This window comes from Lampris incognitus, chromosome 3 (assembly GCF_029633865.1).
Source record: "Lampris incognitus isolate fLamInc1 chromosome 3, fLamInc1.hap2, whole genome shotgun sequence".
Taxonomy (NCBI): Eukaryota; Metazoa; Chordata; class Actinopteri; order Lampriformes; family Lampridae; genus Lampris; species Lampris incognitus.
In genome coordinates this window covers 92,983,559-93,271,916 of record NC_079213.1, presented here as the reverse complement: position 1 = coordinate 93,271,916, position 288,358 = coordinate 92,983,559, and the positions used below count along the sequence as shown (strand labels likewise).

The window sequence follows — 288,358 nt, the reverse complement described above, 5'->3', positions numbered from 1 at the left end:
TTTCTGAAAGAGGTATTTCACACCGTTGGCCCACAAATTGTCTTCATTATCAACTGCTCAATGTCTACCAGTTTGTTCCCATCTATTTTTAAACATGCAATAGTCCGACCTCTCCTGAAGAAGTCTACTCTTGACCCTCTTCTTTTAAGCAATTTTAGACCAATTTCAAATCTACCTTTTTTATCTAAAATCTTAGAAAAGTCTGTTGCTTTTCAATTAATCACACACATGAATAGTTGTAGTGTTTTTGAGCAATTTCAATCTGGATTCCATACCCACCACAGCAGAGAAACAGCTCTCGTTAAAGTTACCAGTGACTTACTGCTCACCGCTTGCTCAAGTTTAATTCTGCAAGACCTGAGTTCTGCTTTTGATACAGTCAACCACAACAGCCTTTTAAATCACCTGGAAAACTATGTTGGCGTTAAGAATACTGCTCTTGCCTGGTTCCAATCATACCTATCTGACAGCTCTTTCTCTGCTATGATAGGAGAATTCTCCTCATCCCTAGCCTCTTTCGCATGTGGTGTCCCCCAGGGGTCAATTCTTGGTCCATTATTATTTTCCATTCACATGCTCCCCTGGGTCAGATCATCTGTCATAATATGAATTTTCACTGTTATGCGAACGACACCCAGCTTTATGCCCTGCTTGCTGGTAATGACACACACGATCTTTCTCATGTTATGGCTTGTCTCTCTGATATTAAGTGCTGGATGTCACAAAATTTCCTCCGGTTCGATGAGTCTGAATCTGAGGTCCTTTTATTCAGCCCCCCTATCCTAACTGGCGACCTGGAAAAGAGTCTAGAGAACCTGTCCTCCAATGTTAAGCACTCTGCCCACAATTTAGGTGTCCTTTTTGACTCCAAGCTCCGTTTTGACACACAAGTCACCAAGGTAGTACAGTCTTGTTTTCTCCAAATTAGGAACATTGCAAAAGTTAAAAATGTTCTATCTCAAACGGACCTTGAAAAAGTCATCCATGCATTCATCCCATCATGTCTGGATTATTGTAACTCCCTGTATTCAGGGCTCAGTCAAAAGTCCATCTCCCACCTCCAGCTCATCCAAAACTCAGCTGTCAGAATGTTAACAAATTCCAAGAGACATGACCACATCACTTCCATTCTTGCACTGCTTCACTGGCTACCTGTTAGGTATAGGATTGATTTTAAACTTTTAATAATTACTTTTAAAGCTCTACTTGGCCTCACTCCTACATATATCACTGATTTACTCACATCCCATGGGCCTGCTCGCTGCCTGCACTCCTCAGGAAGGTCCTTTTTAACTGTTCCCTTAGCCAGCCTCATACTAAAGGTGACCGGGTGTTTTCCGCACAGCTGTGGAACTCCCTACTACCTATTGTTGTTGTATTTTGTTGTTTTATGTTGACTATGTGAATTATTTTATGCTGTTGTGTAAGGCACCTTGTAACGCTGTTCAGAAAGGTGCGATTTAAATAAAGTTTATCATAATTATTATTATAAAAGTTCTTGAATGTATTACAGGGCAAGACCATGTCGGGCCTTATATATGATAAGCAGTCTCTTGAAGTCTATTCTATAATTTATGAGGAGCCAATGAAGGGATGTGAGGATTGGTGTGATGTGGGATGTAAGATTGATATTGGTTAGCAGCCTGGCTGCAGCATGCACGAGTTGCAGGCAGGAGAGGGCTTCTTGGCTGAGACAGGAGAAAAGTGCATTGTAGTTGTCAAGGTATGAAAAAATTAGGGTATGGATTAGTAATTCTAGATCTCTGGTTGATAGCATTGAATTGATTTTCACGATGTTCTGGAGTTGGAAGAAGCAGGTTACTCTTTCAACTTCTTGGCAGTGAGAGCCATTTTGCCACAATATTGATTGCTGAAATATACATGAAAATAATTTATGAAAGGGAAATAAATTCATCATATTTTGTGATGGAAAATAAAGATGATTATGTATGTATGTATTATGTAGATAATTACATATCATTTTCACTTTTCAGGAGCAATATTGTAACGTTACAATATTTTAGTCTGTAGAAATGTGGCCAAAGTATGGTTTTCTTCTTAACATTTATTTCTGATTTCTCCCAATTTAGTGGCCAATCGCTTCCTATTCTAATTCAAACACCCACCCTCGTACTGCACGCGTCCGCCAACTGCATCTCTCCGGTAGGCAGTCTCGAAGGAGCCGCCTCGCAGCTTTCGTGACAAGGCAAATCCAGGCCGAACCACTGCTTTGTCCGACACACATTCATTTGATGAACACAAGCCGACTCCCTCCCTCCCGAGGACAGCGTTGCCAATTATCACTGATTCATCGGATCCGGACATAGTCGGATCTGACAAGACCGAGACGCGAACCTCGTTCCCCAGTGGGCAACTGCATCGTCACAAAGCCGATGCTTAGACCACTACACCACCTCGGACCCCCAAAGTATGGTTTTGCAGTAAAGTTGCATGTCTCCTGATCTCAAGATTTGTCTCTAACCTTTCCTTAACCCTTTCTAGACTCCACCCTCTACTACTGTTTGAACAAAGGTAATGATTAGCAAAGATAAAAAATGAAGGCTGTTCAAATGATTTGGGCACTTGGGTTTTTAATATATTCAGACATAGTACATTCTATAACTTGGGTGTTTCTTATTTATATCAATGTTAATTCACTTATCTAAAGATTCTATAGAAAATATTCTATTCAATAAATATTTTTTGTTTCTACCTCATTCTGTTCTGCATAGGTCTACGTATCCTTTTTTTATTTTTATGTATTTCTAGTTTTTCCCCTTATCCCATCCGATTAACCCAATGGCATATGGCCGGAACTTTTGTCGAATAACCCCCCTGCCTTACGTTTCCACAGGAAGGAGATAGTCGTAACACCAGCTTCCTTCAAACTCGTGTCGGCTGCTCTCGCTGTTTTACACTCTGAAGCCTCGCATGGATTGTATTACCTTCAGGCCGCGAAGGAGACATAGGGAGAATGCTTGCGGTTGCATGGCTGCAGGCGCCCGGATGGGCCAGAGGGGTCGCTGGAGAACGACGAATCGCCGAACACTACACCAATCTACACCAACTATCTCTCAGGTAAGGGTGGCCTAATCGCAGCGTTTCTCAAACTGTATGCCGCGGCACCCTGGTATGCCGTCTGACAGCGTCAGGGGTGCCGTAAAAAAATTTGCAAATCTAACATTTTTCATATCAATAATCAAAAATTAAAATACTAATTTATTTTACAAAATGTTACTGAATAAATGAATGGATGAATAAATAAATGGATAAATAAATTCATTTCAGATAAATAAATAGCCTACATACTCATGAGAAACTGTCTCGCGTGCCCATTTCCCCTCCCACGTTACATACGGGTCAGTGCAGTGCGCGGTCACGTAAGGTCAGGGCATCGTTGTTATCATTTTACACGTCCTGACATTTTGATGCCGCTAAAACCCAAAACCAAGCCATGGATCGTTTCCTAAAAAGAAAAGTCCCACCAGAAGCTCCAACAGATGGGGATACTTCAACAGACACTGACAGTGAACCGGAGCCTTCTTCTAGCAACAACCGGCATTTATCCTCCAGTTCGGAGTCGTCTGCACCCGTCGTACCACCGGGAGATGCTAATGTTAGTAAGGGCAAGGCTACTAGCAAGGGCAAGGCTAAAAAGACAAAGACAAAGATTTTGCGATACCACGACCGCTACATTGCACTTGGCTTCATTAGTACCGATGATGCATGCCCTCTCCCGCTCTGCCTCGTATGTGGAAAGACACTAGCAAACTAAACTATTTGTAGCCCGTGGAATTAGATACCACACAGGACACAATTACTTCTGGGGTTCTTGTAGCTTTAATTTTATTGTTTGAACCTTCGAATGCAGATCGTTTTACTGAGTGCATACATTCCTGTGTCTTTCGAGCAAACAGCTCATAAATGTTCACAGATGTGGCAAGTTTAACAGAAAAGATTTTAAAAAGGGAAATAATAAATACAAAATACGGTGCAAAATACGGCAGTGGACTATGTACGTTAAACAGGGTTTAACAAAGACATGTGGAACTTCCTGAAGATCGCGCAACTTCTCACTCTGTCAGTTACCTTTAAACAGAATTAAAATGCATATAAAACCTTTACATCCCAAATACAATGGCATGGTGTGGCTTTATTCACGCCAACATTACCTTGTCATGCCTGCAATGGCGAACAGCGGTCGACGGCTCGCGCCCAAAATCACCGAACATCAACTCCAGTAGCGTCTAAATCAAACCATCTTGTCAAATTACCGACATACAATATTGTTTGGAATAATGTTACAGGTATATTTCACAAGATATTTACCCTTACTTACTACGGAGTCAGAGCCTCGTCACACCGCAATCTTCAGGCGCTCCACACAAGAAAAAAAGAAAGAATACCCAAGATGCACTTGGATAACTTGCACGGAGTTACAATAAAAGTCCGCCACTGCCACTTACTGGTCAAAACATGCAATGACAACCAAAACTATAAAAATACACTCACAATCTGCCTCACAATTTAAATACATCAAATGACATTTTACATGGCTTGACAGTGTAACAATTACATATATTAACAGTTAAACTATACTAAATTTAAGTGGAAAATCATTTCACATATTTAACAGATTTACCACCCGGCTACATACTCCCCTGCAAATATAGTCAACGTCCTCGGTGACTACGAAACATGAACTGACTCAAATACTCCCTGCAAGGCCTTTTCAAAGAGAGCAGCACCCAGGCTTGTCAAAACCGTAGAGACCATGTCTGTGCTGACTGAGACTGCATTACAGGCTGACTTTGGCAGATGAAATGGGTTTGAATGAGATCCAGCCATTTCCCGCTTGCTTTTCCTAATGGCAGGTTTAGGTGCATAGGTTCTACGTCCTGCTCCACCACCATCCTCTGTTAGTGCGGGCCTGTCCCTGTTTTCAATAATGGGCAAGTCACTGTCGCTAACGTTTGGATGCACATCATTAACACATTCTGTTTCTGTGCCACAATTTCTCATATCTGAATAACCTTCCTCAGGTCCTTCACCGTCACTCTCATCTGTGGGTGCTGTCACAGGTAAACTAACACTTTCTGCTGCAAGAGGCGGGTTAGGTACTTGCACAAGCCGGCGAGGGATGACTTCCTCAACAATAACAAAATCAGCCTCAGGTGACTCAGGCTCATCCTCAGCTACAGGCTGTGTAGTGGTCTGTAACCTAGTTCTAGTTCTTGGTTTGGGAACTGGTTTCGCACAAGGTCGCAACTCTGACCTATGAACTCTTTTAATGGGACCTCCCTCAAAAGGTTCAACAGTGTGTGTGGTACCCTGGATGTCAACTACCTTGTAGACTGTTGAGGTCCATGTGTCCTGAATCTTATGTCTACCTGGGGGTCTGTGACGTAGGAAAACCAACTGACCAATGTCCACAGGAGGACAATACACCTTCTCATTTTGCAGTGAGATCCTCTCAGCTGCCTTCTGCTCTGAGTACTCTCTGGCTCTCTCATGTGCCTGTCGGAGTCTCTCCTGATGAACAGACAACCAATCCTGTTTCCTGTCTGACACACACTCACGCCCTAATAAAGCATCTACTGGGAGATGTGGCTGTACCCTGAAAAGCAAATAATAAGGCGAGTACCCTGTGGTGGAATGAGGAGTGACATTATAGGCATATACTACTTCAGACAGATGCTCTGGCCAACGCTTTTTTTTCTCTGGTGGGAGTGTCCTTAACAAGTCATGGAGTGTGCGATTGTATCTTTCACACTGACCGTTTCCCTGTGGCCTGTAGGGAGTTGTCCGTGTCTTTTTAACCCCATAGAGTTTGCACAGCTCTGCTATAATTTCACTCTCGAAATTTCGACCTTGGTCTGAGTGCAGTCTCTCTGGGACCCCATATTTCATGAACCACTCCCTGAGCAAAACTTTAGCTGTAGTGTCAGCCTTCTGGTCTTTGGTAGCATACGCTTGTGTGAACTTTGTAAACACATCGGTCACAACAAGGACATTTTCACGGCCATCTGAAGCTGCCTCCAACACTGTAAAATCAACAGCCACCACTTCTAGAGGTCGGGAGGCCAGGAATGCCTGAACTGGAGCATGGATTTTTGGCTGAGGCATCTTGGTCAAAATGCACCGCTCGCAGTTTTTAACCCAGCTTTCAACATCCTCGCATAGCCCTACCCAAAAACACCTCCCTCTTAGCAAGTTTACAGTGCGCTCTATGCCCTGATGTCCCATGTTGTTATGTACATTTTCTAGAACTTGGTCCCTCAAACAACTAGGCACAAGTAACTGCCACACTTCTCCATGACGTGGGTCTGTGATAACCCTGTACAACAGCCCTTCTCGTTGTTGTATGCATCTCCATTGTTTCAACAATCTTTTCACTTGACTAGACAGGGCTGCTCTCTCTCTGGGACATGGCCTCCTCCCCCGATCCCAAAATGCCCTAAACTCTTTTAGGGTGGGGTCACCGGCCTGAAAACCTACCAGCTCCTCTCTGGTATAACCTGGCAGTGTGGGGGTGTTGCCCTGTTTAGTACCTGTCTCACCAGACCTCGACTCCCCAGCACGGATCTGTCTCACTTTGTAACACTCCAGACCTCTAGAGACAAGACCAGGATCCAGAACTGTTCCTCGCTCAATCAGGTTACACACAGTGATACAGTCGTCAAAATCCGAGTCAGGGTCTGTTTCAGGCTCCCCTGCAAACTCCTGCCTAGAGAGAGCATCTGCGGCGGCATTACTGCAACCAGGACGGTACTTAACCTCGAAATCAAAAACAGACAGTTGCGCTACCCACCTCTGCTCTATAGCACCTAACTTGGCTGTCTTGAGGTGGCAGAGGGGATTGTTATCAGTCAGGACAACAAACTTTGAACCAAGCAAGTAACCCCTGAATTTTTCAGCAACTGCCCATTTTAAGGCAAGCAACTCCAACTTCATGCTACTATAATTTCGGTCATTCTTCTCAGCCTGGCGTAGTCTGCGGCTAGCATATGCTAGGACACGTCTGGTGTCACCTTGCTGCTGACACAATACAGCGCCTAATCCATGCTGACTAGCATCTGTCTCAACTACAAATGGTTGTGTGAAATCGGCAAAACCCAAAATGGGAGCAGAGGTAAGTTTTTCCTTTAACTGCTCAAAGGAAGAGTCACACTCTGGTGTCCACATATTACAAAACTGGTGACCTACTTTCCCTGTTTTTTTCACACCTGAACATTTGTTGACTAGGTCATGCAGTGGCCCGGCAATCTGTGAGAAGCCTCGAATGAATCTCCTGTAGTAACTACAGAAACCCAAGAACGACTGCAGCTCTTTGGCAGTGGTTGGGACCTTCCAGTTCTTAACAGCAGAGACCTTGGAGGGGTCAGTTCCTATACCTTCTGCTGACACCTGATGACCCAAAAACTTTACTGACTGTTGTAGAAAAGCACACTTCTGCAACTTCACCTTAAGGCCCGTCTCTGCCAGTCTCTTAAACACAGTCTCAAGTCTCTCCAAATGCTGCTCAAATGTCTCTGAAAAAACCAAGATGTCATCTAGGTAGACCAGGAGTATCTGAAAAATGAGATCATTCATAGTAACTTGCATAAGTCTCTGAAATGTAGCTGGACCGTTACAAACACCAAAAGGCATTCTCACGTACTCATACAGACCAAACGGTGTAGTAAATGCAGTCTTAGTCCGATCTCTCTCATGCATAGCTACCTGGTGGTATCCGCTCGCCAGATCTATGGTCGAAAAGAACTTTGCCCCTCTCAGCGCATCAAAACTCTCATCAATTCTCGGGAGCGGGAATGCATCACGTCTTGTCTTTGAGTTGAGTTTCCTGTAATCAACACATAGCCTCAGACTACCATCTGCCTTTCTCACTAGTACTATGGGCGAAGCATAAGCACTAGAGCTTTCTTGAATGACCCCTTTTTTAAGCAGCTTGCCAATATGTTCCCTGACTTCACTGTACTGTGTGGGTGGGATTCGTCTGTATGGCTGTGTTACAGGTATGTCATCTGTCAGATGGATCTCATGTTGTACTTTGTCAGTGTGGCCTAGATCTTCATCTTCTGTTGCAAACACAAAAGAGTACTTCTCCAGTAACAAAGTCAGCTGTGCTTGCTGTTCTGGGCTACCACAAAAATTGAGCTTGCCGAGAATTTCCTGCACATCTGTCGGTGTTTCGGGGTGTTCACTGATACTCACTTGTTCAGTGTCCGCTGAGATTCTCTGGAACTGTACCTCACAAAGCTCATCACTTTTCACACAGTCTACCTGAGTCAAAACCCCTAGCCTAGTCCGTGGCCCTAGCCAGATATCTTCATCAGACATGTTCATGACTCGGACTGGAAAAATGTGATTGCCCGATGAAACCAAAGTAGGCACAACAACCAAACCTCCAGGAACGGGGACACCCACAGACTCCAGCAACAAAAAAGAACCATCCTCACTCACGGTCCTGAGTCCCCTGGCCATAACTGTAGCAGCAGATGAAGCAGGTACATGGACTACATCCTTACCAGCTACCCTAGCGAAAGAGAGTCTGTCTGTTGCATGTACTGCATGAAGATGATTAAAAGCCTCTCTCCAGTTTGAGTCAAACCTCTCCTGCAGTGTGGTGTCAAACTCAGTGTGTACTAGCTCTCTGCATTTTTGACAATGTTCATCCCTATTAGACCTGGAACAGAGGAAGAGTGTTCAGAATCTTTAACTATCAGAAAACCTCGCTCTGGGATAGTCAGACCCATGGCTTCTACATCAAGCTCCACATAGCCCATATAGGGTATGTCTAATCCATTAGCTGCAGTGATCTTTAACCACTCAAATGCCGGGTGAATGTCTTCACCTTTCACTGACAGGTGTTCCCTGAAAAAACTCTCAGAAATTGTACTGACCTGGCTACCAGTGTCAAGTAAGCAGGACACTGTAACACCTCGTAGTTTCACCTCAACAGTTTTACATTCTCCGACTGCACGCTCTAAGATCCTGCTTCTGTCTGGAGTCTCTTTTGGTGAGCCAGCTTCCTCCCCTCGAGTTGTGTGGCTCATGACAACTGAGGGTGCGAGTTTTCCTGCACTACATAAGAACTACACTACCGTTCAAAAGTTTGGGATCACCCAAACAATTTCGTGTTTTCCATGAAAAGTCACACTTATTCACCACCATATGTTGTGAAATGAATAGAAAATAGAGTCAAGACATTGACAAGGTTAGAAATAATGATTTGTATTTGAAATAAGATTTTTTTTACATCAAACTTTGCTTTCGTCAAAGAATCCTCCATTTGCAGCAATTACAGCATTGCAGACCTTTGGCATTCTAGCTGTTAATTTGTTGAGGTAATCTGGAGAAATTGCACCCCACGCTTCCAGAAGCAGCTCCCACAAGTTGGATTGGTTGGATGGGCACTTCTTTGAGCAGATTGAGTTTCTGGAGCATCACATTTGTGGGGTCAATTAAACGCTCAAAATGGCCAGAAAAAGAGAACTTTCATCTGAAACTCGACAGTCTATTCTTGTTCTTAGAAATGAAGGCTATTCCATGCGAGAAATTGCTAAGAAATTGAAGATTTCCTACACCGGTGTGTACTACTCCCTTCAGAGGACAGCACAAACAGGCTCTAACAGGTACTATTTAATGAAGATGCCAGTTGGGGACCTGTGAGGCGTCTGTTTCTCAAACTAGAGACTCTAATGTACTTATCTTCTTGCTCAGTTGTGCAACGCGGCCTCCCACTTCTTTTTCTACTCTGGTTAGAGCCTGTTTGTGCTGTCCTCTGAAGGGAGTAGTACACACCGGTGTAGGAAATCTTCAATTTCTTAGCAATTTCTCGCATGGAATAGCCTTCATTTCTAAGAACAAGAATAGACTGTCGAGTTTCAGATGAAAGTTCTCTTTTTCTGGCCATTTTGAGCGTTTAATTGACCCCACAAATGTGATGCTCCAGAAACTCAATCTGCTCAAAGAAGTGCCCATCCAACCAATCCAACTTGTGGGAGCTGCTTCTGGAAGCGTGGGGTGCAATTTCTCCAGATTACCTCAACAAATTAACAGCTAGAATGCCAAAGGTCTGCAATGCTGTAATTGCTGCAAATGGAGGATTCTTTGACGAAAGCAAAGTTTGATGTAAAAAAAATCTTATTTCAAATACAAATCATTATTTCTAACCTTGTCAATGTCTTGACTCTATTTTCTATTCATTTCACAACATATGGTGGTGAATAAGTGTGACTTTTCATGGAAAACACAAAATTGTTTGGGTGATCCCAAACTTTTGAACGGTAGTGTAGGTGTTGCGTCCCCTTGACCCTCTCTGGCCTGTGAGCATTTTCTTGCAATGTGACCTATGCCTCTACACTTGAAACAGATAGGCTGACCATCTGGTGTGAACTTTGGCTGGGGTCTAGGTCGTGGCTTGGGCTCTAGGAATGTCTGTTGAGTGCTGCGCTTACTCAGTTCACCTACAGCAAAGGCTAGATCAGCGAGTGTTTTGCCTAACTCTGCTAGCTGTTTTTCTTGATGGGCTACTGCTCTCCGAACATCATTTAATGCAATACCTTGGTCATTGTTTGTTTTAATAATAGAGCACTGGGTTTCCGGAACCTCTGATGTAACTTGGTTGCTCTTTATGACCCTGGGACGATGAGACCTGCTGTCCTCCATCTCCCACAGGAGGGCCTCGTTCCTCACATCTAGAAGACTGCTCTCTGGTTTGTTCCTAACCATTTTCCTGAGTTCACGCCTGAGTGCTGCTTCTCTTAAACCCTCAATAAACCGGTCTCTGAGCACAGTTTTCTCATTAGGTATTACATCTGTGGACTGTTTCACTACAGAGCTCAAAATCTGGGATAGTGCATGGGAGTAGTCACGGAGGTCTTCTCCATCAGTTTGGTTACGGTTGTAAAAGGTCTGCAAAAGCTGTGTGGAACTGCGCTTTTCCCCAAATGCATTGCTCAGGTAAGAGTATAAATCACTGGGCCCCACTGACTGACCCCTCATGCATAGTCGCACCTCTTCCAATGCAGGGCCATGCAATAGAGATAGTATATAGTCACATTGTTCCTCTGTTGTTTGCTCTCTGTATCTTAAAACCCTTTCAACCTCTTCAATAAACTCTTCGACAGATCTCCTGTCTGTACCACACTCCCCACTAAATGCTTGGATCTGGCGTTCTCTTGGAACGTAGATGTATGAACGTGTGGGTGCACTGTTATCACTTGCTCTCTTAGCCCTTGCTTCACCATTTAACCTGGTGAGCTCATCTCGCAGTCTGACAAGCTCTTGCATGGTGGTCTGCATTTCTTTTGTAGCACCTTCACCTATACCCATTATGCCACCTGAGGTGTGGCCATTATCATTACGTGAACTCCCTTCATCACCAGAATCACTAGACATAATGATATATTAATCTTTACTCAGTCCAGTATAAATGAGGATATTTAGTTCAAAACCTGGTTCAAGGATACTACAAGGACAGTCTTTAACTTGGAGCCTTGCTGGATCTTGGTCTTTGTAGCTGAAGTTAGCGCTGGAGTCCTCTGCGCTGGTACGGCTGAGTCGTGTGAAACAGGAAGCACCAGAACCTCTTAGATGCCCTCACGTCGTCTCTCGCTGGTCACCACCTCCACAGCAGGATGGCTTCAGACTCAACACCAACGGACGTCACCAGCAATCTTCACCACTGCCGTATTTTTTTTTAAGTAAAAATAAGCCACTCTGTTGCCAATTTAAAAAAAAATGTTTTAGCTACACCCCACTCCTGGTACCAAAATTATGTAGCCCGTGGAATTAGATACCACACTGGACACAATTACTCCCGGGGTTCTTGTAGCTTTAATTTTATTGTTTGAACCTTCGAATGCAGATCGTTTTACTGAGTGCATACATTCCTGTGTCTTTCGAGCAAACAGCTCATAAATGTTCACAGATGTGGCAAGTTTAACAGAAAAGATTTTAAAAAGGGAAATAATAAGTACAAAATACGGTGCAAAATACGGCAGTGGACTATGTACGTTAAACAGGGTTTAACAAAGACATGTGGAACTTCCTGAAGATCGCGCAACTTCTCACTCTGTCAGTTACCTTTAAACAGAATTAAAATGCATATAAAACCTTTACATCCCAAATACAATGGCATGGTGTGGCTTTATTCACGCCAACATTACCTTGTCATGCCTGCAATGGCGAACAGCGGTCGACGGCTCGCGCCCAAAATCACCGAACATCAACTCCAGTAGCGTCTAAATCAAACCATCTTGTCAAATTACCGACATACAATATTGTTTGGAATAATGTTACAGGTATATTTCACTAGATATTTACCCTTACTTACTACGGAGTCAGAGCCTCGTCACACCGCAATCTTCAGGCGCTCCACACAAGAAAAAAAAGAAAGAATACCCAAGATGCACTTGGATAACTTGCACGGAGTTACAATAAAAGTCCGCCACTGCCACTTACTGGTCAAAACATGCAATGACAACCAAAACTATAAAAATACACTCACAATCTGCCTCACAATTTAAATACATCAAATGACATTTTACATGGCTTGACAGTGTAACAATTACATATATTAACAGTTAAACTATACTAAATTTAAGTGGAAAATCATTTCACATATTTAACAGATTTACCACCCGGCTACATATGGTTCCCAACAAACTCAAACGACATCTGAAGCAAAAACACCCACACCTTAAAAACAAGGGGAAGGAGTACTTTGTTCGCCTTAAAACCCAGCAATCGCGGCAAGAGAAAGTCATGTGTAAAGCTGCCAAAGTATCCGAGAAGGCTCTGGAGGCCAGCTACCTCGTAGCAGAAATAGTAGCGAAAGCCAAGAAGCCCCACACAATCGCAGAGTCCGTCATAATACCTGCTTGCACGGCAATCGTTACCAAAATGCTTGGCCCACAAGCTGCCAAAGAAGTAGCCAAGGTCCCGCTGTCAGACTGCACAATAGCGAGGCGAACCAATAGCATGTCTGCCGATATTGAAGATGTAATGTCCGTAGACGCCTTGTCTTACTGACATAAGAATAATTCAAGAACGAGCCGACTTCGTAGGTTCTTAACTGTGTAGCTTTTACTAGCGTTCATCCGACATACAACCTTCATAACATGCGCTTCTAACTTCCTGTATACGTCACACGCACTGCACGTACACCCGTGAGTAGGTCAAGTTAAACACGTGACCTTTCATTCATTACATCTCCCCCTCTAAGATGATTTTCTAACCTGTATATCACCCCCCTTTTCACAAAAAAAATAACAAATCCCCCACAGTACACAAGTCCATACGCCTCACAAATCCAGCCGGATTGCTGGCTTGCTCACCCTGCCAGAGCGAGTAACATATGGTGTGGAAGTTGGCATTTCTGCTGCTCGGGACTCATCCGTGTTTCCACTCTCCCCTGGAGTGACATGGTCAGGATCCCTGCTGACAAAGGTGAGTGTTTTGGGTGTGGCCAACAGGTGGCGCCTGTTCCTTCTGTAATGTTCACCTTGAGCTGTCTCCACTATGTAGGATCTGGGAGTGGAGCTCTGACTGTGAACAACTGCTGGCCTTGTCCATGTTTTCTGTCCATCAAGTTTGGTGAGTACTGCGTCACCCGAGTTCAGTGGGCGCAGTGTCCGCACGCCGTTCCTGCGGTCGTAGTAGAAAGCCTGCCTCGATTTGGCTGCGGCGTCAGCGGTTTTGATCAGTTCCTCTTTAGGCCAGGCCGGTTTCAGGTTATGCTGCAATGTGGGTAAGGTGGTTCTGAGTCTCCTACCCATGAGCAATTCCGCTGGACTGGCTCCAGTGGAAGAAGAGGGTGTAGCTCTGTATGTCAACAGGGCGAGGAGAGGGTCTTCCTGCCTTAATATGCTTTTGGCTATCTGAACAGCCCTCTCTGCCTGTCCATTACTCTGGGGGTAGTGTGGGCTTGAAGTCACATGGATGAAATCATAATCCTCACTGAACCTCCTCATCTCCTCTGAAACTAGCTGTGGCCCATCATCACTAACTACAATTTCAGGGATACCAAAACGTGCAAATGTAGCCTTCAGCCTAGCTACAACCTGACTGCTAGTAGTTGTTGGTAGATTTAGAATCTCCAAAAACCTGGAATAATAGTCAGACACTATCACGTAGTTTTGCTTTTTGTACTCACACTGTTAGGGCTCGGTCTGTTGACCAACCTGGCAACCAGCAATGAGAGCGGGGGAAGGGCGCGTCTGAAACACCTGCAGCCTACCTACTCGTTAACCACTCTAGTATAAGTTTGTTTGCTTTCCAGAACTCGTCGCGAGTTCGTCCTGAACAGTCCCGTGAGTAAATTCTTCGTCTCGAGTTTTGTGACATTTCTGTGTCTCCCGGTGGAGTACAGATTGTAGTATTCTCCGTGTTTTTGCTTGTTTGATTATTCCCTTGTGTCAGTTCTCCTTGAGAGCTTGTTCGGAGAAGAACTCTCTTTGTGTTTTCCCCATTGGATTTTCCCATCGTGATTTTCTAGTTGAGATCAAGTTTTTGATATTCTAATTTCTCCTCTCTCACTGTGGATCTTATTACTCGGTTGGACTTCTACCTTAAAGGAGCAGTTTGTGTTTTTTTCCCTTTCGGACTTTAAAGGAGCAGTTTGTGTTTTTTTCCCTTTCGGACTTTAAAGGATCAGTTTACGTTTTTTCCCTTTCGGACTTTAAAGGAGCAGTTTACGTTTTTTCCCTTTCGGACTTTAAGGGAGCAGTTTACGTTTTTTCCTTTTCGGATTAAGGGGGCAGTTTACGTTTTCCCATTTTTAAGAAGCTATTCTCAAGTTCCGCCTGAAGCGCCTCCCCCTTCTGTCCAGGCCCGGCCGGCTCTCCTCTACGAGTCCTGCCAGGTTGGTGCTTTACTTTGTCTTGTGTTGTCGCTATTGGGTTCGTTCTACAAACCTTAACAGTACGAACTCGCCCTCACTATGAACCCAGACAACCTAGACGCCAATCCTGTCCAGGCTGCTCTCTATAAGCAGATTCAGCTTACAGCCTCCCACGGCCAGCAACTACAAGAGGCCGCTGTTGCCATGCAGGGCCTCCGGGCTCAGGTGCAACCCCTCCAGGCTTCGGTGGATTCTCTTTCGGCCCAGCAAGCGGCGCTCGCGAGCCAACAAGAGGAGGTTCTTAAGCAGTTGCAAACTCTCACAGCGGCTATCACCATCCAGCCAGCTGTCCCACCAGTTCCGGCCGCCCCTCCTCCAGCAGTGCCCGCAGCCGTTGCCTTAGACAATCCTACCGTTTATGTTTCGGATTTCCGGGAGCCCAGTATCTCCAATCCCAAGCCTTTTGATGGCAACTTTGAGACCTGTGCCACGTTCATCATGCAGTGTGAGCTTGTCTTCGCCCACCATTCCAGGGGGTTCACCACAGATGCTGCAAGAGTTGCTTACGTGACTAACCTGCTGACTGGCCGCGCTGCTCAGTGGGCCACTGCTTCCTGGTCCATGGGGGCCAGTTTCTGCTCTTCCTACGATGACTTTGTGGCTGAGCTTCGGAAGGTATTCCATTATCCAGTGTACGGTCAGGATCCGGGTGTCCGATTGAGCAGGATCCAGCAGGGCAGTGGCAGTGTCACTGACTACTCAGTCGAGTTCAGGCTGGCTGCGGCTGAGAGTGGCTGGAACGACCAGTCACTTCGGGTAACCTTCCGTAGGGGCCTCAGCGATGCCGTCAAGGATCAGCTAGCCACCCGGGAGGATCCTACCTCTCTCGACGACCTTATCAGCCTTGCCATCCGCATCGATGGACGTCTCCGCGAGAGAAGGCGCGAGCGAGGTCTACGGGGAACCGTTTCTACCTCTCAGCCATCCAGAGCTTCCGAAGGGGGCTCTTCTTCGTCGCACTCCACTTCCCCTGTGGCAAGCCTCTCCTCCTCCCAGACAGTGACAGAGGAGGAACCTATGCAGCTTGGGCGTACACGACTGACTCCCGCTGAACGTGAGGCCCGGTTCAAGGCAGGTCTCTGTCTTTACTGCGGTCTTAAGGGACACCGGATCAGCGAGTGTCCTACGCGGCCAAAAGATTAGGCTCACTGGGACCCCGGGAGATCCTAGTGAGCCGTCTTTCCTGTTCCCGCCATCCTGCTCCGGCTAACCATCTTGTGAGCGTTACCCTGGCTTGGGCAGACCAGCGGCTCACTGTAGGCGCACTCATCGATTCGGGAGCTGATGGGTGTTTCTTGGACTCTACGTTTGCTGCTCAAGCTAACATTCCATGTGAGGAATTGGAGAGGCCAATAGAGGCCTTTGCTCTGGATGAGCGCCGCCTGGCCAGTGTTACCCGACAGTCCTGTCCCGTGTCTCTCACTATTGCTGGAAACCATGTGGAGAGCCTTCAGTTCTTCGTCATCCAGTCTCCCTTAGTTCCTGTGATCTTGGGGCGTCCCTGGTTGGCTCAGCATGAGCCACACATTGCTTGGTCGTCTGGTAACATTTTGGAGTGGAGCTCCTCCTGTCACGCCCGGTGTCTTCAGGCCGCACCTGGTCCAGCAGTCCAGACTGTTCCGATTGCCCCTCCTCCCGATCTTTCCTCTGTTCCTCCCGAGTATCATGATCTCGGGGAGGTCTTCAGCAAGACGCGGGCTCAGTCTCTCCCTCCGCATCGGCCATATGATTGTGCTATCAACCTCCGTCCTGGGGCCTCTCTCCCTAGCAGTCGTCTTTACAGCCTTTCCATTCCCGAGAAGGCTGCTATGGACGATTACATTTCAGAATCGTTGGCGGCAGGGCTCATCCGACCCTCATCCTCCCAGGTGGCAGCTGGTTTCTTTTTCGTTAAGAAGAAGGATGGTGGTCTCCGACCCTGCATTGATTATCGCCAACTCAACGACATCACCATCAAGAATAAATACCCCCTGCCTCTGATGAGCTCCACCCTCGAACCCCTGACCCAGGCGACTGTCTTCACTAAGCTGGATCTCCGGAACGCCTACCATCTCGTTCGGATCCGGAAAGGGGACGAGTGGAAGACAGCCTTTAAGACTCCCCGTGGTCATTATGAGTACCTGGTAATGCCGTTCGGCCTCACCAACGCCCCGGCGGTGTTCCAGGCACTCATGAATGACATCCTTCGCGACATGCTCGACCAATTCGTTGTCGTCTACCTTGATGACATCCTCATCTTCTCCAGGTCCCTCGAGGAGCATGTCCAGCACGTGCGGCAGGTTCTCGAACGCCTCCTTCGTAACCGGCTGTTCGTCAAGGCTGAGAAATGCCTGTTCCATTCTGAGTCAGTGGACTACTTAGGTTTTATCGTGGAGGGAGGCAAGACTCGAGCTGATCCTCGCAAGATCAAAGCGGTGGTGGAATGGCCGGATCCTAAGTCACGTAAGGAACTGCAGAGCTTCCTCGGGTTCGCGAACTTTTACAGGAGGTTCGTCCGAAACTACAGCTCTGTAGCAGAACCCCTCACCCGTCTAACCTCCCCCTCTCAGCCGTTCGTCTGGTCCCCAGCTGCTCGCTCTGCATTTCTGTCGCTCAAGGAGAGGTTCACCAGTGCCCCCGTCCTACTCCATCCCGATCCCAAGAGGCAGTTCATAGTTGAGGTGGACGCTTCGGACACCGGATTGGGGGCTGTGCTCTCCCAACGATCAGAGACCGACCAGAAGGTTCATCCTTGCGCGTTCTTCTCCCGCCGGTTCCTTCCCGCCGAGGAGAACTACGATGTTGGTAATCGGGAGCTTCTCGCTGTAGTGGCTGCACTTGAGGAATGGCGCCATTGGCTGGAGGGGGCAGAGCATCCATTTACCATCTGGACTGATCATAAGAACCTGACGTTCATCCGGGCAACCAAACGTCTCAATGGTCGGCAGGCACGGTGGGCCAGTTTCCCCAGTCGGTTCGACTTCACACTGACTTATCGTCCTGGCTCCCGCAACACCAAGGCAGATGCTCTGTCTCGTCAACACCTTAAGGAACCTGTAACGGTGGAGCCAAGTCCCGTCCTCCCTGAGACCAAGGTCGTTGGCGTGGTGACCTGGGGCCTTGAAACGGTGGTCAAGCGCGCCTTGCGCTCCAGTCCAGCCCCGAGCAACGTGCCGCCTCGCCGACTGTTTGTTCCGGACTCAGTGAGGTCTCGGGTCCTCAAATGGGGCCACACCAGTCAGCTCGCTTGCCACCCTGGAGTCCACCGCACTTTCACTTTCATAGCTCGACGGTTCTGGTGGCCCACTATGAGGAGGGACGTCAAGGAGTTCGTCATGGCCTGCACCATCTGTGCCCGCAGCAAGGCCTCTCACCAGGCACCGGCTGGTCTGCTGCAGCCCCTTCCTATTCCCAGTCGGCCCTGGTCCCATGTGGCCTTGGATTTTGTCTCTGGACTTCCTCCGTCTCAGGGCAACACAGTGATCCTGACGGTGGTGGATCGCTTCAGCAAGGGTGTTCACCTGGTGGCTTTGCCTAAGCTTCCTTCTGCTTCAGAAACCGCTGACCTCCTGATGAGCCACGTCTTCCGTTTGCATGGACTTCCCAAGGACATTGTGTCAGACAGAGGGCCCCAGTTTGTTTCCCGTGTGTGGCGTGCTTTCTGCAAGGGGTTGGGCGCCTCGGTCAGCCTTTCGTCGGGATATCATCCGCAGACTAACGGACAGACTGAGAGGATGAACCAGAGTGTGGAATCTGCTCTCCGTTGCGTCGCTGCCAAGAAGCCAACCTCCTGGAGTCAGTTTCTCCCCTGGGTCGAGTATGCGGTCAACTCCCTGGTCAGCTCCGCCACCGGCCTCTCGCCCTTTGAGGCATCCCTGGGTTACCAGCCGCCCGTCTTCTCTGCACAGGAGTCCGAAGTGGAGGTTCCCTCCGTGCAGACTCATCTGGACCGCTGTCGTCGTGTCTGGGAGATCACCAGGGCTGCGCTGCTCCGTGCTACGGAACGTGCCAGACGAGGAGCTAACCGTCGCCGATCCACAGCACCAAATTACCAACCCGGACAGAGAGTCTGGCTGTCCACCAAGGATCTCCCCCTTCAGTCCTCTGCCAAGAAGCTGAATCCCCAGTTCGTTGGACCCTTCGAGATCCAGGAAGTACCCAGTCCTGCAGTTGTGCGTCTTAAGCTCCCGGCCTCCATGAAGATCCATCCGGTTTTTCATGTGTCCCGAGTAAAGCCTGTCTCCGAGAGCCCCCTTATGCCTCCGGCCCCAGCTCCGCCTCCCCCTGAGATTGTGGATGGGCATCCACAGTGGAAGGTCCGTCGGCTGATGGACGTCCGACGCAGGGGACGGGGGTTCCAGTATTTGGTTGACTGGGAGGGCTATGGGGTGGAGGAACGAAGCTGGGTATCCCGCCAGCTCATCATGGACCCTGGTCTGCTCGCTGAGTTCTATCGCCGTCACCCTGACAAGCCTGGCAGGTCGCCTGGTGGCTCCCGTAGAGGGGGGGGGTACTGTTAGGGCTCGGTCTGTTGACCAACCTGGCAACCAGCAATGAGAGCGGGGGAAGGGCGCGTCTGAAACACCTGCAGCCTACCTACTCGTTAACCACTCTAGTATAAGTTTGTTTGCTTTCCAGAACTCGTCGCGAGTTCGTCCTGAACAGTCCCGTGAGTAAATTCTTCGTCTCGAGTTTTGTGACATTTCTGTGTCTCCCGGTGGAGTACAGATTGTAGTATTCTCCGTGTTTTTGCTTGTTTGATTATTCCCTTGTGTCAGTTCTCCTTGAGAGCTTGTTCGGAGAAGAACTCTCTTTGTGTTTTCCCCATTGGATTTTCCCATCGTGATTTTCTAGTTGAGATCAAGTTTTTGATATTCTAATTTCTCCTCTCTCACTGTGGATCTTATTACTCGGTTGGACTTCTACCTTAAAGGAGCAGTTTGTGTTTTTTTCCCTTTCGGACTTTAAAGGAGCAGTTTGTGTTTTTTTCCCTTTCGGACTTTAAAGGATCAGTTTACGTTTTTTCCCTTTCGGACTTTAAAGGAGCAGTTTACGTTTTTTCCCTTTCGGACTTTAAGGGAGCAGTTTACGTTTTTTCCTTTTCGGATTAAGGGGGCAGTTTACGTTTTCCCATTTTTAAGAAGCTATTCTCAAGTTCCGCCTGAAGCGCCTCCCCCTTCTGTCCAGGCCCGGCCGGCTCTCCTCTACGAGTCCTGCCAGGTTGGTGCTTTACTTTGTCTTGTGTTGTCGCTATTGGGTTCGTTCTACAAACCTTAACACACACAGGTCTATGCCAACTTTCTGCCATGGTCTGGATGGGAGCTCACTTGACATTAAAGGCTCTTTTCTCTGTGTGTTCTTGTGTTCTCTGCAGAATTGACATTGCTGTATCTTTGTTGTAATGTGCTCTGTCATTTTGGGCCACCACACTGACTGGCTAGCTCTCTCTCTGCACTTAACTATCCCCTGGTGCCCGTCGTGTATTCTGTCTAAGATCACCTCCCTCATCTCTGTGGGAATGACGATACGACTGCCTCTGATGACTAAACCATCTACCTCAGATAACTCCCCTCTCACCTGATAAAAGTCTCTGACTGTCTCCGGCACTTTATCGACATACTCAGGCCAGCCGTGTCTGATGATGCCCAACACTGTCTGGAGCTGCAGATCCCCATCCGTGCTCTGTTTTATCTCCTGCATCCTTTGAGGTGTGGCAGGCACCTGGCACACGATGGCATCAATGTGCGCTGCAACATCATCATGAGAAGCACCATCTCCGTAGCGCTGCTCTGGGCCTCTGGAGAGTGCATCAGCCACAGCTAAAGTTTTGCCTGGTGCGTATTCAGCCACTGCATTGAAACGCATCAGCCTCATTAACAGTCTCTGGCACCTAATGGGCACATTATCCAAGTCTTTGCTGTTCATGAGAGGCACTAGTGGTTTATGATCGGTGACAAGTCTGAAATTGTCAAGCCCAAACAAGTACTTCTCGAACCTTTCACATGCCCAGACGCTGGCTAAGCACTCTTTCTCGATCTGTGCGTACCTTGTCTCTGCGTCACTCAGCCGTCGGGAGCAGTAGGCCACGGGCTTCCAGTGTTCCCCGTGCTGCTGGAGCAGAATGCCTCCCAGCCCGTAGCTGCTGGCATCTGCTGACACCACCGTAGCCTTAGTGACGTCGTAAAAGGTGAGTACCGGGGCGGTGGCGAGTGCTGCTTTAAGGTCTTGGAATGCTGTGTTCTGTGCAGGTCCCCACAGCCACTCTGTCGTTGCTTTAAGCAGTCCATAAAGCGGCTGACCTACAGTGGACAGCTCTGGGACGTATTTTGCCAAATAGTTCACCATCCCGAGGAACCTCTTGAGTTCCGTCACGTTCTGGGGCTGAGGAAAGTTCTCTATTCCGGCCACTTTGTCCGGGTCAGGTCTGATGCCTGCCTCGTTGATGATATGACCAAGGAAGCGGACTTGTTTCTGTTTGAACTTGCATTTCGCTTGGTTCAGTTTGAGACCTGCTGTTTCAATGACCCCCAGCGCCTCTGCTAGGCGCCGGTCATGGATTTCCTCAGTCTCTCCATGTATAAGGATGTCATCCATGTACACCTCTGTGCCCTCTAGCCCGGTCAGAGTTTCCGCCATCTTTCTCTGGAAAATCTCTGGAGCACTCGTTATACCAAATGGAAGGCGGCAGAAAGCATACCTCCCAAATGGGGTGATGAAAGTGGTGAGCCCCCTGCTGTCTTCATGCAAGGGGATCTGGTAAAACCCACTTGCTGCATCCAACGTTGTGAAGAACTTTGACCCTGCGAGCCTTGGCATTATTTCCTCCATAGTGGGCAGCACGTATTTCTCACGTTTCACCGCTCGATTCAGCCTCCTGAGGTCAGCGCAGCAGCGAACCTCTTTCTTGTTCGGTTTCAGCACCGGCACCATAGCGGCGCACCATTCTGTGGGCTGAGTCACTTTTTCAATAATGCCCTCATTTTCCATGCGCTGCAGTTCTTTCTTAACCAGTGGTACAAGTGGCAGCGGTATCCGTCTGGCTGTATGCACCGCGTATGGCTGGGCACCCTCCACCAGAGCTATTTTCACTGGGTCTGTTTTCAGCAGTCCACTTGAGCCGAAAACTCCACTGACCTCATTCATCCGCTTCACTAGACCCATCTCCACTGCCTCTGGACGACTCAGCAGACAGCTGCCTCTCCCCTTGATCACATACACTGGAAAGGAGTATTGTTTCTCCTTGTAGTTGGTTGTGGCTTGAAACTGTCCTATGCAGCTGATGTTTCCACCTGGGCTTATGAAGCATGTGTCAGGAGATCCGGGTTTTATGTTTGGCTTCAGCTTTTTAAATGTCCCTTGGTTGATAACAGTAGCGTCAGCCCCCGTGTCAATTTTAAAGGTTATTGGTACATCACTTATTGTTAAACTAACAGTCCAATCTTCCTGACTGCTCTCTTTGCCAACTTCTCCCAGAAAGTACAGCTGTTTAACCTCTTCAGTGACTTCTCTCACCGCTTTAGAGTGACATACACGCTCCCAATGTCCCTTTTTATGACACTTGTTGCACTTACTGTTCGTTGCACGACACTTCCGCTCATCGGTGTGCTGCGTCTTGCCGCACCTCCCGCATTCATCTACTTTGTTGGTTGCAGGTCTGCTGCCACCATGACGCTGTCCGCCCTTTTTGTTTTGGCGTTCGTCCCGCCGTCGGACAACATTGACGTTAGCCAGCTGGGCCTCTGGTTGGTTAGCTTGGAGGCTGAGCTGCTTTGTTATTGCCTCCGCCTGGCGCACTTGTTCAATGACTTTCACCAGAGTAAGGTCCGCTGTGAGCTGGAACTGACGGGAGAGCACCTTATCTTTTATGCCCACTACCAGACGGTCTCTGATATGTTCATCCCTCTTGTCCCCAAACTCACAGTGTTCAGACAGCTCATACAATGTCCGGATGTACATCTCCGCTGTCTCTCCTGGCTGCTGGCTACGTTGATAGAAGCACGCCCTCTCATGTATGATGTTACGGCGGGGAATAAAGTAGTCATCGAACTTTTTCAGTACGATATCATAGTCCACTTTATCACCCTCCGCCGCGAAGTCAAACGAGCTGAATATCTTTTCAGCCTCGCTGCCCATTGCATAAATCAGCGAACTCACTTGAATCTCCCCGTCGTCTTTATCCAGCTTTGTCGCGAGCCTGAAGCGCGAAAACCGCTGTTTCCACTCCGGCCATTCAACGGGGCAGTCAAACTTGAATTCACTCGGCGGATTAAACTTCGGCATGACCGCTCGTGTTCCGATACACAGACTATTCTGACACCATGTAATGTCCGTAGACGCCTTGTCTTACTGACATAAGAATAATTCAAGAACGAGCCGACTTCGTAGGTTCTTAACTGTGTAGCTTTTACTAGCGTTCATCCGACATACAACCTTCATAACATGCGCTTCTAACTTCCTGTATACGTCACACGCACTGCACGTACACCCGTGAGTAGGTCAAGTTAAACACGTGACCTTTCATTCATTACAGAAGATGTCGTTTTGGATAAAATCAAGGCCAGTGGACATTTCTCCTTACAACTCGACGAGTCAACTGATGTGAGCGGGCACGCTCAGCTTTTAGCAAATGTTCGCTTTGTTGATGGGGGCCGTATTAGAGAGAACTTTTTATTTTGCAAACTGCTCCCCAACAACACTACAGGAGAAGAAATCTTCCGTGTGACAACTGAGTATCTTGACAAGGGTGGTTTGAGCTGGAAGAACTATCAGTATTTGCACCGACGGCGCGGCTGCAATGACGGGCAGTGCCAAAGGTTTCATTACCAGGGCCAAAGCGCAAAACCCTGATATATAGTCCATGGGCCAGACGATATTTCGGTACACTCAAGGTGGCAAAACTTACTTATAATTTTTGAAAGGATCCATGTCTGTAGATGATATTTTGGTATGATAACCATTCCTGAGTGGCAGCTGTATCACAGTTATCAGCTCGTGAAGTTAACCACCCCCTAAAGTAAATTGCATTTTAGACGCTGGTGCATATCCTGGTTTAGCCTCATGGTCAAGACATTTTTCAATGTTCTATAATATTGTCTTTGGTATCATTTTAAAGGGGACCTTCTTAGCTTTCATTCAAGCCCTGTTGTGGATATTTCTCACAAATATAGAGGTCACTTGAGCTCTTCAACCCGTCAATAACACACATCTTTCTGCAATGTTCGCCTAAACTATATACTTTCTTTTAGCCCTGTGGCATCTAGGAATATCAGGGACACAAAACACAAAAACTGGAATACTCACAGGACTGTAAAGATTCAGAAAATGTATAATATACCCATACTATTTCATTGTGTGAGGTGATTGTGAGCCTTAAATGAGAACTAGACCAAAGCCAGTTAGGTCACAAACTGGTCTCTATACATTTGTTTAAATACACAATCAAAATACATGATAAAAAGGAATACCATAGTGAGGTAATGAACTATTTTAATATTTTAAACAACATTGACATTTACATATACTTAGTCAATGATACATGTAATCCCATATCATTAGTGGGTATATGTAATGGTAATGGGTAGGGTAATGGGTATATGTGAATATGGTTACATTATTGTTATCAAGCTCTGGGTAACCAAGTCCAGAATCAACATCCTGTGCATCAATAGACTACTACCACAGTAATACCATCAGAATCATCACACTGTCATTCATCAAACTGCTCGTTTCTCTCATCATCTGACTCCCCAAGTTCAAAGTCCAGTTCTGGACCATCCTGCTGTTTTTGGTTACTGCAGGTCTGTAACCTGCACATGTCTGTGCATGGAAGTCCATTTGACAGGCACATGCAGCTTGGCATTTTGCATGAATGCACACACTTGCATGCTAGCATTTCCAAGACCACATCTGGTGCAGGTGGGGAGCGCATCCAGTAAATGGCCAGCTTGCCTTCATCGTCTGTCCATCCATACTCAGTAGGGCTTGGCACCACAGGGTTAGCCTGCAGACAGCACTTCCATATTGCTGCCTGATAGTTGGCTCGTTGAACATGCATAAAGAGACAGTCTCTACATGGTGGCAGCTGGCTGGACTCAACCTCTCCCCTTTTGGTGCAGAAGAGCTGGTAACGCAGTTTGTTCACCTCAGCAGTGCTGCTATTAGCAACATACATCCGACAGGTGAACTGCTCAATTTTCTGGAACAGCTCATCACTCACATTCCATGTCTGTCCCAGTTGACTAAAAGTCTCTTGGCAGGAAGTGTGCTTTCTCACTATCTTCAGGGCATTCAGCTTCCCTCGACCAGCGAATGCACTGACAGTGTCGCAGCCTGTGAAGGCATATAAGCCAATTAGGCTGTCACAGATGCTGTCTCCAGGTGAACTTGCCAGTTTGGTGATGTCGACAAACCGTGTGCGGTTCTGAGTCCCACACTTCTGGTAGATGGGACAGGTGATGTCCTTCTGGAAGCCAAGACAAAGCACCATGACATCAGTGTCCTCAGCTGTGATGATAACTGACTTTGAGCCCGCATTTGCTGCATGCAATGCATGCAGGCGCAGACGGGTGTCAGCTTCTTCATGTGTGGAGTGCAGTTCTGCTGCTTCCTCACACCCATCTTCTGTCAACTTGTAGCAGGTTTCCTCACAGGTCATGTACAACACCTTGCCATGCAGCATAGCTCTGTATCGTGGGAGTTTCCACTCTTCCACCAGAAACTTGATGAGACTGGTCTTGTTGGAGGAACTGCACAGAAATTTTCTCCACTGCTGGACGTGGTGTCCCCCTGCAAGATTCTTGTACTGGAGAGTGATGTCTCCACCCCGGTTCAGTCGTTCAGCATCTTTGATCGAAGTCTGGTGATAGACATCAAAAACAACATCAATCCTCCCACTCTGTGCTCCCTCATGGAGGACCTGGGTCAAGGCTGACTCTGCCACCTGTGCAAAGGTTTTGTTGTTGCCATTCATTTTTTGGACCAGGCTCATCCCATCAATGATGGAAGTAGATGGGATTGGGATGTCTTCTGCAGGAGATACATTCTTTTCAAGCTCTCTGGCAAGTGCAGCCTTGTTTGTTTTTCGTAAGGACCCATCAGCATTTGCCAGTGCCCATGGTAGTGGGCCCCAATGGGTAGGCAAGGACATCCTTCAGATTCACCTTCCTGCTTTCAGCCACCAGGATCATGTGACTGAAAAGGTTTCTATCTGCCTTCAGAACCACATCCTGTGCTTTCTTTCCATGAGCTTGTTTTGTGCTGACATTGGAGAATGTTTTCAGACTTTGCTTGGTCATCTTGTCGTGGAATTTCACAGGTGGTGGGTCTGCATCTAACCTTGTTTGCTGGAATGCTTGGTAGGCCTCTTCTCCTTTCTCAAGAGCTCTCAAGAGATCTATGGTCACATCAGGTGGAGCCATGTTGCCAGTGGAGAGGCTAACCAAATCAATCTCATCAGGGGACATAGGATTGAGCCAGTTATTCTCCATAAGGTCCATGAGAGACTGGACATCTGCTTCATCTCTCTTGATCCTTGGACTCTGTAGATCTGGATGAGACCATTTGCACCTGCCTTGACCTGTCAGGTCTCTCAGCTGTCTGAGGTACATGCTTCTATACTCAGCTGTGAGATAATATTTGGTCACAGCTCCTGGCTTCAAGCTGAATCCCTTTGTCCCTCCAGCTGTTTGGGTGTCTTTGTTCACCGTTTCTTCTATAGCTTGGTCAACAGGGATTCGGCCAAAGGGATTGGTGGAGCCCAGTTGGACTGAGAAGCCTCCTTCCATGAATTCTGTGTACACATCTGGGTGTGTGATGGGCAGCTCAGACATCTGGGCGTAGTAGTAGGGGAGGTAGCGTGCATAATTCATCCTGTCATAAGCAAAGCACCATGGGATCATTGCTCGAATGCTAGCCAAGTGTAGCATCCAGTCTCCCTCTCTGGATGCTCGGATGAGCCCCAACAAGATTTCAACCATGTCCAAATAGGACATCCAGAAGTTCGAGAGGCTGCCGTTTCCACCTCTAAGGAACTCACGGTAGACTTCAAATAGATCCATGATGCGTGTACAAGAGCTGTTCTCGAGGACCTCCTTCAAAGCATGTTGTGAGACTTCTTTCCCAATGCTGTCAATGGTCTTCAGTGTCTCATTCAGGTGAACCATGTCATTCCTGTGAGTTTCTTCCAACCAGGACAGGAAACCATTCAAGGTCAGTCGCATGAGAGCCTCATACAGGAGCTTGTGTAGTCGCACTGCCCTGTTGTACTTGCGGCCATCCATAACACCAGCAATTGAGCCTTCTGCAATCATGCCAGACTCAATGCAGAGGTCTTTGAGTCCAGCATCTTGGAAACGCGTTCCTATTATTGCCAGCAGTGTGCAGATGGTGTGGAATACCCCAAGCCTAACGATGATATCATGGAACTTGTCATGGTGTTTCCATGTGATCTCGACAGCCTTCGCATACAGGGCTTGGTCAAAGACACAGACAATCTTCCTCAGGCCTAAGCATTGCATGATGCTCAGTGACTGGTTAAGCACCTCGTTGACAGTAGACATTTGTGTCGCTGGAGCATTGATGGTAGGCAGATAGCCTATATTGTCGAGGATGACCGTCATCTCTCCTCGAGTCAGGATGTTGAAGCCTGTCCAGCTGCTGACTGACTGTTCTTCTTGTTGTGACATGCGTGCTAGGACCCAAAGAAGGTTTTTCTCTCTGGCAAGCTTAGTATTGGCTGCAGTATCGGCATCTGACTTTTTGCTTTGTGGTGGCCCTACCCGTTGTCCAGCATTGTAAGTTGGTAACATTGGTGGGGGTCCATCAATGCTTCTCTTCTTTGTTTTGGGAACAGTGGGCATGGGTTGGACAGGAAGTGGGTTGACTGGCTTTGCTTGCACAGCAATCCCATTGACTCTGTGAGATGTTCCCTCACCACTGACAGTTTCTTCAAGACGGTCGATATTGTCCCAGGCTAAAGTTGTGAATATGCCAGGATGGATGTTAGCTGGAAGGGCAATGCCACTCCCTGATGATGAGAGTTTCTGGAGACACAGGGCAGTGTTGATCTCTTCCATCTGTGAATAGGACACACTGTGACCAAGTCGGTTGAGGATGTTTATCAACTCTACATTTCCTGTCAACGATTTGACACTGAATGGCAGAACAATGTGCTTGGAAGGCTTGGTATTTCCACATGTCACTGCATATACTATGTCATGGCCAAATGACTGCAGAAGGCACTGCACTCTCTGGGATGCATGATCAGGATCATTTGAGCCTGTGAGTAGAGAGTACAGGAAGATAGTGAGCGACTCTGGAATGGTAGGACATTCTACTTCTGGTTTGACTTCAGGCGGCCAGGTTTGAGGAACATCTTGACTTTTAATGTCTGCTCTCAATTTGATGGCTGCTTTGGCTATAACATCTTGTGCACTGACACTTTTCAGGGTCTGCAGCTCCCTTTTGAGAGACTGATTTTCTTTGGCAAGTTCCCTCATGGACAAGTTATCGGGATAGAGGAGGAATTTTCCTTTCTCATCAGGGAATATCTGCAAGGCTCCAGCAAACTCACTCTCCAGGTTTCGCCTTATGTGCTTCTTGGTTGATTCCTTGACTTGGGCAATGCCTTGGGAGTTCATTGAAGCTACCAGTCTAGAAGAGAGATCAGTCATTGTCATCACTTGAGGATTGCCAAAAAGCTCCATCCTGACGAAGAGGAACAGCTCATTGTATGCCTTATTCACAGCAGCTTCATACTGGGCTGCAGCATCATCATCTTCATTGCTGGCAACCTCTCCTTTGGAAACCTCTTCTTTGGTGTAAAGTCTATAGCATGACCTGTGGTAGTGCCCTTCAGCTGCTACAAGGTCTCTACTCACAATGGCAAGGATTCTGCTGTCCCTTTTCTTTGTGGCTGCACTCCTGATCTTTGCATCAGCTCGCAGTTCTCGACACTGCACCAGTACTTCTCTCGTATTCTGTCTCTTGGAATATTTGCTGTTTTTCTGACAAAATATGCACTCTGCATCATAAGTCCTAGATGTACTTGGAGCATGTCGAGCTACTCTCTTAGATTGTTTCTCTTCAGCAGAGACCCAACTTTTCCTTTCTTTTGCAAGGAGGCCATCAAGAATTTGCTTCATAGTGAAGATACTGCGACACTTTCTGTGGTAGTAGATTGCTGGAATCTGTCCCTCAGGAATGTCTTTTGCCAGTTTCAAAACTGGTGCATGATTTCGTATCTGAGCTGCCCTGAGCAGAGTTCTCCATGAGTCGACACTTTGTAGTGAACCCAGCTTATCTGTATCATCAGAACAGTGGATAATGCACTCCACCCGTGGGCACTTTGGTATTGGGTAAAAACTTGCTTGTTCACCAGTGGCCATATTCAGTCAGTTTTCACCTGCCACATACAAACAAATACATGTAACTTAGGTGTATGAAAACTACTAAAACAAAGTTTACTTTGCTTCACCAGCGTCATATTACCATTATTTATCTTACATAGCCACAAGTAGATACATTACCTAGTTGCTATGCAACAGCTGTATTTTGTCCACATGAGGCCGCTAAAATCAACACAAGATGAAAGTTCCTCGTAGCCACTTTAACTAATCATATTAACATATACATTAAAAGAACATGCTAACATTATGGGAAATTAGCTTACAATCTTCTCCAGAGTGAGACAAGAAGATAGATACCAGTTTCCTCTATGTGTTTAGTAGAAAGCTATCTGGCTGCACGTTAGCCTAGCTTAGCACAATGAATGGAAGTACACAGTACTGGTTATCCTTGGTTGTTGGCCAACTAAGAACTGTCCCAGAGTTTAAGCTAGGCTAATCAGTACCAGGGGTGTTGAAATGCTATATTTGTAAAAATCTGGGCAAATACACAATCGTGAGAGGCACAGAAACAGGTTTCCTGAAAGAAAAATGAAATAGCTGCTCATTTGGAAAGGTTATCATGTATTATTTTACTTCTGTTAGTGTACCAAATAAAACGGCACCAGTGAAGTTGTGTCACCTTGGGTGATATCGATATCTGGTCTGACCCATGGACTAACTGGCTTTGGTCTAGTTAGTTTCTTAGTAATAATGCCCTTCTAATTTAAGGTTCATGATCACCTCACACAATGAAATAGTATGGGTATATTATACATTTCCTGAATCTTTACAGTCCTGTGAGTATTCCAGTTTTTGTGTTTTGTGTCCCTGATATTCCTAGATGCCACAGGGCTAAAAGAAAGTATATAGTTTAGGCGAACATTGCAGAAAGATGTGTGTTATTGACGGGTTGAAGAGCTCAAGTGACCTCTATATTTGTGAGAAATATCCACAACAGGGCTTGAATGAAAGCTAAGAAGGTCCCCTTTAAAATGATACCAAAGACAATATTATAGAACATTGAAAAATGTCCTGACCATGAGGCTAAACCAGGATATGCACCAGCGTCTAAAATGCAATTTACTTTAGGGGGTGGTTAACTTCATGAGCTGATAAATGTGATACAGCTGCCACTCAGGAATGGTTATCATACCAAAATATCATCTACAGACATGGATCCTTTCAAAAATTATAAGTAAGTTTTGCCACCTTGAGTGTACCGAAATAGGAAATTTTGGGCTCTGGCCCATGGACTAATATGAACAACCCACTGCTTCCTTCACCGAGAGGCACTTGTTGCTAAGACGCTACCAAAAGAACTTTCCGACGTACTGAACAAAGCAGTGGACATGGTTAATTACATCAAGGCGCGCCCGTTAAAGAGCCGCATTTTTTCCATTCTTTGCGAGGAAATGGGAGCAGAGCATCAAAGCTTGTTGTTACACACGGCTGTCCGCTGGCTTTCACGGGGTAAAGTTTTGACCCGAGTGTACGAGTTAAGAGAAGAATTGAGGGCCTTCGTGATAGACGAGAAACCTGCATTTGCAGAGCTACTCGTAGACGAGCAGTGGTGCGCAAAACTCGCGTATATGGCTGACATATGTATTTAAGCACATAAACGAGCTGAATATCAAAATGCAAGGTAGACAAGAAACCCTCCTCTCCTCATCTGACAAACTACGCGGCTTCAGGTCCAAGCTCACACTCTGGCGTTCCTTTGTAGACCAGGGCAGGCTGGATATGTTTCCCCTGTGCAATATGCATTCAAACAACACCACATTGTCAGGCGTAATAGCCCAGCATCTGACCACTCTTGACGAGCGATTCAATCACTATTTTCCCTCTGAGTCATATGCTGAGTTTGACTGGGTCCGTGATCCTTGGAGTGCGCGTGCAATGGAAAGTGCAAAGGACTGCTCACTTCCAATACAGGAACAACTGATGGAGATCAGGGAAGATCGCACTTTGAAAATGAGATTTTGTGATGTGTAACTGGACAGCTTTTGGATATCAGTGGGAAACGAGTACCCGTTGGCTTCAAGATGCGCTGTTGCTATTCTGCTACCCTTCTCCACAACCTATCTATGTGAACAGAGTTTTTCAAGCCTGACGTACATCAAGAACAGGTACAGGGAGCGACTAAGGACTGTGGACCAGGATCTACGTGTCTGCCTCTCATCCATCCCTGCCAGGATAGGGCAGCTTTGTGCGTCTTCCCAGGCCCATGTCTCTCATTGATGGTGAGTCACGCCCCCTCTCGGCCTCTCTCTCTCCCCTATGCACTCCTGGCTCTCAGTTGTGGCATATTTGTGCGTGAGTGTGTGTTCATGTGCACATGTAGGCCTATCTCACTTTTCAAATGCGGGTTGTGTGTGTGTGTGTGTGTGTGTGTGTGTGTGTGTGTGTGTGTGTGTGTACAGAGGCTGGATGGAAGAGTACAGATGGGAGTGTTCCTGCCATTTCTTTGTGTGAAGTTCCTGTCACTTCATTATGCTGGGAAGGGGATGGCAGTTTGAAGGACTTATTTTGACACTTTATTTTTTATTCTGGAGGGATGTTATCTCTTTACCCACCTTATTATCTGTCTGCCTATCTGTTCATTGATACACGCCGTCCCCTAAAAATAAAAAAGGATATTTGCACTAATAGAGGGATGCAGTGTCGTTTTTAGCTATATTTTTACACTGGGGTGCCTTGAGATTTTAGGCACTTAAAAAGGGTGCCTTGGCTGAAAAAAGTCTGGGATACGAACCTCCCAGCCACATGACAAGCGGGTTGCATGAACGGCCATCAGAGCGGCCATAGGTCTACTTATTCTTATGCCCCTTTTCCACTACATGGTACCGACTCAACTCGACTCGACTTTTTCGTTTTCTATGACTGGAAGGTACTGGCCTTTTGGTAACTGTTACCACCTTTGTCGAAGTTCCAAAAAAACTGGAGTGGGTACCAAAATCAGTGCAGACCAGCTACACTGAGGGGGTACTATTACGGTAATGGAAAATGACAATCTGCGAGTCGAGTCGAGTTGAGCCAGTACCATGTAGTGGAAAAGGGGCATTAGACTGACAGCACTGGGAGCACTCGGGTGTCAGGTGTAACTGTGGCAAGGGGCTCACGGGTCAGATAGGAAGGCCCCTTGGCAGAATTTTGCTTAGGGCCTCAGGGAGGTCAGGACCGGCTCTGCTTCTCCTCAGCCAGCCATGCTCACTCCGTCGTCCACCTGTCCTGCTCAGCTCAACTTGCTAACCACCATCACCTCTCTACCTTCCGCCTTGCCTGCCATCCTCATTCCCCTTTATTCCTACAGTATACCCCTTTTAGATTACTTAATTCCATTGTCTGTGTCTGCATTTGGGTCCACCTCAACTGATCATAACAGAAATGTACCAAAAGCTTCACCTCTCCTTTATCAGCTTGAATGTGTAGGCTTATCTATTGTTGTGCAGAGAGACCTGACAGGATTTCTGGATTTCAGATTAAGTGTGTACCATAGCTTCACCTTGGTTTGTTTTTGCTATTACTAGGTGTTAAGTAAAGGTGGGCAGGAAGCCATCCTGTGATTTCCAGGTTATTTTCCCGCAGTTTTGTAAAAACCAGGTCCAGAAAGTAAATGTCCAAACCGTGTATTTGTTCCAACAATGTTACTAAACCAGCTGATTTTATTAGCTAGTTTTCCCTACCTAGTTGAGGAGTGGTGTTGACTAGAATCTGCTGGTGTAGTGCATGAATGGAGAAAATACATGGTTTGGACTTTTACTTTTTGGACCTGGTTTTTACACCTCTGTTTTCCTGTCCTCTACACAGGGCCTTGTTTGCATGTGAGCGAGCATGGCTCCATTACAAGGGTTTAAAGCACGAACACCTGTCCTTACCTGAACTGCATGGTACTGTGCTTGCTGTCACACAATAAGTAAGTTTACATCAAAACCAGTATCCCAATTTGAAGGAGCAGTCAATAAAGGCAATATTTCGTATTTTATAAAATGGTTTACAGCACATAGAACAAAATCAGATTTATCTAAAACCCAGGTATACGTGATTCTTTTAATAATAGTTCTTATGGTAGGCTATGTTGGCTGATGTGAGGTGAAGATGCATGGAGTAGAGGTGACGAAGGCGGATGAGTTTAAATACTTGGGGTCAGCTGTTCAAAGTAATAGGGAGTGCAGAAGAGAGGTGAAGAAGAGAGTGCAGGCAGGGTGAGGTGGGTGGAGAAGAGTGTTAGGAGTGATTTGCGACAGAAGGGTACCAGCAAGAGTTAAAGGGAAGGTTTACAAGATGGTTGTGAGACCAGCTATGTTGCATGGTTTGGAGACGATGGCACTGACAAAAAGACAGGAGGCGGGGCTGGAGGTGGCAGAGTTGAAGATGCTAAGATTTTTGTTGGGAATGATGAAGAAGGACAAGTTAGGAATGTACAGCTCAGGTTGGACAGTTTGGAGACAAAGCAAGAAAGGCAAGACTGAGATGGTTTAGACATGTGTGGAGGAGAGATGCTGGGTGTATTGGGAGAAGGATGCTGAATATGGAGCTGCCAGGCAAGAGGAAAAGTGGAAGGCCAAAGAGGAGGTTTCTGGATGTGGTGAGGGAGGATATGCAGATGGCTGGTGTGACAGAGGAAGATGCAGAGGACAGGGAGAGATGGAAACGAATGATCCACATGGCAACCCCTAATGGTAGAAGCCGAAAGTAGTGGTAGTAGTAATAGTAGTAGTAGTTGTAGATGGTAGGCTACATTGTCTCTTTCAGTTCTGCTCAGCTGATCGTATTAGTGTGTCATGTATGATGGGATTTATGTGCTGTTGAGATTTTAAAAGTTGTGCTACGTGTTACCATGAGCCCATGCGAGCCAAGGTTAAGGTTGAAACAGGCTTGTTTCTGCATAGCAAAGACTCACTGTGCTGCAGATGTGAACAATTCATACCAACGGTGATGAGTTCATTTTGTTCTTTTATTTTCCTTGTTTCCTTGTCTACGTAGTTAGTCCCGTGCGATTTGGTTTTGTACACTTGTTCGCACTCCAGCACTATGATCAGGTGTGAAGGCATACACCTATGTGCACCTCACTGTCTTTGTGTCGTACATGCTCACAAATGCATCAATGTTTAAGCATAAATCACGCTTTAGGCCTTTTCAGTAGAGCCACCCACACTTGGTTTCAGTGGGGCATCCATACCAGATTGTGTTTTGACAGCTATATGGTGTTAAAAGATTACATTGTCTTCAGGTTATCCCAAATAAGAGCTTTTAAGTAATTAGAAAAACAAGATAAATACTTCCTGGAACATTTAAAGTTAGAATGGTAGTCACTAACAACATCAAGTATATGTTCACATTAGACATCTTCATTTTGAGAGGTAAGATATTAATGAGCTTTTTGCCTCCCTTGATTGGCGAGAGAAGGTCTCTAACTCCTATCTCTGACATTCATATCCAAAGCGCCTCATTGGAAATGGATTAAAATAATACTTCTATAATACTCATAAGACTTGTTTCTTTCAGCCATGTTATTTACCATTGTGAAAATAATGGTGACATAATTGTGTCAAATACTTAAGTGTTTCGAGGAGTAGAATGAGCTAAACCAAGAGGCTTATCTAAGAATAAGTTTTGCCATTATCACCAAGGTGTGTGAGCAGAATTTGATCCCAAGTCAGTCCCAACTTCTGTTGATTCACTTCCTCCTGGGTCAAGCCATTTAATCTGAAAGCATAATGTGTTGTCAAGGACAATAGGAACAATAATATGAACAAAACTTATGCAGACATGGGCAACTGGCGGCCCACAGGCCACATTCGACCCCGGTCCTCACTCAGCACGGCCCGCGGATCAATTTCCAAATATCAATACATTTTTGGTTTCACGGGTGTTGGAAGCAAGCGGGCCATTTCACCACATTTGAACCGAATCCCAATTGTAATTATACTGTCCACTGATAGAGGGACACACAAGAGGCCTGTAGCCAAGCAACTGCTGGCACATGGTCTCGTCTTGGTCTCGGCGGGCCTCTTCCGCACAACGACACGTGATGAGGAGAGCCATGAGCGGCAAAAAAAAAAAGAAAAAAGAAAGAAAGAAAGAAAACCTGACCTAGAGAACTACACTCACCGGCCACTTTATTAGGCACACCTGTCCAACTGCTCGTTAACGCAAATTTCTAATCAGCCAATCACATGGCAGCAACTCAATGCATTTAGGCATATAGACATGGTCAAGACGATCTGCTGCAGTTCAAACCGAGCATCAGAATGGGGAAGAAAGGTGATTTAAGTGACTTTGAACGTGGCATGGTTGTTGGTGCCAGACGGGCTGGTCTGAGTATTTCAGAAACTGCTGATCTACTGGGATTTTCACGCACAACCATCTCTAGGGTTTACAGAGAATGGTCCGAAAAAGAGAAAATATCCAGTGAGCGGCAGTTCTGTGGGCGAAAATGCCTTGTTGATGCCAGAGGTCAGAGGAGAATGGCCAGACTGGTTCGAGCTGATGGAAAGGCAACAGTAACTCAAATAACCACTCATTACAACCGAGGTATGCAGAAGAGCATCTCTGAACGCACAACACGTCGAACCTTGATGCAGATGGGCTACAGCAGCAGAAGACCACACCGGGTGCCACTCCTGTCAGCTAAGAACAGGAAACTGAGGCTACAATTCGCACAGGCTCACCAAAATTGGACAATAGAAGATTGGAAAAACGTTGCCTGGTCTGATGAGTCTCGATTTCTGCTGCGACATTCGGATGGTAGGGTCAGAATTTGGCGTCAGCAACATGAAAGCATGGATCCATCCTGCCTTGTATCAACGGTTCAGGCTGGTGGTGGTGGTGTAATGGTGTGGGGGATATTTTCTTGGCACACTTTGGGCCCCTTAGTACCAATTGAGCATCATGTCAACGCCACAGCCTACCTGAGTATTGTTGCTGACCATGTCCATCCCTTTATGACCACAGTGTTCCATCTTCTGATGGCTACTTCCAGCAGGATAACGCGCCATGTCATAAAGCTCGAATCATCTCAGACTGGTTTCTTGAACATGACAATGAGTTCACTGTACTCAAATGGCCTCCACAGTCACCAGATCTCAATCCAATAGAGCACCTCTGGGATGTGGTGGACCAGGAGATTTGCATCATGGATGTGCAGCCGACAAATCTGCAGCAACTGCGTGATGCTATCTTGTCAATATGGACCAAACTCTCTGAGGAATGTTTCCAGTACCTTGTTGAATCTATGCCACGAAGGATTAAGGCAGTTCTGAAGGCAAAAGGGGGTCTAACCCGGTACTAGCAAGGTGTACCTAATAAAGTGGCCAGTGAGTGTATGTCTTCCAGGCAAGAAGGGAAACAGAATATCTTTTTGCAGAATTCAAAGGCAAACCTACGTATGTGTTTAGTGTGCATGGAAACAAAATCAGCCATGAAGGATTTCAATTTGAGTCAGCACTACAATACCACACACAAAGACAAAATGGCATGTACACCGGAGGTGCCACAACCGCTATCATCGCTGACCTCAAAGGAAAGATACAGAGCCTTTTTACCAAAGCCACGTCTTTCCAGGAGTCCCCTCTCAAGGCGTCTTATGCTGTTTCCCTTGAGCTTGCTAAAGCAAAGAAGCACTTGTCAGATGGCGAAACAGTGAAGCTATGTGCAGTTGAGATGGCTAAAGCTTTTGGAGATGATAATATGGCTAAGAACTTTGAAAAGGTCTCTCTGTCCTGTTGCACAGTGACGCGAAGTATTTTTGACATTCAAAATCATGTCGAGGGAAAGCTAAAGCAAGTCATGCATGACTGCAAGTACTTCTCCTTAGCATTGGATGAGAGTACAGATGTGATGGATGTTAGCCAGCTTCTCATTTATACGAGCCATTGACAATTCATTTGAAGAGCATGAGGAGTTATTGAAATTGGTGTCTTTGCATGACACTACCAAGGGCAAGGATGTTTTTAACGACATTAAACGTGTTGTGAGCATGGGGGCTTTGACAAGATTTCAACTGTTGTTACCAATGGCGCACCGTCAATGCAAGGAAGACGCACTGGATTCACCAGCTTCCTCCAACAGGGCTGCACTGACTGTCAAATATTGCACTGCATCATACATCAGGTGGGTAACGTTATTGCTAGCTAATTAATACGTGGTTATAAATGTGGGTTTTCTTTGTGAGAATTTTTATCATAGGTCTGTGGATGTTCTCATTCATCCAGGTCATGGTTATCCAAAGGAATTGAATCGAGTGCAACTCGATTCAATTCCTTTGAATTTTATCATAGGCTAAATCCTATTTCATTTTGATTTTACAGGAGGCCCTCTGCCAAGACAATCAACTTCAGCCATGTCATGGATTTAGTTACCAAGGTTACCAATCTCATTCAAGGGGGGAACAGGTCTCTCAATCATAGGAAGTTTGTAGCCTTTTTTGATGAAGTGAGTGCCACTTAAGGGGATTTACAGATGCACACTGAGCTCGGATGGATGAGCCGCGGGAAGTGCTTGGAGAGGGTTTTTTTGCGCTGCACACTGAAAACCCAGTGTTCCTGAAGGACAGCATTCGATGTGATACAAGTGCTTACTGGAGTAAACTCAGGGATACAGATTTTCTCTGCAACATAGCCTTCTTTGCAGATATTACCTCGCATCTTAATCACCTTAATATGCAGTTGCAGGGAAGAGGCCAACCTGTGTCGGATCTCTATGCACACATGAATGCATTTAAGCATAAATTAATCCTGTTCAAAGAAGGCTTTTCATCTGACCATCCAAATTTGGCACACTTTCCTACCTGTGAAAAGATGCGCAAAGATGAACCCCGCATATTAGAAAACATTTCTCGAGTACAGAACTGACAAAGAAACACTGCAGCCGCAGTTCAAGGAACGCTTTCAAGATTTCCACACCATGCAGCCACGAACTGCGTTATTCACTGACCCCCTCTCTGCTGCTGTCAGTGAGCAACCCCCAGAGTTGCAGCTTGAACTTTATGAACTACAGTCAGACTCCTTCTTTCAAGCAAAGTGCAATGAGAGAGAATTTTCATTTTGGAGACTACTACCCGAGTCCTGCTTTCCACTCCCCAGGGATTTTGCACTCTCAATGGCCAGCATGTTTGGGAGCACTTACATCTGCGAGAGCAGCTTCTCAACAATGAAGCACATCAAGTCAAAAGAGAGAAACAGGCTGACAGATGAAACTCTGTTCCAGCTCATGCAGATTGGATGCGCAAATATTGACATTGACATTCAGTCAATTGTACGCCACCAGGAGAGGCCACAAGTGTCTCATTAAGACAGAACATTATACTGATCCACCTGTGGGTGAGCTTCAGTGGCTTCACCAGTGTATGAATGTGTGTGTGAATGGGTGAATGTGAGACATACATTGTAAAAAAGTGCTTTGAGTGGTCAGTAGACTAGAAAAGCGCTATATAAAATGCAGTCCATTTACCATTTTACCATTTTGAGCTTAATGCATGTTTATTTGAAACATGTCATGGGAGGGCAGAGTAGAAATACACTACACACATGAATATTAGTTGTTGCACTTAATGTGAATGTTAGCTTGTGTACCATTATTGAATGACGATTTTTGAGACCCCATTGCACTGAAATAACGGTATATCACTCAGGAATGTGGACGTTTTGCTTCTGCGTCAAACTCATTAAGGAGAAATGTAGGTATAATAAACTTTGATTACCGGTATATATTTTATTCTTTTCATGAAATTAGTAGCTATAATTGGTTAATTGAGTGATGGGGTTACAGTATCGCACTGGTGGAAGTGCACGGTTACAATCTGGCCCTCTGGTAGTGAGGATAACATTTTTTGTGGCCTCTATCATCAAAGTTGCCCATTCCTGTTATAGAGCCATAACTAAGACGTAACATAGACCTATTTTCTTTAAATGAGGTCGGTCAAATATACCTCTGATATTACATAGGGATAACCTAGGGTTGATTCCTTGGCTGTCACACGCATTCTGAATAGGAAAAAGAAAAACACCTCACATTTTCTTTGAGCATTCAAAACAAGGAGAGACATCATCGGTTCTCTTATTTTGAAATGTGTCAGCTCGGACCCATTTACCCAAATAAAATGAGTCCCTTCAATCCAGTTTAGATGAAATTAGTCACTATGTTTGTGACTTTTGCTTCCTCACGATTCTCTGTTTTTCTGTTTGTCCCTTGCCTTTTTCCTCCCGCAGCAAACATCCAACAAAATTGAAGCGCCAATATTTTCAAACATCACTTATTACTTGACTCATCATTCATTTTGTATTGTCCTTTTCAACTGAAAATATGTACAGTGCTGCTTGAAAGTTTGTGAACCCTCCAGACATGGTCACTGTTTTTGTAAAAAACATTAAAATAAGCTTATTACACATACATCCAAATCCCAATTTGTAAAGCACACCTTCCAAGTAATGGACACACACACAAAAAGAGATATATTTTCATTATTTAATTCAACGAAGGTGGTTTATTTCACAAAAACTGAAAATGTAACATGTGCAAAAGTATGTGAACCCTTGTATTAGTAGCTTGTGACTCCTCCTTTTGCAGCCATTACTTCAACCAAATGTCTTCTGTAACCACTAACCAGTCTCTCGCATCTGCTTATGGGGATTTTTGCCCAATCCTCCTTGCAGAACTCAGCCAGTTGAGAGAGGTTGGAGGGACATCTGGTATGTACCAACTTCTTCAGGTCTCGCCACAACATTTCAATTGGATTAAGGTCCGGACTTTGACTAGGCCAATCCAGAATACGAATCCTCTTTCTCTGAAGCCATTCCTTTGTAGTTTTGCTGGAATGCTTTGGGTAATTGTCTTGTTGCATAATCCATTTTCGTCCCAGCTTCAACTCCCTGACTGATGGCAGGAGATTCTGGTCAAGAATTTGTTGATATGCCAGAGAATTCATGGTTCCTTGGATAATATGGAGTCGTCCAGGTCCAGAAGCAGAAAAGCAGCCCCAGACCTTCACATTTCCACCACCATGCTTCACTGTTGGGAGGAGTTTCTTTTCTTCATATGCAGTGTTGGCTTTTCTCCAAACATGTTGGTTTTGATTGTGACCAAATAATTCTATTTTGGACTCGTCTGTCCAGAGAATGGACTTCCAGAAGGCCTCTGGTTTGTCCAAGTGTTCTCTGGCAAAGTTGAAATGGGCAGCTTTGTTCTTTTTTGAGAGCAGAGGCTTCCTTCTAGCAACCCTCCCATGAATGACATGGCTATTCAATTTCCGTCTGATTGTAGATGCATGCACATTTGTCCCAGATGCTATCAGAGAGGTCTGCAACTCTCTAGAGGTGATGTGTGGGTTGGCCTTTACCTGATGTATTATTTTTCTGGTGCTTCTGGGTGATAGTTTTGATGGGCGTCCACTTCTAGGCAGAGTTGCTGTCATGTTGAAGGCCCTCCATTTGTAAATTATTTGTCTTACAGTGGATGGATGGATGGAGCTGGAATCTTTTGGAGATGGTCTTATATCCCTCCCCAGACTGATGGGCTATCACTACCCTCTTCTTTATGTCCTCGGATATCTCCTTTGCTCTCGGCATTGTTGATTTGTATGGGACCACAGTGGTTTGGTTGGTTTCCTCTGTCTTTTAATTAGTGCAGGCCAAACCCTTTCCCAAGGATGTCTCATTTCATTGGTCTACTTAAATGATTAATTAAGCACCCAAATGTGTTTCACCTCAGTCTGTTACCTGCTTGACTTAACCAATGCAGCTGGGGGTTCACTTACTTTTGCACATACACTAATTCCATGTTTCATGTAGTTTTTAAATTTAAATTAAGCTCCCCGTAATTCAGCGTCTCTCGGCCAATATTTCCAACACTCATGATGTCGTCAGACACACTCATTTACATACAGCCAATCAGATCAAATCATCAAACTGAAACCCCGCCCATCATTGCTTGTACGCTCAACATAAGCTCATGAATATTAAAAAGGAATAGACCGCTCTCTCAAAGTTCTTAGGACAACTGAGAATAGTTAGATAAAGGTACAGAAAATACACAATATTAGTCATTTACAAATAAAACATTGCTGAATGTTTTATTATACTGAGTTCCACATTTTTTAGACATGAAAAGTTAAACCTGATTACGGATTTCAATCTGGCCAAAGATAATCAGCTGGCCATTCTTAGTCTTTTTTAAGACTTTATTTTTAGATTTTATGGAGTCACAGAAAATCTCTTTAGTGTCATTAGAGACATGTCTGAGCTCTGTAACAGTTACCTTGCCAAGCCAGGGTAACCCTCCAACTTCAAAGCTGCTAACAGACAATTCTGTACCATAGCATTTACAGAAACGATGTTCACATACCAACTGGTCAAAAGCCGACCTCTGACTGATAATATGCCAGTACTGTTGTTTCTACCTTATATCGTATAAGATTTTTTGTTTTGCGTTTTTTTTTTATTTCCCCCCCTTTTTCTCCCAAGTTGTATCCGGCCAATTACCAACTCTTCCGAGCCGTCCTGGTCATTGCTCCACCCCCTCTGCCGATGCGGGGAGGGCTGCAGACTCCCACATACTTCCTCCGATACATGTGCCGTCTCCAACCCCTTCTTTTCACCTGACAGTGAGGAGTTTTGCCAGGGGGACGTAGCGCATGGGAAGATCATACTATCCCCCCCTGACCAGAGGAGGCGCTAGTGCAGCGACCAGGACACCTACCCACATCCGGCTTCCCACCCACAGACACGGCCAATTGTGTCCGCAGGGACGTCCAACCAAGCTGGAGGCAACACAGGGATTCGAACCAATGATGCCCGTGCTGGCAGGCAACGGAATAGACCGCCACACCACCTGGACACCCCTCTTATAAGATTCTTTTTTGCTCCCAAACACCATCGAGTGTTATGCCGTCTGTGTAGCAAAGACCTGTTTTTTTTTGTTGTATCACCATTACATCAATGTTCAATTAAAACAACCAAAGTCCATTGAGAATCATCAAACTAACGTGCCTTTGATCATGAAGGAATACGTGGTGTGAATCTGTGATTACCACATTTTATGTCAAAATCAGTGCTGGGCCGCTGGCAAGAGCTGATACCGAGCTCCACGTCCTGGCATGTCTAATGTGACTGTTCAGCCATTTTATGATTCAGTTTGTCATTACTGTTTATTTTCCACTAGTCACTATATATAAGAGTTTTGGTGTCATTGCCAATAATTGCAGGTGTGGTTTCTTTCTGTCACTCTGCCAGTTGACGTTCAGTGATTCTTTTTTTATTATTATATCATAAATCATTGTCTTTTTTACACTGATGTCTTATTATTTGTCCACTGCTGGCACTTATCATTTTATGGAATTGACAGAGGTGATAGTGTCATTTCTTTTCAGCATTTAGCATGCCACATTAGGTTTATCTTAGTGCAGCAGAACCAAGATAAAGCTCACACACAAGTTACACATCGTTTACACATTTATTACAGTCCCTTCATATTCACCAATGCCAAATAATTTGACAAGTGATTGTTAACACTGGGAACCCTCCGATTACACCCGATATCACCTATTTGGCACATGGGATAAACATAATGCAGAGATGCCTGTTTAATTTCAAAACGTTTAAGCCAGTTTCCAAATTCAGCCTTTTGTTTATATAGTATTTCTGCTCGTGTTGGATGTTAACTCTGTGCGGTCGTTAGGTTCCTTGCAGGAATAATGTGAGGGTAGTGGGAACTTTTGGTGGGTCTTTTGTCTTTAAAACAATGGATTTTATGAAAGAGTGTCTTGTCCGGGCTTCGTCAGACCAGGCCTCCCCCTGTGTGAGTGGATGGAGACAACTTCTAAAACAATTACTTAACCAGAAAACAACTGCCAGTCATTCTTAAAGGGGAAGGATTCCAATTAATAAACCTCTCCTAATCCCTTTTCTTTGCTTCCTTGTCCACCTCTTGCGCTGTGTCCCGGCCACTCTCCCTCTCTCCCCCTCTCTACTCTCCACGCTGGACCGGTGTATGAGCCCGGACGTAGAAACGTGATTGCTTCTTGGCAGGGGGTGGGGTGGGGTGGGGTTGTTGTTTGTCTGCACTTTATCAGAACATTTCTCTGAGGATTGATTACTCATTGAGAAATGATTCAGAGAGATGCGAGGTAAGCCAAGCCGGTTGAACGAGTGCAAACGGTGCGTGTAGTGGATTGGGGCAGGCGTGCGAGCCACCAGCTCAGCAGTCGGAGGGCGAGCTGCTGAGAGGAACAGGTGGAATATAGGTATCGGCAACTTTGACTTGGCCGCACATTCATTTCACATTTCAAAGAGGTAGGCACATCCGTTTTTGTCATCTCTTTACAATTTCATGTCTTTTTGCAATGCATGGCGTTGAATTTTCTTCAAAGTTGACCTACACATTGTTACTGCCATACTAAGTAATTGACATTCTATGGACACCTAAAGCAGGTCTTTTACTAGCTGCCATACAGGTTTGTATTTTTATATCAAAGCGAATATTTGCTGCATTTTGCATGCGATTAATCCACATGGGTGATATCTTAAAATTTTATACCTGGTTATTAAAGGTGTGGGTCAAAACCACAGCCCAGTATTTAAGTCTAAAGTGAGTCTTTTTTTTCTTGCTTGGTACCTATTCCAAGACAGAAAACAGCATTATCTGACCGCTAAAGTCCTTATTGTACTCAACATGAGAGTTTATGTATATATGGCGTCACGGACACATATAGTCAAACCTACCGTAGGGTACTTGTACTGCAATATTCCAGCAAAATGCTTGATTTTGTGCAAAAATTCATCAACCTTTAGTACAAGTAAGATTTAGAAGATAGGCCAACAGGTGTAAATCCGCATGTTATATGCTACAATTTGCCACTGCTCTCGTTTATATTGTAAAAAGTTTGTATAAGATGATGAGAAGTTGTGTGATTAACAGGGTTTTATATGATGGAGTGAAATGTATAACATAGGGTCAGTGAAAGCTGAAATCCATTTCGTCTGCAGAAATAGATTGTCAGTTCTCATTGTGGGAGAAATTCACTCATAATCAAAACTAAGTGCCATGGGAACATTAGTTGGCTATTACTTTTAATAACCTAATGTAGCAAATTTATAAGTTTCTAAAATGTAAAGTATCATTTATCAATGATAAGAATTCCCTGGGTGTTGAGATTTAATACACCCTTGTACCTTTAGACTATTGCCTCTATGATAACACAACATAGTACTTAATTTCCAGAGGAAAGAGACCATCATGTAAGACACAAAGGTGATCTCTCACCTCCTTCTCTACCCTTTGTTTCTCACTTCAACACCTTTTCTCTGCTGTGGGACAGGGTGAGTGGCGCCCAGACGTACGAATGCATTTATCACTGGATACCATGAGCATGGTGGACGACAGCTGCCTCTCACCAAGTAACTTCCACGAAATGGGGAAAGGTGGGGGGGCAACTGCAGGGGGCCGCGTCCACAGCATTGATGTCATACTAGGCTTCAGTAAAGACCAGGACCCCCTGCTCAGCCCGGCAGGTGCCATGGGGCCCCACAAGGTGGGTGTAGAGGGCCTGGTGGCATCTGGAAAACAGCAGGAACCCTCATCGAACCCCTTGTACGGCGGCCACCTCTCCTCTCTGAGAGACAGCAGCACAGAGCAGCAGCAGTCCTACCACGGTAAGTCATGGAGCACGCTACTGATAGTGGCAATGGTATTTGTTCACATGTCCCACAATGCTCTGTGGTCTCATGTAGTTCTCAATTTAAAGGCCAGTCGGTGTTTAGAGTTACTTTAGTTAAAAATTTTGTGAAGCCATTTCTTCAGCTGGCAGTCATGAGTCTCTCAACACGTGTTTTTGTGAGTTGGGACAGTTCACGAGGTGAATGTTTTGCTTTTCATAGGATAAACACAACAAAAGGGGATATAAGTTCTAGTTGTGTGCATGTCTCTGCTCTTGAAAAGCTTAAAAACAATGAGCTGTATGTGCAATGTTTTGCCATTTTAATTTCTTTAAGATCTATTTAGGTTTGTTACCCTTGAGGTTACATTGGATGCATGAACCACTTGGCTAGGAGGTCGGGTGGGCCCAAACTCTGATTTACACCGAGAAAAACAACAACAGCACCACATTATCAGTCAATTGCCAAGTAGATAGAGCGACATTAACTTGGATGCTCGGTTTGAATAAAATTGCCCAGAAGATATAAAGCAATACAATTGGTACATGCCTTCGTTGGAGCGTAGATTAAAAGATAGACATGCTTTTGAGGTAACACCAACAGCACAACCTAAAAAAAAACTCTGATCAATATTCATTCAGCAATCAAATCTGAAAATAATCTCGATATACATTTGAAGTATATGGCATTTACGATGTTTTTGATTTGCCATGCCCTTCGAGCGGTAAAAATCTTCATCTTGAAGAACTCTATCAAAGTTGTTGGAGGTCTTTGTGGAGGGTGGTGGAGTAAATTGGGCATCAGTATATTCTTAAACCTAAGATGCTGGCCTTATCAATAGTACTTGGTGGTTTTAATGAGCTGCAATGATCATGCAAAAACCGCAACGTGAGGCAAACGGTACATGTGTAATTTTAAAACTATAATACTAATTTCTGGTTTGTTCTCAAAGAATCCACACTGTAAATGTAACAGATGCACCACCAGTCCAGTAAGCACAATTATGTACTTCGAAAGAGTTGTGAAAGTTTGTTTTAATAAGGTGCATGAGATGAAACCACAAAGGGACTGTGGTATTTGATAATTACATATTTTACATTTTTAAAAGATGAGATCATCTCAGTAGCATTGGATCTTGTATGTATGGAGGTAAAGCTTTGCTGTGCAGTATGCAGTCAGAACCAATTATTGGCAGATTCCAAGATTGGAGATCACTGTATTGGTTATGTGTTGCCACGTAAAGCCTTATACATTAGTATACTAAAAAATAAATCACAGAACAAGATGCTGCAGAGGGTTTATGTCCCCAATCCCAATCCTATCCCCTTGTGGAATTCCCCCCTAATCTTCTCTTGTGTGCAGATTAAATTGTACAGTAGTTCATTCCGGTGTTGTTGTTATTATTATCATTCTGTCTCCGAATCAAATTTAACATCTTTAATCTGTGGCTATTTTCACATCCAGAGTCTGGCAGGTGGCTGTTGGCTTCATGGCTCAGACACTGTTTGAAACAGAGGAACAACACTTGTTATATTAGCACAAATTTGAGATGGGCGAATTGAGATGAACTTTTTTCAACAAAATGGTTGTGAATATCGAACGACTGGAGCTGGGAGCCAATCACTGCATGTCGGAGGACGTTAATTTCTGTTGGATCGGTGCACGTCAGCCCGGATGACATTTCCCTGTCGGACATTAACTCTCATGTTCAGTCAGTCCTGTTCCCCCTGAATGGGCATTTGGCTGTGCATGGCGTCACTCAGTCCCTGCTCTGTGTTGAGGTTTGCTGCTGGTCAGTAAACAGTGGGCAGCCTTCAGACCGGTGGCTGTGATGGGTTGACAAGCCAAGAGCTGGTCACTGAACCAAGCCTGACCTCTGTAATTGTCAGGGCCTAGGCTTTGTGATAGTAGCTTAATGAGAGACAGATAAATGGGTCCCGAAATCCTGCATTGCCCCCGCTTCTGCCTCTGTTCCTGTTCCTATCGGATAATTGAAAGATCATTACCCAGTCTTTATCCTTCACGCACACATTCATACACGGAAACATGGACGCTCACTTACACGTACAAACACTGTCACTGGTTTCACTTAGGTAATTAGTGGGAAAAGGAAGTTTTGTCAATTTTGCCAACAAGCATTGACTAGTCTTGTTACACATTTGCTCCGAAGGAGTCAACGAAGACTCTGCAAGAACTACAGATGGCATAAAGTTTGGGATAATGATGAGGACTTACAAATATTCAAACTATTGTTGAAACACATCTTGATTTTATTCACGGACTAGAGGGAATTCTCTTAAGGGGTAAATTTTTTCTTGTTTTATCTCATGCATTGGGTGAGACAAATGACCAAAGTCAATATTTTTATTCTCTAATAACCTGTGTTCATCACCTGAGCTAAGCAATATTTATTTTTAATTTATTCCATTGTGTCTTTTATGTCTAATGAGTGCAGCTTGCCACACAGGTCAATATAATTATCTGTAGAAAGTTCAAATACAGCACATTTTGCAAAGTTGATTGAATATACTTTAAGCCAGTGGTACCTTAATTTACACACTCTGAACTGGTTATTTCTACCCAGGTCTAGTCAAGATAGCAATACATGCTACTGTAACTGATAAATAAAGAGAGTTACTGATCTGATCATCATCTTTGTAATTCAAACTAATTCAATTACTCTCTGGGATAGGCTAAAGCTAATTCACCCAACACTCATTGGTCCAGTCTGGATAGAGACAGACATTAGATTGTTATACAAGGTAGATTGAGAATACAAGGAAGGCTTGAGGGAATTAACCGACTGCATCTGTTTCCCCTTCAGGGATTAGAAGGAGAGAAACCTAGAGTGAAAGCCTTGTAGTGCTACAGTATAACCCGTTTGGCCTTTCTGATAGCAAATGTTCACAAGGCAGGGGGCAGATTAGGATTTGATGCCATTTTGGGATAACATATGACTATGGCTACAAAATGAAAGGTATAGAGTAGCTTTCAAATCAGATTTTTTATAATCTACTTGCTTTCATACACTGAGCACAATGAAGAAAATGTAATTCACAATTTGATCTTTTGATAAGTAACTCAAGAGGCCACTGCAATGTTGGAAACGATAGACACTGAATATTTTTTCCAGATTGGATTAGGAGTATTTTCTGTGGGGACTGTTTACTTCACTTACAGTTGCCTATTGTTGTAGGTGTTGAAATAAAATGTGCTCTACTGGAAATTTGTCACTACTTTCTGTAGTGTAGGTCAATGCAAGGGGTTCATATCAGCCAACCATTGTATTTTCTGCTTTTATATTCTAAATAATTGTCAACGTGTCTTATGTTTTGCAAACTGGAACTTGATGTAGACTATATCTTGATAGCCCAACATCTGCAAAGATAGGAAAGACTAAGAGAAGTCAAAGGAAAAAAAGATGATTAATTTTCCTCTCCTCTTCTCCCTTTGCTTTACTTGTGTGTTCAACAGACACGGGCCTGTTCACAAACAAGTGTGATGGGGATTTGGGCGAGCTGAGGAAGAGTATAGACAGCGATGATGGAAAGTCTCCAGAGCCATGCAAAGATGACCAGCCTAAGAAGAAGCACCGGCGCAATCGTACCACCTTTACTACCTACCAACTCCATGAGCTGGAACGTGCCTTTGAGAAATCCCACTACCCAGACGTGTACAGCCGTGAAGAGCTGGCAATGAAGGTCAATCTCCCCGAGGTCCGAGTTCAGGTAGGCCTAACCACAGAAACATTCATTTCATAGATCCAAATCATTAAAACAAGCTAGTCAGATGATTAGAAATTAGATAAAAGAATAATGAGAATAATACTTTGAATGAGGCTTATCATTAACTGAACCAAGAATATTTTATGAATTCACACCAGCATGTCTTAATCGTCTTGACTCTCAATATATATTTGGGTTTTTTCTTCCCGCTATGCTTTTATTTGTTTTATACAGAGTTCATACAAACACAAAAACAAAAAAGTCACATTTCCTTTCCACTATGTTTGCTATTGTTCTACAGTGTTGGTATGAAGTATTGCCCTTCGCTAATGGTAGAGAATCAAACAATAATTCAATCTTAGTTGATGCTATCAATGCTGTTGAAGGTGGCCGGGGTATGGCAACAGATACTGATACATGGTGGTGAAAACATGAGCCCTCTGTTTTTGGGATGACCTTAGTAACCACAAGGCCATTCTGCCAAATGCAATAGCTGAAAATCTACAAGGGTGTATTTCAGATCATGGAATCAGTGTATTTCAGATCATGGAATAGTCTTAATGAGAACTGAAACCTTCCGAGCCTTTGGCCTTACTTAAGATATAGTTAAGCTCTATTAAATTGTTGGTGCATTAACAAATGAGCTGTATGATATTATATTCATGGTATCAGAGGGATGGCACTATCCTGGTTATTCAGTTACATACAGAATAGGTACCAATATGTCAAACTACAAAACTTCAAATCAAATTACTGAAAAATAGGTGCGAGGTGCCCCGGGGCTCAGTATTGGGACCATTGTTGTTTATATTGTACATTAATTATATATGTGAAGTGTCAAAAGCCATGAAAGCCATTTTTTTTTGCAAATGATACAAACTTACTCTGCTGTGGAGACAACTTGGAACAACTCTTGGATACAGTGGAAAAGAAATTGAGCAGGATGAAAAGTTGGTTTGATGCAAATAAACTAACACTGAATTTAAGCAAAACAGAATTTATAATCTTTGGGAATTGTTCTATCAACTCAGACAAGAAACTCATGATAAATGATGTAGAAATCAAAAAAAGTATCTGAAATTAAATTTCTCTGAGTATTAATAGACAACAAATTGAGTTGGAAGCCGCACATAAATTATATTAGAGCCAAAATATGCAAATCAATTACAATACTTAACAATTCAATTCAATTTATTGTCATTAAAAACAATGTGCAGGCACATGTTAAAAATGAAATGAGGGTTGTGGCTTCAACAAAGTCAAAGAGCTACTAAATCAAGTTTCCTTATATACGTACATTGTACTGTTCCTTCATTCTCCCATACATTACCTATTGTGTGGAAGTGTGGGAGAACAAACAAAACAAACACAGAACCAATCTTTAACCTCCAAAAAAGAGCTATAGGAATTGTAAATAAAACCACTTACAGAGAATCAACACATCCACTTTTTATCAAACTAAAAGCCCCAAAATTTAAAGATTTGGTTGATTTTAAAACTATTCAAATTATGTACAGAGTATGAAATCAACAATTACCTATTAGTATCCAAGGGTTGTTCCAACTGAGAGAAAGTAAACGCATTTTGAGAGGACCCTGTATATTAAAAAAAACAAAAAAAAAACACCAGTAAGGACATGCAAAACATCACTGTGCTACATCTGAAGGAGTTGGTTTGTGTAACTGCAATGATGAGCTGAAAACATGTGGTACTTTAAGAACTAAAAGGACTCTTCAGAAACAACATATTGAACGGTTATGAGATGGACCAGTGACCAGTTTTTGTTTTTTGTCCAAATGGGTTGATTTGTTTGCATCATCTGAGATAGGCATCATGGACACTGATGGCTGTGAATTGAACTTTCATTTTCTATCATCAATGCATGAATAATATGAGGGGGTAGGACTAGAAAAGTTCTCAACTTCTTCTTACCACTTTTGAACATGATCGGTATTATCTGAGTTGCTAATTTTGTCGCTGATATGTTGCTGACGATTTTGTTTGTTTGTTTATTTATTGTTATTGCTATATATGTCTTCTTTGACTTGCTCAATATAATTGCTTGATTGATTGCTTGATTGATTGATTGATTGATTGATTGATTGATTGATTGATATGCTATTATTATTATATTGCACATATATTTCTCTTGCATATGAGGTAAGACAATGGTAAGGGCGTAACCATATGATATAAGAGACTATCTGAGAATAACATGTCATAGTCCTGACAGAATTGGGGGGGGGGGTGTTAAAGAGTCTGTTGGCCATAGGAGCAGTGGACTTCTCCACATGCATTCTGCTACAGGATCATAAGAGTGACAAAGGAGTGAATGAAAGATCGCGTAGACAAGTTTAAAGTGAGCTTTTTCACAAAGTCTGTGAGTTGTGAGAAACACAAAGTGTGAAAAATTGGTGGTTCCATAGGTTAAGAAACTTTGTGCCATAATTGTCTGGTGTGTACACTGAGCATTGAACCAAATCATCTTCAATGATTTTTCACTGTGAGGACTTTATGCAAATATTTTGGAGAAGTGTAGTAGATAACTGCTGTAAAAACTGTTATTTTTTTTAAGTGCATACACAATATGTACGAATTCTTGAAGGCTTATTAATGCATACTGTGGGAATATGCGCTATTTACCACCTTTGAGATTTCACATATTCTCAGATAACAGGCATGTATTCTATAGTGTTCACAATTCACACAAATGGAAACAAAAAACTTAAACCTAAAATGCCTATAAAACTCGTTTTTAGCTTCCATGTACTGAGCATCATTTTACCGATACCTGCAAGGCTGTCTGTAATGAATGAAATAAAAAAAACATTGACAAAGCAAAGTCAGAGGAGTGACACTGGCTTTCTAAACCACCCAGGCTTCCCTCCATTGTTTCTGTATTTCTGCTCCTAATAGTTTGCCTGCATTTTGCTCCTCAGGTGTGGTTCCAGAACCGCAGAGCTAAATGGCGCCGGCAGGAGAAAATGGATGCAAGCACCATGAAGCTCCACGATTCGCCCATGCTCTCCTTCAACCGGCCGCCCCCGGTGCACACCAACGTGGGTCCAATGAGCAACTCTCTTCCTTTGGACCCCTGGTTGACTGCTCCGCTGTCCAGCGCTACGCCAGTCCACAGTATCCCCAGCTTCATGGGCCCTGCTCAAAGCCTCCAGCCCAGTTACCCCAGCCACAGCTTCCTCAACTCCTCTCCTCATCCCCCTCACCCTCATACTCATCCTCATCCTCATCCTCATCCTTCCATGGGCCAGGGGATGCAGAGTATGGCTCCTCCCCCCTATCAGTGTTCGGCTCCCTTTCCAGATAAATACCCCCTGGAGGACGTGGACCAACGCAGTTCCAGTATTGCAGCACTGAGGATGAAAGCCAAGGAACACATCCAATCTATGGACAAGACCTGGCAACCTATGTGACTAACAAACCTAGTAACCCACGTGTTTGACATTGGGAAAGGGAGCTGTTGAAATTGTGTCTTGGGTCCCCTCTGTCTGACAGGGCAATTGACATCGTGAATAGTATTAGACAAGCAAAGATGGCAAGCACACATCTGTGACCCGCAAAGCAAAAAGAAAGGATGTGGAGCTTAAACTGGAATCAGGATTTTCTGAGACACAGAACTTTTTTCTTTTTATATATACAAAGAATCCTTTTCATCTCAAAGACTGAGTTGATAAGTGGACACTACAGCCTTGTTAAAAAAAAAGAAGACTTCCTTTCCCCCTGTGTTTACCAGACGTGTAAGACATTAAAATGTTGCCTTGGATGCTGTCAAAGCAGATGTCTGCTGAGTGACTACTGCTTTGATTAACTTGCACTCCAGCAGCTGCTTGACACAAACCATCTCTTCTATTGAGGATCACCCAGTGATGTCCATCGATCAGAAAACAACTTCCCAAGAGTATGTCAAACTACGGAAATATCTTCAAACCAACACTGAACTGTTATTTGCAGGTACGGAGCCATCGTGGGTAATGGATAGAAAACCACCAACACCGGATACAACGGCCAGTTAGTGGCCACCGGCCAAACCAACACAACAACAAGCTTTTATTTTGAAAAACCCAGACGCACACATTATAATTATAACATACACTCACCGGCCACTTTATTAGGCACACCTGTCCAACTGCTCATTAACGCAAATGTCTAATCAGCCAATCACATGGCAGCAACTCAATGCATTTAGGCATGTAGACATGGTCAAGACGATCTGCTGCCGTTCAAACCGAGCATCAGAATGGGGAAGAAAGGTGATTGAAGTGACTTTGAACGTGGCATGGTTGTTGGTGCCAGACGGGCTGGTCTGAGTATTTCAGAAACTGCTGATCTACTGGGATTTTCACGCACAACCATCTCTAGGGTTTACAGAGAATGGTCCGAAAAAGAGAAAATATCCAGTGAGCGGCAGTTCTGTGGGCGAAAATGCCTTGTTGATGCCAGAGGTCAGAGGAGAATGGCCAGACTGGTTCGAGCTGATAGAAAGGCAACAGTAACTCAAATAACCACTCATTACAACCGAGGTATGCAGAAGAGCATCTCTGAACGCACAACACGTCGAACCTTGAGGCAGAGGGGCTACAGCAGCAGAAGACCATACCGGGTGCCATTCCTGTCAGCTAAGAACAGGAAACTGAGGCTACAATTCGCACAGGCTCACCAAAATTGGACAATAGAAGATTGGAAAAACGTTGCCTGGTCTGATGAGTCTCGATTTCTGCTGCGACATTCGGATGGTAGGGTCAGAATTTGGCGTCAACAACATGAAAGCTTGGATCCATCCTGCCTTGTATCAACGGTTCAGGCTGGTGGTGGTGGTGTAATGGTGTGGGGGATATTTTCTTGGCACACTTTGGGCCCCTTAGTACCAATTGAGCATCGTGTCAACGCCACAGCCTACCTGAGTATTGTTGCTGACCATGTCCATCCCTTTATGACCACAGTGTTCCCATCTTCTGATGGCTACTTCCAGCAGGATAACGCGCCATGTCATAAAGCTCGAATCATCTCAGACTGGTTTCTTGAACATGACAATGAGTTCACTGTACTCAAATGGCCTCCACAGTCACCAGATCTCAATCCAATAGAGCACCTTTGGGATGTGGTGGACCGGGAGATTCGCATCATGGATGTGCAGCCGACAAATCTGCAGCAACTGCGCGATGCTATCATGTCAATATGGACCAAACTCTCTGAGGAATGTTTCCAGTACCTTGTTGAATCTATGCCACGAAGGATTAAGGCAGTTCTGAAGGCAAAAGGGGGTCCAACCCGGTACTAGCAAGGTGTACCTAATAAAGTGGCCAGTGAGTGTATATCAACTATGCTTTCTTGACTCTGATATTTTCTATCAGCGCCAATTGATTTTACTTCTTTGCAATGAAAAAGCAAAACAAAAAATTTAACACTAGCAATAATGACCGGATAGCTTGTGTGAGAGGAAAACTGTTCATGAACTCATTACACGCTAATGCACTGAACTGTTTAACCGTTACCCGTCTATGTTACTCATCAAATTTATTTCTGTTACCCAACAACTTGATTTTGTCAAGCATCATGTGCTTCAGTGCGTACTCTTAATTTCTGGTTCTTTCCTCAAAACAATCAAAAACATGTTTTTTGGGGTTTTTTTTATGACTTCATCCGATTGTCCCATCCTCACAGGTCAGCTGTTGCTGAGTATCTCTAAGTATCGTGTGGGTGAAGGGCCGGTCCTACTTTTATATGAGTGCAGCTTTATCAAATGTTAAGGTATGACGAGATGTCACTGTGTCTCTGACTGTCTGTAAAGTGCATTTCTCTTTAGATTAATGGTAGAACTGAAACTGGTCTGCAGTCAAATCCCTGCTTGAAATACAGCAAAGGTATCCAACCTCTTCCCACATAGATGTCTGAGCCTTTAGGTGAAATACCCCATCGTGACTGGAGGCTGATTGTAGCTATAGCCCTTTAAAACTTGTTACTGACTATTATGGGTTTCAGTTTACAGGTATGACAGCATCTCAGCATCGGTTATCTGGTTTGCAATAAAACCCATTGCTCTAAAATCGTCCTGTTTAGTGGACATTCTCTGGTTTCAATGTCAACATTGCAATTTCTGAGCTACAAACGCAAACCAGGGCACTTTGGCACACGCACGCACACACACACACACACACGTATACACTTTGGTGTTCCTCACATATGTGAGCCTCAGTATGCTTTCAGTTCTGCTCATTAGAAGATCATTAGAAGATATGTATCTGGCACAAGCCAGTCCTGAACACACGAGATCTGAAATGGATTCTTCTCTCTTTCTGATCTGTCTTGAGCTACAGCATGAAAAATTAAAAGGCTTAATGTGATTTTGTGATTTTTTTTTCCATGCAAGTTCCTTCCTCACAGAGTGCGAGCAGCTCTCTTTTGGGTTGGTGTTACAACGGCACCATCTCTGTTGACCAGGGACAGATGTACCAAAAAAAAAAAGTTTTTTTACTTGTAAACATGTTCTTTTCTGATATCTGGATGATCAAGACAAGCAGTCCGTACTTGATCATATCAGAAACTGGTGAGAAGGACATCAAGAGAGAGAGGGGTACCCAGCTTTCTGCTTGAGTGGCTGCTGAAGGAGAAGACCTGTTGGCAGCTCAGTGTTGGGTGGCTGCGTGTACGTGCAGGGCAGCAGAAAGAGCCCTGTGTGATGTGTCACCCCGCATAGTTTAGCCTTTGTTCGGCACAATTGATCCAAACCCATCCTCTTTGTGTAAAATTTAAGGGGGGAGAAACGGTCACAGGCTCCACTAAATGGGCCCTTGTAACCATTTTGTCATGGAAGGTTTTGTTCTCTCCTGGTGTGTCAAAAGAGGAGTGACATGGGTTGTAGCTGCACAACGCTGGTCATTTATGGTCTGTGACGCAGCTCAGTTCTGACTAGGACGCTTCAACGAAGAAGAAAAAAAATCATGTTAGTTGAGACTGAAAACCACCTTCAGCGTTGTACATTCCATGTGAGCTGAAGCACAATCGAATGTGGGAGCCTTTCAGTGTTTACATTGGCACAGCAAACAGCGTAGGCTGATAATATGTCGCACAACTGAATCAGAATCATCAGAATCATGTTTATTGGCCATGTAGGTTCGCACATACATGGAATTTGACTCCGGTTTCGTGGCTCTCTCAGTGGACTTAACATAGAATAACAACACTACCACACAACGATCTTCAGCTATGTACAAAAGGATGGACTATATACAGGGGAAATAAGAGGTGATAAGGTGCAATGGTGCAGATAATATATCAGAGATGCTGAAATAGATGTTGAAGATGTTGAGACGCTGAATCTCACGAAACACCCAACAGATGTTATAGCCTTTCTGAATTACCAGTCGAACCACGAAAAACTCCATCAAAAGTGCAATTTTGACATCTTTTTTTTTTATTCTCATCATATTTTTCAGAAAGGAAACTCAATTTCTACCCTCAGCTGTCAGTGTCATTGTGCTATAGTGCCCAGACGTCACGTGAGAAAGCCGGTTGCTAGCTTCTCATCATTAGCTGTGTGCATAGGAAAGGCCCGCCACTTCAGAAATAATGACGATAGTCCATCCTTTGTGGTTTATTGTGAGGCTGAGTGTTGCACTCCCTGCAGAGTGGGGGGAAAAAAAAGAGGGATCTGTTTCAGTTCGGTCTGCGTATCAGTTTAACGTTTCTGCTTTATAATGTTTAGACACTCCTGTCAGACAGTGCTGGATCATATCCTGCAGGGGAGGATTACCTCGCACAAATACAGTGTGTTAAAGACAGTTTGTAAATGTGATTTTGGACCAAGAATAAGCCAAAGGTTAGATAATGGATGAAAATGCACTAGATGTATGAGAGACGTTTTAGTTTTGTTATGTAAAAAAAAAAAATTCTTTTCCTCGTATAGCGCTTTCTTGTTTGTATCTGTCCTAGCGCCGTCGTTGTTTTGTTTGAACTCTGATGTCCATATCCTGCAAATGAATGGATAATAAATATAGTTTGATAGAATATTTTGCCTCCTCTTCATAACTGTTCTCCACGCGCAACACTTAGTCACATGATGGCTTTTTTATTCTCTGTTTCTGAGTTTAACAGGAGCGACGTACAACAGAGACACAAGCGAGAAGTTTGACGAAGTTTACAGAGATACAACTGGGGAGATCATGTTTGTCCCCATGCAGTACCAAGGGCGACCGATCCGACATGCACACATGCACACAATAACCATCCTAAAAAAAAGCTGCACAAAATGACAAGACAGTGTACATAAAACCATCTAAGATTTACAACCTAACTGGCAATGTGTGCACGTTTGGTTTCTTTTCAGCCACTTTTTCAGCGTCACTCACTTGACCACTCATTCCCAACATATTATAATTATTTTGCCCAAAAGAATCCAAAGGGTCCTAATCCGAGATTTCTACAGTATAATCATTATCATCTGACATACATGTGTGGGGAGGGGGGGGGCTTTTTCTTTCTTCACCCTCCTCCCAAACAGCAGTGCCCCAGCTCCCTCTGGCCTTCATATAAGCTCTCTCTCTCTCTCTCTCTCTCTCTCTCTCTCTCTCTCTCTCTCTCTCTCTCTCTCTCTCTCTCTCTCTCTCTCTCTCTCTCTCTCTCTCTCTCTCTCTCTCTCTCTCTCTCTCTCTGTTTCCCTCTCTCTCTGTGTCTCTGACCCCCACCTTCTCTCTCCCCTTTTCCATGGCTGGTGGCAGGGTGCCAGCCTGTTAGGAAGATGAGACTCCAATCAATCAGGGCTTCCCAGGGGGGCCTCTGACCACAGGGCCCGGCTCCCTAATTGCCCCCAGGCAGGCAGGCAGGCAGGCAGGCAGGCACGGCTGCTGCAGCACATGTTCACAGAAGGCCCAGTGCCGCCGTGCGAGCTGGCCTCCTCAGCGTGTGAACCACTCTCTTGGACAGATGGAGACTCGGACGGATCCTCACTGCGGGAGTCATATGGGAAGGCCAGAGACTGTAACAGGGAAAAGTTGTACCTATCTGTGGCTCAGTTTGCTAAACATGGGGGCGAAGACTGGCTACCGCTCTATAAACCAGGCTTTGTTTCATGTGCTACTGTTTCACCGCGAATTAAAAAAGAAAAGAATTGCATATCTGCACTGAACCTATGCAAGGAAATGAATGGCAGAGAAAGCCACGACTTGAGTTTAAATCTCACTGACAACAAACAAGCTTATAAACCTTATAAAGCTTATAAAAGGATTTTACTCTGAATGTCTAGCAACCTGGTCAGACTGGTGGTTTTAGGTTTTTTTTTTCTTTCCAAAACCTTTGAAGGGTAGCTCATCACCTTGCATTCATGTGAGAGTTTTTTGTTTTGGGGATTCGTGGTTGCCAGCGTTCTCCCACAGCTACACAAGCTACGTTTTGAATAGGCCAGGATGAAAGCATTAAGAAAAAATATATTAAAAAAAAAAGCTGGGGAGGTTTTCTCTGGCTACAGGCTACGGTGGTAGAACCAAATAATGACTAGCTGGCGGGAGAAAATAAGAAAGGATGAGAGAGAGAGAGAGAGAGAGAGAGAGAGAGAGAGAGAGAGAGAGAGAGAGAGAGAGAGAGAGAGAGAGAGAGAGAGAAATAAGAAAGGATGAGGGAGAGAATGTGAGGAAGGCAGAGCGGAAGAGAAAAAAGAGACATGACAGAGATTAAGAAGGGGAAAAGTGTGGGAGAGAGAGGGAGATACAGAGAGAGAGAGAGAGAGAGAGAGAGAGAGAGAGAGAGAGAGAGAGAGAGAGAGAGAGAGAGAGGACAGAGAGGGAAATGAGGGAGGGGCAGAGGGTGGGATGGCTGCTCATCAGACTTAATGATGTGGAAAATCCCCCAATTAGAGCGTTTTCCTGCGTGGCAGGATGAGTTCAGAGCGGGGTCCTCTGACAGCCCAGGGATTAGCGCCGGGCTGGGCCGAGCCGGGCCGGGCCTGAACGGACACTCACTCCACGTCTGGACAGCTTGGCAGAGCTCAGCCGGGGCCGGGGCCGGGACGGGGCGAGAGCCACAGCCAGGGGCCAGGGTAGGCATGCGTTGAGCTGCAGTGAGTGGCACAAAGAAAAGCATGGGAAAAAGAGCAGCAGATCAACAGAAAAGAAAAAAAAATAAACCTTTTGTTGGGGAGCTCAGCTCAACTGTGCAAAATCTCCCTCTTGTTTTAGTTATACGTAAACCAGTCTAGATTTGGTCTACCCTATAATTTTAAGCTATTCTCAACAAATATTGAACTTTCGGGGAAGGTGTCACAAAAAAAAAATTGTAAAATACATGTTTTGTAAAGGTTGATGGATAATGGTGGTTAGCGGTTTATGTCCACCACCATCAGTTCAGCTGTCCATCAAGTGGCAGTCCTGCCCTGTCTTTGGACTCCTTTATGAAGAACCACGACTGGTATATGAGGTCAACGTTGTCTTTGCTCAGTGTTCGTGATTGAAACATCATTTCTGCCACAGCGTTACATATGTGCTGTTCCAAAACATACCCTAATCTAATTTGGACATCTGGATTGTTGAGAAAATCAATTTTGTCCACATGCTACTTGGCCCTGAACAATGAATGAAGAGACGGCCGGGATGCTGGGAGTCTTCCCCTTACAGCTGGTGGTGAGATACAGAAACATGGCAGTTAATCTGGTTGACCTGCCTCCAGGGAGATGGAAGCTGAATATCTCTGTCTCCTCATATAATAATGAGGAGATTACTATTGAAACAAGCCCAGTGCCCCCCCCCCCCATTTTCCTTCAGAATTCACTCACTCCAGGGAGGAATGGATAAAATATTACAAGCGACAAAATGGAAAGTAACCTAAGCATGATGATAGATAATAATAAGGAATGGTCAAAAAAGTTGCCCAAAATATTTTGCTTGCGGACTTTGAGCTAAAAATAATCCCTGTTTTATTTATATATATATATTTGTTTAAGATACATTTCACAATTTATTTGACGAAGGGGACAAACTGTTGAAGTCACAAACACACCTCACATAAGAAATGTAACTTCAGAGCTACAGATTGCTGACCAGCTGAGGTGCCCAGGGCGAAAAAAAGCAACAACAAAAAAAGCAACGAGAAATGATTCAGTTGAAACCCCAACTCCCCAGTACTCCACTGTTATTGTCTTTATTAAGAACAATTAAGTTCCTAACGACTAATTGGTTAATTGTGCAATCTATTATTTCTCTCCCACACCCCTGTAGATCAGAAAGGGCCGCGGCTGGAGTTAACAGTCTTAATGGAAAGACGCGTTCCTTGCAGAGGGTAATAAGGGAAAGGAGCGGAATTAATTGGGTTTGATTAAGAGAGCTTTTCAATGGGATACAGCTTTTTCGCATGACATAATTGGAGGTCAGTAAAGAGGGGGGTGGAGGAATGGGGGATTTGCTGGCTGGCGCCAGTGCTCTGTGTGTGTGTGTGTGTGTGTGTGTGTGTGTGTGTGTGTGTGTAAGAGATTGAGAGAACGAGTGACAGCATAAGGGAAAGAGACACAGAGAGCGAGATAGGAAGCTCTCTTCACACTTGTGGAGAAACATGTGTTTCTAGTGTTGTTACTCTAAGTAGGTTCATCCAACAGAAAACACAGGGTGAAGTTCAAAGGAGTCCTTTGTACACTGGGTATGGTGACTATTAGTATGCTCTGCTCCTGTTGGTTCCAAGTGTTGAAGACACAGTGGCCAAGCTATTATTATACAAGCTAATTGGAAATTTTTCTGTATGCATTAATGAATAGAATGGCATGTAACTGAGTATGACTACATTATCATTGTTATTATCGTTAGCGTTATTTGCATGGACAAACAGTCACTAACAAATGCAAGCATGCACAAGTATTTAATACAAATATACTTTTACACACACATCATGAATTCATAATCTCATTACAGTGTAATCTAAAATGGGGTCACACAGAAAACCACCGAGTCATTCCAAAGATCCAAAAATACTTCTGAAATTTCACAAGACGAGCACTGGTTTCACACCTGATTAGATTCAAACATTTCATCACAAGTCAGCAATTTCTCCAACAGGCATGGGCGCAAGCCCATGAATACTAGGATGGCATCCAGATACCTGTGACCCCATCCATAGGGTTAGTGGTTGTGTCAGGAAGGGTATCTGACATAGAATTTTGTCAAATCATCACGCGGCTTGACAAGACCATACCTGATTGGTTGAGGCTAGGGTTAACAATGACCGCCGTTGGTGCTGTACCCTCACAGGGTACCAAAGGAAACTATAAAATCCGGGGTGGTGACCCCTGAGAAACAGGGAACATGCCGAAAGAAGGAGATTTTGTACACATGTTTGATACATTTTCTTTGGCCTATAAATGTCAATGTTAACTCGACCTAATTATTCAGTAGGCCTAAAATATTTCAGCACAATGCACCTTGGGCCCTCCATACAGGGCTTGAGCAGCAGGGTGGAAATAGGTAGACTAGCCTTCAGGCAGAAGGTCAGCATGAGCAACATTGCTGTAGTTCCTTTGAGCAAAAGACTGAATCCTGGACAACTCAAGCGGCACTGTTCTCTGGTTACCCTTAAATTCTGACAGAGTGAAAAAGGAGGTTTTTCCCTTAAGGACAGCATATGATCCTACTGCATCTAAAAACAAAATTTTACAATGTAAGAATGATGCAAAAGAGTTCAATACAAATGCTTTAACCCTTATGTGTTTCCCTGTTCAGTGTTTCTTCAAGGAGGATTTTATAAAGGCAAGTAGAAATGGAGCTGTGACCCAGTTTTGGGCCCCAAAACAGTTGTTTCAAAATAACCACAATGGAGGCAACACTTATCAGTGCTTGTAATATAAAGTACTGTAGGGCCCAATTTCCAGAATGAAGGTGAGGTTGCTTGCAGCCAGCAGGTCTTCAGTCGTTTTTGGTGACAATTGTGTAAAGTAGTAATAAGACACGTTAGTCCCTAGCTAACGGTTCTGACCCTTTAGCCGAGCGGTTAGTGATGTTGCCTTGTGGTGCAGTACACCTGTATCAAATCCCGCACCGGGCAAGAAAATAACCAGTTACAATTGTCCGGCAGGAAAAAAAAAAGTTATTCGACAGATTGCAGCAAATTGAACACATTACAAGTTATGACAGAGAATAGAGGGTTAAATGATGAATCAACGCAGAAATTAGCAAACCTGCGGGTTTTTTTTTAAATCTAAGACAGAAATATCCAAAAAGGCGTAGAAACTTTCTGGAATGTCATTTAGTTTGTCGTGTCCTCCCCGTCTGGAGAGAAAGAGATATTACGCCATCTGTATTCAGTTTCTTGTAATTACAGGGTGAACTCCCCTGTATCCATGAATGGGACACAAGTTGGATTTCACTGCCACGTTAGCTCAAACCACATCTTTAATGAAATCTGAAAGCACCAACGCTAACATTTAGTCTAACACTATCGTAAACAATTAAACACTTATGTCTAAACGGGGGACGAAATAAATTCACAGCAACGTCGTCGTCGCAGCCCAGTCGCTCCCCTTAGCAACCGAGCGAAGCATTTCCGTGTTTTGATTTGAGCCGTAAACGTCAGCTGTGCTTCGACAAACTCCCACAATGCAATGGTGTTTTGTCAATAACTACCGAGCTAATAGCCAGCCTTGTTTGCGTTACATCAAAAACAGAGTGCAACTTTTACACATAGCGACGTGTCATTTGGTATCTCTGGCAAGTATTGGCTCGTTTTTTTTAAGAGCCCGGCCGTCCGTCACTCTGTGGTATGTACGTCGCCGCTCGCCGACACGATTAAACATTAGCTGCAAGCTAACTCCTTTTTCGTTAGGGTTACTTGTTAACGTTGGCCAGCTAGCGTCCGGAGGCCACATTCAGTCCCAGGATTAGCATGAACTGCGTGAGGCACTGACATTTCACCTTACGGCATTTACGAACTGTTCTTTAAATTGAAGATTCAAGTATGAATATCAAATTATTTGGGGTGTATCCAGTGTTTTCTTTATGTAAAATGTACGAGATTTCCTCACCCAACTTTAATATTGAGCATAGCGTTATTGCATGTCTCAACTAAGTTAGTAGGACTTTGCCTTAATTAACGTGTCATACACGATTGACGCAAACCATGCGTGTGTGACTTGTTAATTAATAGAGAAATAAAGTATGTTTAATATGAATTTTATTATACACAACAACACTCGAGGTGAATAATTCTAAACTGTGTCTTTCTCCGGCTGACCAACCAGCTATTAACCCAGGCTGTGGCTGTAACATACCAACATAGGATGGATACAGAGTATGAACGCCGCCTCCTCCGACAGATAAACATTCAGAATGACAACTCCAGTCCTGTTGTGAGTCCCCTTTTCTTTCTTTTTTTAAAAATTAATTTCATCAGTATTACCTACTTCTGTTTTGCTTTTGTCCAAAATGGTAGTGGGGTCCAGTTGTGCAACAGCACTTTTAATTAATGGTTATTCAAACTTAATCAAGTTGTGATGAAAACTAAAAATGACTGAGTCACATACAGACGCATACCTTTCATCTTAACATGATACTGTACATTTGTTTTTATCATACAGAGAACACCAGAGACAGTACGAGGCTTGACGCCCACCAGCTCCCCACTGTCCTCCCCCAGCAAGCATGGAGACCGGTTCATTCCAACGAGAGCAGGGGCCAATTGGAGCATCAGCTTTCACAGGATCAATGTATGAACACTTGAATTAATTTTTATGTGTGTGTTTGTGGATGAGCTGAGGTGACAAGAGACAGAATTTGTGTATAAAAATGTTTTGTGGAAGTGATAAAAACCTGCTAGTTTTCTAGATATTTTTGATTTATTACAATGCAATTGTTTTCCATGACAACTTGATTTACTCTTTAATCATGACTAAAGCTATAGAGATGTTGTGATTTTTGAATTAGGAAAATGAGAAGTCACCGAGTCAGACTAGAAAAACGAAGGACGCCTCTTCTGACAATGGCAAAGGTGAATAACAGCATTGTTACTTGATACAAACTTTGATATCCAGTAAATTTCACTTAATGTAGAACTTCATATATGACAACCCAAGTAACTTGTAGACATGATGAAGACATTCTTCAAAATTGATTCATATTCATTTTTAGTAGTCATTAATCCAATTAATTGAGCTCATACCACAACATACCATGAAAACAACTGCCCCAGACCAATAACACACATTTCTAAGTAGCATAGACCAAAGTATTGATTTCTACTAAGGGTATGGAGGGGTTTCAACCCCAGGACCCCAGACTTTGCTTAGTTACACTTGACTGAAAAATATGCATTGACCATAAACTACAGAGTAGACTTTTTGTATTTTCTTAGTAGATTATCACCAGAATTTGCAAAAGCAGCAGGTGAATACATTTTAAATACTTTCATGACTGCATAACATATTTGTTATATCTCGTTTTGCAAGGGAAGCTGTTTAATTGTCAGGTGAAGAATGAAATCATAATCGGGTCTTTTTTTTTTTTTAATGTGCAGTCATGCGCTGAGATAAAGTTCTACAAATTTGGGCTCAATGACATTGGGTTATTTTGGACAAATGTTTGTTAATGTTGTCTAGTTTGGATTGCATGTTTGTGTATTGTGAATATATTTCATGTCTAATCATAAATTGTGTGTAGCGGATGGGCTGGCCTATTCTGCCCTGCTAAAGAATGAGCTGCTGGGGGCAGGCATAGAAAAGGTCCTGGACCCACAGACAGAGGACCGGCGTCTACAGCCTTCCACTCCCGAGAGGAGGAGTCTCTTCACTGTATGAAAATTTTTTTTTCCACATACCCTTTCCTCATTATACTCACTTGTTCTCAAACTGTAGAAGATACACAGATGTTTTTGGATAGTACTCAGTATATCTGGGTATCTTTGTGTTGGGGGTGTGTGTGTGTGTGTTAAATTTCAGTGAGTTGACCTCTTTCCTTAGGTAGGGGTGGTTTTACTGTTGGATCAGTTTCAGTTTTTCCTAAATGAACTTAGTGTTATTTTGACAAAGCTCTTTGTTTTTGCAGTACTCTTTAAGTGCCAAGAGGTACTCACCAGATGATGGCAACAGCATTTCTCCTTACTCCTTATCACCTGTCAGTAGCAAAAGGTAAAAGCAAATATGTAAATATTATTTTATAAGCTGTTTATTGTAGTTGACAATATAAACTGGATCAGGTTAATCACTGTAGGATAGGGGTACATTTTGACTTCATGGTTCAGTGATATCTGATCTTGTTTGTTTTAGTCAGAAGCTGTTGCGCTCACCTAGAAAGCCAACCCGTAAAATTTCCAAGATCCCCTTCAAGGTCCTTGATGCTCCAGAGCTGCAAGATGACTTCTACCTCAATTTGGTTGACTGGTCCTCCCTCAATGTTCTCAGTGTTGGTCTGGGCACCTGTGTATATCTCTGGAGTGCCTGCACCAGTCAGGTGCTGTCTATGTGTCTTTGTTGAATTTAGTCTAATGGTTGGCTTTTACAGTTTTCAGACTATAAAACCAGAGAAAATACTGTAGTGCCATAGAGGCAGTAACACCATTTTGTCTTTTTAAAGGTGTATGAATTGAACCTGTACGCTTAAATGAAAGTGGCATCATTGTTGTATTTTCCAGACTGGGTCAGGGCAAAGGTTAACTAATGTCCAGAATCTTCCTGCACAGTTTTGAAAAACCACTGCCCTGCATAATATATTCTTCCTTGTCTTTACATAAAGTAATCAAACCCTTCTGTTCTTCTATTCATCTTTTCTTCCTGCCCTTGCCTGTCCTCTATCAGTGGCAGGATTTACCACTATGTAATGAGAGCAAATACTTCTCCTCTTCCATCAGGTTACAAGACTTTGTGATTTATCAGTAGAGGGAGACTCGGTCACATCAGTTGGCTGGTCAGAAAGGGTGAGTGTAGATTTTGTGTCTTTGGGTAATTTTTTCACACATTTTACTACCCCTCTCATAAAACGCTCATGATGTAATTTGTAATTCGATTTTGAGTCTGTGCCCAACGTGATAGGATTCTGCTCAAATTTAGGGTAACTTGGTGGCAGTGGGGACTCATAAAGGCTTTGTTCAGATCTGGGATGCGGGTGCTGGGAAGAAACTGTTTGCTCTGGAAGGGCACACAGCCAGAGTGGGTAAGGACACTTGTAGCACTAAAACAAGTGATGAAGCTCTTACAAAAAGGTGCTCATTTCTAGGAACAGGACATCAGCATCTCTCTGTATCCATTTGTAGGAGCCTTGGCATGGAATGCTGACCAGTTGTCCTCGGGTAGCCGTGACCGTATGATTCTTCAGAGAGATATGCGAACTCCTCCACTTCAGTCAGAGAGAAGACTGCAGGGACACAGGCAGGAAGTGTGTGGCTTGAAGTGGAGCACTGATCACCAGCTGCTGGCCTCAGGAGGCAATGACAATAAGGTAGAGTTGTTATTTGGATGAGTTCTATTACAAAAAACCCAATCCTGCCAAGATGAGAACACAGGTAGTAGAAATATATGGTTCATTTAGTTAACCTTAGCATTAAGAGAAAAACGGTATGTTATTTGTTACGGCTGAGAAAAAAAAAGGTTTTTTTGGTCAGTTCTGATCTTTCCCTGCATGTTGTTTCCTATCCCAGCTTCTTGTTTGGAACCACTCTGCACTGAGCCCAGTGCAAACGTATGTAGATCACTTGGCAGCAGTGAAGGCCATAGCCTGGTCACCCCACCAGCATGGCCTTCTGGCCTCGGGGGGTGGCACGGCTGACCGCTGCATTCGGTTTTGGAACACTCTGACATCACAGCCACTGCAATGTATGGACACAGGCTCACAGGTCTGCAACTTAGCCTGGTCCAAGCATGCCAACGAGCTGGTATGTGATTTGACATACATGATATACACAGTTGATATGTTGAATATGGACTATGATATTATAATGACCTTGGCTGTTAGGATATTGCTTATATTGAGGCTGTGGTGATGATTCTAATGTTTTTTATATTAAAGACACTGTCACTAAGACAATTTGCTACTCCAGGTGAGCACCCATGGGTATTCTCAGAACCAGATCCTGGTGTGGAAATATCCAGCCCTCACCCAGGTGGCCAAGCTCACAGGACACTCCTACAGAGTCCTCTATCTGGTCAGTGTGTGTGTGTGTGGGTGGGGGGTGGGTGTGTTGTACTTTTATTTGAAGGGAAGATCTATGCGCATGGGTTTTGATATGTTAGCCTCTTCAAACTGAGGGCAGAATGCAAATTTTGCCATGCGATTTGAAAATTTGCAGCCATTTTTTATTTTGTAACAGTTCTGTTACAGGTTTTAGCTCTATTAATCAGTAGTTTCTATATTGTTTATTAAGGCAATGTCTCCTGATGGTGAGGCGATCGTCACTGGGGCTGGAGATGAAACCCTCCGCTTCTGGAATGTATTTAGTAAAACACGATCAACAAAGGTTAGAATCGTACTGCTCCACAAACAATAGTTGCAAACACTGTTTTATTTGTTCAGAAAAATTAACCAGACACCTTTTCTCCTCTTTTTCTTTTCTTTTCTTTTCTTTTTTTTTTTAGGAATCTGTGTCAGTTTTGAATCTCTTTACCAGGATACGGTAATAGTTAGCATTCATAAGACTTTAAAAGGACAGATGATGTGAGTAGATCCCAACGTCAGCACCGGATGCTCCAATAATCAACATGGTGCTGAAGATGTACACTCAGATATTTCCACACATTTACCACCCGTAGCAAGTGGCATTGAGAAACACTCAGCAAGTTTACTTCTTCATGCTAACAGAAATTGTTTGAGGAACTCTGGTTTGTGTGCCCTCATAATGAATGTATTTTTTTATTTTCTACATTTGTTTTCAAATGTATATGGGTGTTTTTGAATTTTGTATTTGGTGTGCATATAAATCCTCAGCCTTACTTACAATGTTATTATCCTTATGCCAATTACATTATTGTGGATTCTGAGATGCGTAGGCCGGATTTTAGTTTTGTTATACTCAGGTGTAAGTTATTTACAACATTTTGTAAAATGATAAATAAGGGAGAGAATGATTACAATAAATAACAATTGTGGATGTAATGGCCATAAATTCTTTATAAAAAGAAAAAGGAATAAAATGCCATTACTCAACTGCCATGGTTTCCCAGACAGCAAGGCGTCGGCGGCATGTTTACCATACTGAAACCATTAGAAGACTACACTGAGTGTAGGATCATGAAAGAAACTTTGCAAGAGTCTAATGCTGTGCATATAGACATCTTCAACATGGATGACTCGGCATGGTGATCAAGTGAATAAAAAAATTTGCAAACTCGAATTAATTTTTTAAAAAAAATTGTTTTACGTTTCGTGTCATGCGCTTTAAACATCAGTATTGATGGAGGACGTCATGCCATCTGCTGGTGGTAGGGTTCAAAACTGAAAGAAAAGCAACTAAATTGGGTAAATATTACAGAGCAGCTCTTTCACGACATGTACCATCCATTAGTTTTGAAGACCGGCGTGGTGCTGAAGACAAGATGCAGTTGTCTTATTGCAGTAAGCATTGGTGTTGATAATTTGTAACCATAGCGATGTAGATTATTGCTTAATGATATGCAGCTGTTTTTCTTTGGAAACCCCCGTTTGCATTGTTTTTTTTTTTTTATTGGCGAACGAACGACCGCCAAAGGTAAGGACATTAGTGACAAGTTCCGTCTAGGCGGAAATACGTCATCGGCGACGGCAAAGAGCGGGAGCTAAAAAAAAAAACAGGAAGTTCAAGCGTTCGTTCTTGTTTTGCTCTTATCTGATATTCCTTAGCTACGTTTTGTTGAAACACGGAGTCTAAATTTAGCTTCAGTGACACAAGTTGGGTGTGCCGGTGACCTTGTGTAGTCTTTAATGTGTTGGTGCCGGCTTGCTCGTTGAATTTGTCGGTTATCATTTCTGCGTTTGGTTTGTCAGGAATGGGGGACCGTCATCTTGCACAAGAACTGAGGCGTTGGGCGACAGAGGAGTTCGGTCTACCTCAACAGAGTCTCCCTAATGACAGCTACTTCAAAACGTGGGTACCAGCTTGTGTAAACCCTCCGCATCGACGTCAATTAATTCATTCCCCACAAATAATCGTAATAACTTGTTCCTTAACCTTACAGGCTGTGTGTTGGTTCAGGCAAGTCAATATGGAAATATATCATCCAGCACGTTTTTCATCAAAAGTGAGTCTAGTCCTACTTTGTCGCATGCAGAAACACTGTTAAAATTGCATTCATAACTTTTGAAAGGTCCGACTGTCATGATCATATGTCATCTACACCGATCAGCCAAAACATTAAAACCATCTGCCTAATATTGCGTAGGTCCCTCTCCTGCCGCCAAAACAGCTATAACCCGTCGATGCATGGACTCCACAAGACTTCTGAAGGTGTCCTCTGGTATCTGGTACCAAGACGTTAGAAGTAGATCCTTTAATTCCTGTAAGTTGTGAGGTGGGGCCTTCACTTGTTTTTCCAGGACATCCCACAGATGCTCGATCGGATTGGGGTCTGGGGAATTTAGAGAGCAAGGCAACTCCTTGAACTCTGTCATGTTCCTCAAACCGTTCCTGTACAATTTTGCAGTGTCGGAATGGCACAATATAATACTAAAGGAGGCCACTGCCATCAGGGAATACTGTTGCCATGAAGGGGGTACCTGGTATGCAACAATGTTTAGGTAGGTGGTACATGTCAAAGTAACGTCCACATGAATGCCAGGACCCAAGGTTTCCCAGCAGAACATTGACCAGAGCATCACACTGCCTCTGCCTGCTTGCCTTCTTCCCATAGTACATCCTTGTGCCATCTTTTCCCAGGTAAACGCACACACACCCAGCCATCCACATGATGTAAAAGAAAATGTGATTCATCAGACCAGGCCACCTTCTTCCATTGCTACCTGGTCCAGTTCCGACGCTCACGTGCCCATTGTAGGAGCTTTCGGTGGTGGACGGGTCATCATGGGCACTCTGACCGGTCTACGGCTATGCAGCAAGCTGTGATGCACTGTGTTCTGACACCTTTCTATCATAGCCAGCGTTAAGCATTTCAGCAATTTGAGCTACAGTAGTTCTTCTGTTGGGATCAGACCAGACGGGCTAGCCTTCGCTCCCCATGTGCATCAATGAGCCTTGGGCACCTATGACCCTGTTGGTTCACCGGTTGTCCTTTGGACCACTTTTGGTAGGTACTGACCACTGGATACTGGGAACACCCCACAAGACCTGCCGTTTTGGAGATGCTCTGACCTTGTCCTCACAATTTGGCCCTTGTCAAAGTCGCTCAGATCCTTATGCTTCCCCATTTTTCCTGCTTGCAACAGGTCAACTTTAAGAACTGACTATTCACTTGCTGCTTAATATTTCTCACCCCTTGACAGGTGCCATTGTAACGAGATGATGTTATTCACTTCAGCTGTCAGTGGTTTTAATGTTTTGGCTAATGGATGTATGAGTCGTGCACACACTGATCGTGTATCCTTAATATTTGATGGGTGATTGGGTGTCTTTGAAAGACCTTACCCCCTCTTTACACAAGCTTACTTTAGTCAGACTGCCAAATTATACAGCTTGTAAATTCAGAATTGTATCTCTGTTCCTCCAGGAATGTCAGGATAATGCGTGGAAATCTTCAATGGTATCCTTCCTAATGCTATCATCAGATAACGAACCTAATACTGCCGGCGCCAGTTCTATGGCTAATGTATAGTCTTATGAGCTGCAGTGATAGTATATTGAAAGTTATTGATGTAAAAAGTTAAACAATAATAGTTAGAAACTTTCATTTATATTTTAGACATGTGCCTTCTCTTGTGCAGAGCAACCTTCAACAAGTTGAACAAGAAATGTCTTCTCAAAGAAGGTGGAATCAGTTCATCTGGATACAACGTTGATTGACAGATATGTTTCATCACTCATCTAAGTGACCTCTTCAGTCTAAACTGACTGCAACTCAGTTTACCTGCATTACTGCACCACCTTTGTAAACACGCCCATATGGGCGTGACCATTAATTACAGTTTCAATGGCCATGTGTACTATTCACAGAGGATTTTGGAATGTTTGCAATCACAGCATTATTAGATGGCGACAGATGTACTCTTAGCCCCCCCCCCCCCCCCCCAGTTCAGGGATGGTCGTTCCCTCTTATACTATGGCCTCTTTGACTCCCCATTCAAACCAGCGTTCCTTCCTATCAAGGATGTGCGCATCCTCATCCTTGAAAGAATGCATCTGTCGCCACCTAACAATGCTGTGATTGCAAACATTCCCGAAGTTTAGACTGAAGAGGTCACTAAGATGAGTGATGAAACGTATCTGTCAATAAACGTTGTATCCAGATGAACTGATTCAACCTTCTTTGATTTTCTTAGCTGGATTATTGAGCATACATAAAGACAAGAAATGTCATAACTGAGTTACATACATATACTTTTTTCATATCCTTAGAAATATGTACTTTATTTGCCCTCAAATTGGGATCATGTCTTATTTATTCAGAAGATCCTCATGTGCAATTAGTCTTTCAGCATCTCTTAGTTAATGTCCTTGACGTTGTGATCCTCAAGGTACAAAGTGCTTCAAGACAAGGAGGTACTACTTTTATTTTTCCTATCCAAATATTCATTTTATTAAGTATCCAAATATCCTTAAGGATTACAACTTGTGTATGTGTTTTACATTCTGTTGACTATTTTGCATGACACAATCTGTAGGGGTGAACAGTTCCTATAGAGATCACACTAATGCTATACAATTTTTACAATAAAGTTTCTATTTAAGGCGTTCAAGCCAATCACAGAATTTTGTGTTTCTATTTCTTTGTTTGTGTATGCTTAGTTGAAGCAGGCGGAGGGCCAGAGTAAGGCGGCTAAGAAAAATGAGATTCAAGAGCAGATAGAGCAGCTAAGACTTGAGATCAGTCAACTGGATTCTCAGATCAGTGGAACAGAGGACCAGCTAGCCACAGAAGGTTGGCCTGTCATGTCATTTATTCACTTAACAAGGATATAGGATAAAAAAAAATTGTTTTGTTTGTTTGTTTGTTTTTTTTAAAAAAATTTACAGGCTCTCACTTCCATCTACCTTCTACTCTTTCTGTTGAATAGAACATGCCATCAATTGTACCTGGGCGCAGGGGGAGGAGAGCCGGCGCAGGGAGCTGCTGCTGCAGGCCTTCAGACAGCGTTGCTTCATGGATCGTCAGGTTCTACGTGAAGACACATGCAAAATAAGTGGGCATTGCCAGGCTATGGAAGAGCTAGCCAGGTAAGGCAGATTGCTTGTGGCTCACATACAACCGTCAGTTAATTGAAGCCTGACAATAAACAAGAGTTTTCCTGTGTATCATGTATGAATTGCAGAAGGGCAGAGGTTGACATGTTGTTTGGGAGTACGCCTTTTAACTGCAGTGGTGAAGATCACCTTGCCTACTCCTCACCGGAGCCACAGATCCTGGTAAGGGTTATTTTTGACAAGTTAGCTGAAAAATATTTGGCAACTTAGCATTTATATGACAGATCAGTCAGGGATGGATCATCAGTGATTCACACAAACATGAGTAATGCATGTACAGATCCCTGTAACAGTTACTGAAAAAGGGGCAAGCTCAAACTGCTCATCCCATTCCTTGTGTCATTCCCCCATCAGCGTGAGTTGAGGGAACTGTGTGATGAGAGGGTCGTCTTCTTCCAGTCTTTACAAGAGAGTGAACTGAAGAGAGCATCCCCAGCTACTATACAGTAAGAATTTCGCTAAATACAATACAGTGCCACATCAGTGATCTGTGTTCCTTGGCATCTAGTTCGATAGTTCTGACTGTCATGAAAGTACACACTAAATATGAGGAATTTATTTTGGTGGGGTGCTCAACATAAAGACACAAGACACAAACATCATTTATAGATAAAGATAAACAAACTAAGAACATTTAACAGTAAAACACAACCTAGATTTCCAAGTATCTAATTTTCAACAAATAAATGGGGTGGTAGGTAACTTTCTATACAGACTTTGGTTTTCTATTTTGCGTTATTGGTCACAAATAGATAATTTCTGTATAAAAGTGTTCTTTTGCAGCATTCTCATGTTGCACCTGTAGGTGACATGTTGTCCTGAAGAAAACATTAACATGAATTAGAGAGGGAAAATGACCCGAGTGGTATGCTTTAAAGAAACAGTGGTTTAAAAAGCAATACAGTGGGTATATATAAATGGCATAATGAATACTCACCAATTATGAAGCCTTTTGTCTTCATTAATTCTTTAATAATTAATTTTAGTTGTACAGTTAGAAATGTTGACAAATAGTCAAGCTTAATAAGATTTTTTGTCTGTTTAAAAACTCTTCTTCTCATTCTCATAGTATGACATGCCAACAGAGGGATGCAGTGTTCAAATATTGGCTAAGTACTGTGGAGGTATGTACAATTTTGATTGCATTTGATTTTCTGAATATTTCTCTACAAAATGTGATGGTCTCTTCAAGTCCCACATATGTGATCATATTTTGTCTTATCACTAGGATGTGTTGCATAGTTATCCTCCAAACCAAGTCCTCTTAGCGCTGCAATATTTAGCTTCCAGGCAACAGAAGGAACTAGAGGAGAAAGTAGCTTCACTGGATGTCACACAAGATGTCACAGCTCTTCGGTAAGGCAGACTGTATAATTTATTATTATGGTAATTTTCTCACACAACCCGACTGAAGTGGGTTTTTAGTAGCTAAAGAAGAGCACTAACTACAATGCATATTATATCTCAATTGACAATTTGCCAAACAATTGGATGTAGAGCACAGCTGTGTCAATTTTATTTAATTTAGATATTTGTTAATTTAAAGTGGGAAGTCAAGACTTTTTGGACAAATGGACATCATTTTATGCTTTTTCTTTTTTGTTGTCCTGACCATATCAGATGTAATAAGAATTTGCTTGTTTAAGATGATCTGATATGTTCTTTGCAGATTCCGCTTTGATAGCAATCACCTACTGGATGTCTCCAGAGAAGAAGAGCAAGAGTTGCCACCTGTAAAGAACCTACTACAGGTATTATACATATGCATACACACACACACTCACTTCCCATATTTCACAATTACCCACAAAAGCAAATTTTGTTCAAGCATTCCCCCCAATTTGTGAGCGAAGCAGTGTATTTGTGGAATTGTGTGTTGTTCCAGTCAGCCTGGGAGGAGGTGGAGGAGAATTTGATCGAGTTGGCTCAGGCACGCTCCAGGATCCAGCAGCTCCAAAGCCAGCTGCAGGCCCAGAAGAGGGACGCTCAGCAGGAAATGTCAGGCCTGGAAGATGAGCTCCACTCTGATGCCCTTGCACTGTAAGTCTATACTGGTCCTTGAACATGGCTAACTTGGCATATCACGGAGGTCCAAGAGGTATAGTATAGTTCAGGGCAAAATTATTTGTGTCCACTTTTGGACTCATTAAAATTAACGCTATAAAAGCTCTGGTCATGGAAACGACTCTGTTGTCATGTTATGTGTACATGTTATGTATACAAAGCACAGAATTTTTAATCATGACGAAGCCTGTATTTTCTACTTTTTTGTCATAAACTCAAGGTCAGCGACAAAAGTGAGCACGCACGCGTGCACACACACACACACACACACTGTTTGAATTTGTTTTAAATTCGCTACTCAGCAATGACTGCTGGGATAGGCTCGAGCATCCCGCGACCCCAATTGGGATAAGCGGCTTGGATAATGGATGGATGGATACTCAACAATGAAAAGAAATAATAACCATAGGGTGTGTGCATCAGTTGTAAAGTGGTGTGTGAAAGGCATGGATGAGTTTATGATATGGTGGAGATGTTGTAGGGTGTAAAATAATACCTAAGAAACCAAATACAACCAGGTGGATGCCTGTGGAGAGGAGAAGAGACTGTGGCCATGGCCAGCCTTAAATATTCCTGGGAGTAGCCAAGGCAGGTGTAAAGCAAGGGGCCTGAAAACCCTCTCTACCCTGCCTGCAAAGCCTCTGCAAACAAAAAAGAATAAAGTAAACAGGAACTGGCAGACAGTGGGATGGGATCTTCACATCTTTATTAACTCAAGATTCAGTGGTTAATTTCTTTAATTTTATGCTCAATCATTCTTTAAAAAAAGTTAAATCTTCTGTCATTACAGTGTATTTCTCATTTGTTATTGCAAATACAAGTGTCTTCCCTCAGACCAGGAGGTCTGAAATGGAGGATCTGGTTTATGCAAATGTGAATATCTGGCTTTAAGTCTGTTGTGTTTCTTATTTTTGTTGCATTCTTCTCAGGTCTGTGTTAGAGGTGGAACTCCAATGTGTGATGCAGGCAGCAACCAGGGACTTTATCAGAGAACAGTGTCTCCATCTTGACCAGCAAGCCAAGAGCCAACAAAAGGCAGTTCAGAGCGTCCAGAGCCAATGGCAGGGAATCCTGGATTTTAGGCAGCTTGTGGTAATAGGGGTGGTACTATACGGTCGCACATCTCAGACTTTGCAAGTATCACACTGGGATAAAGTATTTTCTGAATCTTATTTTATAAACATTTAATCAGTTTGTTGGGCAAATTTCGCACCCAGAGAACTTGTTTACACACACTCATCAGCTTGACCATTTCCACAGAGTAGATGCAATTAACCAATCACACATGCTGTTACTTCCCAGGATGCCAGACAGGGGCAGATCAAGGGACTCATTAAAGGGAACTCCATGGCCAAAACTGAGCTGACACGTCTGCACAATGAGGTGGGGATGTCCTGAATCCATCTAATCCATTGTAGGGAAGATGATGTTCCTAGTTGATTTTTTTTTTCTGGGTAAAAGGGAAGGTCATCCTAGACTCTTTTTTTCAAGAATCAGTTAAAAGTGCTCATACTCGAATGAAGACTTGCTTCAGTCTTTGTGAAATAGTATGTTTTATACCTCTGAGAATCTCTACAGTCTTCCTCTTTCTTTCTGTATTCAGTTAGGAGAATTTGTACAGGGCAGGCTGGTGCCAAAGTTTGGAGAGGTCATCACTGCAGCCAGCAAGCTACGGAACTCTATTTTCCAGGAAGCCAAACAGTTTGCAGCAGTTTCTCTCCTTGCTCTGGACTACAGGACTGTAGAGGAGTAAGAAATTGTTCCCTCTCCAGTTGATTAGCTGCTGAATTTTTGTCAGGTTGGATTAATATTAGTAATCCAGACATATTTCTTTTTTGTTTGGAACCAAGTTAAGTTGCTTTTTATCGTTTCAGATTGCAAAAAATCCCAGCATCGTGGTTATCCATCCATCGTCTGCGGTCCTCTTCTTTCCACAGCTTGTGTCAGAGCATGTCATTCCCACTGTACAGGGTAAGTCTCAGGACATTATACATTTAGATGTTAAACTTAATTAAAAACGAGATGGCTTTGAACAGAGGTTTCTTCAGAATGTTCATGAAAAACAGTTTCACTACACTGAAGTACACCAATATTCTTGTTTGTTTTTTTTTATTTCCCCCTTCCTAAGTGTGCTCTGAATTTGCTGTTTACAGATATCTGTTGCATCTGTTTGACATGAACTTTAACAAACCACTATGTAACTGGAATTAAACTTTTCTTCTTTTTTTTTTTTGCACTTCGGAGTTGAATTTGAATGTCATAGAAATTCTTCCCTGCTTCTTCTCACACATGCTTAAATTTCCCCATTCTCCCTACCCCTCACACAGGCTCCAGAGGAGTTGTGCTCTCAGGCTTGTTCCCAACACCTTGAGTTAAGCCTTCTTCGCCAGTTGCTGCAGCTTCACTCCTCTGCCCTACAGAAACTACAGAAACAAATGGAGCAACTGCACGCACCTGATCAAAAAGGTAGAGAAAGGCAGACATTATGATGATGGTTTGTCATTCTCAAAAGGGACGACAACACATGCTATATTAAGTTTTGTTTGTATGCAGATGTATAATAAAGACTATACAATGCACAAAGTTATGTATGGGGTGGTAAAAAGTACAATATTCTAATAGTATTTAACACACAACTCCCATTTCTCTCCACTCCATTTTTTTGTAGCCTTGCTGTACAGAGTCAGAGAAGAGGACCAAAGGCTTCTAAACACTTTGGTCCCCAGGGTCCAAACGCTCGCCCAGCACTACTCTATGGGCCTTTCTTACAGCAGCCACGTCAAAACTGCCATCTCACACTGGTGAGTGAAACATTTTCTGAAACAATTCTGTTAATGGGAAATATCATGAATCACTGGCTAGAACTTGCTTTCTACAGCTTCCTTACAGTTTGAACACAAACAGTAGACTCAAAAATGAAGCTCTGACCAATTCACTCGAGTGTACTTAATTCGGTTTTGTTTTAAATATCTGCTAATTATTTGTATTATTGATTTATAACTTGTAAGTCACTAGTAAGGATCTTCTTGGCGTTTATTTTACTTCTCTGTGCTTGTTTGCATGCTTGTAGGTGGAATCAACCAGCACAGCATGTTGTACCAGAGATGATTAATGGAGGACTGACTCTACGACAGTGGCTCCAGAGGTGGAAGCTAGCTGCCAAGGCTGCCAAGGGAATTTCACATAAAGTAATCTAACAGAGTCTCTTTAAAGCTGCAAAACTACGAGGGACTAAATGTCAGAGGACTATAACCAGACTTAGACTAGAAATGTACAAATATGTTAGAGATTGGCCATGCATATAACTTATACTGCCTTTTAAAAATAGTCTTTTATAAGCAACTAATTCATGTTGGTTTTGATGTTTAACTTGTGTAATAAAGTATCAATAAAATGTTCTTGACTTGAAATGCACAAAACACTAACGGATGATTGTAACACTGCCCCTTTTTTTTCACCTTGAAGAACCAGTGCTGCATTTTTTCTTGTGGCATCTGTGTGAGAGAGAGAGAGAGGCTGGAAATTATTACTTACCCGATTTTCTCCGCTCAGTGACACTGACCACCCGATCATTGATCATGCAGTTGCAGAGCACAGCCAAGTTTTGTAGCCCTTGCCTTGCTTGGAGTAAGATGGTCTCTTTGTAGCATTGAAGGGGGTGTGGAACATTCTGCATCTCATGTAAAGCTGGCCCCGCCTCTCTCTACGCCTGCGTACTGGGGTGTTTCACTCCCACTTGGGCTTCCGGACGCCAAGACAGACCGCTGCCGCCGAATTTAAAGAGACAGGCAATACATATTTTAAATAATATAATCGGCAACCATTGTCCGCAAGACCGTTTTCCGGTGCTTTCTCCCCTTGTCGTAGCTTGCTATCAGCTTTTATTGAAAACGGTAATGACGTTTGACCAAAGTCGCATCGAGTAGCAGCTTGCTTGACATCATTCTCTACTCTGGTGGATTTTTCCGTCTTTTACGTTGTGCGGAGACTGTCCAGCCAGGCAAGTGGCGTTCAACGTCGCTTGCAGGCTGGCTTACCCGAGCAAGGAGAAGATTCGTCGGATAGCCAACAACTAGGAGATACGCCAAAAGCTTCGATATTGTCAAGTTGTAATAGTGGCTTCAAGCCTCCTACCGCCGGGATAATGGCGAAGATTCAGGCGCACAGCAACACGAAGCAAATAAACCAAATTCAAGACAAGCCGTATGTGGTTCCACAAAAGCAAGTGCAACAACAGCACTTCCAGAAACTGAAGGTAAGACGGTGAATATGAAGAGAAGGGGAAAAGTCCCTCTCAGAGTCAGAACCATTTTGTTGCTCAGATCATTGCACTGCGTTTGCGGCTCTCAACGCTGAGTGTAGTGAAAGGAATGGCTGGCTAACCTTAATTAGCTCACTGGCCTATTAAAAGTAATTCGGAAATGGTTGAACCCGATAACTTAAAAGCAGATCACAATAGCATTTTAATGTTGGGACTAGGATGCAAGATATCAATTATGAAATAACCACGGAGAGCCACTGTGAGTCTCTTATCGTCGATGTCAATAATAGATTCCCTGTGCTAACTCGGTTGTGGGAAGTTCCTCCTTGTTGGTTTTTGAGCCACCCTGAAACAAAGTCGGGGACGCAAGCTTGGTTTAGCTAAGACTGGCTAGTCCAGTTGGTTAGCAACTCCATTGAAATAGTCTTTGTTGTTGCAGTATTTTCCACAATGAATGATTTTCACGTCAGCCTACGCGTCACCGCTGAGTTACCAGTTACTAACCGTAGCTGGATGTTTACTATTTAGATTGTATAAAAACGTAAATAACGATAGCTGTCGCGGTAGAGTTGTTTTAACGTTCAAATCACTGTATGTTTGCTAACGTTAGCCAAGCTAACCCGTAGTCTGCAGCCGTGGATTAGTTAATTGTGACTGCTTTGTACGAACAAATTGCCATTGATTTGGTAATCGTAGCCACGGATGTTGTTATTGAAATTATGGTCTGATGAACAAAGGTGCCTACGTGTTTTTGTGTACACTCCTGTTTATTTAATTATTAATAGTACTTGTACCGTCTAAGTCTCACCCCACTTGTCAATAAAATCCGCAAACACTGGCTAACGTTAGCTGTCTGTACCGTTTTTTTGTTTGTTTTTGTTTTGTGGAACAACTGGGATGGAGAAAACCCTGTAATGTAAATTTAATGGCTTGCAAGCGTAAATGGGTCTTGGAAGCTGCCGTTTGTTACTCTTATCTCATCATTCAGCGATGTACCACAGAGGAACAACGGACACGAAGTCGAGCCATTGTGCTGTTCAAAGGCATGTTAAAGCTATTTGAGAATGGGTTTGGCGTTTCTGGATCATCTTCATAAATGGTGAAAAGGAAATTTTGTGACAAATTTTCCTTTGATGCCAGGTTTGACTTCAACTTTTTATATTAATTTTCCTCTCTCTCTCTCTCTCTCTCTCTCTCTGTTATAGGTTGAAGATGCTTTGTCATACCTTGATCAAGTTAAAATACGATTTGGGAATGATCCTGGAATATACAACAAGTTTCTCGACATCATGAAAGAGTTCAAATCACAGAGGTACCTATAATACTTTATGCAGCTTGAGAATGGTTATCTTGATTATAAAGATCCCTTAAAAGCTTTGTTACTCAGATATGGTAAACGTGCACTTCCTTAGATTAAAATATTCATACCTGATTAACCGAAGTTGCCTTCTGTCATTAAGATGGCACGAGTCGACCACTGTATGAATATTGGTAATCTTGTAAAACGCACTTTAAGGAATCCTTTATAGTTACCTGTTACTTTTTAAAATTAATTTCTTTTGAGTTTTAAAGATTAGTTAAATTGGTCCTTCAGACCTTTTACACTAAACTTTTTAGGACCCTGTTTTCACTGAGGATGCAGCACACGAGATGACAAGCTAATCTTATCTCAGAGTACTTCCTCCGTCAAATGTTCCAACACTAAAATTGTCTGCCTGTTCTCCTTGATAGCATCGACACACCAGGGGTTATAAACCGTGTGTCACAACTCTTTCATGGGCACCCAGACCTGGTCTTGGGCTTCAATGCTTTCCTGCCACCAGGTTATCGGATAGAAATCCCTAAGAATGGCATGGTTTTCCTACAGTCTCCTCTCTCTACCCAGGTGAGACATTCATTCAGTTGTATTGGCTAAGTTCATTGAACAAAAGATTTAAATATCGCTATAACAACGTTAGCCCTTTCAGTTCATTTTCCACCATGTCACCATTGTGGTGACAGTTACTTTGCGTATGAATTGGCAATTTAGGTTGTATTTATATTTTTCATACAGAACAGGCTTTATTGTTTTCAAGTTAATGATTGTCCCAGAAAAATCATACTGTACTATTTTCTTTGATTTAAGGAAATTCTGATGCACTCTGTCAAAACAACTATACCTATCTGCTACTCAGGTATCCCAGCAGGGTAAGAACCTCACCAGCCCTGCAGTAACGACGACTTCTAGTAGTTCTTCTGCCACTCACAGCGAGGCGGGACCTGCCCAGAGTAGTGAAGTCATGACAGCCCCATCAGAGAACCTGTCTTCCCCGACTACTGCAGGACCACCAGAGCCCCCCAGTAGACTTTCCCTTCCTCTGACTGGCAGAGAGAACCAAAATCAGGCCCCCTCCTCCTCTGTGTCCCCCCCTGCCTCAGAGCCCAGCCCTGTAGAGTTCGACAGTGCCATCAGCTACGTAAACAAGATCAAGAATCGTTTCCTGGACCACCCAGAGATCTATAGAGCCTTCCTTGAGATTCTGCATACATATCAGGTGCTGTGAAGATATTGCAACATAAAGCAGTGTTGAATATATACTTGGGATACAATTTGTAAATTCGGAGTTGCTAGTTGTTCTTTTATTTCTAACCACTTAATGTATTGATAAAGAGCATTTTGCTAAAATTGATTTGATTTTTCATATCATGATATTTAAATATATAAGTTATACTCCTTATTTGGTTATAGTTATTGCCTGATAGGTGTTTCTATTCTTTTGCACCATGCTAATTCATTGGACTTAATGTTTTCGCAGGGTTTTTGCATCATTAAGGAGTTCGAAAGCACCTAGTATCTCAGTCAGAATATGAATCCTTTCAAGTTGTCTTTATAGTAATTAAAAAGTACATCAGTATCTTTATAAGAGTAAACAAGCGTATTCACAGAGAAAAGGGGCAGAGAGTTGGAGGATTGTTGCCCGATATCAAAACCCCAGAGCAATCTGTTCCTCAGAGGACATGCGCAGTGTTTGTGTCTTTTTCTTTGGGCCCATTAGCTAGATGTTTCCTGACCAAAGTATTCCAGACTTAAACACTCCTGGATCTAGCTTAGATTAGATCATTGAGAACTTTTCTCATAATCCTTCCCACCTCTCAGAAGGAGCAACTAGAAGCGAAGGAGAGCCGAGGCAGCCGAGGCAGCAGTGGGATGACAGAGGATGAGGTGTTCTCCAAGGTGGCCAGTCTTTTTAAGGGACAGGAGGACCTGCTGGCTGAGTTTGGGCAGTTTTTGCCAGATGCCAAGAGATCACTGGTCAGTCAACCTGTTGTTTTGGCCTGTAACCCAACTGTTAAATAATTGCAAAATGTCAGAAATCGCAAATAAAGGTTATTACCTAAAAGAACACAGGTCAGTTTTGACAACAAACCCAGACTCATTTACTGTTTTGTCTGAGGATATCTTTTGTGCCAAAATTTCAGGATTTCTGCAACCATAGATGCTAATGGTGTTTTTTGTTTCCTTTCTTTTTTACTCAGACCATTTACTGTGTTTTGGGTATCATATCCCTCCCTACCTAATAGTCAATGCATTGCAAGATGCAGACCTGTCACAGCAAGCACAGATTTTGTTTTATTTGAAACATTAATTAAAATATATTTGCTGAGTAGTAAAGACCAATCTAAAGAGCCATTTTCCACTGACTGATTTGTGTGCCCCATCTCCTGTAGTTCACGGGGAGCTCTCTGACGGGGGGAAAGGAGCAGTTGAAGAGACCAGAGGAGGAAGACATGATGAGCAAACAAGGAAAGAAGAGGCCCAGGCCCATGCTGCTGCCACACATGACCCCGCTTCTCAAGGTAATGTACATACACAATACATTCAGGCAGGTTGACATGTTCGGGGGTAGTGGTGAGGTGCAGTAGGGGACCCACCCACTGCCTTGAACTGACCACACAGGTTCATGATCCTATGTTGGCAAGCAGCCACCTCGTTAAAGTGTCCCTGAGCCAGCCCCAGGGTGTTGCTCTGTAGCAGATCCTGCACTTTGACGTCTCTTTGAAAGGATGGCAGGATCCTAACCCAACAGACATAATTGGCCATGTCTGTGGGTGGGAAGCAGGATGTGGGTATGCGTCCTGGTCACTACACTAGCGCCTCCTCTGGTCGGTTGGGGCACCTGTTCAGGGGGTTGGGGGAACTGGGGGGAATAGCGTGATCCTCCCATGTGCTATGTTCCCCTGGCGAAACTCCTCACTGTCAGGAGAAAAGAAGCGGCTGGCGACTCCATGTATTGGAGGAGACATGGTAGTCTGCAGCCCTCCCCAGCTCGGCAGAGCGGATGGAGCAGCGACCGGGACAGCTCGGAAGAGTGGGATAATTGGCCGAATACAATTGGGGAGAAAAAGGGAGAAAAAAATCCCCCCCCCCCCTCCAAAAAAAGGCCATCTATGTGAAGAGGGAAAGACCATTCCTGAACCGAGGGTTGGGGGGGTGGGGGCTAAGAGTACATCTGTCGCCATCTTACACTGCTACGATTGCAGCTATTCCCCAATCCCCTGTGAATAATACACATTGCTACTGTAACTCTAGTTAATGGTCATGGCAGTTTGCATATGAAACGGATCGTTGGTTTCAGTCATTATGCAACTGTGCTGTTCATAAGGTCGGGGATACCTGCAGTCAGTTGAGACTGAAGAGGTCATTTAGATGAGTGATGAAACGTTTCTTCCACTAAACATTGTGTCCAGATGAACTGATTCAACTTTCTGGGATTTCATTACTGGGATTATTGAGCATGCATCAAGACAATGTAAATGTACAGTTACTACTCAGCAGCCAAACACTGTGCATTGTGACATTGACTTTCGACCAGGCAGTCTGGTTTTCAAATTATTTCGCTGGGTCTGGTCAGAGAAGTCAACCAGGTACCTAAAACATGCACACACTCACTTTCATAGTAAAAGTTCACACGCCCAGGAGCAGTTGTGTTCCATGACCAATTTGTCAAAAGCACAGCATATATCCAATTTTACAATAAAACCATTGCATGATGTAACTGTAGACCTAGGAAAACATGGGTTGTATTGTATTGGAGCAGTATTTGACCAAAGTGGGGCTTTAAGATGAAGGATTAATTTTTTTTCTTACATTTTCAATTCAGAAAAAAATGAAATATTCATGTACCAAAGATCAGTCCTTTGCTGCAGTTGGAAAACATGGAGTCTTACGAGAGTTTACCTTCTTCGATAAGGTGAGGAATTTTGTTTGTTTGGCTTGTTCATCTTGGTTCCGGTCAATCTTATGAGTCTCTCTACATTACCTCTCTACACACACACACACACCCACACCTTTTTCTCTCACTTTTCCCCCCAAACACTTCATATTTAAGTATGGTGTAACTGACCAGTTAACACAAAAACACCAATCTTCATGGTCTCCCCGAACTTTAGGTTCGTCGGTTGTTCAAGAGCCAGGAAGTGTATGAGAACTTCCTGCGCTGCATTGCCTTGTTTAACCAGGAGGTGGTTTCAGGAGCTGAGCTGCTGCAGCTTGTCACTCCTTTCCTGGGGTGAGTGAACAGACAGATGGAAAGATTATTGAGCTGGACAAACCGGTGAATCTGAGAGATGAGATGGGAAAATGAATGAATGGACAGAATTGTGAATTAGCTGACTGAAAGATTGAATGAATGGATGTGGCCCTTCCAGGGAATATTAAGAAGACAAGGATACCAATGTCTGGTCTTATAAAAGAGGCCCCCTTTTATTACTTTAAAGACAGGCAATGACTGTTGTGCATGCTTGTTTTTATCCAATACTTTAATTGTTGTATGATATAGCCACATTGCATAAAGGTGTCCATACTTAATACAAATGCATGAAAGCTAATTGCTAACGAGATGTGACATCCAAAACAAACCTCAATATTTGCCAGGCTGCCACTCGCACTGATAGGAAGTACTTTTTCCCTTGTATCCTGCTGTGCCCTTTATTCATATGTCATTCATCTTCATGATTTTTCTCCTTTCAGGAAGTTTCCAGAACTTTACACTCAGTTCAAATCATTTCTGGGAGACAAAGAGCTCTCTCATTCTGCATCAGGGCTGTCAGATCGCTACATGGAGGGGGGAGGAGGCCGGGAAGTGGATTATGCCTCCTGCAAACGCCTGGGGTCTAGCTACAGAGCACTGCCCAAGACCTACCAGCAGCCTAAATGCAGTGGACGGACTGCCATCTGCAAGGAGGTAGACCTGCTTCTTTTTCCCCATGGCATTAGTATTCTATCTGTGCATGCAGTCGATCAGTGTGCAAGTGGGAGCTGATGGAACCTAATTAACTGTAATTTAGTATTCTCCTGAGATTTTTTTTTTCCATTAATGAAAAGGATTTTAAAACTAAGGGGCACGTGTGTTTATGTGTATAGGTGTTGAACGACACCTGGGTGTCATTCCCCTCTTGGTCGGAGGATTCTACCTTCGTCAGCTCCAAGAAGACTCCTTATGAGGAGCAGCTGCACCGCTGTGAGGATGAAAGGTTTGAGGTAGGCGCATACTAATGCTTTTTGAGGTTGCACTGAGAAATTTACTTTTACACACTACTGTTCAACTCAGTTTATTAATTTTCCCTTGTGGCTATTTTCAAGCTCTGTCTGTACTAATGTGAAAGTGGAGATATCACACAGCTTCATATATGTGCTAGGCTTGCATTGTAAATAAACTTCTGCCCCTAGTTGGATGTGGTCCTGGAGACGAACCTGGCCACCATCCGGGTTCTAGAGAGTGTCCAGAAGAAGCTATCCCGCCTCTCCCCTGAGGACCAGGATAGATTCCGATTGGACGACTGCCTGGGCGGCACCTCCGAGGTGATCCAGCGTCGTGCTGTTTACCGCATCTATGGTGACAAGGCACCCGAGATAATCGAGGGGCTGAAGAGGAGTCCTGCCACCGCTGTGCCTGTGGTTCTGAAAAGGTCAGGAAACACATAATCTTCAGAGAGGAGATAAGATTTGAAGCTCGGTTCTTCATTGACTAAACCTCAGACCTTGCATTCAATCAAGCTTCTGAGGTAATATCGCCACTGTAGTATACCAGCGATGTCATAAAGATGGTAGAGACAAGGAAATTAAAGTGCATTACTGTTAGTGGGCTAATCCTGCATGTAGACATGCATTTTATATTTATTAAGTGGTTAAATTATGCACTCATGTTAGTTAGGATAAATAATAGAAAATTACCTGCTGGAACATTTTTCACAAATTTGCTTTTAAATTGTAAAGTATTGCCCTGCATGCATCCTGTCAGCAATAGTGATTCAGTCAAACAACAATTGCATCAAGACATTGTGCACACTATTTCCAGCTGAGGTGGGCCAGGCCCCTGCACAGAGGCTAGGCTCCAGCACATGCACACTCAGATCTTGCATGTTCACGCCCACAGATATAGCCTTGCAATAAAAGTATCATGTGTGGAAATAGTTTTTGTCGATGTACTCTTTCACACATGACTTGGATGTTTTTGCGTCATGTGAGAGCATCTACATCCCAGCTTTCTCTTAATGTGCAGGTTGAAAGCCAAGGAGGAGGAGTGGAGAGAGGCTCAGCAGGGTTTCAATAAGATTTGGAGGGAGCAGTATGAGAAGGCCTACCTCAAGTCCCTGGACCACCAAGGGGTCAACTTTAAACAGAATGACATGAAGGCCCTGCGTTCAAAGAGTCTCCTCAATGAGATCGAGAGCGTTTATGATGAGGTACATACATTCCACACCACTTTCCTTGTTGGGTGACTTTATTATAGTGCTTTGGGAACAAAAATACAGTGTAGTGTAACATTTGGAAAGTAAAATAACATGTATGTACAGCATGGTGGCCCAGTGGCCACCACACTGTTACCTCACAGCAAGAAGGTCCTAGGTTAGAACCCCAGGCCATCCTAGATCATTCGCCCCTCTTTCTCCCCAATTTTACATGGCCAACTACCCCGTTCTTCAGAGCCGTCCTGATCGCTGCTCCACCTCCTCTGCTGATCTGGGGAGAGCTGTAGACTACCACATGCTTCCTCTGATACATGTGGAGTTGCCAGCCGCTTCTTTTTGCCTGACAGTGGAGTTTTGCCAGGGGGATGTAGCGCGTGGGAGGATCACGCTACCCCCCCCCCCCAAACAGGCGCCCCGACCAATCAGAGGAGGTGCTAGTGCAACAACTAGGACACATAGCCACATCCGGCTTCCCACCCGCAGACACAGCCAATCGTGTCTGTTGGGACGCCCGACCATGCTGGAGGTAACACGGGGATTCAAACCAGCGATCCCCGTGTTGGTAGGCAATGGAACAGACCACCACGTCACCCGGACGCTCCCTCCTAGGTCATTTGTGTTTGGAGTTTGCATGTTCTTCCCTGTGTCTGTGTGGGTTTCCTCTGGGTGCTCCGGTGTCCCCCCACCATCAAAGACATTTTTGTTAGTCTAGGCCCCTGACTAAGGCAATGGAAAGAAGAACTGGAGTTGGTCCCCGGGCGCTACACTGCAGCTGCCCACTGCTCCTTACCATAGGATGGGTTAAATGCAGAGGATCAGTTTCGTTGTATGCTTACTTACAATGACAAAAGTGTCTTTCTTTACCATTTACGTACTTTTTATTTCCATTTTTCTTTGCTGTCTGACATCCATACTGTTTCAGTAAAAAGCAAAACAAAACAAAAAAAAATTAAAAAAGGTAACTCCACATCATTGAGTATAAGTCCCCAACAGCAATACTGGGCTTTATGTCCTGAGGATTCAGGAAATCCATTTAAGATGTGGGGATAGTTACTCAGGAAGTGCAGTGGATTAGCAAGGAGGAAGTGAGGGCAGCTATGAAGAGGATGAAGAGTGGAAAGGCAGTTGGTCCAGATGACATGTTTAGGAGTGATGGCAATAGAGTTTTTAACTAGATTGTTTAACACAATCTTGGAAAGTGAGAGGATGCCCGAGGAGTGGAGAAGAAGTATTACGTACCAATTTTCAAGAATAAGGGCGATGTGCAGAACTGTAGCTCTACAGTGGTATAAAGTTGATCAGCCACAGCATGAAGATATGAGAAAGAGTAATAGAAGCTAGGTTAAGAGAAGAGGTGACCATCAGCGAGCAGCAATATGGTTTCATGCCACAAAAGAGCACTACAGATGTCATGTTTGTGTTGAGAATGTTTATTGAGAAGTATAGAGAAGGCCAGAAGGAGTTACATTGTGTCTTTGTGGATTTAGAGAAAGCATATGACAGGGTGCCGAGAGAGGAGGTGTGGTATTGTATGAGGAAGTTGGTGAGTTGCAGCGAAGTATGTAGGAGTGGTGCAGGATATGTAAGGGAAGTGTGACAATGGTGAGGTGTGCGGTTGGAATGATAGATGGGTTCAAGGTGGAGGTGGGATTACATCAAGGATCAGCTCTGAGGCCTTTCTTGTTTGCAATGGTGATGGACAGGTTGATGGACGAGATCAGGCAGGAGTCTCCGTGGACTATGATGTTTGCAGATGACATTGTGATCTGTAGCAAGAGTAGGTTGCAGGTGGAGGAGAGCCTGGAGAGGTGGAGGTATGCACTGGAGAGAAGAGGAATGAAAGTCAGTCGGAGCAAGACGGAATGCATATACACGAGTGAGATGGAGGGCAGTGGAATGGTGAGGATGCAAGGAGTAGATGTGACGAAGGCTTATGAGTTTAAATACTTGGGGTCAACTGTAAAGTAATGGAGAGTGCAGAAGAGAGGCGAAAAAGAGAGTGCAGGCAGGGTGGAGTGGGTGGAGAAGAGTTTCAGGAGTGATTTTTGACAGAAGAGTATCCGCAAGAGTTAAAGGGAAGGTTTACAAGATGGTTGTGACCAGATATGTTATATGATTTGGAGACAGTGGCACTGATGAAAAGACAGGAGGTAGAGCTGGAGGTGGCGGGGTTGATGATACTTAAGATTTTCATTGGGAGTGATGAAGCAGGACAGGATTAGAAACGAGTCTATTAGAGGGACAGCTCAGGTTGGATGGTTTGGAAACAAAGCAAGAGAGGCCAGATTGAGATGGCTTGGACATGTGTGGTGGAGAGATGCTGGGTATACTGGGAGAAGGATGCTGAATATGGAGCTGCCAGGGAAGAGGAAAAGAGGAAGGCCAAAGAGGAGGTTTATGGATGTGGTGAGAGAGGACATACAGGTGGCTGGTGTGACAAAGGAAGATGCAGAGGAAGGTATGAGATGGAAACGGATGGTCCACTGTGGCGACCTCTAACGGGAGCCGAAAGTAGTAGTAGTAGATTCAGGAAATCCATTTAAGAACCAATTGTTTTTTATACTTCATAAGTGCTCGGTCATCATTTTGCACTTTTGTTCTTTCTAAATCCTGGAAAAGCCAGAACATAAGATATTATTATTTGTTAACACTTTGTTTTCTCCTGCTTGTCTCAGCGCCAGGAACAGAGCACTGAGGAGGGTGGTGTGGGCCAGCAGGGCCGTAACGGCTCTGGGTCAGCCTCATCCAGCGAACCCCACATGGTCTTCAGGTATGAGGACAAGCAGATCCTGGAGGACGCTGCTTCACTCATCATCTACCACGTCAAACGTCAGCCTGCCATCCACAAGGATGACAAGGACCACATCAAGCGCATCATCCAGCACTTTGTCCCTGACCTTTTCTTCTCACGCCGCGGTGAGCTGAGCGATACTGAAGAATGGACGGATGAGGAAGCTGAGCCTGAGGAGGGAGGAGCAGAGAGAGGAGGAGGAAGTGGTAATACTAGTAATACATCAGGAGCAGGAACAGCCACAGGTAATCAGTCCCAACCCCAACAACACCAGGCCCAAGCCCAGACCCAGTCTCAGCAGCAGGTGAATGGTGAGCCCAGGCGACGGCGCTGCAGCCCATCCCAGCCAGCAGACGCGGAAGCCCCGGCCACCTCCAGCAGCGCCAGCCAGCCTGGGGCCACAGCTGGATCAGCCCCTGACACCACCTCAGTGGACACTGGCTCAACAGCAGCCGGGGAGAAGGTGGACCTGCGGGACCCCGAAGCAGAACACCAGAAGGAGCTGGATGGTGTCTACAACCTGTTCTTCGTTAACAACAACTGGTATTTCTTCCTGCGGCTGCACCAGACTCTTTGCTTGCGCCTCCTGCGGGTGTACCGGCAAGCGGAGCGACAGCTGCTGGAGCACAGGGCTGAGCAGAGCAGGGAGAGAATGCTGATGGCGGAGGGACGGCGGGACAAGGCTTGTGACTTGGCCATGGAGTTACGCCTCAAACAGCCAAGTAAGTTGGACTGAATAACTATAACAGCTTTTGATTTTTATGTCTGGACTATAGTAAGTAATTGAAGAATAATAGTGAAACCACAATATTCAAACAATTCATTTAGATGAATGCCCCCCCCATTTCTGAAGTACCCCCCCATTTCTGAAGTACCCCCCCCATTTCTGAAGTACCCCCTGACCTGCAGATTTTCGTGCTAGTGAGATACTCAACCAGTCACATTAGAACACTTAATTAGGTCAGGTGTGCCACATGTGACCTAATTAAGTGCTGATTGGTTGAGCTACAAACAGGCCTACCTAGTTAGGGTTATAGTGAACATCTGCAGGACAGGCAGTACCCTGAGGACAGGGTGGGAATATACAGGTACTTATCCTGGTCCTTTGGTACTGCTGTTTTTTATTTTGCAAGGTAGTTAATTACATTCACATGTTGTTTTAGAACTTACTAGTGAATACAATGTCCAGCTGGGTGAAAATAGTAGACAGCTGGGGGGCGCTGCTGCTTCTTCACAATATGGGGGGGACTTCCTCTGCTGCTGCTCAACAACTTGAGCTTAAGCTGTATATCACACATTTTTAAGGCTAAACTTTTTTCTTTTTTCTTTTTTACTTAAAGGTGGTGAAAAACTTTTAAACGTTTATTACACTGCTCTGAGCAGCTCTCTCTAAATGAAAGGGCTTTCTTTTAATGTGACTCAAAGGGCAAATAGTATAGGCTTCTTTTTAAATTGGTTGAAATTTTTTAAATCAAAACTTTTATTGCATTTACTTGTCTGCCTTTTTCTCAGTGAAGGTCCCTGGTTGTGTGGTTCTAAAACTTTCTACATCCTCGTACTCTAAAAAACCCCAAAAAAATAGTTTTTCATTTTCTTATCAAAATATTTCCTTTAGGGGAACACCCTGGTGGCTCACCTGGTAGAGTGCATACCACATAAGGCTGAGTCCTTACCGCAGCAGCCTGGGTTCGAATCCGGCCTGGGCTTTTTGCTGCATGTCCTCCCCTCTCTCTCCCCTGCCTTTCCTGTCTCTCTCAACTATCGCTGTCAAATACAGGCGGAAAATGCCAAAAAAAGAATCTCAAAAAATATATGTATTTCCTTCAGGGGATGAATAAAGTGTTTGTCTGTCTCAGTGATGCCTGGTAGTAATATTGAGTAGGCGGGCGTTTCCCCCATCATCAAAAAAGACATGCGTGTTAGGGTTTATACTCCTGCCTGTGCCCCTGACAGAGGCATGGCAAGACGAACTGGAGTTGGTTGCCGGGTACTGCACGGTGGCTGCCCACTGCTCCTAGCAACACAGCTAGGATGGGTTAAATACAGAGAGGAATTGCCCCACTGGGATTAATATATATATCAAAATTTTAAAAAAAATCAAAAATTATACGATCATCAATGAGCCAGCGGAAGTGATGGCAAATGGATCTGGCTTGCGCAACCTATATATGCACAGTAATCACTCAGTTATCATTCTCTTCCAGAATAGTCCAGTCAACTCATATTAGATCTTTTAGCAAAAATAGTAAACATCCTGGTATTTTTAGTATACTATATTTTTTCCATACTATGAACAATTAAAAAAAAAAAATTGGGCAGCATGGTAGCACAGTGGTTCGCGTGGTTGCCTCACAGCAAGACAGTCCAGGGTTCGAGCCCCGAGGTAGTCCAACCTTGGGGTTCGTCCCAGGTAGTCTTCTGTGTGGAGTTTGCATGTTCTCACCATATCTGCGTTGGTTTCCTCCCACAGTCCAGAGACCTGTAGGTCAGGGGAATTGGCCATACTAAATTGTCCCCAGGTGTGAATGTGTCGGCCCTGTGATGGTCTGGCGAGCTGTCCAGGGTGTCTCCCCGCCTGTCGCCCAATGACTGCAGGGATAGGCTCCAGCATCCCCTGAGAGCAGGATAAGCGGTTTGGATAATGGATGGATGAACAATTAAATCTAGTATACTAAAAATGAGTGTTATATAGAAAGTATTACGGCCATAGAATAGGTATCTGGACACAACCCCTGATTGGAAGATTGAACAACTGGCACAATAGATGAACGCTATTATCTATGTGACAGAATAGAAAACTAGTAGTACTGTTGGCACTCAAGGACCAGGATTGGGAAACATTAGCCTATCCATCCAGCCATTCCATTATCCAAGCCGCTTATCCTGCTCTCAGGGTCGCGGGATGCTGGAAGCTATCCCAGCAGTCATTGGGTGGCAGGCGGGGAGACACCCTGGACAGGCCATGGCCCTGTGATGGACTGGCGACAGTGGACTGGCGACAGTGAATAGGCCGAATTAGCTTATCCACTGTAGTTAAAATCGTGTGATGTGTTGGTGTGAGATGCCAGAAGTGGAGTGCAGTAAAATACTACAGTACAGTAAAATACTTACTTATTTAAGTTGGACAAATTTGGAATAAATAATTTAAAAATCACAATATCTGGTGAAATAACTTCTTATTACTAGTATTTGTTGTTATTATATAATTATCACGTGTAGCTCCACTGGTTGATATGCTGCTCAAATACTCACAACCTGAATAGCCGGGTATGGTTTGATCATACTGCTTAGTTTAGAAAAAGTAAATCAGTTGCTTTACCACACAAGACAGGCCTTGAGTTCTTCAGAAGTAATGAGCGATGGAGATTGAGCTTTATTGGATGTTGGTATATGTCAGACAGCATTCAGAACAGAAAGGCACAGAAGCTCAGCAACTTTCACAGTCTACACATTACATTTGCATAACGTCCCTTCCTAGTCCTATCAATACGTTATTTTTTTTAGTCATGTGCTATGCCTTATATTGTATTAAAAAAAGATCTTTTTCTATGAGATCTCAAATTAGAGGAGATTCAGGATTTTGTTTCCTTACATATGTGTGGTAATGTATGTTAGACTAAAGGTAGACTGGTAAACTGCAAGATATGTTAAGCTGTTACAACAGCCCTTATTTACCATGCCTACCTGAAATCACATGTTGCTAAACTAGTGCTCCTGGCATTCTTTTAACTATGCCAAAGTAGGATAGACTATTGGCATGACATTAGAATAAATATGGTATTTAATCAGCTGTCTTTTCCCCCTCTGCCCTCCATAGGTGAGGTGGAGCTGGAGGAGTACTATCCAGCCTTTCTAGATATGGTTCGTAGCCTGCTGGATGGCAACCTGGAGTCCACACAGTATGAGGACACACTGAGAGAAATGTTCACCATCCATGCCTACATAGGCTTCACTATAGACAAGCTCATCCACAACATCATCCGACAGGCAAGCACCATGTTACTTTCTAGGGCACAGAACTTGATACCATACTTTTCTTCACTGTTCACGTTGTTTCAGAGTTGCAACTGCACCCTCTTCTACTCATGCCTCTTGTGTTGCGTTAATTTTCTTCCTGCTTCCTCCCTTGGTCTCTTCAGCTGCAGCATCTTGTGAGCGATGAGGTGTGTCTGCAGGTGACTGATCTGTACCTGGCTGAAAGGAAGAGGGGGGCGGCTGGGGGTAACCTGTCTTCCCAATGTGTTAGAGCAGCCTGGGAGACCAGCTACCAGTGGAAGTCTGAGAGGGTGATGGCAGAGGAGAACTGCTTCAAGGTGAGGGCAGAATTATTGAGAATACATTGCGGCACAATAGAAGGGAAATTTTTGCTGAATAAAGCTGAACAACTGCTTCACGGTAATGATGGTTGAGGGGGAGAAAACCTACAATCATTTTCCATGAAGATTTAGCTGTTCTGGGTCCAAAAAGCTAGTATACTAATACTTTCATGCATATATGATTTTTTTTTCTCTTTTCAAACGTATTCTCCCTTCTTGCTTTTGATATTAATTTTCTCAGTTTCTCTTGAGAGGCTGCATGTCAGAAAAGTTAGACTGTAACATGGTGGAATTGATCGGAGTATGCACTATGCATAGCCGTCATATCTAGTATGGCCCTTATTGATCAAAGGGGAGAGCTACATTTTCAACATTTCTGTTAAAACTTGTTGGAATTCAGCCAAACAGAGGCTTCTAATGTGTGGTTGATTACAGTCAGATCACTGATGAATGCATACTCTGCTGCAGACACAATACTTTCCACAATACTATATTATGTTACGATGACTGTTAAATCAAGACTCCTGGAGAACCTGATGTGTTTAATCTTGCTGTAAAGGCTTGAGCCAGTAAATTTGCGTTTGTTTTAGTCAGCTGTGGTGTGTAAATCTGCTTTGGATAAACTGCAGTATCTTTTTTTTTTTGGCCACCAGGTTATGTTTATTCAGAATAAGGGTAATGTCACAATGACCATCGAGTTGCTGGACACCGAGGAGGCCCAGGCCGATGACCCATTAGATGTACAGGTAAATGCACACATCCACACAAACTGTATACTTGTTTACAGAAAGACAGACTAACACCAACATTCTGAGCCTAAAGTTGCTATGGTGAGTTTTTTGATTTTTGTTGGTTTTGCATGATGCTGTGGACAAAAGTGGTTGATTCATGGCAGAACAACTTCATCGTTGCAAAGGTCTACATTCACCCTCTGGTAGCTCGTGCATTTGTTTTGAAGAGAGGAGTGAGACTTCATTATCATATACATGTAAAAAGTACCGTGTACCTTGCAATGCAATGAAATGCATGTGCCCTGACTCTCTCAGCCCTTAAAACTGTATATAAGGAAACAATAAATGATAATGAAAAAGCGAAATCAGAAATCCCACAAAAAATAAATCAATGAAAGTTAGTTAAGTAGTCTACTGTTTTTTTGGGGTTTTTTTTAAATAAATGTATTTCTGATTTTCCCTTTTTCTCCCAATTTTGTGGCCAATCGCTCCCTATTTTAATCCAAACACCCACCTTCGTTCTGTATGCGTTCGGCAACTGCATCTCTCCGGCCGGCAGTCTCGAAGGAGACGCCTCGCCACTTCCGTGACAAGGCGAATCCAGGCCGAACCACTGCTTTTTCCGACACACACAGAGACGCATTCATGTGTCGGAACACAAGCCGACTCTGCCCCCCTCCTGAAGACAGCGTTGCCAATTATTGCCGCTTCATCGAGTCTGGCCATAGTCAGATTTGACGAGACCGAGGCACAAACCCCGGTCCCCAGTGGGCAACTGCATCGACACAAAGCCGATGCTTAGACAGTTACACCACTGCGGACCCTTAAGTAGCCTACTGTTGATTATTCTGACCTCCTGGGGGTAAAAACTGTCTTTGAGGCGCCTGGTCCGAGCTCTGATGTTCTGTAAGCATTGTCCTGAGGGAAGGAGTGAGAACAGACCATGTGCTGGGTCGCTGCTGTCCTCCATGGTACTTAGGGCCTTCCTTCTACAACAGGTGGTATACATGCCCTGAAGCTGTGGCAGTGCTGCTCCTATGATTTTTGAAGCTGTTTTTACTATCCTTCTCAGTTGTTTGTGGTCCTGTTTAGTCAGGTTGCCAAACCACACCAGCATGCTTCCAGTAGGGATGCTCTCTATGGTGGTCTAATGGAAATTGACCAGGGTTTTTGTGGACATTCTGAATTTTTTAAAAATATCTTACAAAGTATAGTCTCTGTTGTACCTTCTTAATGATAAAACTGGTGTTAGGAGACCAGTAGAGGGAGTCTCAAATCTGAATGTCTAAAGATCTGAAGTTCTTCACAGTTTCAACAGGGACACCATTAATGTAAACTGGTGTCTGAACAGTTTTGGACTTCCTAAAATGAACAGCTATCTCCTTTGTTTTCTCAAAATTTAGGGAGAGGTTATGTTGACACCATATGAACAGGTCCCTCACCTCCTTCCTATAGGCATCTTCACTATTGTCATTTATCAGTCCTATTACTGTGGCGTCTTCTGTGAATGTCACTATGCTGTTATGTTTGGCAACAGTCGTGTGAACAGACTGTCGAGTAAGGGACTAAGGCAGCAAGCCTGTGCATCTCCTGTGCTGAGAACTATGGTAGATGAGTAGCTGGTACCTGCCCCCACTGTCTGAGATCTGCCTGTCAGAAAGTCATGTAACCACGTACAGATGAAATTACATAGACCAAGGTCCCAAAGCTTTAACACCAATTTGGACTGTACAATGGTATTAAATGCAGAGCTGTTGTCAATAAACATTCTGACATAGGTGTTTTTTCTTTCGAGGTGTTTTAACACAGTATGCTGAGCCAATGACACAGCATCTTCCACAGATCTATTTGACCGATAAACTGTAGCGGATCAAGGTTGGCAGGAATGTTAGGATTTCTATGTGTTTAACCAATTTTTCAAAGCATTTCATTATTACTGAGGTCAAAGCAACAAGTGATTTTTTTTTTCCAGTTGCAGGCACAATAACGGTTTTCTTAAAGCATGTAGGAACTGCGCATAGTAACAATGACAGGTTAAAATGTCTGTAAAAACATTCGATAGATGACTAGAGCAGGTCTTAAGGAAACGAGATGGGATACTGTCTGGGCCGGCACCTTTGCATGCTTTGGCAGATTTAAAACCCTTTAACAAGTCTACCTCTGTCACTTGATGTTACCTTGTCAAGTCAGTGCCCAACAAAGTTCTCTGTATTGTCTGGTGGTCCCAAGTTACACTCAAAGTGGGCATAGAACCTGTTCAGTGAAGCGGTGGTGTTGGTAAAACCGCCCGGCTTGGGTGTGTAGTCAGCTATCGCTTGCGGTCCCTGCCACATGCGCCTGGAGTCCCCGCCGTTGTAATGCTGTTCTGATTTATCCCGTATTGTTTTTTGGCTGACTTGATGGGTTTCCTCAGTGCGTACCTGGCTTCCTTGTAGCAGTCCTTATCACTGGCTTCAAAAGTAGCAGTCCTTTCTTTACCGATAAACTGTAGCGGATCAAGGTTGGCAGGAATGTTAGGATTTCTATGTGTTTAACCAATTTTTCAAAGCATTTCATTATTACTGAGGTCAAAGCAACAAGTGATTTTTTTTTTCCAGTTGCAGGCACAATAACGGTTTTCTTAAAGCATGTAGGAACTGCGCATAGTAACAATGACAGGTTAAAATGTCTGTAAAAACATTCGATAGATGACTAGAGCAGGTCTTAAGGAAACGAGATGGGATACTGTCTGGGCCGGCACCTTTGCATGCTTTGGCAGATTTAAAACCCTTTAACAAGTCTACCTCTGTCACTTGATGTTACCTTGTCAAGTCAGTGCCCAACAAAGTTCTCTGTATTGTCTGGTGGTCCCAAGTTACACTCAAAGTGGGCATAGAACCTGTTCAGTGAAGCGGTGGTGTTGGTAAAACCGCCCGGCTTGGGTGTGTAGTCAGCTATCGCTTGCGGTCCCTGCCACATGCGCCTGGAGTCCCCGCCGTTGTAATGCTGTTCTGATTTATCCCGTATTGTTTTTTGGCTGATTTGATGGGTTTCCTCAGTGCGTACCTGGCTTCCTTGTAGCAGTCCTTATCGCTGGCTTTAAAAGTAGCAGTCCTTTCTTTTTGTCTTACCCGAATGTGGCTGTTAATCCAGGGTTTCTGATTTGGGTAGAAGCGGATGGTATGACTGGGAATACAGGTGTCCACACAGAATTTAACAGTCGGTAACTGTATCGGCATATTCGTTCGGGTTCAGAGGGTTCCTAAAAATCAACCAGTCTGTTTAATCAAAACAACCCTGAAGTTTGAGCTCATTTTCCATCAACCAGCACTGTACTGTCCTCAATGGAGGTTTCTTCCTCTCAACTTTCTGCTAGAGCTGCATGATTTGGTTAAAAAGTCATATTGCGATTATTGGGGACAATATTGCGATTTACGATTGCGATATAAAAAACAAATTTATACATACACAAATAATACAAATTTGTCGTGTTGCCGCAACTTGTAGCGACTTTCATTTTTGCATGTTTTACACAGTACCTCTTTATGCTCAATATTGCTTAGCCTGAATCCAAAACATTGCCATATAACAGAGGTCATGTTTTTTTTTTTTTTCACCAACAGTTCATCAGCGTTAACCTGCTCCTTGTCATCGGTATCCATTTTTTTCCTTCTTTCTGGTCTGCACACCGGATAGTCATGTGACCATAGACTACACACACACTTCACTGCCTACACAGAGACTGATTGGTCATCTCTTAAATATGGGCGTAGATATGCCGACTGCACATAAACAGACGTTCACACACGCACCTTTTATTATTTAATTAAATCGCAGCATTTTGCGGTAATATAATTGCACAGGCTGACATCAGGATTGCGATTAGATTAATCATGCAGCACTACTTTCTGCTTGTAAACAGGTAGCAAGAGCACGGATGAGTGGTCCAATTTCCCAAAATGAGGCCATGGAATAGACCTGTAGGCTCCCTTGGTGGTGGAGGAGCAGTGATCCAAGATCATGTCGCCCCGGTTGGACAGCTGACATGCTGGAAGTATTTAGGTTGCATTGATTTGAGGCTGGAGTGATTGAAGTCCCCCGCCACAAAGGAAATAGCCTGTGGATGCTGATTCTCATAGCCACTGATTGGGCCATGGAGCTCTTCCAGAGCTACTGTAGTGTTGGCTTGTGGTGGAATGTAAACAACAGTTAACAAGATGGAGGGGAATTCCGTTGGTGGATAAAATGGTCGACGCTTGATTGTAAGATGTTCCAACACTGGCGAACAGGACTGGAAGATTACTTCCACATCGGTGCACCATGAGTTGTTAACCAGAAAACATACTCTCCCACCTTTTGCCTAGCCGGTCGCTTCACACAAGCAGCCCAGTCGGTGCACGGAGAAGCTGTTAGGCTGTATGGCCCTGTCCGGGATGTTCGAGGTCAGCCAGGTCTCAGTAAAATAGAACACGCAGCAATCCCTCGTGTCCTGCTGGGCGGGCAGTGGGGTTCATTTAGCTTGTTGCCAACAGATTGTACATTGGCTAGCAAACTGCTAGGGATGGAAGGTCGAGTCAGGGGATGCTGTAGCCTAGCCAGACCCTGGCTCGTCTTCCGTGTTTCCGCATGTATCGGCGTCAGTTGCTGGCAAATACTGTTTGTGGCAAATGCTTGTTTCCTTCCTAGAGGCAAGCATTTGAAATGTTTTGGAATTGTTTTGGAGCAATACCTTATCTCACTTATGGTCTCATTTGTTTATGTCAGTGCTGTAGTGGCATCAAAATGTAATTGAGACTGATAATCAGTGGAAAAACTCTTCATAGCAGCTTTAATTTGACTGATCTTAGACGTATTCTACAACACAGGTTTGTATGCTGTTGTCAAAGACTTTTTCTGCTCCCCCCAGTGTCTGTCCAGTTACATGGAACAGTTTGTTGGAACCGAGTCAAGTCTTTGTTCTCAGGCGGAGGGCTATTTCTTCAAGCCTGTGTTTCTGCCCAGGTAAGTGTTAAACATGGAGGAGAGATCTTCTTTGATGTTGGCATCTTTGTGACCTACAGTATTAGTAGAACTAGTGCCATCTGATTCGCCTTATAGCCCATGGAGCCTGTGTTTTGCTCCATGATCGCTACAGTTAGGTTAGTAGGGCATGCGTAGCAATTTACATCGATGTCGTGGTGTGGAAAACTATTTTGATAATATCCAAGTCTCAAAAGTTTTAGAATCTTTAGAAAATATTGTTTCAGTCCCAATACATATTTAATATGATTGAAGACCCATAGTAGTTTTAAGGTGCATTTCATACGTATGCTTGTAAGGGATCGACTTTAGACTGATAGTGCCTAGTTGTTATATAGTTGTCAGAGGAGCTCTGGACAAAACAAATTTGAAATGGGGGGAATGTGGGAACCACTGAACTCCAGCAGTGTTAACCCTTACATTTCTCATCCTTATGTCTCACTGCTCACCAAGTGGCCTGTTAAGATAGTTCAGTGCTCTTTGGACCAGAAGCCCCAACTTCCTGTGTTTCTGTCCAGGAACCTGCGTCGTTTCCGCCGCTGGCAGGTGCGACAGGTGGAGGCCATGCGCTGCAGGAGAGAGTGGCACCGACAGCTGGGTGTGGAGAATGCCGGCAGCCTGGACTGTCACTTCAAACTGAACACGCACAAGATGGTGTTTGTCATGAACTCCGAGGACTATATGTACCGTCGAGGGGCCCTTGTCAAGGCCAGGAAGGTATGGAGTGGAATTGCATTCAATATACCTTTCTTTTCTTTCTTTTTTTTCCCTAAGTATTTGGGATGCATCTGTCTTTAGCTGTCTAAAATAACCTTTAAAAAAAGCTTACTTTTGTCAAATCTTGGTGACGTATATAATTTTGTGGTACAACCAGCTGGAAAGTTAGTTTTCTCTTGCAAATTTTTCTGCCATCAAGTTCTCCTGTATGTTTGTAGTTTAGATCAGTGTCTAACAGCCTTCCTTCTCTCCTATCCACAGTCCCAGCACAGAGTGGCTGTGAGCCAGCATGAGCGCTTCGACAAGTGGCATCAGGGGTGGCTGGCTGATCATGTGACTGCGTCGGCTGAGCGCTCGGTGCAAGATTGGCTGATGGGTGACGAGGACGAGGACATGATTCCTTGCAAGACCACCTGTCTGTCCACAGAGGTGAAAGGGCAAATGGTTAACAGATACCAAGTTCATTACAGTGGTAGCAAACCCCCTGCCTCGCCTTAGAGGATTGGATAGAGACGGACATGTGTACACACACACATACACACATGCACGCACAGACACACACACACAAAAGCAGATTAATGCATGAATATAGAGGGCATACACTCTTACACTACATACAGACATAACATTCAAAGGCTGCATTTCCAGTTCTCTACCTACCTCCACAAAGTGTTCACTCATTCACTCCTTCTCATGGATTGCCGAAGGAAAGAACTTGTGTTCAGTCACATGGTAAAGACTCCAGAGTAATTGGACAACATCATAGCAGCCCATATTTGTGTCTGAGAGAGTCGAGTCGGTGAATGAGCGCACAGTGCGAGGAGAACATTGGAGAATGGGACAGAGAGGGATGGCGAGATGCTGAACGTCGGTCAGCTCATCTAACTAATATTGGGGCTAGACTCTTGCCCTCCGTGCAAAAGGTTGGACATGGCACACAGGAGCTCTTCATCAACCTAAGCGTTAACACCATCATCCTCGCTTCTCTGGTGGCAGTTGGCACTGCAAAGCTGATCAGACTGATGGACTGACACAGTCGGTCAGTCGGGAGATTATGAAATCACAGTTTGTTTCAGAAATGTGAATGTTTGTTTTTGTTTGTGTATTTTTTCTTCCTTTTTTTAAGTCCATTGTAGGTTTTAGCTTCTAAAGCCAGAGAGCCTGTTGCTTGTTGGTCGGTTGGTTTATGTGTGTTTATACAGAGAGATAAATGTGTGTATGTATGTGTGTCCCGATCCCTTCACATTGTCTGTTTGTATGCACAGTACAGGCTCTACAGCTCTAGTACCTGTGTTTATTACTGTATGTGCATATATACAACAGTGACTGTATTTTATATATGCATTTACATGAGTATGTTAATTGATGCATCTGAAAATCACGATTCTTTACAGTGTTTGCTGTCAGCCAACTCAATGTTTTCAATTTGGTCATCTATTTTTCCCCCTCCCCTTTTTGTGTTGTAGCTTATCTAAACAAGTTATCACTAGAGTGACGACGAGTCCTTAAATTTGATTGGTTTAATGTTATGAGGCCACAAAAATTTATCATTCATGATTTCACCAAATGTTTACTTTCCAATGTTGTCATTTTTTGCATACTGACATTGAAAGACAAAATATCAGTGTTAAAAAAGAATGTATAACATTTATCCTGTATCAGTTATCATGAAATAAACAACCTAGTTGTGACCTTCTTAAATGCTGTCTGCCCATCCTTTCATTTTTGGAGTTTGAAAGACTACATGTGATCAGTGATTAGAAGTGATATATTTTTAGACACACTGAATCAGTTTGTAAGGCACGGCGATATTGGCCTTGCATCAGGTTGAGGATTTATATGGGCTAGTCATTGTCAGTCGGGAAGCAATCTGCACATGTGAGATTGCTACACTCAATTTTAGACGTTGATGAAGCCAAAAAACAAATTTGTTTTCTTAAAGTTAACTTATTGTGGACAATGTGGGATCATTGGGTTGTAATTTCTTGCAAAGCAGTGTTTCATCTGCTGGACAAAACAAACAATCCAGTCTCCTCAGGATAATTAAAACATGCAAACTAGCACACCAAACATAATGTTATCAGATTCCTGCCCCCAAAGGACAATCAATTAAGTGGTACAAAGGGGGGAAAAATTGTTCCACTTGACACTGGTCAGATCTACGGACATACACTACCGTTCAAAAGTTTGGGATCACCCAAACAATTTTGTGTTTTCCATGAAAAGTCACACTTATTCACCACCATATGTTGTGAAATGAATAGAAAATAGAGTCAAGACATTGACAAGGTTAGAAATAATGATTTGTATTTGAAATAAGATTTTTTTTACATCAAACTTTGCTTTCGTCAAAGAATCCTCCATTTGCAGCAATTACAGCATTGCAGACCTTTGGCATTCTAGCTGTTAATTTGTTGAGGTAATCTGGAGAAATTGCACCCCACGCTTCCAGAAGCAGCTCCCACAAGTTGGATTGGTTGGATGGGCACTTCTTGCGTACCATACGGTCAAGCTGCTCCCACAACAGCTCAATGGGGTTCAGATCTGGTGACTGCGCTGGCCACTCCATTACCGATAGAATACCAGCTGCCTGCTTCTGCTCTAAATAGTTCTTGCACAATTTGGAGGTGTGTTTAGGGTCATTGTCCTGTTGTAGGATGAAATTGGCTCCAATCAAGCGCTGTCCACTGGGTATGGCATGGCGTTGCAAAATGGAGTGATAGCCTTCCTTATTCAGAATCCCTTTTACCCTGTACAAATCTCCCACCTTACCAGCACCAAAGCAACCCCAGACCATCACATTACCTCCACCATGCTTAACAGATGGCGTCAGGCATTCTTCCAGCATCTTTTCATTTGTTCTGCATCTCACAAACGTTCTTCTTTGTGATCCAAACACCTCAAACTTGGATTCATCCGTCCACAACACTTTTTTCCAGTCTTCCTCTGTCCAATGTCTGTGTTCTTTTGCCCATCTTAATCTTTTTCTTTTATTGGTCAGTCTCAGATATGGCTTTTTCTTTGCCACTCTGCCCTGAAGCCCAGAATCCCGCAGCCGCCTCTTCACTGTAGATGTTGACACTGGTGTTTTGCGGGTACTATTTAATGAAGATGCCAGTTGGGGACCTGTGAGGCGTCTGTTCCTCAAACTAGAGACTCTAATGTACTTATCTTCTTGCTCAGTTGTGCAACGCGGCCTCCCACTTCTTTTTCTACTCTGGTTAGAGCCTGTTTGTGCTGTCCTCTGAAGGGAGTAGTACACACCGGTGTAGGAAATCTTCAATTTCTTAGCAATTTCTCGCATGGAATAGCCTTCATTTCTAAGAACAAGAATAGACTGTCGAGTTTCAGATGAAAGTTCTCTTTTTCTGGCCATTTTGAGCGTTTAATTGACCCCACAAATGTGATGCTCCAGAAACTCAATCTGCTCAAAGGAAGGTCAGTTTTGTAGCTTCTGTAACGAGCTAAACTGTTTTCAGATGTGTGAACATGATTGCACAAGGGTTTTCTAATCATCAGTTAGCCTTCTGAGCCAATGAGCAAACACATTGTACCATTAGAACACTGGAGTGATAGTTGCTTGAAATGGGCCTCTATACACCTATGTAGATATTGCACCAAAAACCAGACATTTGCAGCTAGAATAGTCATTTACCACATTAGCAATGTATAGAGTGTATTTCTTTAAAGTTAAGACTAGTTTAAAGTTATCTTCATTGAAAAGTACAGTGCTTTTCCTTCAAAAATATGGACATTTCAATGTGATCCCAAACTTTTGAACGGTAGTGTATCTGTAGATTCTGATCTGACCAGTGTTTTTGGACAAATTCTTTATAAACTCTTTTGTCAAAGCTTGTCAAGACCTACTTTGCAAGAATTACAACTCTGCCTGCTAATACCAAACTGAAGCACTATTAGCAGCATTTTGAGATGCAAGCATCATGACATCTCGGGTAGTTATCAGTAAAAGGCTGAAGGTTATGCTGCATAAGTCAACTATAAGAGGGTGGGTCAAATCAATATACTTCATGTTGCACAAATGTGTGGCAAAACACTCCACACACAGTAAATACAAATATTAAAGCAAATGAAGAGGATTTAGTAGCAAGGATCACAAATCTACACAGCCCACTTGTGAAAAACTAACATATGCATAGCGCAGAGCAGAAAACGGAAAATATCTGTACTGGAGAAGTGTGTGTGTGTGTGTGTGTGTGTGTGTGTGTGCATGACTGTAGTGGTGAGAGCAATTGTGCATGCATGCACAGTGAGTTGCACCAATTATGAACTTGGAGACAACTATGATCGATTTAACTCTGTGTGTAGCAGAAGCATTTGAAAGCAGATAGGCAACAATCAGCTCCCAGCATTCCTTTCACAGCCAAGCCTGCCACACAACAGACTTTATCCAGGAAATATATCCTAGAGTTTGAGAGATTAACTGAATCAGTCAGAATACAACCAGACAGGTTGTAAGGGAACGGAGTGGAAAGGAGATATTGTGTGTGTGTGTGTGGGGGGGGGGGGGTCGACAGGTCAAGAAGAAGAGAGGACACACATAGTTTGAAATCAGCATTCACTATTATTTACTTAGATGAACAGGGTTATTAACATTACAGTGACATCACTCAATTTCCAGGGTGGTCTTTCTGAAGGGGAAAAAAAACGAGTCCAGAGGCAGTGTGAGTTTTAAAAATAAGCGTGGTTTATAAAACCCAGATATGACAGAATCACCAAAGTGTATACAGAAATACAAATACCATCAGGAAAACCATCATAGTACAGTGTTATACACCCAACATTTACAAACTACTCTGTAAAAGGGACTCGGAGGGTCTGATGGGATTCTAAGACATTTTGCCCTTCTTTCATCTTAATGTCTTTTGGATTCACATTTAACCACATAATGTATTTACTCTAGTATCTTTTTTTTGTAATCTTATCAAATCACTACATCCATCTATCAAACTACGGGTACTACTAGCACGTTCACTTAGATTACAGAATGGGTACAACATCGAGAGAGAGAGAGAGAGAGAGAGAGAGAGAGAGAGAGAGAGAGAGAGAGAGAGAGAGAGAGAGAGAGAGAGAGAGAGAGAGAGAGAGAGAGAGAGAGAGAGAGAGAGAGAGAGAGATCAAGCACTTTTACATTGTTTCAGCAAGCAGTTAAAAATAGTTAAGTCATGGAGAAACTTTTTTTTTCTTCTTCTAATTTATGAGATGTGATGTCAGGGCTTGCGTTACCCCCGTCATCATCAGATCGATCACACACTGTACAAAATAATCCTTTGGACCGTCTACGGGGTTATACATACTGTCTCTCTGTGAACGTGCGTCTTTAAATAACAGTTCGTAGCGGCACTCACGGCACAAAGCTTCCCGGGAGCTTATCAGATCCTCGGTCTGTCGGACATGTGCAGTCAGCGCCCTCTGCACCTCCCATACGCCAGGGGGCGCTGGCCGCACCTCGCTCAGAGCCTGGGATCCGCAGTTAAGTTGATTTTCTTCAAACAGGATCTTAGTGTGCCGTCTACGCCGTCTGGACCGGGGTCCCTGTTCCCGTGCCCTACTTCCCAACCCGTCCACAAAACTAAACACAACGTCCCAGTCTGTTCTTTCTTTGTTTTGTTTTCACTGTACTGCGGTTGAGGCGCGCCCAGTGAAAAGTATAGAGAGTCAGGACACAGGACTCCTTCACACCCCTCGTCCTGAGTGAGGCCTGGAACCCCCCGTCCCCGACTTCCGGGGGAGGACGCAGCCCGGAAATGAGACAGAATCACCAACAGGACTCAAGCGATGACACTCCAGTATCACTTCCTTCACATCTACGATGTTGTTGTTGGTTTTTTTTTCTATTTCTATTTTCTTTTTGTACAAACACAATTTTGACAAATGTACACATGAAAAAGAGTGCAGGATCGTGACAATCAAAAAGAGCTTCTCCGTCAGCTAAAAAATACTGCTTGTTTGGGAGCCAAAAAAAGAGCAATGTTCAAATGTATGAAACCAACCATTGTTACAACAGCTACAATGATTGTTAATGTACACGTAATGGAAAATAAATTAAGATCTATGTACAGGTTCAAACGAAAAGCAGCATGCAAGCAAGACAACAAAGGCAGAGAGCCTTACTACAAAACCATCTGCGGCACGGACATGCTGTCTGACACAAGACAGGTAGAGAGAGAGAGAGAGGCATTGCAGGTTTTGTGTGTATGTTTGTGTGTGTGTGTGTGTGTGTGTGTGTGTGTGTGTGGATATGCAATATTATATGCCCATATACAGTTATAGATGCACTTGAACAGTCCATGACGTGCATCTGAGTGGATAGAGAAACTACCCATCTTTCTAATGCCAACCCAAAACATCAACACATTTTGTACTTTTCCTGCATTTCAGTCTTCAGAGAGCTGAACTGTTGTTGCCCATTTCTCTGCTAAGACTTCTTTTTTTTCACAATAGGAAAACAGACGTCAGAGAAGCAGAGGTTCCTGCTAGTGTATAATAAAACACATTTGTCTTTCAGGTGTTAACACAGCATACAGCCACAGGAAGAGACAGAGGAGGAAGAGAGAGAGAGGAGACAGCAGTGAAGAAGGAGGGCAAACAGGAAGAGAAAGCAGACAGTGAAACAAACACACACACACACACACACACACACACACACACACACACACACACACACACACACACACACACACACACACACACACACACACACTAACATGTGTGTTCCAGTTCAGGTTAACATCCTTCCTCTGAAAGCCAAGAGGCCCCCCGGAAAGGAGCAACTGAGTCTCAGAGTCACAAACCGATAAAGGTTGTTTGCTCGCCACGCACAGCTCAGCGTGGATGATGATCCCACCCAGGGTACTCATAGTGGTTTGTACTACCATTAGGATGGGCAGAAATGAAGAGGAAAGGGGCGTCGGGTGTACAGTACGTTTTTTCCGAGTGTTATCTAAAAATCAACTTCAAAATAACATTAAACACGTGTTAGATAAGTGCTCGAAACCAACGAGGCAACAGTCAACATTATAAGAAAAAAAAAGAAAAGAAAAAGACACGTTACACGGCGAGACTGGGAACTGAACTGCGAGCCCCCCCTCTACTGTATATGACCTGAGAACTATGTGTGAACTGAAGTTCAGCTGGGCACCACCGGAGGCTGTGCATCGTCATCACATCCCACTCAGATAACAACAATGGTGCTTTAATAGGCGTAACACCACTATAGTGGCAACAGCATCACTTGAATTTTGCATAAGGTGAAAGGTCAAATTGGTCTCCACCTGCAGCCCTATATATAATGTGTTCCCAGCATCATTCAGTAGAGTTTGTTGTTGATATGTGTTTCAGAAAGAAAAAAATGACTTAAGGGCCTTTGCATGTGGTGCAAAGCTGAAGAAATGGACACAGCTACTCTAACCACACACGCCCACACACACACACATACACACAGCCATGGAAATAATGCATTGGTAGTTAAAGCAAAGTATATGAGATGCATATATGAATATATAAATATAGGTGTATAAGGGCACGTTGCCATCAAAAAAATGTGATTTGATTGGATTTTGTTTGATTCTGTTCTGTTGCACCCATTTCGAGGCCGGGGCAGAGAGACAAGACGACGGTACTGAGAGAAAATTTGCACTAAGATCTAAGTTAGTAGCTTCATAAAACATGGCACAAATTCGAACGAAAACATTTCTTACATTACAAAGTACATGAGGAATCACCGTGCGGACGCTCCAGCTGTCCTTCCTCCTATAAATAACACATATGTAGTAGCACTTACCCCACCAAGAGATCAACGTGATAACAAACATCAAAAAACATTACAAAGCAACGTCACAGGCTACAAATGTGATTTAAAGAAAACACAATTTTTTTTTTGTATACAAGTATGCTTGTTTTTTTTCTTCTTCTTCATGATTATGTATTAAATACACTTTTCCTGCAAGTGTTTCTGGGGTTTGTGGGTTGTAGTACACAGACTTTCTCACAACTCAATAAACCAAATCGACCCCTCTCCCCGAACCCAAAGATGTGAAGTATAAAAAGACCCAACAGGTCAAAAGCAGTTGATTTTTTTTTCTTTTGTCTGATATGTTGTGATAAGTGTTGAGTCCTCCCTCAGCGTTCTGTTATTGTCGAGTATTTCAGTCTTTTGATTGGCTTGTCTTGTCCCTGTTGATCCTGGTATAATAAAAATGCATGTAAACAGTCGTCTATAGCCTATCTATGAAGCTTTTCTGAGTAATTAAAAAACAAAAGAAAAGAAAAGAAAGAAAAAAAATCCAAAGAATTATTTGAACGACTCAACGTAAACATCGCCAACTAAGAAAGTCTGTTTAAAAAAAGTGGGCCATAAAAACACTGAGGAGAGTCCCGGGGCAGTGTGGTCTTGTCTTCCCACCAATGTGCTTATCCTGCAAGTGTCTGTCCGTCTGTATGGCTGTGTGTTAGAGCTATCTCTGCAACCGTCGCAATACTACTCTATGCTTGTGCTTCAGGTTCATCTTTTTGTATGTTTCTGCAGTGGCGTGTGTGTGTGTGTGTATAATATATATATATGTATATATACTATATGCATTATCTGTTTTGGTGTGCGTTTGTGTGTACGGTGTGTGTCTGAGTGCAAATGTGCATGTCTTTATCTTTGTGTCTATTTGTACGCCTGTCTGTTTCTGTGTGTGTGCGTGTGTGTATGTGTGTTTGTGTGTGTGCATGTGCGTGCTGACATTCTGGGCTCAGCTGAAGGCTTCATCATCCGTGTCTTCAATCAGCACCTTTGTGTCCTTCTTGGATCTAAGTAAGACAGGAAAATGTATATCATTAGATCTTTTTTTGTGTAATATCATGAATTCATTCATTATCCAAACTGCTTATTCTTACTCAGGGCCGCAGGGATGCTGAAGCCTATCTCAGCAGCCATTGGGCGGCAGGCTGGGAGACACCCTGGACAGGCCACCAGGCCATCATAGGGCCAGACCCACACACACACACACACACACACACACACACACATTCACACCTAGGGACAATTTAGTACAGCCAATTCACCTGACCTACATGTCTTTGGACTGTGGGAGGAAACTGGAGCCCAAGGAGGAAACCCACACAGACATGGGGAGAACATGCAAACTCCACACAGAGGACGACCTGGGACGACCCTCAAGGTTGGACTACCTTGGGGCTCAAACCCAGGTCCTTCTTGCTGTGAGGCGACCGCGCTAACCACTGCACCACTGTGCCACCCATATATCAGAAATATCATAACATAAATTGAAAAACTAAATATGACAATCGCTGGTTAATCCTTCTGTCTCCATCACAGACCATTGAGTTCATCTGTTTTGGCTCTCCTCCAGGACTTCTGTCGTTCTGGAGTTGACATGGCGTCTTACACAAAAATACAACAACGTAGAATAACAGCTAATAAAATGCGCTTTACTTTAGAATATAGAAGAGCCACCGAGACAAATAAAAACTTATAAATATTCTCTTTTCTCTCTTTTTTGTTTTTATTCTTACTGTGTTTACACAATCATGTTTATGTCAGTGTACTGTCTGCTTCTTACTGGGAGGAGGACAGCAGGGGGCGCCGGAGAGACAGGCTGTGGGACCTCTTCCAGGTCTTCTTGCCCGAGCGGTTCCGCACGCCATCCTCCTGGTCCATCATCTGCTCCAGTAGTGTCTGGTCATCGGCGTTGAGCGGCGCCACCGAGATGTCCCGCACGGCGCGGAACTCACCGCAGTTGTTCAGGTGTTCGTTCTCCAAGCGGAAGAAGTTCCACACGAAGCGTCTGCAGGGAGGGAGGGAGGGAGGGGAGATGGGTGACACTGGCTGACATACTCCCAAGACTGGGGTCTCTTTGACTAGGATTGGGTATGTAGGTGAATGCTGGGCTCTTATCAGCTAGCCCTGCACCTCCTCCAACACACACACACATACACACACACACACACACACACACACACACACACACACACACACACACACACACACACACACACACACACACACACACACACACACACACACACACACACACCACCACCACCTCAAGAGGATAGGTGTTGCTGTGTCAGAAGGTATAACATGATCAGTGAAAATAAGAGAAGAAGAGGGGAAGATAAAGTAGAGAAGAAGTGGGACCTGAGATAGATAGAAAGCTAGAGAGAGAGAGAGGTGGTAGGCGGTGACAGCAGGTGAAAGAGTGGGAGTGAATGTACAGCTGAGCGAAGGAGAGCGTGTGATGATAATGTGTGTGTATGTGAAAGAAAGCCTGCAGACCCACCTGAAGACCTCTAGAGGAGCCAGTACAGTGGCTATGATGTCTCCAATGGAGTGGACATTGGTCATGGTGGTCAAGGAGATCTGGATCGTCCAAGCAAAACGTAGGATCACATCTTCTATGATGGCGCAGTAGTAGTAAGCCTAGACACAACAGACACGACATTTAGGGAGAGGTATAACGGCGTGTGTGTGTGTGTGTGTGTTTCTGTACGTATTTTGGTGGTGTATTTAGTCTGTGATCACCACTGGTACGGGGAACTTTCTGACTTGCATGTCTTGTATACTACTACACCACCGCAGTACACTGTATGTGATGTAACTTATTTATATCTACATCGACCAACACAAAAATACTACGACACAGAAACTTGGGGTCAAAGACTTCCCCCGTTCAAACCACACCATGCTTCATGAATGTCCTTTAGAAATAAACACTTCCTTTCCTCCTTGTTATATAGACAACAGGCGAAGGTCATCTTCTAATCATACATTACAAAATCCAAACGTCATAGAAAATAATTAAAATAGAATTGGTTTAGAAATCCAAAAGAGAGCTCATATTCTTTCAGTATAGTATGAAAATAAGCACCCTTTTAGATAACTCTGTGTTGTACGGGTATTTGTGCTCGACAGGGCCGCCCATAAGGGGGTAAAAGGGAAAGCTTTCTGGGGTCTAGCAACTGGGGGGGGGGGCATGGAGCCCAGCAATAATCATCCATCCATCCATCCATCCATCCATCCATCCATCCATTATCCAAACTGCTGGAGCCTATCCCAGCAGTCACTGGGCGGCAGGCAGGGAGACATCCTGGCCAGGCCGTCAATCATGTTCATCCTAAATACAAGCAATGATAATGGCAATACCTGGCATAGAGTGTGAACTGGCTAAACAGATGGACTTAAAAACATTATAAAGGACTTTGATGGCTGTATGAGAGGTAAAGATGAAGCTATAAGGTAAGAAATTGCGGTAACACTTTATTTTAGGGGGTCGGAAATTACCTAGTAATTTCCTAGTAATAAGGTAGTAATTATCACATAATTTCTTAGAAATGTAAACTACTAATAAGACACGTTAGTCCCTAGTTAACGGGTGTGACTCTTTAGCCGAGAGGTTAGTGATGTCGCCTTGTGGTGCAGTACCCCCCGTATCGAATCCCGCACCGGGCAAGAAAATAACCGGTTACATTGGTGGCAGCGGTGGGATCCGGAAGTGTGCAGATCCTCAGAAGTCTCTTCGGAGCGCGGGATGACAAAGAGCGAGGGCGCGCTTCCGGGGAGGGTGACGACTGTAAACTACTAATAAGACGCGTTAGTCCCTAATTAACGGGTCTGACCCTTTAGCCGAGCGGTTAGTGATGTCGCCTTGTGGTGCAGTACACCCCGTATCGAATCCCGCACCCGGCAAGAAAATAACCGGTTACAGACATAAGTTTGAAATTACCTTGCAACTTCCTAGTAATAAGGTGGTAGTTTTTAAATGTAATTTTACAGCTAACCTAACCCTAACCCAAATTACTAGGTAATTTCAACCTTATTTCTAAGAAATTACACAATAACTACCACCTTATTACTAGGAAATTACTAGGTAATTTCCAACCCCCTAAAAGAAAGTGTAACCGAAATTGCATTTTCTACTAAGAAATTTGTGGTGTAAGCATAGCAGATCTTAGTTGACCTTTGTGTGGTTAAGCGTGTCAAAGAGTTTTATTAAGGTGTGTATGCTTGCGTGTGCACACGTGCCCCTATGCCTATGTAAGCCCCCATTACTGTGTAAGTCTCTCTCAGTTTACATGTATGTGTTTAGGAGAGGGAGCACACGCGTGCATTGATATTGTAGCAAATTCGGGAGGCAGCCAGGAATCGCCGCAGCAGGAACGCGAACCCGGGTCTCCCGCACCACGGGCGACTACGTTAACCAGTCGACTAAAGGATCCGACCTGTTAGCCAAGGGCTAGCGAGTCTATTTATCCGTGCACGTTACACTATGAGTAAAGCAGATCTGGGCATGTGGCCAGGGGCCCCTAAGTGTAGAAGGGCCCTTCGCGATGGGAGAGAAAAAAAATGTATGTGTTTTTTTTATGTTGGGCTCCACAGATTCTTCTCCTTCTTCTTCGTCGTCTTCTTCTTCTTCTCCTACTTCTTCTTCTTCTGCCTTATTACCTGTTTCTCAGGGGTCGCCACAGGTGATTTTATAGTTTCCATCGTTGTGAGGCACAGCACCAGTGACGACCGTTGTTAACCAACCCGGTATGGAGCCTCGATCGATCCGGTATGGTCTTGTTAATTCGCATACTGATTTGGCAAACAATTTTACGTCGGATGCCCTTCCTGACACAACCACTAACCCTACGTCGGGCTCCACAGATATGACACAAATCTTGACCTTTTCTCTTGATCATTATCCAATCAGAATGAAATAGAAGTAAGTGGCTGGTGTGACAGAGGAAGACGCAGAGGACAGGAAGAAATGGAAACGGATGATCCGCTGTGGCGACCCCTAACGGCAGCAGCCGAAAATAGTAGTAGTAGTAGTAGTAGTAGTAGTAGTAGCAGTAGCAGTAGTAGTAGTAGTAGTTGGCTGGGCAAGTGGTGACTGGTGAGCTAGCGGCAATACACTGTATAGCAGGGGTGGGCAAACTTATCCAGAAAGGGCCGGTGTGGGTGCAGGTTTTTGTTCCGACCGAGCAGTTACACACCTGATCCCACTAATCAACCAGTAGAGTCTTCGCTGAGGAACTTGATTAGGAGACAGGGTGTCGAGCTAGCAAGTAGCAACGATAGCCTGGAAGCGTCTACCATCGGTTGCAGCAATGCACAGCCTCAGCTAGCTAGCACGAAAACGTTAGCCTGGAAGTCTTTAGCTGCAGCAGAGACACACTGCCTCTGCTAGGGGTACAAGAAGACAGGGAAAACGACGAAAAAACGGGAGAAGTTAACGGACAAAGACGGGGATGACCAAACAGTGGCAAGTAACGCTACTTCAAGCTCACTTGCAGCGGCAGGATTTTGAGGACTTGATCACAGAGTTTGCAACGAAAAAGTAAAGAAAGAGGAACTTTTAAAGGTAAGAACCATTTGATTATGCACTCAAAAAACATTTAAGCCCATAAGTTAAAGCTTGCGTGTTTCAATTACATGTAAAATTTCCATCCATGGCGGCCTGTCCAGGGTCCCCCCTCCCCTCCTCCTACCGCCCAATGACTGCTGGGATAGGCTCCAGCATCCCCGCGACCCTGAGAGCAGGATAAGCGGTTTGGATAATGGATGGATGGATGAACTCCAATGTAAAATATGGCATTTAAAGAGGAAAAATGTCATATGTTACATTGAGTTATGTGATCAAATTGGATGGAAAATGTACATGTAATTGAAATACATAAGCTTTAACTTATGGGCTTAAATATTTTTTGAGTGGTCTGTGCATTGAGCAGTATTATTTGTTGTGATACCTTATTCCTGGCAACAAAATCTCTTGGAGTTTAGAGACTCATATATATATATATATGTGTGTGTGTGTGTGTGTGTGTGTGTGTATATATGCTCCAGCAGGATAGGCGGTTTGGCTAATGGATGGATGGATGCATTGTGTGTTGCTGTATATTTTGTGGATGAGTTTATTTGATATGCTGTTTGCATAACATGCATTGCATCACCGCGGGTGGTGCAATGCATGTACAGTTTGTCAAGTTCATTATATGTTGGTTTTTGCAGTTCTGTGTGAAGTTGCCTAGCTCACTTAGTGAGTCTTATTTTGAAACCTGCATTCAGCCGTGCTGTGTGATTACCTTAGGATGGCATTGTTGAAGGCCTGTTCCTAGTCAGTCACATTATTATGTATCAGTAGTACTCATATGCTGTCTGCTTGGGTGGTTTTCCATGCAAACAAATATTGTCATAGTCTAGAGCCATACACTGCCTTGGGATGATTTAATCCATTGTTTCCCTGTCTTGTGATCTGTGAGTGAAATGGCAGTACTTGGTCTATTGAACTGTATAGGCATACCTGCTCGGACTGGTTATTCAGCCTTTGACCAATAGGTGTGTGATTATGGTCTGGTGGATTTGACATGCCAGCTTGACTGGAAGCTCAAAATAATTCAGGTGGGTTTTAATGGCTGGGTGTGGGGTGGGCATGGTGTGTGTGTGTGTGTGTGTGTGTGTGTGTGTGTGTGTGTGTGTGTGTGTGTGTGTGTGTGTGTGTGTGTGTGTGTGTGTGTGTGTGTATGGGGGGGTATGAGCTTCAGTGCCCAGGGGTACTAATCCAGCCTTGGGGGAGGGGCATTCAGTGGCCCTTTTCAGGGGCCCAACCATTTCTGTGGGTGGACCTGGTGCTCGAGGTTGTGTGTCTGCGTTTGTGAGCACGTGCATACATTTATATACATCCACTGTGTTCAATCTGACAAAGTGGTTGAATGCGTCCCGTCTCTGCTTGGAAGAGGGGTTTCGATGTATTGTGCTTGCACATGCCTGTGTCTGTTTGTGAGTGTGTCTAAGTGTGTTTGCATGTTTTTTTCCCCTGTCTGCACCCTGCTATCTGTCCATGCATCTACCTTATGAGGGTAGACGATCTCCTCTCTGAGGAAGGTGTTCTCCCCAGCGCCGCGGTCAAACAGACCCCAGTCCATGCGCAGGTCCCAGATCAGCGTGTAGAGGGAGCTGATGGCCGAGAACACGATCAGCATGTAGAAGAACATGTCTGCGTCCGCATGTCCCTGCTCTGGAAAACACAGACAGACGACACACGTGTAATGACATTGTTAGAATAACGGTAAAAAGTGCAATCTGTCGAGCCTTAACAATTGTCTTCAACGAGTTTCACACTAATAACTGTTTGGGGGGAAAAACATATTGGGTTGTTTGATATTCTTCCCTTTGGGGGATGCTTAACCTTGCAGTTCACTTTAAATAGCAGGGGGGAAGAGGCAGAAACCCCCTGGTAGAGGAAGACATCCATACGTTTGATTTTTTCCCCCCATTGAAGGACATTAAAGGCACTAAGTAGTATGATTATATTTTAAATAATCGATCCAAATTTTAATTAAATGTTTACACTATATCACTGTGGGAGGAATAAGTATTTGGAGAGGGATCCTGCCCTGCCCTATTTGCTGCTCTGCAGCCGATTCCCTTTAAACTGCTTCTTGTGACCACTAGAGGGCGCCACACTATCATCAATAAACCACCACAGAGTGGCTCGTCGAAGTCCTTTTTTTCCATCAAGTCATAGTTTTAAATGCAAAAATCCACTTATATCAGCCACAGTTTCTATATTCAACTCTCAGCATCAAACATCAACATGAATTGACTGTTATTTTCATGACTGCAGAATTGTTGTTTTGAGCGGAGAATGTCACTCCATATAACGGTCATTTGATTAGTCAGATACTGCCCTAAAAGTGAATCGCTGGGGAAGTTAAAGACCTCCTAGGGGTGAGCAATGTACATGGGACATATGGATGGCTTTTGCAGACTGAAAGACCACCCACAAAAGCCAGAAGGAGCTACCAAGGACCACTCCCCACTGAAACATAATGGCGAGCATCCAGATGGACTCAGTCATTCAAGGCAGGTGAAACTGCAAATGGGGGCAAATTGTCAATCACGCCGGCCCAAGTAGCACAGAGATCCTTACTTTCTCTCTAGTTAATTGTTATAAATTCATTAATGATTGTTACTGACATGTTGACTGTGCGCCATTCTGTTTGTCTTATTCAGTTTTGTGCATTACATGATATGGCTGAAAAGTCCACTTTACCGGAAATTTCTGCTGCTGTAGATACTAACCAGACACTAACACCTACCACAAACCTCCTAATTCTGGAGAGAGGTGTTATTATGGTTAGACTTCTGTAACAGTGTGCCCAGTTTAGCAGCTGTGCAACTCTGTCATGTTGACTTCACCTTGTCAATCCTCTGTGTTGACCTGATATGTGTGTATGTGTGTGTGTGTGTGTGCATGCATGCGCGTGCGCACATATGGTGCATGTGTCTGTTTATATACTGTGTTGCGAGTGTGTCAACTCAAGTTCAAGTTAATTTGTAAGTCAGGATGTGTTTGTGCCCTGTGATTGCTCTACTGCACCCACCCACCCACCCACCCACCCACCCACACACACACACACACACACGTACAGGACATGATCTACACATGGTGTACATGTTTATGTGACTGTGTGTGTTTTAACCCAGTGTGAAGGTCTCAACAAAGCCACAGGAGGCCAGAAGCCTGCAGGGATCTGCAGTTGCATGTGAGGCGACAGAGCTGATCAAAACTATTTACCTCAGATCAGATAACCCAGCCATGCACACCACAGTGACTGACAGACACTGCAGCCGAAGCATCATTCACTTATATGGACATTTATCTGTCATTCACCAAAGAGTATGAATGATCCAGTGTACCAACTCAGAGCTCATGACTCTCTCCCCTCATACATGCACATGACAAGTGGAGCCGACTCTTCTAAAATCCAAACAAATACTGATTTTGGACTACGGACGTATAACAGAGGGTTGAGTAACTGTTTTGTTTAATGTGTGTGCAACTATCTCATCAACCACGGTTACCAGGAATCTGTGTGTGCATGCTTATGTGAGTGTGTGTGTGTTAACATGCACCTATTTAGTTTTATTCCTCTCCAGCCGCTGATCTATCACCTATTGCTTCACACATTGACTTACAAAGACTCAGACGGCGGCCAGACGGGACTTGTTCCCATCCATCTTGGTCACTGCCTCTGCCTTCTAACAGCCAATGAGACGCCAGGGAGGAGAACGGGAACATTTTTAACAGCGCATTACTACTGTGGCTCCTTGGTCATGCTCCGTTAACTGTTCTGTCTCCTGCGCTACCAAAAGCTCTTTACTTCCTCAATTGAAAGATGGAGTGAACGTGGTCCCTATGCTCTGCTAGCAATACAAGACCATAATGAGCACAATGAAATTCCCCCAGCCATACATTAAGCTTAGTCCCGGACAACACATTTCTGGGCACCATCTTAAGTCTACTGAATTGTTCTGCTGTGTTGAGGTATTTAACCCTTCATTTTCTGTGTTGTCTGAGTTCCTACTGATGTCTTCACATGTGTCTGGCTCGCCTCTAGGGCAATTAAGGGTTAACATGGTTAAAGAGATGGCCATTGATCTAGAGATCTGGTAGGGGCCAACAGTGGTCACAAGCTGCCATCATACACACTAAGTGGTTTGTCTTTAACACTGACGTGCACACAGGCAGACACATCCATAGAAAGAGGCACTACTGCTGTCATTAGCAATCATAATTAAAACACACTTTCTTCAAATTCTTAAACACAATTTAAGAAAAGCTACTCCAGCAAGACACAGACCCACCTTTATGCAACAAACAAATCCGCTGAGGTTCCATCACTGTGTCCCAATTGTTCATACGACATGCTGATAGCATGCAAACTTGACTATGTGCAGTGTAAGTATGCACAGATGTCCATGCATACTAAAAGACAGAAATATTAAGTATGGAGCTTATAGTCACTAAATTATCAAAAATTCTTTGCACCTCTGTATTGCTAGCAGATTCTTACCAGCCAGGGGAAATTTTCCCAAGCAACATGTCAGACAGTGATGTGGGAAGAGCGGCAGTCAACATCAGTATATTCACATGTATTTTTTAACAATTTCATGATAAAATATTTTCAGCATCAATAAAGAGCTAAAGCTATATCAAAACAAACCATGCGAAAGTAATAAAGTCCTAATTCTAAAGTGACAAAATTCTTCTTTTGGTGTTATAAAGGATCATTTCCACCTGGGTGTGAGTCGGCATGGAGTAATTTATGTAGTGTGTGTTGCATACTGCAGTCTACGTGGTTAATCGTCTGCCTCAATAGTATGTAGTGTACACTACATAATTTATTATATAGACAGCACTAGCAATTCAGACACTGCTTACAATTAATTCCTATTACTATGTTTTATAAAACTACAATGGCAGGGCTGTCTACTAACAAGATGATTTTAAATCCTTCAGCTGTAGCCCTTTATGTACCAGCCCCATCCAATCAGATTCAGTTGTAATTCCAAAGCTCAGCCAATCAGAATGCTCCATCTGTAGTCTGTCGCTGAAAACAAGAAAGTTATTGATCAGAGAGGATGCACCTTTATCAGATGCTTAACTAATCCTGTATCTGGCTCCACATGGAGCGGATGGGGCCTTAGCATGGGTGATTCAGAGTTCAGCATGACAGTGCAGAGAAAAAGATTTGACCAAAGGTGCTGTCTTTTCTCTACAGCAGTTGTTGTGCATATCCGGAAGTGTGAATTAAGAATGTGTGTGTGTGTGTGTGTGTTGTAATTTTCAGTCTAATAATGAGTGGTCATCCAGTACAAGCCCGGGCCCCACCGCCTACCTGAGCAGCACATGTGCACCACCAAACCTCTTGTTTGTCATTTGGGCGCCCATGTTAACCGGTTAGAGCAGCCACACAGCCTGCGTGAGCAGCACGGCTCAAACCACGCTGCAGTGACGCAACTCTACAGAGTAGATGTGACGGCCTTTTTTTCTCTGCGTGGGGCATACGGTTTGGCAAAAATAGACAGTGAAAATTATTTATTGATAGTCTTATATTGACATCATACCAGCAACATTACATTACAGACACCTTTCACTATTGTTTCTGTGTCTATATCTGTAAAATGTCCATCCATCCATTATCCAAGCAGCTTATCCCAATCGGGGTCACAGGATGCTGGAACCTATTTCCAGCAGTTATTGGGCAGCAGGTGGGGAGACACCCTGGACAGGCTACCAGTCCATCACAGGGCTGACATATACACACACAGACACAAACACACACACACACACACACACACACACACACACACACACACACACACACACACACACACACCTAGGGACAATGCAGTACAGCTGATTTACCTGACCTACATGTCTTTGGATTGTGGGAGGAAATCGGAGCACCAGAGGAAACCCACACAAACATGGGGAGAACATGCAAACTCCACACAGAGGATGACCTGGGATGACCCCCAAGGTTGGACAACCCTGGGGTTCAAACCCAGGACTTTCTTGCTGTGAGGCACTAACCACTGCGCCACCGTGCTGCCTCTGTAGAATGTCACAGACCGGAAAAAAAATATAATTTTTTTAAATGTATAATGAATAATATAATCATTTATCATTTCTAATAATAAAAAATCATAATAAAATGTATAATGAATGAGAACAGGATAAGCAGTTCGGATAAAGGATGGATGGGTGGAAATGAAACATTCGATCACGGATTGCCATTATCAAAGGCAAACTCAACGTAGATGGGGGCTGGCAGTCTGTGTGGACACCACATGCAGTTCAGAGAGGTAGTCGTCAGGTAAAGGCAGAGATAAGCGCTGTGGACCAGGCCTAAAATGAAGTTATAAAAGCTGTCAGTCTTTGGCTCATTTCTATTCTAGCCGTGTCCAGCAGACGTATTCAGCCTCAGGCATGTAATTTAAGCTATCTCTGTTCCTCTTCCCTCCGTTCTCCTCTCCCTCTTTTACACTTCTCTCATCTCTTCCCCTCACCTCCACCCACAACCTCTTTCTCATCCCTCTCTCCATCTCTACCCCTTCCCTGCAGCCCTCGTCCTCTATATTTCACCTGCCTTCCTCCCCCATGTCATACCTTCATAGTTTGATATCTTTATTCAACTCTCTTTAATGAGTGTCTATCCTGTTCTCATCAATCCTCTCCACCTCCCTCCGATCGGCTTGTTTCCTCTCTTCTTCTTCCCTCCTTTGGTGTTCCTTCCCTCCTGACTTTACATCTATATCATCCCTTCTATGTTCTTTCGTTTCTGATTTCACTGATCCCTCGCGGCGGTCTCATTTACTGCGTCTCTTGGTCTCTTCACAATGATCTCCCTCTTGCTGAGACCAGCAGGAATAACGTTTCCCTTTGCCAAACATTATTCCTCAGTGGATCAATTCTCCATGGATTTCTGATGCTGATCTTAACTTAGCTTTCACTTCTGGTAAAATGGTAAATAAATGAGATAGCAGTAGCTCAGGAGGTAGATCAGGAGGCTGGTAACTGGTGGGTTGACGGTTTGGTCCTCAGTTCCTCCTGGCAAAAAAATGTTGGCGTCACAGAGCAAGACACCTAACTCCTAACTGTTCCCTATTAGCTGGTTGTTATCTTGCATGGTTGACACTGCCGTCAATGTATTTCTGTGTGTGTGTGTGTGTGTGTGTGTGTGTGTGGGGGGGGGGGTGTGGGGTTGGGGGGTAAGGCATTAATTTAAAAAAATTTTTTTTTTACATTTTCCCCCCTTTTTCTCCACAATTGTATCGGGCCAATTACCCCACTCTTTCGAGCCGTCCCGGTCACTGCTCCAACCCCCCCCACCTCCCTCCCACCGATCCAGGGAGGGCTGCAGACTACCACATGCCTCCCCCGATACATGTGGAGTCGCCAGCCGCTTCTTTTCACCTGACAGTGAGGCGTTTTGCCAGGGGGATGTAGCTTGTTAGAGGATCATGCTATTCCCCCCCAGTTCCCCCTCACCCCCCTGAACAAGCACCCTGACTGGCCAGAGGAAGTGCTAGTGCAGTGACCAGGACACATACCCACATCTGGCTTGCTACCTGCAGACACGGCCAATTGTGTTTGTATGCCTGACCAAGCCGCAGGTAACACGGGGGAGTTGAACCGGCGAGCCCCGTATTGGTAGGCAAGGGAATAGACGGATACGCTACCCAGATGCCCAAGCACTGATTAATTGTGAATTAATTGAGTGGCTGTTGCAGCTGGAAAAGCACTATATAAAATGCAGCCTATTTACCATTTCACATCTGGTAAAATTTAACATCTGTTTTTTGCCCTCAGACCAAAAGATATGTTTGACAACATTTGTATGATGCGAGTGTCCACAGTACACATGTCTGTTGGGTCTACTACGGCAGCTGTTTTCATCTCTGGTCCTTCAGACTTCCTCCGTACTCCCGGTTTTATTTGCTGCCAGACGGTTAATTACATTTACTTGTTGTGGAAGGTCTCTTGATAAGTGGGCCTGAAATCCTGGAAGAACAGAAAAACCGAAGTCATCGTGGATCACAGGACTGGAGTTGAGAACCACCAAGCTACAGAGGAATGTGCAGCTGGTGTTGGCAAAGATTCGGCATCTTGTTCAAGGGCACTTCAGCACTTCGGGGTGGATACTTGGTGAAATAGAGGTTTGAGCTATGGATAGTCTCTTAACGACTTGGCCACCCTGTAGGTTCACATATGTCGTCAACCGTCTTTCCAGCCACTAATTTGTGTCCAGCCTGATTGTTCCTGCCTACTATTCAATATCCCATTCCCCCTGGCTAGTCCATGAAAACATTCCTAGGGGCTTAAATCAGCATTAGGGCCGTAACCCCAGAGCATCTAAAGCAGTAGTTGGGAGTCGAGCCACTGTATGTATAACTAAGTTTGCATCGATCCAGAATAAAGAAACTAACGTACCGTCGCAGCTCATATAGTACTGGGTTTGAGAGATGGGCCTAAATTAGGAAATCCATCCTTTCCGCAGTCGCAGACCCATGAACCAAGCTGGTTTCAGATCAGTGAGGCTTAGCGTCGGCGGCATGGTGACGCAGTGGTTAGCGCAATCGCCTCACAGCAAGAAGGTTCTGGGTTCGAGCCCCGGAGTATTCTAACATCGAGGGGTTGTCCTGGGTCATCCTCTGTGTGGAGTTTGCATGTTCTCCCCGTGTCGGCGTGGGTTTCCTCCCACAGTCCAAACACATATAGGCCAGGTGAATCGGCCGTACTAAATTGCCCCTAGGTATGAATGTGTGTGTGTGTGTGTGTGTGTGTGTGTGTGTGTGTGTGTGTGTGTGTGTGTGTGTGTGTGTGTGTGTGTGTGTGTGTGTGTGTGTGTGGGCCCTGTGTGATGGCCTGAAGGCCTGTCCAGGGTGTCTCCCCACCTGCCACCGAATGACTGCTGGGATAGCCTCCAGCATCCCCGCGACCCTGAAGGCAGGAAAAGTGGTTCGGATAATGGACGGAGGCTTACAGTCTTCCTAAAGTCTAATCAGCTAATTTGCATTTGCCCGGTGATGAAAAATGTTTTCATTGTCATTTCACATTGAAACTGATGAAGCTGACTGACGATGCGCTCACAGACAACTCGGCACAAGACTAAAAAGTTTTGGGGAATTTCTTCTGGGACACTGCATCACTATAAAGCCCACAAACACTTGAGGAGAGATTAAACTCACTGATTTTCAAAGGTAATAAAGCTGTCTCTGATATCCAAAGAGTCATTACAAGTTCATTGTCAGCCTGTCTCTGCTCATTCCCAATTTGAAAAAGGTGAAAAAGGGGAAGAAGAGAGAGAGGAAAATGGGGAGGGTGAGGAGGAGAGTACTGTAATACAACACCTTGCCCTAGCTAGTCTATTACCATCTATCAACCATTCACAGAAAATGAGAAAAACTACAACTAAAATCAGAAAATGCTGATTAAAGCTAGAATAAACAAAGAAATAAAATATTCCTTCCTAAATAACTAAGCATAATAAACTAACTTGGCAAACACTATGTCAGGCTTCAAAACACAAAATATGGGAAAATAATAATGAGTAGCCCCTAGGTAAGTGTTATGGAAGTAAATTTGATTCAGGCTCAGTCCTGACTGGTGATTTATTAAGAGCGCCTCAGCTCACCTTGCTACTCTGGTCATATCTTGTTGCTCTAATGAAGAGGTTTCGGTGTATTTGATGCCCTCGTATTACATCAGCAAATTCGGGGAGCATCTAAATTAAAACTGGAATGTGAAGAGTTTATGACAATGCCAGCTGGGACTATCCCAAAGAAACTCGTGACTTCGTTTGGTGCAGCATTCAGCATATTTTCCCAGTTCCCGGAGCGAAGATGCAGCTATTCCAGGAATGAGTAACCTGGTCACACGGGACGCATCAGAGCTCTGGCTGAGTTAACAATGAGGGTGACGCATAACGTAGACCGACGGCTCGGCTCGGCTCGGCTCTCCGCCTGATATCCTCTGAAACCTCATCCGTCTACTACGGTGGGCTGCTGCGGTGAAAACACAATGTTGTACCGAGCTGTCATCACATGCATCTCAGTCGCTGTCTGCCGCCGCCTCTGCTGCCAGCCTGCCCTGTCTGACAGATGTTCAGCAAAGTCCAAGGGCGTTGCCTTTAAACCACGGTCTATTCCATCTGCTCCCTGTATACCCGTGTCCGTTCTTTACCTATTTACAGATGCGGATTCTTTTCCTCACAGTTGATTTTGTTTTCATCATGCCGGTCTACTCTATTTTTCTGCAGACGCGACAATTCAGTTTACCCACAGGGGTCGTTGGAGTGCATTTAATCTAATGTGATACCCACAGACTACTTAAAACGCACATTTTTTAGCACCGTCCTCTTTGCAAGACAATTTTGGACCTAATTGTGGCGAGGCTTCTACCAAAGGAAAAGGCATTGGGCTTCTGGGTAGCATAGCAGTCTATTCCATTGCCTGCCAATATGCGGATCGCCGGTTCGAATCCCCGTGTTACCTCTGGCTTGGTCAGGCGTCCCTACAGACACAACTGGCCATGTCTGCGGGTGGGAAGCCGGATGTGGGTATGTGTCCTGGTCACTACACTAGCGCTGCCTCTGGTCGGTTGGGGCGCCAGTTCGTGGGGGAGGGGGAACTGGGGGGGAATAGCGTGATCCTCCCACGTGCTACGTCCCCCTGGTGAAACTCCTCACTGTCAGGTGAAAAGAAGCGGCTGGCGACTCCACATGTGTTGGAGGAGGCATATGGTAGTCTGCAGCCCTCCCCGGATTGGCAGAGGAGGTGGAGCAGTGACCAGGACGGCACGGAAGAGTGGGGTAATTGGCTAAGTACAGTTTGGGGAAAAAAAGGGGGAAAATTCCAAATGAAAAAAAAAAAAGAAGGATAAGGCATTACCCACTCCTTTGCTGTGCGGATATCGCTGCAAACTGATGTTTAACCAGACCTAGAAATCTATGAGCTGTTATGGCTAGTTACACTCGTTCTCGCTATTATTTCAAATAGTAAAATAAGTCGATATACTCTGATGTCCGTATTATGCATTCATCAAAGGCGGGCCCTTGAAAGTTAACTCATTATTGGATTCTCCAGAGGATACTACGAACATTTCCAGAGCAGGCAAGTTCCTTTACAACAGTTCACATATTCATACAGCACCAAGGCGGTGGATTTATGGCATTGGGTAGATCTGGTAGTGGTGTGTGTGTGTGTGTGTGTGTGTGTGTGTGTGTGTGTGTGTGTGTGTGTGTGTGTGCACGTGTGTGCGTGCACGGTTGAGTGTCTGCATCGCCTTCCTCCCTCATTTAAACAGTGCCCTGTCTCTACCTCTCCATTACCATGCGGGATAAAAGACGGCTTCATACAGAATAACAGATGAACAAAGGCCATTAGCCGAGGGTCTACACAGGCTTCAGACCAGAGGAACCCACTCCGGAGAAGAGGATATGGCATAATGGATGCCTTGCTTAACAAGCTGGGGGAGAAAAAAAAGATCTGTCCTATGCGTTTGTCTGTCTGTCTGTTTCTTCATCCATTTTTCTGTATTTGTCTCCCTGTCTGTCCGTTTGCTCATCCGTCCATCTTTCCAACCTCCTCTCTATTGCTCCTCCTGGCTCTGTGGCTCATTCAGTCTCAGCTCACTGGCGGTTTAGCGAGGAAGGAAATGTATTGATCTGAATTTGGTTCGAGACGTGAATGAAGACAAGCTGAGAGGTAACAGTTAATGGTCTGAAAGGCCGAGATGAAGTTTCACGGCTGGCATTAGCTGAGAAATAAATATATAACCGGCATCTGAGAAGGTTTTAAACATTGCGGATGGTTGAAAGAGCTGCTTTGAAACGATGGGCATGGACAAATATCTGTCACACGATAATAGGAGATAGAGGCTCAAGGGCTGTTCGTCGAAGAGACAGGGTTTTTTCTTGGCCTGTTGCTTTGTGCACACACTCCTTTGTGATAAGGCTTCTGAGAGGCAATAATCACAAGCTAATTGTGCAGCCGGGTGAGAAAGTGTGACTGGACTTTTAATGACTGTTGCTCTCTCCCTTCCCGCCTTTTTCTCCCTTCCTCTCTCTCTCTCTTCCCATCATCTCTCAACTGCCTTATTTTCCCCCCTTTAAAATCTTTTTATTTATTTATTTCCCCCCCCAGTGTGGAAAATGTTTTTGTTTGGTACTATGAGAAGAGAAACCTTGTTTATCCCTGGCTGTGTCTGAGCAGCTTTCCATTTCCATTATAAAGGAAGTGTGAAGCGGCGGAAAACAAGGTCACCTCGGCTCTCCGCGTCCACATGTTTTTGAATCTGTGTATAGTCTATTTGACAGTTGCCTTTGGGAAAAAAACCCACTCATGGATACAGCTTCAGCCAACAGTAGGTTTGGAGGTATGGACAGCCTTGAACTTATTCCCATCTGGCTTTCTCACTGACAGGGAGCATGAGGATTGTAAAGGGAGGTGAAATCCTACATTTATATAGTTTCTTGCTGATAACTGAACATCTCTACTCTTTCAGAATATCCTCATGACAATTTTTTTTTTGGATCACCCCCCCCTTCTTTTTCCTCCCCAATTGTATCTGGCCAATCACCCCACTCTTCCAAGCCATCCCAGTCACTGCTCCACCCCCTCTGCTGATCAGGAAAGGGCTGCAGACTACCACATGCCTCCTCCGATACATGTGGAGTCGCCAGCCGCTTCTTTTCACTTGACAGTGAGGAGTTTCCCCAGGGGGAGGTAGCGCATGGGAGGAGTATGCTATTCCCCCCAGTTCCCCCTCCCCCCTGAACAGGCGCCCTGACTGACCAGAGGAGGTGCTAGTGTAGCAACCAGGACACATACCCACATCTGGCTTCCCACCCACAGACACAGCCAATTGTGTCTGTAGGAACGTCCGACCAAGCCGGATCCTCATGACAATTTGAGTGCTTGCAGGTGGTTTTTAATAGGCTTTTGAGGAGGATCTCTGCCGAGTCCCACTGCCTTCGACACAGATCATACAAAGGAAGTGTGTGCATGCACTTTAGCGTGTGTGTGCAAACGCATGTTTGCATGTGACCTCCGTCCTACCTTTGTGTGTACTGTAGAGCGCGGCGAAGGTGACGACGAAGAAGGTTGTTGAGTATTTTCCAGCATTCACCAGGTGAGGGAAGGCCCGCTTGGTGTCACGGTAGCGCCTCAGACACTGGACGAAGCGAAGCCAGGCGGGCAGACACTGGATAATGGCACGCACACCATATGAGTAGCTGTGGCATATGTAGTCATCTGGACAAACAGTATAGAATAGAATACAATAGAAGAGAGAGTTTGTTTTAAAATGCAATATTTGCAAAAAGAGAGATCACTTTACATACAAAGACTGTTCTTATCCAGCAGGTAAGGAATATATTCCAAGGTCATTAATGTTGGTTTCTTTGCTTCGCGATGCAACATGTTATATTGTTGCTGCTATTCATTCTCTCATCCTCCCTTTCTTTCTCTCCATCTATCTACCTCTCTCTCTGTCCCTCTCAACTTGCCAAACATTTCCGTTCCATTAACTCTGTGTTAGTTGACTACATGGAGACAGGGGTGTGACTTTGGATCGGCCAACTGGAGGCCAAGGGCGTTAGGTCACCGGGGGCGGTCAATTAAATCCTAATTCACTTTTCACATCCTGACAACTGAGCTGTCCCACCCTGCCGGACACACTGTGGACTTAGTCTGTCACTCTCATAAGAGGGTGTCATTAGCAACGTTTCCCACATTGCACAATACTTCCACCCATATCTCAGCTGCTTATTGACTTCAATAGCCAAACAAGTGGGCAATTACTACAGAAATGATAATCTGGAGAAAGACTTTATCATAACAATAAACCTGAAAGCTATAGTGGAGTAAAGACCAGCAGATTGTAAACTAGAGAAATTATGTTTGCACAAAGTCACATGTTGACTCAAAATTCACCTATGAACTATGAAGTAAAATTAACTTCTATTTGTTGATCTGTTTATTGAACAACGACTGAGCAATTTGACCACAATCAATGAAATGCTAATCCTTGTCTATAGTTCCGGTGCAGGTGCAGTGGACAGAGGTGCAGATGAACTCTGAGGTTTTTTTTGTTTCGTTTTTGTGGACCCCCCCCTTTTTTTTTCTCCCCAATTGTATCCGGCCAATTACCCACTCTTCCAAGCTGTCCCGGTCGCTGCTCCACCCCCTCTGCCAATCCGGGGAGGGCTGCAGACTACCACATGCCTCCTCCGATACATGTGGAGTCGCCAGTTGCTTCTTTTCACCTGACAGCCAGGAGTTTCACCAGGGGCACATAGCATGTGGGCGGATCACGCTATTCCCCCCAGTTCCCTTCCCCCCTGAACAGGCGTCCCGACTGACCAGAGGAGGTGCTAGTGCAGCGACCAGCATGCGTACCCACATCCGGCTTCCCACCCACAGACACGGCCAGATGTGTCTGTAAGGACACTCGACCAAGCCGGAGGTAATACGGGGACTTGAACCGGCGATCCCCATGTTGGTAAGCAACGGAATAGACCGTCGTGCTACCTGGACGCCTCTTGAACTCTGAGTTTAAGGTGAAGCCAGTGTGTCACTGAAATAACGTGTCACCTTTGAATTTGGGCAGCAGGCCCTTGTTGTTGCTCCACTGCAGCTCGAAGAGGTAAAAGCAGACGAGGTACTCCATATCCATCAGAACAAACACCAGCGAGTTGAGTTGGTCAGCCAGCCAGAAGTCTGCAAACTCCACCCGGTGGAATGGTGCTGTGAACACACGAAACTGCCCACGGCGGAAGAGACGAACACATAAGCAGAGAGAGATTAGGACACATGTGGTTAGGTCTTGGAGGGACAATTTCATAATAAGATTCATCATGACCTCAAAATGCTAAAAGACTCATAACAGGAACTTTCATTTGTTTTATGTATATAGAATAGTTTTTCTGAGGAAACCTGAGAAATACTTTCCATTTTCCCCAGTATTTAAACTGGACCATGTACACTGGAGAAGACATCTTGTAAAGACCTTTGAATAACACCGTCCATAGGTGTGTCACGGGTGCAATACTCAGATATAATAGGGAATTCTGCTCGTGTACACATGGTTTCAACAAGGAAAGGGTTCAGTAGGAAGTAGTTAACAAGTGTGTAATTGTCACGGTACTTCAGCAGAGGAGAGCAAAGCAGAAAACAACCTCTATTAATGAGCTGTGATACACAAAACGAAAGAGACTCAAGACTTCCTTATCGCCATGCCACAGGACACCCTAATGGTTTTATAAGTGTGTGTGTGTGTGTGTGTGTGTGTGTGTGTGTGTATAAACGCATATGCATGTGTCTTTGTGTGACTATTCATTGGCATGCAAACAGACACAACAAACAGACAGACAGATAGACGAGTCGGGGTGAAATCCCTCCGGTAGCTTCGCTTTTTGCTCCTATGGGTGTGTGTGTTTCTTGGAACGTGACTTTGGCTGGAGCTTAGTTATTGACTGGGCTCTGTAAAATGATACAACCCTCCCCTGCTCATTCCATTTACCCCCCTCCCCTCAATTTCTGCCCTCAGGCTAGATCTGACATTCACGGCTTACTGTACCCCCCCCCCCCCCATGTTCACTGCCAGACCCAGTCCCTAAACACACCCTGAAGTGTCCAAGAATGTCATAAAATACTGACTTTTTTCTAATACACAAATCAGCTCATAGCAGGCCTCTCTTAGCCTGTCAATCGAAGTCTGTATTGATTGGCTGATCATCTCACTCATATCCGTTCTTTATGAATGTCTCAAGGCTAAGCCTACCCTTACTGGCTTGCCACAGTGGCGAGGGTTTCATTTCTTGAACAAACACTGCAGGTAATCTGGGTCCAGGCTCTGTGGTTTACCCTTTGAGGAAATCTATGTCCTCTATCTGGTGTTTGTTGTACCAGGGAACCAGCACACCTGGCTTTGGGTACTTATGTGAGTAAGTGTCATCGTTTGTCCTATTAAGCAAATAGACTTTTTCCTCAAACATCCTTTCATCCACACAGTCATGGGAAATAGTTATTATTATTATAACCAATATACTAGGACTGTGTGTTGGCATGAATTTGGCAATACAAGTGTCACAATTCAGTATATTGTGATATATTAAGATAATTCAAATTTCATCAGATCTTTAGAAAAAATATTAAAAAGAAATGCTTAAATATACATAAGATCAGAATAATCGGAGCCATAGCTAGTGCTGCACTGGTGACACCTGCTGTTGTTGTGCTTCTGTGCAGGCCTGTTACAATATTGCACCTGCCACCTAGTGGTCGTAGATGTAAACAACAACAATGGCGTCACATTTTAACAACTAAGATCTACTCCCCCTGTACAGTTTAGATTTGGGAATAATTATTCTACCGAGACTTCATGTTGCTACATCTTAGAAGTAATCAAGTCTAAATTAGATAAAGGAGGGGTGGTAGGAGCAGTGTTTCTTGACCTGCATGGCCAGCACCCTTACCAACATGTACCCTCGCTCTGCCGAATGATGTAAGCTAAGCAGGTATGGGCTTGGCTAGTACTTGGATCGGAGACCACCTGGGAAAACTGAGTTGCTGCTGGAAGTGGTGTTGGTGGGCTAGTCGGGGGCAGTCTTCCTTCTGGTCCTAATAAGAACAAAAAACAAGAAAAAAACAAAACAAAAAACAGTGCCCCAGTGCAGTGACGGGGCACTGTGCTGTGCTGTAGGAGATGCTGTCCTTCGGATAAGGCATTAAACCGAGGTCCTGACTCACTGTGGTCGTTAAAGATCCCATGGCACTTATTGCAAGGAGTAGGGGGTCCCCCGGTGTCCTGGCAAAATTCCCAAACTGGCTGTCTTCATCTGGCCACTTAATCATCCCTTGTGCAATTTGCTCAATGATTCCTCCCTCTCCACCTCCAGCTGATGTATGGTGAGCATTCTGGCACAAACTGGCTGTCATGCATCACCCAGGTGGGTGCTATATATTGGTGGTGGTTGAGGTGAGTTTCCCCCCTTCAATGTGAAGTGATTTGGGTCTAGATAAAGTGCTATGTAAATCATTATTATTATTAAAACATTTGGTACAGTGAGCCATCCAATATGTCTATCAAAGTTGTCCAAATTCAAATTTTCAGCTCATACACTGAATTGGGTAAGGTCTTGTATATCTGGTCACTCACAATGTGTTTTCATATGAATAATGAATTGTCATCAATAAAATCATGCATAATGGGAGTGCCACAAGGCTCAATTTTGGGGCCGCTGTTGTTTACTTTATATGTCAATGATCTTCCATCTGTTTGTGAGGATGTGGATGTATACTGATGACGCAGTTGTATACAGTCATAAGAGAGATGCTGAACAAGTGGCCGCTAAGCTCTCTCTAACTCTTCAAAAAGTTGCTAAGTGGCTGAGTGTTGCATGTCTTGCCTTGAATATAAAGAAAACAGTTAGGATGTATTTTGCTAATAACCAAAAACAAACCATGTATCCACAGCTTAGTATTAATGGACAAATAATCAAAACTTTAATGAGGTTAGATATTTAGACTTGATTTTGGAGTCCAATTTGACTTTTGAAAACAGATGAGTAAAACATTGAAATATAACATTGTTAAATTTAGACAATAAGGAACTTGATAACAACAGAAACATCAAAAATATTTTTGTATGCTAAGATTTTTACTCGTCTTCATCATTGTATATCCTGCTGGTCCCAGGCCAGTAAGACTGTTCCGAAACCAACTGAGATTCTTTTTAAACATGCATTAAAAATTTTTGATAGGAAATCATTAAATCACCATCATTGTAACATATTGTCCAAATACACCCTTTTAAGTTTTGAAAATCTCATTCTGTTGACAGAAGGTCGATGGGTATTTAAGATAATTCACAATGCTGTTCCTCCACCATTGAAGAGCTTTTTTTCCTGCTCTGCTCTGAGCAAATGAGTAGAACCTCTCCATCTGCTTCAGACTCAGATTTAAACATCCCTTTGTGGCGGACTGACTTTAAACAATCTGCTTTTTCATTTACGGCAATTAAACATTGGAATATGCTTTCAGATGAGCTTAAAATTTACACAGATTTTAATTCCTTTTCCCATGGCTCAAAAAATGGATATTGAGCAACCAGTCACGTCCACATTAATTTGACCTTGATTCTGATTTTCAGTTGTAATGAATTGTAATTTTATAGTTGTAATAGATGAATGTGCTGGTATTTATATGTTGATACGTGCTTGTAGATTTGTATAATTGTTAGTGTGATAGAGACTATGTAATGGTGTTGGATGTAAATGAATGTTTTTAGTGTCTGGTGATTGCTCTGTGCATACCTGCTCAGGGACCAAAGATGGAAAATAGCTAATAGTGAAATCTGACATAAATCATCTCTTCTCATTTTTAGATTAATGTTTTTGTGGATGGTCCTTGTTTAACAAAATAAAAATGAAGTGAATTGATTCCACTGCCACGTCTCTTTGTGTGTGACCTTAAGAATCAATGGTGTTTTTGAAACTCGACATAACATTGTCAAAGATATAATCGCGACACTCCAAGTGCATCAGCCCTATGATATACAGTACGTCTGACTTCAGAGTGCTGTCGTGGTTGCTCTTGTCAGCCCTTTTTTGAGGCTAAGGCTGATTAGGTAGACGCATCGAGGAAGAGGAGGCCCGGAGAGCGTTGTTGAGGATTGCAAGAAATTGTGAAGGAGAGGGGGAGGAGGAGGAGGAAAGGAGCAGGGAGAGCTGAGGAGCGGGGCTGATTGAGAATTGCTGCTGTGGAGGACATGAGAGTAAGAGGGGATTGGGGGGTAAGAGAGGGGAGGAGGAGGAGGAGCTCGGGGCAGTAACATACTGATAGATCTATGCTTGTAATGATTGCACAGTCACAGCCGCCACCTCCCCCGGGACGAGACTGCATTCTATTATCCCTCACCCCGCTCTGCCCTCTGCCTTTCTACCCCGTCCCTCACCCCCCCCCTACTCTCCCAAAGCTAGAGTGGATCAGACAAAGAGCAGCACACAACAGAGGAGGGTTTTTTGTAAACATGAGATCTGAGATACATATTTGATACAGTACGCAATTGCACAAACACACACACACACACACACACACACACAAATATATATTCTGCACTTCTTCATGTAAACAAAATCCATGGATTTAACAAAGACATATAACTAACACAGGCTCACACCCTGAACCACGCATGTATAATAAGCAAGTGGACTGACCAACAGTTTAAGGAGCCAGAAGCGTGATTTGTAGTAGCAGGTTTTGAAGGGGTTGATGAGGAAGAGCAGCATGAAGCCATAGAGGATGAGCGGGTTGATCTGCATGGGCATGTAGGTGAAGTCTGAGTAGAGACATGACAGGATGCTAATACACCACAGAACGCCCAGGAAACCAGCAATCTGAAGCAGAAAGAGGGGGTAAGGAAAGAGATTGGCATGATAAAACATCAGAAAAACAAAACAAAACAACAACAAAAAAAAACCCAAAACAAACCAACAAACCCTGATGTCATTTTAAAAAATAATTTTCCCCCTTTTTCTCCCCGATTGTACTTGGCCAATTACCCAATTTCCGAGCCATCCCGGTCGCTGCTCCACCCCCTCTGCTGATCCGGGGAGGGCTGCAAACTACCACATGCCTCCTCCGATACATGTGCAGTCGCCAGCCACGTCTTTTCACTTGACAGTGAGGAGTTTCACCAGGGGGACGTAGCGCGTGCGATGATCGCACTATTCCCCCCAGTCCCCCCCCCCCAACAGGCACCCCGACCGACCAGAGGAGGTGTTAGTGTAGCGACCAGAACACACACCCACATCCGGCTTCCTACCCACAGACATGGCCAATTGTGTCTGTAGGGACGCCCGACCAAGCCAGAGGTAACACAGGGATTCAAACCAGGATCCCTGTGTTGGTAGGCAACAGAATAGACTGCTACGCCACCTGGATGCCCCCCCTCCATGTCATTTTTATAGAAAAGCACTGCTTTTCTTTGTACCCTGACATAACATTTGCAGCATAACAGCAAGACTGTTGTTGAAGGCAACTTCATAATCTCAGTTCTGGTGCAGTTTTACTTTATTTTAAAGTCTTTAAGACCATTTGCTGATTAGGTTTCATGGACCTGAGAGCCATAAATCCCATTTACTATCCATTGTATACTTTTAAAATGCACATTTGTGAGTCCAAAAATACTGTTTTTCTTTCTTAAATACAGCGTCTTCGTCCAATGATGAAGACCCATGTGTGGATTAATGTCCTTGCCTCAAACAGGTGTTGGTGTGAGAGGTTGTTTCGGGGGTTGAGTTCGAAGATGAGGACATGGTTGACCCCGGCGTTTCTCCATCCGTAGGTGTTGATGCCCAAGAGGAAGAGGAACTGGATCAAAAGGAAACCGCCTCGATAAATCCGCACCAAAGGCCACACATTATAATTGCGGATAAGCACAACACCTAAAAAGAAAACAGTAATCATCATCATCATCATCACTATTTTCCTCCTCATCATCATCACCAGCCTCATCAAACTGTCTTTATAGAGCTCTTTTTTTGTGTGATCCCACCCTCCCTTTTCTCCCCAATTGTATCCGGCCAATTACTCCATCCCACTCTTCCGAGCCGCCCCGGTCGGTGCTCCGCCCCCTCTGCCGATCCGGGGAAGGCTGCAGACTACCACTTGCCTCCTCCAATACATGTGGAGTCGCCAGCTGATTCTTTTCACCTGACAGTGAGGAGTTTCGCCAGGGGGACGTTGCACTAGAGAGGATGACGCTATTCCCCCCAGTTCCCCTCCCCCCTGAACAGGCGCCCCAACCGACCAGAGGAAACGCTAGTGCAGCAACCAGAACACATACCCACATCTAGCTTCCCACCCGCAGACATGACCAATTGTGTCTGTAGAGACGCCTGACCAAGCCCGAGGTAACACGGGGATTCGAACCGGTGATCCCCGTGTTGGTAGGCAACGGAATAGACCGCTACGCTATCCAGACCGCTCTTTTATAGAGCTTTTTAAGACCGTTCAATCAACTTTGCCAGAGGTAGAAAACAGTATAAAAACAACAAAAATTAATAGAGTGAAAAAACAACAGCAAAAGTGTGAAAACAAGGTAAGAAATATAAAAGCAAATATAAAGGTATTTAAAATATAAATAAACCAAAACATAAGGAAAAATGGGAAATTATCGAAAGATCACAGTGTAAAAAGGGGTCTATAGAAGTATAAAAATGATAAAGATTTACACTACCGTTCAAAAGTTTGGGATCACCCAAACAATTTTGTGTTTTCCATGAAAAGTCACACTTATTCACCACCATATGTTGTGAAATGAATAGAAAATAGAGTCAAGACATTGACAAGGTTAGAAATAATGATTTGTATTTGAAATAAGATTTTTTTTACATCAAACTTTGCTTTCGTCAAAGAATCCTCCATTTGCAGCAATTACAGCATTGCAGACCTTTGGCATTCTAGCTGTTAATTTGTTGAGGTAATCTGGAGAAATTGCACCCCACGCTTCCAGAAGCAGCTCCCACAAGTTGGATTGGTTGGATGGGCACTTCTTTGAGCAGATTGAGTTTCTGGAGCATCACATTTGTGGGGTCAATTAAACGCTCAAAATGGCCAGAAAAAGAGAACTTTCATCTGAAACTCGACAGTCTATTCTTGTTCTTAGAAATGAAGGCTATTCCATGCGAGAAATTGCTAAGAAATTGAAGATTTCCTACACCGGTGTGTACTACTCCCTTCAGAGGACAGCACAAACAGGCTCTAACCAGAGTAGAAAAAGAAGTGGGAGGCCGCGTTGCACAACTGAGCAAGAAGATAAGTACATTAGAGTCTCTAGTTTGAGAAACAGACGCCTCACAGGTCCCCAACTGGCATCTTCATTAAATAGTACCTGTTAGAGCCTGTTTGTGCTGTCCTCTGAAGGGAGTAGTACACACCGGTGTAGGAAATCTTCAAATTCTTAGCAATTTCTCGCATGGAATAGCCTTCATTTCTAAGAACAAGAATAGACTGTCGAGTTTCAGATGAAAGTTCTCTTTTTCTGGCCATTTTGAGCGTTTAATTGACCCCACAAATGTGATGCTCCAGAAACTCAATCTGCTCAAAGAAGTGCCCATCCAACCAAACCAACTTGTGGGAGCTGCTTCTGGAAGCGTGGGGTGCAATTTCTCCAGATTACCTCAACAAATTAACAGCTAGAATGCCAAAGGTCTGCAATGCTGTAATTGCTGCAAATGGAGGATTCTTTGACGAAAGCAAAGTTTGATGTAAAAAAAATCTTATTTCAAATACAAATCATTATTTCTAACCTTGTCAATGTCTTGACTCTATTTTCTATTCATTTCACAACATATGGTGGGGAATAAGTGTGACTTTTCATGGAAAACACGAAATTGTTTGGGTGATCCCAAACTTTTGAACGGTAGTGTAGGTTTTGGCAAAACAACTGATGTACTTTATTTACACAGGACTGTTTGAGGGGAGCTGAAGGTATGTCCCTGGCAGGTAAAAAAAAACAAACAAAAAAAAACTGTGTCCGCCCAATCACAGATCTCACAAAGTTTAATTGCCCATCGTATCCCTCCATTAGAAAACATTATCATTCATAAAAAAACTGCAACACATATTAGCAACAGAAAAATTACCTCCCCTGACAAACCACTACAAATGGATGGCGTGTGGAAAACTGCATGAATTTTAATGCTAATTGTGATGTACCGGCAAGAGTGAAGGAAATGGCGAGGACGATGAAGACTCCACAGTAGAGACCCACACGAAAGGTTGTCCAGGCCAGAGCAGGCTGCAGCAGGCATGACAGGAAACGGGGGGGACATTCGTTTTGAAATTAAACAGCAGACACTTTTTCATTAATCAGTATACATCTGCCTACAAACGAGTACATTTGGTTTCCTTTCACGGTGTCAAGTTCATTAATAATGCTGATGCTAACTAAGCGATGAGGTTGTCATTTATTCCTTTCCTAACTCCAGCCAAGCGGACATTTCAAAAGAAATACACTTTGCAGAATGTGTCTTTGTTGTTTAATGTGCTCAGCTACATTTCCCATAGACATGCCAAGGCAGGGTGTGTGTGTGGGTGGGTGAGCAGGTGGGCGGGCGTGTGTGTGTGCGCGCGTGCGTGTGTACGTAAGGGTCAATATTTATCTCTCGCTATTCAGGTTGGGCATGACAGTAATTAATGCAGTAATAACACTTTTGTTCGATATGGGAGATGGGAAGCTTCAATGGCCTCTTTCATATCTGAAGGATATCCTGTCTGTCCAACAACGGAAAGCCACTTAGAAAATCAATAATGGAATGGCAGTGATCTCTCTCTCTCTCTCTCTCTCTCTCTCTCTCTCTCTCTCTCTCTCTCTCTCTCTCTCTCTCTCTCTCATACACACAGACATTCTCTCTCTCTCTCCCTCTGTCTATCCTTCTTTCTTTCTTTCTACCTCCCTTTCTTGGTTTGAGTTTCCCTTCTTTGTCTTTGTCCCTCCCTTTTTCTTTGAAAAATCTCTCTCGTCTCTCACACCTTTTCCATACCCACCCTCAACCAACACCCACCCCAAAACTACCACATTTGCTGCCACCACCCACCCTTACAAACTTCATAACTTTGATACAAATATAGAAGATTAGCTTAACACATATCTTTTCTGGGTCTCTCTCACATGTGGGTATCTACTGTTATTGCTTTAGCTAACAGACAGATGACATTTTTGGAATTATGTTTGTGGACATGGGTATCACTGGTGTTGTCGGCAATATTTCTGACCTGCGCTGCCCCCAGTGGAGGAACTCTCAGCCTCTTCATGGCCCTTTGACGGTCTCCCCCCTCCAACTCTGTGGTCACCAGGGCCTAGGAACACACACACACACACACACACACACACACACACACACACACACACACACACACAGACAAACAGACACAGACAAACAGATGCACACACAGTTCAGTTGCAGTTATGTGTGCGTGCGTGTGTGTGTGCGTGCATCCAGGATGTCATCAGGAAGATGAAAATCAATAAGGATGTTGGTCCTGATGGAATACTGGCAGAAGTAGTGAGGGCAGGTGGACCTACACTCCTCAGACATATCCATGCTCTGTTACTTAAAATAAGGAAAAAAGAGGAAATGTTTGTGCAACTTAGGGATGCACTCGTTGTCTCTATTTTTAAGAAAGGGAATAAAGCTGAGTGCGGAAACTACCATGACATTGCCTTGCTTTCCACCACAGAGAAAGCCCTGGCTAGGGTCTTGGCAAACAGACTCTTTCCAACATCAGAGGAAATTCTGCCAGAATCCCAGAGCAGTTTTCATCCTCATAGATGCACCATGGACATGATTTTTTACAACTCGCCAACAGCAAGGAAAAGCCCAGGAACAGAATCAACATTGTACATGGCCTTCATAGACTTAACCAAAGCTTTTGATTTCGTAAACCCCCAAGCCCTCTGGCTAGTTCTGTCAAAAATAGGCTGCCCTGACGAATATATCAGAGTACTATGACTACTTCATGATAACATGTCAGCTAGAGTACTCAGCAGTTATGGAGATGAGACAGAGTCCTCCAAGGTTCAAACAGGAGTTAAACAAGGCTGTGTCATAGCCCCAACCCTGTTCTCGTCTTCATTGCCACCATCCTGTGCCTCATGGATCCCAGTCTGCCTCAGAGAGTCAAAATCATTTACAGGACTGCTGGGAATCTTCTGAATATTAACAGATTCAGGGCTAAAGGTAAACCACCAACACATCCATCATAGAGCTGCAGTACGCTGATGACAACGCCTTAGTGTCCCTCGTAGAAGAGGAACTACAGAGCATACTGGACAGCCTTGCAAAGGCATACAAGCAGCTTGGCCTGGCAATTAACATAAAAAAGATGCATATCCTCTACCAACCCCCACCCAACAGAAATATGCTTGCTGCGCCCCCACCCATCTCTGTAGACAACACCAGACTCAAAAATGTGTGACAGTTCCCATATCTTGGCAGTGTTCTGCCCTCCAAAGTCAACATTGAAATTGAAATACACCATCGTCTAAGTTGTGCTAGCCGGGCCTTCTCAAGATCGAGTAAAAGGGTTTTTGAAAACCGTGACCTTCAGGCTAGAACAAAAATTCTGGTGTATAAAGCAGCAGTGCTGCCCCCCCTACTGTAAGGGTCAGAAACCTGGACCACATATAGCAGGCACCTGAAGGCACTCGAGGCATACCAACAGCAATGCCTTAGGACGATCCTTAAGATCAGCTGGAAGGATAAGTGCACCAACTTCAGCATCCTCGAGGAGGCTAACATGCCTACTATAACTGCCACCATTGCACTACATCAGCTGAGATGGACTGGCCATGTCTGACTGTCATGTCCCAAAACATGACTGGATGCCATGCTTCAGGAGGACAAAAGAAGTGATATAAAGATAATGTCAAGGCCCACATGAAAAGGTCTGGCATCGACCTTAACACCTGGGAACAGGGAGGCCTGGAGACTGGCTGTCCGTGAAGGTGCTGGGCATTAAAACCATGACCTCCACCGTGCTGCTGAAAACAAGCGCAGACTCAGAAAGGAGCGAATTACCAGAAATGCTCAAACCACATCCTCAACCACTTGTTCACACCCTTACCTACATTACCTCAAATTTAACCTCTTATGTCCACCTGAAGACCCACAAGGACCTAGAAGGACAGTCACACTCAACCCCGAGTGACTGCCGATGATGATGATGGTGTTGTGCATATGCGCATTTATATGTAAAAGATGAAGTATTTATGGCGCCTGTTCTCCACATATGTTTACCTGGCATGTGTGAGTAGTTACCTGCATCCTTTAAGAGTGTCTTTGTGTGTACTTGCTCATGTCTTGTGTATGCTGCTTGTGTATGTCTTAATAAATCTGTGCTTAGTCATGCTCATAGGATCATGATCAGGTGTGCACCTCTGTTTCAGAGATGAGCTGGGTGATCTTCTTGCAGGTGTAGAAAGGTGCCACCTCCACGTGAGCCACACGCCAATCTGCCCCGCGAGCGGTGTCCAGGATCTTATCATGCTTCTTCAGGATCTTACGGAAACCAGTGAAGTTCAGGTTCTGTGGACAGCAGAAAAAAGAGTACCACCCATGATCAAGACTGAACCAAACATTAATAGGCCTATGGTCATTACAGACACACTGAGTAAGATGTTTAGGTTATGAGTTATTGGACAGAGGGCTGAAACTGGAATGGTAAAATCGTAAATTAACTAGTCTTCTGACCACTCCCAAGTGCTTTACAATGTATGCCTCACATCCACCCATTCACACACACATTCATACACTGATGGCAGAGGCTGCCATGCAAGGCGCCAACCTGCTCATCAGGAGCAGGTTCAGTGTCTTGCTCAAGGACACTTAAACACACTCTCTGGAGGAGCCGGGGATGGAACCAGTGACTTTCTGATTACTAGATGACCCGCTCTACCTCCTGAACCATGCCGCCCCCTTAAGGGAGATAAATCTGTTGACCCCATAAAGGCACATCGATAAATCCTACAAGAGATAACTAAAAATACAATTTTGTTGGGATAATGCCCCATTAGCAGCCATACTACTGCGCATTCTCTGAAACGCTGTCGAAAGTGTGCTGAAAATTGTCTGCCGGTGACGTCACTGGCGGACGCAGCCTGTGGATTTGAAAACCGTGCGGCAGGGTCCGAAAACATGAACAGCAATGCTACCTTGTACAGGTGTAAGTAGCAATGTTATTCACATTTACAACAACATTTAAAAAAGGCGTTCTATTGGCAAACCAGGGAGTAAGTTCTCACATTCATGGATTGTTCGCCAGTGAAGTCACCGGCAAAAACAATATTGGCAGCATCTCAGAAACACAGAAGACTGGGTGCTAATGGTGTGTGTGTGTGTGTGTGTGTGTGTGTGTGTGTGTGTGTGTGTGTGTGTGTGTGTGTGTGTGTGTGTGTGTGTGTGTGGGAGAAGGAAACCTGGTAGTTCTGCAGCAGAATGAGGCTGAGGTAAAATTCGCTGAAGGCCAGCTGCAGGTCCTTGATGTTGCGGTGTTTACAGCGCTCCTCCTGCGACAGGTGAAACACTGTCTTGCGTTTGCGTAGGACAGGTGGAGCGTTGCTCTCGCGCTGGGCATCCAGAGTGGACTGCAGCTCATTCTGCAGTGTGGCAAAACGTCTCTGAGCTTCAGCAAGCTTTTCTACAGGTGGGGGGGGGGCAAAGAAAAGTAAATTGACTTTTCTCAAACCTTTTATTTATCTGGGGGAAAGCTTACACAAAGTTATTTTCCTTTCTTTTCCAGCCATACTGTTAGACAGCCGATCCTGGTAGCTGCCCCAGCATAACCTCCGTCCTCTACTGCTGCCTACTGACGCATGTGTTTGCTGTTGAACTCATCTGCTTTCATTTTGCATTGAGAAATTTGCACTTTTACTCTTCTATGCTGATGCATGTTTTGCTCTCCTCTATTTTGCTCTCTCCTTTTCTACTCTCTTTTTTTTTCTTCCTGGCATGCTGTTAGGTCAGTTCCAGGAAGCAGAAGAAAAGAGAGTATTAAATCGAAAATACACGTAATCACCAGTTGGTCAGGAGCCATTATTCGGGTCAGAGATAGGTTAATATTTCTGAGAGAGACAGAGAGGGAGAGACAGAGACAGGCAGAGGAAGAGAGACAGAGACAGGCAGAGGAAGAGAGAGAGAGGAGACAGGGGAGGGGGGGGGGGGGGACTCAGAGAGGACCTGGCCAGCAGCCTACATGTCATTATTCGCTTGCTGGTACACTTCCCTCATGGCCTCCAATCTTTCTGACAGTGAACAGCCCATATTCCTTACCCATATTCTTCCCTTTTCAGCTCTCCACTTCACCAGATGACTGTGGCAGGAAGCAAACAGGATATTATCAATAAAGACTTTTAAACAATCTTTAATCTTTCCCACTTAATCCATCTTTTAAACCAAATGTCATCCTAGGTTTTTCCATGGGCCTAAATAATGCGTAGGTAAATGGACTGCATTTACATAGCACTGCATTTATATAGTACTTTACAATTCACGCCTCACATATTTACCTACGCACACTCATAAACTGATGATGGTGTCAGCCATGCAAGGTAGCACCCAGCTCATTGGGAGCAGTTAGGTGTCTTGCTAAGAGACATCTCGACGTTTTTGCAAGGAGGAGCCGAGGGTCGAACCGGCAACCCTCTAGTTTCCAGACGACCTGCCCTGCCCCCTGAGATACTGCCGCCTGTACCATCTATTTGATCACCTAAATAGCTTCTCACCTGCAGGGGCAGCGTCCTGCCTTCCAGTGCTGGCACCCGGCATCATAGGCTTCCATCGACAGATCCGGATGCCAGCGTTATCCGTTATTTCTCCTGACTGACTGAACGCCTCTGCTTGTTGAACTCTTAACGTTTTCATTTCTGACAAAAGTTGAACCCCAGCGACTAAACCGTAAGACTAATGGACTTAGTGGCAATAACTTTCGACAGACTCGGCACACGTTCTCCTCACATCCCAAGGCCACATGTCCATAGGAGGGTACAGATGTGAGGGAGAGGATCATACGGGACATCACCCAACTGCATGCACAGTCAGCTGCGCAGGCACGCCGTGCAAATGAATAACAAAGTGAGCGTTCAGCGGTCGCACGTATTAAAGATTAATAAATGAAATTAATATTAACATCACCTGTATTACAAGCCTATGTATAATTAAACAAACCCTTAGAGGCAATTCTAATTATACACTTGTTTGAAAAACGAAATAGTTTTCGATCCGAGTTTGTCAGTTATGCATTAAAACTGTGGAATGAAGTCCAGACTCATTCAATATCTATATTAAAGGTTTGGAACCCCTGCCCCCCCGCACCAAGAAACAGTCCTTGAAGGCATGTTGATTTTATTAAGAGCCCTCCACCCCCAACCCCACCCCACCCCATCTTCCCAGGCTTTGCAGGAATGTCCCACCCAGTCAAGCCAAGGAAAGAGTCGGGGGGGGGGGGGGTGAGATATTTGAGACGCAGCCGGTGGCTGTTCCTCTGTCAAAGCGAGAATGGAAGAGGAGACACTGGAGGTGCTAAGGACTCAGTGGTGACTCTCATGGTTGGTTTGCTTACACACATATACACACACACACACACACACACACACACACAGAGCACTACCTGCTTGGCGGTAATGCCAGCACAGTAGCACCCCTTGATGTCTGAAGCTGGAGAGATCCGAGTTGAGTACCAGTCCAGTCAGCAACAGCCAGGCCGGTCCGAGTGTTTGTCCAATTTAACATTGCTCGGACACACACAGTACCACAACAGCAGCAGGCGTGAGAATGTTAAGACCCTGTCAGTTGCAGGCATCCGATCTAATCCCCATTTATTCATCTACGAGAGGTTCAATTGACCGCGAGTCTTTTTAACATACAGGTGCGGGGAAGTGTAGATCTTCATTGGTGTAAAGTTTAGCAGAGAAATACAAAGAGGTCTTGCTCTGCTCTGGGAGTCCTCAGGGACTTACTGTGACAGATGAAATCTGTTTAATAAGCAATTTTCAAATGCAAAAGCAACGCTTGGCCAAAGGAGGAAGAGCTCTGTTTGCCTGGCCTCTCTGACTAAAGAATTCAAAAAAATTAATTTGTCCACCAAAGATTTATTTTCAGAGCTGTGCTGCAGAATGGAGGTCAAAGACCCCTTTCAGAGAGAGAGCGAGAGAGAGAGGAGAGGGAGAGGGTGAGAAAGAGAGGGCGAGTAATGGGGGGGGGGTGAGATGGAGAAAGGTGGAGGCAAGTCTTATATGTAGAGCTGGAACACAATTTATCTCTCCTTTTATTATCTCCCTTGCTTACTGTGATGTAGACATACATGTCAACCTGTTTTTTCTCTCCATCTCTCTCTCTCTCTCATACACACACACACACACACACACACACACATGCTGGCACCAGTACTAAGTAGGCCAAATAAGTGTGAAGGTTGGACAGGGTTGGTTCATCGCTTGTCTTTATTCTCCTTTGAGTGAAGGATAAAGCAGATGTCTGAGGAAAAGAGAGAGGTTAGGATTTCTGTTTTGTCTTTATTTTTTTTCAAAACAGACTGGGCTGTCCACTCCCCCTTTGCTGTTTGCGCTGGCTTCTGAGACAGTGTAAAAGAAGCAAGTGAATTTGGCAGAAAAAGGCTCACATAAAAACATTTGCTCCATTGGGATTTAGTCCAGTGCCGGTGCATGTGGCTCTTTAGGTGAGGTTTTTAATGGTTCGACTATTTCTGGACACCCCGTTATGATATTGTGATCCCTCATATTTAAGCAGCCTCCTGGCCCCAGTCTGCTGAGGATTCAGTGACTCATTGTGACTGAGGCTGTAATGCCACTGCACTGTCAACATTAACCTAAATGATGAAGCACTTCCCTTTTACAGCTCGAGAAACATGAGTTAATGCAAAATGTGACCTTGTAACTGTCCTCCTCAATCCTCTCCCCAAATTCTGATGTTTTTTTTTCATACTGTAGAACAGCGAAATATGAGTTTTCAAGGGAAGATAATGGAAAACCAGCAAGTCAGGCCAAGGGGACGCTGGGTTGAGTCTCTGAATAAAACAAGTTCCTCTGTAAAAGCAGTCTAACTGCTGCTGTCAGCAGTATTAACCTTCTGACATATAATGGACTCCTACAGGAGAGTTTGTTGTTGTTGTTTTTTGTTTTTGTAAGAGAAAAACAAAGTTTCAATGCATGCTCCATACTCGATGCAAGAACAAATTACCCTTACTAACAAATTCTGTATTGATTCATATCCTATTTACCTCCTGTCACGGCCATCTGTTAGCCAGTGATGTTTAGGGGCGTAATGAGCTGGTACAATTATGGATGCCCATGTTGCTGAACATCCTCGGCCCTGAATTCAGGCCTCTTGATCCTGCAGTCCCAGAAATCACCTGTAGGGGAAGCACTGCCTGCTGGTGACTCTCACCCCCACTCTGCTTAGGTTAACACCATGAGGCCATATACGTATATGGCCTCCATCTCACGTTACGAGACACACACATATCTCCCCCTCTCCCTGAAATACACGCAGGCAGGCATGCTTGGCTAAATATGCCAGTCATGGCAGGCTCAACCAAAAGACCAATATTAGAAGCAAAGTCATTTGGCAGTGAAAAAGCCTACCTCATCTTTTTGGACGCAGCACGGAGGAGATAAACCATGTGCGTAAGACACCAGTGTAATGAGTCTAATGCACTCTTGCTTGGAGTAAAACTTTCCTTTTATATTGTGGGCTTAATCAAAAGCTTCTGGGCTCACACCTCACATCTGAGAAGGGATAAGGTCGAAAACTTTAACTAGTTCGGTCTGTCCTTAAATCAGTAAATCTGTCCACTCGTTTCCCCTTGAGCAATGCTATTTCCCACCCATTAATAACCATATGACCGGGTCAGGATAGATGAAAAAAGACGTTGGGAATTATTTATAATATAAGGAAGAGAGACAGTGTCCTAAAGCTCTCTAAATGAAGCTGCATTTTGCAGTCAGCGTCTGCTGTATTAAGTGGGACTGTAATTTAAAGGCAATATAAGAATGTACTATAATTCCTAAAGATTAATTCATAATAAATCATCTCATCCATTCATGCACAGTTGACATAATTCATACACAAGCAATATAACTTGGTTAAATGGTGCTTAGATGGTATGAAACAGTTATGCGATGCAGGAATTCAATGGAGGAGAAAAATGAACCTTGAATATAATATTGAAGCAAATTCAGAGGGCAGTCTGGAACCGCCACAGCCGGGACATGAACTTGGGTCTCCTGTACCACGAGCGACTGCGCTAACCAGTCGACTAAAGGGTCCGACCCGTTAACCAAGGGCTCGCAAGTCTACTTATCCGTGGTTGTTAACACTACCCCCTCCTTCGGGAAGCGCGTCCCCGCACTTCAGCATATCAGCTCCCTCACGCCTCTGGGCGCACGCGCTTCCAATGGCCTCACATTCTCACCAACCCACTTCTGACACCAATGTAGCGAATTTGGGGGGGGGGCAGGCTGGGAACCGCCGCAGCCGGGACGCGAACCCAGGACTCCCACACCACAAGCGACTATGCTAACCAGGGGTCGGACTAACCGACCCTTTGACCCTGAAGCATAGGGACGCACTTCCCGAAGGAGGGGGGTAGTGTAATGACCACGAATGAGTAGACTCGCTAGCCCTTGGCTAAGGGGTCGGACGCTTTAGTCGACTGGTTAGCGGAGTTACCCATGGTGTGGGAGATGCGGGTTCACGTCCCAGCTGCGGCGGCTCCCAAACTGCCCCCCCCCAAAATTCACTACAATACAAATAAACTGAACTGTATGGCAGTGATTAAACAAAACGCAAGTGTCCCTGTGTATTAGCAAGATAACCCAAAACAGTACCAAATGCTTGATTTAAATCTTAATTCCTTTTAGCGTTTTCCCATTTAGGTCATTTATGAGGAGACCAGTTATGAACTAAACCACAGATGAGAAGCATTAATACCTGAATAGAATGTGTTGATCTTTAACAGCTCCTTCTCGCAGGTCTGGAAAAACTTCTCCTCAAACTTGGCATAGTATCTCTTCACGGTGTCTTCATCTGTAACTGGAGGAAGAGATGAAAAAACACACAGAGAAACACATAGAGATTAGCTACAGACACACAGTGCAGAGGCATGTGACTCTATCAAGCAACAGTTTACATTTTAAACCTTCTTGGGCATGAATGAACTTATAATTTTCTTAGTACCGGTCTAATTTGCATTAGGGCGGCACGGTGACGCAGCGATTAGCGTGGTCACCTCACAGCAAGAAGATCCTGGGTTCAAGCCCCGGGGTAGTCCAACCTTGGGGGTTATCCTGGGTCGTCCTCTGTGGAGTTTGCATGTTCTCCCTGTGTCTGCGTGGGTTTTCTCCGGGTGCGCCGGTTTCCTCTCACAGTCCAAAGACGTGTAGGTCAGGTGAATCGGTCGTACTAAATTGTTCCTAGGTGTGAATATGTGTGTATGTGGGCCCTGTGATGGCCTGGCGGTCTGTCCAGGGTGTCTCACCACATGCCGCCCAATGACTGCTGGGATAGGCTCCAGCATCCCTGAGAGCAGGATAAGTGGTTTGGATAATGGATGGATGGATGGATGGATAATTTGCATTAATATCGTTGCACGCATATTCTGGGATCTGCAAGCAAGGCGCTGCTGGGTCATCAAGTTTCCAGGGCAGATTTATACTGTGGCACAAGTGAGTGTGGGGTTAAACCTTGGCAAAACCTTCTCCATGGACACTGAGCAGTGATGAACAATCATGAAAAAAGCATGGTACTGCACACAGTGGAGGCGAAACCCAAGCTTCTTACTTTTTCCATTACATTATCCGACCTTTAGCTGAGCAGGGTGGTGTGACGTTGGTAAGGAGGAAGACAGGTATGCAGTCAGCTTCATAATTAAATCTATGACCCTCTTCCGTCTACCTCCTCTCCTCTTCTGCGTGACCTACCAATTGAATCAGCATTGACGCCCTGTCTCAAGCAATCCTCCACCTCAGTCAAAGCAGGCTATCAGACACCTGGTGGATTTAAGAAATGGCATCCATTGGCGCGCCAGCCAAGCACACAAGTGGCCAGATGGACACACAAACCCGGATGAAAAGACGCACATTTATACGAATACACACATTCAGTCTCTCTTTCATTGGCACACAGTGATACGTACAATGTCTATCTCACATTCACACATCTTGCTTCATGTTTCTGGCATATTTATCAGTCAGACTCAGTGTCCCCGGTGTCTGCAGTAAATGCCAAAGCAAAACCCTAATCCCATTCAGTCCAGTAAAGCCATGCTGAGTAAAATGAAGTACGGACTTCTGCGAAGTGAGGGGCTTATATGGATTAGACAGGTTGGTATGAATTACAAATGTCTCTGCCAGAGCCAAGGCAGATAGTCCTGCCAAAACAACAACTATCGTATAAAATGAGTCTAGCCAGTAACCGCTGGAAAGCCGTTCAATTCTGTACACTGTAATAAGAATGAGACCCCCAAGGCTGTGGGCTGTCAATATCCCTAGTCCACACACACACACACACACACACACACACACCTGCATTGGCTGTTCCCCCCAAGCCCTAAATGCAGTCAAACAGAACACCATTTTTTTTTACAAGGAAAACAAATTAGGAACTGTATCTGGACCGTTGCAACAAAATGATCAATTCAAAGATAATTAAACATTATATGAAAATACAGCACTCTTCAGAAATGTATGGATGAATGATTTTTGCAGAACATTTCTTATGAGAGCTGAGCCACGGTATAGTCTGTCATCATAAATCAGCCAGATCCAATGAGAGTCATACAACCACAGTCGTCCTCATTACACATCAAAACGACATCATTGCAGTAATGACCACAACGCACAGCCGGCCTCCGTTTCATAAACTGAGGCAGAGTTTGCAAACAAGGATCAGGATCTGCTCTGACTTATTTGGCTGGGGTAAAGAGGAGAAGAGGAACCGAGGGGAGACGGAGAAAAAGAGACCACCATGATTGGTATATAAAGACTCAAGAGCAGAGTGAAGGAGTAAAAAAAAAGGATCTTATTAGTGTACACATGAAACGAAAGTGGAGAAAACAACTGGAATATGTCTACCCTGGTATATATATCTATTCTGATCAAGGTCATCTGTACACCCAAGTGTCCTAAATATCCCCCCTCTATAAGTTTTTTTTTGGGGGGGGTGGATTTCCCCCCCTATTTTCTCCCCAATTGTGTCTGGCCAATTACCTCACTCCTCCAAGCCATCCCGGCCGCTGCTCTGCCCCCTCTGCCGATCCGGGGAGGGATGCAGACTACCACATGCCTCCTCCGATACATGTGGAGTCGCCAGCCGCTTCTTTTCACCTGACAGGCGTTTCGCCAGGGGGACATAGCATGTGAGAGGATCATACTATTCCCCTGAGTTCCCCCTCCTCTCCGAACAGGCGCCCCGTCCGACCAGAGGAGGCGCTAGTGCAGCAACCAGGACACATACCCACATCCGGCTTCCCACCCACAAACACGGCCAATTGTGTCTGTAGGGACGCCTGACCAAGCTGGAGGTAACACAGGGATTCAAACTGGCAATCCCTGTGTTGGTAGGAAACGGAACAGACCGCCATGCTACCCGGACGCCCTTCCCCCCTCTATGTTTTGAGGGAGAGGGGGATGAGAGCAGTCTAATATGAGGAGGCAGAGAAAGAGAGAGGGTGCATCATTGTCTTGGAGGAGTTTCGCCTCATTGCACAGTTCAACCACCCGGTCACAGCATTCAGATCCACGGGGCAAATCTAAGGCTCAGTCACTGCAACACCAGCCGGCCGCCTGGTCAGCTGGCTGCCTGGCTGACTGCTGCAAATGGGCTGGACGGACAGATACACGCTCGACTTTCCATCTAATCATCTGGCCTGCAGGCTGGTCAAACGACTGACTGCGTGGCTGTGCCCTGACCGTCTGTCTAACAATCCAACAGGTTCATTCAGTCAGGTTTCGAGCATCAACATTTCGTTTGAGGCGTACGGTGCTCAAAAGCAGTAGCTTGTATTATAGATGAGCTGCTTGTACGAGCATGAGCGCGAACACATACACACAGCGCTGAAGTGCAGAATACGAGGAAGATTAATGGTATGAATCGAGCGGTGTGAACCGACAACACGATGGGAGGAGGGGAGTGACGTTATGAGAGGAGCTGAATAAGACGTATAGTCCGGAGGGAGATGGATTGTGCAGGTGGAAGAAGGGTTACAGAATGATCCCCTCACCCTGTCTCCATCATTCCCAGTTGACGCACAGTACAAGAAAGACCCTTGGAGGGAGTGTGTGCGTCTTTGTGTATATGACTTTGTGCTCAGGTCTTAGCTTGCTCATGGATTTATGTGGGAGATGTGTGATGTGTAAGAACAAAGGCCTACTGTGCCATCTTACCTTAAAAGCTATTATCACAGTTGTAATTCACATTGCCAGACACTCTGCTAACATGGCTACAGCTGATAAAGCACTTCCCTCATCGCCTGTCTCACCTTAATCTGCAGTGCACACCAACCCCATCAACTACCACTAGCATGAAGCGACATCATTAGCATCTAATGTTACAACACATGCATAATAGCACTGATAACCAATGATGAAACATACTGTGAAATCACATGACCATTACAGCATGCACCGTACAACACTTAATCCAAAGTGTCGGCGTTTGCATAAATCTGACAGCTCCTCTGTTAGGCACATTATGGCTTCTCGTTATAAAAGCTCTGGCTGAGGAGGGAGAAGCTGACTCTCACCGTCTGAAGAAAGCTCACTGCAGGGATGTGCAGTCAACGAAATCCTAGATGTCTTTAGAAATTGCTATCTTAAATAGGGTTGCTGGATGAAATGCATAAAATATCTCTAAATCTACGAATGACTTCAGCCGATAGAAAGAGCACACACATCTCCCGTTAGTCGGGGAAAAAAATGAGGCCCAAGAAACTTTATTTCGATAACATTTTTTGTGAATTCCTAAATCCATCCATTACCCAAGCCGCTTATCCTAATTGGGGTTGCGGGGATGCTGGAGTCTATCCCAGCAGTCATTCGGCGGCAGGTGGAGAGACACCTTGGACAGGCCGCCAGTCCATCACAGCCCCCCCACCCCCACCCACCACACACACATTCACACTTAGGGACAATTTAGTATGGCCGATTCACCTGACCTACATGTCTTTGGACTGTGGGAGGAAAGTGAATTCCTAAATAATTAAGAAAATGGAGTCCCACCCCTCTTAAAGGGGTTTGTTCATTAACTTCACCTTTTATCTGTCGTTGCTAAATATAGATCCTGTTTTTAACGTGTTAGTTGCCCATGTTCTGTTAAAAGACAACAACACTGTCAATCAAGTCCCTTCATGGTCAGCCCTGCAAGGCCTCTCTTTGGTCTTCAACCAAGGATCCCTCAGGAACTGCAGCCTCTCAGCTAATGTTTAGAGACCCAGACAGCCAGACACACTGAGCCACACCAAAGCCATCTCCTACAGCCAACACTAAATGGCCCCCTGCAGCCCTAGCTTCCCTATCGCTTCATAGGCTGCACACGAGTTTGTGCATGTGTGTGTGTGTGCATGTGTGTGTGTGTGTTTTGTGTTAGTATATATTTGTGGCGCAGCCTGAGAGATAGTGATTGACCACCTCAGAAGAAAATAATGGCTGCGTCCCTGCAGGCCTATATGAAGATATATGCCTGTGCTTACTCTGTCTGTGGTAGGCAGTGTGTGTGTGTGTGTGTGTGTGTGTGTGTGTGTGTGTGTGTGTGTGTGTGTGTGTGTGTGTGTGTGTGTGTGTGTGTGTGTGTTTCTTCAGCACGATAGTGTCACCTGTGAATGAAATTCTCCTTTGTCTCCGGTGGCCTCCGTGACAGCAAACCACATAGGTCTACATTTACAATATCTATGAAGACACCTCAGTCGGCAATGCTTAAGCTTTTACAGTATTTACAGTACATCTAACAAGGGAAGAGACTTGACCATATCAGGAATCAGGAACATTTATCTGTCATTTCATTTCATGCACTTGTGTACATGAAATGAAATGAAATGAAATATCGTTTCCCCCAGCCCACAGCAGTGCAACACAAAGACAAAAACACATATTCAGACTACAAAAACACATATACCCAAACGACAAAAAAAACTAAAAAAATTACAAAAACACATATCCACAAAAAAAAAATTTCACTGTCCAAGAGAGCAAATGTCAGCCAGGATGATTGTTGGAACTGCCGGTCTGCATGGGCTAGCAGTTAGCTTAGCCTGCCCTGCTTCCGCATCCTGTCAGACCGCCCTTGGCGTTTACTCCTCAGGCGCAGCTCCAGGCAGGGCCGTGGTTCCTGGGGCCCACCGGACGCATCAGACCAGGCTCCCCCAGCCGATCCAATGCCAACTCTCCCAGGCAGACACCCTCGACTGGGTGTCTGCAATTTGGAAAATCCCAATTTTCCCTTGGGGACGAATAAAGTATTTCTGATTCTGATTCTGACACACCTCCCCGCACTCCACGCGATGGCACCCAAAGCAGTCAACGCTAGGTGAGGCCGCTGTCAGACCGCCCTCGGTGTTATCGGAACTGCCGGTCTGCATGAGCTAGCAGTTAGCTTAGCCTGCCCTGCTTCCGCATCCTGTCAGACCGCCCTCGGTGCTTCCTCTTTGGGCGCAGCTCCGGGCAGGGCCGAGGTCCCTGGGCCCACAGGACTCAGCAGACCAAGCTCTCCCAGCCGATCCAGCACCAGCTCTCCCAGCCATCCAAGACAAACTTAGATGCAAATGTGGACAAAAACACTGCATGGACGGTACTGGGTGAGGCCGTCACTAAGTTCACGCAATCATCTTCATAACAGAAAAGAACTTATTTAGCAAAATAGTAATGATAATAATAATACATTTTATTTGTATAGTACCTTTCATTGTCAGAGACAATCTCAAAGTGCTTGACAGTACATTAAAAAAATAAGAACAGACGACAACAGAAATGCATGATTGAATTAAATGCGTTTCTGAATAAACTTGTCTGTTTTAAAGGAGGCCTTGGGTGGTCCGGGAGGACGTTCCAGAGATGGAGGCGGGGGGCGGCAGAGCAAAACAGCTCTTTTTTCTCAACAGGAAACGGGAAAAACAATCAATACTTGGTCTGATTAAATCAAGAATTAGTATAGTAAATCATGGCCGTAAATTTCGTCGTTAACAGCCCAGACAAGGCCCATACACTTCAGTTTTCCAGCGTAGCCTTTTCTTTTGAGAAAAATCTGCACCGCCGACCGCTGATCATGACCAGAGCAGTTTGACTGAGCAGTGCAGAAATGCAAACGTACATCATGGCAGTACTTAACTTGAGATGTTCTGGGACCTAACAGTGCGAGTACAGTAAGCTACAGTGCAATGTATTGTGTTGGCTGACTGCCTTTGCTAACCCAAACAAAGAGTTGTGCTACTAGCCAGAAAAACATCCTTTGACCTATTCCCCTGGTGATGTGCAGAAGGCTGCCTCCCCCCTCGTCTCTTCTTCTATTCTTCTGTAGTCCAAATAAATAAATGATGAGTTTCACAAGGCAGCTTCCCCCAAACCCTACTCTAACCCCCAACCCTTATCTCTCTCTCTCTCTCTCTCCCTCTCTCTCTCTCTCTCTCTCTCTCTCTCTCTCTCTCTCTCTCTCTCTCTCACACACACACACACGCACACATAGACACACACGCGCACCCTTCCCCCAACTTCTTATATTCCTATATCGGCGTTCTTTGACCCGCCCCCATAAAACCAGCCCATAAATCCTTCACGGAGACCTTCTAACCTCCTATCAGTATTGAGGATTTGGAACGGACAGCAAACGCTCAGGCACATGCAGTGTACACAAACACCGCCCAGACTGGCACAACACAACAGGAAGTCAGAGTTGTTATCGGCCTTTGGTTACAGCTCACTAATAAAGTTAGTCGCTTCTATGGGATTCCATTGGCCCATTCGCTCGGGTTGTGACACTCTTATTTGTCATTTTCCCTCCGTTTTATTTCCTATAACTCTCTCATCTAATTTACTTTGCTCCCCCTCTGTGTGAATTTGCAAGGGACACGGAGTGTGAAGAACCTGAGGAAGACAGGGAGCAATGACTGTCTTTGTGTCAGTGGCTCAGATATCATCTGTCATTACACCAGGGCCTGCAGAGATAGCAGGGGACACGGCATCTCTTCATAAGCCTGTAAACACACGCACACGCACACACACACACACACACACAAACAAGATGCCGCTGATTTTGTGCTCCATTTAACCTGTGTAATGACACATCATTGCTGAATATAAGCCATGTACTGATAGCGTCCGTGTTGGGGGATGTAGCATTATGACTGTATTACCTTCCCCACTTCCCAAAATGGAACCGTAAATAGAAAATAAGCCTGAGCCAACACTGGGCTAATATTTTAAAGTAAGACAGCACAAACAGAGATAGAGCCAGAGAGAGAGCGAGAGAGGGAGGGAGGGAGAGGAGAAACAGCGAGGGAGAGAGGGAGAGAGATTGGATCTCAAGTCCTCTAATTTTTGGCATTGAGAAAGAGTATACACCGAAAACAAAACCACTCAGACAGTGACCCCCCCCCCTCTCCCCTGCCCCCCCTTCTCTTCCTCCTCCACCTCCATTCATCCACCCCACCGCCCTTCCATTTTTAAATTATTCCCATAATAGCTTCCAGCCACAATTAATTCTACCAATCATGACTCTTACGGAGGCCAGGGGAACATTAAGAATGCACACTCACCGGGGCCGGACCTTCAGCCTGGCGGGGACGGAGACAGGGTAGGGAAGAACCAGCTCCCAGTTCAGTGTGCACAGCACTATGTATACAACCAGACTTGCAAGCTAAGCAGCTCCACAACAAACTAGCACAGTGAAGATGATATGGGAGAGAAAAAAACACACTTTCAACACATGCTGAGAGGTGCTGATGTCTCCATAACCTCTATCATGTGTGTGTGTGTTTGTGTGTGTTTGTGTGTGTGTTTGAGAGAAAGAGGCAGACAGAGATGTAGAGCAGGAGACAAAAAGAAAGGAGAGGGCGTATTTGTGTGTGTGTGTGAAAGTGTACGTGTGAAAGTGTGTGTATCCATATGTGTATGTTCATGTACATGTGAAAGTGTGTGTGTGTGTGTGTGTGTGTGTGTGTGTGTGTGTGCGCACATGTGAAAGTGTGTGCGTGTGGGGGTGTGTGTGTGTGTGTGTGTGTGTGCACGCACACACACGTGTGCATGGGTTCATTCCCGGCAGCCAGCTGAACCCAGGCTGATCAGAAAGGGGCGGTAGCGTGGGTACAGATGGGGTGTGAGATGATCCTGGGCACCAGAGGGGGACATGCAAAAACACACAAACACACACTGAAAAATGCTGTGGGACATTTGCACGGAGGGAGAACATGGAAAAAAAAAAGAGAAAGGAGGAGAGAGCAAGAATGCGACTGCCGAGGGGAAGGAAAAAATGGATGTTGTAGTGCGACTTCTTTAAAAATGAATGAGTTGCTCTAATCAGGAGAACTCACTGTCCCCATTTAAACACACAAAGTGGGCTGAAGTTCCACGGTGAAGGAAGAACAGTCTAACCTGGCAGATGACAATAGCCGCTACTTTTTAATAGATAATTTCAGCGTTTACTGCACCGGTGGCTTTATTTCATTTCACACGGCCCTTTGGGGGCCGCGCAGTGGGGCAGTGATTAGCGTGGTCGCCTCACAGCAAGAAGGTCCTCGGTTCGAACCCCGGGGTTGTCCCAGGTCGTCCTCTGTGTCAAGTTTGCATGTTCTTCCCGTGTCTGGGTGGGTTTTCTGCGGGTGCTCCGGTTTCCTCCCACAGTCCAAAGAAATGGAGGTCAGGTGAATTAGCCATACTAAATTGTCCCTAGGTGTGAATGTGTGTGTGTGTGTGTGTGTGTGTGTGTGTGTGTGTGTGTGTGTCAGCCCTGTGATGGACTGGTGGCCTGTCTAGCGTGTCTCCCCTGCCTGCTGCCCAATGACGGCTGGGATAGGCTCCAGCATCCCCGCAGCCCGAATTCGGATAAGCAGCTTGGATAATGGATGGATGGACGGACCTTTGAGATCTGGAGCGCTCTAAACACCACTGCAGCCTATCACCATAGGTATCATCAGTAAGTCAAGTACACCAACGGCGAACTTATAGAATTGTAGTTTTGAGGTTTAATACTGCAGTATTGACCCGTCAATGGTTACTGAAATCACTCAAGAACTGGGTTACTTGTTACACAGGATCAAACGCTGCAGAATGAAATAGGTTGTCTGCGATCATGATAAAGGGCCATTTCTGCTGCATATACAGTTGAATGATTGGCGAAATGGTGAACAGTGGCAAACTGGCTTCACTCCAAGAGACATCTGGAGTAAAAAGAGGCATGCACTCTTTTTCCCCTCAGCTATGTGCTTGGTAGCTGACTGAAAGTTTTCCTTACTTTATGTGCCTATTAGCAGAGCACAACTTTAAACTTTGCCGGGGTAATGACAATTACCTTAATGCAAAGCTTTCAGAAGGCCAGAAAATTGGCTATTACGGAAGTCAAATAACAGGATGGAAGTAAAATAACAGGAAGTTTTTTGAACTGAACCAGATGAAATAGGTCACATTTATCATTACACTCCCTGTCTCATCCTAAGTCGTCCCTGTAAGATTGAGGACTTCAGAATTTAGGACAGTATCTCACAACGTCAAGTGTTTGTGTGTGTTTGTGTGTGTGTGTGTGTGTTTGTCTGAAGGGATTATTTAGTGCATAAAATGTGCTAAGCCATACCAAAAGTGTTTCCCTGAATCTCTGCAAGATGTTGTGACTATTTCATCATTTTGATTCTCCTTCACTTAGTCTGAACACACACACCCAGGAGATTGTGTTATGGTCAATATCCTCTGCTTTGCCAGTATCTTTGAAGATCAGAAAAATTACGCATGGTTGAAGGGTTGGTTAAGAGGGGATAAGGGAGAGAGGACAAGAAGTCACATGAGGTGGAAGGAGATGGATGAAGACATAGGCCGCAGGATACTCCAATAAGACAAAGGAAACCCACAGGAAACAGAAAAATTGACCAAGGGAAGGATGGAAATGTTAATTACTCCAGCTCTTTATACTTCAGAGGGCAATAGAGAAGAAATGTGTGTGTGTGTGTGTGTGTGTGTGTGTGTGTGTGTGTGTGTGTGTGTGCTTTCTGATTAGTTCTTTCTGTCTTTTCTATCTTTATTTCTTTCTTTCTCTCTCTCTCTCGCTCTCTCTCTTCCTCCCTCCCTTCTTCCCACTATCTCCTCTTCCTACTAAGCTCCTGCTGCTGTGAAGTGTTATCTCCAACAGTCAGAGCCAGGGATAGTTTGGCCTAGACCTCTCTCTTCTGCCAGCCTTGAAGACACAGTGCCTTGAAGATCAGGACAGTCTCTCTGCCGCTCTCCCTGAATCCCAGCATCTCTTCACAGGTAGATAAAGACAGAGGGAAGGCAGAATGCCGATAACAGTGGGGAGGAATAAAAAGGTCATCTGACTCATCCGAGTCATGGGGTGGAAAATGTCTTGCCTGGCCTTGTGCAACTTCCAGTGTGTGTCCCAGTCTGTGTTAAAAATCATCTTTGAGACTCCTTTGAGATATTTACAACATATTGTTTCAGTCAGAAACACATGAACATGGAGATTGCACAGTCTCTCCATGTTCATGTGGGTTTTCTTCAGATGTTCCATTTTCCTTCCCCGGATCCAAAAATGTGTGTGAGGTAAATTAAGCAATCTAAATTTGTCCAGGTATGACAGCCATTATGGGTGACTGTGTACCTGTGTGTTGTCCCTGCTCTTCTCCCGGCTCACCACCTTGCCATGGTGGAGAAGCTTGCATGTACCAATGATCCCATGCCATCTGGAGCTTGGCTCCTGGTAGGGTCACCCAAGGTGAATAGGTCAAGGGGAAGGTACCAGACGACGCGCGATCGCACAAAGACCTCAATGGTGGAACTGGTGGAAGATGTCTCCAGGTCACAAGGGCAGTGAAGGCAGATGAAGGCTGCAACAGAGGGTTGTCCCCAATCGTCTTGGTTCTCCATGTCATTGGACTCTGGCCACCCCCTGCCAAGGACCATGTGGTGGCTGCAGACGCATCAGCCACTCCACATAAGAAGCTGTCACGCACAGGCGTCCTCCCATTATGCAGCTCCAGGATCGGCCTCTACGCCCACCTGAAGACCCAGAGGAAGGATGGTCATACTCGATTCTGAGTGACCGCCGATGATGTCCCTGCTATGGACACCTAATCTCTCCAGAATGTCACACTTCTTTTTGCCCAAATTATACTGGGATGGGAATTAGCCCTCCCTTGACCCTGATAGGGGGTGCAAATTAAAGAAAATCCAGCATACATTAGTCCCATGTACCAGGTGCATTATCAAGGCACATTAAAACATTGTTTGGCAATGTGTGATGTATTTCGATTGATTCTAAGCCATTGCAGTGCTAACACTTTGACAAGATGTCTCATGTGAATATCATGTTACCGAAGGTAATGTGGACTTTCTTCCTTCGCCGGCAGCCCAGTAAGAGGAAGTGGATAAGTATCAGCATCTTAGTATGCAAGCTCACGCACAGCACACATCCTTCATTCCACAGTAATACAAGCAAACCTAATCTAAAAAGAGATCCGATCTGATCTTGCTCACTGGGAGGACAGCCTAAAAGGTGAATGTAAAATGAGCCTTCTAAAAGAAAAACTGAAGAGCAGAGCTATACTATAGTTTTAGGAAAGAGAAAATATCGACTACAGCACCTTTCAATTGAAGCGGCCATAGTCAGTGCGATTGTTTCCTCTGCTGCCAGGCAAGATTAGCCCACCTCGTGACAGTATCACCCTTGGTATATCTCTGTTTGATGTAACAGAAAGCATTATTTTTTTTGGGGGGGGTTCCCCCTTTCTCTCCCCAATTGTACCCGGCCAATTATCCCACTCTTCCAAGCCGTCCCGGTCACTGCTCCACCCCCTCTGCTGATCCGAGCAGGGCTGCAGACTACCACATGCCTCCTCCGATACCTGTGGAGTCGCCAGCTGCTTCTTTTCACCTGACAGTGAGGAGTTTCACCAGGGGGACGTAACGCGTGGGAGGATCACGCTGTCCCCCCCCGAACAGGAGTCCCGACCGATCAGAGGAGACGCTAGTACAGCAACCAGGACACATACCCACATCGGGCTTCCCACCCACAGACACGGCCAGTTGTGTCTGTAGGGACGCCCGACCAAGCCGGAGGTAACGGGGATTCAAACTGGCGATCCCCGTGTTGGCAGGCAACAGAATAGACCACTACACTACCCGCAAACATTCATTTATGAATTTATCTAAATGTAATCATAAAATACATGTCTCCACCATCTGCAAGCCTGTAAATATCCTTGGATTATCTCAACTGTCTGCAAACGGCTCTACCATTGCCCGCACAGCCGATAGTATAATCTGAATGGAACTGTCTCTGGACAGAACATCCCAGTGGGTGAGCATCGCCCTTGGCCATTGATTTGCCTTCAGATTAAACTGGACAGTTTGACTCAGTAACAGCTAAGGTAGGGATTTGGGCAGGATGTTATGTTGCCAGATAGACCATGTCTACTGGCATCTCCTCCAGATTGGCTGAGACAAGATAGCCTCAGGACTGTTGCAACACTAACAAGCATGTTCAGTTTCCTACACATGTTTAACCAATGAAATACAGACTTAACAATGTGTTAACATCTGCTGTCTAAAACACATGTTGCAATGCAGATGCCAACTAGACATTAACACAAACACAAAGAGAGACAGAGCCGGCATGATACCAGTCTGTAGCTAAAGCACTGGGACTGCACCTTCTAGTTTAAATGTCAAGAGAACACAGTATGCAGGGAAAGACACACACACACACACACACACACACACACACACACACACACACACACACACACACACACACACACACACACACACCTGAGATATCTGTTTTTCCTGGCAATCAAAGGCAGCATACTGGGCATAAAATGTGTATTTGTGTGTGTTTGCATACGTGTGTGTGTGTGAGAGAGAGAGACGTGGCTGTGTCTGGGCAATGTGGCACCACAGAGTTCAGTGAGTTTAAGAACCAGATTGCTTCTGAAATTTACACAAGACAGCTGACTAAGAAAAGATTAGCTAAAATAAAATATGTTTAAAAAAACAAGGGAGGTGGTACAAAGAGGAATAAGGTGAAAAAAGGAAAGCAAGGGTAGGGAATAAGAGGAGTGCTGGAGGGAGAGAGGAAGGAGGAAAGAGAGAGCAGGTTGGGAGCAGGAGGAGCAAACCAGATCTCATCAGCATAGTGTGAACTCCCAGCAGATGTCCAGAGCCTTAGGAGATGTGTGTTTATATGCTCGTGTCTGTGTGCGTGCGTGCATGCGTGTGTGTGTGTGCGCAAGTGTACACTACACGTGTGCATAGGAACATTTTGTTTCAAAATCCCATGTGTTGTCCAGCCATACAAGTTCTGTTCTACTCTAGTGATAAGGAATTTAATTTCACTCGGAGCAAGGGGAGGGCATGTCTTTATTACAGTTTTATGACCGCTAAACGTTTTACCATTGATCTAATTGAGTTATTGCCAAATACTGATCCAACATGTATAAAAGACATCTAGTGAAAAAACATGACAAGAAATTGCTGTGATGGGGCGTCCGGGTAGCGTAGCAGTCCGTTGCCTACCAACACGGGGATTGCTGGTTCGAAACCCCGTGTTACCTCCGGCTTGTTCGGGTGTCCCTACAGACACAATTGGCCGTGTCTGCGGGTGGGAAGCCGGATGTGGGTCTGTGTCCTGGTCGCTGCACTAGCGCCTCCTGTGGTCGGTCGGGGCGCCTGTTCGGGAGGGAGGGGGAACTGGGGGGAATAGTGTGAGCCTCCCACATGCTATGCCCCCCTGGTGAAACTCCTCACTGTCAAGTGAAAAGAAGTGGCTGGCAACTCCACATGTATTAGAGGAAGCATGTGGTAGTCTGAAGCCATCCCCGCATCGGCAGAGGGGGTGGAGCAGTGACCGGGATGGCTCAGAAGACTGGGGTAATTGGCCAGATACAACTGGGGAGAAAAAGGGGGGAAAAGTACACAAAAAAAAATTGCTGTGGTAGCTGCAAAAACAGGTGGGCTAATTCCAGATACAAAAAAAAAGAAAAAAGAAAATAGTTATCTATCAAATCGTTGTTGTTCCAACGCTTATCATCCCTCCCTATCTGAGGGTTCAGCCTTAACAAAGCTAATAAGCGGTAGTTGACCGCCCGGTGAACGCATACGGTCCCATCAGCCGTGTCCATCACTCTTCTCCAGCTAGCAGCTCCAGCAAACAGCTTAAGCCCATTAGTCAGGGCTGGTCTATCTGGTCACGCCTCATTAAGACAACAATAAGGTTTATGTTCTGCTTTCACTGTCATACCAACGTGATTGATATTAATCACCATCTTGTCTTCCCGAGGGATACAGCGGATCAGAGCTGCTGGACTGTCTTCTGGTGGAGACACAAAAGGAGCGGATTCACATTTCTCCATTTGCTGTGTGGGATTTTTTTCCAAGAATAGCTTTCTTCCTATCAACATACATCCTAGCTATTCCTCATTTTCTCTTGCCTTTACCTCTTTCCCTCGTCTTCCCCAGTGACCTCCACCCTGTATCTTCCCCCTCCATCCTTCCTCTTTTCCAGGCCCGTTCTGCTTCTCCACAGGCAGTCAAGTGGAGGAGGGGGTGAAGGTGGTGTGCAGGCACCTCCATGTTCATATGGACAAGAACAAGGCTGCCACTGCGAGGCCACAGACGTAGTCATCACTACTGTCTGGTGCATGCCCTGCACGCCGCAGTGAACGACTTTCAAACAAAGTTTCAGATTTCGTTCTCGTTTTAACGGTCAGAAGGTGCAAAAACCGACAGCTAGTTTTTAGAAATAGTTTTGCTGTCACATGTAAGTAAAGCTTTACCAAATGGGAAACCTGATGGAGAGATTAACGATGACTGCCACTGCACAATACAACAATGCTACAGCCATTACTAATGTGGTTATACACGCTCTGAACATACACCGTCCAGGCTCAAAATCCATTTAGTTCATTTTCAATTTTCAGTTTTTCAGTGACTCAATTTATTTATCAAACTCCTTATCTTTTGTCTAACCATAGCTCCCTCAGAGGAACTTTTTTAATTTTTTTGGATTTTTCTCCTTTTTTTCATCAGTTGTACTTCGTCAATTACCCTATTTTCGAGCCGTCCCGGTCTCTGCTCCTCCCTCTCTGCCGATCCGGGGAGGGCTACAGACTACTACATGCTGCCTCCAATACATGTGGAGTCGCCAGCCGCTTATTTTCACCTGACAGTGAGGAGTTTCACCAGGGGGACGTAGCGCTTGGGAGGATCACGCTATTCTCCCCAGGTCCCCCCCCCCCCCGAACAAGCACCCCGACTGACTAGACGAGGCGTTAGTGCAGTGACCAGGGGCCTCATGTATCAATTGTTACTATGGGCAAATTTGTGCGTACACACCCATGGAATTTTTTAGCCCTCAAGATTGTCTGACAGTCGGCAGCAAAGCATGATGGTTATTTGTAATTCCTTCCTCCTAACATCTACTGTCTACCTCTTGGCACAGAGCAATCACCCAGGCCTGCAAAAGACATCAGTGTTAGCCAATCAGTGCCTAAATTCAGGGTTACCCATGTTCTACACTGGTCTCTGAGACAATCTTGAGGGCTAAAAAATCCCATGGGTGTGTATGCACAAATTTGCCCATAGTAGTGATTGAAACATGAGGCTCCAGGACACATACCCCCATCTGGCTTCCCACCCACAGACATGGCCAATTGTGTCTGTAGGGAAGCCCCACCACGCAGGAGGTAACATGGGGATTTGAATTGCCGATCCCCGTGTTGTTAGGCAACGGAACAGACCGCCATGCCACCCGGATGCCCCCTCCCTGAGTGAAAAATGACATGTAGTCTAACAAGGTAGAGAATACCTGATGATCTACAGGACTACACACGGAGTCAGCAATGACATTATCTGCAACAAAGGGCATGGTACACACACACAACACACACACATATGTGTGTATTTATGTGTGTATAGTATGTATTAATGATGGAGCTGACAGGGCATCCTGTAGTTTTTGCATGGCCTTACATCAGCTGGATCAGCTTCATTCCAGTGTAGTGAGCCAAGAGACGATATTGTTACACCGGACCCGCACAGTATGTTGTAAGACAACGGCACACTCTAGTCAGTCTAAATACACACAATAAAGAAATTAACTCAGCACTTGACACTTTGCAAACCCTAAGAATTACACATGAGAATGTGAAATAGCCTGCTTTTAACAGCACAAAAGTGATGACATAGGAGCGCTGCAGCATGAAGATGAAGATGAGAAGGTAACTAGGAAAGAAAGTCACCGGGACACGACTGGTGAGGGATGCCATGTAGTGTGTTGTTTGTCTTGGAAACAGAAGCCACGGCTGATGCATGGAATCAGGAAATTAACTGTCTCGCAAATCAAGTGGCCACAATGCCCGACAGGACCACAGTAAAGAATGAGGCCTCGATGATGAAATGAGAAAAAAAAAAAACAAATGAAAGAACATGGAAGGACGGGACCATTAGTCAAGGACAGAATAAGTAAGCCAATTGGTCTTACTTGTTTAATTCCTTCCTCCCGAAGGTTTCGGTAGATTATATGTTGATTTCGACCCGGATAAAATGTGTAGAAAAACCTTTTCTTCTTACATTCACTTCTGCAAACAGCTTTTGACAGCTATAATAACACACCGCCACCTGACTGGAAGAAAATTGCTGTTCCATTTTTGTGTCTGCCTACAAGTGTGTGTGTGTGTGTGTGTGTGTGTTTCAGTGTGTGTCCTGTCCTATTTCTGGGAGAAGGTTGGCTTGGAGTGACACTGTCATTATCGACATCTCGTTCCCCTGCTCCCTTGGATGCTGTAGCCATTAGCAACCAGCCACAGGAGTTGGCCTCTCCTTTGCTGAAGCCAATTGCTTTCACATCGCTGTGAGACTGTGTGTGTGTGTGTGTGTGTGTGTGTGTGTGTGTGTGTGTGTGTGTGTGTGTGCGTGTGCGTGTGTGCGTGCACATGCGAATGAGCAGGAGCAGGTGTCTTTAGCGTGTGTGTGTGTGTGTGTGTGTGTGTGTGTGTGTGTGTGTGTGTGCGTGCGTGCGTGTGTGCGTGTGCATGTGCGCCTGCATGTACATGAGCACATGTACAGACAGGATAGCAACGTGATTGAGTGTGCCAGGGATGATTGTTTCATAAAATGCAGTTTCATTGGTTTCCATTTATTCCTGTGATAAGACAAAATATGCTGTAACAGCAATATATCGCCACAGTGACTGAGTAGCAGATATAAAACACACAGATTTCACAGCAGACAAACGGAACAGAAATCTGCACAGCAGAAGCAAGCAATCAGCGTGAAATAATCAATAGGTGTTGATTGGGCATGCTCATTACCTTTGCATTTCATGGCAAGCCACAGCCCTGTGTGTGTGTGTGTGTGTGTGTGTGTGTGTGTGTGTGTGTGTGTGTGTGTGGAAATCAATACACTGATCTCTCATTAAGCTGGGGTTGCACATCTCATTGAGAGGAGGAAAAGAGCACTGAACACCAACTGCCTGTGAAATTAGACAGAAAACGCCCCGGTCCTTGATAGATGAAAAATAAAACAATATTGCAAGCCCGGTGTCCCAGAGCAATTAAAATGTTGGCCATCTTTAAAAGCTTCAGGGATCATTTGATTTATATGTCAACCATAAAGTTGACCACCTTCTAAATGTTCCAGACAACGGGCTATATATTATGCACATCTTTTCCGGTGATCTTTGTGGATACGAGCTTTATCACCAATGCCCCACTTCACTCATTCAGTTAAAGTCTGGCTAATGTTCCCTTTCTTTGCCATCGCCGCACAGGTAAGACGGATACATTTTCCATTGGACATAACGAAAAAACAACTGTCTTCCCATTCTCTGTGGAAATGGATAGGTCTTGGGTGTCCATCTCTGTCCTCGACAATGCTTGTCACGTTGTGTATCTTGGCTCTTCAGCTGGGGATGTTAACAGGTAACACGCCTGGTTGATGATAATAGCAGTTCTAATTTTTTCCCCCTTTTTCTCCTCAATTGTATCCAGCCAATTACCCCACTCTTCCAAGCCGTCCCGCCCGGTCGCTACTCCACCCCCTCTACTGATCTGGGGAGGGCTGCAGACTCCCACATGCCTGCTCTGATAGATGTGGAGTCGCCAGCCACTTCTTTTCACCTGACAGTTAGGAGTTTCACCAGGGGCAACGTAGCATGTGGGAGGATCACGCTATTCCCCCCAGTTCCCCCTCCCCCTCAAACAGGCGCCCCGACCGACCAGAGGAGGCGCTAGTGCAGCGACCAGGACACATACCCACATCCGGCTTGCCACCCGCAGACACGGCCAATTCCCAGATAGCATCCGGATTTGGGCCACTTCAGGCAATGATGCGGCACTGATGGCCTTCTTCTGGCCCTGACAAAATGGATGTGAGCCTGAAGTGGCCCACATGTATAATAGCAAATATGGCCCAAATGTGCCAAATCAAATGTGGGCCTTTTTTTTTCATGCGGTAAATGGCGAATATGGCCCAAATATCACAAAACAAATATGGGCCACCTTTGGCAAATATGTGGCACATGCAGCATTGCTAGGTTCTGGCCCAGATCTGGCAAACAGGAGCGGACCGCCCAAGTGCCACCATTCCCCACGGTATGTGGGCCGGATGAAAGTGTCAGGTGTGGAACAGGTCCGGGCCACAGCAATTTTGCTATCTGGGTTGTGACTGTAGGGATGCCCAACCAGGCTGGAGGTAGCACGGGGATTCGAACCGGTGATCCCCGTGTTGGTAGGCAACAGAACAGACCGCTACGTTACCCGGACGCAGTTCTAATTTTTGACGTAATTCAAAAATACACGAAAGAACAAGAGAATACACGAGGGAAAGCCTGTGAGAGAAGAATCTGGTCCAAATAGCCACACAGGACAGGGATTCATTGAGATTCAAGTTTAAACCTGCAAGCTGGAACACGATTGGATGGCCAAAAAAAAATGTATGGATTCCTTTCTATGGGTTTTTCAAACCATCCAGCGATCGACCCAGAGGCCCCTTGGGATCGACTGCTAGCTTGCTAGGACTTGAAAAGACAAGGGTGTCAACACTTGAGTTAGAGGTTCATACCTGTGAGCTGCCCAGTACAATCACAACCCTGTACGTTTTGGTTACTGAGCAGATGGAGTTTATTGCCTTGCTCAGTGGCATCTGACATAACCACACAAGGAAAGTTATTATTATTTAGTGTTATTTACAAACATTCTCCTCTGTCTGGATTTTGTTTCCCCAGCCCGTCTAGGAATTCTGGTACATGCTAACCTTTAGGCTGACGCCTCCCCTTCATATACACGATCGATACTCCAGGCGCAGTAACATGAAAACCCTTTTAGGGGGAGCATCCCACTGGGAATGTGTGTAAAAAAACCAAAAAACTCTTCTCCCTTCTGGCTTGGCATCCTTCGCTCTGTGTTACTTATAGATTGCAGCTGTGAGAGAAATATACAGGTAAAAATCAGACAGTGTTGTATGTAAAAGCTGCCGCCGCTTTCTATTGCTGCCGCCATGTGAAGCTAATTGGAGTCGAAAAGGTCAAACAAATATTCTGTGAATCCAGAAAGCTGGCATACTTTTCATTGTTAATGCGACGGCTACCTAAAACGTCATCTGTAGGGAGTTAACGAGAGAGAGACCGCTAATGAATACCGAGCAAAAAGGGATCAAAATCTTTAAGACTGTAGGAATTGTGTATATTTTTTTTTGGGGGGGGGGGTTCTCTTCAGTGTCATAGGTGTAATAATGGAAAAACAGCACTGCACTGAAATAGTGTTATTTTTAATTCCCACTGAATACAGCACTTATCAACCCTGTTAATTACTCTCCTCTGTCTCTGTTTCCATGGGAGCTCTAGTCATGTGACACACCACATGGGTGTGTCCATATGGATGGAAGAATACCTGTGGGGCATGTGAGTGTGAGTGACTAAAGAACAAGAGAGAGAGAGAGAGAGAGAGAGAGAGAGAGAGAGAGAGAGAGAGAGAGAGAGATGGACAAAGAGATATATATTAAGTGAGATTACTGGTTGCGGGGGAGGACAAGAGCATATATTAATCAGACCGGTAATAACAGCAGGATGGGCTGATGGCGAGGGGAAGGGAGGGGGAAGGTCCTCTGGGAGATGCAGCTCTTTGTGATCCTCAACCCCTCTGGACCCGAACCCCCGCTGCTCCTCTGTCGCATACATCAACTCCACCCTCCACTCCCCCATTCCTATTCCCATAACTACACATCTCCCCCTCCCAACATCCTCCATTCTGAACACTATTACTATTACTGCCCTGTGTTTAGTTACACATACACACACACACACGTATATAGATAGACACACACGCTCTCTTTTCGGAAACCATTTCCTTCTCAGTATGTTACGCACACCTGTAACCCCATCCCTAGGCTGAGTACCCCTCCCCCCTTCTCTACTCCCCCCCTCCCCTTCTCTCTCCCTCTCTCTGCAGCGCTCCTCCAGCGGATGATATATGTGACAGTGACGGGGCCCCCGTGGAAGCTGGGAACCCCATACAAGCTGATGGCTTATTCATTAAAGCAGCCTTCAATTGTCCTTTAGGGACCCTAAAATGCCACAAAGCAGTGCTGAGCTTAACACAAAGGGTCTTTATTGTGATTGATGTGGCACCACTGGCTAAGCTGTATCTACAGGTAGCAAGTCGAACCTAACCTTGTACGAAGGTGACAAAGAGACCTCCCCTCCCCCATGTAGTAGTGAACCATATGTTGCCGGCTAACGGGGCTACCGCAGCATGGGGCAGACTTATGGTGCACAGGCTGCTGCCTCCTACATATACAGTATACAATATATTAGGACCACCTTCCCAACAACATCCATTTATCGCCTGTCTCACGGCTTCAAAGGCCTCCTTTAACCCGTGACTTCATTAAGGTCTTGTCATTCATGATTTAAGTCCTGCAGAGTCAATAAGACACGGCATCTCACCTAGCTAGATTCACCTGGATGGACTCCTTCATAGAAAGAGCAGGCGCTAAAATGTTGTACACTCGTTACGTTTCACGAGCATATCCTATTTACTGACACGCCCTTCATCAAATCTACAGGGTGATGGGGAAGCTTTACGCTGAATGAAACCAAGTCATGTTTCTACAGATTTGCCTTGAGGGATTTGCGTAATGGGCCGTGGAAATTCAGCAGATTTCAAACGTGAATAATAACGATTCAATTTCCAACTCATCCGAATAGTTTGACAGTTATTTACACATGACCTCATGTCTAGCCAATTCTGACAGGATTCCCATTCACTGGGTAGTGTGCACCCGAGCAAACAACATGTGGCCTGCATGTAGGATCTCGCTCGCTCACTCTCGCTCTCTCTCTCTCTCTCTCTCTCTCTCTCTCTCTCTCTCTCTCTCTCTCTCTCTCTCTCTCTCTCTCTCTCTCTCTCTCTCTCTCTCTCTCTCTCTATCTCTCTGTTTATTAACAGCAGGGTTAACAGCCTGCTTGGGGCAGCAGGTCTGTTAATATTTTACAAAGAAAGAGCTATCGTTTGCTAACAATAACTTTTGAACCTTCGTCGTGTGTGTGTGTCTATGAGAAAGAGATTGTGTTTATGCATATTTTTGCGTAAATATTAACCTGCTTGAAATTATGTGTGTGTGCGTGCGCGCATGCATGTGTGTGCACATCACTTAGTTTGGCCCTTGTGTCTCAGATTTTTGCAGTTCTGAGTTTGTGTTTTTCACAGAGTTGTATGGCAATACAGAGAGCTCCTCCGCCTGGGGGTGAATATCATAGTTAAATCCTGGTACAAAACTCCATATAACCCAGAACGTTATGCAAATGATAGATGGACAAAAACCTCACACTCGTATGCTCTTTCACACAAATTCATAGAAACTCAAAAACACACAGATGCGTTCCTACCGACTAACCCATATGCTAATGCCTGTCCGTTACGTTAGAGAGTAGATCACCCATACCATATTGAATTCACACGCGACACATTTTGATCCGTATCACCGAGAATGAATTCAGTGCAGATTTATGGGACAGACTAGATATGGGTTAGATTGTTAAAACTGCATGATTATGGACAGATAGAATGAGAGATGGAAGGAAGCCTTCCTTCTACACCTCCGCCTGCTGGTGATGCAACGTCCCACTACCTCAAACAGAGAATGTACCTCTCTCTCTCTCTCTCTCTCTCTCTCTCTCTCTCTCTCTCTCTCTCTCTCTCTCTCTGATATTGGCCCATTTAACATTATGGAAAGCAAATGTGCTTCACAGCAAGCTCATCAGTTAATATATAACTATATGGACATCTGTATCCCACCCTGTTCTGTATTTTCACTGGCAGAGGATGGCATCCTTAGCTAACTGAACCCTTCCTGTCACTGTTCCAGCTCCTGCTGTAAAACACACCATCGCCTGCTTCCAGCTGCTCGCCACCTTTACCCTGGTCTCCGCCCATGTTAGAGACTCTAGTCTACACTCCGGCTTTCGCCTCTCGACGGCGGCTGTGAACCAAAGTCCAGTGGGGTCACCGGTTAAAGAGGCATGATTTCAGCTGCATGAACTTTGGCCTCTGAGACTGCTGGAGGAAGGTAGAGGCCAGGAAAACAGAGCAGCTGACACACAAATAAGGCCTCTGCCATGTGAACAAATGGGTTTAAATGTAAAAGAAGATGGAGAAAAGGAGAATTTCTCGACCCCCCCCCCCCACACACACACACACAGGTGAGATAAACATCAGTCTACCATTAAAAGCCACCTAACATTGAGCCATGGCAGAATTGTTTAAAGTGATCAAAAAAGGCAGGTAAACTAACGACCTTGGCATCGAATCACAGGTAAAGAAATTCCTTTCATGGGCGACATCACCACACGTCCGCATGGAGAGTTTCTCCAGACGCATCTCAGCTCATCTTGCCCTCCAGACTGCCTGTTAACGGGAATAGCAAGCCACTCCTTGGTAATTCCTAATGAAGCTGTGTGCGTGTGTGTGTGTGTGTGTGTGTGTGTGTGTGTGTGTGTGTGTGTGTGCGTGCGTGCATCAGGTGTGTGCAAACACTACTGTATGCAGTGGTTCGGTAATGGTTGCAGCCACCTCAAAGAACTACCATGGCTACAGACGGACATCAATCTCCAGGATTTCATTATGTCGTGTTGGTCCCTCTGGACTACTTTTAGCAAGGAAATCCTCAGGCCAGTTTCACATCTGATTAGATACATGAGCAGAAGGTTGACAAAAAAGAAAAAGAAAAAGATGCCTTGAGTTCACAGCAAAAAAACAAAGCCATCTTCATTTTGCAACTGCGAACGCGGACCCTCGCGGACTATGTCCTGTGAAGTATTTGGGCACAATGTGTATCACAGGGCTCTTCATTCCCCTCTGAAATCACAACTGTCTGTCAATCATAGCCTTTGTCACTTGGTCTGTGTGTGTGTGTGTGTGTGTGTGTGTGTGTGTGTGTGTGTGTGTGTGTGTGTGTGTGTGTGTGTGTGTGTGTGTGTGTGTGTGTGTGTGTCTGTGGTTATTAGTATTGTAATGTCATTCTAATCTCAGTTGGAAAACACCAGGGTACAAAAATCCATCTTGCTCTGTACCCGAGTCCCCTAGTGTGTGTGTGTGTGTGTGTGTGTGTGGGGGGGGGGGGGGGGGGGTTCTGCATGCATGTGTGCAACTACCAGGGGGAGGTTGCTGCAACAGCAGTCATCCCCAGTGAGCAGACTGCCAATGAGAACATGACAGGCTGGTCAGCCAATGAATGACATTAGTGCAGAAGGGGAAATGTCAAACGCTCCCGTACTATTCATGCTCTGTCTCACAAAAACACTCTATCGCTCTCTTTCTCCTTTCTATCTCTCTCTCTCTTTGTCTCTCTCTCTCACACACACACTCGCACACATTTAGCTACACAGACTCCATCCTCCTTCTTCAGCCAACAGAGCAGATGAAAGAGCCTGTGGATTGAGTTGGAGGATGGGGAAAGGGGAGGATGGAGGGAGCTGATGGGAGGTGTAGGTGAGGAGGAGGTGGGGAAATAGGGAGTGTGGGTGACTTACTGACAGACAGACAACAAAAGATCAGTCATGCCACAAAGCTGAAAAGACCTCTTTCAAACCACACATCTATCAATGCAGACACGTGCGCGCACACGCACGCACGTACGCACGCACGCACACACATGCACACTACAAAATACACTCCAACTGAATCCTCCCCCATCTGCGGGCAATTATCTACACAGCAATGCACCTGCACACAATTTGTACCCCTGGTGATGACATACCTCACAGGGATAGTTGTGCATTAAATAGAGCCCTAGTAAAAGCACACAACCCAGTCAGGTTGGACGTGTGTGTTTGTTTACGAGTTGTAATCGCCTACATGTTTTGTCTACTTGCACCGGGTAATGAGGGGATACGTCGCAGTCAAAAACCACACAAGCACCACTGGCAGACTACACGCGTCACTCAACAAAGCTCTTTGTTTTTCAAGGACTCTTGAGCAGAGGATGGACGTATGCTCAAAACAGACACACATAATAACAGAGACAAAAAAAATATATGTATAAACACACGCACACACAAAGGTAGATGCATATTTGTACACAAACACCGTATACATCCATGCAAAGACAGATACCAAAACACTGATGTATACCTCAGAGCAAGCCTGTAGCCTGCAGGTTTGCATGACACAGTCATCAGATCGTGCCCTCATCCAGTGCTCACAGCAGTGATACACATCACAGCAGTGATACATACACATCACAGCAATGATACATACACATCACAGCAACGATACATACACATCACAGCAATGACACACATCACAGCAATGATACATACACATCATAGCAGTGATACATACACATCACAGCAGTGATACATACACATCACAGCAATGACACACATCACAGCAATGATACATACACATCACAGCAGTGATACATACACATCACAGCAGTGATACATAAACATCACAGCAATGATAGATACACATCACAGCAGTGATAAATACACATCACAGCAATGATACAGACACATCACAGCAATGATAGATACACATCACAGCAATGATACACATCACAGCAGTGATACATACACATCACAGCATTTACATCAAGTCTCTCTATTTCTCCAACTCTTAAATTTTTCATATGTAACGTTCCGAAGAAGGGGGGGTCACAACATCCTAATGTCACAAAACCATCAAGAAATTTCAGCATCGACATGCATGTCTATTCCCCTAGAAATATTCTATTAGCGGGGGTGGCGGTGTCCAACCGGGGTGGTTGGGAGATGGTGGCAGGAGCAGTACCTGGTAGGTCAGCAATTAATCGTCACAATCATGTTTTAAGAAACTTAACCATGGGGTGTCTGGGTAGCGTAGCAGTCTATTCCATTGCCTACCAACACAGGGATCCCGGTTCGAATCCCCGTGTTGCCTCCGGCTTGATCGGGTGTCCCTACAGACACAATTGGCTGTGTCTGCGGGTGGGAAGCAAGATGTGGGTATGTGTCCTGGTCGCTGCACTAGCGTCTCCTTTGGTTGGTCGGGGTGCCTGTTGGGGGGGAATAGTGTGATCCTCCCATGTGCCACATCCCCCTGGTGAAACTCCTCACTGTCAGGTGAAAAGAAGTGGCTGGCGACTCCGCATGTATTAGAGGAGGCATGTGGTAGTCTGCAGCCCTCCCCGGATCGGCAGAGGGGGTGGAGCAGTGACCGGGACGGCTTGGAAGAGTGGGGTAATTGGCTGGATACAATTGACGAAAGGGGGGGGGACTTAAGCATGACATAATAGCAGGCGGTGTTATCGTTCATTAGTGAGCTGCAACTCACATCAGCTGGGTGGACTGCCCACTCATGGCAGATACATCAGAGACAAGGAAGCTGGTTTCTTGGTAATGCCGCCTCTGGTAAAACAGTCAGGGCGTAGTTTTTTGGCAGGCTGTTCGATCAAATGGAGGGCATTGCTACTCTCCAGTGTTAATACGGCTCAGCGGGATGGCCAGGAAATCACCATGGCTGATTTGGCAAAGTGGCACAACTGCAGCGGTGGAGTCGGCATTGAGGTTTTAGCTGCAACAACTCTCCCTGTGGAGAACAAATCAGCTCTAATGTACATCACCTCTCCATTTTAACCTGCACACGCACGCACACATACAACCACACACGTGCACTCATGCATGCGCGCACGCACACAACAAAGCATGTGCACAACCATACTGACAGCAAGAAAAAAGACAGTAGAGACTAGACAGAGGTCTAATATTACATTAGATGATCACCACTTTGTGATTCATGACAAAGGCATGGTCGTATGTGCAAAGCTAAAACATTTCAGGGCATCCAGGTGGTGTGGCGGTCTATTCCGTTGCCTACCAACATGGCAGTCGTCGGTTCGAGTCCCCGTGTTACCTTCAGCTTGGTTGGGCATCCCTACAGACACAATTGGCTGTGTCTGCGGATGGGAAGTCGGATGTGGGTATTTGTCCTGGTCGTTGCACTAGTGCCTCCTCTGGTCAGTCGGGGGACCTGTTTAAGGGGGAGGGGGAACTGGGGGGAATAGCGTGATCCTCCCACGCGCTATGTCCCCCTGGTGAAACTCCTCACTGTCAGGTGAAAAGAAGCAGCTGGCGACTCCACACGTATCGGAGGAGGCATATGGTAGTCTGCAGCCCTCCCCGGATCGGCAGAGGGGGTGGAGCAGTGACCGGGATGGCACGGAAGAGTAGGGTGATTGGCCAAGTACAATTGGGTAGAAAAAAAGGGGGGGCGATGCTAAAACATTTCATCATTATGTGTAATCCCCAGACTCTTCTTTATCAGGGGCCGTTAATGGTGTTATGACTTGAATCAAAGAAGGATAAAGTGAACAAGAGACAACAGAAGGAGAATATGAGTGAGATTATTGACAAAGCGAAGAACATCCTCACCTAAGGCACTTAACCCTCAGGTGAGGATCTTCTATCTCAAGAAAACGGATGGGGGGATGTCTCCCCCAAACTACGCATCGGCACCGTTGTTGTAACTTTGTCGACCCAGGAGAGGCCGTCTCTGTGGGATTGAGTTGTTATTCTGAGGGCGAAGCACCACGGGTGAAGACACCCATAGACATACACACAAAGACAGCCATGACAAGAGGACCCCTAACAGGATTCTGTTTGGTTGTAAACAGAACATACGGGGGATAGAGAGCAAAGGAGGTAGGGAGAAAAAGAGACTTGGGGACAGCGACTCAGAACAGAGTATGAATAAATCAACAGACTCGGAAGGGCCATCGCGTCTAAGAAGATTTATGTAACCTACTAAACCGCAAAGGCCTTTTGAAGGTTTGCCCGAAAAGACTCCAGAGAGGAGAGACAAGTGGGAACATCACAAACACTTCAGGGACATTTGCCAAAACAAAACACAGACGTGCAGAATCAAACCCAAATGAAATAAGCTGACGACTTACATCTGGTTGAATTTAATTAGCGATAACCTGGACTTTATATCACAGTCGGACAGTCAAAATGGCTGTGAGGGATGGGGGGGGGGAAAGTATAGAGTGATGAAGGGATGGAAGAGAAAGAATACACAATAACACTAAGCATGAAGGAGGGATTCTTTGCTGGATAATGCGAGCGTGCTGTGTCTGACAGCATCAGGCAGAGAGTCGTACATCCACTATGGGCAATCTGCGAAAAAACACTTTAGCTGGCCAGAATTTACATAATTGTAGCACTTATCATGCCATCACAAAGTGAGGGCCCCGCCCCTTTGCGAGAACAGTTGTCAAGGCAACGGAAACCAGGGTTCAACAGGAGCATGTCACCGGCCTTGGGAGAGAATAAGAGATGTGAGAAGGAAAGAGAGAGTGAGAGAGAGAGAGAGAGAGAGAGAAGAGGAAGTGAGGGGATATGAGCACAAGAACTAGCAGGAAAGCATTAGTGTTGAAACAGGGTGTAGTGATAAGTCAGCTCACCGGTCAACACGGTAAACACATCCTCTCCTTGCATGTGATAAAACATGAAGAAAGTTAGACAACAACAAAAAAGATGGCTCCTGTGCTTACTTTGCTACAGACAAATACACTGAAAGATGTACTTAGAACTTACACACAATTTGAAAGACAGCTAAAAAAAGTAACGATGGTCAAAACAGTGTGGCAGACGTTCCCTGAAACCACCCCTGGTAAGCATCGTTTTTGAGATTCACTTACACTGCTTTTAGTGACAGATCTTGTTTGGCATAATATCAACCAATTAGACTGGGACCCAGACCCAAACCAGACCCTTAATGATACTCAGAAGGCAGAAGATCAGACAAACAAAGCAGTTTTTCCAATGATTTCAATTACGACTCGACCGAACCCAATGCAATGGCAGTTAATGAAGCAGGATACAGGACGGCCTGACGGCCGAGTTTAACTGCAGCCCATTTATGGAGGACCTGACTGTTGTCCTGTTTATGGCTTGCTGGCCACTCAGCTGACCTCTGACAGCATTCACTTTAATGGGTTAATCTAGTTTTAGAAACCCCAGATAAACGACTGTGCAGAGCCCTGACGGCAGTCTCTCTCTTTCTACTCTTTCTGTCTTGCTCTCTCTTTCTCTCTCTCCTCACATATTCTACTGCCCATGCTGCTTACCTCTCTGGTCAGAACTCTGCACTCTTCTATCCTTCCTTCCTTTTCTGTAGCGATAAAACACTGCTTCTTCCTCACTGAAAATAAAACATTGCCACAGGCTATTCTATTCTAAAATGTTCTAATGGGGTGTGTGTGTGTGTGTGTGTGTGTGTGTGTGTGTGTGTGTGTGTGTGTGTGTGTGTGTGTGTGTACATGTTTTAAGGAGTGTCATTAACATTGCGACTAAAACACGTATCAGTGGTAGAATAAATTTATGGGAGGGCAGTCAATCTGCAGCCAAGCTCCCAGAGAGACGTAAACAAGCTACCCCTGAGTCACTGTCTAGGCCTCTAACACACACACACACACACACACACACACACACACACACACACACACACACACACACACACACACGCATATATAGCAAAAGTGTTCAGGAGGATATTTAGTGCTGGGGTCCTGTGTCTATCCACCCAGGAAGAGGCATTAGCAGGCAGCCTGCTAAGCTCACAGTTTGGAGCCCAGCCCGAGTATGCAGCACCGAGGAAGGAAACACACCACTGCTGCCACAGGTCCACTGACTCAGCTAGATGGACACATCTTCTTATCTGCCACTATCATGCTGTGTTGTTTGAAAAACAGAAGGTGACACCATGGGAATGTGCAATTCCATCATGTTTGCTTTAGATTCAGATGAATTTCACAATAAATAGTTTTATTTTGCTTATTGATTTTAATATATATATATATATTATTATTATTTATTATTATCAACAGGCAGACTGATAAGAGTTGAAAGAATGAGCCGGAGAGACCCACAGTGACATAACGATACAGAGAATGAAAGGGCGAGACAGCACCACCAGACAGATGGATGAAGAGATTTTCAGCAGAGTCAACAGATTGACAGATTCTTCTAAAGAGCACTTATGCCGTCCGTCACTCTGCCAAGGCCACTCACAAAATGAGGAATGGCTGTATCCAGGCAACCGAGCGGCTCACACCACTGGCTGCTGCCAACTACCGCCAGCCTGTAGCCAACCACCATCAACCAATCACAAACGTCAAATCACACCTTGGCCAATCATGACTGACTTCATGCAGCTGCTAATCAGCAGGGATCTATTGTTATGGACAGCCTGCCTGGCGGGTCTGTAGGTTGAAAACCTAGACCAGCTCTTACCCATGGTGCACAATAAGTCAGCTGTTTGTATTAGCAGCTAGGGGCAAAGGATTTCCAGCAGCAATTTAACATGTCGCAGAAATACATTCATTTTCACTCCCCACTTTCATGGAGGCACATGTCACTCAAACTGACCTGTGCTGTGTGCAAAAACCCTGTCTCAAAACCAATGATAAGTGCTAACGTACAACATGCCTCTTGGAAATATTCAATTTATGAAACTACAGTCAGACATTGCAGCCTTTGTGCTTGGGTCTAGCAGGACCTGCAGGGCACAGCAGAGTGTCCCAACCTGAATGTGACAGATGGAATAGCAGCTCTATTAGAACACATGTTCTACTTGTTAACCTGCAATTCTGCACAATTTGTGTGGCAGTGATGCGAACACAGACACAGGCACAGGCAAGTATGCACACACACATATGCCAAAATACACACCAACACACACACACACACACACACACACACATGCAATAGCAGCCTTTACCACACATGCAATACTTTTTGTGTTAACCTCTTTACTTTGACAAGCACAAGTTTAGGCAAGGCAATCTGTTAGCCTAACTGTGGCTGACGGTGGCTGTGATGCCTGGTTCACAGTGTTCGTTTGATCCTCCAGGTACGGAGGAAGTGAAGCCAGCGGGGACATCTCATCTGTTCTCTCTCACTCTTTCTCTCTCTCTGATCTACCACAGAGCTGCACAACAATACAAACATCACCCATACAGAAGGCTCTTTTCTGTACCTGACTATCTAACAAGCAGGCCTCTGTTTCAATATTTGAGTCTCCTCTGGTGTTTGATAGGGCCTCTGATCCACACGTTGAGCGCTGAAAGGAAAATTCTTTCTCAAAGGGAGGAGGTGTCGTTTCTGATAAAGCTCTGCTTCCTTTTCTTCCATAGTTGCAGCGCATCAAATTAGCGTCGTCTGTCTCTCTGCAGTCTGCTCCCCAAGCAGTGTGGTGGGTGCCCTGTCAAGCAGACCAGCTCGGCTCTTCACCTTATCTTGAGCTCAGAGCCATTAAGAGTGGGTTGGAAACATCAATAAAGTTACAGAAAGAAGATGGCATGTATAACAGTAAGTAAGATGTAGGGTGAAACGCAGGCTTCAGTTAAAGGTGTGCACAAGCACGAGCATGCGTGCAAGCACATGTCTGCAAGTCAGTGCTGCAGCCTGACTAAGTGCAAGTGTGCAAAGGTGCATGTGTGTTTGTATGTGTATGTGTGCACGTACACACTCCTCTCCAAGTATAGATGTGCATGTGCATGTGTGTTTGTGTGCAAGTGCCTGTAACGTTTACAGATAGAAGGCGCTGGGCTCATAAAACCAAGATAAGTGTTGTGTCAATAGTCCAAGCTGGGGCCATTAATCTAGACAGAGTAAAAGCCCAGGCTCCACTACTGTAACCATAGCAGACACAGCCAGACCATGCTGCGGAGACAGAGGAAATTCAGTTTCCATTAACCTACGGGGTAGCCATGCTATTAACAGGGGTCACCGAGGGTAACATTATAGCTAGCACGCCAGCAACACAGACGGTACTATTGCTTGAAATACATCATCACCCATGAACCAGGGCGTGTCGCTCAAAATCATCATATATCACGGACAGCCGTCTGTACTAATTTCTATTTTGAGAGCGGTATATACAGTACACATACAGTATCTTTGGTGTTTCTCAAATTAAAAAGCAGCCTGCTGCATAAATGGCATAAGGGTACTGACGCAACTGGTTATGGAAAAGGGGCAAATCCTGTGTGAACTGCATTATCAATCAACTTCATTGCTATCCCTGACTGTTACGGTCAATAGTCACTTCTGCTAAAGGTGGTCGATATAGATGTCCAGTTAAACAGAAGAGCAACTGTTAATAAAATTTAAAAAAAACAAACATGGTAATTATTACACGGGTGAACTGTACCTACAAAACGTCCCCAGAAAGTATCAATAATTGATGCACAAACTGATTAGTGTACTAATTGTCTGTCTCTGTCTCTCTCTGTCCCTGAAGAAAGACAGAACAGCTTGTTGACATGTCCTGTCTTTCTGTGGAGAAACCCGAAACAATGTCTTGTTGAAGGTAAATACAACAACGCAGTGTTTTTGGTGTTTTTCCAGCTTTGTCAGGGATGTTTGCCGGTCAGCTTCTTCTGTGGACACTGAGAACAGTGTGTGTGTGTGTGTGTGTGTGTGTGTGTGTGTGTGTGTGTGTGTGTGTGTGTGTGTGTGTGTAAAGTTGCCCCTTTGGGCTGCCATGGCATTCCCACAACAGCAGCTGCAGCTCTTCGATAAGAGCCGTACTGAACAGTTTCACTTTGAGGACGAAATGGAGTGAAATGCAAGGTTTGTTGGGGGAAAATGCACATACACACTTACAGTCGGGTGCATGCATGCACGTACACAAATGCGGGCAAACATACACAATTACAAAGTCACACACACACATTCCTGAAATAGAGAGATAATTGGAAACTAGCAGATTAGCTGACATAAGACAGGATGTTTTTTCCCCCAGAAAGGCAGTACAACGTTTCTTTCACTTCCAAAAAACTCATCAGTTTGGCAGAGTTGACATTACTGCCAGACACACCTTACTACGTTTTGAAAATACCACAGACTCATGTCAGAAAGTCATACATACAGCCATACATTTTGCTATGACATTTTCCATTGTCCACTGGGCTTTGAAAACACCAGGTACAATGGTTTTTAAGTGTCATTATGTAAGATTTCATGTACTGTAGACTTCTTTCTTTCTTTTAACCCCCCCCCCTTTCTCCCAAATTGTATCTGGCCAATTACCCCACATGCCTCCTCCGATACATGTGGCGTCGCAAGCTCTTCTTTTCACCTGACAGTGAGGAGTTTCACCAGAGGGACGTAGCATGTGGGAGGATCATGCTACCCCCCCCATTCCCCCTCTCCCCCGGACAGGCTCCCCGACCGACCAGAGAAGACGCTAGTGCAGCGCCCAGGACACATACCCACATCCGGCTTCCCACCTGCAGACACGGCCAATTGTGTCTGTAGAGATGCCCGACCAAGCCAGAGGTAACACTGGGATTCGAACCAGTGATCCCCGTGTTGATAGGCAACGGAATAGAACGCTACACTACCCAGATGCCCCCAGACGTCATTTAAACATATAACAGATGAACTCAGTTTAGCAACAGTATTTTGCGGCACCTCATCATGAGGTCTAATCAAATCTGCACAACCCCCACTATACAAATATCTTAAAAAAAATGTTTGATGAGTTGGGTTAGAAAGGGAAGGAGTTCAGGTGCTATAGACTGAAGAAGAGGGGAGGGGACCGGGTCAAGGGAGCATGTGGTGGGGTGACTAGATGTGATGAGGTTGAGGACCTTGTTGGGGGAGAGGGGAACAAGGTGGGATAGGGTGGGATGTGGAGAGGTGAAGGAGGGTGCAGAGGGTGAGATAGTGCAGGCAGCACTAACCGGGTGGTGAGAAAAGGAGGATCTGATGTCACTTACCTTCTTGTCAAAGAAGTTAGCAAAGTCATCAGGGAGAAGGGAGGAAGTAGGAGGAGGAGGTGAGGTTTGAAGAAGTGTAGAGAAGGTTTCAAAGAGTTTCTTAGGATTACAGGCACAGGATAGGATTTTAGAGTGATAGAAGGCAGCCTTAGCAGCAGAAAGGGAGGAAGAGAAAGTGGAAAGAAGAGATTGGAAGTTGAGAAGGTCCTCTGGGAGTTTGCCTTATCTCCATTTGCACTCTGCCACTCTTAGGCTCCGTCTGTCAGTACGTACTGAGTCGGACAGTCAGTACTTGTATATCCACTTAAGTGAGGCCTGAGTAGTATTTGTGCATTCTAATACCATGTGTTCTCACACACCAATTCAGTCAAACAGCCTATAGGTTCCAGTCAGGTCAACATCGGGCCTTACTGATGACACAAGTCATAAGTCAGTGTCATTTCCTTCAATGTTACTCACATGTCAACAATATAAAATCAGCTATCCCGAGTTACGCCCCTGGCTTTAGTCTGGGGGGAAGGGAAACGATCCATCTGCACCTTCTCTGTCCAAAAAAATTAGCACACTTAGTGGAGATGGGCTAAATATTAATGTGAGAAGAATCAGACTCATGGGCAGTGGAGATGGGCCGACTGGGTCGGAGAAGGGACGGATATCGAATATTGATGTGATGGGAGTTTATACTGCACCAGCTTTGTTCTACTGTATGTGGCTGGATGGGAAAGAGGTGAAGAAAAGAGCGAGGAGCAGAGCAGAGACACAGGGTAGTCGGGGCATCAGGAAATGCAGACGAAGCACGGAAAGGGTTAAAGTCCAAAGACAGAGACAGGACGTGAACGAGGAGCAGCCGAGAGATCGAGGGAAATACGAGAAGAACGGAAGGTTAGGGAGAATGACAAAAAGAGGAAGGGGATGAAATGGGGCAATCAAATTTTGATGAAGATGGGCTGGGCAGAGGAATGGAGGGAGAGACAGATTGTACAAGAACTGGAAACTATTTTTGGAGCCCAGAACAATATGCTGTAGTAGATAAGATCAGATCAGATGAACTTAATTATTGTAGGGCAATTTCTAGAAGAAAAAAAAGCGTTTGTCTGTCACCATGTCTCTTCACAGTAGTATTGTTTGACATCTACATTTATCTTCATCTAATCTAATACCGAACGTTTAAAGACTTAAAAAAAAAGATGAATGAGAAATGGAAATACTGAAAACTCAAATTAACTCTAATAATGATTTGCAAATTAATTAGCTATATGTCAATTTTGGGGGAAAAACATCGCCCTAAGTTTCTCAACTAAGACAGTGCTACTATGATTTAAAAGGGACACTATAGTCTTTCAAATCTTCCTTATAAAAGATGGTAAACAACTTACAATAATAAACAAGACTCACAAATGAGACACAATTAAACAACAAAGAGTTAGACGAATGAGGAATTAGGAGCGAGGCAGGGGAACCCTACTCTTGCTATGTGCTTGTGTTATCAATCCTCTTGTATATTCAGATGGTGAATTTGTCATTTTGGGAGCCAAACTCTTCCTGTATTCTCAAGCTGACAGAAATCTGGGCTCCAAATATACTGATGTCAGTCCATTAATTAGCAACACTTTTGTACTTCCCATTTGTTACTGCCAAGGGCCGACGTCCAAATCATGTGTATCTAAAGCCATTTCTTTCCTTATACTCGTCTTTTTCCCTGAAACTAAGTTGCTATAAAAGAACTCAAAATGTAGGACGTCCGGGTAGCGTAGCGGTCTACTCCATTGCCTACCAACACGGGGATCAAAGGTTCGAATCCCCGTGTTACCTCCGGCTTGGTCGGGTGTCTCTTCAGACACAATTGGCCATGTCTGCCGGTGGGAAGCAAGATGTGGGTATGTGTCCTGGTCGCTGCACTAGCGCCTCCTCTGGTCAGTCGGGGTGCCTGTTCAGGGGGGAGGGGGAATCCTCTCACACGCTAGGTCCACCTGGCGAAACTCCTCACTGTCAGGTGAAAAGAATCGGCTGGCGACTCCACATGTATTGGAGGAGGCATGTGGTAGTCCGCAGCCCTCCCCGGATCGGCAGAGGGGGTGGAGCAGAGATTGAGATGGCTCAGAAGAGTGGGGTAATTGGCTGAATACAATTGGGAAGAAAAAGGGGGGGCGGGGGGGACTTAAAATCCTTCTAACCTCATTTAAAGCCATTCAATTTTGCAGGCTCACTCTCCCATTTAAAAATGATGTTTCTGTCAAGTCATGTTGTAGCTGTAGTTATGAATGGCCAGTCACACTGCCCATCATACCTTTACCCTCCAGGAAGCGGAGTGATGAATCCAATACTTTGTGTGATCAAATTAGGGGCTATTTCCTGATTCAATCGGATTAGGAGGATATTGACCTGCTTGCTGCTGTCTACAGTAACTCACATCATTAATATGATTAACATGAACCAGAGGTAACACAGTTAACATAACACATTGTGAATTACACAAATTAAGCAAGGTTATTAAAGAACAGTTTTTGGAGCTGTACGTTCTCTTCCCCCCCAGGGCAATATTAACAGAATAATTTCAAATAAGCTTGAGACATATTTCTGGTTATTTTTAGTTCAAATGTTTGGTCATCACATACCGGAGACTCACTATGTTGAGCGTTTTATGTTGACCTGTGGACATTTGATCATTATCGCCTCATTGATGAGGCTGTCCATCAGTCAGTCCTCACTGACACCATAGGATGCAAGTATTGTCTATATTTGTGTGTATGAGTGTTGTGTGAAGTTCGTGACCGAGAGGATGCAATTGTGTGTTGTTTGCCAATGCCGTCAAGCTTGAAATGGCTTTCTAAATGTATGGATATAATGTAAATGTGACATATTGGTAGACAGAGGGGCACGTGTGTGTGTGTGTGTGTGTGTGTGTGTGTGTGTGTGTGTGTGTGTGTGTGTGTGTGTGTGTGTGTGTGTGTGTGTGTGTGTGTGTGTGTGTGTGTGTGTGTGACTAAGCAGCATGGGGCACATGCTAGCTGAGTTTAAAGAGCACCACAGTGAACAGAGGAGGCCTCTGTCTGTCTGCCACCACAGAGCACCGATGCTCTGTATTCTTCATCTGGCATCAGTACAAACAGACCAACACAGAGCAGGTATGCTCCAAAGAAGAACTGGATATATGTTTTCAAAGAGCTGGAGGAGTAAGAGCGATGGTGTGTGTGTGTGTGTGTATGTGTGTGTGTGTGTGTGTGTGTGTGTGTGTGTGTGTGTGTGTGTTTGCGTGTGTGCGTGCATGCGTGCGTGCGTGCGTGTTTCAGTGTGTCCATCATGTTTGTCATTCATACTATATCTGGATGTTTAGAAGCCAGCAGATTAGCACTCATCTGTGGCTACAGTCCTTCTATTACTCAGCAACGTGCGTGTGTGTGTGTGTGTGTGTGTGTGTGTGTGTGTGTGTGTGTGTGTGTGTGTGTGTGTGTGTGTGTGTGTGTGAGTCTCTTAAATGCCACAGACAAAAAGCATCAGGCTGGCATTTACAGGTACAGACAGTCCCACTGACCCAAATCGATCTGATCTGGTCCTAGCTAACCTAGGATAAGCTGTACTCTAGCCGGTGGTTGCACACATACACCCCCCCCCCCACACACACACACACACAACATCCCAAGACCAGACAACATTTCAATATAATTAGCAAGCCAGGCAGGAAGCCTTCATTTCCTACCACAGCAGAAATATGGCATGTCAACCTCCATTCAGAGTCTGATTTTGTGACATTCAGTAATCTGTTCATGGTGTTTACTGGTAGGCTTTGAACATCCAAGCGCTGAGTTACAACTGGACAGAGATATTTATATACCCAGATGTTGACAGGAGATAAAGGCAGCGATAACAAACTATTACTCTTGAGCTATGACTCAGTAGTATTAGGGGCAGCGGGGTATTGTAGTGGTATATTATTAGCATGTTTGACTGAATATTAAGATGATACTTACCCGGCTATGAGCCTAATTGCCAGCATTCATCCACACCCCCAAAAGCCCTGTCTAGTGGCATTTTCTGAGGAAAAATAAACGCTCACCGTGATTCAGCTTTTTCTCATGTTCCCCAAGAAGCGATTTGGATGCCACTCACATGTTCTTGATTTGTTTGTTGCCTCTAAGAGCATAAAAAGTGCTTTCACGAGACAGATTTAAATTCTGCAGAACACCCCGGCTCTGGTTCCTGGCTTATAGAGGTGTGTTCTGAGCACCACAGGGACAAAACAAGACCCAAGTGGTTCTGCTTCCTTACTTGGTGTCATGGTTACTACAACAGAGGACGTTCAGCCCTGTGTTTGTGGACAAATGTGACGGAAACTGTTTAATAGTTGGTAATTAAAGTAAGTTTTTAGTCCCACTGAACAACCTTAAGGATGCAGTTTATCCAAGCTTTCAAAAATCAACATCATCATCATCAAGCATTTCTAACAATTCGGTAACACTTTAGTATGGGGAACATAAAATAACTTAATTACTAGTGAATTAGTAATGATCAAGATGTCACTTTAGTATGGGGAACATATTCTAAGTAACAAAAACTTAATTTACAGTAATTTAACACTATTAACACTTGTAGTTTTGTGTTTTGTTATGTAAGAACAGACCATATTCATTAAGTGTTAGTAAGGGAGAATAACTCTTCTTGTGGTACTACCACCTTATAAAGTCCATACTAAGCAAAGCATATTGAGATGGTACTACTAATAAGCAATAATTCTGAGGTTATAGAGGGAAAACTCATAGTTAATGGCTTACTGGTTGTATAATAAGGCCATGCAGAATAAGGCATTAATGAGTACGTAATAATGACCAATTAAGAGCCAATATGTTGCTAATTTGCATGCTAATAAGCACCTAATTCATGGTGACTACGTTCCCCATACTAAAGTGTTACCAACAATTCTTCTGCTGTTATGCATCAGGCTTATCAAAACCTCTCTAATTTGTGGGCGTCTGGGTAGCGTAGCAGTCTATTCCGTTGCCTACCAACACGAGGATCGCTGGTTCGAATCCCTTTGTTACCTCCAGCTTAGTCGAGAGTCACTACAGAGGTGATCGGCCGTGTCGGCAGATGGGAAGCCGGATGTGGATATGTGTCCTGGTTGCTGCACTAGCGCCTCCTCTGGTCGGTCGGTCGGTCGGTCGGTCGGGGCGCCTTTTCAGGGGGGGCAGGGGAGGGGACTGGGGAGAATAGCATACTCCTCCCACGCACTACGTCCCCCTGGTGAAAATCCTCACTGTCAGGTGAAAAGAAGCGGCTGGCGACTCCACATGTATTGGAGGAGGCATGTGGTAGTCTGCAACACTCCCCGGATCGGCAGAGGGGGTGGAGCAGTGACCGGGATGACTCGGAAAATAATTGGCCGGATACAACTGGGGGGAAAAAAGGCGGGGGGGGGGGGACAAAAACCTCTCTAATTTGTGAAATAAGTCTGTTGTAGTGAGAACAAATGTTCCCGGGATTAATAAATCAATGATTTGAGTCATTACACAAACATTTCACTCTTATAAAGAATGGGAAAAAATAACAACACGATAACAAGAAATGTACAATAATCCCATCCCAAAAGTAATGTTGCTCACGCCAGAGGAAAAATGGGCTGTTCTCTGCTCAATTGAGCTGCATACTAATAGGCTGATTATGAGGCTTTATTATCAGATGGCTCTTGTCAAGAAGATACTGCGCAAATTTGCCCCGAGGATGAAATGCAGAGCGGAGACAAACTATTATTTCTACTGAAAAGCCACTGAGGAGCCACTCTTTTCCATGATAGGGCTGGTTAAAAGTCAAGGGGTCATTTCTTTAGAAGACAGTCCTTGAGGGTAATAGGGTAGTTATGTGGTTTACATTGTGGTATTTCAGCATGACGTCAGAATTTGAAATTTCTCCCCTGGTGGCACTAAGACAAACTAACTGAACTGAATATAGGCAGTAAAAAACAATGTATACATAAGTCCCAGCCTTAACAGTGAATCGGCACTGCCAATACTGAGGTAATTGGTTATTAGTAACACACATCATGAATACATTAGCCACATGCTGAGGAGGATATGAAAAATGCATATTCCCTCTGGCCAGCATATGGTGCAAGCAGTGACAGTTACAAGGAGGTGCTGAAGATGACAAAAGCTCAGAGACTTGACATTCCAGAAAGTTGAACCCATTCATCTGGACACAACATTTATCCTGACCTTGATTATTATTATTATTATTATTATTATACAAATTTCCTTTAACTTCATGCCATAATGCAACATAATAACCGGGCCCATTCCTTGGGCCTAGGCTTAGAATGAGGTAGGAGTCTATTTGATGGATAGTGCCTTTCTTAGGATATGAAATGTTCAGAGTAGTGCGATCTTCTGTAGTTCTTGTATTCTGATGTTACCCGGGATCCGTTGGGTGTATTTCTCCATCCTTTTTTTTTCACAAGTCCCAGGGTTCCTATCACTACTGGTATTGTGGTTTTCATTCCCCACATTCGTTCAATCTCGATTTCAAGGTCTTTATATTTCGACAGTTTTTCCGTTACTTTTGCTGAGGTGCTCCTTTCAGTCAGGATGGACATGTCGACGAGTAGGCAGCTTTTTTCTTTTTTGTTCTTGATGACGATGTCTGGTCTGTTGGCCTTTATCTCACCATCTGTCTGTATTGGCATGTCCCATAAGATTGTGATGTCGTCTTTTTCTGTTACTGTTTGAGGCTGGTGCTCGTACCATTTTTCTTTTGTGTTGATGTTGAATTCTTTGCAGATGTTCCAGTGCAGGTATGTGGCGGCCTTGTTGTATCTTTATAGGTATTCAGTTTTGGCCAGCTCAGGGCACCCTGCCATGATATGATCAATGGTTTCCTGGAATGAACCACATATCCTGCACGCTGGGTCTGTGCCATCTTTGAGGACTTTGCTCCGGTAGTAATTGGTCTTGATGGCCAGATCTTGGGCAGCGATGATACAGCCCTCTGTTTCGGATTTCAGCCCAGCTGTTTTGAGCCATCGGTTGGTCATATGTTGGTCTACATCTTTCTCACCTAGTCTTTTTGGGTATTGCCTGTGCATTTGTTTCCCTCCCCATTTTTGTTTCATTTGTTCTTGTACGTGACGCTTTGCTTTTTGTTTGACTTTTCGGGTGTGGATGGTTGGAGCTTCATTTTCAGGTTGCGGTATTTCAGGGAGGTTGAGCTCTCTTCTGAACATTGCAGCTTGGTTAGCTACGGAGTACTTTTTGTTTTGTTTTTCATGCTCTCTAGCAATCATGAGAAGGGGTTAATTTTTGGTGTTAAGGTAAGTATCTAGGCCTATTGTTTTGTAGGCGGTTTCTAGTTGGATTAGACCCCTGCCACCCTCGTTTCTGGGAAGGCACAATCTATCCATATCTGATTTTGGGTGGTGCATCCTCTCTAAGGTGAATATTTTTCTTGTTTTTCTATCTAGTTTCCTGAGCTCTTCTAGTTTCCAATCGACGATGTTGAATCTGTAAATTACGACTGGTGTAGCCAGGGTGTTGATGGCTTCCATTTGGTTGGATGCATTAAGATTGGATTTTGTTACCATTTGTATTCTTCGGTAGTACTCCTTTCTGACCTTTTCTTTCATTTTGGCATGTTGTATCCCGTCCCCTTCATTCATTATTTATTTTTATTTTTTTGATTTCTCCCCCTTTCTCTCCCCAACTGTACTTGGACAATTACCCTACTCTTCTGAGCCATTCCAGTTGCTGCTCCACCCCCTCCGCCAATACAGGGAGGGCTGCAGACTACCACATGTCTCCTCCGATAACATGTGGAGTCGCCAGCCGCTTCTTTTCACCTGACAGTGAGGAGTTTCGCCAGGGGGACGTAGCACATGGGAGAATCCTGCTATTCCCCCCAGTTAGCCCTCCCCCCCGAACAGGCACCCCCAACCAACCAGAGGAGTCGCTAGTGCAGCAACCAGGACACATACCCAAATCTGGCTTCCCACCCGCAGACACGGCCAATTGTGTCTGCAGGGACGCCTGACCAAGCCAGTGGTAACACAGGGATTCGAACCAGCGATCCACGTGTTGTCAGGCAACGGAATAGACCGCTATGCCACCTGGACACCCTTCCTTACCTGGATTATTGAGCATGCATAAAGACAAGTCTTGACATTACAACTTCACTACTGGTGACAGAAACTGCTGTGTAGGTGTGCAAGAGTGGAATATCTCAAAATGTGTTTACTGTCTGTCATAAAGGCAAACACTTTGTATTTTTAATTTACTCTCTGCTCAGCTCGCTCCTGGATTTTTGCTCCAATATGACTGCCAATAACGCAGACTCTCCTCTGAAGAAGGCTCACATGAATCAAGGGCAGAGTCCCATATTTCCGTACATTGTTAATAATTTACCATTTAATACAAAAACAGGCTGGCTGTCCAGGAGGGCACAATAGCCATGAATTATTGATATGTCTCATTCTCGGAGAGAGGTCTTATACAATAAACCTGAGGAAGAATCATATCTCTGCCAATATTGTCTTGGCCCTAAATGAATCATCCCCTAACCTCCGATAAACTAGCCTCAAAGTGTGACTATAGATGGCTGGCATCTTTCAGAAGTAATTTAAAGAGCAGGTGACTCCAAAACAGGGGTTTTTATTGAATGTAGATAGTACAGCTTCAAACAAGCATGATAGGTGTTTAGTTTCTAATCAGGTATCTGTCCTATATATTGTCTAACAAATTCATTCTATTAACACGTCTATGAATGTTGTCTAACACGGTGTTCAACTGGGTTGAGATCTGGTGACTGTGACGCCATAGCATATGATTTACATCATTTTCATACTCATCAAACCATTCAGTGACCCTTTGTGTCCTGTGGATGGGGGCATTTTCATCCTTGAAGAGACCACTCCCATCAGGATAGAAATGTCACACCATAGGATAAAAGTGATCACTCAGAATAACTTTGTATTGATTTGCAGTGACCCTTCACCCTAAGGGGACAAGTGGACTCAAACCATACCAGAAAAATGCCCCCTACAGCACAACAGAGCCCCCGGACCCCCTCACTGTGGGGGTCAAATATTCATCTTTTTCCCTTTCATCTAACTTACAATAACATACAATAACCTGGTTGCATAAGTGTGCACATCACTAAACTAATACTTGGTTGAAGCACCTTTTGATTTTATTACAGCACTCGGTCTTTTCTGGTAAGAGTCTGTTAGCTTGGCACATCTTGACCTGACATTATTTTCCCACTCTTACTTGTAAAAATGTTCTAGATCTGTCAGATTGCGAGAGCATCTCCTGTGCACAGGCCTCTTCAGGTCACTCCACATGTTTTTTATTGGATTCGGGGCTGGGCTCTGGCGGGGCAACTCCAAAATGCTGATCCTCTGGTGAAGCTGTTCCTTTGTTGATTTGGATATATGCTCTTGGTCATTGTCATGCTAGAAGGTGAAATTCCTCTTCATCTTCTGTTTTCTGGCAGATGTCTGAAGGTTTTGTGCCAAAATTGGCTGATGTTTGGAGCCATTCATGATTTCCTCCACCTTGACCGAAGCCCCAGTTCAGGCTGAACAAAAGCAGCCTCAAAGCATGATGTTACCACCACCATGCTTCACCATGGGTCTGGTGTTCTTCTGGTGATGTACTGCATTGTTTTTCTGCCAAGCATACCAACATACCTTTTGGAATTATGACCAGAAAGTTCACTCTTGGTCTCATCAGACCATAACAAGTTTTTCCACATGGTTCTGGGAAACTGGATGTATCTTTTTGCTAAATTTAGCTGAGCTTGTATGTTTTGTTTTTGTGTGTGTGTGTGAAAAGGCTTCCGTTTTACCACCTACCCCATAGCACAGACATATGAAGAATATGGGAGATTGTTGTCACATGTAGGGAGCTAACAATACCTGCCAGAAGTTCCTGCAGCTCCTTTTTTTATCCCCCCCCTTTTTTTTTCTCCCCCCGATTGTACTTGGCCAATTACCCCACTCTTCTGAGCTGTCCCGGTTGCTGCTCCACCCCCTCTGCCGATCCGGGGAGGGCTGCAGACTACGACACTATCATGTCTCCTCTGATACATGTGGGGTCGCCAGCCACTTTTTTTCCACCTGACAGTGAGGAGTTTCGCCAGGGGGACGTAGCACATGGGGGGATCACGCTATTCCCCCCAGTTCCCCCTCCACCCGAAACAGGCACTCCGACTGACCAGAGGAGGCACTAGTGCAATGACCAGGACAAATACCCACATCCGGCTTCCCACCTGCAGACACGGCCAATCTTTTCTGTAGGGACGCCCGACCAAGCTGGAGATAACACGGGGATTCGAACAGATGATCCCCATGTCTGCAGCTCCTTTAATGTTGCCGTAGGCCTCTTGGCAGCCTCCTTGATCAGTTTTCTTCTTGTCCTCTCATGTATTTTGGAGGGATGTCCTGTTCTTTGTAATGTCACTGTTGTGCCATATTTTCTCCCCTTGTTGTTGATCGTCTTCGCTGTGTCCCATGGTATATCTAATGCCTTGGGAATTATCTCGTACCCCTCTCCTGATCGATACCTTTCAACATGCTTTGTAAGCTCTTTGTGGACCAATGCTTTTGCAGTTGGACGCAATCAATAAGATGTCAATAAAATCCTACAGGAACAGCTGAACTTTATTTGGGGTTAATAACAGTCACTTTGACTGATGGCAGGTATATACTAACTACTATCTAATATGAATTTGAATGCAATTGGTTAATTCTGAACACAGACATGTCCCCAATTATAAAAGGGGACGTGGCTGTGTTCACTTATGCATTTCATACTTACGCATTTCAACAAAAAAAAAGAAGTGGAAAAGGTTCTGACATGATTTATCTTGGTTTCATTTTTTTTCACATTGCAAAAACCTGTAATTTTAACAGGGGTAGACTTTTTGTAGACTTTATATATATACTATATATATATAGTGACTATAAAAATACACTCACCAGCCACTTTATTAGGCACACCTGTCCAACTGCTCATTAACGCAAATTTCTAATCAGCCAATCACATGGCAGCAACTCAATGCATTTAGGCATGTATACATGGTCAAGACGATCTGCTGCAGTTCAAACCGAGCATCAGAATGGGGAAGAAAGGTGATTTAAGTGACTTTGAACGTGGCATGGTTGTTGGTGCCAGACGGGCTGGTCTGAGTATTTCAGAAACTGCTGATCTACTGGGATTTTCACGCACAACCATCTCTAGGGTTTACAGAGAATGGTCCGAAAAAGAGAAAATATCCAGTGAGCGACAGTTCTGTGGGCGAAAATGCCTTGTTGATGCCGGAGGTCAGAGGAGAATGGCCAGACTGGTTCGAGCTGATAGAAAGGCAACAGTAACTCAAATAACCCCTCATTACAACCGAGGTATGCAGAAGAGCATCTCTGAACGTACAACACGTCGAACCTTGAGGCAGATGGACTACAGCAGCAGAAGACCACACCGGGTGCCACTCCTGTCAGCTAAGAACAGGAAACTGAGGCTACAATTCGCACAGGCTCACCAAAATTGGACTATAGAAGATTGGAAAAACGTTGCCTGGTCTGATGAGTCTCAATTTCTGCTGCGACATTCAGATGGTAGGGTCAGAATTTGGCGTCAACAACATGAAAGCATGGATCCATCCTGCCTTGTATCAACGGTTCAGGCTGGTGGTGTAATGGTGTGGGGGATATTTTCTTGGCACACTTTGGGCCCCTTAGTACCAATTGAGCATCGTGTCAACGCCACAGCCTACCTGAGTATTGTTGCTGACCATGTCCATCCCTTTATGACCACAGTGTTCCCATCTTCTGATGGCTACTTCCAGCAGGATAACGCGCCATGTCATGAAGCTCGAATCATCTCAGACTGGTTTCTTGAACATGACAATGAGTTCACTGTACTCAAATGGCCTCCACAGTCACCAGATCTCAATCCAATAGAGCACCTTTGGGATGTGGTGGACCGGGAGATTCGCATCATGGATGTGCAGCCGACAAATCTGCAGCAACTGCGTGATGCTATCATGTCAATATGGACCAAACTCTCAGAGGAATGTTTCCAGTACCTTGTTGAATCTATGCCACGAAGGATTAAGGCAGTTCTGAAGGCAAAAGGGGGTCCAACCCGGTACTAGCAAGGTGTACCTAATAAAGTGGCCAGTGAGTGTATATAGATATATATTCCACTATATATGGAATATATATCTTCCCACCCACTATATATATATATATATATATATATATATATATATATATATATATATATACACACACACACACACACATCGTTTTTTCCCCAGAAACTATCAATGGTGTAAATAAAAGTGCTCAACAAATGAGGAGCGTAATATTAAGATTATATATATATATCTCAAGTAAATTCTTTATGAGACAGTACAAGCCTGTCTCATGCCATAAGCAATCATCAGCTGTCATTGACAGCTGATCATTTATATAGTGCTTTTCTAGACACTCAAAGTGCTTCACATTGAAAGGGGTAACTCATTTCAACCACCACCAATGTGTAGCACCCACCTGGGTGATGCACGGCAGCCATTTTATGCCAGAACAGTCACCACACATCAGCTTGAGGTGGAGAGGGAGGAATCAGGGAGCCAATTAGGTGGCCAGATGGAGAGAGCCAGGTTGGGAATTTTGCCAGGACACCGGGGAACCCTCTACTCTTTGTGATAAGTGCCATGGGATCTTTAATGACCACAGTGAGTCAGGACCTCGGTTTAACATCTCATCCGAAGGACGGCATCTCCTACAGCACAGTGTCCCCGTCACTGCACTGGGGCATTGGGATTTTATGTTTTTATTAGGACCAGAGAGAAGACTGCCCCCTACTGGCCCCCCAACACCACTTCCGGAAGCAACTCAGTTTTCCCGAGAGGTCTCCCATCCAAGTACTAGCCAAGCCCATACCTGCTTAACTTCTGTCATTTGGCAGAGCCAGGGTACATGTTGGTATGGCTTCTGGACAGCGATGTCAGATGTTGTTCCTGGAATCTGCTGGAGCCACTCTCCAAGTTTAGGGGTCACAGCCCCTAGTGCTCCTATTACCACTGGGAATGCTGTGAATTTCACCTACTATATATATATCCATCCATCCATTATCCAAACCGCTTATCCTGCTCTCAGGATCGCGGGATGCTGGAGCCTATCCCAGCAGTCATTGGGTGGCAGGCGGGGAGACACCCTGGACAGGCTGCCAGTCCTTCACAGGACTGACACATTCACACCTAGGGACAATTTCAGTCTGGCCGATTCACCTGACCTACATGTCTTTGGGAGGAAGGAGGAAACCGGAGCACCCAGAGGAAACCCACGCGGACATGGGAGAACATGCAAACTCCACACAGAGGACGATCTGGGATGACCCCCAAGATTGGACAACTCCGGGGTTCAAACCCAGGACCTTCTTGCTGTGAGGCGACCGCGCTAACCACTGTGCCACCATATACTATGTGTGTGTGTGTGTGTGTGTGTGTGTGTGTGTGTGTGTGTGTGTGTGTGTGTGTGTGTGCATGTATTGCTTTCCTTCACTGTCCCTCAATATGGCATCTCTTTTTTATTTTTCGTTCCGTGTCTCCTTCCTGATTTTGCCCGGGGCAAGAGCTCAAATTGAACACGTGGAGACATCACCAAGGACAGATAGGGATTCACCTTTGTACACCTACTCCTCCATACACACAAAGACATACATTATCACATGGAACCCATGGGGTAAGTCTCAAATTAAGTCCTACTCTGTTGCTGTTGAAAAATTCCTCCATCTAATAGCAGTTCACAAATAGACCCATCAGCTGCCAGGTGCAGTAGAGAGTGCTCTGATTGTGTGTACAATCAAGTAAGAGTTAATATACCAATATAGAAGGGTGAGGAGGGAGATATGTCATGATCTGAGCTCCCTACTGTTGGTATATTTTTCATGCGGCTTCATGCCTCCAAACCAATTATCTATCGACCATATCTCCAGAGAGAGACTATGCGGCAGATTGGCACAATGAAGGACACTGTGTCTTCTCCAACACCCTACTTCACTAGCACACATAAACCAACCCCCGTACACCCACCCGCGAATCTAAAATTATACAATGACCCAACCAAAGCAATGCAGATGAGCATAAGAGACACATTAACACATTCAGCAGAACGTAAGCAAATACACGTGCTTGGTTACAGGGAGATCCTGAAAATAAAAGCGACGTCCTGTACAGCCACCCCAGTCATCTGAATGGAGTCCCCTGAAAGTAATCCATTCAGATGGCTGATGTGCAAAAAATGAGGATAGGCAAGTGACAGCATGCTTAATAGCTTGGTGTCAGTGCAAAACTGTTTTGAGATTAAGTAGGAGACAGTGAGACAGCTGATGACTATTTTCTTATTTTCTTACACCAGCATCATGCAAAAAAACCAAACAAAAAATGATGTTGTGTATGGAGATAATTAAAGCAGACAGCATGAAATGATTATAGTAGATGTAATCACAGAACAAATAAAGCAGAAATACCTCAGCATATGGCACTGCTCTCATCTCCTATAGCTCACGATCACACCCACACCTCCTATAGTCTCTGCCTCTGATCGTGTGAGTTTGTGTGTGTGTGTGTGTGTGTGCACAAATGTATGCTGCGAGCTTGCGTGCATGAGTGTGTGTGCACGTGTATGTATGTTTGCTTGTGTTGTGTGCAAGTAGCAGTGCTGCGGATAAAGACATAAAGAAAGCCATACAGCTGGAACAAGGTCACATGTGCTTATTCTCCCCCTTTTTTCTTAACGGGCTTCTCTCTTTTGCTTGATCCACTTGCATGCCTCGTGCAAACCCACACCTTACTTTGAATGCAGGGCTGACGGTGCATCACATAACCTACTATGTGATGCATATTCAAATATTATATATCCTATTATATCACATATCCTATTTATGCATATCCAAATATACCTGCAATTATTAATCTAATTGAGCAAATTATTCCCTGTTCGATTTTTCATTTTCAGACAATCATCATTCACCTCGGCAGCACAGCGGGGGGGGGGGGGGCATTCAAATAAATCCATCACAACAGCCTCCAGTGAAGCCTGTGGTAGATTGATGGACATGCAGCCAGATAACTGAAAGGTTAGATTTGATTTAACATGACCGATCCGTTGGCCGGCTGCCAAGTTGTTGATTAATCCTGCAACAATAACTTGTCTCACTACAGAGAACAGGTTATGATTTCAGAGCCAAGCTAATGGGTAGCAAATACAGCCACACCACTGAGACCTTGAAAGCTGATCTATAATCAAGCAGGTGGTCTTTGCATTCTGGCTAACAGCCCATGCATGATGGTTAAAGATAACAGCTGGTAAATAATAATAATGATAATAACAATAAAAATTGTATATGTTTTCTAGATTAAAGTTTGGCCATCATCCAATTCACATGATCTGATTGTATTCGGTTAACCTTTCTATTACTGTATCCTCACTGGAGCGAAAGGCCTTGTATATAAGAAAACCATTCAGCATTGGCTGACAGCCCATCTCTATGATTAGTGTTTGGCCTCAGCCCATCTTCATGATATACAGACCATGCTGCTGTGATCACAGCCTATTTCTATCATCTCCATACTGGTGATGGTATATTCGTTTGACATGGAAATCCTTGCCAGGCTAAGCACACGTGTGCACGTGACCACACATGGAGGCCCCAACCATGATAAGTTGTTGATTCCTGTATTCGTAACCCCTTATAACCCCTTATAACAACATTAACAGGATGAGAGGGCTCCAGGGCGACCTTGAGTACTTTAAGCACCACTAACCTTTCCTTCACCCTTCCCTCCAATCTGTCCCTGTTATCATACCCCCCTCTGCTCTCTCCACCCTGCCCCCCCCCACCATCAATCAACCTTCCTTCGCCCTCTCTTTCCCTCCCCAAATTTTCTCCCTCCTGTCTCCGATGGTCCAAAATTTCCACCGGTGGAAATCCTCGCTCCCCCAGACTACCGAGTCTCCTTAAAGCCTTCTCAAAGAGCCCCCATCTAAAAATACCCTCTCTGTTGGAGCCCACATCCTTATCTGAACTCCTCACCCCATCTCCGCGCACAAACAAGTACTCCTCTAACCTGCCCCATACTCTCTTCCTCCCTTCCTCCTCCTCTCCCCTCCGCTCTATTCGGCCGAGATCTGATTCAATGATGAATAATGGATGGATGGACTTTCATCTATGGGGGTTCTTTCTCTCTCTCTTTCGCTCTCTCTCGCTCGCTCTCCCTCTCTCTCTCACCCTCTTTTTTCTCTCTCTTGCTTTCTCTGTCTATCTATCTGTCTATCGCTCTCTCTCTCTCTCGCTCTCTCTCTCCAGCAGTATCGCTGTAGTGCTAATGCAGAGCAACATGCATGGAGATGAGCCCAGGGACCTCCCACTCAGTCTGTTTGTCTGTCTGCTGCCTGAAGGGTCTCTCTCTCTCTCTCGCTCTCGCTCTCTCTCTTTCTCTCTATCTCTCTCCCCATCATTTGGTTTCAAAGTTGCTCCATATATGCCTCTTTTCTCACCGTTTTTTTTTCATCCCTTATCTCAGTCCTCTATATTTACTAATCAAACATAAAGGAGGACACTAGATATCCATGTCTTGTTCCTTCTTTTTTTTTCACCCAAATATCTTCTCTGTTTTCATTGTTGATTACCTCTGTTCAATTAGTCCTGACCTTGGGATAGCGATCCCAGGTTTGTATTGACTCTGCCTCCCAATACACTTAGCAGCCTCATTAAAGCACCAGTCAGAGCAACCACCCCCTTATGCTGCCTGGTACACTCAGGGTTATTTTAAATCCATGATAAGTACTAAAGCCAGCAATGAATTCCCCCTCCATAAGCTTTATTGTGGATATTATTGTTTTCAAGAGCTAAAAAAAACAAACAAACAAACAAACAAACATTTGAACTGAGTCACAATTCAGATAGCTGCAACTGTTTAAGGTCGTGAGGCCATGGTTGTCTGTTGTCCGTCAATGATTTTGACTGTGAAATCACCCTCAGGCGCCGTCTTCTCTTCTGGAAATACTGTTGGTCTGGACTGAAGAAACAGGCACACAAACATGTCCTCAAATAGGTCAGATGGAGAAGATAAAATGGGTTTGTCTGAGAATAGCTGCAGTACTATTAGTGTTGCTTAAAGCATACATAGTCAGAGCTGTTTTGCCTTTGCCCGTGCTTAAGGTCCTTCCTCTCATGATATTTTAGTCTCGTTCTATTTGGTTCACGGTGCTTGAGTTGAGTTTGGTTGTGCAATAACGAGTGGCCCCATTATGGAGGACAGGACAGCTCAACAATTAGCATTAGGATGCTGGTAGGAGCAGCAGCTTGTGAAACAGCCCATCAATAATGCAGGCTGGTGGGAGACCCCGGCTGCTAAACTACTGGCCTACTGAACCTTTCTGCCTGTCTACCTGTCTGCCTGTCTATCCATTTGTCGCTCCTCCTTCCTCCTTGCTCTCCTTGCTCTCCTTGACCGCCTGCTACCCTGGCACAAAGTGCCTGTCAATCTGTCTTTCAACCCACTAACAGGCTTGCTGTATACACTCCTCTCAGCCTTGCACCTTTAATGCAAAAATGCACTGAAAGTATCTTGTCTGAATCTGCATTAAACGCATTAATTGTCACGTCAGTATGCCTTGATGGTCCTACTCTGGACTTGCATTGATTTTAGAGCATAAACAGAAGACTCAGCTGCCAAAATATGGCTGATTTTATTGGTTTTTGCTGCAGCAGATGACCTGTTTGCAGGCCTGCAGCATGCCACAGAGATGTCATGTAAAGCAAGTCAAATAACGCATGCCAGTTTTTGCTTTCGGTGTGAATGGGTCTTTAGTTTTTATCATCAATGTGGCCATAGGCTGCTGTGGCTGGGGAAACAATTTGTATATGTGTGCATTCATTTATATGTATCTACTATGGATGGCCATAAACGTTGTTTCTATTTATCATACAATATATGTGTGGACTCAACTGTGGCAGGCAAAGCAGTTGGATTGTTTAAAAACCCAAATTTCAATTTTCACAGGCCTACATACAAGAGGAACACACAAGAACCTCAAAAGAACAGGATTCAATATCATGCATGCCAGGCAACACATCACAAGGTGCAACATCACACAAAAGAACCTGATGCACCTTTTTTTCTGTGGAGGAAAAAAAGGATGAATAAAAACTTCAACAATCAACATGTAACAGCCAAAAAAACCCCCCAAAAAAACCCAAAAGTCTATGAAGCAGAAATCAGAATGCTGCTCAAGGACCCTCCTGTGGGATGAGGACGGCCTCCTGCGGGGGCCAACCAGAGTAATAACAGCTGCTGTTCCATCATACACACCAGCAGAATAACAATCAGCACTATAATACACAGGCTAGCAGCCCTCAACTACCCACCCATCATGGCCATCATCAACAGCAGCGACAGACAAAATGGTTGCCGAGAAAGTGCCGACAATCGAAAATAGCAGAATAAGCACCATCTAAAAGGCACAGTGAAAACGATCTGTGGCTGTGATCTATGTTTCCGTTTTCATTAAGTAGATTAGGTAAGCAAAGCACGTGCACACACACACACAATCATGCATGCATGCATGCACGCACATGTAAACGTATTCATTAGGAAGTGATTGGAGCTAAAAGGGGTCCTGACAAAGCTGAGGGGAAAAGGTGCAACAGTGTGGAGGTTTACTGCTCGGTTTATTGTCCTGTAATCAAAGCTGGACGGGTCGAATAGAAGGAGAGAATGGGTCTGGAAGAGGCGTGGGAACAAAGACCTGACAGACTGCATAATGGAGTTATGTGTTAGGTACAGGTGCTTGGGACTGAAAAATGATTTGCTGGGTTTGCAGTTACTTTGATCTAAAATGCAAGAGAAATACAGCAAAGCACCAAATTAAAGGACAATAAACCATGCAATTTCCATAAGAAACCATGCAATTTCCATTTGATGTCTCTGTCTGGTTCTGGTTTGGTCTCTGATGTTTAGATATGGCCTATCTCTTTATTCTGTTCTGCACTGCAGAAGGTAAGAAAATATCCACATACTGGAAATAGATGTTTGGTTTACCTGATGAAGTCCATTCTGGTCGAAACATTGCTAAATAAACGAGGGAGCTCTAATTCCAGTGTGCAAATAACTTTTTTCTTCCCATTTTCTTTTGTGTATCCACCACACAGGACCATCATCATCATCATCATCATCATTATTATTATTATTATCATCATCATTATCATCATTATTATCATCATCATCATTTTATTATTATTATTATACAAATTTCCTTTAACTTTATGCCATAATGCAACATAATAACCGGGCCCATTCCTTGGGCCTGGGGTTAGAATGAGGTAGGAGTCTAATTGATGGATAGTGTCTTTCTTAGGATATGACATGTTCCAAGTAGTGCGATCTTCTGTAGTTCTTGTATTCTGATGTTACCTGGGATCCGTTGGGTGTATTTCTCCATCCCTTTTTTTTCACAAGTCCCAGGGCTCCTATCACTACTGGTATTGTTGTGGTTTTCATTCCCCACATTTGTTCAATCTCGATTTCAAGGTCTTTATATTTCGACAGTTTTTCAGTTACTTTTGCTGAGGTGCTCCTTTCAGTCAGGATGGACATGTCGATGAGTAGGCAGCTTTTTTCTTTTTTGTTCTTGATGACGATGTCTGGTCTGTTGGCCTTTATCTCACAATCTGTCTGTATTGGCATGTCCCATAAGATTGTGATGTCATCTTTTTCTGTTTCTGTTTGGGGCTCGTGCTCGTACCATTTTTCTTTTGTGTTGATGTTGAATTCTTTGCAGATGTTTCAGTGCAGGTATGTGGCGGCCTTGTTGTGTCTTTGTAGGTATTCAGTTTTGGCCAGCTCAGGCACCCTGCCATGATATGGTCAATGGTTTCCTGGAATTGACCACATATCCTGCATGCTGGGTCTGTGCCATCTTTGAGGACTTTGCTCTGGTAGTAAGTGGTCTTGATGGCCAGGTCTTGGGCAGCGATGATAAAGCCCTCTGTTTCGGGTTTCAGCCCAGTTGTTTTGAGCCATTGGTTGGTCATATGTTGGTCTACATATTTCTCACCTACTCTTTTTGGGTATTGCCCGTGCATTTGTTTCCCTTCTCATTTTTGTTTCATTTGTTCTTGGGCGTGTTTCATTTGTTATTATTATTATTATTATTATTACACATTCTCGTATCCAGCACAGGTCCCACTCAGATTTGGATGTGCACTTGGCTATAATTTTGTATTTTTCTGTCCTGTTTTGTTCAGTTCTGTGTTTCGCCCACTCCAGCCGACAAAAGCCAAGGAGAGCAGTAGTGTAGAATTGCTCTTTGATCCAGTGAGGGAATAGCAAGAAGGCTAATTGACGAAGCCTTATCTCTCAGCAGGATACAAGCTTTTCTCTCTTCCTGCTCTGATAACAGCACAGCAACCCTCCGGACCACCTCCACACTCACTAGCTGGGGAGTCTGGCTGGACCACTGCCAGACAGACACACAAGGCATGCATGCACACGCACTAACTAGACAATGTGCACAATCAAAATGTGCATACACACAAAAAGATCACATACAAACACATACAATATCAAGCAAATACATATGGATACAGACACTAATAGCACACAGGGATGCATGTCCACATGAAAACCCACCGGCATGCAAAAATGCACACACACACATGTACACACACACAGTTTGCTGGTATCCATACATCACTATCTAAGCAGTTTGCCATTCCAAGGAATAAAGATAAACTGCAGTACATTGTACCCCTATAGGCTATCAGTCTGTTGTGTAATGAGATTGTTGGTCTCTGGGGCCTGGGATGACTGAGTTACCTTGAGACATGGCTGCAATGAGTAGGCAAGGCCTTGGCAACAAAACACATTATGATATAAAGGTGCCACAGCGTAAAAAAGCAAAAGCAAATGGGGTTTGTAAAAAAAAAAAAAAGTTGTAAGGTAGGGTGCTCACTCACAGAGTTCCTACAACCAGGCCAGAAATGTTAGATTCAGTAGATTTAGTAGATGTCATTACACTTTGTTTCTTCACAACAACAGTCGTGGCCAAGACATAGGAGATGATATAAATGTTAAAGCGAACAACCATCACTATTCATTTATTTACTTTTTGTCCTTCCTAAGAATTTACATCACCACTTCCCATTTTCCACACTATTGCTTTTCTACTGTTATTGATTCAGCTGCATAAAACATGAAAAAGGCTTCAAGGGACGTCTGGAGATTGACAGCAGGGTTTCAGGGCAGTGTAGTGGAAGCAGAGTGACCATATAGAAAGAACTGCACTAACAAAAGATTGGATAAATTCGAAATAACATGATCCGGTCATTTCATTCGACTGTATTTGTCGATCTACCCACTCGCTCACTCTTTCACTCATTCATCTCTTCTGTCAGTGGCTGTGACATTCATTTCAAATCCTGTGATTCAGCTCAGAATCCGCTCCTGGTCCCCCGAGCTGTGAGCCAATAACACCCATCCCCCAGCTCGAACACACACACACGTGTGTGTGTGTGTGTGTGTGTGTGTGTGTGTGTGTGTGTGTGTGTGTGTGTGTGTGTGTGTGTGTGTGTGTGTGTGTGTGTGTGTGTGTGAAATATATAAGGGCCCCACCCTTCATCCCTATGTGAATCATCCCTATGCACCATCAGTACCATCATTGCACAGCCCCCCCCCCTCCCGTGCCCTGCCCTGCCCTGCCCTGCCCTGCATGTAGTAGATAGCGTCACAGTATCCCTGATCCATTTGCCTGTCCATCTGCAGTGCAGCTGAATGAGCTACAGAATGAATGAGTCAACAAATTGCTTTGTGAATGAAGAAGTCCCATTGTGTGACATCCTTCCACCAGGAACTAAAGAAAAATAAGGAACTTCACAACTTAACAATACTAACACACCATTAAACAAGGCCTCAAGGCATGCATTGTGAGACACACACACACACACACACACACACACACACACGAACAAAGAACCGGACACACACACACACATTCATGCCAAAGCTGTGTGTTTATTATCCCGGGTCATTGTTCTCAGATCTCGGTAATAATCAGCAGGCTAATTGAATTAGACTGTGGCATAACTCAATCTAATGGTGGAGAAGGAGGAGCCGGGGACACAGCCAGCTGTTCTGTCTGTTGTCCTCCATTGCAGAGAGACGGCATTGTTTTAATTATAACTTACAAGAGCGTTGAGGGATGGGAGGATGGAGAGACAAAGGATCGTAACAAGGGGTGAAAGGTCACATGCAGTGACAGGGCCATGCTGATGTGCCAGTGTGCGTGCATGCGTGTGCACAACAAGCTCTTTCAATTACTCTGCACCTATCTGAAGGATTCATGAGGAGAAGAAAAGCTGCTGTATAGACGGTGAGTCTTCTGCCTGCGACCACATGGAGAGGTTCCCCGTGTCGGAGGCTGATTGGGTGAAGTGGTCTTAAACAGAAGGCAAAACGTCACTGTTCCACATAGCACACCAGCAAAGTCAATGCCACATGTTGTGAATTTGCTGAGAAAAATGCTGTCGAGCTATTTTTCAACTGACGTAGAACTAGTCAACACAGGAGGAGGCCATGATCCCCCCCCCCTTTTTTTCTCCCCAATTGTACCTGGCCAATCACCCTGCTCTCTGAGCCATCCCGGTCGCTGGTCCACCCTCTCTGCCGATCCGGGGAGGGCTACAGACTACCACATGCCTCCTCCGATACATGTGGACTTGCCAGCCGCTTCTTTTCACCTGACAGTGAGGAGTTTCACCAGGGGGACCTAGCACATAGGAGGATCACACTATTCCCCTCCCAGTTTCCCCTCCCCCCTGAACCGGCGCCCTGGTCGACCAGAGGAGGCGCTACTGCAGCAACCAGGACACACATCCACATCCGGCTCCCCACCTGCAGACACGGCAATTGTGTCTGTAGGGGCACCTGACCAAGCTGGAGGTAACACAGGGATTCGAATAGACCGCTGTGCTACCTGGACACCCAGGGGGCCACAATTTGACAAGTCTGGTGCAACACAGAGCCCATAAATTTGCAGGATCCTGCCGACAGCTTAACGTCAACTTACAATGACCAGCATCTACTTCACTCCCACTGGTCTGGAAAAACATTGACATAATACCCATGCCGGGCAGATTGCTGTAATGGTTACCTCCCTATCTGACAGCCATATTGTACGCACAGGGCCTGACAGAGCCTTTGCAGAGCTGCCTGCTCCATGCTGTGTCTGTCTGCTGTATAACTCTATCAGGTGGGGGCAGACCCACCAGAGAGGAGGGGGGGGGGTATCGAGAAGGGGCTCAGAGACTGGGTGAGCAAGTAGCTATATAACCCTGTAAATTGTCTCCCTCAGGCAAAGGAAACAGGGGAACGTTCTCTGACTACCAAAAAACGATGGATTTCCATCAACACTGGGGCAGGAAAGAGTGCATGAGAGTAAACCAGAGAGCAAGACAGCGTGAGTCTAAGAGAGAGAGAGAGAGAGAGAGAGAGAGAGAGAGAGAGAGAGAGAGAGAGAGAGAGAGAGAGAGAGAGAGAGAGAGAGAGAGAGAGAGAGAGAGAGAGAGAGAGAGAGAGAGAGAGAGAGAGAGAGAAATTCACCCTAGGATGAGATCCCTATAATTACTCCTTCACTGCAGGAGCAGATTTAATGAAATTATCAAGATTCAAATTTGATCAGCTTTGACAGAGTGAGTTCAGTGGGTGTGAAGAAAGTGCTATGGTAAGCTAGTATTTCCTAATGTCTGCTAGCCTTGGTTCTCTTGTGAAAAGCCAACAGAATCTTGGCCATAGGAAAGTAAGATAGAGTTTAATTACTCTTTATATTTGTCAGTTCTTGGTACTAGAGCTGCGCAATAATTCAATATTGTCATGTATCATCTTTTCAAGGTATTGTATCAGGATGAAGTTTGGGTATAGTCATATCGTGATGCACATTTCTGTTGTCTAAATTAATGACTACAAGAATCCATTACCTAAAATTTCTCACAATGACAGGCGCCCCAGTGGTTCACCTGGTAGAGCGCGTACCACATGAGGCTGAGTCCTTGCCGCAGCGGCCTGGGTTCGAATCCGGCCCGGGCCCTTTGCTGCATGTCATCCCCTCTCTCTCCCCTGCCTGTCCTGTGTCTATCACTATCTAATAAAAGGCAGAAAATGTAAAAGAAAAAAAAATTCTCACACTATGAGGTCTGAATTATTTGAGGGAATATTATTTGAAAACCAATTTTGGCTTGAAATTTCCACTTTAAATTAATATTTTAATAATTCTTATTTTTTATATTCTTTAATATTTTAATAATTTACCTTACATTACCAAACAATAACAAACAGTTCAATGTAATCCACCCCAGTTGAATTCTTAAATCCAGCATTTTGCATGTGTAAATGGCATCATAATATTTACCAATATTGTGAAAAGTTTCACATGGTTATCGTGATAATGATATTTTCTATATCGGCCAGTGCTACTGATGCTGTTTTTATCATATAGTTGTTCCCTCACTCCCTAAAAACTCCAAAATGACAAGGAAATTGATGAATTCAATTGCCAAAATGCGCTATTTTTGGGTTCAGTATTCACTGCTTTGGTGACATATTGTGTGCCAAAAGGATGAAAAGCAAACACATCAATATGATTGATTGAGGGATGGTAGAAAATCCCACCAAGTAAACAGCAGGTACCAGATGAGCACATGATTTATCCAAGACAAAGTAATAGTCCACTGATTGATTGAGCGATCTCTTCTCGTCTTATAAGACCTCTTGCCTATCATGCGACAGACAACTTGACAGAGTCAGAGCAGTGACCTATGAGGACGGCACAGACTGGAGACAGGAAATGATTTATCACCCATGTTGCACTCACCAGTCATGGCCCACACCTCTGGAGAACAGTGATAAGACAGCTCATATGTTATCACTGAACAGGACACTTTTCTTCGGTACATGTGACAGCTAGGATGCAGTGATACCAAAAGAAACACTGAGACGTGCTCATGCCCTCACACTAACACCCATGGAAGTATGCATAATTACATGTATAGTATACTGACCCTAATACTACACTAATACTACACTAATTCCATCCATTATCCAAACCGCTTATCCTGCTCTCAGCGTTGCAGGGATGCTGGAGCCTAGGTCCCAGCAGTCATTGGGCAGCAGGCAAGGAGACACCCTGGACAGGCCACCACACCATCACAGGGCCAACACACACACACCTAAGGACAATTTAGTATGGCTGATTCACCTGATCTACATGTCTTTGGACTGTGGGAGGAAACCGGAGCACCCAGAGGAAACCCGCACAGACACGGGAAGAACATGCAAACTCCACAAAGAGGACAACCCAGGACGACCATCAAGGTTGGACTACCCCAAGGCTCGAACCCAGGACCTTCTTGCTGTGAGGAGACCGCGCTAACCACGGTACCACCGTGCTGCCCATACTACACTAATTGCAATATTTAATTCGGCAACTGTCAGCCCTCTCTTAGCCTACTGCAGTGGAAGATAAGGTCTCTCTCTCTCGCTCTCTCTCTCTCAAATTCAAATTCAAATTACTTTATTGGCATGACGTAACAATGTACATATTGCCAAAGCAAGGGTTTAAACATTGAAAAAGCTAAACATTAATTGGAAAACATTACTTAAAACAAACATACTACAGCAAAGAAACAGTACAAAACAAAACGATTATACTGTCATTGAATATAACAGCAACAACGTGTGTCAGGTGACTGTCACTCACTGCCCCTCACTTTATGGCAGGCAGCAGCATAGACGGCTGCTAACTTACAGCTCTTTGGGTCTTCAAAGGTTAATTGGTCTTTTTTGTATTTTTAGTATTAGTGGGTATTGGCCTAATTCTGCCCTGTGTGCATCGTTTGTTGCTTTCCTCTGGACATGTAGGAGAATCTTACAGAACCCTGCATGCAAGGTCTCAATAGGGTGTTTATCCCCTTGAGTAAAGTCTTGTTTTGTAAGTGGACCTCACACCTCACTGCCATGGAGAGCAATTGGTTCAATAACACAACTCAATTCATTCTAACCAAATTCGAACTGGTATTTCTGTTTGTATATATATATTTTTATGGCGTAGAAAGCCCGGTGTGCTTTCCCCCTCATCTCATGAACTGCTCCATTAAAATTAAATATACCAATGTAACCCCCAATGTAATTCCCTTCGTCACATGACGGCAACAGAGTTGGGCTGGAGTTGAGCTGAAAATATATGACCACAACATCTATCTGGTCATTTTTTGCCGGAATTGAGTTGTATTCAAAATAAATGGGCCTGCAGCAGCTACCCTGAATCCAGAAGACTGGTGTGGTTTCTGCACGCTATAGCCAGGAAAAAAGGAAAAGGGGTTTACATTTGGTATCTTCTCTCTCTCTCTCTCTCTCTCTCTCTCTCTCTCTCTCTCTCTCTCTCTCTCTCTCTCTCTCTCTCTCTCTCTCTCTCTCTCTCTCTCTCTCTCTCTCACACACACATTTTTGTACTTCTATCTTTGTGAGGACCTCCCCCATCAACTTTGTTCATTGCCTAAATGTGAACCATCAGAACTACTACATGCTAAACCCAAACACTTCTCCTAACCTTAACCCAATCCTAAATCTAATCTTAACCCTAAAACCAAACCCTAACCCTACAATTGACCCTTAAAGAAGTGAGGACCAGCCAAAATGTCCTCTCTTTGCAACACTGTCCTCACTGTAATGGTTAAAAACTCAAATTGGTCATCAAAAACCTAGAAGTACAAGAAACTACACACACACACAAAAGAAAACATCTTATATAGCTCAACCTGGCACACGTGTACACACACACACTGACAGAGTTCAGACACTCATGCATCCAGACACTCATGCAGCCAGGCTCAGTGACGGCCGATAACATCTCTTTCACCCCTGGACAGAATCACATCACACGCCCCTCCACTTAAAGCTCGCTCAGCTGGAACTGAGCTCAGAGAGAGGCAGCTCTGCAAGGGCCATGTCGCAGAACCCAAGAAATGTATGCCTGCACAAATATGTGCTCATCGTCTCACACACACACACACACACACACACACACACACACACACACACACACACACACACATACTTATATCATCAAAAATATGTCATCTAATGCACCCACTGTAGAGTTAAGCAGGGCCATATTTCCAGAGAAATCAAATGTTTCCCATGCAGTCACAGTCTCAGCACACTCCGACACGCTAACACCAAACAACTACCCCTATTTTCTGCAGCCGCAGTAAAATTTGTTTACTCGCATTAACATGTTTTTACCAAACCGTTCAATATGGGTTTCTATTTTAAACCGTTTATGTTCTGTCCCATGTCTCACGCAGCCCTTTAACAGTCTGATGCCAAAGATTAATTATAGCCAGCTTCTTTCCTGATCTCAGCCTGCCCTGTGCTGACCGCCAACACTGGGCCAAGCGGCAACACTAGTGAGTCCACACTGATGATAGATACTCCGTTGGCGAGTCATTCCTAGCATTCTGTTTAGCATTGTGGTTAATGCGTCAAGACAAATTCAGACAGTTCGACGGACCAGTTTTCAATTTCAGTTTTTAATCACAAGACACTAGCACCCATTGTATTGTCCTCCTATGTGCCAAATGCCACCCATTCCTCAAAGCGGATTAAAACAAATGCTGGATAATTAATTACAAATACTGCACTGCATGACTGGGGTCTGTTTTAGGTAAGTGGTGAGGCCTAATGGTAATGATATAAACCTATATTTAGTAAGACGGAGCGTTGGTATTCTGGGGACGCCCAGGACTGAGGACACTGGGTACAGTAATGTGTGTGCATGCGTGTGTGTGAGTGTGTGTGTGTGTGTGTGTGCTTATGTCTGGGTCTGTGTGTATTAATGTTTGTAGGGTGTGTTTGTTGTGTGCAGACATGGAGTTTCCTTACCTTCTATGGACGGCGCTTGGTCCTGGGCAGCGTACAGCATGTCCTTGAATGCCTGATGAGAGAAGGAGATACAGCGTTACTGTGTGCAACCACTGACCCTGGCAACCTGCGAGGATCTAGCATCCAAAACAGCCTTAGAGATGCTGACATACTTGCACTGACACCTTGGGTAAGACTCGTAATAGTATGACAGTATGACACCCCGTGTCACGCTGTTCAATAGTTTGATCGCCACCTCTGTGGGTATACTCTACTGGCAAAAAAATACAACTTATTTTGTTCTAATTTTGACATTAACACATTTCAAGTGCATGTCCATTCCTCTAGGGTCCAAGAGCTCATTACTGATCGTAATCCTTTAGCATTTGTGAAGCAGATCTGGAACCTAAACCATCAACTCTTGCAAGGGAGTCTGTCTTTGCAAGCCTTTAATGTTGAAGTCTGACATAGTTTGATGGTTTGCTGCATGTTTTTTTGTGGCATGAATAACTTGAGTCATCGATTAGGATGGGAGTCTGACACACTCCCTAGCCTCGTCTTTCTCTTCCTTCTTCTCTTCTTCCTCTGGGTGTTGTCAGTTGGCAGTCGACAGCAATGGTTGTACTCCCGCTTTTTCTCCCCCAATTGTATCCGACCAATTACCCCACTCTTCCGAGCCATCCCGGTTATTCTCCACACCCTCCGCCGATCCGGGGAGGGCTGCAGACTACCACATGCCTCCTCTGATACATGTGGAGTCGCCAGCCACTTCTTTTCACCTGACAGTGAAGAGTTTCGCCAGGGGGACATAGTGCATGGGAGGATCACACTATCCCCCCCCCAGTTCCCCCTCCCCCCTGAACAGACGCCCTGATCGACCAGAGGAGGCGCTAGTGCAGCAACCAAGACACATACCCACATCCGGCTTCCCACCTGCAGACACGGCAATTGTGTCTGTAGGGATGCCTGACCAAGCTGGAGGTAACACCGGGGTGTTGATAGGGAACGGAAAAGACCACTGTGCCACCCAGACACCAGCCATGGTTGTGCCTTTTGTTGGTGATTATAAAAATGGCAGATTGAATGACAGGACAGGACCAGCAGATCCCACAGCAGAACATTTTGCTTTTTCCTCCCACCTTTTTTTCCATTATTTTTGAGGAGGAAGGTCTAGCGGTGCTGTTTTCAAGGTTTTATTTGGTAGATTTTCTCTTGTTTGGTTTGTTTAGGAGCCTTTCGCTTTATCAATCGATCTCAGACTCTGGTCAGCCTTTCCTAATGTTATGGACTGGTTGAGTTGTAGTTATGGCGTTATCAAGGATTTGTATGCATACATCTGTGGGAGTAAATACAGGGTGATTTAGTGTAACTGACAGGTCTACGCACATCAGTGTGAGGTGCTGGCAAATCCATTCATAAGCTTCATACCTTTACAACACGGTTACAGTAGCATTTGAACTTTGTGAAGCCTTCCAAGAGGCGCCAACCACACACTCAATCTCCGTAAGAGCCACACAGCTGTTAACACAATGAACTCACACGGTAGAGTTTTATTATCTACTTGTGTTCAACATAAACTACCTATACCACACATAGCACTTGTCCGCAAAGGACTATAAAATGATATTGCCAAAAATGTGTTTGAGAATATTTGGAAAATATCTGGATCCACCACAACCATGATGATGGTGACAAGATTTTAGAGCCGTGGCAGGATAATCATTGGCATCAAGGACCTCTGAAATTAATGATGGTAGTTAGTGCTGCACGATTTGGTGAAAAAGTCATATGGCGATTATTGTGGACAATATTGTGATTCGCGATTGCAATATAATAAATTTAAACATATACAAATAATACAAATTTGCCGTGTTGCCGCGACATGTAGCGACTTTCATTTATCGCTGAGCTTGAATCCAAAATACTTAAACTTAAAAAAAAAGTAAATAATTTTTTTAACATTAATTAATTGAATTAATTAAAGTGATAGCAGGGCGAGGGTTGGGATACATGCATTTTCCCATCTTTGGAATTAAAATAGCTGAGACAGACAGAGAGACAGAGACACAGAGACAGAGACAGAGTGAGAGAAAGGGAGAGCAAGAGAGAGAGTGAGTGAGAGAGAGCGAGAAAGGGAGAGAGACGGAGAGAGAGACAGAGACAGAGAAAGGGAGAGAGACGGAGAGAGAGACAGAGACAGAGAAAGGGAGAGAGCGACAGAGAGGCAGAGAGAGACACACAGAGAGCAAGAGAGAGACACACACACACAGAGCGAGAGAGAGAGACAGAGAAAGAGAGAGAGAGAGAGAGAAAGGGAGAGAGACAGAGCGAGAGAGAGACAGAAAAAGGGAGAGAGAGACAGAGAGAGAGCGAGAAAGGGAGAGAGACAGAGAGAGAGAGAGAGAGAGAGACAGAGAAAGGGAGAGAGACACACAGAGAGCAAGAGAGAGAGACACACACACAGGGAGCGAGAGAGACAGAGAGAGAGACAGAGAGCGAGAGAGAGAGACAGAGAGAGAGAAAGGGAGAGAGACAGAGAGAGAGAGACAGAGAAAGGGAGAGAGCGACAGAGAGAGACACACACAGAGACAGCAAGAGAGAGAGACACACACACACAGAGCGAGAGAGAGAGAGAGAGAGAGAGAGAGAGAGAGAGAGAGAGAGAGAGAGAGAGAGAGAGAGAGAGAGAGAGAGAGAGAGAGAGAGAGAGAGAGAGAGAGAGAGAGAGTAGTTAGATGAGGTTTGACCTACCTTGTCAGAAATGAGTAGAAAATAGAAACCAACAGAAAACCACCTGCTGGTTCATCTGAGCATTTGTCAGAGAAAGTAATGAGAGGACAGTCGAACTGAAAACTGTCTCTCTCTGTGACAAAAGCTGTCTTCAGACTGAGCTCTGTCAGAGCAATGGTAGGAATCAAATATTAAAACCGATTTCTAATTTATTTCCAAAGGTCTTTCAAATAATGAAATAAAACTGATCAAGTTGATGAGTGCAGGTTATTCAGAGCATATCACCGGAATATTCACCCCTCATGCAAATCCGATTAACTTTCATTTGTCATTTAAATCACATGTTAATTTCTTGAGAGTGTCAGACTGTGGCTTCCCGACAAACTTATAGCTTTCCTGACTTTAGTCTATACAAACATAACAAGCAATTCGCTTAACAGACCTGCCTGTGAAACCTGCTGCTCTTCTAACAATATGAAATGGGAATAGGAAAGTGTGGTCAGCAAGCCTGTGTGTGGGTGAGAGCCACTCAGAAACCACCGTGGGCTTTTATCATTCTATGTATCCCTGCATACAGAAATGGCGGTGCACTGTTTTCCGATCCGCGTGACTCTGTGAATCATACATACGGCGAGGCTCCGAGGCCAAGGTCTCGCATCGGCAGCTTGCATTGTTTCTGTATTATCTGGTAAAGACCTGAGGAGACCAACCCGCACACACACTTTATTTTGAAGCAGGGGCTGCTCCGTATTAAACTCAGGCATGTGCAGATGGTGCTGACTAATAGCTGGGAAAAAAAGAGAGGTGGGCACTTATCAAGATGGAGGCACTGCCACAGTGACGGTAGTGATGGGAAGAGAGGGCAGGGTGGCTCTTCAGGGAATAAGGATGAACCTGCACTGCAGGCCTGGCAGTAAACAGTGATGAAACCTGTAGACAATAACCCAAGGCCAAACCTAATGGGAGTATCAACTGGAATGCTCATTCATGATGTGATTATGGAGACCATAAACTCCAGCATGTACCGCAAGAACCACATCTGCATCCAGCCACTGTCCAGCAGACTGGAAACTATGGATGGATTATTTAACCTTTTAAATTGATGTTATGTGTCGAGCGGGGGCTTAAACAAAGTGTTTGCTTGCCAGGCGATCAAATCTAAGATGCTTGAGATCCTTTTCCACACGCTCGAGATGAGCGCGGAGCAAGCGCTACCCAACTAGCAGAGCCCCATTCCTTAACTTGAAGAGACCTCTGGACAAAATGCGATGTCAAATGTGAATCAGGCAAATCCCTCGCTTTGTGTCTGAGAGGATCCCTGAGTGATGGAGGAAGGGTAATGAGAGGAGGAGAGGGTGAAAAGAGGAGAGCAGCAGAGGAGGGGTGCAGAGGGCAGGTCTGGGCCGGGACCAGATGTCCTCCCAGTGGGGGAGGGAGGATGAGGTGAAGGATGGAGGGAAGTAAGGGGCGGGGGGGGGGGACAGGGAATTCTCAGCAGTTGCCATGCCATCCCTGGTGTATACATAATGTCCTTATTGTAAAACATGTCAGCAAACAGCAGATTCGTGCTACAGAATATAGACAGCTTCAGCACTGTTGTGCATTTTCTGCGATTAAGCTCGTTGGGATTGTTGTGAGAAATCACACAAAGCGAATGAAACAAAAAAAGAAGAGGACAAAGCGTAACCTTTGGACTGAATCAACAATCAATCACTGAAACCTTTTATGTGTGGCATGCGGGGACCTGCCTTTGATCCAAATTGATCGAAATAATATCAGCTCATTCGTTAGAATTGTAAATGTGAGCCGGCACGAGCGTCTTCCTCCTCCCGCTCGCCTGAAACCACAGAAGTGATTAGACTGCAGAGGTAAAAAACATAAGGGGCCTTGTTCTCCCTCACCCCCCCCCCTCCTCTCTCCCCCGGTTTTGTTAAACACGGCATCTACACGTCTAAGTATGCCAGCCACATCCCCAGATTGATGCGACGGGTTGCATACTGATTCAAAGATTCAAAATGATTCAAAGGCTCAAAAGGTTTACTCATCACATGTTTCACAATAAAGCAGTGAAATGAGTCTTTTTTCTTGGTAAATTCAGCAACAGGAAGCAACAACATTTTGACGTTGTTGTGCAACAACATGTGCAACAACAGAACATGTGCAACAACAGTAAAAGTGGAACGTCAATAAAATAAGAATAAAATACAATACAATAAAATTTGAAAAAAAAAGTTAAAAATCCAGGGAGTATACAGAAGGTAGAGCCCATGCATGACATTAATTTGCTGTACAGATATAAGTGTGCAAATAGTCTGCATGAGTAAAGTGTAATGTGTCGGAGGCAAAGTGGCAGTAGTGCCAGGTTCTTATCATGTATACACAGTACACACAGTGTGAGTTACAATTTCTGTTATTTGGTGTTAAATGCCCTCGTGGCCAGGAGAAGGAATCTCCTTCTGAGTCTCTCTGTGTTGGCCTTGTGGCTGCAGAGATGTCTGCCTGACCACAACGGCTGAAAGAGTCTGTAACTGGAATGATGGAGATCCATAATAATCCTTCTAGTCCTGGTCCTACACTGCCTGGTGTATAAGTCCTGTAGAGGGGTGGGTGTAGAACTACATCCACCCCTTTACAGGACTGTGGTAGAGGCAAGTCAATGTCCATCTACCTCAGACATGTATGTAAGTAACCTGCTAACATCTATTTCAGCATCTCTGATATATTCTCTGCACCATTGCACTTTATCACCTCTTATTTCAACTGTACATAGTCAATCCTTGTGTATATATCTGAAGATTGTTGCGTTGTAGTGTTGTCATTCTACGTTAAGTACACTGAGAGAGCCATGAAACCGGAGTCAAATTCCATGTATATGCAAACCTACATGGCCAATAAACCTGATTCTGATTCTGAAGTTTGCCCCCGTACAATGTCAACCCTCTTGAGTGCAGTTAGCTGATGAAGACAGTAAGATTACCAAACAGATCTGACAGACAATGACTATACTCACATTTTTTTATTCACAGCTTTGCTAAATCTAAAGAAAAACAGAGATATCTCCATTATGCATATCTACCAACCAATTTAAAATTCCTTGTCTTCAGCAGCAGCCCCTCATTCTCTGGGGCATATTGTTATAGCCTTTAAAGAAAGCCCCAAAAGACGCCCAATAGACCTAAACACTCAATCACTGTGTCAATGCTTCCAAACGGAGTGTGTCACTGACTTAAGGCTGTTTTTGCTGGCACAGCCACTTTGCCACATCCGTCACATCTGCATAGAATGAACAGACCAACAGCGTTTTCCACACAATCGCGTGCTGTAAAAATATGAAGGTCAGGACAGGCAATGAGATGTGGGCAGCAGGTTAATTAATCCAACCGGCTCATAAAAGCATGGGGAACACAAAAAGCCAGAGTCAATTTCTATAAAGACAGCTGTTATTCTCTAGCATATGCTAGAAATGTGCCCACGGGCTGCTGTGGAAGTCCCAAAATTTTAAGCCCAAATTGAACTGCGGGGAGTCCTGACATACTGCTGCGCTGTCGGCACATATTTGAGAGAAACACTTCAGAAAATCCAGATTTTTTTTCCCTTGTCAATATTTGGAGTATACAAGGAATGATTTCTCACAATATCATTTAAGGGACAGGGAATCGTGTTATATGTTCACTCAGTATTACTTTGTAATATTAAAAAAAAAAAGAACAGGGCCACAGTGGCCAATGCAGCACCAATGAAGGACAGATGAAGGATAAATAGGACATGGGGGACTCGTGTGCTGGCTGACACTGTGTGTGATTCCACAATAAGGTATTGAATGGTGGAAATGGCATAGTGAATGGCATATACTGGTGTAGTCTGATATGGTGTTGGTTATTTTTCTTTCACGGACCCAATTTCCCAGTGGTCCACTGGCTTTCTGAATATGACCAACTTGCTGTCCTTGTCCTCTGACTTGTTGCATACTGCACATGTTTATCCCCTATATTTCAGAGCCTTGAAGAAGATATCCATCTCATCTAGCTGCTAGTCATCTCTGTCTGTGTTGAGCAGTCGAGGCACACACATGCACACACACATGCCCACACACACAAACACATGCATGCACGCAGCATGCTCTCTCTCTCACACACACACACGTGCTCACATGCTCACACACACAAACATGCACGCACGCACACACACACACACACACACACACACACAAACACACACACACATTGCTGTACATTTCTAAGAAGGTACCAAATGAAATGCTGTACCATCTGTTTCAGTAGGATGCAAATTCTCTTGCTCTGCACAACTGAGATGAGCGATACACTTGTAACACAATGTGTTCGTTGTTTGTTTTACCAGTGTATTTTCTATGTGGTTCAACGTTGAAAACAAAGGTTGCATAACCATATTAATAAATGACTAGTGTTTCATTCATGTTAAGTGGACGTCATTTTCTTTCTTTCAGTTCCTTTTAGCTACTTTTTCAGCAAGCATACATTAATACCACACCTTTTCCCAAATCTCAAACATTACAGAGTAAGCGTTTAAGAGTCAAAATATATAACACTTTTCAGACAGCTTTTCAGACTGATGTTTAAAATCTTCTCATATATGTCTAGCAATCGTATCTAATGTCATTAAAATAAAATATCTGCAGCACTTTCCTGCAGAGGGCGATGCTTTTATTTATACTTGCTGTGGAAAAGTAATATAGACTAACGCTGAGATGAAACGACATTGATTTCTCAACATTTATTCAAGATTATAATGCTGATAACAATGCTACAAAACAACCAGACCAAACGCTGAGCGGAAGGAAAATCCATCACCATCCATCTCAGGTCAGCATTTGAGCGTCGAGCCAAAGACTGGAGGTGTAAAATGGCTGGTATGGCCGTGCATCTGTCCCCCAGTCTCACAATGCGTCAGTTTGTACATACAAACACCCCAGATACTGTATGCATACCTTAGATTTGAATTCAAATAAAACTGTGCCGCTGTTCTACTCGACATCTAACGCATTCACCATTAATCTGACATTATTTGTTCCTTGCAGTTCCCATTTACTTGGATTTTCATTCACACTAAGCACAACACATAATTCATTAACACCTTCAAAAACTGTGCAGATCCCAAATTACTGTTGTAGCAAACATCCACTTTTGTAGTCCTCTTCAAGACCAGACCAGATCATATTTTCACAATGGAAACATTGCGATGAGTTGCTGCTGAGGCTGAGGAGAACTGGTCTTTGTCTATAATTCATAGAGCTAAATGGAAAGCAGCAGCCTGTCCTGTCACTGCATGTTTGCACTCGAGCTCTCAAGGTGAACCAGACAGAAGAGGGGTACGAAAAATGAAAAACACTGTAAAAGACGTTGCCCAACAAACACCCCGTGTGTACACTACAGTTTCCAGATGCTCTGTCCAAAACTACATAGACAGCCATGCAGCAGACAGAGTATATGTTCCTGGACTGGGATTAGCAGGGGGATTTGTCGAGGCAGCCCCTGCTACTTACTGACCATTTAAATCACCACATCTGCATCTATCACATCCACTTGTAAATGAAGTATCACCGGTTACTATTGCAATTATGATAACAAGGGAAAAGTACAAGGGGCTTTTCACAATTTGCCCCCAATAAAAGCTCATCCTTTTGTTCAATTGATTTGCAAGTCAATGGCCAAAAATGTTTTATTTGAATTAAAAAAACAAATGAAGCAGACAACTGGTATAGTTTTTCAGGTGTCATTTGTGTGCAAAACAGATCATTGCAGCCTGATAACAGAAAAAAACAAAACTGAGGAATGTAATGAACCTGCATGTGTGAGGTCATTTAAAATGGGGTTTTATAATAATCATAATATAGAAATAGTAAAACATGTAGGCCAGCAGCACAATAAAATGTGTTCCATGTGTCACTTGGGTTTTGTAGATATTGGGCAAAAAAAAAAGAAAGAAGAAAAACATTTTACTCATTTCAAAAGTTAGAATTATTCAAATGTGTCAAGAAAAGAAAAGAAAGAAAGAATCCCCCCACCATACTTCAGGTTCCGTCAAAAGAGATAAAACCCACCGCTGTGTACCTGCTAAGCACGGCTGGTTACAGCTGCAGTGTGTCTGCCCTCCGTAAACAAAGGGACAGCCCTCATCTCTGATAGAGCTCTTATCTGGCAGCCTGACCAGACTGCTCTGAGTAGTATAGCAAGAGTCACTGGACTGGGAAACCACTCAGAAATACTTGTTTTGAACTAAAATCCCAACACCGATTCTCCTTTTCCCCATGACCTCTTAACAATCAAGGGAATAAAGGAGAAGCTTTTACGAATAGTTTCCACATGACAAATCACTAAAAAAAAAAAAAAAAAAATCGGGAGGCAAAAAAAATAAAAATAAAATAAAAATAAAGCTTGTGTTGATTTTTACCTCATATTGAAGATATTGTTTCCTCCACTCTGGGGTGATATGGGACGCGAGATGCTCCGCGAATTTCATTTTGCCGGAACAACGATATCCGCCCCCCTCCTCAAAGCTCCGTTAATCCCGGGTGCGACAGCGACTGTCCCCCCCCCTCCCTCTCCCCGGCCTGCTGACGCGCCTTTGGAGGTTTCGGTCAACTTGCCGCCTCCAACTCCCACTTCTGTCTACTCCCGACGAATGACTGCGCTCCGCACGGACCCCGTCCCGCATACTATGTCGCCGGAGGGACGGCAAAGTTGCTCCCCAGCGACCTCCCTTCCGTTTTCTTTAACCGCTGGTTTGATGAGGATAATGGTAATAATAATAATAATAATAATAATAATAATGTTAGTAATAGTAAGGGGAGCCTGCAAGAATTCCTTAGCGACTTTCCGCCGTCCCTCCCCGGGCAGATCTGCGGACTCTGCGCTCCACCATCGCTTTGAGCCGCGGCGTGGTTGCGTCAGCACAGTGCGCTCGTAACCCCCCCCCCCCCCATCCGCGAAAACAGTTTGGTCTGTCTTAAATGTCTGGAAATGTTTAATCGTCGCATACAATATGTGACACATACAATACGTAACGTCCTATATCTATAATGACAGACCTGTAGAACGTTTTTGTATTCTCAGCTGATAATAAGTAACTTTCAACCGTTATTATGGATCTCTCTCTCTCTCTCTCTCTCTCTCTCTCTCTCGCTCTCTCTCGCTCTCTCTCTCGCAATTATTTGAAGTAGAATATGACAGCATTCAGACAAATGTATCAGTTTTACTATGCTCTAGAAAATGGCAGCGAGGGTCAGAGAAAATTGGATGCGCCTTTACAATAAACCGGCTTTAAAATCCAAGGCCGACAAAAACCAAGTAATCTATGATCGGGAGATAAAGCCCTGGAGGAGAGAGAAAAATTGCATAAAAACGGAGGGTGAAAATTGCCATTGTTAAAAGTTCAGCCCGTGGTTTAACGAGAGCATCGTTATGTTTATCTGTGCTCCAAAGTGGGCTGCGTCGCTGAGGTTCCCCATACAATTGGGTAGGTAAACCATAGACAGAATAATGACAGGGGCATCTCAAGTTCACGTTCTTGATAACTCTGAACAGCTGGTCAGTTTTCCAGACCCGTAACAATTCCCTTTTTAATTTGCTTTTTTCTCTCTCTCTATTTTTAGGCCAAGTGTTAGTGTCAACATTTTGCAAGGCTTGAAATGTGTGAACTGATACAAGCTAAATTTGTATTCATTCTTTCATTCATTCATTCATTCATAAAATAATGGAATTTTAATTTTGATTTTTTTTCTGTTGATTTTCTTCTTGAAAATTCCGGTGCCCTAATTTGTCATTTACCTCGACTTTAATTTAGACCCACGTTGTGTTATAACGAGGCTCTCTTGCGCAATTAGCAGTAACGACTGCAACGGAGCTGAGTGAGCGGGGACACCTGAGCCTTGTGCCAACAGTGTCATCTAGTGGAGACCCTCTGCTCATGCATTTTGCTACCTGTATATTAATAGCGGTTTTATTTACATTTTCAGTGGAATAACCTTTTGCACCAAATGCCTTCAGTTACGACTGGCCTTTATGTAAATTATGATGTTAATGGTACAGAAGCAGCAGAATTTGACTTAAGACGTCACGAAATTGTTCGACGGCACTCAAATTAAGGACAAGGTTTAAAATCGAATTATACCCTAAATCCAAACGTATATCATGGGTAGGCACCACGGAAAGCTAACGAAAACTGACGTACTCACACAACACAGAAAAATGAAGCTTTTGGTTATCTTATCACGCAGGGTCCTAAGAAAGTCCGTTAAATGTTGGCTAGAGTTTAAATTAATAATGTTGGAAATATGACGATTTAGTTACTTTTGGAGAATCAAAGAATATTTGAAAGACTGGCCCTTTTCTGTTGATCCCAAGAATTGACTGAAAACACAGGTCAGTTTTCATCCACCATTTGACCAAATGTTTGCTACACACGATCAATAAGAGCGGAGATAAACTTTTTTTTTCTTGACTAAAACGATTTTTCGAGGGTGATACAAGCGGTTTATTTCAATTTGCTCAGGCTAAATCGGACGTAAATACAATTTATTGGAAAAGCACAATCCACGAGAACCTTTATTTACAGTCGCAGTTTCTGACGGTGGTTTTAATGGACTGTACCAATGACGGACCAACCATAGAAACAAATCCGACTTCACACGAAAAAAAAAAGGGATTGTCAACGTTAGTCCAAGGATTAAAGCGCCTGTTATTTGTTCTCTAGCTCTCTGTGAGGACGGTTAACTAACGCCCAAGGTTTTTTATTCGACGTCTACGACGTCCAGGAATCGTTGACACTACAAAACAAATAAATAATGGCATCTCGGTCGCCGTCGTCCTCCCCAGGTTCAGCGACGGGCTCGGGTACTGATCCAGCTCGGCCTGACACGGGAGAGCCTCTCGGCGGAGCAGGTTCAGATTCCGACTCGGATTTGGGTCTTGCGAAGTTTGACTATAGTGCAGTTGACGTTGGGTACCGACTGGAAGGGGAGGAACTTGAACAGGAGTTTGAGGTAGCGGCGGACCGTCTCCGGGGTCTGGTTCAGACGGCCAGCAGGGACCAGTTGTTGTACCTGTATGCTCGTTATAAACAGGTGATTATCACATCCAGCAGCACTGTGGCTGCGTAGGCCCATCTCGCTCTGTTGTACTGTACGGAAAACTGACGGAGCGGCCATCTCATCACTTCTGATGGCATTTACATGTCACTGACAATTTCTTTGTATATATGTGTGTGTGTGTTGTGTGTGTGTGTGTGTGTGTGTGTGGGGGGGGGGGGGTTATATGATGATATAAGTTGATGATAGGTGAAATATATGTGCTTATTCACGCACTGTATTATCCTCCATAGAGAAATGATGTTGTATTCTAAAAAAACTGCACCACCCACGCTACATACAACATAAAATAAGGAAAACATTCATTATAAGAATTGAATAAGATGGCAGTTAGGCGAACGCTGACTGTAGTATATTATTTTCACGATAATAATAGATAAAAAGACTCATCAAAATGTGTTTCGCTAATGCAAGCAATTTACCCCCACTGTTCACAGGTCAAAGTTGGAAAGTGCAATACATCAAAGCCTGGCTTTTTTGACTTTGAAGGACAGAGAAAATGGTATGTGCCATCTTTTAATGATCTATCTTAGGGAATATGTTAATGTAAATCTTTTCAGCATAGCTCATCCTAAACTGGTTCTAGTTTCCCCTTGGGAAAAATGAATTACATTACAAAAACATGGTGCCAGAAAGTTTGGGAACCCTTTAGAATTTTCTGTATTTCTGCATAAATTTGACCTACATTGTGATCAGATTTTCATCAAAGTCCTAAAAACTAGATTAAGCGAACCTAAAAAAAAAAAAAAAATTACATAAAAAATTCATTTATCTTTGTTGGAAAAAGTATGTGAACCTTGAGCAGCAGTAACTTCAACCAAACATTTCCAGTAATTGTTGATCAGTCCTGCACATCTACTTGGAGGAATTTTGGGCCATTCCTCTTTACAAAACTGCTTCAACTCAGTAACGTTGATACCCTTACATGAACTGCTCTCTTCACAACATTTCTAATGTGTTATGGACTCGGCCATTCCAAAACATTATATTTCTTCTGTTATAACATTCATTGGCAGACTGACTTGTGTATTTAGGGTTGTTGTTTTGCTGCATGACGACCCACTTTCTATTGAGCTTCAGTTCACACACTGACACCTTAACATTCTCCTGTAGAATTCACTGGTACAATCCAGAATTCATAGTCCCGTCAATGATGGAAAGTTGCCCTGGTCCAAAGGCAGCAAAGCAGCCCCAAACCATGACACTGCCACCATCGTGTTTCATAGTTGGGATGAGTTTCCTATGTTTGAATGCAGTGTTGCATTTTTGCCAAACATGATACTTCTCTTTGAAACCAAAAAATTCTATTTTGGACTCTTCTGTCCACAGAGCATTCTTCCAATAGCATTCTGGCTCATCCACATGGTCTTTAGCAAACTTTGGATGGGCAGCAGTGTTCTTGGAGAACAGTGACTTCCTCTTTGCTATCCTGCCATGCACACCATTCTTGTTCAATGTTTTCCTAAAGATAGATTCATGAACACTGACCTTAGCCAATGCAAGAGAGGCCTGCAGATCATTAGATGTTACCCTGGGGTTCTTTGTGACCTGCTGGATTATTATTCGCCTTTCTCTTGGCGTGATTTTTGTTGGATGACCGCTCCTGGGGAGTAACAATGGTATTGAATTCCTTCCATTTGTACACCAGCTGCCCAGCAGTGGACTAGTGGAGACCAAATTCTTTTGAATTAGCTTTGTAACCTTTTCCAGCCTAGTGAGAATCAACAACTTTTTTTCTTAGGTCCTCAGGAATCTTGTTTGATTGAGGCATGGCACACTTCCACAAACATGCATGGTGAAGATCAGACTTTGATAGTGAAGACCCAGGTTTATGTTCTTTCAATAGGGCAGAGCCTGCCGAACTCACACCTGATTGTCATCCCATTGGTTGAAAAACCTGACTCCAACTACCCCTTTAATCCATGGCTTGAACTAATAATCCTAGACGATCACATACTTTCTCCAACAAAGATATTTACTCTTGGATCATTTTGCTGAATAAATAAATGAAAAAAAATGTGTTAATTGGGTTCTCTTTCTCTAGGTTTAGGGCATAGATGAAGAGCTGATCACATTTTAGGTCAAATTAATGCAGAAACACAGAAACGTCTTAAGGGTTCACAAACTTTCTAGTGCCACTGTAACTCATTTATCAGGATACCCATAGATGGATGACCGAACGGGTCTACCTGGGCACAGGCCCAGGGACCGAAAGGGTCAGGGGGCCCTAAAACCAGAGCTTCTCCATAAAGTTGCTGTTATTAGTAATTTCATTTGTTGCAGCATAGTTGAAGGACTGAGTCATTCAAGTCAATAACCAGCTTGCCATCACTGGTGTTTTAGGCTATGGATTTGTTAATATTAAAGGTGGCTTTAACTGATATTATATCCATGGTTGAAAGAGGTGTATTTTATTAATGTATTGTTTGGTTTAATCAAGCCTATCCGTGCCACTTGGGGGCTTTTCTCACATAATCTGTCTATGAAGATACCAGTTAATCTGAAACAAAAAAGACACGGATTTGTGTGTGTGTGTGTGTGTGTGAAAAAGACAAAGATTTGTGTGTGTGTGTGTGGGGAGGCACATATACACTTTCACATTTGTATTTTTTTGAGTATATGATGATGATAATAATAATAATAATAATAATAATAATGAATAATAATATTAATAATAATAATAAACCCTGTGATGGCCTGGCAGCCTGTCCAGGGTGTCTCCTCGTCTGCCGCCCAATGACTGTCAGGATAGGCTCCAGCATCCTACGACCCCGATTGGGATAAGCGGCTTGGATAATGAATGAATGAATGAATGAATGAATGAATGAATGAATGAATGAATATTAATAATAATAATAACTTTACTTATATAGCACCTTTCCAAAACAATGTTACAACGTGAATAACAAAGAAATAAAACCAGGCAAGGCAAAAATAAGAATAAGACCAAATAAGTAAGAGTAAAAATAAAAACAGTGTAAATAAATAAAAACAAATATCAAACATTTGTGAAAGCTTTCATGAAAAGAAAAGTTTAAAGATGAGATTTAAAAGAAGCTAGAGACTTGGTAAGTCTTAGTTCAACAGGAAGAGAGTTCCATAGTGTGGGGGCTCTAACAGCAAAAGCCTGATCACCCTTTGTAACAAACTGAGACCTGGGATAACCATATATGTGTGCATGGAGGTGCTAGCTATGTCTCAGTGAGTGTGAAAGGTGTATCCTTAACAATATTTCAGTGTACCACTGACTCCAGTATCGCTAAAGACCATTGACAAGTGGTTGATTCCTTGATTATTATTCTTAAATGACTATTAGTGTGCTGAAAGTCAGTGTTGATGTTGTATTGTTGTCGATGATTACAACATTGCTATTGATACAGGCAAGCCTGGAAACAGCTTGGGGACATGGAGGCAGAGCAGGCCATGCAGGAGTATATCTCATGTGTCAATGCACTAGACCCTGAAGGCAGCTACAAGGTGGGTAATAACTTTCTGAGGAGTCATGTCTAATATTGTATCATCTAAGATATTAGCTCTTAATTGCTAACTTATACTGAGATTTGTCAGATTATGCTTTACTTTGATATGTTATGTTTTATACTTTTGATGATATGTTGATGTAAAAGCAGATGTTAAATGATATGCGATGAAAAAAAGGTTGATCAAATCGTTCTCATTCACTGTTTAATGTTTGGGATGCAGGGGAGTAAACTTACAGCAGAGGTCACTGTCTGATAATGTAATTCCTCTGCTGCTGGTTTTAATGGTTGTAGTTTCTGTACTTTTGAGATCGAAAATAGAGAACCAAAGCTGGTAACCACCCTCACACTGATGACATATTGGGGTGTGAATAATTTGAGAAACCTTTTTACTTTTGAGAGGGGAAAAAAATGTGTGTGTGTGTGTGTGTGTGTGTGTGTGTGTGTGTGTGTGTGTGTGTGTGTGTGTGTGTGTGTGTGATCACACAAGACCATTTCTGTCTTTACACACTTCTGTGTATGTGCCAAGGGAAGAACGCCATGGACACCTGCCATGGCATTCTTCCAAGGGAAGTGCACCAATCACTGAGTTGTAGCAACAACTGGTTTGCTCATCTGTTAGTATTGCTACTGTAATATTTACATCAGTTACAGTACCAACTGCTGTGAGATCTCAATGCCCCAGCACAACAGAAATATAATCTTTATTGACAATAGTGGTGAATACACAGAGACTAGTTTATTTTAATTTAAATATGGTACTGTCTTTATGTAGGGATTCAGGGTTTTATTGTACCATTCTGAATAGCTATATTGTGTTGTTAAACATACAGAGTAAATTATGGTATGCTTTAAAGTAAACAGATTGCCGAACAAAGCAAAGGCCTACAGAATAAATGTAAACCACGTAATTTATGATACCATTCTCCAAACAGCTAAATTTCAGTTGTATGAATAAGATTTGCTTCAGTATGCTAACAAACTCCATACTACATTTGATTTGTTGGAAATTATGAATAAAGTAATCCACATGCTGACTTATTATCAAACCTTTTGTGGAAAAAAACATTCTCCTTCAGTATTCTTGAAGAAAGCCAACCTTCTCAAAAACACAAGCACAAAGCACAGCTTTGAATATTTGTGATGCACTTGGTGCATTGGTTGTGCATCCACATAGAGCATGCGGGTGTTTATTTCCATAGCTGTTTCAGATGTTAAGACTTCACATTTTACACAGCATATGATAGTTTTTTATTTGTGTCAGTGATTGCAGTAATTTCTGGCATTTCCCATTTGTTCTTGTCAGCCAACACTCCATCTGATTCATCTTCAGCATGTTTTGTTTTTTTTGGGGGGTTTTTTTTGGAATCGCATGTTGTTTGCTAGATAATGCATGAGCATATACAAGGACACAAGAACTTACGACAATACCGAACTTAACAAATTATTTTGCGAAATTGCTGCTCTATGTATTTTGTTTAGAAGTGAGGATCCTATCCCGATCAATATGTCGGTTTTAGAATTAAAGCCGGTACTGAAATCCTCGAGTGGACTTGCTTGAGAAAATGTGTTATTCAGAAAATATTACAGTGACATTTGACAAGATACAATTATTCTGAGATGATGCTCTGTGTCCCTGCTATGATCATTATATTTTCTTATTTTCTTCCAGTGGCCAGTCATACATGTGACTGGTCTAACTAGAGTAACTGTATGCTAGTGGTGTATGATCCAGCTATGTGTAGTATGTGGTGCCCCTGAAAACAGCTTTAATCAGCAAAGCCATCCCTGAACAGCCCATCTTCCATCAAAGCAGATGTGTACCCATGTCTACGCTGTATTCAGGAATATGGTGGCTTAGTTTCAGGACACAACAGTTCCAGAGTGGTTTGAGTTCTATGATATTTCCTGTGTTGAGGGAAAGAGGGATACTCCTGTACGTGCTGCTCAAAGCCTGCCACTTGAGTTGTTCAATTCATATCGACTTATGCAGCTTTTCCTAACCCCTTCCCATGCTCCATTATCCCTTTATTCCCCCCCCCCCGCTTCTAACCCACCTTTATTCTTCACCACCACCCTTACCTACCTTTCCCTCTCTTGTCTCGCTCCAAACACACTCGCACCTCTCTTGTGCAACTCCTGCCCACCCCCTCTTCCATCCCTCCACATTTCTGTCACCCTAACAATGTAAGTGTCAGCTACTATCACAGCTAGATGTCTGGCCCTGACATGTTCTTTTCTCTGGTGCTGCGCTGCGAGGCAACTCGCTGACTTTGCCCCGCATTCACACAATGCTAGGAGTGAGCCCAACAGGCAGGCCAGCAAATGCGCAAGTGCCCCTCTGAATAGAAGCTGATCATATTAGTGTGAAGCAGCCATTCTCTTTCAAAACAAAGTAAAACAGTGCAAGAGGGGGTACACAGACAGAGAAGTGGGGCAGAGAATAATGGCTTGAATGTGACCTCTGTTCCTGCTTCTATTGTTAAGCAGACACTGGCATTATATTGCATTACATAGCAGGAGGGGCAGGGCCAGTGCTTCAGCGAATATTCTGAGTTTCAAAAGTGAATTAGTTTTTCTCAAAAGTGCCTGCGCGGTTGTTCTGCTCTGCTTGTCATGTTCTCCCCCATTTTCTGAAATCGGATTTTTGCGGGTTCCTTTGTTAGTCATGGGGGAAAGAGAAGAATAGACTGGGTAATAAAGTCTTGGTTAAGCTGAATGTCAGGGAATGTCAGGGAATGCCATGAAAATAAACAACAACAAAAAAAGAAGATTAACAAGAGTCACAATTCAGGCCTTATATATTTTATAGGGTTCTCTTGCATGTTGTTACTAATTCATGACAATGAGGTCATGTCTGTCTGTTGTGTAAGCTATATCTGTTGCCTATGAAGCTAATTGAAAAATGAATTCTTATTTTAGAGTCCATCCTTGACCCACATTAGCAAAGTGAATACCACAAGTGGAATTTTTTTTTTTTTTAGCATTTTTTACCTTTATTATTAGACAGTGAAAGGGCAGACAGGAAATGGGAAAGAGAGAGAGGGGTATGACATGCAGCAAAGGTTGCTGGCTGGAATTGAACCAACAATGGTTGTGACCATGTGGCCATGTGGTATGCGCTGTAACCATTCGTCTAGGGAGATGCCCCAACAAGTGAAAATGTTATATGTAGAGCTTTTCATTACGAACAGATGAGGCCAGCCCTTTTTTTTTTTTGTGCTGAAGGCACAATGGCGTGAGGCCATCGCCTCAGTCCATAGGATAACTAACCCGGCAAAGTGTAGAGTCAAGCTAAACTCAACTAGGCTAATGCCGAAACACTGATTTATGAGCTACACTCACACCCCACCGGTGATCACTGAAATAGTGGTGAGTCTGGCAGAATACAAAAAAGCTGGTATTATAATAATCAGATTGTAGTTGCACTTCATATTTACTATCTGCCTGGGTGAATGATGAATGATATCCTTTGACCAATCGGTTTTTTTTCTTTGCAACAGGGAGCAGAGAAGAGGTCAGGCTTTGGAGGACCAGCAGTCAGCTCTTTATACCAGGAAGAGATGATCAGGTATCCACGTTGAGCAAACAAAGATTAACACTCACATGCACAGCATACACGTTGTATACATGTATACAGCATACATTGATGAGCCAAAATATTATGACCACTCATATGTGAACCAAATACCATTTATCATCTCCAAATAAGGGCACTTGTCAAGGTCTGGTTAGATTAGATAGTAAATGAACAGCAGTTCTCATAGTCAGTGTGTTGGATGCAGGAGAAATGGGCAGGAGTAAAGAAAGACATGAGTGACTTTGACAAGGACCAAATTGTTATGTCCAGATGACTGGGTCAGAGCATCTCTGAAACAACAAGGCTTGTGGGGTGCTCCCAGTCAGCAGTGGTGAGTACCTACCGGCAGTGGACCAAGGAGGGACAAACCACAAACCGGCGACTGGGTGTTGGGTGCCCAAGGCTCATCAAGCAAGAGGGCAACGAAAGCTATCCCGCCTGGTCCGAACCGACAGAAGGTCTACTGTGCCACAAGTCATGGAAAATTTTAATGATGGTTACGGGAAGAATGTGTCACAACACACTGCATCGCATCCTGCTGCGTATGGGGCTGCGTAGTCGCAGACCGGTCAGAGTGCCCATGATGACCCCTGTCCACCATCAAAAATGCCTACAATGGACACGCGAGCATCCAAACTGGACCTTGGAGCAGTGGAAGAAGGTTGCCTGATCCAATGAGTCCCGTTTGCTTTTAGATCACATGGATAGCCATGTATACATGCGCCTTTTACCTGAGGAAGTGATCGCACCAGGATGAACTGTGGGAAGATGACAAGCTGGTTGAGGGAGTGTGATGCTCTGGGCAATGTTCTGCTGGAAAACCATGGGTCTGGCCATTCATGTGGATGTCAATTTGACATGTGCCACCTACCTAAACATCATTCCAGACCAGGTACACCCCTTCATGCCAATGCTATTCCTTGATGGCGGTAGCCTCTTTCAGCAGGATAATGTGGCCTGCCACACTGCAAACATGTTCAGAAATCTGATTGAGCATCTGTGAGATGTACTGGACTGACAAGTCTGATCCACGAAGACTCTACCTCACAATTTATGGGACTTGAAGGATCTGCTGCTAATGTTTTGGTGCCAGATAACACAGGACACCTTCAGAAGTCTTGTAGAATCCATGCTTCAGCAGGCTGGCGCCAGAGGACAAACAGCATATTAACCAGGTGGTCATAATATTTTGGCTCATCAGTGTACCTACACATGCATACACACACATCAGAATTGCAGTCAAAATCCTGTTAGAGTGTCTTGAAATAGATGTTTTAGGCCTTGCATGAATTGCCACACACACACACACACACACACACACACATTTATCAAGTCACATTTATTAAAAACATATATGATTGAAGTTACTGATATCTCTTGATGGTATTATTGGGTTACGTTTCGAACATAGATGGTCAGATTAAAGCTTTGTTGTGTTTTCTTGTTATCTACCGCCTGAACATTCCCCATGGGGCAGGGATCCATCTGCCTTATTTAGTCGTCTGTTGAGCCAGGTATATTTGTGTACGTAAACCAATGCTATTTATATTTGTGGGGATCTCAATAGCCGAACTGGCAGTTTGGATGATTATATATTATGAATGAATATGATTTTATGATAATAATTTATGATATTATGGGTATATATATATGTGTGTGTGTGTGTGTGTGTGTGTGTGTATAGCATTAATTATTAATTAATTTAAAAATAAGTATATACATATATAACATTAATTATTAATTAATTAAAACATATGTATAGCCTGTACGTATGTATATAGCCTGTTTCGTGCGTCGCGCACTCATCAGCTGCTGTTTCGTGTGCAATGCACGAAACAGGCTTGTACTGCTATGTATTAAAACTTTTTTCCTTCATCTGTATTGATATATATATATAGCGTTTTTTCCCGAAACCGTCAATGGTGTTATAAGTGCTCAACTTATGAGGAGCGGAATATCAATACAGATGCGGCCTGTTTCGTGCGAGACAGGCCTGTACTGCTATGCATTAAAACTTTTTTCCCACATCAGTATATATGTACGTATATATAGTTTATATCGTTTTTTCCAAAACTGTCAATGGTGTTGAGTGCTTGACTAATGAGGAGCGGAATATCAACATGAATACAGGAAAAAAGATTTTAATGCATAGCAGTACAGGCCTGTTTCGTGCGTCTCGCACTCATTGGCTACCCCATTGGCTGTTATAATTTGAATGTTTACCCATCTGATTGGTCGCTGTCCAACCGAAATTAGGGGTGTGACGCTCGGCAACGTAACTGTATGATTCGTTGTCAAAAAAACATTAGCAGCTGATGAGTGCGAGACGCACGAAACAGGCCTGTACTGCTATGCATTAAAATCTTTTTTCCTGTATCCGTGTTGATATATATATAATAGCTAAAAGTTGTTAAATGGTAGAACAAGCCTGTTTTGTGTTCAGTGCCAACAGCAAAACAGGCTTGTTCTGCCATTTAACAACTTTGAACTATAAAATATATCTTTGCTCCTGAATTGTTGAGCTCGTTTTTCTATATTGAAGGTTTCATTGCAATATATATCTATATATACTATATAGATATATATTCCACTATATATGGAATATATATCTTCCCACCCACTATAGATGTATATATATATATATATATATATATATATATATATATATACACACACACATCGTTTTTTCCCCAGAAACTATCAATGGTGTAAATAAAAGTGCTCAACAAATGAGGAGCGTAATATTAAGATTATATATATATATCTCAAGTAAATTCTTTATGAGACAGTACAAGCCTGTCTCATGCCATAAGCAATCATCAGCTGTCATTGACAGCTGATCATTTATATAGTGCTTTTCTAGACACTCAAAGTGCTTCACATTGAAAGGGGTAACTCATTTCAACCACCACCAATGTGTAGCACCCACCTGGGTGATGCACGGCAGCCATTTTATGCCAGAACAGTCACCACACATCAGCTTGAGGTGGAGAGGGAGGAATCAGGGAGCCAATTAGGTGGCCAGATGGAGAGAGCCAGGTTGGGAATTTTGCCAGGACACCGGGGAACCCTCTACTCTTTGTGATAAGTGCCATGGGATCTTTAATGACCACAGTGAGTCAGGACCTCGGTTTAACATCTCATCCGAAGGACGGCATCTCCTACAGCACAGTGTCCCCGTCACTGCACTGGGGCAGGACCCAGGACCTTCTTGCTGTGAGGTGACCGCGCTAACCACTGTGCCACCATATACTATGTGTGTGTGTGTGTGTGTGTGTGTGTGTGTGTGTGTGTGTATGAAGAGGGAACGGCCATCCCTGAACCGTTGTTTTCTGTTGTTATGCCACTGTATTGTGTATAAGGGTGGGGATACCTGTGGTCAGTTCTCTCATACTTTTCTCTCTCAGTAAACGTTGTGTCCAGATGAACTGACTCAACTTTCTGTGGTTATGGAACAGACTAATCTGTATGCCTAATGATAGAATAGCTAAAAAGATATTTCATTGGGATGTCTCAATAGGAGGCGCATGTGCAAAGTGACATAGCAAATCTTTTTCACCAACTTGGTAAGTACCCTCTGTTTCAAAACACAAGTAAAGGAGATATGAATGCCATTACGCAATATATGCTCGGTGATCACAAAATGAAAATGAAGTTGAAAATGAATTCCATTTTGTAATGTACTGCCGCTTTACCATGATCTTCTTGCACATGAAGCATGTAGAAATGCTCTGGCTCAGTGATGGAGAAAAACTGAAGTGGTTGTTTGATACTAACAAGTTTGCCCTGGCAAATTTTATTTATAAGGCTTTGGACAGACGTAAAAGCGCAACTTGCAATTGATGTTTTGAGTTTATTTATTTTTTCCTCATTAAGGATATTACTTTATCGTGCAGTAAACGGACACATTGTAAATGAAAATGAAATTTGTTTTGTAATTGATATTATAACAGTGCCTTATAATCCTGTAAGGGGTGGGTTATTTATGACAAGACACATTTATGACAAGACACTGAAATAAACTTCATTCATTCATTCATACACACACACACACACACACACACACACACACACACACACACACACAAATGCATTTTGCTCATTTTGTTTGTGCATTTATCCCTGGCCTGAGATTTCACATGCCGAGGTATCGCCATTCCTGAGCAGCATTTCCCAATTCCTGAGTGTAATGCAACTCATCCTGCCTCTTTCTACAGTTGCATATTGCCACCTATTAAATACTCAGGTCAACTAGGACTAACTCTAGCACTGTTAACCACCAGGCTTGATGCTGTATTTGACTATAGTCAACAGACCATATCCACAGTAAGAGCCCCGAGACCTCATACAGTTCTGATTTATGTTAATGAAATATATTTTCCATTTACTCTTGCCCGGCAGACTTACTCAAGCTTAAAAAGCTCATCTTCATTTCAGTGTAAAAAAAGGACCCTTTTGGAGATGAAAATTAGATGTGTGAATTCTGCCGGTTTTTCTTCTAAATGACTGTAAGTGATTAGCATGCACGGTGTATAGTAGAGGTGGCCAGAATCCCCCCTTTTTAATTACATTTTTATTTTTTAGGGGATGGGGTGTGGGTTGGGGTTAGTCTAGCGGAGGAAGGAGAGGCAAACGGGGGAGTTACCGTGTACAGCAGAAGCAGGTTCCCAGGACGATGCCACCCTTGGTGATAGCCAGCGGTGCCAATTTCCCGAGGGAAACCAGGAAATAGGAATTCATTAACATGGCACATACACACGTTTACACACACAGGCGCACATAGGCACACATACACATACCCAGCACAATGTGTTTGCATCTAAAAACCTGGTGGAACCTGCTGGAACTGTCACACTCACTGCTCCATTGCATTCTAATTTCCGCTTGGCATGCGTGCATGCATGCATGCGTGTGTGTATGTGTGCATGTGTGTATGTGTGTGTGTTCTTTCCTGGGCACACAAACAAACACACACACACTCAGCCCACTCCATATTAAACAGCTAAGCACCTGTTAACCAGACAGGGAGTTAATTGCGTCGCTCATTGCTCATCTCAATCATGGCGTGGGTGTAGGGTTTGAATTGACAAAGGCTGGATTGATTAGCGATATCCCTGGACTAGTGAACTGAGCTGTATGTGATTGAGGAGGGTTTGTATGCTACATTTGTAATTCTCTCACATACTTTGAAAAGGGGTTCCTGATAAACACTGGAGGTATTGTTGTTGGGCGATAGGCGTTCTCCAGACAACTTGATGGAAGCCAGTTGCTGAGTTATTTGGGTTCTTATTGTTGCTCATACTTTCATGGGGCTTGGCCATGTTGAGAGCTTAAACTTGGGTCCTATAGTGGATTTGGTGATAGATTGTAGATTGCGTTGTGTGTGTGTGTGTGTGTGTGTGTGTGTGTGTGTGTGTGTGTGTGTGTGTGTGTGTGTGTGTGTGTGTGTGTGTGTGTGAGATGGATGGTGTGCTGTAGTGTTGATCAGTAGAGCCAATGCCAGGTAGATGAGTGTTCTCCACTAGTATGGCCAGTTTAGCCTGATGGATGAAGGACATATCTGCCGGTACACTAGCCACTGCTGGATGCACACACACACACACACATATACGCATATACACACACTGCACACACAAAAAACCCATGGTAGCTGGCTGGTGGGATGACAGAGTAGGCTGTGACCTTCCCAGCTTGCATTGCGGCACTGTTGATGTCACGTTGTTTGCAGGGTTCACATTAATCATGAGTTTGTTTATAGCCTATAGCTTGCACAGAGCTTCTCGCTCTCTCTCTCTTTCTCTCTCTCTCTCTGTTTATTCACACTTCCATTGTGCTGCACTCGCCACTAAATTCCAATATTTTGAATGTATGCATCCACATGTAAACAAAATCAGATGCCTTTGGTTGTTAATCTAAAGCTATATACATCCACAACTCATATGAGTGGGAAAATATGTGCATGAGCAGGCTTGCACTCTCTGGTACATAATGTGGGTGTGGGTCATGTGCCTGTCGGGCCAGCCATGTCTGCCCATCGTCAAAAGACTGATGAGCTGGCCTATTGATTAGTTGCCGGGGGAGACGGATGGTGGCCACGCGACAGAGACACTTTGGGTCACCGCGGCCATCAGGCAGGGAAGTGGGTGTGGCCCTGCCCGGAGACTCATGAATAAACATGGTGGTGGTAATCAGCGGTATGCAAATGAATGTGCTCATACGTAGCCTGGCAGTGATAAAAGTGTAATGAGTTATTCATAATTCATCACAGGCTGATGAGGAGGAAGGAGGGGGGGGCACAGGGAGAAAACTGGGAGGTAATGAGGAGAGCGAGAGGGGAGAAACATCGTGAAGAAAGTAAGAGTAGATAGGATGATTTAGAAAGGGAGCTGGAGAGATGCTGGAATGAGAGCAAACTTTTTGCTGCTTTTCATTCAATTTTAGCTATATTCCCTGTTGAGCTAGACTGGCTTACCAGCTACCAACCAAACCACTCGCTTGTAGTGGAACGGGTTGGTCCCCCTGGTCAACACAGGTCTAAGACGTAGTTGTTATAGCTACAAGGAACAGATATCGAAAGTCCGCATATCCTTTTGAATCATTACTTTAAAACCTGAAATGAGTGTATGTTAAATCTGAAATTCCCCCACTGACATTTTGATATATTAAGCAATAAAATCAAGGTAAAATTAAATGATTCTAATTGCAGTGAGTTCATTAACAGTGGAAAATCAATTTAAATCTAAATTAGTCTCAGGGACTTCGTGGAGGGCTGACTGAGGAACTGGGCAGTGACGCCTAGATGGAAGTGTAGTTTTTGGTATAGGATTTGACGGTGACATGGACAAGGGAGGGTTTGCGATGCTGCCAAACTATATCCCCCCCCCCCTTTTTTTTTTAAGAAGAAGAAGTCGGCATTGACATAGCTCATGTTATCATGTGTTATTTGCTGGACACAGTCATCCAAAGCACGACACAGTCCCACGTGTTTCATATTGCCTTGACGGGTAGCTCCAATAGTGATCAAGCCTTAACATTTGGCAGCCTTTGTAACAAACTCAGCTTGCTGTGCTACACAGAACCGCATCAGCCCAGTCTCTCAGTATGCATCCATCGTGTAAGAAAGTAAAAGGAGATTGCTGTTTGGCAGGCGCTTGGCTGTGCTGAGTACTGTGGGATATGTGGCAGAGGAAGGTCCTGTGTGGTGGACTTGGCCCAAGAACCCGGACCAAGCAGCCGAGAGACAGAAGCTGGGGAAACTGGCCTTGGCTATGGCTGAACCGCTGGGTGGGAGGGGTGATGCAGCGGTTGAGAGGGGTTTCTGTCAGACAATAGAATTAAATTCAATTAATCTGAAGGGCCAGCATGGCTAAGAGAGGAGAAAGGCGTAAAGCTCTAAATGAGATTTAGCCCCCCCCCAACCACCACCACCACCGTGCCGGGCCTCACCCCCAGCACTCATTTCTCCCCCAAATACCAGGAGGTGATTAGAAACATAGACATATAATCAGAGCTAGGACAGCGACTGTGTGTGCAAACATACATGCACCAGTGTTCCCAAGAGATGCGGCACATGTAGCCGGTGTTTTGTTGTGAGATGTAGACATTGGGTAAACATCCATGTTCTCATCATACTGTGTCACAGAGTTGACTCCTCTAGCAACATGATGCTTTTTTGATGCTTTCCTTTCATACACATACACACACTTGGTATGTGTACACACACAATTCCTGCACATACTGAGCCAAACAGTTGCACTTCCCCAGAAATGAAGTTGACTGAATCTCTTTCTGTCTTTCTCTCTGTCTGCCTCTCTCGGCATTTCCGGCCGTCTCTTTCTCTCTCCCCACTTCGACTGTCTCTCTCACACATTTCGGCATCTCTCAGGGAAGAAGATAAGAACATCTTTGACTACTGCAGAGAAAACAACATTGACCACGTCAGCATGGCCATCAGCTCCCAGAAAGCGGATGTCAATGTCAAAGATGAAGAGGTGAGTTAAATAATACCGAGCCAATAACCTCAAAACTGTAACCGTAACAGTGTCATGTGAGAGTGGCTGCTGATAATGTTACTTAGATAGCCTCTAACCACAACAACTTCATGCTTAATTTTAAGTGGAGCAGTGTAGTTTGTAGGGAGACCATTGAAGGCCTGGGTCCAAGTCCCCCATGTTAGCTAGACATCCACTTTTGCCTATGACATGTTGAAGTGTCTGTGAGCAAGATATAAACTCTTGACCAACTTCAGGGGTATCAAAGTTCTGCTGCCGACCATGTTCTCTGACCTCCCTTTGGAGGGGGATGAACAGACATATCCCCGTAAGGATCAGTTATCACAAAAGAAATGCTACTGAATCAGGAAATCATACAGAGGAAAGTATTGGGGTTAGCTGGAAGTGCTATTTTATAAAAATTGTCATGTAATGGTTTTGCATGAGCAACACATGGGAATCACTCCTCAGGCAGGGGCGTGTAATTTGTGTGAACGGCTTAAGCCATTACTATCATGAGGTGTTTTCCGATCTGACCCTGAAATCTATTCATCTGCCCTTGATTCATTTATCAGCCAGGCCAAATGGCTTACTCTCCTCTCTCTGGCTCCCTCCCTCTCTTTCATCACAGCTATTCTTCAGATGAGCAAGCAGTTGGTGGGTCCCCAGTCAAATGCCAGATGGCTGAGGACCTTAGGCATGAAAGCGCATTGTCTGTCCATTGCCATTGTTATGGGCCAGCTTACTAACCTGTAATTCAGTATGGTCGGCAGCAGAGGGCAGTAGGGAATTTTTACGCTAGGCAACGTTTATTGTGGTTCCACAGCTCTGGATTTGGAGAAGTGTTGAGACAGACAGAAGGGTGGAAAGTCAGCAGTGGTGTGTGCATGCGTGCTGTTGCTCCAGCTGTCGGTCAGAGCCTGTCTTTCACGACTGCTTGTTGCCACTAATCCCTCACTAAACACACTGACAACCTAACACTGGAGCTGCTTTTGTCTCCAGCAATAGAGCATTAGGTTGGGATGCCACCTCAGAATGAGAAGAATGCATAATTTTTACCCCACTCTCTGTTTAAACAAAGAATGCTTAACATTTATTGCCTATAGTTAACATTCCCTAATAGATTTTTCCACCATGGTGTCAGACCAACATCTGTTACCAAATATTGCACAGATCGGTGTAGATTTCTTTCAGCAATGGTGTCTTTGTAGTATGCTATTATTCTAAAGTTTGAATAGTATGTTGTAGAGAAAAACTGTTATATCCCTGTTAAGTTATTAGATAATGCCATTCAAATAAATAGACTTTTAATGACTTTCTATCTACTGTTTGCATATATAGAAGAGAGCCATTATTCCCTATATTCTTTTTATTTCCCATGGCTACTTATTTATGCTTGGATACACTTGTGTTATGTTTGAATTTATAATATTAGAAAGGGAACAGGCCACATTCATTGAATGCAAACTTAGGAAAGAGCAAACCTAGTCCAAAGTTTTTAGAAGTGGCGCTTCCATAAAATGAAATATTATGATTATTCTTCTCCATGCTAATTCAATTTAATCTATAGAATTGGAGCCACAAGAAACCCCATTTAATGCTTAGTTAGTGCAGCATGCACTCAGATGTAGAAGTTATAAGGGACCACCCATATGAAGCTGGTCTGGTTCGTGTTGAGAGGGAGAAAGGGGGGGGGGGGAGAAAAAGTTATTGGTATTCTGGCCTGGCTCATAAATATCCATTTTAACATGCAGCCATGGTGATCAATATGATTTAAGCAACAGAATAGGACTTAGGGAGTTTGCTTTACCTAATTGGCCTCACTGAAAAATGAGCTTGTGTGGTTTTATTGGAACAGCGGGCTTGGACCTAAGCAAAGGAGGGAGGGAGAGTGTGTGCATACATTTATGCATGTGTGCAAGTGTGTGCGAGTGTGCATGTGTGTGTGTGTGAGTGATTGGGAAAGAGGGAGCAAGAGAGAGTAGTGAGTTGCTGATAAGGTGACTGTTCTCGTTCTGTCCACAAGCCCCCATCAATCAAGCTGTAGGGGAAGACTGTGTAGGTGTCTGCAATCTCACCCAGAGTCTCTGGGCCATGCCTGAAACCCCTACTGCCCCTCTGCCATATACACAGACACACACACACACACACACACACACACACACACACACACACACACACACAAGCTTGAAAAAAGCAGATGAATACACACACACACACTGATCTATGCGTCTCCTGCTGGCCCCCAGCTCATTCTGCTCAGCAGCTCGTTGTGTAGTTAAAGTTCAAAGGCTGTGTGTTCTGAATGGTATTATGCATAATTTTTTTTTCTAGCGGTAGACAAAGAGATTGAAGTCAAGTTAACTTTGAGATGCTGGAGTTTACTTCGTTAGGAGGAGGGGTGGAAGAGTGATGGGGCCATCATTCTGGTTGTCTGTTGTTTTGTGCTCTGTAGTAATATTCAATACTTTGTTTGATTTCTCTGATTATATATATATGTGTGTGTGTGTGTGTGTGTGTGTGTGTGTGTGTGTGTGTGTTGTGTGCAATTGTAGGGCCGAGCTCTCCTGCACTGGGCCTGTGACAGAGGACACAAAGAGCTGGTGTCTGTACTACTACAGAATAAAGCGGATATCAACAGTCAGGTGAGAGGCACCCACACACACACCTTCTTGCTCTCTCTCTTTCTGACATACATTCACACACCAACTGTAGCTGTCTTTCACAGCTACAGACAGCCTGACCTCAGGCCATAGTGAATTCCACAGTATCCCCAACTCGTGTCTTTCGCTCTCCGTCAATCTCAGAAGGTCAGCTTTAATTCACTTTGTGGCACAGACAAATCCCTGGGGGCTTTGGCCAACAGATGTAGCAGGTAGCTACTAGCTAGCATCTAGTTTAGCCTCCCCAGGTTTAGCTGCACCCAGGAGGCTTTAGCTTTGACGGTAAGCTGGCTCAGCCATGCATCGGCGAAATTAATACCGCGCCCGCCCGCCAGCAAAGCACAGCGCAGTTACCAGGCTGCACACGAAGGCTTTAAATGTAAGGCTGAATCAATTGGAAGTAATCAGGCAAATTGTTTTACATTACACAACCCACATAATCAGGACATTTTGTAAATGACTTTCTCTTTTGTGGTCATGCATGCCGCTTTTGTTTTGTGTGCTGTATGGAGAGGATTTCTGGGTGGACAGTTCGTAAAGACTTAACAGTGGGTTAACAAGGAACATTTCACTGATTATATAGAGATGCATGAGACCACAGACAGTGGAGGGCAATTGATAAATAAATGGAAAAAAGCCCTTTTTTGAAGATAGTCTATTCACCATATGCATAGATCATGTGTTTGTGACTTTTTTTTTAAATCCCTCCCTTCCTGCAAAAAATGACTTGACCTTTCCAGCTATGAGTGACCTGAAATAAAAGTGAACATGGTGTTTAAAAGGGTTTTTTTTTGCTATCCAATTTGAGCCCTGACACAATCAGTTTGTGTCAGATAATCAGGACCTCCTCACCTGCCTGTCTCTCATATATGATAGGCTGTCCAGTCAGTTGCCTGTAGGAAAACCTGAACATTAGAACAACTGGACTTATGCAGCAGAGTTAGTGGGAGCAGATTTATGAGATGACATAAAGGTGGTTGAGATAAAATATAGCTTGTTAAATCATATCACACTGTCTCTCTGCCAAATTATCACGCTATGTAATGCTCACAGGGCGATGTATTACTCATTAGAACCTGCTGGAATGTTCTTGTACCCTTCTGGAGTATGAGAGCTAAGTTACAGCGGTACCATTTGAGAGAAACCTTTTTTTTTTCTTTCCTAAATAGGAAAACTAAAATTTTATTAGATACATTTTCTTAGATTTATACACCTGCCTTCATCCCTTCTGTTTGCGTTTCGTAAGAGGAATGCACTGATTGTTTGCAGACTATCGGAGGGTCCCGTAATCTCTCTTGACCTCTACCAACTGCCAAGCAACTGGTAAATAAAGATCAAACATGATTTATGCTTAATTTGTTGATTAAAAAGGGGAGGAGGATGTGGAGGTAAAAAAAAAAGGATTATTATATGCTCGGTGACAGAGGAAAATCGTTTGAAATTAATCAACTGATTGTCTCAGTGAATTGTTCCCAAACCCTGGTAACCTGCATTGTAGTCTGTTTGATAGTTAATCCTGGATCAAGGCAGGGAGGGGAAAAGGGACTACAATAGGTAGCTGTGTGGTTGAATACGCAGATCATGGCTCCGCCACCTGCCAACAGTAGAGCTGGCCCCGGCTCTGGTACATATGGGCCCCCGCTCACCGTATCACTGCTCCCTTAGCCAATATGAGTGGAGAAAGTGGAGCAAATGGCCGATGTACCGCATTGTAGTGTGGGAACTGTGGGTGTGAGGGCCAAAAAAGCGCTGGTTAATGTAATGATGTGAATAAACACGGATTTAAATTTCCGGACTTATTTTCTGTGTGCTAGAATGTGTTCACACACATAAATTTACCATTCAGTGATCTGTTTAGAAAAGGTATATCAGTTAATTTTATTATGTAATTAATACTTTTGGCTAAATAGTGCTTGAACCCCTAAAAAAATAATAATGGGAGTGATATGGAAATGGCGGCATGGTGGCACAGTGGTTAGCAGAGTCGCCTCATAGCAAGAAGGTTCTGGGTTCGAGCCCCGGGGTAGTCCAACCTTGGGGGTAATCCCGGGTCATCCTCTGTGTGGCGTTTGCATGTTCTCCCCGTGTCTGCGTGGGTTTCCTCCGGTTTCCTCCCACAGTCCAAAGACAAGTAGGTCAGGTGAATCGCTTGTACTAAATTGTCCCTAGGTGTGTGTGTGTGTGTGTGTGTGTGTGTGTGTGTGTGTGTGTGTGTGTGTGTGTCTCTGTGTGTGGGCCCTGTGATGGTCTGGCGGTCTGTCCAGGGTGTCTCCCTGCCTTCCACCCAATGACTGCTGGGATAGGCTCCAGCATCCCCACGACCTTGAGAGCAGGATAAGCAGTTTGGATAATGGATGGATGGATGATCTGTTTAGGTTTCAATAAAACATCCAGAAAATTCCTTCATATGAGGAAGAAATGAGAGAAAGATGAAGTGAAAGATGGCTCGTTCGGGATGATTTGATTTTTTTCCAACATTCTGCAATTAATTATTCTGTATTCAGGCGTAGTATTGGTGATTTGAGGTTGTTAATTGGTCGTTAGTTTTGTATATTTAAAAGCTGAAGTGCGTTACCTTACTGAGTAATCGTGTGTTCCTTCTCTCCCTGTGGTCATTTTATATCCAGACGCAATAATCCCACACCCACAGCCTAAACCTCATCCCACACACAAACACAAACACACAAGCTTTGTCTTTCAGGTGGAAATCCCTCCTGGCCCTCGTGTTGCTGTCTTAGGTAAATCAACAAGCCTCAGGGTTGCCATGGAAATATGCATTTATAGAAAGGATGTGCCCGTTCTTGATCACCAGAACTCAATGGAAGGGGTTAACTCTCCAAGACCCACCAAGATGCAGTATCTCAGTGTGTCTGCTTTCTCTTTTTTCCTTTTTTTACTTAGGGTCAGGAATGGTCCTAAGTAGGTTCACACAATATCAGACTAAAGAGTGTGAACACAAAGACGGAAATTGTGGAGACAGGCAGGCTAGATGGGATTAGGGACTAAGAAGGCGGACAGGTGAGTTGCAGGTTAACACAACACAAACACAATGACAGGAAGGAAACATTGTGAAGCGAGCGAAATGGCGATCGGAGGGAGAGGTGGAATAAGGTTTTATGCCCGCTGCCCTTTTCACAATCTCCTTTCAACCCATCCTCGTCTCTCTCTCCCTCTCTCACCTCCCCCTTTTTTTTAAACTGTCCCATCACCCCCCCCCAGCCCCCGTCCTTCCCAGCCTCCCTCCTCTACTTTATATTAAAACAACATGATCCATGAGGCGGGGGGGACGACTTGCAGCACTGCTAATTCTAATTAATCCAGCGTGGTAGCGCGGCCGCGGCGGGCCCCGAGCGCTCCCAGTCTATCAGATAGAAATTCATAACTTAATTGAGGTCAGAGCCTCGAGCGCGGTAGAACAAAAGTCTCCAGCCAGGACCAGCAGGATCAATAGTAATAAATATCTGACTGGGTGGCCCACGACTGGTGGCTACAGAACACACAACAAGTACTCAAACACACAGTCTGCATGCGTGCAGACCAGGAAACTCACTACACAAGGTGTGTGTTTAAGATGAACGAGACCTGGGAAGGTTAAGACAAAAGACACAGACTGGCTCATTGAAACGGGAATCTTTCTATAGTGTACATTTATTCTATATAATAGTAAGGCAGAACTTTAAGTGAATGTTGGTATCAACAGTGTTTGTAAGTGTGTGTAACTCAATTTGTTATCGATGTGATGTGTTGTACCGTGCAGGGGGAGGAGACCGAGACTCTGTGCTTCGGTGCCACTTTGCTGATGTTTTTGTGTTTATTATTCACAGACGATATATCCTAAAAGTTAGCGGTTCATCATTTTAGTCCTTACTGAATCCGAACCGGTCATTTATTTAAATGGATATTTTTACGTTAGATGAACATTTGAACATTCGTTAAAACAGTCTAAATGTGATTAGCAATAAAACCCAGACGCTTGCTGCTCCAGTATCTGTCCGACACTTATTAATGATAATTGCAAAGGATTTTGTTTTAAATGTACATTATTGAAGAAATATTGTCAAGGTCCACCTTTTAAAATATATGATCTTAAATCATAATTTCCCAATTGAAGGTTTGTCTTTGCAGTCATGACTGAAGGTGTGCGTATTTAAAATGGGAAGATAGTAAAATGTGAAGTGGTTTTAATGATTTCAAGATTCATTAGAGGGCAGGTAGTTTTGTGACACATCATAACTCACTGTCTAGCACCGTGCTGGAGTAAAACACCCTGTTGTTTGCGTCCGTACTGTCATAAGTTCTGCTGCAGATGTATGTTTTAGCTTTGCATAGATATAAAAAAATAAATAAAAAGTTGCAATGTGGACTGCTGCAATTACCAAATTGCCAGAGGCTACAGTATTTTTTTTTCTTAGAGGAAAGAATGTTTCAGACCACTTCCTAAATAAGGTATTTTCGAGCTGTGCCAAATCCATTCTCTACAAATCAAGTTGTACGTCGGGGGGAAAATGTTTCATTTTAATCAAACTGAGCAAATCGAAGCATTAGCATCTCATTCTCCCAGTGCACACATTTGGTAACATTTCTTATGCTTTGGAAGAGAAAATATGTAGAAAAGGCTGTATCAGCATTTGCCACAGCTGATACCAGTCACAATGTTTGGCCACATTGTAGCCACATTGTTTTTGTGCAGATATTGTGTTTTATCTTTTTCAACCCAAGCTAAGCTACACATGCCATGGTAGTACATGCCAGAGTACTCAATCCTCTCAACATTGTCCTCTACCAGGGTGTCAACTACCTGTGTGATTAAACTGGTAAAAGCAGAAACACACACACACACTACAGTGGCTGATTGAAATTCTATGGTGAAGGTATTATTACACGTTTGTATCCCTCCCCTTTCCCAGCACTGCCTCCTATAACTAATGGCTCAGTCAGCCCAGTCATAACAAATATCCAGCAGGATTTGTCAAAATTGTGTGTATGTATGTATGTGTGTGTGTGTGTGTGTGTGTGTGTGTGTGTGTGTGTGTGTGGGTGGGTGTATGTGCATGTGTGTGCGCGCGTGTGTGTTTCGTGGTGGGAGTTTGTGTGTTCCCTCTCACCCAGCATGTGTCGGGTGTTTAGGAGTGAGGAGGTGAGCTGGGGAGAGAGAGAGTGACGGAATAGAACGAATCCATTGAGGGATCACAGAATAGATCTTTAGTATTTTATTTTTAGTCCCCCTTTACTTATTGCTCACGTTTTATTTATTGCGCGCGAACCCGTCTACACAAATGTGCCTATGTGTGCAGCCTGCAGCATGAGCATGGCACAGTTCCCAAAATGGTGGGGCATAAATGCAGGCAGGGTGGCACGGCTACAGCAGCGGGTTCACACTCTCTCGGCATCCTGCCACATATTAATACTGGTCTCCAGGACACTCCCACAGCTTAGTGCACACATTAATACAGATATCTAAGAAAGCCAGCCCTGGCTTCTTCTTTTTAATAGGCCCGGTGACAGCCCAACTGTAATTTATGACTCGCCTGCATTTTCAAGTGAATGCATGTGTGTTTCTTTGCCTGCCTGCTTTCACTTCCAGTGTGTAGGGCAGCTATACATGCATCTGTTACTGTGTTTATGTGTGTCTGTGTGTGTGAGTGCATGTGTGCGTGTACATTTTGTAATGTCCATATTCTATTTTGGCTGAGCTAGATTGCATTAAAATAGGATAGAGGAGAATCTAGCAGACAGGTCCTTTAAAGGTCGAGGATTATAAAGATAACAGAAAGTATGAGAAAGGGTAGTACCCTCCCATTACTCTCTCTCTCTCTCTCTCTCTCTCTCTCTCTCTCTCTCTCTCTCTCTCTCTCTCTCTCGCTCTCTCTCTCTCTCTCTCTCTCTCTCTCTCTCTCTCTCTCTCTCTCTCTCTCTCTCTCTCTCTCTCTCTCTCTCTCTCTCTCTCTCCCTCTCTCTCGCTCTCTGTCTCCACCCCCCCACCCCCATGGACACACACGCACGTACAGACAACTTAGCCACTATCTGCAACACTTCCCATCTTTAATACATGACTGTAAGCCGGGCTTATGTGGTTCATATTTAGTATGTGATGTACATTAGCTTGGCCTGATGAAATGAAAACTGTTGCCGTGCCATGTTAAAAGGGCCTACCGGACCCAGATGCAGTTATGAATCTATAATACGAGCACTTAGAAAAGAGCCGGTGGCTTGACAGTAATAGTGCAGCCTGAGGAGCCATTCCAGCAGGTAACAGTCCTCCTTAGCCATCATCAGCTTGTTGTTTTGTCTTATTGGCCACTGGCTGTGCCTTGCCTACACTCAACTATTTGATTCCCATCGTTCTTAACCGTCCACATAAATTGTCGGGAGCATTTAAGCTGTCCTCAACCGTTTCAGACAGAGAGGGGAAAAGAGAGTGAGATGCAGACAGAGAGAGAGAAAGAGCGAGAGAGAATAAACAAAGTAAGTGTTTTGCCTTCCATCAGTCTCCCACGGTACTCAGCTTTATGAGCCCCTCACTCCAAATGCCTCAGCCGCAGCCCCCACTGGCTGGCCATTGATTTTCATATTACACTCTTTTATGTATTTATTTATTTCATATATTTCTTTTTAAACATCATCGATGAGCCGCGGGAGGACAGACGGGGCTCGGGCAATGTTAATTCTCAGCCCAACCCGACGCTCTCCTCTGATGGCTCTAATGGAGGCTAGGGTGTCCCATGGGAACAAGCAAGCTTGGCGACAGAATGGGGGATAGGGGGGAGGGGGGGAGGAGGAAGATAATGTGCACGGGGAGAATGAGGGGGAGGAAGGGAGTTGAGAGTGAGAGAATAAGAGGCATTGGGAGAGAGAAAATGGGAAGAGAAGAGTATTGAGAAAGTGTCAGAGGCTTTGCTGGAGAGAGAGAGAGGGAGGAGGAGAGTTATTAAGCTCACTGCTTCAAGTGCGGAGGAGGAAAATAACACTTAGTCAGGTGAAGGTGCGGTCAGCTTTTGGAAATGCTGCGGGAGCTGTTTTTCAATATGGTCTTACCGGTGTTGAGCGACAGAGCAGTGGTTCTGACACGGACGCCCTGAAGTGTACAGACAGGCAGGAGAGGTGTAGTGTGGATGCTGAGGGTCGGCCCGGGCACTTGAAGGACAGTTCCATGCTGGGTGGAGGGTGGAGAGCGTGGCGTTGGGGCTAATTTGTCCATGGGTGGCAGTGCACACACACACGCTGAGTGGCAGGGTTAACTCTCCCCCACTCAGAGAGGAGACCCAGATTCAATTAGGGCTGGCCCCTGTCTGACGATCCTTTTAACACAGGGGCCTCTCCCGCCACACACTAACACACTCACACATTCAAGACCGTCTAAGAGTAAACGCACACATAGTATACACACCTGCACAGGCATGAACAAACAGCTAAGAAGGTTAAACGTGCATGTACGCACATACAGCTACACAAAACACGGGTATCATCTTTCGGCTTAATGCTAGTGCAAGCACAAACATTTACAGTACATTCTATACATGCACACACACTCTCATGCTTAACTTTGTGAACATGATGCTTTGTAGCCAAAAAAAACATCTGAACATTGCTTCATGATAGACTCAATGTGGTTTGTCTGTTTGGTCCAGAAGTGAGGTTGTGGGACAGTAGTGGAAACCAGACCTGATATCATAGCATCATCCCTCTCTTCCATCTCTCTTATATCTACATGTGGCTGGCTGATTAATGACACCTGCTCATCATAATGCTGTCTGCTGCTGGATTCTGCATTCGAATGGTCCCAGCCGACCATCGATTTTCCCCCCCAAAGCGGTCCCATCATCCAAACACACCCCTGGAGACCACTCTCTCTTTTTCTCTTTCTCTCTCTCTCTCCCTCTCTCCCTACACCATCTCTCATCTCCCTTCCTCCCTCTCTCTATTTCTCTTCTCATCCACTGCTCTTTTTTCACTGTCTCCCCTTTCTCTCTGGCTCTCCCATCTCTCTTGCACCCCAGCCCCCCACCAAACCCCAAGCTACTGTCATTATAAAAGTCAGCAGCCGCTGCATGCATTGATCATAAATCATAATTGCTTGTCCATTTTCCCACTTGTTTAATGTTGCTGTCAGGGACAGTTGGATGGAGGGAGGTGGGGTGGGGTGGAAAGTAAGCTGACTGTGAAAAAGATGAGAGGAAGAAAAAAAAAGTGAGTTGATGGAATGGTTTTCAGGTAAAGAAATAGTAGAGTTAGAAAGATAGTACAATATTGTATATCTGAAGGTTGAGAGAAAAGAAAGAATGGACAGAGGGATGGAGGTAAAAGGAACATGTTTTTTTTTTATTGAGAAAAAGAACTAGATTGGAAAGTGACATAGTATATGGTGTTAAGAGGGTAAAATCCCACAATGGCTTTTAGAATACACCTACCATATGCCCAGGGCCGTTGATGTGGTATGATATCAAAAAGGCTTTTAGTGTCTGTGGTTAAGGCTGGCATGGTAACACACACACACACACACACACACACACACACACACATACGTACATACACACTGCCCTCCCTTCAGTCTCATATGCTACAGCAGGCTCTACAGATGGTGGTGGATTTGACAGAGCTTTACCCTCTGTCTGCAATCTCTTGTCTGGGCGGACACACTCACTGATAGACAAACATATTAACTGACTGAGAGACGAGCAGACCAAAACCTAGTTGTGGACAGAGATGACCTCGGACACCTCTGTGTCCTAATGTATCTACAACTCGGTGAAGTCGTTCTCCGACATGGCTTGGGTTGCTGCGTTCAGCAGATCTAACCCCATATTTTGTGCAACATGGCACAGTGGAAACTTTAGAGGAGCCGTGGCCAGTTGTGTGAGATCTGTGAAGGGAGAGTGACTGACGGCACAGCCTAGTGAAGCATCCATCCATCCATCCATTATCCAGCCGCTTATCCTACTTAGGGTCGTGGGATACTGGAGCCTATCCCAGCAGTCATTGGGCGGCAGGCGGGTAGACACCCTGGACAGGCCACTAGTCCATCACAGGGCCAACACACACACACCTAGGGACAATTTAGTACGGCCTACATGTCTTTGGACTGTGTGAGGAAACCGGAGCACCCGGAGGAAACCCATGCAGACACGGGGAGAACATGCAAACTCCACACAGAGGACGACTCAGGATGACCCCCAAGGTTGGACAACCCCGGGGTTCGAACCCAGGACCTTCTTGCTTTGAGGCGACCATGCTAATGACTGTGTCACCATGCCGCCCTCTAGCAAACCAGTTTTTTAGAAATAAACACAAACATCTGTGACCATCCCTATGGGTGCCTGTTGCTCTGTGGACAAGCAGGATCTCAAAAATTTGTTTGCCTCTGTTGCACTTTCTTTTTCAATCTGTCTGGCCTTCCCTGCTTTCTCAGCAATTGAGGATAATCTGACTGAAGAAGCCCCTGGAGACCTCACCACCATGAAAACACGTGAAGAAGCAGAGGCAGACTTACTAATAGACTTAAAGGAAAAAGTAAACCCACAGTTGAAGTACAATGTGGAAGATAGATTTTGATATAAATTAACAATTCATACCAATGATTTAAAATAATGAGCTCATATAACTAAGATATCTGTCTCTGAAAGTCAGTTTTGAAGCAGAATTGATGAAACATGGCAAATAAGACTTAAAGTAATGGGATGCAAACCATTGCATCAACTGCGTTGATTGCATCAATTTTTTTGCGTCATTTTCTTGTGCTAAAAGATACCATAAGTCTAATTTGTACTCACTGCCTTCTGAGTCACTCTCTGCCATCTTGTCTGCAGATGTTGATTTCAATATACACGTTTTGCCCCTTCTGTATTAAACAGTTACACCAGTGGAGTTTTTCAGTATTGGGCCCTTTGTGGCAGCAGGCACCAGTCTGCATGGCGCCCCCTAGAGGCAGTAGAAAAGCAACACAACTTTCTCATAAATGAGTAAACATGCCTGAAACTTTTCATGTAGGCTCTATATAAAAAGTTAATAGTATTACAAGCTACTAACCTTGTATTTACCTTACATTTTACATTCCTTTAAGTGTATTCTTGTGTCCATGCATGTGCACAAAGTCACACTGTCTCTCTTTCTTGACTCAACAGAGAGTCATTTGGATCTGTGGTTACTAGTTTGATTTAAAGAAATTAGACTCTAGTATCTCTCTGTATGTATCCATGACACTATATCCCTTTCTTTTTCTTCCCCTGTTATCCATCTTGCTTCATGTCGTTCATACAGTAGAGATGATAGATTAGCGCGAGTTAAATTTAACAAAACCAAGCATGCACTCGGATGCATCAGTCCCTACCCTGCACTGCTGCTCCTAAGCATATTGGAGCGCTCCATTAGTGGGCTACACAGTGCCGGACCTCTTCTCCTCCAGCTATTGTGCAGATGCCTGCTTTATTGAGCCTTCTGCTGACATCCGGCCCAGCATTTCTGCTGTGCAAGGAGAAACTTTGGATGACACGTGAAAGCAGAGGTTTGGTCCGACATGCCTCCCCGTAATGGGATGGAGACAGGGATGGGCGGGGGGGTTGTTGGTGTGTACGGCAATGCTATGGTAACTGACTGCAGGTACATGTATTGGGGTAAGTCTCTCTACCGGGGTGCTTCCAAAGCAAATAGAGGACAATCCAATTTCCTGTGATTCCATCAAGCCCACCCACCCCTCCCACCCTAGATGCCAGAGCATTAGGGAACGTAGAGAGGACAGGCCACTGACCCTTCACGTGCACATGCATAAGGCATGCACTCTCTGCAAACATGAACAACAACACACACAGAAAAACATGCGCCAACACAAACTTGGACTTGATTATACATGCTACTGCTTTTTCAAGCCTGTGATTTTTTTTTTAGTCCCAATAGACTACTCTGTAATTTGTCAAACTTGTGTGCAATGTATAGCTTTAGGATATTGTCCCTGTATGTGTGTGTACATTTGTGTATGAAATTTCGTGTTCGTTAGTGTGTGTGTGTTTTGGCGCATGTGTGTGTATGGACTAACTACAGATTAGTGCTGTCTGAAGATTAGGGCTTAAACCCCTTACACTTTAATTATAACTGTATGTATTTATGTGCATCAAGGTCTTTCACTTGACCCTTGCGATAAACATCTGTCACTGTTCTATTGTACTGAGGCCAGTGTGTGTGTGTGGTGTGTGTGTGCGTGTGTGTGTGTGTGTGTATGTAGATGTGTAGGTGTGTCCATTAAGAATTCTAATATAGTGGGATGTACAATGCACTCACATAGTATAATAAACTTATTCAGCTTTAATTTCATGTTGACTACTCCAGTTATAGTGAATTGGTTAAGACAATCACCTGTGGAACCAACCTATGCAACTCCTTGCTTTTCTACTGTGCTTTCTGCTAAAAAAAAAAACATACACAGGTACCATATGTATACCAAAGCACAATTAAACATAGGTTGATGGGCTGTAATTTAACTGTCAGACACATAGCGTTGTTGTCTTGAGCTAACTGTGTGGTTCGCTTTTCCATCTATGGTGATTTGCATTGGTGTTCTGTGATCCACCCAGAGGGAATAGAAAGCTCTAATCCAATCAGCAGGTCCCTAAAGTGCTGCCCCTGAGAGAGAGAGAGGGAGTGAGAGAGAGAGAGAGTGTGTGTGAGAGAGAGAGAGAGACAATAGGATCACTCTTCACCAGGACCTTCCAGAGCAAGGGAACAGACAGGAAAAGGGGGATTAGCAGGAAAGAGAGATGATGGAGGAGAGGCAGAATTAGACAGACGGAAGGGGAAAAGAGGACAGGAAGTATTGGAAATTAGATTTGATTGGGTATGAGAGTAAAGACAAAAAAGTGTGATATGCTATAGACCGCCTAAGTGTTGTCATCATATCAGGACTTCAAATTACTTCCGGATCCATTATTTTCTAAGCTATGGCAAAAATGAATAGGATTTCTGGTTCCCATTTATGACTCGCTTCGTCCTTTCTAGAGTACATCTTGCAATGCACCTGGACACATCCTCAGTGATGTAACCTGGGGTCCTTGGGTGTTTCGAGTCTTTCAACAATCAGACACCCTCACCCAGGCGACCCAGGTGGAGATGATCAAGTTCCAGCTTGTGTCCAGGGAGCACTACCCAACCCACGGATCACCTCTCCTGATCCACAGCCACCTTGAGGTCACGTCGGCTGCATCAGCGACCAACCTGATGGCCCTTCACTTGCTGGCCCCTGTGATGCTTAGTATTTTATAGGCCCTGCAGAGGGACCAGCCAGTAAACCCTCTGCATCCTAACTCAGTGGGCTTGCACCTTGTACGTTGTTGCAGCACTGCTCGACCAGCTCAGCATACTTCGCACTCTTCCTCTCGTTGCCCTCCTCAATGCAATCCTTCCACGGGACAGTGAGTTCCAAGAGGACAACTTGCTTGGAGGCCTCCAAGAGCAGCACCATGTCTGGCCTCAGTGTTTAAACTTGTAAAACAAGACATTAGAAATACTGTTGGGTGGGGGTGTCCGGGTAGTGTAGCGGTCTATTCCATTGTCTACCAACACAGGGATCTCCGGTTCGAATCCCTGTGTTACCTCCAGCTTTTTCAGGCGTCCCTGCGACCGAAAACAATTGGACGTGTCTGTGGGTGGGAAGCCAGATGTGGGTATGTGTCCTGATCGCTGCACTAGCACCTCCTCTGGTCGGTCGGGGCGCCTGTTCGGGGGGGGGGGGGATAGTGTGATCCTCCCACGCGCTACGTCCCTCCAGTGAAACTCCTCACTGTCAGTTGAAAAAAAGTGGCTGGTGACTCGGCATGTATCAGAGGAGACATGTGGTAGTCTGCAGCCCTCCCCGGAGCAGCAGAGGGGGTGGAGCAGCGACCGAGATGGCTCAGAAGAGTGGGGTAATTGGCCAGATACAATTGGGAAGAAAAAATCCAAAAAAACAAAAACAAACTGTAGATTAACTGTCTTATATATTTCATTAACATCGTCTAATTTGAAATGTATATTTGCTAACAAACTTAAGTGCTGATGTGTTTCACAAAGCCACCATTTCTCTTAATGCCTACAACCACAACAATAGGCATTGAATGCAATCTAGAAATTTCAAAAAGCAGGCAAATAATTCTTCATCTGCTTTGCTACTAAGCAGACCATTGTTTTCTATGGGACAAGGTAACCTCTGGTTAAGAAGATATCTTGTTACATGCTCCTTAAGTGGGCCTTATTGAGTCATGCCTCGATCAAGTTAATACAATTACAATTTAAATGATATTCAAACAAAAGGAAATGTTCTGATCTCTAAACTATTGTGAGTTTCAGGTTAAACCATGAAGTGAAATGCTAGAGCATTCGCAGTTCGAGGTTGGGGATGATGCCCAAACATGCTGTTGACAGCTTCTCTGTGATTGACATTAGAAGCCACCAATGATGAGTCTTCAGTTGATTGCACGAAGCATTCCCATTGTCACCAGTTTCCTACCCGATGCACCCAAATTACTCAATGGGGTTTAGTAGGATATCAAACCTCTTCCTATAGTATCTAGTCTCCTTGACCACAACCTCTATCTCCCTGCTGGAACATGCAGTGCAAGTCATATGCGTGTCAAATGCTGAAATGCTAAGCTAGTTAATGCTAGCGATTTCGTCAGAATTTTTCATTGCAGTTTCAAAATTGGTTCACACCCACCTCAACAAATACAGATGTCAATGTTAAATCCAAATGTCTTTAGGAAAATAGTGTTGGTGTTAGACATCCCCCCCCTTTTTTTTTCGCCCCAATTGTACCCGGCCAATTACCCCACTCTTCTGAGCTGTCCTGGTCGTTGCTCCACCTCCTGTGCCAATCCGGGGAGGGCTGCAGACTACCACGTCTTCTCCAATACATTTGGAGTTGCCAGCCACTTCTTTTCACCTGACAGTGAGGACTTTCACCAGGGGGATGTAGCACATGGGAGAATCATGCTATTCCCCCCAGTCCCCCCTCCCCCTGACCGACCAGAGGAGGCACTAGTGCAGTGACTTGGACACATACCCACATCTGGCTTCCTACCCACAGACATGGCCAATTGTGTCTGTAAAGACGCACGACCAAGCCAGAGGTAACACAGGGATTTGAACTAGCAATCCCCGTGTTGGTAGGTGTTCGACATAGTTTGAGGCAATAATTTCATACCCCAATTAATTTTCCCATTAGTGTTGCAAGGCAGTGGAACCTATGTCACACTTTGGTGGTTTGTTTGGCAGAATGTGTGCAAACAGGGATGTAAACAAGGCGCTCTGTGATAGGGAAATCTAAAAACGTGAAGACATGATGATGGCAACGTAATTGAAACATGTCCGGGGATGTTTCGATTTCCCCATCCTTAATTTGACTTTATTTTGATATAGAGTAGATACAACTTTCCTCATGCTTCCAATACAAGCGTGCTTTCATTTTTGGAAAATCCCACCTTCATCATGCCTTACATTTTCCCAGGCAAAGTCACTTCCATATCCACCGTTCTCATTTCAGTAAGAAGGGATTCAGAGTGGGGTGTCTGGGTAGCGTAGTGGTCTATTCCGTTGGTCGGGTGTCTCTATTCCGTTGGTCGGGTGTCTCTGCGGACACAATTGATTGTGTCTGCGGGTGGGAAGCCGGATGTGGGTATGTTCCTGGTCGCTGCACTAGCGCCTTCTCTGTGTCAGTCAGGGTGCCTGTTCAGAAGGAAGGGGGAACTGGGGGGAATAGCATGATCCTCCCACACACTACGTCCCCCTGGCGAAACTCCTCACTGTCAGGTGAAAAGAAGCGGCTGGTGACTCCACATGTATCGGAAGAGGCATGTGGTAGTCTGCAGCCCTCCCCGGATCGGCAGAGGGGGTGGAGGAGCGACCAGGATGGGTTCAGAAAATAGGGGCAATTGGCCAAGTACAATTGGGGAGAAAAGGGGGGGGGTCCAAAAAAAGAAGGGATTCTGAGTAAAAGAGAAGAAGAAAGACAGCAGTGCACAGCGTAAGGATGGTGGGCAAGGTAGTTAAAACAGTGACAAAAGAAAGAAATGATTAGGAGTTGGCAGTAGAAATACAGGGGGGAGCAATGGTAAAAAGTAATACAAGAGAAATAAGATGAGGGAATTGAAGAAAATTGGAACCAAGGATCTATGAAGCAAAAACAGGAGGAAGTTTCTACTTCACAAGATCAGAAATCAAAGCCATTGGTGGAAAATCTCTTTAATAATTTGGGACTGTTCCATGTTTTTTTTTTTTTTTTTACACCTGAGTCTTAATTTTGTAAATTTTGCTTATGTGCTTAACATTTATGATGTTTTACACATTGTAATGTTATCATTTTACTTCATTGTGGAGATTTTGGACATGGCAGCACCGCTGGATGTGTCTTTACAACGGTGTCTTATGGAGCCATGGAACAAGTCCAATTTTACCCAATTATCCAAACCACATCTTTGTAAGTCAAAATGAAAGTGCAAGCTAAAAGTTATTACCCGTAATGTCCAATACGATCAACGGTCGATTGCATTGCTGAGCGACCTCCTGTTCAACTTTCAGGAATGACCAATCACAATAGCCATTCAATAACTCCCAAGCCTGCAATTGAGAAGTCATAGATCATGGAAAAATCATGTAACCTGTCTAACCGTGGCACTCGGTTTTTTGTTATTATTCAGTTGAGAGGAAAGTTTTAAGGCTTGTATTCCATGACCCTAATCGACACCATTTTAAAGTTGTATCCATCGATGCTGCCGTGTCCAAAGTCTCCAAAATGAAACTGCTGAGTAAAATAATATCATAACTAGTATGCACTTGCCAATGCCAAACAAGCGGCAGATTTGGCATCAACCGGGAATGAACAGCAGGCACTTCTTAGCTTTGTTGTGTTGGTTGTGAAAGTGGTTGTGAGGAACGTGTATATTTATATTTGTGCTATAGTTTGTCTGTACAGACAAAAAGCTCAGTTTTGATATTAAAAAGTGACACAAACACTTTCATAGAGAGTAATTGTTCCCCTATAGTTTCATGGAGAAAGAATGCTTGTTAAACCTCTATTATTATTATTATTATTATTATTATTATTATTATCATTATTATTATTATATATGGTGGCATGGTGGCACAGTGGTTAGCACAGTCACCTCACAGTAAGAAGGTCCTGGGGTCGAACCCCAGGGTAGTCCAACCTTAATGGTCGTCCCGGGGTGTCCTCTGTGTGGAGTTTGCATGTTCTCCTCATGTCTGCGTGGGTTTCCTTTGGGTGCTCTGGTTTCCTCCCACAGTCCAAAGACATGTAGGTCAGGTGAATCGGCCATACTAAAATTGTCGCTAGTGTGTGTGAGCGTGTCGGCCCTGTGATGGCCTGGCGGCCCGTTCAGGGTGTCTCCCCACCTGCCGCCCAGTGACTGCTAGGATAGGCTCCAGCATCCCGTGACCCGACTTTGGATAAGTGGCTTGGATAATGGATGGATATTATTATTATTATTATTTATTATTATCATTGTCTGGCAGCACAGTGCTGCTGTGGTTAGCGTGGTCACCTCACAGCAAGGAGGTCCTGGATTCGAGCCCCAGAGTAGTCCAACCTTTGGGGTCATCCCGGGTTGTCCTCTGTGTGGAGTTTGCATGTTCTCCCTGTGTCTGCATGGGTTTCTTCCGGGTGCTCCGGTTTCCCCCCACAGTCCATAGACATGTAGGCCAATTTATCAACACCTAGACTTAAAAAAGGCTGGCTGGGAAGGTGATTAAGAACCAATCCCCCTGGTGATGCCAGTTGATCATACAGTATGTTGTGTCTTATTACATACACAGACACAAACACACGCATATCTGCAATACTTTCAAGAATTACACTTCTGCCATTAACCTCGTTCTCAAGTTTAATTTTTAGCATTCAAACACACACACACACACACACACACACACACACACACACACACACACACACACACACACACACACACACACACTTGCAACAGACCACCATACTTGTTCCAGCGAGCCCCTTCCTGGAAGTCTTCCTTTCTGTGTCTGCGAGGTATTGTGTGTCAGGGTCACATTAGCTTCCACGGCTAATTCATTTAGCACGCTCTAAGAACCCCCACCCTCATTCAACCCCAGCCCAGGCCCTCTCCTCCTCTCACTTTTTTCGAGGACTTAGAGGCACTTGAGGTGGCTGCCACACTATGTTGACCCAGGAAGGAGAGTCACGGCCTGGGGCAGCAGGAGGCTACGGACGATGCTGGAGGTGGCTCCACAATAATGTGTGGTGTTCCTCTGGCTCACTGGATTAGGTGGATGAAAACTGGAAGTGATCCTTAATCATTGGTCTTATACTTCTCAGATCAATAGCTAATCTTTTTTCCATAATCTGCCATTTGACACCATGAAAGGTGTTTAAAACCTACAAGTAAGTAACAACTGGTATTCCATCAGCGGCTGGCAAGTTTTGCTGTTGACAAGCGGGACATTAAAACTGACTGAATTATCTTTTTTTTTCTCCTCACACCCACGTCTTACAATGCATCCTATTGTAGTGATATGATATGTATGATATTGAATTGTTAATGTCTTCGCTGGCTGATGAAGTGAAGACTTGTTTTTCTGTTTTAACAGGATGATGAGGGACAGACAGCGCTGCATTATGGTAAGGAGGCTTCTCATATTCTCACACTAAAATGCCCAAAATTTGCCAGTTTTGAAAAAGTCCCATCATTTGTGCTCGTCTGTGCTACTATGAGTGTAGGTGGGTTTTTTTCTTTCTATTTTCTCTCCCTAAAATGGATATCTCACTGTCATGCAAAGCCCTTCAAATATATTGTACACTTACATTATTATGTACCCTGCAGATGCCAGCCACTTAATATGACCTGCTTTCTGTAAACCCCTGCACTTTGGCCCACATCGTTTCGAATTCATCCTCACCATCCTTTCTTTTTCCCTCTGTCTCTCTCTCCACATCTTATTTTTCCATGGGTTTTTCTTTCAGGTGCATTTCATCTATCAGAGTCTTGCTCATTCTTCCTTGTTTCCATCTCTTCTCAATCAGTGTGCATGTGCACGTGTGTGTTTGAGCCTGCGTATGGGTGTATCCATTTGTGTGTATTTGTAGGGTGTATGTGTGTCCATCCAATGGCGTAGGTGCACTGGTACATTTGTGAACACCTGAGTGCTTTCTCTCTTTGTGTGCGTGCGTGTGTGTGTGTGTGTGTGTGTGTGTGTGTGTGTGTGTGTGTGTGTGTGTGTGTGTGTGTGTGTGTGTGTGTGTGTGTGTGTGTGTGTGTGTGTGCATGTGTGTGTGTGGTGCCCACATGCACGCATGTGTGTAATAATCACCAGGTCTCCCAAAGGAAATCAGCAGTACTCCTCAGACTCCCCTGACCCCCTCATGCCCCACTACACACAAGTCCCTGAGGGGCGGTTCCCCTGTCCTCTGAGCCCAAGTGTGTGTGTGTGTGTGTGTGTGTGTGTGTTTGGGTGGATGGGTGGGTGGTTGGTTGGTTGGTTTTGCACATGTGTGTGTGTATATATATGTATGTGTTGGGGGGGGGGGGGGCTTGTCACACCATCTGTCCCCATGCTTGGTGGCGTCATTGTGGGCACGCGTCACCATAACCCACCATTTTCAGCCTGGAGAGTCATACACGTGCTCACACACTCAAAAAATACACACACACAAACAAGCACGTAACATGCACAAACACATCACACACCAATGAAAACCACACACACCCATACCTATATGCCAGAGGAAGCCCTGAGGATGGGGCATAAAAAGATGACTAATAAACATAAGCGATGAACTCCAGGAGACAAATAGCAGAGAATGAAAATTCATTCCCACCTCTCTTTGCACAGGGGCCACAGTGGCTGGCAAGTGATTAATCGGGGGTTTACTGCTCACCATAAATTGTTCTCCTCCTCTACGGCTCCCCTGAGGGCCACGCGCTTTTTACAGCCAAAGGCCTCGGCGAGACGCCGGCCACGCACACACACACACCCCCTTAGCAAAATAAAATACTGTTTAGAGAAGGCGGAGGAAGGCTACAGGAATAAGTCAAGATTTTATTCATTGATTTGGTTCAATGACTGGCACTAGTTGTATTCCACGCTCTCATACATCTACACATACTATACATACTTTTGTATGCATTATATTTGCAGTATACAGGCTGGACACACAATGTGAACATCCACAGCTAGATGCACATACACACACACACACACACACACACACACACACACACACACACACACACACACACACAAACACAAATACACTCCTAGGTGCATAATCAAAAGGTATACAACTCATGCAGATGCTCTATTTTATCACACACACAGAATCCAAGCACACGCGCGCACGCACACACACACAGTTTTGCTAGCCAGCCAGGCTTGGGCTGGAGGTTAAAAGACCTGACTGTCAATCAACATGGCTGCTGACATCAGCGAACATGGCAGAGAACGGAGGCTGCTCTTTAAAAGGAATGAACGATTGACGGTGGCAAAAAAAAGAGCACTCAGAATGAGGGAGAGAGATACAGAGAGGGGAGAGATGGGGGGATGGGGTGCACAATGGTCTGGAGGTGCATCAGCAATGTGAGGACCCTCTAACTGGGTTAAGAAAGTGGAAGCCCCCCCCATTCTTAAAGAGAGAGAGGTAAAGAGGCCCCTTGTAGCTTTTAGTGGGGTACAAATTGCCAGTGGAGCAGAAATGAAGTGTTTGAGGCAACCACAGGTCCAGGCCAATGTCACTGCAGGACCTGCAGATGGTCTTTTCATTAACTACTGGACTGTACATACTGTATCAAACTGTGGCACCACCAATAAACTAATTTCACTGGAACCTTTTCTGATTTTATGTGTTACCTTATCCATTAGATTCCCCGCTAATGAAACATGAGGATATTGGATCACTTTTTTTTCTGAAACCCCCCCCCCCTTTTTTTTTCCATCCCCAACTGAATTTTGGCCAATAACCCCACTCTTCCGAGCCGTCCCGGTTGCTGCTCCACCCCCTCTGCCGATCCAGGGAGAGCTGCAGACTACCACATGCTTCCTCCGATACACGTGGAGTCACCAGCCGCTTCTTTCCCCCTGACAGTGAGGAGTTTCGCCAGGGGGATGTAGAGTGTGGGAGGATCCCACTGTTCCCCCCAGTTCCCCCTCCCCCCTGAACTGGCGCCCTGACCGGCCAGAGGAGTCGCTAGTGCAACGACCAGGACACATACCCACATCCGGCTTCCCACCTGCAGACACGGCCAATTGTGTCTGTAGGGATGCCCAACCAAGCTGGAGGTAACATGGGGATTTGAACTGGCGATTGGTAGGCAAAGAAATAGACTGCCACACCATCCAGACACCCCTATTGGATCACTTTTTTATTCTTTATTTATCAACTAGTAAGTGACCCGCAACCAAGTTGCGGTGATCATGACGTTTATTAGCTATCCACCTGTCTAAATCTCCCTCCTCTTCATCCTGCCAGCTAACCGCCTTCCCCCTGCCCCTAACCCCCCCCCACTCCAACTCCCTCCCCCCAAATGCTCAGAATCATCTGAAATGCCGAGAAGTTGTTTTTAGCCATTTTTAGAAAAAATCATATTTTGCATATTTATGCATAATTACGCATAATTTTAATTTTCTGGGATTTTCCCCTTACTCTCTGAGACAATACCTACCACCTCCAAAAGAAATTAGGATCATAAATGCTTTAGTTTTCGGTCTTGCTATCTACACTAACACACATACACTAACACCACACACACACACATTCCGAAAATATATGAGTAGAAGGTGCGAAAGTACCTTCTACTCATAAGCCACAACGTCAGAGTCGTATTTGCATGGGTCGAGTACGCCCGTGCTCGACCCATGCAAAAACGACTCTGACGTTGTGGCTTATTTCACGGACGCTTTCCATTTCCAACGCTGCTCGCTGTCTCCGCCCGCCATCCAGCAACCCGTTAAGAACGCGAGGTTTGTGCGAACGACGGAAAGAGCCGAGGCGTGACGTAGCCAGAGCTCACCATCTTGTTGAACTGCTCAGGATTCTGAAGGGATTCCACATATTTTATGCATATTCCGCATATAATGCATAATTTTAATGTTCTACTATTTTTTATAGGTGCCCCCGATCATCCCCGATAACCTCCAAAAAGAATCGCGGCCCCAAGTGCTTTAGTTTGGCCGTTTATAGACTCCCACACAGACACACACCAGACACACATTGTGAAAATACGGGAGTCGATGGAAGGATTTTGCTGCACATGCATGCACCATATTGTCACATACATTCACACCTGAGAGTATCCCACAGTATGTTCACAGTGCTAAGTAAAATGGCTATTAAGCACCTTGCTTAACAGTAATATGCTGGTATGTTTACCTTGTCTTGTATCTCTCTCTCTCTCTCTCTCTCTCTCTCTCTCTCTCTCTCTCTCTCTCTCTCTCTCTCTCTCTCTCTCTTACCTCCCTCTCTCCTGCAGCATCGGCGTGTGAATTTGCAGACATCGTGGAGCTCTTATTGAAAGCCGGTGCTGACCCATCCATCAAAGATCTGGAGGGTTCTCTCCCCGAGGAGGTTACCGAATCCAGCGCCATCTCCTCTCTCCTGCGCCAGTACACTGCTCCTAAAGGCTAGGTCTCAGGGCACTCGCCCAGCTCCAATCTCACTCCAGATCCCATCAGACCCTCCACCTTCCTCCTTATCCCTTAAGAGACTCTCCTCAGCCCCAGCAGCAAGTAGGCAATGAGTGCAAAAGTGTTTGATTTTATCTTATTTCCAATGCTTGAGGTGCGTTTGATTTACCTGGCTCTGCTGATTTGAAAACTGCAGAGCAAAAGAGGTGGATGCTGTGCCACCCAGAATTACCAGGCACATCAAAATCGAGCTCACCCCAAGTATTTTGTTGCATATAAATACATTGACCTCTGTTCTCGTCTGATAACTAGCCAGCATTTTCAGTCTAAGTCAGACCCCCTCTGACAGTTTCAGTTACTGCAGTTTGTTCATGTTCAGTTGTGTTACATTCCAATGAATGACCTGGTTGTTTGTCATATACCGCTAATAAAGTCTTAAACAGAGTTGTTAACATTGATTCCCCCCCCCCTTTTGGTTTGCTGAGCAGGTATTTGATGTCAGTTTGATGAGTTTGAAGTGTGATAAGAAATATTTGCTTTAGTTGAGAAAAAAAAAGTCCTTGCCATTTCACTGGCCTGTCTCCCAGCCACTCACCCAGTTTCTTAGTCTGGGTTACAAAGGTTCAATGATTTATGGGAGTAATTTAGAAATATATATGCCCCAAAGTACTCAGCAGAAACACTTTTATGTCAGACTTCATTGTTGTGACTTCCCGAAGCCTTTAGACCTCTCTCTGCAAAGTAGGCTAAATTACTGTTAGCTTCTAGGTTGGTAATAAGGCCAGGCTAAAAAAAAAACAACACAAATCGGCACTCATAATATGAGTAAAACCAGTATTGGAAAGTAAAAAAGGTAATCAGAAATATTCTTTTATTGTAGAAATGGACAGCATGAACTGCCTGCACCTGATGAAATGACTTTACCTGTATACATACAGTTTCTGTGGTTCCCTTTGAAATGGTACGTTGTAGGCCAATATTCTGAGAGTGTTAATTGACCATAAAATAGCTAAATGTGCTAAATTAACTTAATCCATGGCATAAAGAAACCAGCCTACTAAATGCTGGAAAATATTGGTTGTGACTGATGCTGTTGCTGTGTGAATATTATACCAACCACTTTGGCAAGTAGTTGCCTTGATGTCCTGTTCTGTTTTAAAAGTCAAGTTTGGCTCATTAAACTGACAACGGACTTTTCCCAATGTGAATTTTGACATCCATCATTGTATTTAGTAGAAAGAAAACGCCACTCTGCTGTCCTGCCCACTGTCGTAATCCACACGCTCGACCCACATCTCCCTCTGCTGCTGGCCTGTGTTGACAAACCTAATACAGTTGATACGGTACACCTAAGCCCTTACAAAACTGGTCTCTATGGCCTGCCTCTGTTCCAGCATGTCACTCGAGACAGGTCTGGATGTTCTCCAAATAAAGAACACATGGGCCGTGTCCATATGTACTTCACTTGCTCTAAAGCCCCTCTAATCAGAACATTCTCTGTGCCTGGGGCTCTCCTCTTCAAATCACACAACACAAACACCCATCCCCCAACAAACGAGACTACATTTAATCTTGTTCTTAACTACAGCTTCATAAAGAAGCTAATGCACATTTTGTACAAAACAATGGGAACAAAGTATAATCCTTTACTCTCTATACCTCTCTCTCTTTCCCTTGCGCTATCTCTCTCTCTCTCTCTCTCTCTCTCTCTCTCTCTCTCTCTCTCTCTCTCTCTCTCTCTCTCTCTCTCTCTCTCTCTCTCTCTCTCTCTCTCGCCAAATCTTCCTGGGCATAAGGCATTGGATAACAAAAATGCCTGGGTCCATTTCTGTCAGTTAGGCACAGATCTGTGTCAGCTAACATTGGTAGTTCAAGTCAGCAGCATCAATTCATATTCAGTTTTCATCTTGCCCATTATTGTGCAGCACATGAAGTGAAGTGAAAAGCAAGTGAGCGCTGTCTGTTACCTCAAGTGAATTATGACATGTGAGATGGAAACATGTTCCATGTTCTGTGTCCATATCTGCATCTGCAACATCTTGCCTCCCTCACAAAACACACAGATGTGTGCGAGGAATGGTTTTCTATATGTATCACTTCTGGGAAGCCTCAGCCTTTTCAACAGGATCAACAATGAAATTTTATGCATCTCCCTTTATGCATTTTGAGAAGGTAACCTAAAAGAAGTCTTGCATGAACCGAGAGGAAACATTTTGTGCATTCAACTTGAGTCTGGGGCTCCGTGCTCTACAAACCCACAAAGAGACAACCAGTGACTCTCTCATTATTATGCATTCTGTCCACATCCAGCCATTAGGCTGGTGCTGTATCTCTAAAGCCTGTTTGGGGCCCAGTGTTGTCTCCTCATTGCTTCCAAAACCCTGTTATGCTAGCTCGAGGTAAGAGAGGGTGACGGCCGTCGTGCCGCCCCCCTCTCCCAGCTTGTCTGCAAGACTCTGACACTAAGCCCATTATGTTTCCATTATGGAGCCTCAATTTCCCTCTGAGCTTTTCACTTTTGACACTGTATCTTCCTCCTTCTGCAAACCCCAGACCCACCACACCCCTACGCTGGTATTTTTCATACCCTCTTAACATTTATGTTTTTTTTTCCATATGTCCTCTCTCTAAGCTTCAACCCATCTATCGCTCTCTTTTTTACACAGTTTCTCATCTCTCGCTGACAGTACTGAGGACAGAGGGCTTAGGTTTGGAGCAGGAACGAGTCCAGCAGTCCCAGAGCACTCTTCTCCGTCTCCCCTCTTTGCTTTTCTTGCATTTCTTTTTTTAATTGCAAAGCATCTCATGAACCTGGCTTCCAACTCACTCACAAACTTACCTCACATTTAGCTGTACCGTTTGCCTGGACTAGTGGGAGGTTGAGACCCCTCCAAAAATCTGTGTGAGTGAATGCATATTAAAATATATGCTGTTGCGAGAGGTTACGTTTTTTTAAAGATGTTATTAAAAAAATCAACATTATACTCATTGGTAAGAAAATTTGCACAATATATTTTTTTCTACAACCCCACCACTGTTCTCTTTTAGTCTCTCCCTCGTATTGCCCCTGTGGTTTCATTTGAGGTAGGATTTCACAGAAACACCATCAACGGAGATGCAAGTAAGACGGGCTTCTATCATGTTCAAACAAATCAATATTTTCATAAATTGTTCAAGATTTTCTGATGTGTCAGCTTGCTTTTCTGGCTGTTGGTTAGCTAAGAACATGATTCAGACAAGCTAGATTGAGCTCGAACCTGTGCAAAAGCATCTATTTTACAATGTCTATGTTAAGTATCTAATCAGGAGAATATGTGAATACCAAAGGTACTTAGCCTGAACAAAAGGCACGGCATCCTGAAAAATGGCCACAAGGGGCGCCCGAAGCACACTAAGCGTAAAATGAATGGGGGCGAATTTCACAAAATCACAAATTATCGCAATTTTAGGGAATTATCGTTCTATAGTTGCTCATTTCTATAAACACTGCGTCCATACTAAATAGAAATGTATCAAATGAGGGGGCGTCCGGGTAGCGTAGCAGTCTATTCCGTTGCCTACCAACACGGGGATCACCGGTTCGAATCCCCGTGTTACCTCCGGCTTGATCAGGTGTCCCCCTAATAGTGCTTGGTCCGACTTCACACCCGCAGACATGGCCAACTATGTCTGTAGGTGGGGAGACGGATGTGAGTATGTGTCCTGGTCACTGCACTAGCGCCTCCACTGGTCGGTCGGGGCACCTGTTCAGGGGGGAGGGGGAACTGGGGGGAATAGCGTGATCCTCCCACGCGCTACGTCCCCCTGGCAAAACTCCTCACTGTCAGGTGAAAAGAAGCGGCTGGCGACTCTATATGTATTGGAGGAGGCATGTGGTGGTCTGCCGCCCGCCCCGGATCGGCAGAGCGGGTAGACCAGCGACCAGGACGGCTCGGAAGAGTGGGGTAATTAGCCAAGTACAACTGACAACTGGAGAGAAAAAAAAGGGGGGGGGAAATCCAAAAAAAGAAATTTATCAAATGCAACTGATATATGATTTGTATTTTTAGAAAATTAAGTTCAACTCTCTTTTTCTAAGAACGATGTCATCCTGTCACATGTCTGTATTGAAATCACAGACTAAACAATTTGGACGTAGCACCTGTGACTTCACCCATTGGTTTCTGAAAGGGCCTTTCGAAGCATGGCGTTGCTCGCCGCCATCTTGTCAGTTGGAGCAAGAAACCCCAAATTTGGGCAACGGGGGGGGGGCGGCGTGGATGGAGCCGAAGTGGGACCTCTACATACACTGTGGCCTGTCAATCACTGGAGGAAAGACTTGTCAATCAAGCCACATGCGCCCACTCTTTTAATGCTTAATATCTTAACGGAAAAATAATTCTCAAAATCACAACCCTCGCACTGTGGGCCAGACTCAGAATTAGCGATTGAGACCTAAACTTTTTGTAGAAAATACTGATTAACTTTGTATTTGTTGGTAGAAGTTGGGAATTCCCTAACTGGCTTACATTGGATTGAAAGTTTTTTTTTTGAGCCGGCCACCTAGTGGCCACTGTTAAACTGCAATTTAAGGCACTTCTGGTTTCAACTTTCAACCCAGCGGTTGGCGTTTGCTCAGCTATAGAGAACGGTTCTGCTGCAGCCTGCAGTACTGGTACAAGACACGCCCAATTCCATCCCTTCCCCTAACCTTAACCTCCTAACCTTCACCTCAGTGGGTGGGTGTGTGTGTGTGGGGGGGGGCTCTATAGAGGCTTGCTGTGGATGGAGTGGATGGTGAGGTGGGCAGAGCTGCTGGTTCCTTGTAGAATATTTCCCATTCAATCCACATGAGAGTTTAACTAGTTACAAAGCTTCACCAGTTCAGGCAACAGAATTGTAAGCTCGTGATTGGATGTTTCTTAAACGCAATGTACGTTGGGACTCGTAGATGACTTATCTGTTATGTAGACAGTTGGCTCCGAGTCCAAATGACCTCTGACTTTCTTTTTCAAGGAACTAGAATTTTTTCAATACAGATGCTAATTGTTTATACTGATGATTCAGCTGGGAGAGTGTCATGACCATGCAACTGTTCACAATGCTCAAATGGCCAGTCACGTGACATTTTCTAAAGGGAAAAAAAAGTATGAGATTTGTCTTCCACCAAGCCCCCACCCCAATATAACTTCACCACCTTCTAAAAAAAATATATATAAAAGGTCAAAGCTTAAGTGGCTTTATTGATTAATGGAGCTAGAGAGTAACTGGACATGGTGCCTTCCAGAACCTAAAAACCAGAAGATTTATGGTTGTACAGTCACATGAAGTATGTTTTTAGCCATGTGGTCATGTCTCAGCCCTATCTTGCCCATTCATTTATGATGCTGTTTGCACCTAGAGGTAGTTGGCGCTTGCAAATGAATGGAAGCAATAGAATAAACCTTTGATGAATCGTCAGTTACTTACTTAAAAATTTGCAGTCAATACTTTTTTTTTTAATACATTTATTTCTGATTTTTCCCTTCTTACTCCCAATTTAGTGGCCAGTCGATCCCTATTTTAGTTCAAACAGCCACCCTCGCACTGCATGCGTTCGCCAACTACATCTCTCCGGCCGGCAGTCTCGAAGGAGACGCCTCGCCACTTTCGTGACAAGGCAAATCCAGGCCGAATCACTGCTATTCCGACACACACAGAGACGCATTCATGTGACGAACACAAGCCGACTCTGCCCCCCTCCCGAAGACAGCGTTCCCAATTATTGCTGCTTCACCAAGTCCGGCCATAGTCGGATCTGACAAGACCGGGGCACGAACCCCAGTCCCCAGTGGGCAACTGCATTGACACAAAGCCGATGCTTAGACCGCTACGCCACCGCGGACCCCCAATGTGTAGTCAATACTGACTGTTTCCAGCTACAGTGATCCCATATCGTTCTGTTCACAACAAAGTCACACAGTAGTTGTGCTTTGTATCTTTGTTTCTTTGTGAGCCTGTGGTTGCTCTGCTTCTCACTCACTCCACACTCTCCTTCAATCTCTTCTGTCCTTTCTTTCACTTTGCTGCCCCTTTGGGATTTTTCTCATTTTGTTAATCTCCCACCATCTCTTCTCTACACACACTCTGTTTCTTTCTCCCCTCCTTACTATCTCATCTCCCACCCCCCATGGGAGGCCCTGGCTAGCTGAAGGGCTAAAAACGATAGCATGTTGTTGCTATAGCCAGCGCTTAATGTGATACTATTGGCCCCTTTTCCACCCACCCCAACATCCACTCAGTGTGGTGTGGCTGGGAATCCAGCACTAAGCAGAAATCCCGCTCTTCTGTTGAAATGCATCTCACTAATATCAGAGAGCACGAGAGAGAGAGAGAGAGAAACTCATTTGCTGGTGCTTAATGGTGTGTATCTGTGTTTTAGTGCTTGTGTCCAAGGCTGAAACCCCAATGCTTTGTGTTAAGTTTATGGTGATGGACAACATTTTCTGTTGTCGACTGTCACTCCAGACCTCAGCCACTGTCGGCCAATGAATTATCCAACACAGAGTGAAGGAAATCGTTTGTGCCCTCATATATAATCACTTGAGGACTTCACTGCAAACCAAGGCCGAACCCTTCTCCTTTGGTTAAATGTCATATACATCGATCAGCTAATATATTAAAACCACTATACGTGTGGGTAGTGAAAGCTAGCCCGTTTGGTCTGATCCCACAGAAGAGCTGCTGTAGCTCAAATTGCTGAAAAAGTTAATGCTGGCTATGATAGACAGGTGTCAGAACACAGTGCATCACAGCTTGCTGTGTATTGGACTGTGTAACCGCAGACCAGTCAGAGTGCCCATGATGACCCCTGTCCACTACCAAAAGCTCATACAATGGGCACGTGAGCATCTGAACTGGACCATGGAGCAGTGGATGAAGGTGGCCTGGTCTGATGAATCACATTTTCTTTAACATCATGTGGATGGCCAGGTGTGTGTGCGTTGTTTACCTGGGAAAGAGATGGTACCAGGATGCACTATGGGAAGAGGCAGGGTGATGCTCTGGGCAATGTTCTGCTGGGAAACCTTGGGTCCTGACATTTATATGGATGTTAGTTTGACATGTACCACCTACCTAAATGTTGTTGCAGACCAGGTACACCCCTTCATGACAACGGTTTTCCCTGCAGTGGCCTCTTTCAGCAGGATATTGTGCCCTTCCACACTGCAAAAATTGTACAGGAATGGGTTGAGGAGCATGACAAAGACTTCAAGGTATTGCCTTGACCTCCAAATTCCCCAGATCTCAATCTGATTGAGCATCTGTGGGATGTGCAGGAAAAACAAGTCAAATCCATGGAGGCTCCACCTCACAACTTACAGGACTTAAAGGATCTACTGCTAACATGTACCAGATACCAGACAACACCCTCAGAGGTCTTGTGGAGTCCATGCCTCGACAGGTCATAGCTGTTTTGGCGGCATGAGGGGGACCTACACAATATTGGGCAAGTGGTTTTAATGTTTTGGCCGATCAGTGTATCTGCAACATTATCTATGGAGTGACTACCACTGAGTAGAAAAGGCCTGGTTTCACATTAAAAAAAGCTCTGCACCCACAACCTTGAGGGTGTCATTGAGAGGCCTCTATTTGACTCCAGCCCCTCTTTAAGACTCACTCTGTCATTCTGTGGATCATTGTTCACCGTGAGGACGATGGAATCGTCGGCGGAGAAAAATGTCCTGTCTTGGTGCTGCAAGATTAAGCTAAGGCCAACCCAAATCCTATCTATTTTGCATGTTAATTTACTTCCCTTGAGAAGGAAAATAAGAATTGTTTCCTTTAGGAAGTTCGTAATAAAAGCCTCGCGATCAATGATAATGGTATTTGTGCTTGTGTTTGTCATCTTTGCAAAAGCAACAGTGGTGGAGTTTCCACAGATTTATTTGTATACTACTGCTGTAAGTGGCGTGTAAATTATCCTAACTGTCTGTGTGGCTCTTTATCTTTGTAAGGCGGTACTATTAGAGCATATCCATTAATGCCCGTAGCTTGGCCAATCAATGCTTGAATAAAAATCAGCTCAATTTGTGCCGTTTTATGCAAACGTGCAAACTCCGGCGAGGCTGACTCTTTGCTTTTTGTTTTTATAATGAAACAGGAATAGCTAAAACACAAGGGAATCGATAACACTTAGGTTTGGGGTATGCTGGCCTGCCCTCAGACAAATGCTCTGCGTTCTTGCATACTAATGAGTTTCATTTTGGCCCATGGTGTTGTACAGTGTGTGGCTCTACTGTGCTGTAATTTCTTAATAATAGCATGCATCATTATGTCATAGGTATGTCGAATTGCTCTAGGTTAAGTAAGAAGTAGTTTATTAATCCTGTAAGAGAACAAACACACAAGCGCGCGCACACACACACACACACACACACACACACACACATCCATTTACTGGCTTGGCATATTAACACACAAGCCTACTGTCTGTATTTGTCTACACTTCCTTTCCTGACCACAAATGATATTTATCTATATTTCACAAAGCGGTTTACAATTAGTTAACAGTGCAGGGATTAAGGAAAGATTTGACTGTGCAAAACTGCAATCTGGAGCTGTGGGTCTTTAGTAGTGAGAGGATCAGCGAAGCCAACAGCCCAGCAGATGTGCTGCTTCTGCCCTTGTTTTTTTTCCCTCTATCTATCCTCTGTTTTCTCTTTTTTCTCCTCTTTCTCTCTCTCTCTCTCTCTCTCTCTCTCTTTCTCTCTCTCTGTGGCCAAGCAATGTTTATCTTCCCTGCCCTCCACCCCCATCCCAGAGAGGAAAATAAGAGAGAGCGAGAGAGAGAGAGAGAGCAGCAGCAGGGAAGTCGCATCCATCATGGTTAACTGACTGACCACTGTCTGTTGGAGGTACTAAATGGATCTCCACAATTGAATAGAGGCCTAAGTGTGTGGTAAATGCTCTCAATGGGTAAATGAATTTGCGGGTTAACTCTCTCTAAGAGCGTTTAGATTAAGCAAAATAATCAAAACACCTACGACAGAGCTTTTGTCCGCGACGTATTGATGACAAATTTTGGCTGAGAACCTCCCGCGACTCACTGAATCGTTGCTGCAGCAGATATTGTGTTTAATGGGGGCTGATGAATTGATGAGAAATATGCTCAAGGGTAACCCAAAGACAGTTCAGCTTTATTTTCCTCATATAGATTTGACTGTACACAGTTCATACCATTGCACAGAAGGCATAAATGAATAGATTCAGTGCTCTCTTTTACATCTTTTTCAAAGACACATGGCAATAATAATAATAAATAGCGCTCATGAAACAAGACGATCAACACATTTCCAAACTGTACAAAATTTACAACAATTAAGACGCGAAGTTCTGAGGCAATAGAGACTTAACAAAAGTGAAGTGGTGTGTTTTCTTGGATCATTTTCTGAGTGACGTTTCTTTTTCTTGTGTGTTTATCGGCTTTCTAGCTGTCAAATTGGGTTCTCTTTTTGACTGGCACAACAGTTTGGCAATCTTTGTGGAAACAGTTGACAAAGACAAAAGAACAGGCGAAGAGATTTGGATTTGTTTTGTTTTGTTGTTTTGCACAAGTAGAGCTTTCTTACTATTTCTTTTTTTTCCAGACCAGACAGGAATATCAGCATCAGTTGCAAGATCCTGGCTTTGTGTTTTTTACACATATCCTTAAAGAGAGATTGCATTTGAGGAAGATGAGAAACAGGGGTTTTAAGATTCGTGGTATACCACCTCCACACACACACACACAAACACATGCAGGCGTGCACACACACACATGCAGGCACACGCACACACACGCAGGCACACACACACACACACACACATATGCAGGTGCGCACACACATGTGCAGGCACGCACACACGTACATACACACAAACACATGCAGGCGCACGCACGCACACACATGCAGGCGCACACACACGCAGGCACGCGCGTACACGCACACACACGCAGGCGCACGCGCACACACACACACACACACACACACACACACACACACACACACACACACACACACATCCCCTGTCCCTCAGTGGGGTGCCCTAAGATGTGGCCTGCACTGTTAAGACATGTGCTGGTGCAGCAGTCACACCAGCGTTGACGGCAGACCGAGTATCAGACCGCCATGCTGTGGGATACTGTATTAACGTTACTAATCCCTCTGACATGGAGGCCAGGCAGTGGGAGCACAGGCTGATGTCACAGCTCGGGTTAGTAAGAAGGCAGATAGCAGACAAAGCTGCAGCGCTGCTGGATTCTTTAGATTATCAGGGGCAACTCGGATAAGACCGAGAAGTCAACTGAAAATGACTTTTCTCCATATTCACAACAGTCTGTGTGTTTTGGAACGAAAGGTGGAGATTTCGTGTTCCTGTGATGCTCTATTTTCACTCACTAAGTATCATGTGGATATCTGTTGCTAATTTGCAAGTCTCATGAATGGATAGCCTACCATGTTGCAGATAGCTGTGCATTCAAAAAAAGAAAAGAAATAACTATCATGTCCAACACATCATGAGAAAGGTTTAGATTAGCATTTCTCCAAACCCAAGCAACACTCTCCTTGCTTTCGCAACACGACTGTGCCCCAACTGAAAGCTTGAATTCTGGCGATTTTGGAATCGGATAACAGTAATACTAATAGGAGTCTCCTCTAGGGTCGGGAGCAGACACCTTTACACAGACAAGAACAAGTCAAGCACCTATAAATATAGAAGAGAGAGACCTGTCGTGTAGCCAACAGTGTCCTCCATCTATCAGACGGAGGACGCCTCGGCTACAACAGACAAACAGACAAACCGACAGACAGAACAATGGCCATCTACTCCCTATTAACTTAGTCATTTAAGCTCCAGCAATACATTAAAAAACATTAGCATGGTTCAAAAGTCCCACTTGTGCCACTGCTCTTGTAAAGTTCTCTACCCATGAAACACTGTGTTTTTGCCTTGTGCATACATCTCTCCTCTCTCTCTTTCTCTCGCTCTCTTTCTCTCTCTCTGCACTCCTCTCCATAGGTGTAGAAAAAGAAGAGAAGAGTAAAGTGCATTGCCAATGTGAAGGCTTTGACATGGCCAGACAGTGGTCCGACTCATTCTGAATCTGAAGCATGCAGGAGCCTCCCGGGTCTAGGGACTTCCGTTTAGATTGTGGCCCTAACACTGTGGCTAACAGACAGAGCTCTTTATAGGGAGGGTTATGGGGGACGGGGTGCTGCTGACACCTCCCCTGCAAACATAATCCACCAACCCTACGTTTGGAGCTTCAATTTCAGCCTCATATACAGTGTCCCGAACAAAACATCATCTGACAACAAAATGGTACAGTATTAAGATGAACATTCACTAGTGTTTTGTCCTGTCATTTTACTGTGTGTGTGTGTGGGGGGGGGGGGGGGTTTCTTCACTTCTCATTCATGATTAGTGGTTGGTCTACACAGGTCCACCTCACTGTAATGACTGCTGAGGAGCTGAGGGGAATACTTTGTCTGCTCCTTCTCTTCTTTACCCAACGTCAAATAAACGAAACATACCGGAGCGTTGGAGGGTGACACAAATGTAAAAGGGCTTGTTGAGTCTGTTCTCAGTCTTGCTCACTGTTTCACCCCTTCAACCCCTTCCTTAAAAATCCTCTCACCAGGTCTGATCCCACTGTGTCCAGCCAAAGGCTCAGAACTGGGAATGGTCCATTTCATCTAACCAGGAGGCGGGGCTGGTGGGGAAGTCAGGGTATCCTGTACTGCTGCCTGTGGAGAGGTCTGAGGTGGGGCCACCCGCCATGGCCCTCAGGGCCTGTCCTACCCCACCAGGCCCCCCTTGGGCCACGAGACTGTCCATGTTGAAACCCAGATTGTTGAGGAGAGGGGTGTGGCTGGGCAGGGAGGCAATGGAGGATGGCGACTGGGGAAGACCATAAGGACTTCCTGCCCGGATGTCATGATAGGGCTGCCCTGCCGCATCAAGAGAGAAACCGCCATTTAGTGCCCCGCCATTGGCAACATCTCCAACACTCCCATACAGCCCATTGGCATGGCCCAGGTCTGACAGGATCTGGTCCTCTGTGGAGGGGAAGGGGAGATATCGTATTTAAACAGCGGGAGTGTTATCATTTTGACACATCTATACATATGCAGTGCTATTGACTGCTTGGACATTATATACTTGTTATCTTTCAATACAGTTAAGTGCTTTTATGAATAGTATTTATGGAAGAAATATTACATGGTTTCCATGTAATTAAGTGGTCCCGCTACTGAAATACCTCTTAAATTTTTCAGTTTTGTCAATGTGAGTTACTTTCAGCTTTAACACATGAAGCCTGAATGTGTGCAAATGTTGCTATATTGAAATATTCACTTGCGTCTCATCCCTCCCCTGGGTGGCTTTAATAATAACAATGTCCCACAGTGCTTTCTCTCTAATTGACTAAAAGCCTCACCTGCTTTATAGAGTTTCTGCCTCCATGTTTTCGTTTCTCGTAAAAATTGCCCTCTTTTTAAAAGCGGCTAGGAGACTTTTATGACTACCAAAAATGGGGCTTAGTAAACATTAAATAACTATAAAAACACTGGGATGTCTAAAATGCATGATGGCAGGTGATGGAGGCTCCTCTCATTTCCAATCAGCCCCATCACAGCAACACACAAGGGGAGGTTGAGTCGGTGGCCATAGTGAGACATGAGGGGAATGTGAAATGAGGGAGACATTTTGGATTTGCCTCAATGTGTCACCATGAAATGAACAACATGAGAAATCTCATAGGAGATGTCCCGACACCTTATTGAACTTTTCATCTGGTCGGTGTAATGGGCACGTCACCAACCTCTGAAGCTGAGCTCACTGTCACTGAGTCCCGCGTCGTCAGCCGAGCTTTCCTTCTCCACCTTGGTTCCCCCTCGGTTTCGTTTGACACTCTTGTAGAACTGACCCCAGCGATGCCGACCTGCATCCTTTTTCAGACGCTTCTCTTTCGCCCGTCGATTCTGGAACCACACCTGACAAACAGATAAACAGACACCCTTTCTATCCGTCTGTACAATCCCCAATAACTGAAGGTTGGAACATTGGGAGTGGAAGGGGTAAGTTGTTGCCACAGCAGGGACCTTGAGATGAGACGTACCTGTACTACTCTCATGTCAAGCCCCGTCTCGGAGGACAGTTGTTCTCTGACGTGGCGTGCCGGCTTGGGGGAGTTCTTGTAGGCGCTCTTGAGAGTCTCCAGCTGTTTGGCAGTAATAGTGGTCCTTGGTCGCTTGGCTCCTGACTCTGAATCATCTGAAAGCAGGTGTGACTGAATTATTTTTACATACGTTAAGTGTGGTTCTATTTTTATGGATGCTGCCCTTGTCCTTTGTGTTACATTAGGTGAATGGTCAATTTGGACCTGCTTTTTTTTTGTACAACTTTATTAATCCCCCTTGGGGAAATTCCTCCTCTCTATTTAACCCATCCTAGCTGTGTAGCTAGGAGCAGTGGGCAGCCGCTATGCAGCACCCGGGGACCAACTCCAGTTCGTCTTGCCATGCCTCGGTCAAGGACACAGACAGGAGTATAAACCCTAACATGCATGTTTTTTTGATGGTGGGGGAAACTGGAGAACCTGGAGAAAACCCACTGCAGACACAGGGAGAACATGCAAACTCCACACAGAAAGGACCTGGGATGACCCCCAAGGTTGGACAACCCTAGGGTTCGAACCCAGGACCTTCTTGCTGTGAGGCGACAGCACTAACCACTGGGCCACCATGCTGCTCAGTGGTTATTGTGCTGTGCAACCATTCCACTCTTACAGCAAAAGTGCAGGACGCTGTCATGCCAAGTGGAAGAAGGCAGTTATTGGGCTTGTGTTGTATAAGACCACTGTTTCATTTTAAATTTTCAACCGGAAAATTAAAAAAAAACTCAATGAACACAAAGAGAGAGAGAGAGAGAGAGAAAGTGTGTAAAGCTTGGGCAAAACAGTTTTGCATAGCAAACACATGCAAACATGACATGACACAGACACACATACACACTGTCTGCATTCTCTTTCCTACAGTTCACCTTAAAGCTAATACACTCCCCACCCCCCATGGTGATTTTACAGCTTAGGGATAGAAATAGCTTTTTGGAGACTTCTGTCTATATTTAAAAACCCAAACAGCCTATGGAATAAGTTCAGTACAGTAACACTGGAGTCATTTAACATGACAGCTCTTATGATGGTGTTGTTATTCTATGTTAAGTACGCTGAGAGAGCCACGAAACCGGAGTCAAATGCCATGTTTGTGCAAACGTACATGGCCAATAAACCTGATTCTGATTCTGATGCAAGTCCACTTTATGATTGGAGTCACTCAGTACGTTTACATGCACAGTTTAGTCGATCTATGGTTATAGCTCGATTAGTTCATTAGTCCGACGACTGACTTTGGTCCCAGTATACATGCGCGGGAGGGAAATCGATTTACTGAGGGAGTCATGTGGGCTCCGCTACGATAGGTGGCGATATGCACTCTTTCAGCTTGTTTGTATTGGGCCATTACCGGTCGACCTATTACGTCACACACGCAGAGCGCAACAATCGTCGTAGTGAACTAGGAAGTTAGCAACCCCTCCGAAGAAGACGAAGAAGAGGCAGTTAGCAACCTAGAGCTAAACTGGCACAAAGATGGACAACTTTGCGAATCTGTACATAGCGTACGTGTTGTACGCTCTACTTTTTGCGCCATGTTTGCAGTTACTGGCTTCCTCTTCTTCCGTTTACGCTGTTCGACTTCCGGGTCAGACTTGGCGCGCGGAAAATTGGCGCGTGCGCAGATCGCCTCGACCAGCTCCAGTCCAACTAAGGTGCATACATGCAGAAGTAAATCGACTTCCAATCGCATTATCTGGGTGTGTTAGTCCGACTATTACAACTTCGATTTCAGTTGAGCTAACATGTTTACATGCATTTTAAAAGTCCGGTTTTAGTCGGACTAACGCAATAATTCGACTTTTTAAGTGTCATGTAGATGTACTGGTGTCTTGTCATACGATCTGCAGCATTATCAAGAAAGGCACTGCTGGTTGCACCTTGTGTTTGTGCTAAACAATCTATCCAAATGCTTTTCAGTTGACTGCATTTCAACAGATGATATTTAAACCACCATCAGTTTCACTGATGTGTAGCAAGGACAGCATTGTTGCTCAAAGTCTAGTATTTTGTCAACATTATGTATACAGAAAGACCTACCATTTTGTTTGGCTGTCTCGTAATCCTCCTTGCAGACCAGCCTCCCATCCTCCATGAGGTAAAACTCGTCCCCAGTGGCCAGCTGTCGGCTGCACATGACACAGGCAAAGCAGTGCAGGTGATACACAAAGTCCTGCGCCTTGCGCACCACCTGTGTCGGAGGGATCCCCTGTTGGCAGGATGCACATTTTGTCCCAAAACGCCTGTTGGACAGATGGAAGAAACAAGAGACAAGGAAGAGAGAGAGAGAGAGAGAGAGAGAGAGAGAGAGAGAGAGAGAGAGAGAGAGAGAGAGAGAGAGAGAGAGAGAGAGAGAGAGAGAGAGAAGATAAAGGAAGACAGAGACAGACTTGCCATTAGGAAAATTCAAAAGGTGCACTTACACAACATCAGCAGTAGTCTGCTATCCTTCTACCATTTATATCCAGTTTACAAGCTGATGGGGAAAGTGGGGCCAACCAAGATTAAAATTTCACATGCAAGATGGCTCTTCCCTCCACGCCAGCCAAGAATGATGGCAGAGTGTCTGTATTAATAGTTGTGCCAGCTGTGGTGGGGAGAAAAATCAGCACTGGAATGCATTTCCGTTACCAATAGACCTCTCCTCAGGTTGATGGATGGATAGAATCAATATACAGTGTGTGTGTGGGTGTGTGTGTGTGTGTGTGTATGTGTGTGTGTGATGCGCACGTGTGTGATTTTGCATATCGTGAATTTGTATATTTTATATATGTGTTCGTATTGATATGTGTATGTATGTGTGTGTGTGTATATTATATATATTTTTTTTCTACGTGTGTGCCTGAGTAGGTCACTGACAGTGTATCTATTTGTATGTGTGTGTAAGAGAGAAAGTGCATGTTTTTGTTTCAGTGCATGTGTTTTTGTGTGCATTTTTCTTTTGTGCGTATGCATGTGTGTATGTGTGTATGCGCGCATGTTTGCATGTTTGTGTGTGTTTGCAAATGAGAGAGTGAAAAATCCAGAGTGGAGGAAGCTAAGAGGGGGAGGGGTTAGGGGGAGGTGGAGGCGGAGGCAAGGGAGAGGAGCTGTGCTCACAGTAAACACACCCCGAGGAGAACAAATAAAGTACTGATTCAGGAGAGGCTTTAAATCACAAGGCTCATCCACAGAAATAAAACCAATCCTCCTAAATGCCAAGGTGAAGTCTGAATTGCTGCTGGGAAGCACACGACTGTGTATCTAGCTTTTTGTATGTATGTACATGTGTGTGTTTTTGTATGGGGTATGTATTTGTCTCAGCATGTGTACTTGACCCGTGTGTGTGTGTGTATATATATATATACACACACACACACTATATATATATACACACACTATATATATATACTATATACCCTATATATATATATACACGCACACTATACACACACTATATATACACACACACACTATATATATATATATACATACACACACTATATATATATACACTATATATACACTATATATATATATATATGATTGCTTACGGCATGAACAGGCTTGTACTGTCTCATAAAGAATTTACTTGACTCACTGGATTATTTTGCTCCTTATTTGTTGAGCACTTTCCCTACATTGAGTGTTTCTTTTAACACAAAGTTATATGTGTGTGTGTGTGTGTGTGTGTGTGTGTGTGTGTGTGTGTGTGTGTGTGTGTGTGTGTGTGTGTGTGTGTGTGTGTGTGTGTATAGCCTGGCCCCCTTCCCCTCCAGTGCATGGCAGCAGTGCAGGTTGAAGGTGGACACATCCGGCTATTGTCCCCGGGGCCAGCTAATAGAGTTAGCCTTCACTCTGTGACTGGGCAGCTTTTTATGTCTCATTTATGCTTCGGACATTAAAAACCCCTCAAACATGATTTAGTAAAAGCCCGGTGCTGCTGATCCTCTTTTGGATAAAAGTCAAACTTAATTTCATTCTTTCATGCCTCGCAAAATCTTATCGTTAATAAAGACAGAAAGAAAGCTGAAAGGATGAAAGAAAGAAAAAAGACAGGAAGAAAGAAAGAAAGAAAGAAAGAAAGAAAGAAAGAAAGAAAGAAAGAAAGAAAGAAAGAAAGAAAGAAAGAAAGAAAGAAAGAAAGAAAGAAAGAAAGAAAGAAAGAAAGAAAGAAAGAAGGAAAGAAAGAATTAAAGAAGGAAAGAAAGAAAGAAGGAAAGAAGAAATTGAGTCGAGTATTGACTGGACATTTTTAGCGTTTTTTTTCCATCCAAATTCACGCTGTTAGCAAAACAATTTGATCCACAAAAAGTCGTGTAGTGAGGGTAAATAATAAATACCCACGGTTTAATAGGGCGGGATTAAATGACGGACTCAGCCTCCAGAAGTCTGAAAGAGGGTAATTTGAGTGAGAACAAAAAAATAACTGATGTGACCCTGACAATAAGAGTTGATTCAACATATAGTAAATATAAGGTCGATGTAACGTTGGGTAAATATAAATCAAGTAAACGCCAATTTGTTCTTGATGCTTGATCATAGAAACAGTTAAACAAACCTCGCCAGTTAGTTCCGCATAAACCCTGACCAAAGCCACGCACCCTGCCCCCTTTGTCGTTCCTATGACGTCACAGTGGACCGCCGTACTTTGTCACGTTACTGATGGCTTCGTATCGTTAAGGTGCAGGGGTTTCCCGGAGCAACGAAGAGAGAAAGATAGAAAGAAAGAAAGAAAGAAAGAAAGAAAGAAAGAAAGAAAGAAAGAAAGAAAGAAAGAAAGAAAGAAAGAAAGAAAGAAAGAAAGAAAGAAAGAAAGAAAGAAAGAAAGAAAGAAAGAAAACGAAAGAATAAAAAAGAAAGAACGAGGGGGAGAGCGAGGGAATGAAACAAAGAGAGAGAGAGAGAGAGAGAGAGAGAGAGAGAGAGAGAGAGAGAGAGAGAGAGAGAGAGAGAGAGAGAGAGAAAGAAAGAACGAGGGGAAAGCGAGGGAATGAAAGAGAGAGAGAGAGAGAGAGAGAGAGAGAGAGAGAGAGAGAGAGAGAGAGAGAGAGAGAGAGAGAGAGAGAGAGAGAGAGAGAGAGAGAGAGAGAGAGAGACCGAAAGAGAGAAAGGGAAGAGGGAAGAAAGAGAGAAAGAAAGAGAGGAAGGAATAAATAGATAAATAAAGAGAGAAAGATAAAGAGAAGCCAGCGCAGCCTGGGTGGGGGGCTCACTTTAGATAGATAGATAGATAGATAGATAGATAGATAGATAGATAGATAGATAGATAGATAGATAGATAGATAGATAGATAGATAGATAGATAGATAGATAGATAGATAGATAGATAGATAGATAGATAGATAGATAGATGGGTGGGTGGATAAAGAGAGGCCGGTGCAGCCTGTGTGTGTGTGGGGGGGGGGCTCACTTAAAAAAAGAAAGAGAAAAAGAGATAGATAGATAGATAGATAGATAGATAGATAGATAGATAGATAGATAGATAGATAGATAGATAGATAGATAGATAGATAGATAGATAGATAGATAGATAGATAGATAGATAGAGGCCGGTGCAGCCTGTATGTGTGTGTGTGTGCGTGTGTGTGTGTGTGTGCGTGTGTGTGTGTGTGTGTGTGTGTGTGTGTTTGGGGGGGGGGGCTCACTTGAAGAAGTCCTCCTTGCAGTAGACGCTCCCGGCCCGTGAGAAGCACTTGTCTGCCAGCGGAGTGTGACAGTCGGCGCACTTGAGGCACTTGGAGTGCCAGTGTCTGTCCAGCACCTTGAGGATGAACTTGTCCAGGATGTGTTGACTACAGCCGGCACACTGGGGGATCTCTGCTGGGACACACGGACACACCCACAAGACAGACACGCCGGTCACTCACACTTGAAACTACATCCTGATGACTTGTGTTCTCATTTACCCGAAAACTGTAGACAGAGTTAATTTGTATCCGACCGTTTCATCTGAAAAGGTGGATACATTTACAGTCGAGTCGAGTTTATTTGTTATTGTTGTGTTGTCCTTTACGTCGCGTGACGCTCTGGGGCGGCCATCCGCGGCGCTGTCCGGGGTCCTGATGTCGAACACGCTATTTTTTAACGAGTCTAGTCCTTCGTTTTTCTGTTCCTTCTTAACTCATTTCACTGTACAAATCTATGCTGTTTTTTCCGGAAGGCTTTGGCAGATATTAGCGTCAGATGTAATGCCGTCTGTTAGACGCGACGACCTAATGTGTCCCATGTCTTGTAGACCAGGGAGACGGAATAACGTCACATTGTAGCGGCTCTCAGAAACAAAAACGACCTGTTCTGCCCCACATTTTGGACATATCTACTACTATAGCCCTTTATAAATAGTGAGCATACCATCATAATATCCACTCATCCATATATCTAACATTATACATACACCCAAGGCTGGAAATGGACAGTCATACATGAAAACATATTAATTCAAAATAACACACATTTACCCTTTGACATGTGACACTGGAGTACTGTTTAAGACACAGGCCTTATCTATTTATATTGTTACCAATATGTTGAAACGTTTAAAGGGATTACACCTTCATGGGTTTCACCATTAACTATAAACCACGGTACCGTGTTTTAGCAGGACATCGAGGTTAGAAACCTTTGGGGTACATAGTATTTTACTGTCTCTAATCCGCCAGCAGAAACTGTAGGATGCCTTGCTATGTGTGGTGTGTGAAGCCTTGTCCACACGGCTCTGCTCGGCCCCTTCGTTTGACCACAGATGTTATTGATGAGATCCAACAATGCAAAATCAATGGCGTGACAAAGTGGATTACGGTCAAACGACATCTAGAGGACCACCCGTAATTTGGGAGAAGAAGAAGAAGAAGAAGACGAAGGAAAACCGAAAAACAAACTGATCTGGTGACAAGAGAAGCGACCGTCTGACCATTGAAACGAATAGTTGTCAGTAATTCAGAGGGGAGAGTGTTTTGGTGGGGGTACAGCTGGGATGGCCGGGACGGCCTCTAATCATTTTACAATGGCCGTGCGGGGAAGCTCGAGGCTCCTCGCGGCGGATCCGATCACACCAGCAGCCTGGCTGCCCGCGCGGCACGATGCGGCCGCACGCGCACACAGGTAAATTAACCTCGTTTTTTCGTTTTATTTTTTTTTGCTACAAAATGTCCAATTTAAACACAACTCACCTCAAAACGTGTTTACGGTGCTGCATGAAAGCCGAAATATGCGTTTTAGCCCGTTTCTTAATAAAACACGTGCTGCGTTAATTTTACAAATTATTACAGAAAAAAAACAACATGAAAATGTCAACGGCGTTGCTGTGCGTTTGTTTGCTTGTTTGTTTGTTTGATTGTATGTTTGTTTATGATCTTGCCGTCAAGGAACAGGAAGAGCTAGCCTAACCTTTACAGTATTTACTGTAGCAGCTCGGCCTAAATCTCGCAGCGCAGCATGAAGACAGACAGACAGACAGACAGACAGGCAGCCAACCACGACGTATAAAGTAAATACAAAGCAACATTCCTCGACAGACAAAGCTGGATTAGAAAGGGGAGTCTGTGGCGTGTGTGTGTGTGTGTGTGTGTGTGTGTGTGTGTGTGTGTGTGTGTGTGTGTGTGTGTTGCGCCGCACAGATAATAATAGATGGGTTCATGAGTAGCACCCCTTCTTTGTTCCGGCTCTCTTCAACTTTCCGTTGTGACAACTGCGGTTCTCTCTTTTTTTTAATTGGCTTTTCTAAAAGCGGGCTGTATCATTCCCCCCGCGAGCCGCTCGGTGATGGAGCGGATATACGTAATGTGGTGCTGAAAGGAAAGCAGCACGGGTAGAAAAGCTTGGCAACGACCACTGCTGTCCACGACCAGGGTCTAATAGCCGAGGTCTCTCTCTCTCTCTCTCTCTCTCTCTCTCTCTCTCTCTCTCTCTCTCTCTCTCTCTCTCTCTCTCTCTCTCTCTCTCTCTCTCTCTCTCTCTCTCTCGCACGCGTATTCACACGCGCACGTGCACACGAAGCTTGTATTGTAAATACTGCTTTGGACTTCTTGCAGAGGCTTGAAGGGGCCTTCGGACCCCCGATGAGTTATGTGCTGCACAGCAGTGTGTACCATGCACCAGGATAGATAGACTCGTCATCTCTCTCGTGCTGCACATCAACTGACGAGCACGGAAGTCAGTCGGGAGACCACACGACTGAACACACGACAACTACTGGGTTCTGCTGTATTTTAGGCGAGTGCCCCGCAGCCGCAGGTGGCATTAAAATGATGAATTTAACCCCTCAGGAAAGGCTAATTAAAAAACGAGGCTGCGCGCTTAAAGATTAAAAAAAGCGCACTAATTTAGATTAGATTTCCCATTAATTGCCCCGATGCAGGGCATATAGCCCTATATCAGCCATGATGGAAATATTTAGATACATACTACTTACTTACGTACATACTGCTCCCCCCCCCCCCCTCAGAATAATCCGTTTAAATACAGGATGGATGGTGGCACGGCGGGGGTTTGAGTGGCAGGATCTTTACTCAAGCTTTTAATCTGCCTCGATTTATAAAATTAAAGAGCATAAGCTGACCACATATAGACCCTCTCATGCAGCGAGGGGTCCAGTCAGGAGGAAGCAAGCGAGGAGTAACTTGAAGGCAGTATCGGTCTCTTTTCTATGATATCGTGGAAGAAAAAATAATATTTTGATATTGCGCCAGAAAAGTAGAAACACGCCTTCACCTTTTGTGCATGTTGCAGTGCACTCCCCTGTCACGGTTTGCAGCTGACACGTGGTTTAACAGCTTCCCCTGTATCTAAAGTAGCATTTCATCCGCTGGGCCTGACATCCGTTTTGCGCCACACTTTTTTGTTGTCAGTGTTGACACACAAAGAGCCCAAAAATACATACGAGATCAGAGTTTGGTCCCCATGTCAGCAGGGATTTAAAACAGTTTCTGGAGACTTAGGCCCATCTGTAGCCACGCGTTTGACCACCTCGCCTCTTAATAATTAGGTCAAAGCGGAAATTCATCCCGTTCCCCTTGCATCTTGATGGCGCGGTCAGATTATAAAGGAGCCAGCAGAGATTAACATGCTGCTAAGATGAGGAGCAGATGCGACAGTGATAGGCAATTGTCCCCTTAGATACCGAGATGTGGAGGGGGGGGAGAAAAAATGGAAAATACTTTAAAACGTTTTCTCTTCAACAAAGTATAAAAAGAGACTGTTTAAATTTTGCTGTTTTTTATTTATAATTTCTGTAGCCTAACTCGGGATAAAAGCGCATATTGTGTCATTTTCAAGTAGATGACGTGCAAGGTATATGCATCTATGCATGCAGGCATCTATGCGTGCATCCGATCCCCAAAAAACTACAAACACGAGGATATTTTCGGGGTCCCTTCACCCTGTTAACCAAGTGTCAACCCCAGTCAGTGGGTATGTGTGTGTGTGTGTGCGTGTGTGTGTGTGCTGGGTGATGACAGCTGCGTCTGATCCTTTGACCACGCAGGCTCGTTTACAAATTAACAGCTGCCTTGAAATGCATTGCAACACTCGGTGTGTCGGCTACACCGGGGCAACGTGAGGGGGGTCGGCGTGGATTGAAAAAAGAGAAAAGTTTGAAGCAAAAACAACAAAGAGAGAATAGCGTCGCATAGTGTTGATGCAAATAAAGTGTTACGATGCGATAAAGAAACACGGTGGAGGCTTGGGGGAGGAATTGGGGATGCGGGACGCTCCATGCCAAAAAAAAAAGAAGAAAAAAAGAAGAAGCATGGCTTTGAGGCCACAAACCATACTAGGGATAATTCCCACATGAGGTCTTTCTACGAATGTGAGGACCGTGACACACGGATGGCCTGTGTGTGTGAGACCACCTTTCCTCGGCAGGACAGGACTGGGGAGGTGGGATAGCCTCTCCTTGTCCTTAGCGTCAGACGAAACTCTTCTCCTCTACGGCGGAAACCTGCGACGCAGGTCGCGCTCGCCATCTACATCCCCACAATGACACACGCGACGGCATAAGAAGGAGGGCAAAGAGAAAAGCCTTACGTTGCATCGGCACTCCGAGAATCTCCGGTAAACCCTTTACGGGACTCTCTGTCGGCAGGACCGCCGCACTTTGCATCATCTTGATCCAAAATGGGAGGTAAACACACACACATATATACACCCGCAGAGCTCCCGTCCTCTTCTGCCAAGGAAACAACAACAGAAAAGAAAAGAAAAAAAAAAAAGAAAAAAAGTGGAGGAGACGCACAGTCTTTTTCAAGGGGCCTCCCCACTCTCCCAGATCCTCTCGCCGTCCCGTTAAGTCCCGCTATGCCGCGTCTCTATTCCCGGGATGTTGTCCGTGCTCTTCTGGAGTGGATCAGACAAGCTGCTTGGTCCATTCAGCTCTGCAGGGGCGGCGGGGTGTGACGTCACCGCGGCACAGGCTCCACCCGGGGCCAATGGGAGCGGAGGGAAGGCCCCGGAAAGAGTCCTCTGGAGAGGCTCAGGTGTACAGTAAAGCCAGGAAGACGACGATGAGGAGGTGAAGGAGGAGGGGGAGGAGGAGGAAGCATTGAATATGGCATCAAAATGTGCTGAGAGTGGCGGGATGTGGAGCATGTGCGGTCCATATCTTACTGGACCCATGCGCCAGACATCAGGCCTCGGAGTGTGCTGCGGATGGTTAGACCAACACGGGGTATCGTGTCTTATTTATACGCGAGCTCGGATGGGAGACGTTAGTTCACAGTCACAGCAGCTTAAATGATACCCAGACCCGGAGAGAAACGACAGTTAGTGATCAGCTGTGTTCACTTGAGTCGCTCTACACAGTCATGTGCAAATACAGGTATTTTGAAATATAATGTGAGGCAAATTCAGACGTGGCGACCCGCGTGGCCTTCTTTTGGCAACCGGTGAATTGAGTTGGCCCCTGGTGGTTATTGCTGGACCACGGTGACAGGGACTATTAGGAGTCCAGACACAGGCTCCCTGACACTGTTCATTTCAATCCTATCGTTTTGAGACTGCTCCCCCGGATAAGATATTCCCCCCAGAGAGCTCGTAGTTCAGGCTAGATGAACTCAATCTTCGCTTCCAATTTACTTCAGGCGTGGAGAGAAAGGCACACACAGTACAGTGGCGGTTCCTCCCGGCTCACCTCCGACGCAGGTGATTTTTTTTCTTCTTCTTCGATCAACTGGGAGTCCGTCTTCCAGTCCCAAGTGCGACTTAAAGGGACCAGCAGCCCATCAGCAGCGGTTCACTGCGCTTTAAAGAGACGGAATATGACGAGACAGAGACCCCATCCATGATGACCCCCCGCGCGAGCACAATAAGGCTTCATTATGTCATGGCAGCACGAGAACTATCCATTTGTTTCACTACGAAGGAAATCAAACGTGACATGGTCGTGGCTCATGGAAAGACCATGTACACAACTCTGTTCTTATGACATCTCCTTTAAATATACGATTCAAGGATCGTGTAAATCGTTTTAAAAGGTCAGCATTTCTCACATTTGTATTCATTTGCTCAGTGAAACTGAAGTAATTATCGTTTGATATAGTAATAATATTATATACTTAAACCGAGAAAGTATAACATAATAATAATAATAATAATAATAATAATAATAATAATAACAATAATAATAATAACAATAATGTCACCAGAAGTGTGTTAATTTAATTTTTTTTCAATGGACAATATATTTATGAGTTAATTGGGTTGGACACAGAAATCAGGGCGAAACAAGGCTAACATTTCCACCACACCATGTCAAAACAGATGGAAAACAGAATATCACATAGCTTTGAACAGGGTGCAGCTCCGGCCTGCACACAGCCTTAATTGAACCAGAGTAGTGTGCCTGATGGTGGAAACTCAGTTTTATTGCAGATTTCACGTGAACAGTCATATATATATATATATATATATATATATATATATATATATATATATATATATATATATATATATATATATATATATATGTGTGTGTGTGTGTGTGTGTGTGTGTGTGTGTGTGTGTGTGGGCCCGCAGTGCGAGCAGTTGAAATGTAGATTTTTTTTCACTTGAGGAAATTACAATAAGTTACCCTTCATATCCCTTGCAATATTCAAAACTATGGATTTATTATTCTTTTGTTTCACGTGGCTATCTATGTTAGCTGTAGCCACAATCTCATAAGCCCTTCGCCTATGTGTGTTTAGTGTTTCAAATGTAATTTAGTAAAATGAAAACCCACATCAAGCTGATTAAAAAGGAGGCTGGGATATTACGGGAATTCTGTCCTAAACCCACTCTCAGAGCCAGGTGTTCCCTTCCAGGACGCCCCCCCCCCGCTCCATCCATCCATCCATCCATCCATCCATCCAGTCAGTATACCTCCTTTGAGACTGCTGGTATAGCAAGGGACGCATCTCGTCTTATTTTCCTTTTTCCATTTTCATTAAACACTTTTCCCCTCAAGATTATTCAGTTACTCTGGTTGTTGGTCTAGAGGCCATTTAGGGGATTTTAAATACAATGTAAAAAAAATTGCTCTTAACCTGTCAGCAAAGGATCACACAATGACAATAATAGACGCATGTGTAGTATAGGAAGGAATAATAAGAGCGCGTGAGCTCGGTATCTTTTATTCAGAGAAACCTCATCAACCCGTGGTTAGTGGGACATCTAATTACAGATAAAAACAAACTGAGAAACAAAAAAAAACAAGACCAAAAAAAAATGTATCAACCCAAAACAGTTCTTACCTGAATCTTTACAGAAATAAGGTCACGTGATAGTAGTATAAGGGTGAATATCAGGGATACAAAAATATTAACAATCCAGTGGCGATTTGTGATTGGCGTACGACTTTTAATGTTGTCTCTCAATTATACGCAACTATCAGACAATTGCTTAATGCCATCAGCTCGTGCACAGAATAATAATAACGCTGAAAACGTGGGTAGATTAAATGCCAAGGTCGGAAATGAAGGAAATATTAAGCTTTAATTCATTTTACTACAGGCGGGTGTAAGGGAAGACAAACGGAAGAAGGCACTTTTCACTGAATTCAGTAGCGGGTCCACGTGTTTTCTGAGTATCTATGAACGGAGCGGAAGGAACCAAGGAGCTGTCAGGAGTCGCTCGCGCGAGCCGCGAGGTCTTTGATCTTTTATGACGCGGAGTGAGGAGTCAGGGCGCCGCCGCGCCAGCGCCATAACTCAAGCCGAGGGCGACTCCTCTGCCACCGCCGCTGACCCGGCCACCTCTAATTAGATCTAATATTTCAGTGGATGAGTTCATTGACACCTGCGATTCACAAATCCATCTTATCTGGAGTGGTCTCAAGGACCCCCCCCCCCCCAAAAGAGGTCTCAAAAATGCCCCCCCTCCTCCGTTTTCATCGCGTTGCTACATAGGGTAAGTGAATGCTTATGTACGGCAACCTTATCCAGGTGATCGGCTCTGTGACGGGCGGAAGGGGGGGTGGCGTTGCGTGCCATACAGCATGACCGGTGTCATTTTGGCACAAAACTTGGGGCAGTTTGGCCCGGAAATAAATGTATATTTCACATGAAGTAAACTCAGCGTAATCGTTCTTTAACACATTTTTTTCCTTTCTCATTTTTTATCTCTTTCATACACACACCTCGCAAGAGGAAACGCAGTTTTACGAAAATAAACAAACAAATAAAACCAAATAAACAAAAAATGAAGTCAACTAATTCTGTCATGAAATCCTCAAACTTTACTCCTTTCTTTATTCCGACTAAGCTGCCTACACTTATCGGCGTGACAGAATTTCTTGTTTGTTTGTTTGTTTGTTTGTCAGCATAACCGGAAGCAAAAACAACGGTGAACAACACCAACAACCTTAACAACAAAACCAACAACAACAACAACGACACCAACAACAACAACAACATGCAGACCTACCACGTGCCGGAGGAATTCAGCGCCGGCACTACCGGACAGAGCGCGAGCCCGGCGGGGCGCCAGACGCGCGGGGCTCCTCTCTGGTCACTCATACGGGGGTTTTCCCGCGTGAGGCGGAACCCCGACAAAGGAGCGGAAGTCGCGGCTCTCAGTGGACATATCGTCCCGTTCCTCCACTGACCCAAAGCAGCAAACAAACAAAAAACAAACAGAAAAACCAACAACAATGTAGGTTGTATGGCACACGGTGTCACAGCGGGTTCTTCGCCATTTTATTCCAAACCAAGAGAGCGAGAGAGAGAGAGAGAGAGAGAGAGAGAGAGAGAGAGAGAGAGAGAGAGAGAGAGAGAGAGAGAGAGAGAGAGAGAGAGAGAGAGAGAGAGAGAGAGAGAGAGAGAGAGAGAGAGAGAGAGAGAGAGAGAGAGAGAGAGAGAGAGAGAGAGAGAGAGGAGCAGGGGGACCTTAGAGGAGAGGACGGAGAAAATTAAATTGCACTTGGGAGCAAATTCTATTAGGGAATAGTTATTGTCTCCTGACAGCGCCTGTCCATTTGGGTAATTAGTAAAAGGAGATTGGTTGAACAAACGAAATCTATTTCTGTCAAAAATTATATCTTCTCATTCACTGATTGAACCTGCCCCTTTTGTAGCACTGTTGGTATATGTGGACCTCGTCCAACTAGTTTTCACAAATGATCAGACACACATTGAAACTGAGGCAGTGTCATGAAAATAGCCACATAAAGATCGTCCACATAATCTCATCTAGCTCTCTTTAATTCCATCTTTAGTCCAGTATTGACTGCACACTACCAAAAACTCTGGACTAACTAAACTAACCCTTTATAGTATCAAAACTGGAAACACTTTATTCTCCAGGTAAATTACTTTTATATAGGTGACAGCAACGCATAGGTAGACTGACAGCTAACAGTTTAACTACATAGATCGATGGATTAGATAGATAGATAGATAGATAGATAGATAGATAGAGGATGTGGGACTACCCTTGTTCACACTGGCCAAAACCCCCGCAAAAAACCCGCTAATGTCCGCCTTTGGTCAGTGTAAGAAGGCGGACATTAGTGGGGGGGCAGTGTGTACAAAGGCAGGAGGCCCTTGCAGGTGTAGCGAATTCAGAGGAAGCCGGGAAGCGAACCCAGGTCGCCCGCACCAGGGGCGACTAAAGGGTCCGACCCATTAGCCAAGGGCTAGTGACTCTAGTGGTCGTTACACTGGCCTATGCCATCCAATAGATGGTGAGCGCACGGGTCGATCAATCGATCACGCATATCAATTCCAGGTTATAAAAACAGAAACACATTCAGGTAGAAAAACGAGCAAAGCTTAAATATTACCAAAACATATTATGGTGGTTTACTGAAAATGTAGAACATCATTTGGGTGTATATTTCTCACTTCATCGTCATCGTACACCCAAAAAAATCAGATTTCATAAGCTTTTTTTTTTTTAGAGGCTCGCAAGTGTTCATTGACTTGTACCTCTGGTGAGTCGTTGCTTCATGCTAAAGGAGTGGTGCTGCTCTGGCAGCCATTACAGGCTGACCGCAGGGACGTGCGCAGACATTTTCAGGGGCTGTTGCTCTAACCTGAAAAAAAAGTGCAGCCCCCCCACCTCGATTATAGGTGTCATCTATCAGCATGTATCAGAATAGTGTAAAATATGGACATCTAACTGACCTAAAATTAATTTCAAATTTGAAAATCGTTTTAAATTTTAAAAATTAATAAGGCATCCGGGTAGTGTAGCGGTCTATTCCGTTGCCTACTAATGGGGCTCGCCGGTTCGAATCCCCGCGTTACCTCCTGCTTGGTCGGGCAACCCTACAGACACAATTGATCGGTGTTTGCGGGTGTGAAGCCGGATGTGGGTGTGTCCTGGTCGCTGCACTAGCGCCTCCTCTGGTCAGTCTGGGGGGGAATAGCGTGATACTCCCACGCGCTACGTCCCCCTGGCGAAACTCCTCACTGTCAGGTGAAAAGAAGCGGCTGGTGACTCCACATGTTTCGGAGGAGGCATGTGGTAGTCTGCAGCCCTCCCCGGATCGGCAGAGGGGGTGGAGCAGCGACTGGGACGGCTCGGAAGATTGGGGTGATTGGCCAAGTACAATTGGGGAGAAAAAGGGGGATGTTAATTAAATTTAAAAAACTGTTAGTGTAAGTTAACACATTATTGCAGATACAGTTTCTTGTGAACTAGGTAAAGCAGCAATATGATTTTGCATCTTGAGCTTAACACCGCCATCTATCAATTTGATTGTAAAAGATGTGTACCTGTATGGTGAACAGAGGAGGGATCTCTCTCCCAAGACGGACAACCAGGGAATGTCTGGATTACAATAATAAACATTTCTGTCTATGAAATTCCCAGAGACACTAACATAAAGACATCCAATCCATCCACCCATTATCCAAGCCGCTTATCCCAACCGGGGTCACGGGATGCTGGAGCCCATCCCAGTAGTCATTGGGTGGCAGCTGGGGAGAGACCCTGTACAGGCCGCCAAGCCATCACAGGGCACGCGCGCGCGCACACACACACACACACACACACACACACACACACACACACACACACACACACACACACACACACACACACACACACACACCTAGGGACAATTTAGTATGGCCGATTCACCTGACCTACATGTCTGTGGACTGTGGGAGAACACCGGAGCACCCAGAGGAAACCCACGCAGACACAGGGAGAACATGCAAACTCCACACAGAGGATGACCTGGGACGACCCCCAAGGTTCAACTAGTCTGGGGCTCGAACCCAGGACCTTCTTGCTGTGAGGCAACTGCGCTAACCACCGTGCCTCCCAAATATAAAGACAGTGGCAGGCAAAATACTATCATATCATTGTTTTCAATCCAATGCCATTTTATTTCTATAGCGCTTTAACAAAGCATTTGTCACAAAGATACTTTACAGACATACCTACAATTTGGAGAGAAATAGCTTAAGGCATCTGTTGAAGTTTGGGGGTATCAACTTATTAGCCCCAACAATAGGCTATAACACCAAGGCCTTCATATGACTTGTGTATGGCAAATTATGAGGAGTATTTGTGTGTGCTTCCCTACCATCTCCAAGTATACCAGCCTGCAAACTCTGTTTGTGGCTGTACACCCCCCCCAACCCACACAACTATGAACCATTTCATATTTCAAATGATTGCGCATCC

At 44.4% G+C, this 288,358-nt stretch overlaps 7 protein-coding genes across 8 annotated transcripts; 5 read left to right on the top strand and 2 right to left on the bottom strand.

Moving 5' to 3' along the window:
- Positions 1 to 44,605: 44,605 nt before the first annotated feature.
- Positions 44,606 to 52,074, top strand: rx1 (retinal homeobox gene 1). Its single transcript, XM_056277697.1, has 3 exons — positions 44,606 to 44,915; positions 48,393 to 48,646; positions 51,583 to 52,074. Exons 1-3 carry the CDS (start codon positions 44,606 to 44,608, stop codon positions 52,072 to 52,074), a joined length of 1,056 nt encoding a protein of 351 aa, XP_056133672.1.
- A 10,169-nt stretch (positions 52,075 to 62,243) lies between these two features.
- Positions 62,244 to 67,931, top strand: fzr1a (fizzy/cell division cycle 20 related 1a). Its single transcript, XM_056276602.1, has 14 exons — positions 62,244 to 62,384; positions 62,865 to 62,972; positions 63,201 to 63,329; positions 63,547 to 63,610; positions 64,279 to 64,409; positions 64,663 to 64,745; positions 64,884 to 65,067; positions 65,465 to 65,530; positions 65,664 to 65,766; positions 65,867 to 66,051; positions 66,251 to 66,484; positions 66,650 to 66,754; positions 66,974 to 67,066; positions 67,185 to 67,931. Exons 2-14 carry the CDS (start codon positions 62,904 to 62,906, stop codon positions 67,224 to 67,226), a joined length of 1,488 nt encoding a protein of 495 aa, XP_056132577.1. The 5' UTR covers positions 62,244 to 62,384; positions 62,865 to 62,903; the 3' UTR covers positions 67,227 to 67,931.
- A 158-nt stretch (positions 67,932 to 68,089) lies between these two features.
- haus5 (HAUS augmin-like complex, subunit 5) lies at positions 68,090 to 77,610 on the top strand. The gene is made up of 20 exons (XM_056277611.1): positions 68,090 to 68,160; positions 68,569 to 68,668; positions 68,760 to 68,822; positions 70,245 to 70,277; positions 71,209 to 71,233; positions 71,480 to 71,612; positions 71,749 to 71,908; positions 72,004 to 72,097; positions 72,290 to 72,381; positions 73,005 to 73,059; positions 73,164 to 73,291; positions 73,605 to 73,686; positions 73,821 to 73,975; positions 74,929 to 75,091; positions 75,302 to 75,382; positions 75,603 to 75,748; positions 75,874 to 75,970; positions 76,327 to 76,465; positions 76,668 to 76,800; positions 77,070 to 77,610. Exons 1-20 carry the CDS (start codon positions 68,142 to 68,144, stop codon positions 77,194 to 77,196), a joined length of 2,025 nt encoding a protein of 674 aa, XP_056133586.1. The 5' UTR covers positions 68,090 to 68,141; the 3' UTR covers positions 77,197 to 77,610.
- A 533-nt stretch (positions 77,611 to 78,143) lies between these two features.
- sin3b (SIN3 transcription regulator family member B) lies at positions 78,144 to 101,230 on the top strand. Its single transcript, XM_056276383.1, has 19 exons — positions 78,144 to 78,254; positions 79,466 to 79,572; positions 79,992 to 80,145; positions 80,435 to 80,794; positions 81,397 to 81,552; positions 81,969 to 82,097; positions 83,402 to 83,491; positions 83,691 to 83,809; positions 84,271 to 84,484; positions 84,664 to 84,780; positions 84,970 to 85,208; positions 85,802 to 85,985; positions 88,667 to 89,504; positions 92,600 to 92,769; positions 92,922 to 93,095; positions 93,752 to 93,844; positions 98,715 to 98,809; positions 99,346 to 99,544; positions 99,806 to 101,230. The coding sequence occupies exons 1-19, from the start codon at positions 78,144 to 78,146 to the stop codon at positions 100,040 to 100,042; spliced, it is 3,786 nt and encodes a 1,261-aa protein (XP_056132358.1). The 3' UTR covers positions 100,043 to 101,230.
- Positions 101,231 to 108,300: 7,070 nt separating this feature from the next.
- Positions 108,301 to 216,129, bottom strand: xpr1a (xenotropic and polytropic retrovirus receptor 1a). Of its 2 annotated transcripts, XM_056277732.1 has the most exons (15): positions 216,061 to 216,129; positions 206,923 to 206,974; positions 145,421 to 145,522; positions 139,891 to 140,111; positions 138,851 to 139,000; positions 136,689 to 136,772; positions 135,630 to 135,711; positions 133,167 to 133,354; positions 132,125 to 132,304; positions 127,508 to 127,668; positions 125,964 to 126,169; positions 114,404 to 114,570; positions 109,852 to 109,991; positions 109,132 to 109,356; positions 108,301 to 108,358 (listed from the first exon to the last, which is right to left on the bottom strand). In XM_056277732.1, exons 1-15 carry the CDS (start codon positions 216,127 to 216,129, stop codon positions 108,301 to 108,303), a joined length of 2,085 nt encoding a protein of 694 aa, XP_056133707.1. The 2 variants fall into 2 exon arrangements, with proteins under 2 accessions (XP_056133707.1, XP_056133708.1); XM_056277733.1 differs by lacking the exon at positions 125,964 to 126,169 and having other exon boundaries at positions 127,500 to 127,668.
- A 2,156-nt stretch (positions 216,130 to 218,285) lies between these two features.
- On the top strand, positions 218,286 to 259,283 carry acbd6 (acyl-CoA binding domain containing 6). Its single transcript, XM_056277396.1, has 8 exons — positions 218,286 to 218,731; positions 219,193 to 219,257; positions 222,136 to 222,232; positions 225,738 to 225,805; positions 233,700 to 233,805; positions 236,361 to 236,450; positions 254,061 to 254,091; positions 257,936 to 259,283. The coding sequence occupies exons 1-8, from the start codon at positions 218,453 to 218,455 to the stop codon at positions 258,088 to 258,090; spliced, it is 891 nt and encodes a 296-aa protein (XP_056133371.1). The 5' UTR covers positions 218,286 to 218,452; the 3' UTR covers positions 258,091 to 259,283.
- A 10,479-nt stretch (positions 259,284 to 269,762) lies between these two features.
- On the bottom strand, positions 269,763 to 281,350 carry lhx4 (LIM homeobox 4). The gene is made up of 6 exons (XM_056277786.1): positions 281,272 to 281,350; positions 276,894 to 277,065; positions 273,307 to 273,509; positions 271,213 to 271,367; positions 270,916 to 271,087; positions 269,763 to 270,151 (listed from the first exon to the last, which is right to left on the bottom strand). The coding sequence occupies exons 1-6, from the start codon at positions 281,348 to 281,350 to the stop codon at positions 269,763 to 269,765; spliced, it is 1,170 nt and encodes a 389-aa protein (XP_056133761.1).
- Between the last annotated feature and the right edge of the window lie 7,008 nt (positions 281,351 to 288,358).

Bases quoted from the DNA above. Each gene is read 5' to 3' on its own strand.
- acbd6 (XM_056277396.1), top strand. From the start codon at position 218,453: ATGGCATCTCGGTCGCCGTCGTCCTCCCCAGGTTCAGCGACGGGCTCG. The intron at 233,806-236,360 runs GTGAGTTAAATA...GTGCAATTGTAG, and splicing joins TCAATGTCAAAGATGAAGAG to GGCCGAGCTCTCCTGCACTG. The intron at 254,092-257,935 runs GTAAGGAGGCTT...TCTCTCCTGCAG, and splicing joins ACAGACAGCGCTGCATTATG to CATCGGCGTGTGAATTTGCA.
- rx1 (XM_056277697.1), top strand. From the start codon at position 44,606: ATGCATTTATCACTGGATACCATGAGCATGGTGGACGACAGCTGCCTC. The intron at 44,916-48,392 runs GTAAGTCATGGA...TGTGTTCAACAG, and splicing joins GCAGCAGCAGTCCTACCACG to ACACGGGCCTGTTCACAAAC. The intron at 48,647-51,582 runs GTAGGCCTAACC...TTTGCTCCTCAG, and splicing joins TCCCCGAGGTCCGAGTTCAG to GTGTGGTTCCAGAACCGCAG.
- fzr1a (XM_056276602.1), top strand. From the start codon at position 62,904: ATGGATACAGAGTATGAACGCCGCCTCCTCCGACAGATAAACATTCAG. The intron at 63,330-63,546 runs GTATGAACACTT...TTTTTGAATTAG, and splicing joins TCAGCTTTCACAGGATCAAT to GAAAATGAGAAGTCACCGAG. The intron at 63,611-64,278 runs GTGAATAACAGC...AATTGTGTGTAG, and splicing joins CTCTTCTGACAATGGCAAAG to CGGATGGGCTGGCCTATTCT.
- haus5 (XM_056277611.1), top strand. The intron at 68,823-70,244 runs GTGAGTCTAGTC...CTGTTCCTCCAG, and splicing joins CAGCACGTTTTTCATCAAAA to GAATGTCAGGATAATGCGTG. The intron at 75,383-75,602 runs GTGGGGATGTCC...TTCTGTATTCAG, and splicing joins TGACACGTCTGCACAATGAG to TTAGGAGAATTTGTACAGGG.
- sin3b (XM_056276383.1), top strand. From the start codon at position 78,144: ATGGCGAAGATTCAGGCGCACAGCAACACGAAGCAAATAAACCAAATT. The intron at 79,573-79,991 runs GTACCTATAATA...TCTCCTTGATAG, and splicing joins AAAGAGTTCAAATCACAGAG to CATCGACACACCAGGGGTTA. The intron at 93,096-93,751 runs GTGAGGGCAGAA...TTTGGCCACCAG, and splicing joins CAGAGGAGAACTGCTTCAAG to GTTATGTTTATTCAGAATAA.
- lhx4 (XM_056277786.1), bottom strand. From the start codon at position 281,350: ATGATGCAAAGTGCGGCGGTCCTGCCGACAGAGAGTCCCGTAAAGGGT. The intron at 271,368-273,306 runs GTAGGTCTTTCT...ACCTGCTTTCAG, and splicing joins CGAGACAGCCAAACAAAATG to ATGATTCAGAGTCAGGAGCC. The intron at 271,088-271,212 runs GTACGTCTCATC...TCTGTTTGTCAG, and splicing joins TTGACATGAGAGTAGTACAG to GTGTGGTTCCAGAATCGACG.
- xpr1a (XM_056277732.1), bottom strand. From the start codon at position 216,129: ATGAAATTCGCGGAGCATCTCGCGTCCCATATCACCCCAGAGTGGAGG. The intron at 145,523-206,922 runs GTAAGGAAACTC...CTCTTCCTCCAG, and splicing joins CCAAGCGCCGTCCATAGAAG to TTACAGATGAAGACACCGTG. The intron at 140,112-145,420 runs GTATTAATGCTT...CCCCACCTGTAG, and splicing joins GATCAACACATTCTATTCAG to AAAAGCTTGCTGAAGCTCAG.